This window comes from Chiloscyllium plagiosum, unplaced genomic scaffold (assembly GCF_037043375.1).
Source record: "Chiloscyllium plagiosum isolate Xiang-an unplaced genomic scaffold, Cpla_swu_hap1 HiC_scaffold_20, whole genome shotgun sequence".
Classification (NCBI taxonomy): Eukaryota; Metazoa; Chordata; class Chondrichthyes; order Orectolobiformes; family Hemiscylliidae; genus Chiloscyllium; species Chiloscyllium plagiosum.
Genome location: NW_028270158.1, coordinates 28,062,313 through 28,307,976, shown reverse-complemented (window position 1 = coordinate 28,307,976; position 245,664 = coordinate 28,062,313). Strand labels below are relative to the sequence as shown.

General features: G+C 40.3%; 3 protein-coding genes across 12 annotated transcripts; 2 read left to right on the top strand and 1 right to left on the bottom strand.

Moving 5' to 3' along the window:
* Nucleotides 1-46,473: 46,473 nt before the first annotated feature.
* Nucleotides 46,474-66,492, top strand: tnfrsf13b (TNF receptor superfamily member 13B). Of its 3 annotated transcripts, none has more exons than XR_015760556.1 (6): nt 46,474-46,600; nt 52,086-52,218; nt 53,487-53,603; nt 58,610-58,822; nt 62,024-62,659; nt 64,662-66,492. XR_015760556.1 is itself a non-coding variant. In XM_043711779.2 (5 exons), exons 2-5 carry the CDS (start codon nt 52,113-52,115, stop codon nt 62,332-62,334), a joined length of 747 nt encoding a protein of 248 aa, XP_043567714.1. In that variant the 5' UTR covers nt 46,474-46,600; nt 52,086-52,112; the 3' UTR covers nt 62,335-62,875. The 3 variants fall into 3 exon arrangements, 1 of the variants encoding a protein (XP_043567714.1); XR_015760555.1 differs by having other exon boundaries at nt 64,651-66,492; XM_043711779.2 differs by lacking the exon at nt 64,662-66,492 and having other exon boundaries at nt 62,024-62,875.
* usp22 (ubiquitin specific peptidase 22) lies at nt 64,850-195,765 on the bottom strand. 7 transcript variants are annotated; one of them, XM_087997743.1, is made up of 16 exons: nt 195,489-195,595; nt 168,668-168,713; nt 134,203-134,335; nt 110,713-110,826; nt 107,317-107,418; nt 91,280-91,449; nt 90,962-91,036; nt 89,786-89,933; nt 83,717-83,822; nt 81,304-81,465; nt 79,460-79,586; nt 78,657-78,748; nt 73,092-73,154; nt 72,243-72,329; nt 69,646-69,795; nt 64,850-68,663 (listed from the first exon to the last, which is right to left on the bottom strand). In XM_087997743.1, exons 3-16 carry the CDS (start codon nt 134,312-134,314, stop codon nt 68,621-68,623), a joined length of 1,551 nt encoding a protein of 516 aa, XP_087853869.1. In that variant the 5' UTR covers nt 134,315-134,335; nt 168,668-168,713; nt 195,489-195,595; the 3' UTR covers nt 64,850-68,620. The 7 variants fall into 7 exon arrangements, with proteins under 7 accessions (XP_087853869.1, XP_087853866.1, XP_087853870.1 ...); XM_087997740.1 differs by lacking the exon at nt 168,668-168,713 and having other exon boundaries at nt 195,489-195,765; XM_087997744.1 differs by lacking the exons at nt 168,668-168,713; nt 195,489-195,595 and adding an exon at nt 183,748-183,852.
* A 32,925-nt stretch (nt 195,766-228,690) lies between these two features.
* atpaf2 (ATP synthase mitochondrial F1 complex assembly factor 2) lies at nt 228,691-243,651 on the top strand. 2 transcript variants are annotated; one of them, XM_043711798.2, is made up of 8 exons: nt 228,691-228,949; nt 230,341-230,385; nt 233,197-233,345; nt 234,624-234,721; nt 237,598-237,678; nt 240,204-240,316; nt 241,125-241,240; nt 242,924-243,651. In XM_043711798.2, exons 1-8 carry the CDS (start codon nt 228,844-228,846, stop codon nt 243,059-243,061), a joined length of 846 nt encoding a protein of 281 aa, XP_043567733.2. In that variant the 5' UTR covers nt 228,691-228,843; the 3' UTR covers nt 243,062-243,651. The 2 variants fall into 2 exon arrangements, with proteins under 2 accessions (XP_043567733.2, XP_043567734.2); XM_043711799.2 differs by lacking the exon at nt 230,341-230,385 and having other exon boundaries at nt 228,720-228,949.
* Nucleotides 243,652-245,664: the final 2,013 nt, after the last annotated feature.

Below are 245,664 nucleotides of genomic sequence, written 5' to 3'. Positions count from 1 at the left end.
GCTAATCAATCAGCACACTCTACTCCAGGATGCACAGACTGTTCCCCTTCCCATTGGTATTCAGCAATGTTCAAGCTCCATACTACCAAATGACTAAATATTATCATTTCATGATCTTTCAATTAATTCATCTAATTTATACACCTCACATGATGAGTCAAATTATACAAGAACGATATTAATCCCTATTCTAAAATTCATAGAAACACAGATTCTCCCATGTTGGAAGGTGATGGGATTTTTGTTCAGAGATAAGAGCATTAATAAGATTCCATCCAAAGGTGCGAAGTGAATAAGCATCTTTAGGAAACTTCCTCCCGATGTGAGGGGGCAGATGAGTTTTATGTCGGAATCACAAGGTCCCCTTGACAAAACAAGAAACTACACAGCCTCAGCTCCTTTCCTTTTAAGATTAACAATTTGAGCTTCCAGTTTCAAGGTAGAATGTGGTGAAACTTAGCTGTCTCTGAGTTGTTCCACTTTTGGTGGCAGTTGTAGGTGCCCAAAGGAGTATCTTGCTTCCAAACTATATATTCTTTGCAGTTCCCTGACTGGAGTGTTTGCAATCTTTATCCTTAATCTGTCATAATCTGAACAAAGTAGCTGGAGCTGGAACTGTTGCACTGTCCAGAGAAAGATAGAGACATTTTATTAGCACCAGCTAATTCTGGTTCAGATTCTTTGACTTTTTATGACAAAGGATTTGTAATATTTCTGATTTGCCAATTGTGAATTACTTGGTTTCTGGTCTTCAATAACACAGCTGTGAATCTTTTCCCTGGTGTAGGAGAGTCCAGAACGAGAGGGCATAGGTCCAAGGTGAGAGGGGAAAGATATAAAAGGAACCTAAGGGGCAAATTTTTCACGCAGAGAGTGGTGCGTGTATGGAATGAGCTGCCAGAGGAAGTGGTGGAGGCTGGTACAATTACATCATTTAAAAGGCATCTGGATGGGTATATGAATAGGAAATGCTGAGAGGGATATGGGCCAAGTGCTGGCGAATATGTCCAGATTAGGTTAGGATATCTGGTCAGCATGGACGAGTTGGACCAAGGGGTCTGATTCTGTGCTGTACATTTCTATGACTCTATGACTCTGTGTTAAAGTGATACAATAATGTTCAACTTGTGTAAATTGTAAATCCACAGATTTGCCAAAAGCATTTGGGGAGATGATACCTAAGAGGTATTGTCGCTAAACTAGTAATCCAGAAACCCAGGTAATGTCCCAGAGACCAGGGTTCAAATCCCATCATTGAATTTTAATCCAATAAAAATTTGGAATTAAAATGATGGCTTTGCTTATTATAAAAACATCTGGTTTGCTAATGCTCTTTTGAGAAGAGGAAACTGCTGTCCTTACCTGGTCTTGCCTACAAATGACTCCAAACTACAGCAATGTAGTTGATTCTGAAAAGCTCTAGCAAGCCATTCAGTTTATTTAATCACTAGAAAGGGGAAAGGGATCACCTGGCCTTAACTAAGGCACTGGAAATGACAGTGGCAAACATGCAATGTCCTCCTTATTATCTGATGGGGGGGCTAGTCCAAAAATTAGGAGAACTATCTAACAGACTAGTCAAGCAACAACCTGAAAAGGTCATGCTACAGAATTAGACAACACCAGCTCTGGGTATGTTCCAATCCACCAACACGAAACAGCAGAAGTGCCTGTGAGGGAGTTGCTCTGGAAGTTCTCAACCATGACACCATGAAGCCTGGTCAGTAAGTCTTTACTAGTCTCCCCCATTCACAAAGAAACCCCTTCTTTCTTCATCACAGACCATGCCTTTACAAATTTACATTTCAATGTGAGATAGTTGAAAATATAATTGCATGTTAACTGGAAAAAGCAATTGGTGAGCAGCAGCCAATAGATACCCGTTCTGAATTACATGTCCGGAAGTTGCGTAACCTAATTTCTCAGGAAAGAAGAAATGTATTATAAATGATATATAAACAAGGCAAAGTTTTGTTACTAATGAAATGCAAATGCATGGAAATAAGGTAATCTTTGCTCAATCGTGAGACTTTGAAGTCGCCATTTAAGAGCTAAGGAAAAAATTGCAAAAAAATCCTTTTGGATATCGAGATTCTAGTTTTCATTCTTGCTGTCTTTTCTCAATTTTCTCACCATTGCTTACACTACACCAGTGAGGAGAAAATTCCATCCTTTCTTTCCAATCTTCACCATTTGGTGACCAACCTCCACTATTGATGTCAAATTGGGTAAATCCAATTGGTGAAACAGAAAGTATGACACCTTTCTTTGTGTATATTTATTAATTACTCAGCATTAAGGTATTTTCATAATCAACTTAATCAAAGATGCTATTAAACGCCGCTGGAGCAGGTGAGACCTAGACCATGGCCTCCTGGTAGGGACACTATCACTGCATCACAAGAGTCCCACTACTCAGTAGTAAAGCTCTTTGCACACACCTTTCCCCCTTTAAATCTACCCACTCAATTAATGTCAGTGGAAATTGAACCTAAACATTATTTAGGTTTCAGGATGTTTAGCAAGCAACAATACCATCTTGCTATCTGTTAAGGGCTTCTGCCTTTACCTGGCATTCAGGTAATGAAACCTACAACTCTCTCGAGAAAAAAAAATCTGTTCAACTTCCTTTGAATCCTTGACCATTGCTGTAAATGTATGTCTACTAGTTGTTGACATTTCTAATAAGTGAAATAGGTCTATACATTCTATATCTGCATCTCAATTACATTTCTAATTGGCTTTCTCTGAGCCCAAAGAAAAGAATCTCAATCGATCCCAAATCTTTTTCACAACTAAACTTCTCCAGCCCTGGCACCCTCTTTTTAAATATAGCCTGACTGTGCCATTTTCATAAAAAATACAACAAATTTAATCCAGCCAATTACCACCTTATCAGTCTACTCAATAATAAGTAAAGTGACAGGATGTGTCATTTTAAGTGCTATAAAGTAGAACTTGGAAAGAACTTGGTCATCAATACTCAATATACGTCAGGGCCACTCAACTCCAGACTAAAGTACAGTTTTAATCTGACCTACTGTTTGTGGGGTCATTTAACTAAGCCAATAGCATGTTGTTTCCACTCTCTGACATGTATACTATCCATTATTGTAACTTCACCAGGTTTTGTGGAGAAAGTGAGGACTGCAGATGCTGGAGAGTCAGAGTCAGAGTATAGTGCTGGAAAAGCACAGCAGATCAGACAGCATCCAAGGAGCAGGAAAGTCGGCGTTTGAGCATAAGCCCTTCATCAGGAATGTGGAGGGGCAAGAGGGCTGACAGATAAATAGGGGGTGCGGGGTGGGGCTGGGGGAAGGTAACTGGTAAGGCGATTTGTGGATGCAGGTGGAGATAATAGTGATAGGTCGGTGGGTAGGGTGGATTGGATAGGTGGGAAGGAAAATGGACAGGTAGAACTGGTCATGAGGGTGGTGCGGAGTTAGAGGGTTGGATTTGGGATTAGGATTGGGGAGGGGAGATTTAGAAACTGGTGAAGTCAATGTTGATGCCGTGTGGTTGAAGTGTCCCAAGATGGAAGATGAGGCGTTCTTCCTCCACTTGTTGGATGGCTTGGATTTGGCGGTGGAGGAGGCCCGGGTCTTGCATGTCCTTGGGAGAGTGGGAGTGTAGGCTTTGTGGGTATGCCTAAAAATGCTTCTCATTTGTTCACCTATATTCATTATTGATTCAAATTTGCCTGGTTCAATGATAAAGTGATGCAGATGCCAAGTCTTTAGATTACAGATTGTGGTTAAATAGAGTTTTGCCTGCAGATGATCCATAGCACCATGGGTTCCCAGTTTTCAGTCTGAAATGTGTTCTGAATCTATCTCATTCAGCATATGATAATGAAGATGGGACTTAATCTCAGCAAAGATTATGTGATGGCCACGTCTGTCAATACAGTAATGAATGGACAGCTGTATCTGCATTAGGTGGACTGGTGTGGACAAAGTCACACAGATTTTTTCCCTTTTGCTGATTCTCTGACTAGCTGCTGCAGGCTCCGTCTTGCAGACTTTAGGGAGCTTCTTCTCAGCTAGAGAGCAGTTATCGACAATGATAGAACTCTTGCTTAAAATAACAAGAACAGTGAAATACAGAGCAATTGCTGCAAATGAGCTGCATCATCTCAATTACCTGCAAATTTCAGCAAAGAGAGTTAAATTCTATGAGTCTTTACCCAGCAATATAAAATATATAGTCATTTGATAATCTTTGAGAGTATTGAAACTACTCCAAAACAAGACCACAATGATATGTGGTGGCTAACAGTGAAAAGATGTGAGAAAAAAAATTATACTTCAAACTGACAGTTTCCAGAAAGTTGCTGCCTTTAATCAGGCTCTGGCATGGCCAAAGTTGTACAAAGGTTTCATTTGATGCTGCACTGCGTCAGGTCTCATTGCAAAGCCAAACATGATCAGTACACTTTTCTATGCAATGGGCCACTATGGGAATAACATTTTAGTTACCCTAGGGATTGGTAGGAGTAAAGCAACCAAAATTATTGATCCAATGGAGACATATTCAATCTCAACAAGAACAATGTTGTGCAACATGTAATATTCAATAGAAGTACCCAGCCACACAAGGAGAGTATTGCCACATTTGGTTTGGAGGGATATGGGCTGGGTGCTGGCAGGTGGGACTAGATTGGGTTGGGATATCTGGTCGGCATGGACAGGTTGGACCGAAGGGTTTGTTTCCGTGCTGTACATCTCTATGACTCTATGATAAGCAGAAGACCGTGAGCATGGTAATCTGAAAGAGGAGCTATTTCACGACAATAGTTTTAGAGTAGTTGTTGATGCATTATCAGATCCTTGTCAATCTTGAGAAAATGTGACAAGTGGTGAAGATAATTCAGTTAAGTCGCAAACAGAGATTCAGATTAGAACCGATGGGTAGTTAGGGGAGAGGTAAAAAGACAGCCCGAGTCTCAAACCAACAGACCCAGTTGAATTAGTCAGAATTAGTCAGTCTTTCCCATCTGAAATTCTTTGCATGACTTTGAATTGCTGGTAGAAAAATGTCTATTAGTTATCATTCTTCTGTTACAGTGTAACTTGCGTGTTTAGCACTTCTTATGCACTTTATACCTTGTACGATTGTGTAGTTTGTGCTGTCCATGTAGCACCCCCGGTCCTGGAGGAACGCTGTCTCATTTTTACTGTATCGGTTGTATATGGTAGAAATGACAAATAAAAAGCTCCTGTACTCTATTCTATTAAAATGGACAATAGTGAGAAGGAGACACATGTAGCATAAAAAGTAGTTAGTGGCAGCAGCTGAGATTAGCTATTGCACAGGTATGGCATTGGTGCCGCCAAAGATGCACAAGCCTTATGTAAACAAAACTGAGGCATTTTCAGATGCTATGTCACAGTAAAAAGAAGCAAGCATAGAAGTCAAAAAGAGGTTGTGAAAGGAAACAGCATACATCAAGTAGAAGATTGTAACAAGGTCAGCCAGGCAGACCTCATAGACTATGAGTTCCCTGATTAGGTCCAATCAGGGAGCCCTGGCTGACAGACATAAACAGTAGTGTCAGACATTCTGTTCACTGGCTGTGAAGAAGCTGTATCAGTGTCAAGATTCACAGATATTGAGATACCTTTCTTAGGAAAGGATAAAGAAAAAAGTGGAAATTATTGGATTGTAAAATATGTTTGAAGATTATTGAACACGCTTTAAATTAGATACTGGAGCATCACTTTTAGTTCTTTCAAATGTTGAGTGTTGGAGTTGCCCATTGCTCAAGTGAATTGTTAGTTGATGCAGTAGTTTCCACAGTCAGAATCATGGCCTTCAGGCTCACAGCAACCAGATAAGATAATAAAGTGTCTCATAGAAATCTTAGCGGGCAAGAGAAAGATTGTTATTTAGTAAAGTGGAGAAGGGAATGTCTGATCCCACCATAATCAAAAGTGTTTTTAATTTATTGCCATTACAAATTATATATTAAGGAATTTAGTTGAATTCATTTGGATGACTAGCTATAAATAGTAAGAGAAGCCCCCACCCATCAGCAGGGGGCAATTGAAGGCTGAGTAATGTAAACACTAAGGACAGAATGACGTATAACAAAAGGTATAAAAACATAACCTTGTGAAAGGACATTGGTAAACAGATTACATTGTTAAGGGTCAATTGCGACGCATTACTTAGTCATTATGACCTCATGACAACAAATAATTACAGCTTCACAAGTTACCAAACAGCGCCCACTCAGAATAGTGCAGCTGACAAACGCCTGAGGGGGAGTGGCAAGTGCATGCACTCATTGTAACGGGGAATGTCTAACGATCCCATACTTTATTAGGGGAGGGGGAGTGTCTGGAGTCTGTCTCCAGAGACTTCTTTGAGGCTGTGTGGTTAGGAGTTCCAAATAAAGATTGATTTGTGCTGCTAAATACAGGACTAAGATTCCTCTTTAAAATCTCTCTCCAACAATTGGCACTGCAAGCAGAATACTGCACTGGTCCACAACCGACTGTGTGATTCCTATTTGGGTGAGTACGTTTAACATTATTACCCTTTACAAACTCTGTAGTCAGTCCCCGCTGTAAGATGTGATACTAAAAGAAGTGATGATTTGGAGATGCCGGTGTTGGACTGGGGTGTACAAAGTTAAAAATCCCACAACACCAGGTTATAGTCCAACAGGTTTAATTGGAAGCACACAAGCTTTCGGAGCGACGCTCCTTCATCAGGTGGTACCACCTGATGAAGGAGCGTCGCTCCGAAAGCGAGTGTGCTTCCAATTAAACCTGTTGGACTATTACCTGGTGTTGTGTGATTTTTAACTAAAAGAACTGAAGGAGCGACAGGCTTGTGCTGTGTTAGGTGGACAATTAACAGGTCCTAGCTCACCCTAGGGAACAGGGAGAATAACATCCACATCAGGAATCCAAGAAAAAAGGTAATTGCTGAAATACTATGTGTCATTGAAGATCAGAGTTTTTCACAGTTAAAGTAAAAGACCACAAGGTGTAGGTGTGGGCCATTTGGCCCAACAAACCAATTAGACCATGGCTCAATTCCACTTTCCTGCTCTTTTCTGTGCATCCCTTGATTCCCTTATTGATGAAAAAACTCTCTATCTCAGCGTTGAATATTCTTAATTACCCAAACTTGACTGCTCTCTGCAGTAAAGAATTCTATAGATTTATTACCCTCTGACAGAAGAATTTTTCCTCACCTTTATCTTAAATGGCTGATTCCTTATTTTAAGACTTTACCTTCTGGTCCTAGACCCCCTCGCAAGGGGAAACACCTCTACCACTACTATATCTTAGAATCTTGTATGGTTAAGTAAAATCATCCTTCATTCTACTAAACTTCAATAGGTCAGGCACAACCCACTCAACCTCTTCTCGTAAGACAATTCCTGCACACTTTGATAACTCACTGGGGTAAGATGCTGGAAATCAAGCATCACTATTCCCAGAATCACAAAAAATACAGGTTTTTTTTCATTCTCAAAATTCCCCAATTTACCCAGATTGATTGAAAACATGCACCACACTTCTGTACTGAACACAAATACTCTTTATTACAAGTAATTAGACTCTAGCTATAGGTAAGTGGCTATGAACTGTCAGTATACAACTCGACAAACTAAAACTCCAATCCTCTTGTAAACTTGCCTGGCACACACAGACAGACAGGTAAAAAACATGGGTTGTGGACAGAGGGAAAAAGAATTGGAAAATCATTTCAGTGGTTCCTATTCACAAGGTTTTATGAGATGATTCTGATGCTGGTGTCGCTTAGTCATCCTTCTCCAGATGCTTCCACTGATTTCTAAGAGGAACAGGGTGGCTAGTTCACTAATAAATGGTCATGACTCTTCAAACAAAAGTCATAACTTACAACTGCTAAAGAATGAAAGAAAGATAAACTGTTTTTCTTTGCAGTGAATTGTTGTAGAGATCAGAGAAAGAGCTGCTAAACTGTTCATGGCCTGAAAGCTTCTCTGTATCTTGCATGCAGCTCCTAGTTATTCAGCTACTGAGAACCAATCATATAATTGTTGGTGGCAAAAAATCTTTATCATTGGTAACTGAAGTTAGTCCACAAACCAATCCATTACTTGTTGCCAACCAAAACTCCATTTGTACAGAGCCTTTCAGTTCTAATTCATCTGCAACCACTGGATGCAATCTTTCAAATTATGCAGCAATCCTTGCAATCTAATTTTAAAACAGTTCTTTTCTCATTTTAGTCCACAAAAGAAAAATCACAAAAATAAAAATATATGGTGTTTACAATACCAGGAATTAACCTTCTGAATGTTCTCTGGACTATCTCCAAAAGATGTGAATGGAATTTGCATTTTTTGCAGAGTAAGGAAAGGATGAAAGGTGTAGCTTCCACTAAGCTCTGTGACAGCATGACTGTGCAGCCATTAGCAGCTTCTGTGCATGCTGATTGGCATGTTGTTATATTTGCTTCCATTTCCTGAAATCGCTGCCATATGCAGCAGGAAAAAATGAGTGACAACATCGGTTTAGTTCATTCAGGAAACTTCAGACTAGAATTTCCAAATTTATTTGCAGGAATTGGTAAGCAAAAAGCAAGATATTGTATAATACTAAACCTAGAACAGAAGCCAATGTGTTTATATACTGTGTAACCAGAAAGGTTTTACATCCCTTAGTTCCAAAGGTGAAGAAAGAAATTAACTCGATGAACGGACAACATAAGCACATGAGAAATAGGAATAGGAGTAGGTCATTTGATGACTCCAGCCTGCCCTGTGTCATGGCTGATCTGCCCCAAGCCTCAAAACTTCTTCCACACTAGCTCATCATAGCAGTAAACTCCCAGACATTTCAAAAAATCTATTTAATTCCTCTCAAAATACTTGCAGTAATCTAACCTCCACAATCCTCTGCAGAATGATATTCATAACTTCTGGGAGAAGTAATTCCTTCACATCTCAGTTTTAAATTAATGCCCCCTTAGTCTGTAGCTATGTCTCATAATTCAAGATTCCCCCAGGATTGAGAAAATTTTCTCAACATCTACCTTAGAATCTTCTATGCTTCAATAACATCGCCCGTCGTTTTTCTAAACTTTTATGAACAAAGACTTAGCCTGTTTAGTCAGTCCCTTCATTCCAAGAACCAGTCCCAGTGAATCAGTTTTGAACTGTCTCAAATGCCACTCTTCCCTGTTTGAAATATGGGGATCAGACTGTACACAGTACTTCAGCCGCATCTTCAACAACAATCTATACAACTGTGACAAAATTTCCATGTTTAATAATCTAGCTCCCTCTCATAAAGGTCAAAATTCTATTTGCCTTTATATTTACTTGTTGCAACTGCGTGCTAACTTTTTGTGTTTCATGCAGATGAACACCCAGATCCTTCTGTGCTGCACAGTTTTGAAGCCTCTATTTAAGTAATAGTCTGCCTTTTGATTCTTCCTACCAAAGTGCATGACCCCATAACTTTCCTAAATTAAATTCCACCGGCCATGTTTTTGCCCACTTACTCAACCCATCTACATCCCCTTGCAGTTCCCTTATGTCTTCAGCACAACATACTATCTCACCGTTTTTTGTATCATAAGTAAATTTTGATATGTAGTGATTGTAATGAGGTCAGCCAGGTGGACATCACAGTTCTCTGATTGGGGCTGTTAATCTGGTCCAATCAGGGAGACCTGACAGATAGGAACAGCAGTGTCAGATATCCTGTTTGCTCTGAGAGCGAGCTCTGTGGGAGTTGAATCATTGTCAAAGACTCTCCACATGTAAATGAAGGGTGATTTGATGTAGATAGTAAATAATAGAGGGCCTAAGACTGATCCTTGTGGCACTCCATTGGTTATGTCTTTCCAGGCTGTAAAGGATTCATTAATCCTGACTCTGTCTTTTGTGCATTAATCAATCCTCAATCCATGTTAATATATTACCCCCAATATCATGGGTTCCTCTCACAATCTGCTTCATGGCACTTTGAATACCATCTGGAAATTAAAATACATCCAATCTATAGGTTGCCCTTTATCAATTCTACTTGTTATAGTCTCAAAGAACATTAGCAAATTTGGCAACATGATTTCCCTTTCATAAAACCATACTGACTCTTTTTGATTGTGTTAAGCTTTTCTAAATGTCCTGCTATTTCTTCCTTAATAATAGGCTGTAGAACAACGACAGATGTTAGATTAGCTGATCTAGATTCTGTCTCCCTTCCTTTTTGAACAGGAGTGTCACATTTGCAGTTTCTCAGTCCACCGGAACCTTCCTATAATCCAGTGATTTCTAGAATATTTCAACTAGTTCTCCCAGTAGCTCTGTCACTTTCTTCAAAACTCTCGGATGTAGGCCGTCAGATCCTGATGTCTTCACTCAAATGAATCTATCAAATCTGACACGGTGGCTCAGTGGTTAGCACTGATGCCTCACAGCACCAGAGACCCAGGTTCGATTCCAGCCTCGGGTGACTGGTCTGTGTGGAGTTTACACGTTCTCCCTGTATCTGTGTGGGTTTCCTCCAGGTGTTCTGGTTACCTCCCACAGTCCAAAGATGTGCAGGTCAGGTGAATTGGCCATGGTAAATTGTCCAGGGATGTGTAGGCTAGGTGCATTAGTCAGGGCTAAATGTAGGGGAGTTGGGCTGGGTGAGTTACTCTTCGGAGGGTCAGTGTTGTACTGTAGGGATTTTAAAAAATACTTTGTCCTTCATGACAGAGATTTTTACACGATCTTTCCTCCCTTTGGCACCTTAGATATCTGTTATCTTTGGGATGTTTATAGTGTCTTCCATCACGATGACCAATGCAAAATATTGGTTTAAATTATCTGCCATTTCCATGAAATCTATTATCAATTACCCTGTTGCATTCTCCAAGAGTCTCACACATACTTTAGCTCCTCTCTTTTTATATACCAACAGAAGATTTTGATGTTTGATAAGCAAACATTTTAAGTAAGTGTTCTCCTCAGAGGATGCTACAGGTAACACAGCCATGAGTCCATAAGAATACATGTCAATCATAGACAGCCCATTAAAGTTGTGAAAATGAAAATCTGTCCAATGCTATGAGTAGATGAGAGCTTAGTAAAATTAGGGAAGAGCTCAATAATTTTCCAAATTAAACACTAACAGAGGAGTTTGACACATAACACTGGAAGAGATCTCACAAATTTCATAATAGCATTTGGAACATTCTGTTTTAACAGGTTACCCTTTGGAATAACGTCAGCACCAGATAACTTTCAAAGAACAATGCCACATAAATTATGTGTTGATACATAAGTCCACAAGTCTACAAGAGGCAGGACTGATACTCAACAGGTGTCTCAAAACCAGAGGTTGGGTTTCTTGATTAAACATTGCATGTATCAGGAATAAAGTTTGATCCCTTGAAAACCAGTATCATAAAAGAATTCCCAGCTCCTAGGGGTATTATGGAGTTACAACACTTCATGTGAATGGTGAATCAAGTGATAATATGTCTAAAAAACTTAACAGAGGGCAGGGCAGAAAGGAATTGTGTTCCCACTTTCTCCCCATTACATTTGATCCCTTACGCCCTAAGATCTATATCTAATTCTTCAAAACATTAATTGCATTGGTCTCAAGCTGCTTTCTGTGGCAAACAATTCCACAGGCTAGGCGAAAGTGAGGACTACAGATGCTGGAGATCAGAGTCAAGATTAGAGTGGTGCTGGAAATGCACAGCAGGTCAGGCAACATCCGAGGAGCAGGAAAATTGGCGTTTCGGGCAAAAGCCCTTCATTAGGAATGAGGCTAAGAAATCCGGGGTGGAGAGGTAAAAGGCTAACCACTCTCTAGGTGAAGAAAGTTCACCTCATATAGTGTAAAGAATAAATCTTTTTCAGTCCTTTATGTTTTATGTGCGGACTAAGAAAGGAAGATGCTGCTTTAAACAAAGGAGACTGTGTAAAGAGATCGCTGCAGTTTTATAAGTCATATTTACTGGAGCACTGTGTGAGTTGCATACAACATTGCTTTCCCCCCAGACAGTGAGTAAAAAAGCTCCACAGAGTTGATGGTTTCTGAACTAAGGGGGATAATTGCTTGACCACAACATCTTGATTCGCTACTGACCAGGTGACCATGGCTTGTATTGAGCCAGTACAGCAGAAAACCAAAAGCTCACAAATCAAAAGCATCAAAATCTCTCTCTCTCTCCTCTGTGGAGGTACTAGAAAGACATCAGTAACTGAGGCTGTCTTCCCCACACATTCTTTATAAATCTCCTCTTGAGGAAAGAATAAAATGCCTTTAAAGATAATGAAAGGACAAATTTTCAACCAGAGAATGAAAGAGAGCATCAGTGTGCAATCAACTTTTGTCAATAGCAAAGAGCTAAAATGAATGGAAAGGGAGAGAAAGCAAGCAATACTGTGAACCAGGCTGGTACTATCAAACTGTTTCCCTGATATTCTTTTCCTTTTATCACCCTTATCTACCTAAGTGTATCTATTTCATGGGAAGATGGGGTTTTAAGAAGGGATAGACTTTAAGTTGTAGAGATATAAGTGAACAAGATATAACCAATTGACATTGGTTAAAAACAATTTGCTTGTAATAAATGTATTTACTTGTAAAGAACAGAAACCTGCTGAGTGTTTTCTTCACTCAAGTAAATTGATCGAACCATTTGCAGCTTGTGTGGAATTTGTGATGGTACTCCTCCGACAGTAACCAGTACACCAGTAAGATAACTTCCTTTACTGCCTCGTAATCAGTGGCACTTTCCTCAGACAAGAGGGAGTAAATCTTGTGTGCTTTCCCACAGAGTGTACTCTGCAGTAATAAAGACCAGTGTTGAATTGGCCGGATCGTCTGCTGTGCCAACCACTTGAAGGAGATAAAGAAAACATGCATTTCTGCCTGCTCAAACCTAAGAATAAAGTGAGCAAACTGCGTTGCTTCCAGCAGGATGAGCCATTATTCATGGGACACACAAGGGATCCTTCTTCTCATCTTGAGCTGTCTTAGTGCAAATTCTTTTTCCAACAGTTTTTTCTGATTCTCTTTCTTCTCTCCTTGCTCTTGCCTCCCTTTCCCATTCCCCTCGATATCCTAATTTCCACTGTTCCAATTTTAATCTTTCTACTTTTACTCTGTTTTGGTATCTTTACTTTCAATTTGTAAACTCTTGATCATCTCTGTTAGCATTTTACATTTCTTGGCTGTTGGGTGAAACTCTATTCTTAAGTGCCTTTTAAATCTTATAACAGTTTGAGAGACTGAATCTTCAAAAATAGCATCTTCAGTATTGCCCTGGCATTGAATACAAACATTTCGAATTTGTTGTAATGCAAATTCAGGAAAGCCTTTCACAGGGGCATTTTCCTTTAAAATTTATTTCAAAGTAAGAATTTACCAACAACTTCTTTTTCACCTATGGGTTCAAAACACAGATGAGCCCCAGTTTTATATAAGCAGACATTAAGCAAGGTACTTCACAGGAAAATCCTGAGAGAAATGGGATGATCTGTTCCTTTTTTTTATTCACTCAGTTACTTGGTAAATTGCAACAATTTCAAAAAGTTCCCTTTTCTCCATACCTGTATGAACTTATGTTTTAAAACCAGCTAATTTAACCAGCTCTCCTAAATTAGTAAAAATAGTGAGTTTATAAGACTGGAGTTTGGCTAACGTGGTGCCACTGTTTAAGAAACGTGGTAAGGACAAGCCAGGGAACTATTGACCAGTGAGCTTGACCTTGGTAGTGGGCAAGTTGTTGGAGGGAATCCTGAGGGACAGGATGTACATGTATTTGGAAAGGCAAGGACTGATTAGGGATAGACAAACATGGCTTTATGCATGGGAAATCATGTCTCACAAACTTGATTGGATTTTTTGATGAAGTAACAAAGGATTGATGAGGGCAGAGGGGTAGATGTGATCTATATGGACTTCAGTGAGGCGTTCGACAAGGTTCCCCTTGGGAGACTGATTAGCAAGGTTAGATCTCATGGAATACAGGGAGAACTAGCCATTTGGATACAGAACAGGCTCAAAGGTAGAAGACAGAGGGTGGTGGTGGAGGATTGTTTTTCAGACAGGAGGCCTATGACCAGTGGAGTGCCACAAGGATTGGTGCTGGGTCCTCTACTTGTCATTGTTTATGTAAATGATTTGGATGTGAGCATAAGAGGTATAGTAGTAAGTTTGCAGATGACACCAAAATTGGAGGTGTAGTGGACAGCGAAGAGGGTTACCTCAGATTACAAAGGGATCTTGATTAGATGGGCCAATGGGCTGAGAAGTGGCAGATGGAATTTAATTCAGATAAATGTGAGGTGCTGCATTTGGGAAAGCAAATCCTAGCAGGACTCATACACTTAATGGTAAGGTCCTAGGGAGTGTTGCTGAACAAAGAGGCCTTGGAGTGTAGGTTCATAGCTTCTTGAAAGTAGATAGGATAGTAAAGGAGGCATTTGGTTTGCTTTCCATTATTGGTCAGAGTATTGAGTACAGGAGTTGGGAGGTCATGTTGCGGCTATACAGGACATTGGTTAGACCACTTTTGGAATATTGCCTGCAATTCTGGTCTCCTTCCTATTGGAAAGATGTTGTGAAACTTGAAATGGTTCAGGAAAGATTTACAAGGATGTTGCCAGGGTTGGAGGATTTGAGCTATAGGGAGAGGCTGAACAGGCTGGGGCTGTTTTCCCTGGAGCATCGGAGGCCGAGGGGTGACCTTATAGAGGTTTACAAAATTATGAAGGCCATGGATAGGGTAAATAGGCAAAGTCTTTTCCTGGGGTGGGGGAGTCCAGAACTAGAGGGCATAGGTTTAGGGTGAGAGGGGAAAGATATAAAAGAGACCTAAGGGACAACATTTTCACTCAGATGATGGTACATGTACGGAATGAGCTGATCGCGGAAGTGGTGGAGGCTAATACAATTGCAACATTTAAAAGGCATCTGGATGGGTATATGAATAGGAAGGGTTTGGAGGGATATGGGTCAGGTGCTGGCAGGTTGGGATATCTTGTCGGCATGGACGGGTTGGACCAAAGGGTCTGTCTCCATGCTGTACATCTCTATGACTCTATGACTGTAAACATGAGAACAATTAATAATACAACACATTGACACAGATTAGAAATAAGAAGCGAGTCCAAAAAGATAAATGGTAAGAAAAGTTATACAGATCAGTCTCCACATGGTTCATGAAGAGAAAACAAGATAATTTTGCAGCTGTTATTAGGTTGCATCAGTAGTATTGACCTTGACAGACAAGTTGTGATTCTTACTTTTGTAGGCAATACAAGTTTATTTGTCCTGATTCCATTTTAACTAGATTTCACCACACATAGATAGAGAGTCTAGATGATAGTTTTTTGACTGAGACCTTCACAGTATACTAATGCTTGAATGCAGGCATTCAGCCCCACTAGTACACTCCAGTGAGTTGAAACTACCTTTCTAACCCCTGTCCTTGTATATTCCTGCAGAGTAAACAGACATGTATGCATGAGATGGCTTTCTGCCAAGAGGGAAGAAAGAGTTGGCTTTCATTCTTCTTGCTCTCACTCTGCTTGAATTTATCCATGTAACATTCCATTGGCTTCAGCCAGGCATTTGCCAGATAGTGTTTCTGAAGCAATCCTCCTTTTAAAAACAACACACTTTGGAATTAAAAGCAAAAATATCCAAAAGTACTTCTGAGTTCTGCTCCATTGTCATAATAAATGAAATTCCCAAAAAGAGGCCAGATTTCCTACACAGATGATATTCAGAATGATTAGGAGACAGAAGCATTGGGTTACCAGGACCACCAGAGAACATGGAGGTCTGAACAGAGACTTACATTTGTTTGCACTAAGTGTGGGACTGGGTGGGTTCAACAGCAATAAACTCCCATCCCCACCAGTAAGATAGAGCACCAATGAGATACTGACCGATGAGCTTCCTGCCAAATCAGGAGCCTCACCACTGAAGTCCCATGCCAAAGTGAGGCTGTTGACCAATCAGAGTAGGCAGCTTCTGGGACTTGAGAATGGTAACTGCAGGCACAGACTGTAATACCTTGAGGGGCTGAAACAGTAAGCTGTCGATAGTTATAAGGGGGATGACATATACAAGGTAGCTAGGAGATGTGGGTGCAGTCAATGGAGCTGGAGGCAAGATGCGTATGGCTTTCAGTGGAAATCTGCTGTGATACCACCTGCTTTTCTTGCATGCTAGTAAGGTAGTTAATTCTTTTTGTTTTCTTCTTCCCCCTGAACTAAGGAGATTCTAAATCTCCTGATTATATTGTTTTCCTTTTTTAATTCCCCACATTACCACCTAGCAGCAGTAATGCTAATATTTTCCCCAGCACCCATGTTACGTGTGTGCAAGTGTGAGACACGGTGAAGAAAAACAGGTGTATAAATCTTTATTCATTTTCCAGAAGAAAGGAAACACCAGAGTGGCCAGTGACAAGCAGTCCCTTCTCATCAAAGGGCAATGCTGTGTGACTAAAAAAGTGAAGTGAAGGGGAGGGCAGGGATTAAATCAAAATAGAGTTGGAGGGGGAAGTAAAACACTCTACTCCTTGCAGTACCACCTCACCCTGAAAACCTCGAGGGTGTTGGTAGATACCATGTGCTCCTTCTCCAGGGACACCTGGGCATGGATGTAACCCCAAAGAGGGGCAGGTAATTGACCATAATGACTCCCTCCATGGCCCGCTGCCTGGACCTGTTTATAGCCAATTTGGCCAGGCCCAGGCGCAGAGGTAAGGTAGTTAATTGAGCTACTGGAGGGTTGGGCCCATAAGTGGCCATTAATTAACTTCAAAGAGCCTTAACTGGTTGCAATTCGTGATGCTGGTCCAGAACTTAATTGCTAAGGTGGCAGGAAGTGGACAAATTTAGCTTTGCAGCCAAACTGCCTAATTATTTGTCCTTCTCTCCATCTTCCTTGTCACATCCAGGGAGTATAATGGTATATGTTACCCTAAGTCACGAAGTGTTAAGATCTGAGAGGTCATAGAAGGAAGTGTCATACACCTGTGACTAGAGTGTCTTGGAGAAAAGTAAAATAGAAAAAAATGTTAGTGTGAGGGAGTGTCCTCTTTACTATAAATATGTCACAATAAAGTTAGAGTGCTCTATATCTCAAAGTTTGGAAAGTTACTGAAATGTCTCCAACGCAGAACACAACAATGTAGTAAGTGGCTCAACTCATTCTTTCTGTAAAGCTGTGAAAGCGAAGGAGGGACATAAATGGCAATTAAGGACTAAAGAATTTATTGAGCCACATTAGAACTCTAATTGGTTTTCTAGCTATTAAAAGGAAATTTAGTAGATTTGATTAAAATACTTATTGAGCAAATAACCTTCCATTCCCAGAAAATACTTGAACTCAGAACCATAAAAATGACACTTTAAATTAATGATTTACACCACTTTGTTTGAAGTGAGCAGCAAATCAGCCTGCGGAGAAATCAACTCGTAACTAGAGTTCAAAGTTTAAACTGACATATGCCAGCAGTATGGGTGTTGCAGTTTGTTACCACATGGAATTGATGAAATGTTTATAAATACAATAAACTGACACAAACACAGATAATTCGGGTTCAATTGGGTTACAAGCCAAGGCATGTGGGAGAGTTAAGTCCACCTGGTTTATCAACCTGAGATATATGACATTGAATTAAACTATTTATAACATAATACGTATTTGGATTTTGAGGCAGCTATTCATTTGTGGAAAAGTTAGATTAATTTTCCTGAATAGTTAGTCTGACAATCATTTACAAACAGCTACTCCCACATTCAAATAACCTGATTTGGAATTAAATATTTACCCAGGATTTGACTGTACAATGTTCATGCTTTATTTCACAACACAGTAAGGGAGGATATCATAAATTATATGTGTCATGCATTATCTTATCTCAATATTCAAGCGAAACCAGGATGTATTAAGAGTATAGCACTAATCAGTGGTTACTCATTAAGGTGGCATAATGGCATGCATGCTCTGTTTATTGCTTGCTATTCCCATATGTATATAATGAGCTTCCTATGTTTTATAGAATGATTTGGTGTTTAGTAATATCGGAAATCTTTTCAGTTATTAATTCTCACAGGGCTATATAAAGTAAAGACAGGAAGGAAGTTTCCTCTCCTGTGGAGTCTGGACTAAAGAGGACAGCTTCAGAATACGAATTAAGCCTGCATGGAAGAGGAATTTCTTCACTCAAAGGGCGAATCTTCCGAACTTTCTACTCCCGATGACTGTGGAGCCTCAGTAATGGAGTATGTTCAGGATAGAGATTGATAAATTTCTTGATCTTAAAGATATCAAGGGGCATAGGGCTAGTAAAGCAAAACCATGATCTCGTTGAGTGATGAATCTGGCTTGTGGAGCCAAAGGGACTACTCTGGCTCCTATTTCTCCATTTCTTCCTTTGCCTTTCAGATGAAACATTACACCAATTCATCTTTTCTCAGCTGAATGTAAAACATTCCATAATACCATTTTGAAGCAGAGTTGGGGTATTATTTTCCATGTCCTCGACAAAATTTATTGCAATTATCACAAAAACAAAATATCTAACCATTTACGTATTCGTATTTGTGGGTGATTGCCTTGTATAAACTGGTGACTGAATTTCCCATATTGAAACAGTGACTACACCTCAAAAGTATTGCATGAGCTGTAAAGCATTTTGGGATATCCTGAGATCTGGAAAGGCACTTTATAAATGTGAGTTTTTTTCTAAAGGCTATTTACAAAGCACACATGGAAACAAATCAGTCCTCTACTGGAAGGAAGATTATTTATTAAGTTGCAAAAAAAGGTAGTCATACTACATATGGAAGAGAGCAGTAAAAGTAATTACTTATTCCTGGATGATTGACATTCTAATATAATTGAACAAATAAACATTGGATGGAGGACCAATGTCAGGATAGGAATTTTTAATCAGTCATTAGTGGGCTGTGCTTGGCAACATTCCCAAACTGAATGAGAGTGGGTGATAGTTGTTGACCATTTTGATCAGGAGATTAATTTTTGACTTAACCTGCTGTGGTAGATATACCCAATTAAATAATATAGTGAGAAGCAAACCAGTTTAGAGTAGACTAAATGAAAAATCAACATTTCCATTACTATGAATACAATGCATGCTCTAAGTATCCTGTACCTACATTTCAGATTAATTTCTGACCCCATTTTTAATAGTTCAATCCTTTACATAAAGTGGCTGTGAAGTTTCCAAAGTAGACAAATTTTGCCTCTTTTTATTTATTTGATTTGCCTTGTCTCTCTGGAAAAGTTGTATACCACCTTGTGACAGAGTCATTGAATTTAAAAGCATAACAAATGTGATTGGAGCATGCATTCAGTCATAGAGTCATTAGAGTCATAGAGATGTACAATTTGTCCATGCTGACCAGATATCTCAACTCAATCTAGTCCCACCTGCCAGCATCTGGCCCATATCCCTCCAAATGTTTCCTATTCATATACCCATCCAGATGCCTTTTAAATTTTGCAATTGTACCAGCCTCCACCACTTCCTCTGACAGCTCATTCCATACACGTACCACCCTCTGCATGAAAAAGTTGCCCCTTAGGTCTCTTTTATATCTTTCCCCTCTCACCTTAAACCTACAACCACTATTACTGGACTACCCCACCCCAGGGGAAAGACTTTGTTTATCCTATCCATGCCCCTCATGATTTTATAATCTCTATAAGGTCACTTCTCAGCCTCCAACGCTCCAGAGAAAACAGCCCCAGCCTATTCAGCCTCTCCCTGTGGCTCAAATCCTCCAACCCTGGCAACGTCCTTGTAAATCCTTTCTGAACCCTTTCAAGTTTCACAACATCTTTCCAATTGGAAGAAGACCAGAATTGCACGCAATATTCCAAAAGTGGCCTAACCAATGTCCTGTACGGCCGCAACATGATCTCCCAACTCCTGTACTCAATACTCTGACCAATAAAGGGAAGCATACCAAATGCCTCCTTCACTATCCTATCTACCTGCGACTCCACTTTCAAGGAGCTATGAACCTGCATTCCAAGGTCTCTTCGCTCAGCAACACTCCCCAGGTCCTTACCATTAAGTGTATAAATCCTGCTAAGATTTGCTTTCTCAAAATGCAGCTTCTCACATTTATCTAAATTAAACTCCATCTGCCACTTCTCAGCCCATTGGCCTTCTGATTAAGACCCCATTGTAATCTGAAGTAACCTTCTTAGCTGTCCACTACGCCTCCAATTTTGGTGTCATCTGCAAACTTACTAACTATACCTCTTATGCTCACATCCAAATCGTTATGTAAATGATGAGAAGCAGTGGACCCAGCACTGATCCTTGTGGCACTCCACTGGTCATAGGCCTCCAGTCTGAAAAATAACCCTCACCACCACCCTCTGTCTTCTACCTTTGAGCCAGTTCTGTATTCAAATGGCTAGTTCTCCCTGTATTCCATGAGATCTAATCTTGCTAACCAATCTCCCATGGGGAACCTTGTCAACACTTTACTGACACTGCTCTGTCCTCATCAATCCTTTTTGTTACTTCTTCAAAAAACTCCATCAAGTTTGTGACATGATTTCCCACGCACAAAGCCATGTTTGTCTATCCCTAATCAGTCCTTGCCTTTCCAAATACATGTACGACCTGTCCCTTAGGACCTATTCACCACCGAGGTCAGGCTCACTAGTCTATAGTTCCCTGGCTTGTCCTTTCCAACCTTCTTAAACAGTGGCATCACATTAGCCAACCTCCAGTCTTCTGGCACCTCACCTATGACTATCGATGATACAAATATCTCAGCAAATCCTTTGAGTCTGATTTTGTTTTGGTATTTATTCAAGGGGTGTGAGTGCCACTGGCTGGGCCAGCATTTATTGTCCATCTGTAACAGCTGTGGAGAAGCCTGTGGTGAGCTACCTTTTTGAACATTTGCAGATCCTGGAATGTAGGTGCATCCACACTGCAGTTTGCTGTGTGTCAATTACCACAAGCTACTTAGGAATCAATTACTGAAACAATGATTTAAACTTTATTGCATCTTGCAATTAAACTAATACTCCTCAAGTAAGCAAGTTAAACCTCATAGCTTAGCCATTACCTGATGAATGGTGGAATTTAGCTGTGATTCCAACCAACAGCATCTGTGTCCGAATGTCCAGGGTTCAATCCTTGTGCAGTGTGATTCTATAGAGAACGGCTACTGAAGAATCCTGAAGCTCAAATTCTTATAGGATTTTCTGTTTTGTGTTGTGACATTTTAGATGATCTTTTAGATCCATTCATCCACAACATTCATTACACTTCTGAAGTCATCAAGTTTGTAGTTTACCTTTTTAATCAGTGGAGCTTTCCTGTTCTTTATGACAATATTCAGTATTAACTATATCCTCCTCTAGGAAACAGCTTGTTTATGTTGCTTGGATGCCCTCTTCCCAGGGATGGTTAATTGACATGTTGTTTTTAATTCCTTTATAACAATTCCTCCTTATCACTTTCATCTCAGGAAACAGTTTATTCCAGAAAGAGTTATTGGTAATTTCTTCAATCCCTGAACAGTTATTAAAGTTTAGGAGTTTACAGTGTCACAGTCTCTCCTCTTTGTTCATTATTTTTAAATGAACAAACACTCGTATAATTAACCATCTTCCACCACATTGATTGACATTCAGGTTGAATCGCTATACCATGTATAATTTAAACAAAATGCATCATACATTTTGTGGTACAGATATATGTAAACTAATAATCAATAAATGGAATACAAAATAACAATCATTTAATAAATCACAAAACAAAATAGAATTATACCATGCCAATAAAAAATAAGCTGTTACTGTGAAATAACATTATGCTATACCAATTGCAATTTTAAGATTATTATATCTTAACCAAGCTAATTCCATTTTCAGCCACTGCATTTGTTGCAACCCAACAGAAAAACATAATAGCTATAAAAGTAAGGTGCATCCAAATACACAAAATAATAACAAGATGATGTGAAATAATACGAACCCAGGTGACCATGTGTATATTATTTCCCTAATTCCTGATGTCATAGAATCATGGAATCATAGAATCTCTACAGTGCAGATCAAGGCCATTTGGCCCATTGAGTCTGCACTGACCCTTAAGAGCATCCCATCCAGATACCCCACCCCACCAATTATGTTCCTTTATGTTTTTAATATGTCTCAATTTTCTGACTATTCTGTTCAAATTTAATATGCAACCCATGTGCCCTTCTCAAAATCCCTTTTATTTCTTCCAAATGTTCCCTTTGCAGGGCAATCTGAACCTCATGTTTTTGACAATAAGGCATAGCTATTTCTGTAGCTAAGTCATATCAAGAGTCACAGATTTTTTTCTTTCTGATGTCAACCAATTCCATTGTTCCCAAGGACCTAACATCCAATTGCCATATATACTAATGAAGTTATATTTATTTGATGCTTTTTTCATTTTTTATTTATTTGCTAATCATATGTGCATGTGATTCTCAGGTGTTACCATATGAAATGTAACATTGCTAGTGGTGTCCCCCTACTTGACTACCAATTTAGAATTCTTATTTTTGTGTCTAATATAACTTTCAGTCAAGAAATTGATTATATTGATCATTCATAACACTCAAGTCTAGGTCATTAACTGTAGAAACTCCTGCACTGTAAATACCTGTAACATCTTCTACCAAATTTCTACACTTCCTATTTTTCCTTGCGAGTTTATAACCCTCCTGATTAAGCAACACCCTGACCTATTCCTTATAAATGTTAGGTAAAGGTTTTGGGCACTGTAATGGTAACGAATGCCTGAGAGATTCAGAATTACCAGTACCAATCCACGATGAACATTTTCATATAATACTTCATCCGTGCTTCTCAAAACGATCCCTCCTCCAGGTCTTTTCCTGTCCTATGGTCCACTTTGCATTAGCACAAATGAACTTGACTTCCATGTTACCATTGCACCAAAAACTGATGCAAGACGTTGTAGGGGGAGGTGTCTCTGAATGCCGTTGATCCACGCATACTGGGATTTGATTATTTGTAGAATAACATCCAGTCTTCATATCAACCAGAATGCAAACTATAAAGTGTTCTGTCGATAGACCAGTTGAACACGTAGACTTCTGTATTCCCAACCAAGGAGCTGGTGACTCCATATTGTTTTGTTACCCCCTTGGAGAGGCTTCTTGTTATATTGTACACTCCAGGCCCATTCCCACTGAGTAATTGACCGCGGCTGCTGACTCCACGCTTCATGTGAGAAAACCAGCAATGCAATTCCAATGATCAGCTTCATGGTTTCTCTAAAGCGCAAAACAAGTTCAAGGTAATTTCTGTTCTTATTTACAGTTTTTCAGTTTACACAACTAAATTTCTGAAAATAAATTTCAAGTTGTTGGATTATCCTGAAATCTTTATCTTTACTTTGCCTTACACCAGATCTCCGGTTTCAGTTTGATTCGTTCCTACCTCACTCAGTCTCAGTCATTACTAAGAGGTTGCCAAGGCTTCCCAGCCTTGTTAACTCATCTGAATGAATGTTCCCTTCTGGAGATCACCTGTGATGAGCTTTAACTTTAATGATCCCAAATTCTCTCCCTCTTGCCTGTTCTAAGAAGTACTTCAGTCCTGGTACCAAAGATCATGGTGGCACTAAAACATCTCATTTCTGAGACCAAGAGAGACTCAGTCACCTTATTACAAATATACATGCTATTAGAGAAAAGGTCTGATGGGGTCGGGAATTCTTCAGGATGTATGCTCCCACCGCTAATTCTGCTGCTATTTGCAATCATACTGCTTGGTAATTCTTTATATAAAAAAAAAGAGTATCGTATGTTACCTAAGTTGGCATTTCCACATAAATGTTACATGCTGTCTTCCTGTCACCATCTTCTACCATAGAGGAGCCAATAAAAAAATATTTTAAATTAGCCATCTGTATCCTCTCCCCACATCGTCTTTGGAACAAATAATCCTTTAGGGTCATAACGAAAACACAGGGCAATGTTTTTCTCCTTCCACTAGGGAACAAAAAAGATGAGTTACTTCTACCTCAATTCATTCCAGTGGATCCCTCTGGGACCTTTATGTTCATTTTTCCTCTGTTGTTCTTGTTCTTATCCTGGACTTCCCTTTCCCATGCCAGAGCCATTCACCTCAGGACCCATGCTTCCATTTGGTGTTATCCTTCAGGTCAAAAGCTTCATTGGCTTTCTGAGATGCCCCAGTGGAGTATTTTACTAGACTTCACGACCAACCAAACTGTCTATCATCAGATAGTTTTGTTGCTGGGTTGCAAATAAACTGGACCCACTGACAGGAGACAAACATTGTCAGGTGTTCCCCTTTCCTTTGTCTACATTTATTCAGTATATTTATGGGGTCTCTTCTATCATCTCCTATTGCTGTCAGTATTGCCTTCTCCATATGTGCTAGAAATCCCAGCCTCCATGCTTTGTGGATCGAAAGCAGCAGCTCAAATTAAATCTATTAAGCCAATGCATCACCACCTCGGTTCCATCGAAACCATGTGACCTTCTGTGATGGTAAGTGGCAGCAAACAGCTGACCAGGCCTGGTGAAGAGGGAGGTATGTCCCGAGCAGTATCCTGTAATTGTGTAAATGGTATCGTGCTGAAGGTTCCCATCTTACAATCCTGCTGGGAGTGTCCGAAAGGGATTCACCAGCTTTACCAAAGGAGGTGGCTTCAGTGTTTCAGCTTGCCCTCCAGTCCTGAAGGGATTCCAGGGAGTTTATGGGCAATGCTCCTCCTTGGCCTCCTGTCCCAGAGGCTAAGATGCTTCTGGGAATTGAAGGATAGGCACATTAGTTGGGGGCAGTGTCTCAGACAATATAACTGGTGTTGATGGATACACAGAATCTTTATCTGAATGTGTTGAAGGGGTGGCTGGATCAGAATTATAATCATATTCCTACCCTGATCTGAATACTATATGGCTTCATCCTCAACTGTTCCCAATTAGGGTCGTCCCTTTTCGTCCCTTTTTGTCCTTGTCCGGGTCCCATGCCTTTCTGCTTGGAAAACAGTGACTTCGAGGCATCAATTTCTTGTTGGCAGTTAGAGTGATCAACATACTGCATTTGTTGCTCAAGCTGTGATTGACCTCGTACTTTGTGCGGCTGCTGAACTTCCTATTTGCCTTCAAGTTCCTGAGTTTAATTCCTGTCTCCTGAACCTGCCTCTGTGCCTTCTGGGAATTTCTGTTTGCTGTCTCAAATAGGCTTTGATCATCTGAGGTAAACTAGCTTCCCCTGATTGGCCATCCCTCGGGTTTTAACTTTTCCCTTTCGTTCTGTTTTCCAATCAGCAAACTGCCCTTTTCTGACTGGAAACATCTGGGCCCTCCAGATTCTGCTTTAGCTCTGTATTTTCCAACTTCAACTCACTTATCTCAGCATTTCTCTGTTTTAATGAATGCTTTGTGTGCCAAGTCTCCACATAAGGACAACAAAATTCGCATCATCCCGTCCTCTTTGGGTACACACTTACCCAAGGACTTAGCTGACCAACAAATAGTACACAGGGACTTGAAATATCATAAGCTTCACAATACTCTATCCACTTTGGCAGTTCCTTATTCAAATATTACTTAACCAACTTCTCCTAAAGGTTGATTGTCTGCCATGATTTCACAGCAAAGTTTCAAAGACAAATTCAATTACACAGAAATATAAATGGTCCGATTAAATCTACAAAGATATTGGTTCAATTGCCTCTATCCTCATCCGTCCACTTGAATTCCCAGCCATCGCATGGAACAGTTGTTCCCTTAATTCAGGCTCAGGCAGGACTTCTGAGAATTCTAGGCTGGTGGGTTCCACTTTGGGGCAACTTACAAATGGTTCTTATCAAAGGCCACTCAGGGGATGCCAATTGTTGTGTATAAATTATCACAAGCTACCTTTAATTTGGCCATTTATTAAGAAATCTGAAATACTGAAACAATTACTTCACTATATTGCTTGTAGCAACTAAAGAAAGACCCCTCAGGTAAGTAACGTAAATCTCCCCACACTAATTTAAGCATTACCTGATTAATGATGAAATTTAGCTACGATTCTAACCAACAGCATGTGTCTCTGGATGTCCAGGGTTCAATACTTGTGCAGCTGGTTCTCTTGAGTCCTGTACTGAAGAATCCTGAAGTTGAATTCTTATAGGACTTTCTGTCCCGTGAAGTTTCTGTTGAGATATTATTGGTGATCTTTTGGATCTGCTTATCCACAATATTGATTACACTTCTGGAGTCATCAAGTCTGTAGCTTACCTTCTTATCAGGGGTAGCTTCTCTGTTCCTTATGACAGAAATTGTCTCCTCTCTCCCAGGAAACAGCTTGCTTTTGTTGCTTTGACTCCTTCTACCCAGAAGAAAGTGAGGACTGCAGATGCTGGAGATCAGAGCTGAAAAATGTGTTGCTGGAAAAGCTTCCTCATTTCCTCTCCCCCCACCTTATCTCAGTCCCAACCCTTGGACTCAGCACCGCCTTCTTGACCTGCAATCTTCTTCCCGACCTCTTCGCCCCCACCCCCTCTCCGGCCTATCACCCTCACCTTAACCTCCTTCCACCTATCGCATTCCCAACTCCCCTCCCCCAAGTCCCTCTCCCTACCTTTTATCTTAGCCTGCTGGACACACTTTCCTCATTCCTGAAGAAGGGCTTATGCCCGAAACGTCGGTTCTCCTGCTCCTTGGATGCTGCCTGACCTGCTGCGCTCCTTCTTCCCAGGGATGATCAGTTGGCACTTTGCTTTTAATTTTTTCAGATCAGTTTCTCGTTGTCCCTTTCATGTCATGAAACAGCATATATCAGGAAGAGTTATTGGTAATTCTTTCAAACCCTACACAGTTGTTAAATTCTAAAGTTTACAGTGTCACAGGTTAGAAAGGGAGTTCCTCATCTGAAAGGCCTTGACTCTGAAACAGTGAAGGAATGACAACACTCATACAGGATGGAGGGTGGCCTTGGAGGGAAACCTGTAGGAGGTGGTGTTTCCATACATCTGCTACCCTTGTTGTTCTAAACGATACAGTTTGCAGGTTTGGAAAGTATGAATTTACAGCAGTACAACTTGTAGATGATACACATAGGAATCACAACCTCACCCACTAATTTTAAGTATCCAAAAATCGATTAATTGCTGTGTTGCATTTACTTAAAAACTGTTTTCTGGAGTACAGACTTCCAAAGAAGAGCATCCGTTGAGATAAAAAAAATCTCTTTTCAGTTTAAAATGAATGACTCCTTACTCAGTGACTTTATCCAAGGAAAACATTCTCCTCACACCTACCCTAGAGTTTCAGATCTCCTGAAATGCAATCCTTTGACTTCCTTCATATATATGAACCAAATTGTATTTCTAGTTTTCTTATCTCAAAAGGACATCATGAACTTTTAAAAGAGAAATTCAAATTCCCAGTTATTCAGTGAAGCAATAATGCCAGAGCTCACATCACAAATCAAAGTTTTTACGAACAGGATTTAAACAAAATATTACTAAATTACACAGTATTTTGTCAATCCTTAGTACTTAAGACAATAATTCTCACTCCACTGTTCTATTGAATTTCTAAGAGTTTCTGAATGCATCACAAGATCTTACCATTACTTAGACTGATACTGGGGATAAAAAGACTTTCTCATGAGGAAAGATTGGTTCAACCGGTGAAAGTTTATAAGAGTGAGGGGTGATCTGATAGAATTTTAGATATTTCAAACAAGCCTAAACAGACTGGATGCAGGCAGAATCTTCTTCCAGTTTGGGAAGTCTAGAGAATATACTCTTTGGAGGGTTGGTGTGGATTTGTTTGGCTAAATGGCCTGTTTCCATGCTGTAGGAATTCTGTGATTCTTTGAATCAGGAGTCACAGACTCAGGATACAGGGCAAGCCATTTTGAATTGAGATAAGGAAACATTTATTTACTCAGAGGACTGTCAATCTATGGAATTCACTACCACAGAAGGCTGTGGAGACTGGATCACTGAGTATATTCAGGAAAGAGATTATAAATTATTAGACAAATGTGCTGAGGGGTATAGGGAGAAAGTGGGAATATGATATTAAGATAGATAGGATCAGCCATGATCACATTGAATGGCAGCATAGGGCTTGAAGGGCCCACTTCTCGTCTCAAGGTTTTAACATCCAAGTTCAAACCAAGGTGTGCCAAAGCTCTTAGAAATTCACTTTAAATTTTCTTCAGTTTCCCAGTCTGGCATTCTACTCCTAACATTTTCACCAGCTTTACCACACGTAACTGACAATTATAATTCCTCGTGCACTTGGATTTTTCACATTTCCTGCTTCGTGACCCAAGATCAAGAACTCAGCTGATTCCAAATGGTCTCTACATTTCCTTGTCTGACTGATGACAGAATCGTAAATGCCTCCTCGGTTTTCTGAGCCGACTAACTATTTCTGAAAAAAATCACACTGACAACCATCTTAGCAATGTGGCTACTGGGATGTCCCAGATAGTGATTCAAACTAATGACCCCCATTCCCAAACGTTTGTCCTGAAATGTACATGAATATTTTAAGAACTTAGCTTGTTCATTGACTGCTTTCCAACCTCTTTTATCTGCAGAAAGTAACAAGAGCAATTTATCACTCTTACAACACCCTTAGACATTTCACCTATACCATGACTCTGAATGGGGTTGCCCATTGGTTAGTATTTTCATGTTTTGACCTCATTTTACAAACATGGGTCATTCTTTGAATTTAAAAGGAGTTTAGACTTTGTTACTACCCTCTTGTAACATTGTTTCCCCATTTATCTTCAAAAAATTAAATTCCAAAACTAACGGTTATACACTAACATGAATCATAAAATTACATACTCATTACAATGGTTCATAAGAAATGGAAATTTCAGCTAAGGCGATTATTGATAGGCTGAGAGAGTTGAAGGATAGTTCTTCATACAAATATACTTAAATGGAAGAAAACTGACATATCTTCACTCTTACCTTTAACAAGTAATGAGAAATAAGACTTGTGCCCAAGGATTGACATGTAGCTAACATAATAACAATCCTAACATAATAATGAACAATGGGCCAATCCAGGTAACTTGGAAAATTAGCCTACTGCTGCTACAGGACAGACCCAGATAATAAAAATGGCATGTTAATATGAAATTTCTTTATCTAGATGGTTAAAATTGCAAAATTCTGCGCTGCTACAGTCTTTCTGAAGTAAAGTCCATGATATGGTTTAATGATAATTAAATATTTGCTTGTCATATCAGGAACAGTTGAGGACTCTGGGTCTGTACTTGATGGAGTTTAGAAGTATGATAGGAGATCTCATTGAGACTTACAGAGAGGCCTGGATAGAGTGGACATGGAAAGACTAGGACCTGAGGGCACAGCCTCAGAATGAAGGGCTGAGATGAGAAAGAATTTGTTCAACCAGAAGATGGTTAATCTGTGGAACTCATTGCCACAGAGGGCTGTGGAGGCCATGTCATTGAGAGTTTTTAAGAGAGAGATAGATAGGCTCCTGAATAGAAACGGGATCAAGGGTTATAGGGAGAAGGCAGGGGTTAAGAAACATCAGCTATAATTTAATACTGGAGCAAACCCAATGGGCTAAATGACCTAATTCTGCTCCTATATCTTATGGCTGTAAAAGGAAAATCAAATGATATGAAGAGCAAGTGAGTATGATCAAACTACATAGCTTATGGAGAGAAATGGCATAAATTTGACATAACAAATGGTCAATTCTTGCATGTAACCTTTTTACTTCTATAATGTTGTCCTATTTTGAATATTTATCTCCAGTAATTGGTCTTCCACATTGGCAGGACTACATCTACTGTTCCAAATGCATTACCCTCTGAGCTTTGAAGCAAAAGTCTTAAACATCCTTGCCATTCTGCCATTCTCAAAAACCTCTTGTTAAAGAGAAGGAAAACAGGTCATGCCCTGTTGCACTAACATTACAAAAGCACTGCGTTCTTTGATTGTAGAGTGTGTTTACATTTGCTGGAATTAAAATAATAGTGAATTTCTCACAAGCAAATAAAAAAAACCTATTGCACCATATGAAACTACATTCAGTAAACACTTAGGGATGAGATTTCAGAGACTGGAATCCAGGTGACTAAAGACATTGCATCCAATAGTCAGATGAATGGGTGATACATAAAAGGCAGAGTGACAGGGAGATTGTAGAGTTGGAAGAGATTACCAGAAATAGGACATGGCAGGGAAACATTTAGAGAGAGGCTGTTGGTAGTAAAATACAGCAGCCAGGCATTATCTTTGCTCTTCAGACTTATCCTGGGGTATGGAGCATTTTGGGTAGAGAAAAATAAAAGTATTAAATGTGAAAAGGGTCAATTTTAAGCAATGAGCTAAGAGTTTAAATGAACTGTTTGGGAGCATTAACATTAAAAATCTTACTCACAAGGAGTTAGAGTAAATAAGCATGATTAAAATCAATTTACAAAATAATGTAAACAAGTTTATTTTAGAAATATTGCCCAAATCCTATCAGAGAAAGTTTGAAGAAAATCATTGGGAAGAATAAAGGACTTATGAAATTGTGAAAAAAACTGAATACTGTGCACGGATGAAGGAATTAAATGTGATTATAAGAAGTTTTTATAACAATAAATTCATGGTTTACTTTTGCATCTCATGTAAAAAGAACTCTCTCCATTCAGTTTAGATAAAGGTAAAGATAGACCCTGATCATGTTTTTCCTGGCCAATAGTCACCAGACTGCAAAGAGAGGGATGCCCTGAGGATATTTCTCCCGACTGTAAGAAAGAGGCGTGCAAAGCAGCATTGAATATCCATAAGCAGAGTTCATAACCTTAGTGAGATTGGACAGCAGGCTGTTAAGACAACAGTATTAGATATGAAAGAATAACTGCAAGTAGTGAGGAAGAGGCATTGTTCTAATGGCACTTTTCTTCACTTTATAGATCAAAAGGGAGAACAATGCCACTAGGAGTAAATACTTTATGTCATAGCTTATTATATTTTGAGAAACTAGCCCTAGATCTAGCCACAGTGCTTAGTTATCAGAATATTGGGAAGAGGGAGAAATGGGATGTCAGTGCACACAGACGGTCAAATATCTCAACAAGCACAGGTTCAGGAAATGCATGATAATCCTTTCCATGCACTGGACTGTCATTTTATTAATTTATGCTGATTTTTTTAAATGATTTTTTTCTGGTGTTCCGATACTACTGTGGTTGTCAAAGGACAAAGGAACATGATAGTTTCCAAGACAATGAGTACACACCTTCCTGTGTTTACACACCCGCTGAGTGTTTCCACTGCTCAGTCAGTACCTTGATAGAAACCTGAACACAACTGATGATCTCTTGGACCATAGGGAAAGAGGCAAGTTCCACTGTCCGTTGAACTGGTGTTCCATTATTCACCTACTCTCTTGAACACGGCATCTGTTACTCCCATGATGTGATGGTGTGCTTCTGCCAGTGCAATGCCACACTGTCTGCTGTTGCTGGTTGGACAGAACTAGTTGTAAAAAGATGCAAAGCCATTGTGACTTACAGCCATAGAAAGTTGATTGACAAAGGGTCCTCTGAATCCTTACATAACCTTCAATGAGTGTACACATCAATAACTGTATGTCTACAACCTTCTAAAGCACTGACTTTCTGGCATGGCCAGGGTATAGTTTCCTCTTTGGTAGAGGACTGCGTGCTAAAGGGACTTCAGTCATTGCCTTCCTACCCCTTGTTCGGTCTCGCTGCGGCCTAGGGGATTGCCTTTGTTCTTGCAGATAATGCTCCTCATTGCTTGTTGATTCTATCCTGAATTAAGTTAAAGTGAGGTCTTGTTGTGTTCCTGAATCCTGTCCTACAAAGTATAGTGACTTAAACACTTTTTGCTGTACATTTTGTAAAAATCCAACATGGCCACAGAATAGGATGCTTCAGTTGGAGCATGTCCACTCCATCTGTTTTCATTTTCTATTTTTTCCTCTTGTTTTTATTTAGTGTGTTTTTTTTCTCTTCTTTCTTCTTGGTAATGTCCCGTACTCCTGGCCTTAGCGCAAACCAGGCAAGGTGTCCGTTCAGGCCTGCATGTCTCAGCATGGGCTTCCAGCCTCCAGGTGATTTCAAAGCAGTCTCCCAGCCTCAAGAACCTTGGTTTGGGGCCAGGCACAGCCTGGAGTCAAGGCCTGGCACGGACTGGAGGTGAGGTGTTGGCATGTACTGAGTTGGAAGGAATGTCTTACTGAACTTTTTATTTCTCCATTTTCTAATTTATTCCTATGATCTGTAATGCTGGACTTTTTATACCTTTTCTAATTTGTTTTCCTCTGCATTTGTACTGATGAATCTGTACCTAGGTACCCTGTGCCTAAGATGGCGCCGTAAGTGGCAACTTGTAAACTTTTCACTGTACTCATTTGAGTACATTTGACTATAAGCTAACTCAATTCCATTAAGTACTATCCTATTCTAAACATGTGAGGCCTGTATGTAGAAGGACCTTATCGCCCTTCAAACTGCCCCTGCCCCAAATTAACCTTAGGTTGAGCCAACAGATAATTCTCTTCATGCTCTACTGGTTGCCAAGGAACAAGGGTCTTCTTTGAGCCTTCCCCTTTAATGCTGCTCTTTGCTACTGTCTAACCATTTTGACTCACTCTCCACAATGTCACCACTTCCACTTCTCCATATGGATCCCTTGCCTCAAAAATAAACTTCGACTACCCCTTAAATGGACAAACTTATTAGCAACCTTTAATAAATATGAGTGGGCAACATTTAAGTCTCAGTCAGAGAGAGATGCTGATGGAGCTCCAGACAATGGCAACAATGCTCTCGTATATTTGCAATCGTTCAAAGCCAGTGATAATGATTTACATCAGAGGGATATCTTTACCTCAAAACAAAAGAAAGGAATTGTAAATGTTGGAGATCTGAAATAAATGAGAACAGAAATTGCTGAAGAAACTCAGCAGGTCTGGCAACATCTGTGGTCTGTGCTCTGAAGAAAGGACCCTGGATTCAAAATGGCTCTCCTTTCCCTCCATGGATTTTGCCAGATCGGCTGAGTTTCTCCAACAATTTCTGTTTTTGATTATTTCTCGACATCCACTGTTGTGAATTAGTTTCCTGCAGTGCACTAGCACTGCCAACTGGTGAAAACTATTACTGCAACCAACATCCTGATCTCTAAATTACACCAAGGTTGCTGTTGGTTTTTGAGAGAAAGTGAGGGCTGCAGAAGCTGGAGATCAGAGCTGAAAATGTGCTGCTGGAAAAGCGCAGCAGGTCAGGCAGCATCCAAGGAACAGGAGAATCGACGTTTCGGGCATAAGCCTTTCCTCAGGAATGAGGAAAGTATGTCCAGCAGGCTAAGATAAAAGGTAGGGAGGAGGGACTTGGGGGAGGGGCTTTGGAAATGCGATAGGTGGAGGGAGGTCAAGGTGAGGGTGATAGGCCGGAGTGGGGTGGGGGTGGAGAGATCAGGAAGATGATAGCAGGTTAGGAAGGCGGTGCTGAGTTCGAGGGATTTGACTGAGACAAGGTGGGGGGAGGGGAAATGAGGAAACTGGAGAAATCTGAGTTCATCCCTTGTGGTTGGAGGGTTCCCAGGCAGAAGATGAGGCACTCTTCTTCCAACCGTCGTGTTGCCATGGTCTGGCGATGGAGGAGTCCAAGGACCTGCATGTCCTTGGTGGAGTGGGAAGGGGAGTTAAAGTATTGGGCTACGGGGTGGTTGGGTTGGTTGGTCTGGGTGTCCCAGAGGTGTTCTCCGAAATGGGGTGGTAGGTGTCCTCACCTACCACTCCACCAACCTCCATGTACAACGTATCATCCGCCATCATTTCCGCCACCTCCAAACGGACCCCACCACCAGGGATATATTTCCCTCCCCTCCCCCATCAGCGTTCCGAAAAGACCACTCCCTCCGTGACTCCCTCGTCAGGTCCACACCCCCCACCAACCCAACCTCCACTCCCGGCACCTTCCCCTGCAACCACAAGAAATGCAAAACTTGCGCCCACACCTCCCCCCTTACTTCCCTCCAAGGCCCCAAGGGACACTTCCATATCTGCCACAAATTCACCTGCACCTCCACACACATCATTTATTGCATCCGCTACACCCGATGTGGCCTCCTCTATATTGGGGAGACAGGCCGCCTACTTGCGGAACGTTTCAGAGAACACCTCTGGGACACCCGGACCAACCAACCCAACACTTTAACTCCCCCTCCCACTCCACCAAGGACATGCAGGTCCTTGGACTCCTCCATCGCCAGACCATGGCAACACGACGGTTGGAGGAAGAGCGCCTCATCTTCTGCCTGGGAACCCTCCAACCACAAGGGATGAACTCAGATTTCTCCAGTTTCCTCATTTCCCCTCCCCCCACCTTGTCTCAGTCAAATCCCTCGAACTCAGCACCGCCTTCCTAACCTGCTATCATCTTCCTGATCTCTCCGCCCCCACCCCACTCCGGCCTATCACCCTCACCTTGACCTCCCTCCACCTATCGCATTTCCAAAGCCCGTCCCCCAAGTCCCTCCTCCCTACCTTTTATCTTAGCCTGCTGGACACACTTTCCTCATTCCTGAGGAAGGGCTTATGCTCGAAACGTCGATTCTCCTGTTCCTTGGATGCTGCCTGACCTGCTGCGCTTTTCCAGGAACACATTTTCAGCTTTCATCGCTGTTGGTTTTTCCCAACTTATCTTCAGAGACAGACAGAGTGAATTAAATTCCTGTCCTTTAAAGGACAGAACCTTCCATTCATCCCTTACAAGGAAAACAATACCTACTTGCAATGACAGATTCCTAGCAACTCCTGTTTCTGAAATTGAAAGAGAACCTCTCTGGCAGTTCAGATATTAGAGACATAATAGAGTACGCTGAGGCAGATGTGGGCCCCAAAAATGGGCCTCAGGTTAGCCTGAGGCAGCCTGAATCCTGGAATAATGTCAAATTTCAAACAAACATTTGCCAGATCACTCTTTTGCTGTGTGGGTGGATGAACAGGGATAGATCCTGGGTGACCTGCCTATATGTGGGGGACCAGCAGAGTTCCCGGTCTTCTGGTGCAGGCACCTGTATGGAGACAGTTAGTTATCAAGTTGTACCCTGTTATTTTTCCTGGTTGATGTCACAAGATGGCCTCTCAGTGCTCAGTTATGTTGTGAATGATTGGGTCTTTTGTTTCACAATCTTATCCAGGAGTCCAATCTAAGTGAGTGTGAAGAACATTTTCAGGTGCAACTTCCAGTTCAGGGCTCATTCCAATAAATGCAGTCCAAATGGACAGCATCTGAGCGAATCTTTGTAGTTGCCACACTCTCTTTTGCTGGCAATAGTTGTTGTCTTTCAGCCAGTAACACCCAGTTTTAAGATTCTAGCCTCTTTGGCAAGAGCCTGAAAGAACATTAGTGTTAAGGTAAGTGGGCGAGGGGATAGGGTGGTAAATAAGTGGGTGAGGGGCAGGTGAGTGGGAGGATAGAGTGGTGAGTGAGTAAAGGGGTAAGGGTGGAGATAGTGAGGTCAGGTAGAGATAGGATGGTTACAGGATCAGGCATCAGGATAGGTCAGGGCAAGGTGGTAGGGAGGGGAGTGGTTCATGGGACCGTGGACGGGGATGTAGTGGCACGTATCTGAGGAAGGTGGAATTGGGGGTCAGCAGGTATATCTGCGAGGGTTATCCGGAGGGGCCACAAGTTTTGGGTAAATTGGATATCAAACACTGGGGAGCAGTGGGGATTTAGGCAGTGGTGCTTAGCTCCTGGGTCAATCAGGTAGGGCCAGATAACAGATGTTTGGGGGTGGGGGGGTGGGTGGGGGGGTAGTGGAGCTATCAGTGAGTGTGATTAGTGGTCAGTTTATAGTTAGCCACAAGTTAGAGTAGGTTTTAATCCCTAACTTCTCCTGGTTAACTAATCAGCTAAGTAAGTTGGAACTGTTCAAAGTCTCCAACTCTAAATCAGAGTTATTTTCAGTGAGTTCCAAATGTTGGGTAACCACTTAGATTTTTGGCCCTTTTCTTCTGTTTGCAGCTCAGACTGTCAAACTAACATGTGGGTTTCGGAGTGGGGCAGCACCTAGACACTGACATTTTAAATTTCCCCAATCAATCCCCCTCCCTTCTCCAAGATTGGCTTTCAGATGACTCAGACAAGATTCTTCAGACACCAGCCTTCAGATGCCAGACTGGTGTAAAACCAGAGAATCAATCTGGATAGCTAACAGTACACTGCAGGTTTGTACAGAGATGCAAGACACAGTGTTATCGTACAGTTTGCTGAAACTATCAGAGCTGCAGATAGTATCAGAGTCCCAAGGGAGCCCCTGATCTACAATTCAAATTTGACAGGTGCCAATTGGTATCAAGTCTGACATCATTACACACTATGCCCAATTTTCCTTTCAACAGTAGAGTGAGTCTTCAAAGAGATTTTGTATGAATGGATATTAAACAAGTTGGAGTCTTCTATAAAATGTGGCTTTGTTGCTGAAGCTGATCTGGGGAAACTAAAAAATAATGGGCAGGATGCTTCTGGTGCAGCGACATGACCTGACTGACAGAGAACCCGTGTACATATGTTCTGTGGGAGCAGGAAGCAAGCAAGCAGAGTAGGCAGACCTTGACATTTTGGGCATAAGCCCTTCAGCAGGAATTTGGTGAGGGGAGGGGTTGTGGAAGGGGGGGCTGAAAAATAAATAGGAGTGGGTGGGTCTAGGGCAAGGTAATAGGTAGGTGCAGGTGGGGATGATGGTGATAGTTCGGAGTGGAAGGTGGTGCAGATAGATGGAAACGAAGGTGGACAGGTCGGACAGGTCAAGAGGTCAGTGCCAGGTTGGAAGATTGGATCTAGGAGATAAGAGGAGGGGAGATGGGGAAACTAGTCAAATTGATGTCGGTGCCATATGGTTGGAGGGTCCCAAAGTGGAAGATGATGCATTCTTCCTCCAGGCCACAGGTGGCTAGGATTTGGTGGTGGAGGCAGCGTAGTACTTGTGTGTCTTTGGTGGAGCGGGAGGGGGAGTTAAAATGCTTGGCCACCGGGGGGTTGGGTTGGTTGGTGCATGTGTTCTGGAAATGTTCCCTGAAACACTCCGTGAGTTGGCATCCTGTCTCCCCAACGTACAGGAGATCATACCGAGAGCATCAGACGCAGTAGATGAGGTGCTTGGATGTGCAGGAAAGTCTCTGCTGGATGTGGCAGGATCCTTTAGGACCTTGGACGGAGGTGAGGGGGATGGTGTGGCCATAGGTTTTACACATCTTGCGGTGGCAAGGGAAGGTGCCAGGAGTGGAAGGTTGGTTGGTGAAGGGGCATGGACCTAATGAGGGAGTCGAGGAGGGAATGGTCTCTGCAAAATGCTGATAGGCGTGGAGAGGGAAATATATCTCTGGTGTGAGGTCTGACTGTAGGTGGAGGAAATAGCAGAGGATGATGCATTGTACCCAGAGATTAGTGGGGTTCTATCCTTGTTGCGGTTGGAGGGGTGGGGTTCAAGAGCAGAGGTGCAGGAAACGGAGGAGATGCGCTGGAGGACATTGGAGGGGAAAATTGCAGTCCTTGAAGTAGGAGGCCATCTGTGATGTTCTGGAGTGGAAGTGCTCCTTTTGGGAGCAGAGATAGTTGAGGCAGCAGAATTTTTACGGGGTTGGGGGTGGGGGCGACGAGGAGTAGTCCAGGTAGTTGTGGGAGTTGGTGGGCTTGAAGTAGATGTCACTTTTGAGTAAGTCACCAGAAATGGAGATGGAGAGGTCCAGAAAGGGAAGGGAGATGTCCGACATGGTCCAGGTGAACTTGAGGTAGGGCTGGGAAGTGTTCAGGAAGTTGATGAACTGTTCAACCTCCTCATGGGAGCACAAAGTGGCGCTGATACAGTCATCAGTATAATGGACAAAAAGGTGGGGAATAGTGCCAGTGTAACTGCGGAAGATGGACTGCTCCACATGTCTGAAGAGACAGGCACAGCTGGGGCCCATGCAGGTGCCCATGGCTACCCCTTTGGTCTTAAGGAAGTGGGAGGATTTGAAGAAGCTATTGAAGGTGAGGTCTTGGGACCCCTTCAATAATCAATAAATTTAAACAGCAGCCATTCAACTTGCAGGTTCCACTTTTGATTTACTGATCTCCTTGGAAGTGGAGGCATTTTGAAGCAGAATTGCTGCATCAGAAGATTAAAGTTAGTGGGGTTTTCTTCACTGCCATCACATGGACGTCTGAGATTATGGAGCAGTAGTTGCAGGAGTAGGACTTGGAGCACAGTTTGCATGGAGGTGACACCAATTGTATCATTACAACCTCCTTAGAGACCAATGATCAATCACAAAAATAGGTGGAAAGGTAGGTTGGGAGAGGGATATAAACAGCTTCTTGCTGAGATATTTATATCATCGATAGTCACAGGTGAGGTGCCAGAAGGCTGGAGGTTGGTTAACGTGGTGCCACTGTTTAAGAAGGGCAGTAAAGACAAGCCAGGGAACCATAGACCGGTGAGCCTGACCTCGGTGGTGGGCAAGTTGTTGGAGGGAATCCTGAGGGACAGGATGTACATGTATTTGGAAAGGCAAGGACTGATTCGGGATAGTCAACATGGCTTTGTGCGTAGGAAATCATGTCTCACAAACTTGATTGAGTTTTTTGATGAAGTAACAAAGAAGATTGATGAGGGCAGAGCAGTAGATGTTATCTATATGGACTTCAGTAAGGCGTTCGACAAGGTTCCCCATGGGAGACTGATTAGCAAGGTTAGATCTCATGGAATACAGGGAGAACTAGCCATTTGGGTACAGAACTGGCTCAAAGGTAGAAAACAGAGGGTGGTGGTGGAGGGTTGTTCCTTGCATCTATCACATTAACATTTGATATTCTCTTAATGTCAAGCTCCAAGATTCCAAATAATGGTGGGGGTGGGAGAAGTTCTCACCCATTAAATGGGGAATCAGTAAGAGCCCTGCAGTGTCTTTGTTGGAGAAGGCTGTCTGTAGAAAATATACAACTGTCAGGCCAGTTGCTGAGTTTTCCCAAGATCATGGTCCACCAGGCAGGTATCCTATCAATCAAACAAACCTGCTGGATGGGGTGGAGCAAACACAGGCCTCCATTTTGCCTCAGGAGTAGCAGTCAAGGCGCAATACCAGACCATGTCAGCCTGGCCTGAGGTTACTACCAGAGTCAAAGCTGTCTCAGTGAGTCAATCATACAGCACAGAAACAGGTCTTTCCGTCCAACCCAGTCAACGCTGAACAGCATCCCAAACTAAGCTAGTCCCACCTGCTTGAGCCTGGCCCATATCCCTCCAAACCTTTTCTATTCATGAACTTATCCAAATGTCTTTTAAACATTATAATTGTGCTCACTTTCACCATCTATTCAGGAAGTTTATAACACGTGAACCACCCTCTGTAAAAAAAAAATGCCCTCATCTTTTCTAAATCTCTCTCCTCTCACCGTAAAATGTGATGCCTGGTCTTGAAATCCTCCATTCTAGAGGAAAAGACAACTATCATTAACCCCTAGAAGTTTATAAACGTCTATCAGGTCACCTATCAACTTCCTACACTCCCTCCAAAAAAAAATCCCAGCCTTTCTTTACAATTCAAACCTTCCATAAGTGGCAACAGCTTGGTAAATCTCTTTTGAACCCTCCCCAGCTTAATATTCTGCACATAACTCTGGAGGAATACACACTGTAAAGAAGGTGGTCAATGATTTTCGCTACTTCATCAGTATAAATGGAAACTGTGCTCTCAGGCATGCCACACTCGGTCTCTGTTTTTTGGGCCCCGCTTCCCATCAATGCTCATGCTCTAACACACTCAATGTTGGCTGCAGCATCTACCCTTACATGCTTTCATTCAGCCAAGCTTGGTGGCCCCGTTAACCTGACATTGCCTACTCACTTCCCCAGGACACCTCACTACCTACATCAACACTAACAGTTGTGCCACACACTTTCATCTGCCTTCATAAAATTGGTCTCCCTCTCTGTCTCTCATTCCAGGAGAAAAGCAGCCCCAATAACCATAGAGACTGAAGACAGAGTGGCTGCCCAACATTAATGCTCTCTATGTGGTGGAGGAGCAGCCATGGACTCTGAGTACCCCAAGTGGCTAACAGAGTTTCCATATCCTTGGACTTGCTGGAGACCACAGTGATGTATCCATGCTGACACAGAGTGAAGACAATCTCTCTTGACTTGACTGAGGCCAACTGACAAGCTTCCTGACACAAAAAAAACCCAAAAAGAACAGCAGCTGTTGGAAATTGAAAACAAAAATACAAATTGCTGGAAAAGCTCAGCAGGTCTGGCAGCATCTGTGGAGGGCAATTAGATTTAACTTTTCGGATCCAGTGACCTTTCCTCAGAAGTTTGAAATTTTCCAGCAATTTCTGCTTTTGTGACAAGTTTCATAGAACATAGAAAAGTACAGCGCAGAACAGGCCCTTAGGCCCACGATGTTGTGCCAAGACTTAATCCTAATGTAAAATATAGTAACTTAACCTACGTACCCCTCAACTCACTGCTATCCATGTGAATATCCAGCAGTCGCTTAAATGTCCCCAGTTACTTCGCTTCCACCACCACAGCTGGCAACGCATTCCATGCATTCACAACTCTCTGCATAAAGAACCTACCTTTGATGTCTTCTTTATACCTTCCTCCTAATACCTTCAAACTATGACTTCTCGTACCAGTCCATCCTGCCCTGGGGAAAAGTCTCTGGCTATTGACTCTATCTATTCCTCTCGTTATTTTGTACACCTCGATCAGGTCTCTTCTCTTCCTCCTTCTCTCCAGACAGAAAAGTCTGAGCTTATTCAACGTTTCTTCATAAGGCAAGCCCTCCAGTCCAGGCAGCATCCTGGTAAACCTTCTTTGCACCCTCTCCAAAGCCTCTGTATCTTTCCTATGGTAGGGCAACCAAAATTGGAACAATATTCCAAGTGTGGTCTCACCAAGGACTTGTAGAGCTGCAGCAAAACCTCACAGCTCTTAAACTTGGTCCCTGTTAATGAAAGCCAAAACACCATATGCTTTCTTCACAACCCTATCCACTTGGGTGGCAACTTTGAGGGATCTATGTACTTACACACCCAGATCCCTCTGTTCCTCCACACTGCCAAGAATCCTGTCTTTTCCTGGCTTTGTATCTGCACTAAAAGTCAAGACAATATGCAGGCCCATCAGCCTGTCATCTCTGACTGAGGGAGCAAAGCACAAAAGGCAACGCAAGACATGGTAGAGATACTGTGAACCTTAAAATAGGTTCAGAGTGTTAACAACAGAGTGAAGAGCCCAGAGATGTAGCCTGGTCCAGTCTGAGCTGGGTGTATGTTCCTGAGCACAGTGTCCTTGCTGCAGCACTCCAATAACAGTTGCTGATTTCGCCTGAGGTGCAGCATTGAAGTGCTGAAGTGTCCAGTAATTGAATCAAAGATGAGGGTCCGCAGGTGTGGGCACAGAATAGAAGCCAATGTCCATGACTTGGCAAGTGCAAGGCTGGTGCCCAAAGATGTTGGTGCTCAGTGTCCAACATACAGGTCATTCAGAGCAAGCAGCAAGCTGAATTCAGTTTTCTCACTGTCTAGCTTGTTTGGTGAGATGGGAGAGATTATTCAAATAGAAAGCTGAATATTAATGATGAGGGTTTGACTGTCAATGAGGTTTTTAAACAAACTTAAATCCCTCTTATTTGGCAACTTTCCACACCACTTGTGAAAAGCATAAAGCAAGATGCTCTCAATATTGAGATGGACTTTACTGGATTTCTCACCCAATCCTACCATAAATCCCACCCTAGCCCACATCACTCAGACCCCTATAAGATTCCACTCTACTAATTTAACCCTTTGAATATCTTGCTAGACATATTTCATTCATTGTGGGTATAAGAAGATTTCTGCATTAATTTAGACACTCTTAAAAATCCATTTATTGTACCAATGCTTCAGCAATTGCCTGCATTGAAAAACGGGAAGAAGCTTTAAAGGCTGTCGTTTTGTTTGTTTCAAGCTAATTTTGCTAGCAGGAAATGCAGCTAAAACTAACACAATGTGAATCATCTCATTTCCTCTCTGAGTGGAGAGGTTGCGATTCACGATTCTATTTATGCATTGAGGCTTCCCCTTTTAGTTGCACAGCTCCAAATGGGTTTCACACAATCTTTTTTGTACAAAAAAAGTGAACAAGAAAGAAAATCCCCCCGCCCCTTCATTGTCACGTATTTTGTTTGACTAATTGGGTCTTTTTTGCTCTGCTCGAGTCACATTATGAAAACTATCAATTCAATTCCCTACAAACTTATTCAAAGGCTTCACAGATTAAAAATTATACATTATTTTCTTTTAAACATTGCTGAAACACTGTCAAACTGAAGTCAATTTTTTTGTAAACGTATGTTTTTTTTGGAGTCAAAAGTTCTGATAACAGTTTCCCATTCACACATCAAGGGGAAAAATGTAATCATAAAGAACAGGTAGGAAATTAAAAATTGAAGCACAACTGTAATCCACTTTGACTACACCCATCTCAACATCAACTTGACACTCCGTTGAGTCTTGCAGCATCAGATCAAACAAACAGGATATCTTCTGGTGATTAGCAGTTACCACCCCATTCAGCTGATGAATCAGTACTTCAGTGTTTAATAGCATTTGGAGGAAGCACAGAGTGTGGCAGGCGCATAGAATGTACTCTGGGTGGGAAATTTCAATGTCCATCACCAAGAGTGGCTCAGTAGCACTGTTACTGACCAATTTGGCAGTGTACTGAGGGACATATTGACTAAGCTGGGTCAACAACACATAGACATGGACCTAACATGAAAAATAACTTAGATGATCTTATACTCAATCTGTCAATATGTTCATGTGACTTTTGATACTTTGACCAATGCACAATCTTTATGTAGACCAAATCCTGTCTTTAGGTTCAAACTGAATATTAACAGATCAATATTTATTAATACAGAGAGTTAAGCCATTCCAAAAATAGACAGATCAGATCTAAACTCAAATGCCCCACTATATCTTGTCATGAATGATGGTGAATAATTAAATAACTCAAGGAAGAAACTCCACAATCCTATAGATCTTCAATAATGGGGATATTCAGCAATTCAATGCAAATGATAAGGCTGAAGATTTTGCAACCACCCTCAGCCAGAAGGACTAAGTGAATGACCCATCCTGGCCTCCTCTCCATCGTCACAGATGGAAGTCTTCAGCTAATTTAATTCACTCCTTTGACTAACATTAAATAGCAGCTGAAGGCACTGGAGACTGCAAAGTCTATGGGCTCTGACAACATTCTAGCAAAAGTACTGAAGACCTTCAATCCAGAACTAGATGTACCATAGCTAACTTAAACTAATACAAATACTACACTGGCATCTATGCTGCATTATAGAGAATTGCCTAGGTTGTTCCGTCCATAAAGAGGAGGGAAAATCTAATCCGATCCAATTCCCTGTTGCAGGAAGCTTAGGAGCTCCAAAGCCCAGAGAACATTGCAATCTGAGCAGCTTGCCTCTACCTCTGCTGAAGCAATATGTAGGAGTAGCAAAAAAAAACACATGTATGTCTGCACATTTTTGTTCCTTATTTAGCTCACGCAAATGTTAGCGTCAGTCAGTTTCCATGCTGTATGACATTACGGCCAAACCAATCCATGCTGACCAAGTTCCTAAATGAAACTAGTCTTACCTGCCTGCACTTGACCCATACCCTTCCAAACGTTTCCTATCCAAATGTCTTTTAAATGTTGTAACTATCTGCATCCACCACTGTCTCTGGCAGTTCATTCCACACACAAACCACTCAACCAAGAAATTGCCCTTTATGCCCTTTTAAAATTTCTCTCTTCTCACCTTAAAAATATGCCCTCTAGCTTGAACATGGAACATAGGACAGTATAGCACAGTACAGGCCCTTCAGCTCTCTATGTTGCGCTGGCTTCTATCCTACTCTAAGATCAGACTAACTTGCATACCCTTCAATGTACTATCATCCATGTGCCTATCCAAGAGTTGCTTAAATGTCCCTAATGTAGCTGACTCTACTCAGTGGTGGGTGCATGGAATGTACTGCCAGCAATGGAGTAAAACATCTACTTCTGATATCTCCCCTAAACCTTCCTCCAATTACCTTAAAATAATGCCCTGTGATAGACATTTCCACCATGGGAAGTAGTCTCTGGCTATCCATTCTATCTCTGCCTCTCATCATCTTGTATGCCTCTATCAAGTCACCTCTCATTCTTCTTTGCTCCAATGAGAAAAGCCCCAGGTCCCTTAACCTTTCTTCATAAGACATGCCCTCCAGTCCAGGCAGGATTCTGGTAAATCTCCTCTGCTTCCACATGTTTTCTATAATGAGGTGATCAGAACTGAACACAATATTCCAAGTGTGGTCCAACCAGGGCTGCAAAATAACCTTGCAGCTCTTGAATTTAATCCCCCTTCTAATGAAAGCCAACACACCATATGCCTTAACAACTTTATTGACCTGGGTGGCAACTTTGAGAGATCTATGGATATGGACCCCAAAATCCCTCTGTTCCTCCACACTACCAAGAATCCTGCCTTTAACCCTGTATTCTGTGTTCAAATTCAACCTTCCTAAATGAACACTTCACCCTTTTCCAGGTTGAACTCCATCTGCCACCTATCAGCCCAGTTCTGCATTCTGTCAATGTCCCACTGCAACCTATAACTGCCCTCCATACTATCCATCACTCCACCAAGCTTTGTGTCATCAGCAAACTTACTAACCCATCCTTCCACTTCCTCATCCAAGTCATTTATAAAAATCACAAAGAGCAGAGGTCCCAGAACTCACTCACCCTAGGGAAAAGACCCTTGACATTCATCTTCTCTATGCCACTCAATTTTATAAATCTCAATAGCATCACCCAACCTCCTCCGCACTCCAGTGAAAAAAGCCCAGTCTTTCCAATCTATTCTTTAGATCTCAATTCCTCCATTCTCGGCAACATCCAGGTAAACTTTTTTTTAAGTGCCCTCTAGTTTAATATCCTTCCAATAACAGGGCAACCAGACTGCACACAATACTCCTGAGGAGGCCTCACCACTATCCTGCAGATAGTGAAGACTGCAGATGGCTGGAAAGTCAGAGTTAATAAAGTGTGGAGCTGGAAAAAGCACAGCAGGTCAAGTAGTATCAAAGGAGCAGGGGAGTTGACATTTTAGGTCAGAAACTTTCATCAGGCTCACCAAAATCCTGTACAACCTCAATTTGGCATCCCAACTCCTGTACTTACAAGTCTGAGCAACGAAGGCAAGCATGCCTTCTTAACCATCCTGTCTACCTGTGACGCAGCCTCCAAAGAATGATGTACCTGAAACCCTAGGTCTCCTTGTTGTACACCATCACCCAGAACCCTAACATTAATTATACCAGTCCTGTCCTTCTTCATATTATCAAAATGCAATATCTTGCATTTTCCCAAATTAACCTCCACCTGCTACTCCTCAGCCCATTGATCCAATTGATTAAGATCTCTTATCTTAGATGACTTCACTATCCAATTTTGGTGTCATCTGCAAACTTATTAGCCACGCCTCCTATATTCTCATCCAAATCATTTATATAAATGGCAAAAAGCAGTGGACCCAGTACCAATTCTTCTGGAACAATGCTGGTCATAGGCCTCTAGTCTGCAAAACAACGCACCACCACCTTCTTTTATCCTTCTTGTCCATCCTTGAAGAATTTTTGATAAATGGCCCACAAAGTTTTTTTTTTATGGTAACAGCGAAGTTGTGAAGTTATATGAATCAATGTGGGGGGAGAAGCTGAAGAGGTGGCTGTGATTGCAAACTGTGTTGCATCAGCAACACTGAGCAAATAGGATCTGAGAGCTGAGAGTAGCCATTGCATTTGCTAGTGGCATGGATGCAAGGGTGTAACTGAAGTTAACTGTGCAATAAGGGCATTTCTGGCATCCCAGACAAGAATGTGAGCAGTTGGAGTTACTACCCTAATCACCTTCTTCACATCTCTTGTCTCCCTCACCTCTTTTCCTGAGTGGCTCAAAGTGAACTTAGCCCTTTGCTCGTTCCTCCTACACTGGTGGGTTATTGATGTGCATCCCGAGCCACATTTACTGGTTATCCTTCGATGAAAGGGAAGCAGGCTTGTACTTCTTTTTGGGTATTCAAGAGCTTGTTTCAACTTCGGGAGAGCAACAACAATGGGTAAGAATAAAGATTACAGCTTATTGAACCATTGAAGTAAAATTAAATTCTGTTCACACAAGTCAAACTGTTTCTGGCATTTTCAGTTGACCAGACTTGGTTTGTGTCTGCAATTGTCAGAAATAGTACTACAAAAGTTTGAAACCTTTACAAAGTAGTTAAATGACTAATAAATGCGTGCAAATTTATCATACAGTACTTGCATTTCAATTCAGTCTCTCAAAATTTGCTGTAAGATGATCAGGGAAAGCCCCTGGAAGTTCTTCCTTCTGTTAAAACGAGAAGTTTCACATTCTGATTGACACAGGCAAATGTACTAAGAAACAGCAGAGGATAACCACCTGGAACCGAGAGAACGTGAGTACCATATCCAAATGTATAAAGTTCTTGAGCACATTATCAGTGTATAAAAATGTTAAGAAAACAGCATTTAACCATTTTTCAAGGGATCCATTTCAACTCCTAGATTCCCTCTCCACAAAATTTCTTTAAAACAAGTTTGCACTATCTCACTGGGATTTTGATTTTGTTTTATTTCAATACAGCTGTCTCACTGAACCGTGCCTCCTCCACACTACCAAGGATTTCAGTACTTTGCTGTGAGAAGGTTTCACTGACTGCATTTAAAAGGCCATGTATATAATGAAATATCTGATCAGTACAAATATATCTAGTGTTTGTGGAAAGGTCACATTGAAACATTAACTCGGTTTCTCTCCAAGAATGTTGTTGGACTCAAGTGCTTTCAGTTTGCTTTGTTTCTGTTCTACAGGATGCATTTGAACAACCTAAGTTATTTGGATATTTCTTTCGTTAGTGAAAGTTAAGAAAGGAAATAGATATACTGCACAGTGTGAAAGAAATAAAACTCCAGTAGAAAAGTAAAGAATTGATGTATTAAGTAAGGGGCACAGTTAATTGTAGCCACCAAAAGAAAATGGGAGAGAGGAAAATCACAGAAGAAATCTGGGTAGGTAGCACTTTGAAAGATTCCATAGTACTTTCTATTCCCAGACAGTCTCAATTGCAAACACTAATATAACCCAAAACCAGTTGGCTTCAGAAGTTAGTGACGCATACTTGGATTAAGGTAGCTATCTAGGAAGTTCCTATAATAAGACCAGAGGGAGGTGGGGGCACCCATCCTAAAGCATTTTTGTTGCATCCAAGTTCAATCCAGATATATAGCAACTACCTAACCACACATCTAAACAGTGAACAACAAAAACAGGAGTCACTATTGCCGCAAGTGTGCAGTCTGACACAGACATACTAATACATTTATTACAACAGAATTATTGTATGAATGTCAATTGCAATGTGCTCAGGAATAGAATCTGAGTAAAGTGAATCCCAGGCTCCATAAGCACACTTTGGAATTAAAATGGAATTTCTCACTTAGCAATGATAATTTTTCTTCCACAATTAATTGCTCATTAACAAGATGCAGAAAACATAGCTAAAACCATCTTTAATTGTTATTTATCAGTCACACATTCTTACTTCTTGATAAAAAAAAAACCCTCAGATGAGTTTTTTTCTTTCATCTCTTTGGCTTACTAACAACCATTTAAAACAGCAATTCTCTATCCCATTTATCTTTTATGGATATGTTTCAAGTTGAATGTGGCGATAACAAGGTGTATTTATTACTTATCACTGGATTTTGAGTGGCCTTGTGAGCTTTTTACTTGAACTACAGACTGAAGGTGATCCCAAGACATATTAATCATATTTTCATGAAAACCCTCTTTTGTTTATTTGTTTACATTGACTGTAATGGTATGAAGCATTCTCCTTTTGCCAAATGTAAACCTGGAAAACAAAGCAGATAATACATCTAGACTAAATGATCCATGGCATAATTTCTCCTACAAATTATTACTTTGGTTGTTCCTCTTAGCAAAACAAATGGAACCAGCTTGAATTACTTAATTACTTTACAATAGATGTTGTTGTGATCTTAACTCAAAATGAGTAGAAATTCTCTTGATCACTGACAATCATTTACCTGCATAAACCCTAAACCATAAAGTCAGAATGATACCAATAGATAAAGTGCATTTAAATCTAAAACCTATAAATCAGAGAAACTTAGAATAAAAATGATCAGTAGGATTCTCAAAATCACTGAACTAAAAAAAACACTTATTTTAAAAATATAGGTATTGTTGTAATGAGTCTTTCAAATTCTTAGAGTCCATTTTATTTTGTCTTGCCATATAGAGCTTCAAGAATTTGTTTAGTTTATCATGTTAACAAGAACCTATTTTATTTATATCGCTGAAAGGCAAGGTTGGTATAATAATGATTGAAATGACATCATAAAGCAATAAGTTATTTGTGAAAACTCAGAATGCAAGGCCAAATTAAACCATATTAAAAAATTCAGCAAGTATGATTAGGTTATGCAAAGCTGTAATATGCAAAGCTGTGATGATTACTTAGTTCAAAGCTTGGGTTTCAAAAGCAGATAGCATGTCAAAGGAAGTGCAAATTTATGGGAGGTTACAGGCTCCACACTTGGATTCCTTTTTTTTTCTGGAAACTAAGTAATATTGCCTCAATCTCAGTCGATGAACTTCAAAAATAACAAGAGGAAAATATATGAATCTTATTAGTTTTCAAGATGTCTGGTTATTTTGTATTATCATCAAGTCTTGTTGGAGTCTGAATTTCAGGATTCACACCTAATGAGCTACTCAGTATCAAAGAAACCTGTTAAGTAGTTATGTTCAGAATAGAAAATAATGGGAGTGTAAAGATGAAGGATAGGTTATCAAGGCGCTTTGAATAATTCAAGTTTATCTTCAACAGTAGCAAATGCCGAATAAATGGGGACATTTAAAAGTTAGTTACATATGCTACATCCTTCCTTGTCAAGTTTCCCACTGTAATTGTAGGCTTCTCAAAATTACTATGCAGATTATTCTATTTTTCTGTGAACTTGTGCAGCCATGTTTAATGAGGAGATTAGCAGGAAAATACCAACAGCAAGATCAGACATTTACATCAGCAACTACACATGTTGGAACAAAACAACATCCCATCTAATTTTTCTTCTTGCTGGGCACAATTTAAACATGTAGGCTCTGATACAAGAACAAAACAAAATAAGATTTATAGCTGTCAATCAGCTGAATGCAGTTTAGAATTTACTAGAAAGATGAGCAAGCTTAAAAAGAATTATGCAATGCTGCTATTTACATGAAAACAATATGATGCTTAGCAAGTTAAATCAATCCATCAATCCATTTGAATCCAATGCAAATATAAAATGACAAAAGTGAATTGATTGAAAGCAGCATTATTGGCTGTTGGAGATTTTGTGTAACTATCTCTCATTAAAATGACAATTTGTGTTGGCCTACATAGGGAATTCAGGATTATAGTGTGGTCAAGTGCCCTTGCAGCCTAGAAAAACAAACCAATGTAAGCACAATATAGTTTCTTGTTCACCACCTCACCAGATCGGGTATGGCATGAGTTAGATGCTTGGATAAGTTCCTTCCAAACCACAATGGCAAGCAATCCCAGGCCAAGTCCAAAGATTAGATGCTGAGTAAAGCTTCCTCTGGACAGTGTGTTCACAGTCTGGGTCTTGTGAATGGCAACATTTTGGAGTGAATGAACCAACCTCTGCAAAGAGACCTCCATTTGGAACTCCAGCCAGGCATATTCCTAAATTTTTCAGCCCAACTACCTTTGTGTAATTGGTCATCCAACAGAACCATTCCATGTAGTTCTACTTTCAAATTCCAGGAAAACAAACAGATGTTCAAACAATTCAGTAGTTCTCGACTTTCAGTCAAACAGCCTCATACTTTCGAAATTAATTGCAAAGGCATTCAAAAGAAAGTATTTTTTTAACATCCCTAAGACTTTTCTCCTGGCCATGATGTGGAGGCACGACTGTTGAACTGGGGTGGAGAAAGTTAAAAGTCACAACACCAGGCTATAGTCCAACAGGTTTATTTGGAAGCACTAGCTACCTGATGAAGGAGCAGCAGTCCAAAAGCTAGTGCTTCCAAACAAACCTGTTGGACTATAACCTGGCATGGTGAGATTTTTAATTTTCTCCTTGCAGCAGTATCCAGAAAATTATACTTCAATCTCTGGAATACCAAGGTCAAACCTGGAAGGTTAGCAACATCAGACTCCTTTTTAGAGCTACAAGTACAGAATTTAAAAGGGGATAATAGGCATCCTCGAACAGAAGATGGGGTTAAGTGACAAGAAATATGGCACAGCTGAATTTCCATTATTTCAATCTGCTGCCCCCCCTTGCACCTACCTGGATAGGGATGGATATTTTACTAAGTTCAGGCACTGAAAAGGTGGGTCAAAGACAGGACATGACATAAATTCATGAAAGTGTTTGAGATATAATCTAACCTAATCTGCCAAAAAAATTGGCAAGCCATGGAATGAAATTCTAAAACAAATTAGTGGAAAATGCATGGCTTGATGAGGGTATTTTTACATACAAGAATAACATACAACATTCATAGCTATCAATCAGCTGAATGCAGTTTAAAATTTAATACAAAGATCTGCAAGCTTAAAACAAATTATGCAATGGTGCTATTTTCATGAAAGTAATATGATGCTTAGCAAGTTAAACCAATCCACATTTGAATCCAATGCAAATATAAAGTGATAAAAACAAATAGATTGAAAGCAGTATTATTGGCTGTTGGAGATTTTGTGTAACTATCTCTCAACATATCAACAGACCATGATTAGCCTATCAGGCAGGTACAACTCCCCGCTTTACTCCCACTTGGGATTTCACCTAAATATAAAGGTCTCGGTGTTCTGTAAGCGATGCCAGCCAAAGCAACAATTCCTGTTCATTTCTTTCAAGGTGACTTCAATGAGCTGGAACCTGCAACATTTATCTACAAAAGTGAAGCATCAAGCCAAAGTTGAAACTATTTCACATTAATGATAAAAGTGTCATCTTAAATACTCAAGTTTGTCCTTCCTGTACCTAGCAAGATCAAAGTGTGATCTATTTTAAACTAATACATGTCCAAAAATATATTATGTAGGTTACTTGCTGTATTTGGAATTCATTATGATTACTATTCCACATTCATAAGTTTTGTCTTTATTTCAGAATTAAATACAAATTAAAAACACAAAGGATACCATTCATTTCTTTGCACGCACACTGTCTCTTTACCTGGAATGGTCTAATCTTATTTCCCTACCCTTATCCCAAATTCTTTAAACAGATTCAATGCTTTATAAATTCCTTCCTAAAATAAGTAATTGTCATATTCCAAAATGTGATACTTCACACTTTGGGTGTCACATCTCTTCCCACTCTGCAACCCATCTGTGTCTTATTGAAATTTTCACACTTCTTTCATTGCTTGTAATGCCTCCAAACATTGATATATTTCAACATAATTCCTCGTGCCTATTTCCAAAACATATACATGAAATTAAAAAAAAGGTGCCCAAGGCACCTATTGGAGACTATATTAACTTAATATTGTCAATCTATAAACACAGTCATTTAGAATTACTCATTTCAACCGTTTCCCAATAATACATTCTGTTTAACAGAACGAGCCATCTCTTTTGTAACCAAGTCTCCTCATCAGAAACCTTCAATAATGCATTGCATTCCCTTTATCTATCCACTGCAAATCAACGAGTTGAACACCATCACGAGTCAGATTAAATGGCCAACCATCTCATTGACTGCTGATTTTTCCTGCAAAACAAGCTTTGCAATTAATTTGTTGCGCTATTTGGAATGTTGAGGATGTGAAAGGCTTTATCAATGAAACTTAATCTAAACACAAAATAATCTTAATTTATTTTAAAGGCTCCACCGTCCTCTTATTGAAAGAGGATGAACGGCTGTCCAGACGATGAATTCTGGGATGGTCTCCTACGACAATGCGCCAAATGTACGAATTGTGGGCATAACCGGCATAGTGGGTGCAAGACGTACTGTGGTTTGTATCCTTTCACTACCTGTTTTTGAAGCCTGTAAACAGCATTTTCGTTTGAAGACAAGACTAAAAATATTCCTTCCTTCAATACCAAAGTAAGAAAGCCAACATCAGCAGGCTCCAGATCAAATCTGGCCATTTCTAACCCGATTTGTATCCTCAATCCAGGTAGAATTCCATCAGCAGGACCCAATTAGAAGCAAGATAATAAAGAGACAGGAAAACGAAAGCCAGTTGACGTGCCTACAGGCTGCACCAATCTAACCCGCCCCACATGAATCACGCAGAGTCCTGGGAGAAGTGGAAAAAAAATTGGAGGGGGAAAACACTTCAGGCCAAATTCTTGATGTTTACATTACAGTGTGGAAACAGGCCCTTCGGCCCAACAAGTCCACACCGCCCTTACCTAACACTACGGGCAATTTAGCCTGACCTGCACATTTTTGTGTCTATGGGAGGAAACCGGAGCACCCGGAGGAAACCGACGCAGACACGGGGAGAACGTGCAAACTCCACAGTCAGTCGCCTGAGGCGGGCATTGAACCCGGGTCTCTGGCGCTGTGAGGCAGCAGTGCTAACCACTGTGCCACCGTGCCACCCGCGAATTCTTCCTCAATCCTAATAAAACACTAAGTATAGCCACTCATTCGTACTTATACAATGGGTATGATTATGTGATGATAAAGCCAATTCTAATATTCCGAATTCTACAGGACTTGCTCAGTGCTCTTACTAAACAGGAGTGAATCCATACCTATCAGACACAGCAATCCATTCCAGAGGTCACGATTCCCTGAAATTAAATGCCACCCATCCTTAGAATCGAATCATTTTTGTAATGAACATAATTTTCCCCCAATTTATCCATCCTATCCAACTAAACATAATCTATTCATTTTAAAGATTATATTAACCAAATGTCAATGTTTATCCAGTGAAGAAAGCCCCAGTGCCTAAATGCTAACCTGATACCTATAACGGTTATAAAGAATTTTACCCTCATCTACCTGATTAGTAATTGAATGGAAACAAGTTAAATTTACCTGATTTTTATTCTGTTGAAATGAATGGGATGGAGATTCGCTCCAATCGATAACTGCCCGGACAGAAATGAAACTCTCCTCCTCTGTCTTCCCCTCAATTTTTAAAAAATTATTTATTATGTCTGTAGCAGTGAATGATCTATGGAAAATACAAGTCGACTTGCTTGCCTTTCACAGGCAAACAGTTTAATGCTCACCACTAACTGAAGTTTTTTTTTTAAAAATCAGATATTTGGAGCTGCAATGAAGCTGCGGGATTTTATTGGGACAAACTGCTGCGCAACTGCATCAAGTGCTCAGATGTGTGTGGGCAACATCCTCAACAATGCTCAGAAATTTGCTATGGTAAGAAATTGGTAACAAATTATCTTGTCATTAGTTATTCTAAGGGTAATGAGTACATAATCAGGATCAGTAACGTCCATGATTATGTTGGCTATCACAAAGTGTCTTTTTCTGCACAGGACTGTACTGCACATATATCTATCTTGAGTACTTGAGTATTGTATTCACGCAGTGGACAATCAGACTTTTCCAGCTGTTTTATGATTTCCATATAGCCAATTTGCTCAGTTGGCTGAATGGCTGTTCGTAATGCAGCATGAAACCAACAGCGTAGGTTTAAATTTCCGCACTGGCTGATGCCCTACTTTCAATCTCACCTCTCACATGAAGCATGGTGACCCTCGGGTTAAACTCATTACCAGTTGGCCCTCTCATGGTCTTCTAGCACTATAGTAACTCTACAACCAATTGCACTCAACAGACATGTTTGAGTGTTAAATTACAGTTTCTTTTCATTATCATGTCCCTGGCCCTGTCCCTTTACACACACACACACACACACGCGCATCAGTGAGAGAGCAGACATGCTACTTGATCATGCACTGCCTTTGGATTATAGTTTAGTAAACCTGATAGGACAGAAGAATAAGACATGTAGCCGAATTAGATGGAATGCTACTTTTATCACACTGGATTCCACTAAATTTTCATGAAACAAGAGTAAGAAATTGAGAGGATGCTTTCACTTTGGTTCTGATTTTACATCCCAACCCAATGCAGTGTCATTTTGAAGAATGATGAGTTGTAACAAAAGCATTTGAACCCATGATTTTATGATGCTGGGAAAGTTGAGCATGAATGCATACTATGGTCCATACACATTCACATTCATAGCATCAACTACACATATGTTGAAATATCCCCTAACCCGCTCCCACCTAACTCTGGCCTGATTTCTCATACATAAAAATAATACCTTCAAGCAAATATCTTGCCAAATAATTTTGTTGAAGGATGGATCTTCCTGGACAGTCCTGATGGTGGATTTTGGAAAGGTGGTATGGAGTTGGGAAGCTATGAAATGGAAAGCTGTCGAGCAGAGACCTCCAGAGGAGCGGAGGTCATTGACAATCGTGGAAACAGTTTGGTGTTCAGTAGTGAGGTCAGGGTTCAAGGGAAAATAGAAGGAAGTATCTGAGAGATAGAATTCAGCATCTGCAAGGTAGAGGTCATCACACCAGAATACACAGACCATTCTTCACCATGGGCATGTAATGCCATAACATGTCCATTCCCAGTCTCTACTGGGAAGTCTCTCTACTTCTTCCTAGGCGGTCCATCCATCTACTACTGCCATTCTTTGCCAGGCTGAGCTCACCTACACTTTTGAACATTTCCCATTTAGTTCATCTCACTTTCTCTAGGTCAAAGGTGTGACCATGGGTCCCACTTATGTTGTCTCTTTGTGGAATATGCAGTATATTCCTTGTTCTGGTCTTACCCAGGGCCCCTCTCACAACTGTTTCTCTGATAGGATTATTGGTGCTGCTTCCTTCTCTTGTCCAGAATTGGAGGAATTCAATTTTTTCTTCCAATTTCCAGCCTTCTCCCTGTCACCTGATCCATCTTGGATTATTCCCTTATCTGCCTTGGCTTCTGTTTCCATTTCAGGGAATAGGCTGACCACAAGTATCTATTACAAACCCATCAATTCTCTCACCGTCCTGTAAGAACTCCTTTTCATTCTCCTTGTTACTCCATCTCATCTGTTCCAGTCATGCCAACTTTTCACATGGGTGCCTTTGAAATGTTTTCATTTTCCTCAACCAAAGATTCCCCCAACTATTGTAGACAGGGCCCTCAGCTATGCTGGACCCATTTCCTGCACTTGTCTCTACTGCTTCCCCTCCAATAATGTTTCCTCTGGTCTTTTCTTTCCACTTGGAAGCTTCAAATCTCCACAATTAAAGTTCAGTGCTACCACTGCCAGCAGAATGCCACCAAATATCACACCACCCCCATTCCTTGTCAATATTCCACAGGGACTGTGCCCTTAGCAATACCAGAGCACACTACTAACACTTCTCTCCTCCATCACCTCACCCCATGTAAATCACAAAGTGCAAAACTTGTCCTTTCACCTCCTTTTGTCTGAGGCATCATTTCCAGGGGAAGCAATGGTTTAATTGTATTCCTTGGTATTTGATTTATTGCATTTGCTCTCAATTCAAACACCTCTAGGTTTGGTCTCACTGGGTGATCCCTTTGTAGACCTCCCCTCTGTCCTTAATAATACCAATCTTCCGAATACTTGCCACTTCAATACACCATCTTGCTGTCATGCTAATACTTTGTCTTAGGCCTGCTGCAGTGCTCCAGTGAAGCTCAACACATGTGGAACAACCACACAGGCACTTCACAGCCTGCAAGACATTGTGTTCAATAACTTCAGGCATGAACAGTCCTCCATCTTGATTACATCACCTTCTTCTCCTCCTTCACATCTTCTCACCCCCCTCAAAACAATTGTTGTTTGCATAGGTCTGCTCTCAGCAAAGCAAATCTGTTTCAAGTATCCACATGAACCATTAGCACCCATTCTACAATGATATTTCTTCTGGATTTTTAGCACTCCCTTTGCCTTTTGATCTAGGAACCATGGCTATCTGTTCTACTCGCTCCTCTATCTGCTCTATCAACAGAGAAAAAAACCCATAATTTTCCAACCTCCTTCAGTTCCAAAAGGAGTTAAACATAACTCAAAACGTTAACACTGTTTCTCTTTCCACAGATGCTGCCAGACCTGCTGAGTTTCTCCAGCATTTTGTTTTTTTATGCTATGACAGTCCTTACCAGCAAGGTGGATTGAAATTTCTGAACTATGGTTGGCAGCCTAACCCAGTGATTAAGTCCTGGATGTCCCTGCTTTGGTAAGTGTAGAAAAGAATGGTGACTGTTTGCTGAGCAGAAATGCAACCTCTTGCAGAGGTACCATGTAACAGGTGGAGATGGCAGTAAGCTCAAATCATGTCAAGTTCTGTTCCTAGGACAAAAAGGAAATAGTTTGCAGACATCCACCAAGCTAAGTCAACTGCCCTTTGCACTGCTGTTTCCTTTAATTCCCTGGGAAGAATGAAAGAAGACATCACCATTTCTCTCTTCTGCATAAAGCTGCACAGGGCAAGAGCAAGGGCAATGTTTATCTCCTGACTGTCTTCCACTGTATAAAAGATGAAGGCCATTTTGTAGGCCCGTCCTAAAATTATTTACTTGGGATATGAGAGCTTTTCTGCAATTTGGTACTGCCATCATGTCCAACACCTGGCAAAGTGCATCTGACTGCAGAGATTGCTAAGTGCATCATGTCTTTAACTGTATTTAGCCTGAAGGCCAAGGCTGTGTCTAGTCAGTTGGAGAACTAGGCAGGTGAAGGCCTTATAAGCAGCATGACAGCATGATATCTTGTTCTGTTGCCAAAAGGGAGCATGTAGGACACAGAATTTAAAGGTGTGGTGCCACCATCCAGCAAATATCAACTTAGTATCTTTTGTATATTCCCCTCCATATTGTTAAACAGCTCTACCATATACACAATTTGTTCTTAATGTGTTTGTGACATTGTATTGGAATTGCTTTGTAACCAGCAGGGTGTCCATTTCATTTAGTGCAGTTTCTTCTTCATATCAGTGACAGATTGTAGTAACATATAGTCTTTCACATTGCAGGACGCATTATCCGAGGACTCAGATCAGCTCAGCAACTGGCACTTAGGCAAGTCATTAGTCAAATGGAAAGAGGAGCACTAAATTAAGTGTTACTTTCAAGTTCAGGCAGGAACGAAAGACAAACGCAAGTAGCTAGCCAGCTCACCATGTCTTCACAGCTGATAGTGAAGAATTGACCTATTGATTCCACAATGTTAAATATACTATATCCCCTCCAGCTACAGTCTCTTTCCTCCATAAGAAGCAATAGCTTTAGGCAAACAGGGTATCTGTCCTTTACCTCAATCATAAACAGCAAATTAGATATGTTGTAGATATTCCTTGCAATTGTTTGGAAGGGCACTATAATCTCTATATTGCAGCCATAGCAACAGACTTCAGGCTTAGTATTTGGCTGGAAGACAGAACACTTGGCAGAGTTTAGTCACAGTACCTTCAGTACACGGTGGCACAGTGGTTAGCACTGCTGCCTCACAGCGCCTGAGACCCGGGTTCAATTCCTGCCTCAGGCGACTGTGTGGAGTTTGCACATTCTCTCCGTGTCTGCGTGGGTTTCCTCCGGGTGCTCCGGTTTCCTCCCACAGTCCAAAGATGTGCAGGTCAGGGGAATTGGCCATGCCAAATTGCCCGTAGTGTTAGGTAAGGGGTAAATGTAGGGGCATGGGTTGGTTGCGCTTCGGCGGGTCGGTGTGGACTCGTTGGGCCGAAGAGCCTGTTTCCACACTGTAATGTAATCTAATCTAATCTACAGTTGAGGTGTGAACATAGGCCTCGTTGGAGACAAAGATATTGCTGCACTCAGACAAAAAACTCTCTCTCATCTAGATTACATGAGTACGTTATCCAGGCTAACTCTCCAAGATAGCATGAGGGTAACAGCAGTTATTAGTTCTTTAAAGTCAAAGACAGCAGAACTCAAATTGTAACAGTGAAAAAGGTCATCATAAAATCATAGTAAAAAACATGAAAACACCTTTAAATGTCTAAACCCAACTAAAGTTTCAAAGCTCTCTGAGATGTCAAATTTAAGGTAGTCTTTCTGTCTGAAATTAGCTTAAACTTGACCCTAAGTGCCCAGAGTTTCACAAGTTATTATCTCCTCCTCATATACAAAGATTCAGAAGACTAACTGTACACTAACTGTATCTTAAAAACCCAAATTACATCATAGAAAAATTGAGCAGAGTTCTCAAACACCCAATTTAAACTGCCCTGGCAGAATGGGAGGCCAGGTCTTTAGTGTAAATTAAGCATGAAAGATTGTTCGATGTATCAGTGCATCTCTCATGTCTGGCTCCATTTAATTTCTGGAACTGATTATACTTCTCCCTCATTTTGAAGGGATCACAAACTCAAAGGAGGATACCCAAACTACTCTGAGACACTGTCTCTCACATGAAGATCATTCCAACATCCTCCTGTTTGTGACTCTGGCAGCAGGTCTCTGTGTTGTTACTTGTGTATTTCTGATGCTGTTAGCTTGCTGTGTCAAGAAGTGGGTTCCTTCCACCTGCAGCACTGAGTCCATCCACAAGACGAATACACCCTCAAAAGGTCAGTAATTACATTCTTAATTTTATTTGCAACAGAAATTTAAAAGGCACAGGAGAACAATGGAAGAGGTGACCAGCAAGTTCTAAAACTGCAGATAGTGAAGTGGATTAACCTCTCGGTTTTAAACTCTGCCATGGAATCTGCATTTCATATCTGGGCTTCCAAACCAGTTTGAGTCTGTGGGAATGATCACAACCTTTACCCGACTGAAAGCCTCAATACTTAAAACGTACATTGGAAAAAGTCTTCCCTTATCTTCAAGAGACCAGCTTTTGAGAAGAAGCAAGTATAGTTGGAAGCCATCGAGTAGCTGAGCAAAAGGGTGAACACTAATCTTTGATCACAGTAGTACAAATATTCATCAGAACAGAACAGGTATACAGCAGGCTTTATTCAAAATATCAATACTGTGATTCAGATCTTCCCACTCATCTCCTGTACAACAACTCTGGCCAGTACCATCCAGTACTCTCTCGAGAATCCTCTTTCAATAATGCTGATTCTCATCTTTTTGACATCTTCTGTAGTCCTCCACAAAATATTGTCCATCCATCCTCTCAATACAATCTATTTCTTATACTCTTAGCTCCCGTTTGCTTTCTGTTGTATAGCGAAATATAGAATGGTGGGAAACCCACCAGTCATTGTCAACCTGACCATCAGGGAGGAATAAAAGATGACAGGGGTCTGAAGAGTGCAGGAAGAGCACACAGCAATTGGAGATGTAGATGTGGGGGTCATCCAGGTGCCAACAGAATTAAGGTATTAAAACAGGAGCAGGTCATTTAGCTCATTGAGTCAGTTTTGAAACTAAACGCCATACACTCACTTTTACCTCATATCCTTCATGTTTTTAGATATATTTATTGCAACCAAATTTGAAATTGATAATTAATTAACATCCAATGCCATTTACAGAAGAGAATTCCAAATCTTTACCACCTTTGGTATGGAGGAGTGTTCCTTAATTGCACACTGAAGAGTTTGTTTGTAATCTTCAGTCAGGGAGTCCTAGACTTTCCATAATCAAAATATAGATCATCAAGAATTGGTTTTCCTCATAATACTTGATCCTTTATCTTCAAATTCCATGGAATAAAAATCAAATTTGTGTAATCTCTCTTGAATGTAACTTATGCTGTTTAAAGCATCATTCTGGTAAATCTACACTGCACCCCCAAGGTCAGTATATCCTACCTATGGGAGGTGCTCAATTACCCAGGTCAGTCTAATTAGAGCTTTCCATTTTGAGATCTAGGATGCTTGGGTTTCTAGATTTGAGACCATCAGTCCAATGTTCTTTGTACCTCCCATTTTTATCTTTTTACCATTTATTAAATACTCTGTTCTAGCTTTTTTAGAACAATGTAGAGTTTGCCTGTATAGAATATCCTCAGCTTCTTTCCTTCAATGAAGCAGATGATGCCCATGTGTAGCAAGATCTAATCAACGGCTTGAGATGGTGGCATATAACCTTTGCACAACAAAGTGCAAGGCAACTATTACCTTCTGCAAGAGTGTGTACACAACTTGTGACTGCTGGAGTGCAAAAGTTACTCTAGAGCTGGTGGCTTACCTCCTGAATTTAAGGCTCTCCATCAACGAAATGGCTTTATCATGGGAAAAAAAAGCTTTCCTCAGGTATCTGAATGGGTGCACTTCTAATACTAAAGCAGCTTAGCACCATTCAGAACCAAACCAATTCACTTCGGATCTTATCCACCAGCTTAAACATCCATATTCTCCACTACTGGCATGTAATTTCTTCGAAATGGACTTCACGGCCACCTAAAGCACAAGGGTAGCAGGTTCATGGGAATACCATCACCTTGTAAGTTCCCTCCAGTAGCGCACTTCCCTGACTTGGATTTGCACTATTGCTTCCTCACTGGGTGAAAATCTTCAAATTCCTGAACAGCATTATTCAGTATTATAATGCCTGAAGCACTCTCATTATATGTACTTCATTGATTAAGATGGTTATTTATCATTACCAAATCAAGGCAACAAGGGGAATGAGGGAAAATTTGTGTAATTGCTGCTCATGTCTAGATCCTGAAAATTAATGTTAATAAACCTTTCTGTTTACATGTAAACTATTGGCCCTTTTAGCTATCCTTACTTATTCTTAGGTTTGACAGAACACTGCTAATGACCCTTAATATTCAAAAGGTTGGAACAATATACAGTAGGTGAAAGCAATAATCTTTAGTAAATGAAATGAGTTACGTAGTCTATGTGTTAGGCTGCACCCTGAATACAAAGTCGAGGAAACGCCCCTTTTGAAGGAACTACATGGGATCTTTGTATCACGAAAGTTAGGTACAAGGTCGAGTCAAATTGCAAGACTATCTGAGGGCGAAAACAGATTCTGTTCCATACTAAAGCAATGAAGTGTTAGATGACAGTAGTGACTAGTTATGTTAAAAGGGGTGTGGATTATAGCTCTAACTTCTGCAGTCTGCATCAGATTATGAAAACATGGCTAGTGTGCACTAGGCCAGGAGGCAGTCAGGAAAATATTTTTGATAATGTTAACTTCACCCAGAATAAGAGTCAGGTGCTCCAACTCTAAATGGGATATTTTAATTGATCAGATGAATGGTCCATTCCATAGCAGGTAAACCAGGCTGCACTACTGGAAGGCTCGCAGAGTTAGTTGGAATTGACCATATTTGGAGGTTGGTTAGCTCAGTTCAACCGGCCAGTTCTTACAAAATCAAGAACAAACAGCTTTTCATATATAGTTAAGTGAAAGAGGTTAGGTATCCCAACAGTTTAAATGGATAAGGCCAGAGTTAAAGAAGAGAAAGTTCAAGTTAGAATTTAAAGTCAGAAAAATCTCTGGGGCTGCAGAAATGATCAAACAGGCAATTAATATGAATGGAGCCTTTGAAAGGACTGATAGTTAAACGGAACAATTTTAATCTATTAAATGTGTATATTTAACTGCCAGAACTAAATGCATAGTGTGACAAGATATTTCCACAGTCCTGAAACTAAAGAGAACTTTATCATAGGACTGAGGTGGTGGCTAATGGAAATATTATATCTCTATCTCTAACAGGAAAAAACAACAATACACAACAAACAAACTAAAACTTTTTAAGTCATTTTGCTTACCCTGGTAGAGGGAAACTTCAAAGATTTTGAATGTGCTGCCTGCTATTTTTGCAATATTGAGATTGTTTCTTCTGACAGATGGACTACTGCAACTGAGTGTTGAAGGAGATGACCATAATCAAAGTATATCCTCCAACCCATCATTATCTGAGCCATCTGAAACTTGTAGTTATTGCTTCTCAGATCAGAGGTTCTCGGATAAAGAACGAAAGATATCGTCAAGCACAGCAACTCATCAGTGCATCCAGATACCATCTGTTCCTAACCAAAGAGTTCTTCCTTCTGCTACAGTTTACAAAGAGAAGCCATTTCAGATCATCTGCTCTCCTTCACAACCCAGCTTAAAAGAAACTCAAAGTTTCCAGGAGAAGTGCCACTTGAATTATTGATGACTTTAAGCTTAAACCACTTATTCTATTAAACGTCAACTGGACTCCCACAAAGCAGTCCCACAGTAAAACTGCTTACACACCCTCCCAATCTGACATTAAAAAGCACAAGATTTAGGACTCTGCTCTAACATCTCATATCCAGATAAAATATGGCCCATGACCCCCTTCAAACAACAGGTAGAGTTGAGGAGAGGTATGGAGAGATCCAGTCTTCATCTTCACAGACAACTTGCACAGAAAAAAAAAAGGACAGGAGTCACATAAGACAAGCATCTGTATTGTAAATACTTCAGTAATAGAAGTTTCAATCGTGATCGTTTAGGTGAGTAATACACTGAACCACATCGCAGCAAAACCGTTTGGTTGTTCACCAATCTGCAGATGCTATACGTCTTTGTGCCTATTGAATGCATGTATGGGATTTGAGACATGTGGAAACATTAGCTAAAATTCTTGCTCCTAATTACCACCTAATGATGTCCTGGAAAATATATTGTCTGTGGGATCAAATAGCCAATAAATACCACCATTCACTGCATACATTTGTGAAGATTAGCTGCAGTCCCTTTTGTAAGGAAGCTGAAACTTCAGTTATGGAAACAAAAAGTAGAAGTCATGCAGGTAGTCACTAGACAAGGTATTAATATGACAGGCAGACCTAGTCATGCCACTTTCAAGCATTAATATTGAGTGCATTGCTATGCCTATTGGATAAGTAATGCATCTTCAGATTTGCATACTAAAAAAATTATTTGCTGATTAATCTTTAGAGTTTTGCTGCTAAGGTGACTCACTCGTAAAGGGAACTCTACAAGAGGATTGCGAAGGTGACTAATGGAAATATAACATCTGATAGGAAAATCACACGACAGACAAGTCAAAATGCTTTAAGTCAAAGTTTGGGAGAAGATTTGTAGCTCGGGTGCTCGTTGTTGTGGTTCAGTTCGCCGAGCTGGGAATTTGTGTTGCAGACGTTTCGTCCCCTGTCTAGGTGACATCCTCAGTGCTTGGGAGCCTCCTGTGAAGCGCTTCTGTGATCTTTCCTCCAGCATTTATAGTGATTTGTATCTGCCGCTTCCGATTGTAAGTTCCAGCTGTCCGCTGCAGTGGCCAGTATATTGGGTCCAGGTCAATGTGCTTATTGATTGAATCTGTGGATGAGTGCCATGCCTCTAGGAATTCCCTGGCTGTTCTCTGTTTGGCTTGTCCTATAATAGTGTTGTCCCAGTCGAACTCATGTTGCTTGTCATCAGAGTGTGTGGCTACTAAGGATAGCTGGTCATGTCGTTTCATGGCTAGTTGGTGTTCATTAGCCACGAAACGACATGACCAGCTATCCTTAGTAGCTACACACTCAGATGACAAGCAACATGAGTTCGACTGGGGCAACACTATTATTATAGGACAAGCCAAACAAAGAACAGCCAGGGAATTCCTAGAGGCATGGCACTCATCCACAGATTCAATCAATAAGCACATCGACCTGGACCCAATATACCGACCACTGCAGCGGACAGCTGGAACTGACAACCAGAAGCGGCAGGTACAAATCAATATAAATGCTGGAGGAAACATCACAGAAGCACTTCACAGGAGGCACCCAAGCACGGAGGATGTCACCTAGACAGGGGACGAAATGTCTGCAACACAAATTCCCAGCTCGGCGAACAGAACCACAACATGCTTTAAGTCAGTTGGCTTACCCTGGTAGTGGGAAATTTCAAAAGATCAGCATACAAAACGAAAATTAGTCAAGACTTAGAAAGGTGGGGAGAAGACATCTCATGTCATTGTCAATTAATATGATTGTTTTTCTTTATTGTATTAGTGCCTGAAGCAAACATGATAGATACAAGTTTAGTTTTAGTGTTTTGGGGTGGCAGTGCAACTTAAGAAAATGATAGCAAGTGCTGTAAATGGAAGGCAGAAAGACTGAGAAGCAAATAGCCTGGGATGTTGCTGGGGGAAATAATGTTGGGAATGAAGAAAGAAAGAGTGAGGGACATGAATGGTCAACTCATGTATTAATAAAACAGGAAATGAAATTGGCGAAAGTGAAAGTTTCCCTTATTTTCTGCATAAATGGGAGATCATTTGAAATACCAAATCAGATATTTCCACAAGTTGGAGTGCTAAAATTTGGATAAGTAGAAAAATGAAGATTTTTGAAAGCACAGCATAAATCCAAAAGTTAATGATAGAGTAAGAAATAAAGTACAACAGTGAAATATACACAATAAAAAGGCAAAGTAAAATTGCCAAAGTAAAAACACAGAATTAAATGATAGCAAACTGACAGCTAAAATATTCTAGCTTCATTGCAGGAAGTTTGTCAGGATTTTCACTGCTACCAGAATGGAGGGAAGATTCAACCGTCATATGGACAGAGCAAGTTGGAAAGTCATCACATTAATCCTTGCAGGAGAAACCATGAATCCAGCACAGGGAAACTTATGTAATGCAATACAAAAACTAAGTCTCCATAATATGAAGACAACATCAGGCATTCTCCCATAGTCAAATGATTTATTTTGACATTTTGCTTTTCCAGAACATGAAAAAAAAATCAAGTGAGATTACAAATGAAATTGGTACTGCAGGCAATACCACAAATGGAGAACTAGAATAACACAGTGGGGGCTGATTTCAAATATACATTACCCTGTCCGGAGGATATTAAATGGGAGTCCTTACATTTCATACTGAGGACAGTGCATTAACAAATGACCCTTAACATGGGATACACTTGAACCACCTGGCATTCCGGGAAACAGTTTCATTTAAGCAGCTTTTGTATATCGAACACTAAGACCCACAAATAAAAAAAAGGACAACAACTCCCAAAATGCACTGTGATTATCCAAGCTCATGAACTGAGCACATCTCCTATAAACTGCTGAGGCTATTCTTTTGTTATCAGCCTCTTGAGGGCAAGGTGTGTGAAAGCAGTCCATATTACAGTTGGATGTTTTCACTTTCCTCTTGCTTTTAAATCCATTCTGCTACGGTGAACTACACATCAGTTGAAGTTGAATGAGAGTCAGTCATTGCAGGACTGACTGACATTCTGAAGACCAAGTGACACGCTTGAGACTTTTGCACAATTGCAGGACTGAAGATCAATGATTAGGAACTCTCCTTTTTGGGTTTAAAAATTAAATCACTGGCAATGACAGCTTTGGAGGTTCTGTAACCTTATTACCAGAATGGATGATGTTGTAGCTAATAGTTAGCAGCTGTCCTTGAATGATAGCAGGACTATCAAAACTATAAAAATTGTAATCCTGTCTTTGCTTTCAGGTCTAAGTTAGTTGACAGTCATTAGCTATTACATCATCATTTCAGGCAAATGTGTGCATGAAATCTGTAACCTTTTTAATCTTTGTTGTATAAATCATTGATTGTACAACTTCACAGTAACATTTAAAAAGTACAGATGGGAATGTTTGTAGGGAACATATCTTACCACAATAGTGGGGATTTTGTCACTTGACTTCAAATGCACAGAGAAAACAATTCTCAAAATGTAGCTTACACTGCCGTGTAGACATTCCACATGCCATACCCAAATACTTAGTTTCTGCCACACTGCACTATACACAGGGGCTGGCATTTGAAATGCCCACATGGTACTTACACCGCATTCACCTACATGTAAACAGCACAGGTTCTACACTTCACTGCAGTTACAAGAAAACCCAATACTTAGAAGGCCCATCTGAAAAGAAGAAACACAAATGAAACACAGCTTTCAAAAACTTTTTCTGCCCACTGATATTCAGAGCTGAGAGTGGTCTGTCTAGAGTCATGCAAGGCACTGTGAAACCTTACTTCGATGACAAGAAAAAACAGAGAGGCAGTGCTCAACTGCAGTAATGACACCACTGGAAGGTTAAGTGGTATGACAGCATTAAAATTAGGATAATTAAAATATGTTTCCATAGTCTGAATGCAGCCTTATTTGGGGATAATGGATTTCCTGTTGCATAGGTTCACTTGTCATGCACTGGAGATCCAAATGTCATTTGCCATATCCCTCCTTTGAGAATAATCTTCAGACAACCCTGAAAAAACAACTGGCTCAATCTCCAGGTCTGTAAACAAGTAATTAAAATTTTCTATCGACACCATAAAGGCAACACAAATGGCACAAACATAAGTAAAGAAGGGATCAAACTGCTTGGAGCAGGTTATACAGCCCAAGCAAATTCAGTTCAAGTACAAAGGATTCTAACTAGAAAATATCAATGATTCCTGCAAAGATAATCTAGAAGATCCCACGACCAAACTTCAAGAATATTAAAATAAAGTGCAATGAATTGACAAAAAAACTCAACATTTCAACAAGGACAAACTGCAGTGGGTTTGATGAAATTGAAAACATGCACACTAGAACCAAAATAAATCAGAGCCAAATTTAGAAATAAAATATGCTAACTTTAAAAAAAATTGGGACAATTGCAGCTACACATTCTCAAAATAAACAAGAAAAACAAATTACGATTGTTGCCTGTCCTCCGTCTATCAAGAAAAGCAAATAATTAAGAAAAATGTACAGGAAGCTGGAACTGCTCTTGAACTGCTCGTGTTGGTTGGATGAAGCTTGGTGGAAGCTTATTGAACTTCCAGCTATTGAAACTCAAAAATATTAACTTTTTAAGAAGAGAAAAGTTGACTTTGGCTAACATGAATGAACAGAACTGCTAGAAGCTGAAATTAGAGAGTTTCACAGAGCCTTGCATTTCTTGACACTAATTTTTTGACAATTAGTGGCTATTGAGAATGCCATCACAATACAGAGAGCTATAGCTACTGGAAAAGAGATACCATGTGTCCTTGAAAATTTCAATGACTGTTCAATCTTCTACTCATGGTGTTTTATCAAGATTGTAGATCAGAAGAACACTGCAACATTTAAAAAGCAAACTATCTTCTTGCGAGTAATGGAAAACAAAGCATTTCTGCCTCAAGTTGCTAAATCAACAGGATATTCAGACATTTGGTACAATAAGGATAACAATGCCTTGGGATACATTACCAATGGCGTACTGAAGAACTGTTCAGAGTCAACAGGAAGCTTGCTGATCATACTAAACAAATTATAATTTCCTAAACCTTCTGTTTTATGAATTTTCATTAATCTCAAAAATTATTAATTTTTGTCTTCAATTCTCAGTGTGTGGCATTCTAAAATGAACAGGACCAGCTACTGTGGAACAATTTATCCAGCAGCTGCTGCTCTCAAACATACTATCTTACTCGAGATATACGCATGGAATATTCAATTACTTGTGAATCATCATTCCAAAAGCAACCAAAACGGAATCAAATCTTAAAAGTGAACAGAATAGGCTGTGTTTCATCGGCATTCCCTCATCTTAGGCTCTCTGGTCTGATCACGTTGTTTCGTTCAATGAAGGCCACTAGGACTGCCATATGGATCGTGCTTTCTGACAAAACAGCAAAAGCTCCCAAACATTGATCTACTGATATACCCCAGACTGCATAACTTAAAAAATAAATCAAGGGGAAGAATCAAGAGCAGTCACTGTGGCCATTATTCAAACTGCAAATGTGCATGTGTGTGTGGTGTGTGCGTGTGTGTATTTTAAGACATGAACACAGACTTTTCCACCACTCAGTGATGTAAGGCCATCTCGAAACACGAGAGTTTGTACAATAAACAAATACTAAGTTCAGTACAGTTTCATTACGGCACAGCTGCTCTGAATCTTGCTCTGACAGGGAAAAAAAAATTAGAACACAGCTAGAATGCAAACAAACCTGGGCCCGATATAGAGATCTGTTGGGTTGCATCAATCTGCAGTCCTCTGGCAATGCGTACATACTGAAAACCTGTCTCAGTACTGCATTCAGTTTTAATGGCCATTTTCTGAAAATAGATGCCCACTAGTTTCATACAGTACTCAATATCTAAATCCACAGAAATGTATCTGCAAGTCAATAATACCATCCATTTGCTCTCAGACCCATCGCATAGTAATGGGTTGGTTTGTCATTGTTGTTGTACACTTGGTCGGCTGGAGCTCAAGCACCATGGAAACAGAAGCTGAGATGTGCACCCTCCCCCCCCCCTCCCTGCGGACATGCGGGCTGCAGCTGCGAGGATGACCCATGCCTCCTCCCATCTCATTCCATCAGGTGTTCAGTCTCACTGCTTCAGACCAAAATCAGTGTCAAGTAGGTTCACTCAGTGCTGACAGTACTTAGAGTTTCAGGTAGGTTGTGTATCGTTCTGAAGGCTTCCCCCAGTCTGATAAGGCTATTCGTATTCAAGGAACTGTTTGTGATAAAACAAGAGATACCTACAGACAAAAGAAATTGCACACTTAAATTTTTGCATTGACATAGTAATGCACCATATACAAAAGAACAACCACAGTATTCTGTAAAAGGGGAGACACCCACTGATGCCATACAGACAATATCAAGCACATAAATGAAGAAGTTAGTGACATAACATCTAGTCAAACACTTCTTAAAATTTTATGCATAATCCATTAAAAGAATGGAACGGGCAGAGAAATCACAGGTAAATACTGGAAGAGTCACAAACAGGGAACAAGCATAACAAACGGAAGGAGAGCTCATGACAGATTGGCAAGATAGATCTTTTGTGGCAACATGACATTAACTTGATGTTTACCAATACAAATGAGAAAGGAAAATTACAAAATGAGATAGAAAAATAACAATGAGAATATCAATTATAGCTACATTTCATTGATGAAAATACGAGGTTACTCACAAACTGGATTTTAGAACAATAGGGCACTAAGCACAAGAGTGTGGCAGTGACCATGTCTAAGGAACAAGTAAAAGCCATACTTGGAACATGAATTACAATTGTGGTTGTTGCATTAAAAACAAGGATGCCTGGGTACTGAACAAATGGCAGAAAAAGCCAAACTGACTCTCGAGGAATGCCAAAGATTCTGGAACTACTTTCTCAAAAGTGAAAGCTGAGGGAGCAATTCATCGAGAGTGCCATTTACCAAAAGTATATTAAATTGAACACAGAGTCTGAAACCAGAAGAGTGGCTCAAGCTTGTAAAAAGACTGTTAGTAACACTTTTTAGATTTAATTTCATAAAGAAAGGGGAAGTGTACAGTAAGCTTGGAAATTTAAGGGAGTACTGGATTATAAAGCACATGGTGGGGGCATGGGACAGTTAGAGAGGGACAGAAAAGATGGAGACAGAGGGGGAGGAGAGAGTAAGATGGAGGAAGGACAGCATGAGAAGGTGGTTAATCTGTAGTTTACAGATGAAATCTATTGATACCTACCCTTCACTGTCTAGCACATCTTTTATGCTAGCCTTGGTGATAATTGCATCATCACACTTAAACCACTGGTCCTTGTGTTGTCGAATGAAGCTGGTATAGTGCCCACTCTCCAGTGTTCCCTGATGATTGACTACTGCAAACAGCGAATACCTGCAGAGAAACAACAGGACAACATGACTGAGCTCTGCAGTAGTGTGCGAAGTAAGACAGGGAAATGCATATTCTACACCGATTCCACTCATTATCTTCAGACATAAATGGATTCTTCACAGCTTTTGCCACAAACAGCTCACAAGTGGCTGATTCATTCTCCATTTGTAATTTTGTTTTAAAAAGGTAGCCAAACCTGCTTGATTTCACACTTTTCTTCTTGTAAAACTCAGAATTTATGCTTAATGTTTTTACAGCTTCTTCAATTTACACACTGCTTCCAATGATGCATCCAAGCATCCATAGCGCAATAAAAGGGAAGAAATTAGTGTAGAATTGTCTAATATGTTTAAGAACTTTACCAGAGAACTGGTTCACTAGATTGTTACAAAAGTGAACAAAATATTCATCTGGATATTAATAAAGATTAGTTGGATACCAACAGGGGTAAAACATTTCCAAAATTTTACAGGAAGCGGCCAATATCAAAGACGACGTGGACAGAGTTTGAAAGCAATCTGGTAATTATCTTAGAGTCAACTACAGCAGAAGGTAAAGGCCATCCAACAGCAGAAGGTAAAGGCCATCCAACAGCAGTAGCCTGCCCAAGATTTCAGGAGGCACACGTGAAGGTTGTTCATTTGAAACTTTCAGGCAAGAATTCTGACAAAACTTGCTAGAGTTCAAAAACAACTTGATAAAAACAGATTATCAATGGTAAAGGCTTTTTCAAGACACTGAGTAAGTGCCTGCATTGCGTTCCTACTAATTTTTAATAAAGTATATGCTAGCAAATTATAATTCCAGTAGTCAGACAAGAATGGTTAATTCTAGTCCCATGGGAACACCACATGAAGGAATCAAGACCAAGGTGCAATATAATGTGTATTTACATAGGAAAATGTACACATTAGAAAGGCAGCTACTGAAACAAGGCAAAAAGCCAAAGGATTTTGACAGCAAGTAACATTAAAAAAAGTGATATCAGCAAATACTGAAGGTGCTTTCTCCAAATGTGATTAACTTACATCAAACCACTCCAAAAGTCACTCAATGTTGTATGCAATTTTACTGCTATGATCTGCAAGCAACCCTAAAAAAAATTGATAAAAAGTTCAACAAAAAGAGAGTTCTTTTGAGAGGACGAAAACAGAAGTTGCTAGTGAAACTTAGTTGGTCTGGCAGTATCTGTGGGAAGAAAGCAGAGATAACATATCAAATTCATTGACTCTTCATCAGAACTCAATGAAGAGGAGTCACTGGACTTAAAACATTAACTTTGCTTTATTCCCACAAATACTGCCAGACTTGCAGAGATTTACCAGCAATTTGTTTTTGTTTCAGATCTCCAGCATCCGCAGTTTTTTTGTTTCATTCTTGAGGGGAAATCATTCCATATGTTTAAGACTTAAATAAAAATGGACTGGAAGCAATGAAGAAGCTATTAAAGTGAGAGCGCCAAGGAATGCTTGTAAAATACTCTGCAACTCAACCAGTGCTACAGTTCACAGAAATGAAGTGTTGCATTTATTCAACATCTTCTAGGGAAAAATGTCATCAGACTTGAATTGGGTTCCACTGACACCTTAGTAAAAGGAAGAGTTGAGACAGATTTGAAGATCAGGGACATACTTACAACATCGCTGTTCTCTAAAAAATGGTAGAAAAAGCAATTTATAATGCTTAAGAGGGATCAAAGTTTGGCATGTTGAAAAGCCAGTGCTAAGATTCGTGGAATATGGTGGTGATCAGTATGGTCTGATTTCCTCTGGATTTTATTGATTCAAAGCCTTCAAAAATAAACTTGTTTAGTTGGGAGGAGAGGAGAACAAAATTGAAGTGTTCAAATGCATAGAAAATGTAAGCAAGTAACATTTTAAACATAGACAAAATAAATGGCCACAGACAAGACAGACAGAACAAACTCTTATTTTAGTAGTTTTTAACACATCAGTGAAGAATTAAACAAATATCTAGCTAAGAGAGTAATTTAAGAATAATGTAAAAAAGACTAATGTTTGTAATGCCTAGAATGGAGATTCAAACACTATGGGACAACACAAATGTTCCCCCCCTCCAAGAGTCCAAAAGGGGAAATCGGCAACCATATATTGAGGCATTTTATCTAATTACCTTACCGGTGACCTTTTAACTGTGCTTATTCATTTCCTAAAATAATAAAGTTGGATGGAGTCAAAGACTGGTTTATTAGAACAGATAGTCAATTGTCATCATGTTCTATGTTTTGTTTTTATGGAAGCTTCTTTCCCCATTAATGGGATTCTCTCTCAGGAACTCATGAAACACACTCACCTGCAGGTGTTCAGGAATGTATTACAATGTTAAATGATTGTTGGGAGTGAGACTTTCCCACGTAAAGTAATTCCACACGTTAATGAGTGAGGCACTATTCTTATTGAATACGTTCGGATAACAAAAAGACTCACTTGTGATTGGGTTGCTTGCCAGTTATGATGTCATGCCCACACATACACACAAGATGCATCTCTCTCAGCCTGTGTTCACATAGGACTCTGGAATGAACAAGTGCACTCACTAAGAACAGGCCTCTCCTTCCCACAACTATACAGATTATCGTAAAGTACTCAGCAAGGTTTGAATATCAACTGGATCTTCAGATTAAGTTCCAAGAACAAGCCTCAGCTGGGTATGTTTATTTGTTGCAGATGTTTGTACACCAGAAGGATGATGTGTTTGATGTGTAAAGTTTTTATAATGGGCAGTGAACTCTTAACTACAATTTATAAAATTAAATCAGACATCAAAACACTCGAGGAAACAGTGAACACCAAACAACGTCAGCAACAGAGATCAAAAACAAAAAGTGACTTTGTCTCTCAAGTAAAGTTAAGTTTATACCAAGCTCAAATCAAAAGTGAGTATTTATTTGTTATAAGTCCTTAAACATTTTTATTTGATTGTTAAAAGCTCTTCCTAAGATTTAATAAACTCTTGACAATGTAAAACAGTAATCTATACATTCTGCAGTATTATTCACTTGGGTGTGATGCAAACAGCCAACATGCTGGGACTCATACTCATCAGAATTGTTAAGTGAGGAACAATCAGTTGTGCAATTTTGTGCCACCAATAAAATGGAAGTTCCTAAGGAACTAAATGTGACTAGTCTGCACTCAAATGCAGTTAGCTGTAAAAACATTGCTTTGTGATGGACTTTCACAACAGTGTGCTCTCCAGACAACTGATCCAATAGTACTGTTAGAGGAGCATTTCTGTGCATTTTAGCAAATGCAAACAAAGCTGTTTAAACTTACTTATTGTCATTGTTTAGACTATCCACAGGCTGTTGGTACTGTCCGTTCATCCTGCTCTCTTTACTACAAGAAAAATAAAGTATGTTAAAGCACATTTTAGTATCATAAGGTGTCTATTTACACAAACATACATAGCAAAACAACTACACTTCAACTAGGAAGGACCAATAAGCTTTCATTAGTAATTACACTAATACACCCTTGTTACAGTTTGAGTACGGTCGCAGCACAATCAGTAATTAAGATCAGGGCTATAACATCTGATCTACATAAAGCAAACAAGATACCCTACATGAGCCTGATGGAGAAATAATGATTAAGTGAAACTACCACTTGCGAACTGTATTATTAGGCTCAACAGGATATGGCCATTTTAAAACAGCCACAAACCAAACGTATACTCATCTCAAAGGACTGTAGGTGACAACAGGAAAATGGCAGATATTCTAAACTAATATTTTGCATTGGTCTTCACAGTAGAGGATAGTATAAACATCTTAAAATAGTATCAGGTAAGCAGTGCCAATGTGATGGTGGTGGTGGTGAAGACTCTTGTAATAGTCAAAAGAGGATCAAAGTATTGGACAAATTAATGGGACTGGAGTCAGGCCCTTCACCAAAACCTGATGGCCTTTGTCTACAGGGTTTTAAAGGAAGTGACAGCAGAGATAGTGGAAGCATTGGTCAAAAATATTCTAGGACTAACTCAATTCTGGAAGGGTTCCACCACATTGGAAAACCATGAATAACAGAAATACAGAAAGCAAGAAACAGTCAACCCAACACTGGGGAAAACGCTCATGTTTACTGTTAAGTAGGAAATCGCAGGATATTCAGAAATGTTCAGTGCAATCTAAGCAGAGCCAACTTGTTCTGTGAAAAGAAAATCATGCTCGATAAATGTGCCAGTGTTCTTTGAAGATATAAGAATCAGGTTGATAAAAGGGAACTGGTATATGATTTCCAGTAACTATTTGATGATTGCTACATAAAAAAGGTTTTGTACATGATAGCTCACAGGATTAGGGATAATGCAGCAGCATGGAGTGAGGATTTTTTAATAAACAGAAAACCGATTTGGGATCAACAGGCCCCTCTCAAGTACAAAAGATGCAACTAATGGGGTACTACAAGTAAATGCCCTACCTGCTAATGTAGTCTACTCAGCCACATTAGGGAGATTTAAACAATTCTTAGATAAGCACATGGATGATTTTGGGATAGTGTAGGGGGATGAACTGAGAATAGTTCACAGGTCAGCGCAACATTGAGGGCCAAAGGGCCTGTTCTGCGCTGTATTGTTCTATGTTTGGGTGTCAATTATGTACTATCAATATTAATGATATGGGAATAGGAAAGTGTAATGTTTCCAAACTTGCTCATGATACAAAATTGGTGGGAAGGTATAATGACAGAAAGGCCAAGAAACTTCTGGAGCTTCTCAAGCCCCTGCAGTCATTCACCAGGGAGTTTTTAATTCAGAAGTAGATTTCACTAGCTAGGCCAGCATTTATTGCTCATTCCTAATTGCCTTGGAGAGGGTAGTGAGGATCTTTCTTGAAACATTGCAGTCCATTTGGTGTAGGAACACCCACGACAATCTCAGGGAGGGAGTTCCGACATTTTAACCCATTGACTCTGAAGGAACAGTGATATACCTCCAAGTCAGGATTGTGCGCGGTTTGGAGGACAGCTTGCTACTGGTGGTGTTTACCTTGTAACTATCGCCCTGATCTGTCTACAGGTAGTGAACGTGGTTTTGGAAGGTGCTGTCTCAACAACCTTGGTGACTGGCCCTCGTGCATCTTGTCCGGATAGTACACTGGTGCAATGGTGGTAGAGGGAGTGGGTGATAATGGATACAGTGCAAACCAAACAGACTGCTGTGTTCTGGATAGAGTCAAGCTTCTTGACTGTTGTTGGAGCTGCACTCATTCAGACAAAATGTGAAATATTCCAACATACTATTCACTTGTGCCTTGTAAATGCTGGACAGCCTTTGGGGATTTAGGAGAGCAATTACAAAATTACTACAATATTTGTATGGCTAGTCCAGGTCAGTTTCTGGTCAACGACAATTCCCAAGATGTTGATACTGGAGTCGGGGCGAGGGGTTTAGTGATGGTGATGCCATTGAATGTCAAGATGCAATAATTATTTTTTTTTGTTGGAGATGGTCATTGTCTGGCACTGTGGTGCAAATGTTACTTGCAACTGGTTAGCCCAAGCTAGCATATTGTTCAGGTCTTGCTACATTTGGTCATGGGCTGTTTCAGTATCTGAAGAGTCACGAATGGTGTTGGACATCAGCAAGCATCACCACTTCTGACCTTATAATGGGTGGTACATCATGGATGAAGCAGCTGAAGGCAGCAGGGCTGAGAGCCTGAGGAACTCCTGTAGAGATGTCCTGGAGTGGAGATGACTGACCTTTAAATATTTGGGCAGGGGATTCTAAAATTAGTCTAATTTTATGAGGGGTGATAGAAATAGGAAAGATGTCAGACGTAGTTTCTTTACTCAGAATAGGAGGAGCGTGGAATGCACTGCCTGCAACAGTAGTAGACTTGACAACTTCATTTAAATGGTCATTGGCTAAACCTATGGATGAAAATGGGATAGTGTCGCTTAGATGGGCTTCAGATTGGTTCCACTGGTTGGTGCAACATCGAGGACCGAAGGGCCTGTACTGTGCTGTATTGTTCTATGTTCTCTGGTACTCTGGTCATACACAGGAAGGGACTGATTTTTAAACGATGGAGCAATCAGTGTGCCTGATGGCTCCGCCTTGAACCATAACACCATATTTAAAATGTTTCTACCATCCCAGAATGAGTAGCTTAATAAGCAGCGATCCTTCTATCCCTCATCAAGGAAACTGGAATGTTACAATGGTAGAAGCTAGCAGAACTTGGGTTAAAATTAACTTCCAACACATGACTATACTTTCAAGCTCCATTGCAGTGTTCAGTTGTGTGTCAGAGATGCGGTTTTTTGGATTAGACATTAAATAGAGGATTTCCATGCTCCCTCAGGTACTGTATTGAAAGAGAGTCTCTGTCACTATTTATCTTTCAACGACTAAGCAAAACATGTTTGGGGTCCTTATTCCATTAATGTTTGTGGGACTGTGCACAAATTGGCTGCAAATGTTTCTTATATTGCAATTTTGACTACATTTTAAAAGATGCTTCACCAGCTCAAAAGTGTTTACAATGTCAAGGTTGTCAGAACATGTGAAAAGACAAAGGATTGAATTGCTAACTTGGTTTCTCTTTCCACAGATGCTACCTGACTAAGTATTTCCAGCACTCTGTTTTTATTGTAAGAAACCCAGTAGTCATTTAAAGGCCAAAGGAACTGCAGATGTCGGAAATCAGAAACCAAACAGAAATTGCTAGAAAATGCAGCAGGTCATCTATGGAGAGAAAGCAGAGTTAACATTTCGGGTTCAGTGACCCTCCTTCAGAACTGATGATAGCTAGGAAAAACTTGTTTTTTTAATGCAGAAGATAGAATCTGGGAGGGGGCTGGGTAAGTAAACAATAGATGGAGAGAGACCTCAGAGTGGGGTAGGCAGTTGGACAAAGGAGCGGATAACCACCAGCCTATGAGAACAAGTAGCTGCTAATGGGGATCATTAGAATCATAGAATACCAACAGTTGGAAACAGGCCATTCGGCCCAACAACCTTCCGAAGAGTAATCCACCCTCCCTACCCTATATTTAGCCCTGACTAATGCACCTAACCTACACATCCCTGAACACCAAGGGCATTTTAGCATAACCAATTCACCTAACCTGCAAATCTTTGGACTGTGAGAGGAAACTGAAGCACCCAGAGAAAACCATGCAGACACAAAGTAAATGTGCAAACTCCACACAGACAGACAGTCGCAGGAGGCTGGAATCAAACCTGTGTCTCTGGCGCTGTGAGGCTGCAGTGCTAACCACTGAGCCACCATGCCATCCATTAATAGGTAACAATGGCTTGTGTGTAATAGCAGTCCATGTGATAACAAGGCCTGGTGTGGGGATTGGGACAAGGGCATGAAAGAAGGTACCTCAAGCCCTAAAATTACTGAAATCAGAAGGCTGTAGAGTTCCCAAACGTAAAATGAGGTGCTGTTCTCCCAGCTAGCACTGAGCTTTGCTGAGACACACATTTGCTAGGGAGCAAGGTGTGTTGCAGTGGCAGGCATCTGGAAGCTCCTTCCCCCCATCCTATCTTCTGCATAAAAAAAAAAATCCTAGCTATCATCAGTTCTGAAGGATCATTGGACCAGAACCATTAACTCTGCTTTCTCTCCATGGGTACTGCCAGACCTGTGGAGCTTTTCCAGCAATTTCTGTTTTGTTAGGCATGTAAAGGCAACTGACTCAATTTTTAAAACAGTCATCATGTACCAACAACGCTCTGGCACTCAATGATGCTACAGGCTTTATACTACAGACACTTGGATCTAGGTCCAAACCAGAACTAAACAGATAGAAGACCGCTTTCTAGAACAGTCTAAAATTATGTTAATTTGGGTCTCTCAATGTTCCTCCAGTGATGGCAGTGATCCACAGAATAAAAGTGCCAGGTACATTAAATAGCGAAACATTTTGGTAGGCATTCATCCTAGAAGCTCTGTCAGTGTTGGAGAGCTGCACCTATTGCTTACTATGATTCCAATGAACCCTCAATATTTCACATTTCAGCCTTTACATTGTCATCACTGGATTTCTGTTACAGCCAAGATAAATAATTCGGGTGAAGTGACAAGCACAACTCCAGCAAAACCAACTCGTTTATCAAAACAAAAGATAGCGTCAAGATTGGTCTTCAGTTCATTGACTTACATGGTTTCTAAATGGAGCGGTCAACCTCAAAATTACACAATGTCCGACTGACATTACTCACTTTCTCCTATGCCCCACTGATAACACTATTCCCCCTCCCTCATCCAACATGTTCATCCAAATCCCCTCACCCTGATAATGCAAAGCTTCCCTCATTTAACATTAACAACTCCCCATTCCACTCCCACTCTCCCTCAAAAAATGCTAGTTTTCTCCCCACACATTCCCCAACAATGCTGACCCTCTGTTGTGAGGAGTTGAAGATTACAGATACAGAAGGTGGTTGTGAGTTTTGATGCTCAAGTACACATACATTTTCGAGTTGTGCACCTTAACACGATTTAATCCTGCTAAGAAAAGTTCCAAACAAATCACTGCAAAAGCTAGGATACTTATAGTGAAATAATCCAAGTTTCCTTTGATAGGTCCATCTGTTCCCATTAACATAGGAATGCAGAAGTTATCTTGGCAGGATAGAGCCAGCACTTGTTCTAATCAACAGCAAGGAACTCATCTGGTACTTATTCATTCATTAGACAATGCCATCAAAACCAATTTGTCTTACTTTTTTTGTCAGACTTTGATGTGCAGATCAAATATTCCTCTAGCTGTTAAGTACATTAGGACACCAAGGGATATTATGTAAAAGGAGTAGAATCTCATGTTTTCTTATAAACTAATGAGGGCTTCATGAATGAAATTATGAAAATGGACAGGTACCTGGAAGCCATAAATGGTGTCATGTCCAGCTCCAGTGGAAAAGAGACGTATGTAGTGATCTTTCGCCGTAACTTAGCCGAGTGTTCAAAACGCTGCACAAAGTAGAGTAAAGGTCAGCTTGGTTTGTCTATCAACGATCAGCTCAATTTTAAAACAATCCAGCTTTCTTATCTGGTTTTGTTATTGGTAGTATCTGTTAAGACTCAAGATGAAATTACTTCAATTAAAAATGAAACCAAGCAGTTTCACAGGCACAAAACTGGCAATCGCAAACACTCAGGTCCATACCAGCAACATTGGGCTAACTCTGGCTAACTAACTGCCAGAAAACCATTGACACTTCCTTGATAATTCAGCAGATCAATGTATTATTTCCTTCTATTCTATACCACATATTTATATGAGTATCCAATAAAACAGATTTTCTTTTTCAAGTGCTGTATACAATATCATTCAAAAGCTAAAAATTGCTACTAGCTTTGTGCATTGCAACACAGACTGAAAGTTCTATACATTGAATCATATGTTCCTTGAGCCATCCATTCCTTTAAAGGAAGCAGGTAGGTGAAACAGTTAGTGTCACTATTTTGCTTGAATTCTATTCTAATAGAGAAGAAACTTTAGTACATTGCATTTAACAACCTCATTCCTCAAGTGGTAATTCTTGTGATACAAAAAGGCTATTCAGAGGATCTTGAAACACTTATTCTGCTCTGACAAACCAGCTGCAGATAATGGAATGCTAACTGCATTCACAAAAAGTCAACGTAAATCCTTCCAGATTCTGTGAAATTGCAACTTACTTTGAGATGAAAACAAGCCACTATGGGAAGTTTCTTCATTGTAAGCTGTTTTGTTGACTCTTGATAACTATGGCAACCACTACATTTTATTTTGGCACTGCTTCCAAGATGCTCAGGTCTTGTAAACCTGTGAAAAAAATTAATGAAAAATACAGATTAATATCACAATATTTTAAAAAGTACTGGGATGAAGATAACGTTGACAATAGAAGGTTTATTGCGTATCCCCAAGTTCACAAGGCTTAGAGAGGTAACCACCTAGAATTGGATTTACATGTAGCTAAAAATAATTTCAGGTGTTAAGAAAAAAAAAGTTCTATTTCCAGAATGAAGATTGTGAATCAATTGCATTTTTCAATTGATTCACAATTTCAACACTACAATTTTGATGATACTCTTTGATGGCAGGCCTAAACTCACCAGATCTTACTCAATTTGATTTCACAATCAGCTGGGGTAGCATTTGACTGAACAATCTCTGGTTTGCTAGCCAAATTCATAACCAACAGGTTTTCAGGTATTAAACTACTCACTCAATGGAAACAGATCAATGATTTACAAGGGTAAATAACTCCAAATTGTCCTTTTCCCACACAATAACATTTCTGTGAATTAATTGCAAGCTGGATGTACGCTATTGGTCGTAAGGAAAACACTAATTGCCTGAAGAATAGAACACCTTGTAACCAAGCCAGAGTTTAGAAATGTTAGTTTAAGTATTTTCTAATTAGAGAAAAGATTACAGGATATGGAGCTTGAAGGAAAAACATTGGTATAAACATTGGCAAATGGTAATAATCTCAAAAAAACAATGTAGCAGGAATAGCCAAAGAAAAAAACTTGGAAAACTTTCAATAATGATATTCAGTGTGAGCATGACTTGAATGTTTTCTCATTGTGCGCAACATCAGCCGTTTATAACATATAATAAGAAAAAGAATGACCCACATCATCAGAAGTTGGACAAGAGGCAAAGGGAGGACTATTGTTAGGAGAAGCATTCTTCGTCCTTTGAAACCACATCATGATAAGAGAAAAGTTGAAGCAAAATAGGGAAGATTTGAATTAAGTGCCTAGTAGGATATCTGTGATTTCAAATCGATGCAGTGCTCACTAAGTTGAACTTCTATGAAAGTCAGAAAAGATGATCAGGGTACTAGTGATTAGAATATATAGTTCAGAAGAATCAGGTCTTCTCAATATGGAGGAGCACCAGCAGGGCAGGCTGTTAGTTTGTAGAATCTCCAGGTTGAGTGAATTTGTGTAGATGCTTTCAAGCTGTCAGAGGCTTAGAACGTGAGAACTGAAAAGGTATCTCAATGTCTGTAAATCTGGAAACACAGTCAATTAAGAAATTAAGGAGATAGTATAAAAGTGATATTTCATTGGGATTGAACATAAGGATATTCCTGGAAAAGTTTGGAAAAATGTTTTACTATTTAAGATTTGTCTAAACTGTCAATATACAAGCTTTTTCCCCCCAGTGTAAAAGAAATCATTCTTTAGAAGATTACCTTTGGCACTCTTGTGTAAATATATTGGCACTGAATTCAGGGATAAGAAAGGAATGAGGCAATGATTGGTTACAAGATCCTTTAAACAAAGTTGAGACAAACAAAATTGGATCTCTACTTCACTCATTTGTGATAAATGAAAATTACATGCTAAATGCTTGTACCATTAAAAAAAATTGTTTAAAATTTTGCAAAGGTACTAAACACTCCACCATACAATCAGACATCAAACATATACCTCAAAAAGGCATTAACTACTATATCTCCATTCTTGCACATACCCACACAAATCAAAACTCTGTGCACCAAAAATCAGCATCAAGAAGGTACCTTCGTAGACAGTCTGTAAGTGTGGTAGTTCCAGAGGACATATGGCTTTCTCCATTCACAACATTCCCATCAGAGCCTGGACTTAAGGGCCAGAATGGCGTAGAAGACCCAGGTAAGTCCAGGCTGATGTCCCAGAAAGGATCTATTGTAGTGGAGACACCGCTGGAGTAAATTAAAAAAAAAGTTATCACATGGTCACTGTGATGACTAGTGATCAGATGTCATCCTGTCACTATGGGCAGCTCAATTCAGCATAACCTGTCATTGTAGGAACAATCGAATGAACAGAGAAGTTATTACACAGCAATAATGTAATTCAAACCAATTTGTATTGGCGATTACCTGTGCAAGCAGTTGTCCAAATTTCATACCCACAACAATCAAAATGGTAGCTAAAGCCCAATATCTCTTTTGATCTACCTCAGATTTAATGGAGTGCATCTGGCTGATTTGGGATTTAGCACTTCAAGAAATAGAAACCAATTTAAAGCTTAACGCAAGACCACCTTGCAGCACATCTTTCATTCAAGCAAGTTCGTAAAATTGTTGCTTCATTTTGTTTTCGTCAAGGTTACCATTGTTACCAACAGCTTAACTGTTGTTCAATTATCCTGCAGCACCATGACTAGCTGTAGAAATGTAAACAGGTTCAAACAGCTAACTTCCACCCCCAACTCTAAAAATTTATACTTAAGAATCTGTACCTTGGTACTTGAGATGGTGCCGTAGCAGCAACTTGTAAACTTCTCATTGTACTCATTTGAGTATTGAGACAATACAGCTAATTCTAATTCAATAGGAAGGGGAAGCTGATTGAGGACTCAGTCTGTCTAATACAAAACCAAATTGACTTGGGATGGTCTCTGTCCTTTCTCCAGTTAAATTGTTTCAATTAGAATTCATTCAAAGGTCATTGTTATTCATGACAAATAATTTAAGTCATTTTAATTAAGAAACATATAGTGAAATGCAGATAACCTGAAATTCCAATTGTGATGAAGTTGGCAGCCATTCCCACTGGTAGAATAGGAAATAGAACACAAGAACACCAGTGGTAGGCTGAAGTTCCAGACTGGTAACTCTAGATTAGTTGAACTTGGGCACTCATATCTGGGCAACCCAACCAGAGTGGAATAAGATCACACTAGTGTGTGAAATCACAGATGACAGCTATGAAATAATCTCACCCATAACTGTCTGAATATCAGAGACAGGCATTTTTAATATACTGTTTTACCACCTTTCACCAGATTGTTCTTTGTTTAAAAAAAGATTAAATTTATAAATGGTACAAAAAAAGGACTTGCCACTATCATGGTTTGTGCCAACATGGATGGCACCAAAAAGCTGATGTTTCTTGCAATTGGCAAGCCCAAGCAATTACATTGCTTTGTCAATGTTTAGATACCACCCACACAGTACAAGGCGAACAAAACTGCCCTGTATGACCCCTTCAGGGGTTGATCTGGAGAGTGGATAAAATGCATCAATGGAAGAAAAGGAAGATCATCACCCTGAAGAGTCCAAATGAAGGCCCATACACGGACCCGCATTTTCCTAGCTGACGCCACAAGGTCATAGCGATGCTCTGGGTTTTCACACTGGGACACAAAAACACAGAAGAACAGGTTTGCCTGCATTGACAACATGCAGGACTTGTCTGAAGACACCATGGTAAACACAAAAAGATTGACATTTTCCAGGGCTAACTCTCAAAGTTTGGCAATTCCTTTTGCTGTAAAAGGTCAAACCATTGTAAGGCATGAACAACTTGACGATAAAGATATTTTCCACATTTTTGCTGGACCACTTATCGCGTGTTTCTTTTGATAAAGGCATTTGTGGGCAAAGAAAAATTACATTGGGACTTCTACAGCTACCTTCGGGCCCTGGTTACCACAAATTTATGGGTGACTTCAGCGCCACCCTCCCCCCAAGATTTGACTTCTTGCTGGTTTGCTATAAACAGAACAGAATGTAATGCTAAGAATTTGATTTATTGCAGGATTTGAATTAAGCATCCTGGGCATATACTTAAATTGCAACATGCAATGGCATGGAAGATTACAAATCTTTGAATATTTACAGGACTGGAGTTACATTATGCAACTTTTTAAAAAAAAAACAACATAAGGATCAGTACAGAAAAAAGTTCAATGATAATCATCGAGGACACTGAATTCTGAATGGGCAGGGTTGATGATTTGAATTTCCATTAAGACTTGGTTTTTATAAAATCACTGAACAATACTAAAACTTGAACTAATGTTTTCACTAATAAAGCTGCAATTTTCTAACTCTCTCAAGTTACCACTGATGAAGTAAGTATCAGCAATGTACAGTTTACTGCTTTCCAACCAGATTGTTCAACAAGGCTTCAATTACAAACCTTAAACAAAAGCGATTCACTTACTGGCAGACTTGGCAAGTGACGTCAGACTGCAGTCCTCCAGTGAAGATTTGGTCAATAATGCAGTTACAGTGGTTTGGATTACTGGCTTTCTTCCCATTATCGTCACCTATATGAAAATGTGATTTTTAAAATATGGTGAGTCTTTATTTACAGAGAATTTTAAGAATTAACTTCAAACAGACATAATATACAAACAAATACTGCTGAATTCATCTTTCGCTAGTTATTTCAAACATGATTAGCAATAAAACAAGAATAGCAATTGTTAACATTTATGATATCAACATCTAACACATTAACATAAACAGTTAACACTTGACAACACTTCTAAATCAAACTTCTCTTCAAACTTCTCTCTTCAAACTTAAAATCACTTTTGCATGCAGTCAGAAACAATGTTTCTTTGCTTTGCACAACCATATTGTTGCTGTGCACAATCCCTTTAAGAATGACAGGTACATGCACATCTTCAGAAACACTGATTTGTTTCTTGCATATGAAACAAAGTACTGCAACCTCACTCCTCTGGGAAAAGAGTGAAGCTTCTTGTGATCGTAATAGCATCAGTCAGCTGGACCTCACATAGAATGAATTCCCTAATAGGAGCAGATTAACAGTCCCAGAGAGCCTTGATTGACAGATAAAAAGGAGGAACTTCAGAGTTCATGTGAAAATAAAGGGTGACTTGGTGATAGGATACCAGCCCGTCTGGAGTTATTTCAGTTTCAACATTGAAACAAAATTTGACAAGAGTTACTTTAGTCTTGCTGCTATGTACACATTAATACTCAAATTGAACGGAAGGAGGAATACAAATCCACTTGGGCCAGTGATACTCCAGCCAATGTATATGGACAAGACTAAGGACAAAGCATTGGAATTTGGGTGACAAGCTCCATAGCTTTAATTGCCCTCAATTAAAAAGGACTAAAAAGAGGACTTTATTAGAAATTACACAACTGATAAAATGAACTAGTGAAAGCAGAATGTGAAATCACAAACTGAGCTATGGGCTGTAACAGACTAAGAACTCATGGAGTAACAGCAAGCAATAAAGACTTAATTCCTCTAGAGCAAATATATACATTTTGAGGCAATATGAATTAGTGTTTGGTTTATCTGATATGCAGACTACTCATGCTATTCAACCCAAATGTGATGTTTAAAGTTCAAGAGCAGAATGTTAGGTCCAGAACTGTGGGTTCTTGGTCCCACATGGTTTAAAAATAAAAGAGATGTTCAGCTTCCATGTCACCCAGGGTAAAAATCATTTTTTAAACATCTATTTTCAATTGTGGACCAAAATGGAAGAAAGGCCATTTGTGGGCGGCACGGTGGCACGCACTGCTGCCTCACAGCGCCAGAGACCCGGGTTCAATTCCCGCCTCAGGCAACTGTCTGTGTGGAGTTTGCACATTCTCCCTGTGTCTGCGTGGGTTTCCTCCGGGTGCTCCGGTTTCCTCCCACAGTCCAAAGAATGTGCAGGTTAGGTGAATTGGCCATGTTAAATTGCCCATAGTGTTAGATGAAGGAGTAAATGTAGGGGAATGGGTCTGGGTGGGTTGCCCTTCAGAGGGTCAGTTTGGACTTGTTGGGCCGAAGGGCCTGTTTCCACACTGTCAGTAATGCAATCTAAAAAGAAGGAATTACCGCACTTTTAAAAACAAAGTTACTTGAACTAACTTGTGTACACTGTTGATATGTTCAAGCAGTGTGGGAAGGCACCTAAGATGCCACACGACCAAGTGCATGTGTTCAAAACGAGCTTCAGATTGTTCAAATCAGCTGATTGACCGACCTCTGAGGAAGGTCACTCAACCTGAAAATGTTAACTGATTTCTCTCCAGAGATGCTGTCAAACCTACTGAACTTCTCCAGCAATATGTTTTTGTTTCTGATTTACAGCATCCACAGTTCTTTCAGTTTTTGTTTGTGTTTACACAATATAGCTAGTATGGCCCCGTGGTCTAGGATGCTGGGTTTTAGCTTTAGTATTGCAGGAAACAAGGTTTCTGAATCCCACCCCTACTAAAATATTTCAGTTGGCGTCTACCACTCCCTGGCTAAGGAACCCTGGTTGGTGAACTGGCAGGAGTTAGAGGCCAAGGTCCCAAATTCTTTATGGCGCTAGTCAGGACTCTCAGAATATTATCTTGCAAGGGTTAGGGTTAGGCACTGATCATCAAACTGTTGGTGGGCTCCTTGCTGTGGTACGGGCTGGTCTCTATGATTCTTTGCACAGCTTTGTCAAAAAATTAAGTTGTGGATTACCTTCTTCTGGGATGAGATGATATACTGAGTTGCCACAGAGTCGCCCCATTACGAAGGGTGGTCAATCAACGGTGTCTCTCCACACCCAAATGGTGACTTTGTGCCTTTCGACCCTTAAGCAATATCTTTACATCGAGCCTCTTTACAGATAGTGCACTGTGGTGACATTTTCTTCCACCAGGTGCCAACCTCAACTGTGACATGCTGCTCCTGCTCATAGGCCATGAGGCTCTCCAGGTCTTGCTCGGGACATTACCCATCTTTTTACCAGGACTCGATAATATCTCGAGCATGGTCAACTTATGTTGCACCTTCCCATCATGAATAATAGTAGCTGTCAGATAGCTGCCATTCAGGAATGTGCATTTCCATCAACATGGGTTCAATTGGCTTGGAGAAGAAATACCATGGCAAGGAGAAAGGGCGAGAGAACAGAAGCAAGGACGTGTGGTTGGATGCTGCCTCCAGCATTAGTGAGCAGACCAGTAGTGGACATCCAACTCATGGTCACACGATCCCTTGCCCAAAAACAGAGGTGCACAGATCCAAAATCATGCACTGACTGGAGCAGGTTCAGGTATGGTGGTGGGATGCCATCTGCATATATTCGCTTAGAATGAACTTTACAATCTGTCCCAGGTTCTAGAACCTTGCTCAGGAGCCCATGCCTCTTAACCAGAGTCACCTCATGGAAAGGCCCTCTGTCCTTCTGTCTGGCAGAGGGTTTTCCTGTACAGGCTGCTACTGCAGCACATCAACTTCTTTATCTGCTGCCCAGACATAACTTTCATTTCGCTGTTGGCTAGTGGCAGTCTCTGGTGGGGGGAGCGCTCTCTCTCTCTCTCTCTCTATGTGGGAGTCCTCCTGCTTGTCATCAGAGATCTATACATCAATGAAATAAAAGAACTGGAGACATTTTGCTCTGCATTTATCCCTTACTTGGATTTAACAAATGAACAATGCCATTGTTATACACAGTCAGTCCGTCTACAACACGATGGTTGCATTCTTGAGCAACCCCACGTTATAGAGAAAAAAAAATCACGCTTTAGAAACAGCGTTTAAAGTGTTGGCACTATAATCACATTGCAGCCAAGGCATGTTTTAAAAGTTTGCGCTGTAGAACAGCATCCTCAATTCATCAATCACGTTACAGTGAACTTGTGCTGACGAAACATGCATTATAATAGAATGACCTGTACTTTAAAACAGATTTGCAGAGTCTTTTGTAAATGTCCTCAATAGAAAAATAAGCCTTTACAATTAATTTTCACCTGTTCTCTGTTCAGGTTTAAGCAAAAAGATTACAAGAGAACCCCAAAAAGAAACATCTCAGAAATCGAAAGCTGTGAACACTTCTGGAGGGGGCTAAAATGAAAACCTTTCAGAATTGTGGAAAAAAAGGACATGTTTTAATTGAACTGTACAGGAGAATCAAATAGCTCCCTTGACCATGTGTCTCACTTTCACGATGATCATGGCTGATCTGGTTGTGAACTGAACTACATTTTCCTGCCTTACCCAATGTACAAGGGTTAGTGCTGCTGCCTGGAATACATTCAATGATTCAGGTTTCACTGCTCTCTGGGGAACAGAATTACCAAAACCAGCACCACAAAACAAAAAAAAAGTTCATCTCCAACTTAAAGAAAAATCCAGTTTTACACCATGTACCCTAGTGTTAACCCACCTCCGCCAGGGAATGACCCTTTGAACATCTACTCTTCAAGCTCCTACTATTCCATCCAAACAGTCAATCCAGTCACTAACCTCAGCCCCTTTGTAGACTCTTTGCGACTAACTCAAAACCGCTTTCCTCCTTCTAGTTCAAATACCTTGAAAATTACCATATAAATTCTTCCAGCTTAGAGTCTTCATCAAGTAAAACTTGCTGCTAGGGTGAAAACTCTCTTCAGAACTCAAAACTGGATTGTTCTGTTTGGGAGGAACCGTTCACATCAACCAAACTTTGGATTCTTCACAGCTTCTAAGCAAGTAGTAAAGGAGTTGCGTCTGGCCAGTTCTCTCAGTGGGTCAAACTTTATAATATACCATCAAATATCACAGGACTTCTGCCAGACACTTAGATCTTTAAAAAAAAAATTACCTTCACAGAACTGAAGCCAAAAATCTGTCTTAATTTTCAAAAGGTTGAAATTCCAAAAGTGATAATATCTTCTATACCTTCATCAAAACAACAGTAAATAGTTGAAGGTCCACTGACCTGTGACATTCACAGATTACAGTTTGCTAACCTGAAAATAATCACTTATCCTAATTGTGTCCTATTACATCAATAATTCACCATCTGCGCCAATATAATACCACGAACACCACGAGCTCCTATTTTGCACAATAACCTTTCCGAATGCTTTTTTATCACATTACCCAGACTACACCTACTACTTACTTCCCTTTTATCCACCCTGCTGGTTACATCCTCAAGGAAGTCAAATAAATTGCAAATGTCATTTGCCCTTCATAAAACCATACCAACTCAGCCAGATTGCAAACTTCTTGCCATTGCCATTGCCTCTTTAGTGATAGAAAGTAGCATTTGTGTAATGACGGATGTTAAGCTCACTGGTTTATCACTTCCTTATTTGGCTCCCTTATTTCTTGAACTGATGCAAACATCCCAAGTTGCATTCTTGCATGTTGCACTGCATGCATACTACTGTGAAGTTAGAGCAAGAGAAATATTTTAAATTGGCACCATAATTCTGTCTTGCCTCCCTGCACCACAATAGGTAATACACTTGAATAATCACAGGTTTGGTTCTGGAAAGGTAAAATTCTTCTATATGCCATTAATTACACATTGCTTCAGAGATCTTGGAGGTGGATCCATTGTACACCCAAACCTAGACTCAACCTATGCTACCATCCACATGTCATAACACTGGCCCTGGCTTTACAATGTTGCACAAACAGTTACCTACACATTACTGACTTGAAATGATAAATGCCTGTTTTAAAAATAGAACAGTTTGACCCAATACTAGTGCCAAAGGTCAACACTACACAACAGAAACCAGACTGCCTACAGAATTTTTTTGACAGCCCATCCATTCACAAAGGAAAAGATCTGTGTTTGGGGGCTTGGAGTACAGATGGTATCAAATTAGGGAAGGTCCATTCTAAAGACAAAATAATTCTGCTTTATCATAAAGAAATAAAGATTTTGTTGAAGTTAAAACCAGCTTCTGCCAACATTCTGACACTCCACAGCTTGAAGAATCTCAATCTTATCATTCTTTCCGTGACTTGTACTGAAAGGATTTGCAGATAAATGTAATGGCTGCTATCAAGCAATAAGCAAGCTGTATTTGCAATTTGTTTTAGTTTTCTTAAATATTCCAGTGAAAGCAATCTTTATATTTCCAAGGTTTCACCACTGCATCAGTTCCAACCTAAAATCCTTCAAATATTGTTTTGTTCCAATTCTGGCCTCTTGTGCATCTGCTTCCTCCACTCAATTCTAAACAGACATACCTTTAACTCTTGCTCTAATGATTAAATTCTTTGCATAGCATTAAACAAAACTTACCAAATTACAACACAGCAATAAGTAAAAACATTTGATCAAAGGCCAGGCTACTTAAAAATTTAAGCCGCTGGTAAAACTTAGTAATTATCCTAGAGTGTCAGGGACACTCTCCACAGAGGAGAAACAAAAACACCAATGACTATCTTCCACATTTGTGACTAACTGCGTAATTTTATTTTTAAAGGAATATATAGACTCATGACCAACAAAGGCCTCAGCTTTGTTAGAGATCTATAATTGGTCCATACCTTTGCAGTGCCTATGTAGAACATCTAGTGCAGCAATCAGAAACTCATGTGCATCCTGCTGCTCGTACCCTGCTAAATGCCGTGCATGTGTCCAAACCAGATGCAATAACCTATATGGAATATGTGGTGAGCGGTAACCAGAGTAAAACTGTATGAAAAGAAAAGAAACATTGAAAAAATGAAAAACTATCATACATACAGTAATTAAAATCAAACATTATTGCAAGTAAATGAATCAGCATACTCGATTGAATATGCTTGAATTATGCAAGAACATTGAGTGTTCTCTGACAAAGCCGCTGTCCCTAATTAGATAGGTCAGACATTTTAGAGTGCTGACGCCTTGGTAACTAGATGGAAGGCTACATTCAGAGGAAATAAGATGCTTCATTTTCACAAGAACCTGGTGAACCATGAATCAGTATTCTCCTTTGAACACAATAAAAACATGAACAGACTCTAGAAAAAAATTTCAGGCTGAAAAGAGTCTCCCAGAACATGTAATACAACAATAAATTTGGTGAAAAACAGACATTTTTGTATATGCTTAATTTTGTAGATTGCATATTGGCATCAAGAATTTTAGAAAGGAAGCAAATGTAAAACCTGTCCTTATACTTCAGTGATTTACAGGCAAATCAATACCCACGGAGCCACTTCTTTGCCTGGTGCTGATTGGATTAAGCACTCAGCACAGTTCAGAGAATGTCTGTTGTGACTAGTTTGTTGACAAACCTTTTTGAAGGTGATCACCATTTTGTGTAAGATACTTAAGTAAGTAAAAGCAAAATGTCTGAGGGAGTGTTAGAGCTTTGAAACGTGAAAGCGCATTAGGCTTTAAAGAGAGAAAGGTTAAACACTGAAATTGAATCCAAAGCAGTAAAAATGTTTAAAATGGGATCTGCTGGCATCTGAAAGAGTGAAAATGGGCCACTTAAATATTTCAAGTAAGATTCTTTGTCAAAAGAAAAATCTGTTCATAGCTATTTTTATTTGTCTAAGAAATTTGCACAGTAACAGAAAAAACTCTTGAAACACAGACATTAGAATGGCTATTGAAATAGGTTTTACTCAAAGTTTTGGATTTAATGTCACAGTAATGTGAAAGGAATAGCATGATGTTAGCTGATGCTACAGTGAAGTGAATTGCATTGACAGTAATTTATTTAGACACACCAATGACTGTTTGACATCTGTTGTCTTGTTGAATTGTTGTTTCAGATCCTGAAGTTCACAAATAAGAGCTACAGTCTAGAACAGAAGAAAACTTTTAATACCAAAAGGAGAGGTTCATACATTTAATGAAGCATGTTTAACTGTAAATAGAAGCTTTAAAAACTAAAAACTGAACATGTTAAGGCTGTTGGCATGAGGTAGTCACTGATGTTGCCTTTTCTCCTATTTGATACACACAATTATAAATTAGCACTGATAACAAATTAGAGGCCATTGTGCACCATCCCCAATGCAGCTAATCTGTTGATAAGTACTCACCTCCTGAAATAGCCTAGACATTTCACAAACCAGACAGCAATTGGGACTTTGCATTTCACATTTGTGTCGGTCAGAAAGGAAAAAATCCCGGAGTAGTGGAGTGTGGGTAAGTGCCTGGACAATGCAGTTCATGAAGCAGGTGTTCCCTAGATTTATTAGGCCTCTGAGACCTGAAACAAGAAACAAAAAACAAAGTTAAAGGAACAGCACGTGGCATTTCTTTCATATTGGGTCAATTTGCTGTAAATATTAAACTAAATGCACTTCGGTTAAAAAAAACTAAACCTTCCATTAACACTAATTTTATTTTGAAGATTAACAAGGCTATTAGCAAGAAATGCATTTACCAACAAGCGCATTTGTTCTTCGTAGCTGCAATACAAGGTCACAAATTTAGCCAAAGTACATTTTTTTTATTCTTCTGGGGATGACAAAAGCTTTAACATTTTAGAACAAAATTTGGGTCTGATGGATGAATTGGTCCTGCTCCATTATTATGAGTTTTAATTCAATAAAATTTTAGAAAAACAATTGCGTTCAGATTATCCTCTCAGTTCCCATTCCCAGATCATTTCATATTCTATAGTAAACAGTAACAACAACATGGATCTCCAGTGCTCACTGATTTATTGTTTGGAATAACACTCACTCATCCCTTGCTTCACCCAATCATCAGGATATCAGTAATAAACTTTTTCCACTTTCATAAGTGTCTGAGTTTGCCCTGGCCTCAACTAATTTGCTCCTGTGGGCCTCAGTCAGGACACAAAACACGTCTATGCCAATCCAATGTTCAACAACATACATATTTCGATTTAAGCAATGTTCAATTTTAAACTTACTGTTCAAATCTTTCCTTGGTTTTGCTCCTCCCAAGCTCTGAACTCCTCTGTAGCCCCAAAACTCTTATTTCTTGTGGTCTTCCAATTCTTACTCCTTCAACAATTCTGATTTCAATTGCTCAACCACTGCATTGCGCCTTCAGCTAGCTGGCCCTTAAGCTTTGGAATTCCATTCCTAAAGCCCTCAACATAATGTTTCTTCATAAGACACTCTTTAAAACTCTATGCTGACCAAGCTGTTGCAGATTCTGTTTGCTTACAATGTTCCATTGATGTGGCCTTACTTGAAAGATTTGGCGATTCGAGTTATAGAAGGTTCATGAGGACAACAAATTTCTACCTTAAATTAGAAATTTAAAGTGCAATAATGGCTATTATCTAGCCAATGCATTAACTCAGTAAAATGCTCAACGTTTCAACTGACAGGCAGCTGAAATTATGGACTGGTGAACAAGAAAGACATTTTCAGCACACTGCCTTCTGAAATGATTTCAATAAACTATACCTGGTTACCAGCCTGTTACTAACATTGGTAGTTGCAACTATATCAGTAAGAGGGACTACCAGTTCTTGTGGAGATGAATTTCTGTCTTGGTACTGAGGTACATTATCACATTGCTAAAATTGGATCAATTAGAACAATTAGAATAGATCTAGCAGCTCAAAATTGGATAGTCAAAGATACTGTGGGCTATACATTCTTATGGTCTGGCATAGCTTTCCTGGACTGGATATTGAGCAAGGGAGCCAAAACTATTTCAATATGAAATGTCGGACAGTATGTCAACAGCAACCATTTATACCCAAAATTGGAGGTAACAACATGGTGAAGCTCTAATGTACATGTTACGTAGGCCAAGTAGTAGAAGCATGTTATTTTTCTGATCTTCTTGCCAACAGAGATATATCAAAGTTCTGCCATCCTGCTGCTTCCAGATATAAATGGAAGAGGCTTCATGAGAATGCACATTCCCAAATGTTAATGGAGCACATTAAAAAGTTACTTCTGGCTGAAAGATTACAAATGTGGATAGTTGACCTAGCTTAGCCTCGAAGGTCTCCAACATAACAGCAGTCCATTTTTAGCCAAGTTGATTCACTCCTCAAGCCATCAAGAAGTGGCTGTAGACAGATAAGCAAAGTCTTTGGGACTGACAGCATCCTTACTACAGCCCTGAAAACATGGCCCAGGACTAAATACACAAGCTATTCCATTAAACAGCAACTGTAGGGTTTAAATTTGCATAGATATCTTCTGCCCACAATTTCAAATGAGCTAATTATCACTTGGGAGGCTATCCGGAACATTGTGATAGAAAGCAGCACAATCAGAGGGACATCAACAGTGCTATCAAGCAGCACTTACTCATGAATAGCTTGCCTGTTGATGCTCAGTTTGAGTTTCACAAGAACCACTCAGCTCAACCTCATTTCAGCCTTAGTCCAAAAAGGTGGACTAAAAAGCCCAATCCAAATGCAAGGCAAGAGTAACTGCCCTCAACACAAAGGCTGCCTTTTTCAGAAAATGGGACCAAGAACCGCTAAGAAAGCTGAAAACAGTATTGGGGGTTATGGCAAACTTGCCAATTTCAGTCACATGTGACACAAAGGAAACATTTGCAGCTGCTGGGGATCCATCCTTTGTTCCAGGCTATCCCACTGCAGGACATTGAGTCTAGAATTCTGTCTTGACAATCTTCAGCTGCTCCAACAATCTCCATAAGGTCAGAAGTAGGAATATTCACCAAAGATTGCATTGTTCAGTTTGCCTTAATTGCCTGGGAAATTGGGAGTCGTCCATGATTTAATACAGCAAGACCTGGTCAACATTCAAGCTTGGGATGATAAAGTGCAGATTACATTCACTATACGCAATTTCCAGGTTATGGACATTCTACATCTCTCCCTTGACTTTGACAATGGGACAGTGCCATTGTCAAACCTCCATTATCAACATTCTGACCACTGACTCGAAATTGGATAAAGAATGGGGATACTATAGCTAGAACTGCATGTCAGAGACTTAGAATTTCACAGAGTGACAGACGTTCTGAATCTTCAAAGCTTATTCATCATCTACAAAAGTAAAGTCAAGATAGACAGAACACTTCCAGATTGCCTGGATAACTGCTGCTCCAACCACATTTCAAGAGCTTGAAACCATCCCAGAAAAAAAAGTATCTAGCTTGATCATCACGCCATGTTAAACATGATCATTTCCTCCAAACTAGCACAGACTGGCAGTGTACACCATCTGCAATATGCCCTGCAGAACTTGCTAATGTTTCTTCAACAGCACCTTCCAAACCTGTGACATCTGCCACCTACAAAGAAAAATGCGGTGGCAAGTTCACCACAACACCACCGCACCTCCAAGTTATACAGTACCCTGAATGAGAAATATATCAACACTCCATTAAAAAAGGTCAAAAACCTGGAACTCCCTATCCAATAAGAAAATAATTGGACTATGTTATTCACGTTGCAATTGTTTAGAAGGTGGTAGCTCATTACCATAACTAGTTGCATTTAATAGCACTTCAAAAGAAAAACAATCCAAACTCTTTATAGGAACATTACAGATTAACTCAGACACCATGCCACATAAAGGAAATAGATTAAAGAGATGGTGGCCCCAAGAGATAAGGAGCACATTAAAAGGAGAGGAATATAGAAAGTGATTTGTGGGGTGAGTATAGAATTCCAGAAGAGAGAACCTGGGTAGCTACTGGCATGACCACCAGCAATGGTGGAGCAGTTGAAGTCAGAGACTATTAAAAAAAACCACAATCGGAAGATTGGCAGGAATATATTAAAACTAAACCAAGCCATGAGATAAAGGCATTGAATACAGTTTGACACCTTAGATAAGCAGAGGTACAGCTGAAAACAATTGGTCTCTGTGATTGTGCAGATTTATACTGAAGCTTATTCCAGGACTAAATACACCAGAGATTGTACACAATTTGATTCAGCCTCAAACATTAGCCTGGCTAAAGAATGGAGCTCACAGATAGGAAACAAAGAGGTTATGATAATGCCTTCCCGAATTTGAGGTGGGGCAAATTTCTGCTCATCTTTTATTAGGGCAGCATGGTGGCTCAGCGGTTAGCACTATTACCTCACAACAAGGATAGGATGGTCGTTTGAGGAAGGGCTGAAAATTTCTTTCCCTTGGAGGTAGTTGGGGGCACATGAGGAGACGGCAAGTTTGACAGAGGGGTTATACCTGAGAAGCACAAATATTAACCAATTTGATAATCGGAAATGAAAGTTAAGTGCTCAATAGTTTAGTAGGAAGAGCAAAATAGGTGCACATTATATCGTGAACTCAGGGATAAGAAAGCAAACAAAACATTCAAGCCTTGAAGGGAACATTCAAATTCAGAGCAACGATAGTGGGTGAGAATAACCTTAGTGAAGATTTTGATGGGCTAGAAGGGAGGGAAACAATCAAACAACCTTAAATATTTGCAAAAACAGGTCCATGAGTTTCTTGCACTAATTTGAGAGACTGGAGAGGCAATTGGAGGGGAAGGGGGGGGTTGTTTAAAAACCTATTTCCAGAAACTAGATATTATTTTTCCCGCATCTGGATGATCTTTGAACAGTTAACAATTTTACTGACAGAGAGCACTGCGCAATAGCATGAAGTGGTCTCCTCAGATCTGACTATGAATGATTAAACTAATTGTTTAAAGATATTGAATCTGTACATCTTGAATTTAAAAGGGAGAAATGAGTAGTATACTGGGGACAATTAAAGCAAAAAAAGGGAAATTGTTCAAGTGAGTAAAGGCTTCATAAAGCTGATAGAAGGGTTAATTTGGGATGGAATGTCTTACCACCAATATGCAAATCCTGTGAATGAAAATCATTTAAACCAATGATGGAGCTCTGCTGGGACCTTGTCAAGTAGCTGCAACTCAAAGCAAATTAGGAAATGTCTTGTTACATTGTGAAAGTAGTGTAACCTTGCAATGTTCAGCCTCTCAGAAATCATTCAAGTCCTTGAAGTCAAGACTGCAGAAATTTCCTTGGTTTTTCACTAATGCTTATGTGCAGTTTTAAGAGGCTTAAAGAACATCCAGATATAAGTTATCCAAATGAACATTACATGAGAAAAACGTTGATATCCACTCAAATTTAACTGGCTACAGATGGTAAAATGAGACAAATCTTAATTAGACTACTGCATACTATTCATTCATCTACTATACATATACTAAAAGTAGCACTGTCCAATATCCCTGTTGTATGGTTCCAACAGCTTTATAATTTCTTTCAAAGAGCTAGCCAAGTTGAGAGAGAATGTGTGGATTTGCTTTGACAGTGATTTAATACAGATAATTTTGACATGAGAAATTATTACACTATTTTTTCTTAAACTCTTTCAATTATCTTTTAGTTTTTATGGGAAGTGGATAACCCTAGCAAGGTCCGCATTTATCATTCATTCTAAATTACCCTCAAGACGACAGTGATGGGCTGTCTTTTTGTACCTCCCACCTTTATTAATGAAGCAGCTGAAGATGGTTGGGCTACTAACGAACAATGGGTTTTTATGGCACTGTGCTATTCCCTTGTCTCTGAGCCAGGAAGTCTGGATCCAAGTCACATCTGCTTCAGGAGTGCTACAACATATCTGAAATACTTGTTCAAAAATATCTACCCTTAGGAACTCCCACCTGATGTTGATGCATGAATATCAATTCAATTCCCTCCCCTTTTTTGCTAAAACTGAGGGTTGCCCAATCCAGTAGGTACAACGATAATACACTTTAGTCACAGAAGAACATTGAATAGTCTTCAATCTTAAAACAGAAGGAATCAGAGCATTGGAGCAATTTATGGCAATTGGTTATATGGATAATGATACTACTTCGCAGACTTACATGTTCAATTGTTTTAACAAGATATCCAACCTGTCTGTTGAAAGAAAACACAATCTCAACTTTGTGAATTTTAAGCTTTGTTGACTTTTAGTTATTCTGTTCTCCATCACAGGCTACATTAGATACCAGTGATAGCTATAATGATTTATTTTAAGAGCCATTTTAACAAGTACGGACTTTTAGCACTTGGAATCTGTAATCAATCTGTACCTCCTGCTAATATTTGGAATTATTATTGGGATGCAAGTTGGATTAATCTATACAGCCATTTTCTAGCAGATTCCAGCAACATAACGAAAGCATACAGTGCCCCTCACTGGCAGTTTGGGAAGTTGCAGCTGAAAAGAGGAGCAATCCACAAGATTGCTGCAATTCAAACAATGATGAAAAAAACATGGGTAGTGTTTATTTTAATTTGTGTTAACTTCAATGCAAGCATAAAATTAGACATCACACAAGAATCTCAATCAAAGATTTAGGGGCAAATGGCTTTGCATTCAGCCAGCCAATTTTGGTGTCATCCAATTCTGATAAAATAGTTATCTACCAGAAACGTCAATCCAGCGCCGCATGACTTGAGTATTTGTAGCATTTTCTACTCTTACTTCAATTTAATAATTTATTTTTACATAAGTGGTTTTAGTGATTCACCATCAGCAAGCTATGGATGACAGCTTCCACCACTTCATCTGGCAGCTCATCCCATACACTCACCACCCTCTGAGTGAAAACGTTGCTCCTTAGGTCTCTATTATATCTTTCCCCTCTCACCTTAAACCTATGCCCTCTAGTTCTGGACTCCCCCACCCCAGGGAAAAGACTTTGTCTATTTATCCTATCCATGCCCCTCAAGATCTTATAAACCTCTACAAGGTCACCCCTCAGCCTCTGACAGTCCTGCGAAAACAACCCCAGCCTATTCAGCCTGTCCCTAAAGTGCAAACACTCCAACCCTGGCAACATCCTTGTAAATATTTTCTGAACCCTTTCAAGTTTCATGACATCCTTCATATATCAGGGAGACCAGAACTTAAAATAATATTCCAAAAGTGGCCTAACCAATGTCCTGTACAGCTGCAACATGACTTCCCAACTTCTATACTCAATGCTCTGATCAATAAAGGAAAGCATACAAAACGCCTTCTTCACTATTCCTGTCTACCTGAGATTCCACTATGAACCTGCACTCCAAGGTCTCTTAGTTCAGCAACACTTCCCAGGACCTTACCATTAAGTGTACAAGTCCTAATTTGCCTTTCCAAAACATAGCACCTCACATTTATCTAAATTAAACTCCATCTGCCACTACTCAGCCCATTAGCCCATCTAATCAAGATCCTGTTGTACTCCTTTGCTGTCCACCACACCTCCAATTTCAGTGTTATCTACAAACTTACTATGCCTCTGATACTCACATCCAAATCATTTATATAAATGATGAAAAGAAGTGGACCCAGCACCAATCCTTGCAGCACAGCACTGGTCACAGGCCTCCAGACTGAAAAGCAACCCTACACAACTGGTTCTGCGTCCAAATAGCTAGCTCTCCCTGTACTCTTGCTAACCAGTTGCCTGTCAAATGCCTTACTGAAGTCCATACAGATCACATCCACCACTCTGCCCTCATCAACCTTCTGTTATTTCTTCAAAAAAACTCAAGTTAATGAGACATAGTTTCCCATGCACAAAGCCATGTTGACTATCCCTAATCAGTCTTTGCCTATCGAAATACATATAAATCCTGTTCCTCAGAATGCCCTCCAACAACTTGCCCGCAACCAATGTCAGCTCACCAGTCTATAGTTCCCTGGCTTTTCTTTACCATCCTTCTTAAATAGTGGCACCACATTAGCGAATCTCCAGTCTTCTGGCACCTCATCTGTGACTATCGATGATACAAATATCTCCGCAAGGGGCCCAGCAATTACCTTCCTAGCTTCTCACAGAGTTCTTGGGTACATCTGATCAGGTCCTGAGGATTTATCCACCTTTATGCAATATGGACATTTTTCAAGATGTCATAGAAGGTACAGCACAAAAACAGAACCTTCAGTCCAACTCATCCATGCCGACCAGATATCCTATACAAATCTGGTCCCATTTGCCAGCGTTTAACCCATATCCCTCTAAACCATTCTTATTCATATACCCACCCAGATGTCTTTTAAATGTTGTAATTGTGCCAGCCTCCACAACTTTCCATGGCAGCTCATTCCATACATGTACCACCCTTCATGAAAACATTATCCCTTGGATCCCTTTTATATCTCTCCCCTCCCCACTCACCTTAAACCTATGTCCTCTCCCATCCCAGGGAAAAGATCTTGTCTGTTTATCCTATCCATGTCCCCCTACAAGTTTGTAAAATCATAAAAGCCTCAGTCTCTGACACCCCAGGAAAAATAGCCTCAGCCTATTCAGTCTCTTCCTATAACTCAAATCCTCCAGGCCTGGCAACATCCTTGCAAATCTTTTCTGAATCCTTTCAAGTTTCAGAACATCGTTCCTATAGGAGGCAGACCAGACTTGCATGCCATACATTTGGCTCTGATATAACGCGACAGTTCTGTTCTTGTACAATCTTGCATTAAGAATACTGCATAATAGCTGTGCCACTTAAATTAATGGGCTGGAATTGCGTTATAACTAATAAAGATAAGGAAAGTTTGTGTTCTAAAACTAAAAGTGTAAATTCTTCAATCACATTAAAAGCCAATTCACATTGAAGAAACACGTGTTATAGCAGAATCGACCATGCTCATGAGTGTATATATGCACAGATCATTGGAGGTGACATCAGGTTAAGAGAGCATCTAAAACACGTAGTGTTCTTGGCTTTATTAATAGGAGCATCATGTACAATGCAATGAAGTGATATTTAACTTGTACAAAACCATATTACATGGAAGACATGAACACATTGAAGAATGTAGAAGCAATTTACACGAATGATTCCAGGAATAAGAAACTTCAATTATGAGGGTAGACCAGGGAAATCAAGACTGTTCTCCTTGGAGAGATGGCTGAGGGGAGATTTGATGGAGGTTTACAAAATCATGAGTGGACTGGATACAGTAGATAAGAAAAAGCTGTTCCTGCTTATAAGAGAGAAAAAGAATGAAAAGGCATAAATTTAAATGATGAGGACATGAAATAAGGGTAACATGGGGCAAAAAACATTTTCACACAGTGAGCTGTTAAGATATGGAATGCAATGCGTGGAAATCTGGCAGATGCAGGTTCAATTGAGGCATTCAAGAAGGCATTAAATGATTATTTGGATAGAAATGGGGAGCAGTATAGGAGGAAAAGGTCAAGAGATTGGCATTGGTGAATATAATGGCACAGGCGAAATGGACTGACCTCCATCTGCAAATGTAACAATCCTTGATTCTGGGTACCATTTAACATGGTCATGAAGTATGGCTCTTCCTCTCCCAAATAAAAATGTTAAACAAAATCAAACAAGATTTAGACAGAGGGAACTGACAACTTACAAGTTGGGAGTCACAAATCACCCAAGGTTGGATAAATCTTAAATTCAACCCGTCACTTTCAGTCTTAATGTCAAAGTGAAACACGTCACCCAGCGAATATAACTATAAATTACAGGCATGCATTTGCCGACATATTCACTAGATTATGTTTTCCCAATACTATGCAGTCCAGGTAGGAGTATGGTATGCACATTTAGGACCGCAGTCAAAAATAGGAGACTGATATATGAAAAATAGTTCAAGAAATGAACCAAGCTCAGGGAGCTTGAAGAAAGGGGCTTCATGTATTTTTATGTAGTCTTTCAAAAGTATGCCATTTAAGTCTATGGTTTTTTTTGTGCAAGAATCTATTTAACAGCTAAATATTTAAATGCACTCAATCACAAGAAGCAACACCACCTGCAGTCCTTCATAACCTTCCTACCAGAAGGTGACTAACATCACATCATGTATCTTTTGAAGTTAACATACATCACTTCATGAACGGTGCATGTAACAAATTTTCACTGTTGAAAAGACATGTTTTGAATGCCAAACCCTCCTCAATGCAACAGTGGTTGTGTTTTAATCTACTCCAGATCTTGATTTGAAGCCAACTGTAATTTAACAAAAAGATTAGATAGATCCCTGTACCAAAAATAGATTGCAAAATGAGAGATAAAAGGTTAAAGAGATCTAAGGGAAGACAACAATGGATTCATACAATAGGTGATCTGTAAGTGACAACAGTTGGGACTGGAGGTTGGGACAAAGAAAACAGTTTCTATCCCTGTCTTTCCCAGAACTTATTTCACCCGAATGAATCAACATGGCAGGGGAAGGCAGAGACTGCAACCTCTAACCAATAAAATGTGAAAAAGATCTTTGCCTGTTTCCTTAAACTTTCTTTTAAAAAAAAACTGACACTTTATGGAAACAGGCAAAGATCTTTCCATTTGTATGTTTGATTTTCCCAGGGTTGGTGATGTCATTTCCTATGGTGATGTCATTTCCTGTTCTCAGGGGGTGGTAAATGGGATCCAAGTCCATGTGTTTGTTGAGAGTGTTCCGGTTGGAATGTCATGCTTCTAGGAATTCTCATGCGTGCCTCTATTTGGCTTGTCCTAGGATGGATGTGTTGTCCCAGTCGAAGTGGTGTCCTTCCTCATCTGTATGTAAGTGGGAGTGGGTCATGCTATTTTGTGGTTAGTTGCTGTTCATGTATCCTGGTGGCTAGCTTTCTGCCTGTTTGTCCAATTTAGTATTTGTTACAGTTCTTGCAAGATATTTTGTAAATGACATTAGTTTTGCTTGTTGTCTATATAAGGTCTTCCAATTCATTAGCTGCTGTTTTAGTGTGTTGGAGTGTTTGTGGACTACCAAGATGCCAAGGGGTCCTAGAAGCATGACATTCCAATTGGAACTTTACCAATAAACACTGACTTGGATCCCATTTACTACCCCTGAGAAAAGAACAGGAAATGTCATCACCATAGGAAATGATGTCACCACAGGAAAATACATCACCAACCCTAGGAAACTCAAACATATAAATAGAAAGCAGGCTATACCACCAGTGCTTCATTGGAGGCTTACTAAAGATGTTGCCTAGAATGGTGATAAAACATCTGATAACAAACCTTCCAGCTCAGTCAGCAAACCTACATCTAGATAACTGAAGGTTATGAGTGGTCCAATAAGAAACACCCCTACCAGAATCTATTGGTTTCTTTAAAAAAAATCATTCACTCATTGTAAGAGCCAAACTAGTGAAATCATCCCAACAATGTAACATTTCCAGCTGCCAACCAAGTATAATTTACTCCTAATCAGATTAAATTGTTACAACATGACCTTCTAGGAAATCACTCTATGGTGTGCTTGGTGCGTAGACATCAGAAGTCAAACCACATTCATTTGGGGAAACCACACTGCAATGGATGGTGCTGTGGATAGTTACTTTCTCTCTCTGCCACCAACTACCCCATGGCCCCCATGAAGCCAAAAGTTGCATATATGCTTACTTTGACCTGTTGCAACTTTAAATTGTCAAAGCATCACCTAGTTCGAAACCCAAAAACACATCTGCAGTCACGTGCTACTAATTTGAATGAATTACTGGAAACGGTTTTAGATTAGATTACATTACATTACAGTGTGGAAACAGGCCCTTCGGCCCAACAAGTCCACACCGACCCGCCGAAGCGTAACCTACCCATACCCCTAAATTTACCCCTCACCTAACACTACGGGCAATTTAGCATGGCCAATTCATCTAACCCGCACATCTTTGGACTGTGGGAGGAAACCGGAGCACCCAGAGGAAACCCACGCAGACACAGGGAGAACGTGCAAACTCCACACAGTCAGTCGCCTGAGGCGGGAATTGAACCCGGGTCTCTCGGCGCTGTGAGGCAGCAGTGCTAACCGCTGTGCCACCGTGGTGTGGCTTTTGTGGGGACAGAAGTAGTGGCGACGACGGCAGTGGCAGGGGCGTGGCGGAAGTCACGGAAGGAAGATGCATTAGTGAAATATTTGGCCGTGAGGTGAGTCATGGATCATAGGATACAGACAGGAACGCTGGGCTGACACCACAACTTGACCAGCCACAATCTTATTGCCTTGTGGAGGAGGGGGCTCAAAGTGCCTAATAAACCACTCCTGCTCCTCAATCCCATGTTTCTGTGCTCCAATCAGCCCCTCAGACATTTTGGCAGGAGCAGCTGGAAGCAACTTACTGCTATCACCTGGTGCACAGAAACAGAGGAGACCATCCAGCCCCTCAACAATGTACCACACGGTTTGGGGTAGTTTAAAAAATGCAATTTGAAAACCCAGGTTGGGTATGGAAGACGCCCCTCAGTTCTCTTTACAGAGCTTCCCCTCTCTGCAATTTGTGCATCATTTGTTGTAGATGTTTTCGACCCAGATTCACTATGAATACAGACCCCATACCCAACCCGGAGATGGCTCATAAAAGCTTATAGTCTCCCTGACTGCAACATTCAATAACTGAACATCCAGGAAAATAACACCCACTAACTTTCCAATAACAGAATGTGAGAACATCAGAAAGAAGAGTAGGCTGTTCACCCTCCAAGCTTGCTTTGTCCTTCACTAAAATCATGACTGATGTTGGTCTCAAATTCTCTTTAATGCCCGATTCTGCATTGCTCTCAAATCTCGGACATGTCAAAATCCATCTGCCCCCTTTTCAAATACTTTCACAGAACATAGAACAGTACAGCACAATACAGGCCCTTCAGCCCTCGATATTGCGCCAACCTTTTATCCTACTCTCAGATCAGACTAACCTACATGCTCTTCATTGTAATATCTTCCATGTGCCTATCTAACAGTTGATTACATGTCCCTGATGTATCTGACTCTACTACCATCGCTGGCACTGCATTCCACCTACCCACCACTCTCTGACATCGCCTCTAAAACTTCGTATAAATGATGCCCCCTCGTAATAACTATTTCTGCCGTGGGAAAAGGTCTCTGGCTATCTACTGTGTCTATGCCTCTCAACATCTTGTATTCCTCTATCAAGTCACCACTTGTCCTTCTTTCTTCCAATGAGAAAAGTCCTACCTCCCTTAAACTTTCTTCATAAGACCTGCCCTCCAGTCCAGGCAGCATCTTAGTAAATTTTCTCTGTACCCTTCCACATCCTTCCTATAATGGGGCGACCAGAACTGAACATAATATTCCAAGTGCGGTCTAACCAGGGCTCTATTTGACATATGGAAGCACGTAATTTGGAACAAATCTCCCAAGTGAGGGAGAGGAGAGAGTTGCAACTGCCATGGAAGTGTAGCAGAACAAAAACACCAAAGACAAAGCAACAGACTCCCAACATGGATGTCATAGTTACCATCGAGTGTTGAAAGAAAAGAAGCGCCAACCTCCATGTCACAGATGAGGGATTGGATAGTCTTCCAGCACATGAAAGCTGTGCTTTGTGATGCTACCCAGATTCAACTAATATTTGCAATCCAAATAGTCTGGGAAACATTCTACGACAATTGGCCAAAAGAGGTGCATGCACGAAAAACCCTGTTAGAAAAATACTGCAAAACTGCATTCAAGATTTAGGAGATTGTGATAAACATATAAAACAATAAACCTGGAACCTCCTGAGGGGCAAGTGTTATTTCAATTCACTCAGGCTTGTTTTCTTTTAACCAATGGGCTCCTTTGCTCCCTTCAAACAAAAGTAAGCCATGTTTTCTTTATTAGTTAGGAACACATTTAAAATTGCTTACAGGGGGCAGGCAAGTTTGATTTAGGCCAAAAGGTTCTAAAACTAATCTGGTCAGAATAGGGAAGGTAGACAGATCAAAAAAGGGGTGAGGACTGAGGGGAAGTGAAGAGAGGTAGGGAGAGGGGAAGCAGGGGAAGAGGAGTGGGAAGCAGTGGGAAGAGAAAAGAAAATGTAAAAACCGAAAAATGCCTACATCATGAGAAGAAACTAAACATTTATCTGACCTGCCCACCATCTGATTGGATTCCCACTTGGTATTTTCAGCTGATTAGAACATGTACCTGCAAAACATTCTAAAAGCTTTTTAAGTCTACAACTGAAGAGTTAGTTAAATATTCAATTCCATTTGCTGTGTAGTAGCAAAGTCAAAAATGCAGTAAAAGCAAATAATTTAATTCTATAATCTCAAAAAGGTTTCCAAAAAACCCGGAGAAGACAGTTGATTTGAAAGCATGACTCTTTGCTTGACGCTGGTTAACTGAGCAAGTAAAAAATTGAAATATGCATTCATTTACAACTGTACTCATCTTTTACATTTTTTGTAAATATCCCCTACCCTCCCCCCAACTATGCAGACCTCAGAAATCCATGCACTTGTGAAGCTGAAAGCCAACATCAGCCTGCCAATCAGGGTGTGTGGAACCTCCAAACAGCTGTGCAGCTTACAGGGAATGTTGGTCATTTTAGACCAGTAACAACAGCATGAGTCCAAGAGGACAGCATGCACTGAACATAAACTGTGAAATTGGTGATCGCAACATAAAGGAGCCTCAAGTACATAGATTGTAAATACAGCATTTCGCTTTTGTTTACTGTTCAGACATCCCTTACACAAATAGATGAGAGGAGTAAAAGCTACAAAGTTTAAAAAGCACTCATTTAAGTATTCAAAAGAGGAAGCAATAAACAGGTCCAAAAAGTGACAAGTGAAATGGAATTCAGAGGAATTCAGAGAATGCACCAGCTGAAGAGCTCGAACCAGCAGTCAACATGGCCCTCCTGCATTGCGAGTTTCATGATTCAATGACAGTTAGTGGCAGAGGTTGCAACATGTAAGCTATTGATAGATATTGATCCAGGGAGTCAAGATCAGATGTAATTAGGTGCGTGACTGTAGTTGACACACTGGCCTTCTTGTGAACAAGGTTAATGAGCCAGAGGATAAAGTGGAACTGAGGGGTGGTGCAACCCTCAGCCAGCATTTTGCGATGCTATTGGAAAAAAAGATCAAGAATGTGCAGGTGACCCTCCCCCAACCCTATCTTCTTCATTTAAACTGACATCTTCCTAGCTACCATCAGTTCTGAGGAAGGGTCACCAGACCCAAAACGTTAACTTAGATTTCTCTTCACAAATGCTGCCATTTCTGCTCAGCTTTTCCAGCAATTTCTATTTTGGTTTCTGATTCACAACATCCACAATTCTTTCGGTTTTGAGTGTGCACTGGATTAGGACGACCTTCTTGTAGGGAAGAAATTGTATGGATACATGCAATTTAGCTGGAGTGAGAGGGTGGGCTAAATAACCTGTTGATGTTGTTAACTACGAATTTCAACTGTTCACATAGTGGCAAACTGAAGCAGAAGGAGAATCCTTACAAGGGTAAGGTCACATCTTGACTCAATTTACTGTACATCGCTAACATTGTTTTCCATTCAACAGTACACAATTTCAGTAAATTCACATTCTTGATACAAGAACAAAATGAATTTCAAGATTGGCCAAATTAACAAACTCACTGAATCCTGAACTGAAAACAGTATGCTATACAAAATGGTTTTGAAAGACCAACATTAAGCCTGCAAACAGTGTGAACTATTCCAACTTGAATTATTAATTTGTCTATTCTTTCCACTGATATGGATTGATCAGAGTATTTATTTCAATATTTCCAGTGTTTTTGCTCATTTGCTGTCTGTTTCTCATTGATAAGGAAAGACTGATTTATAACCCCAACTAGTGTGGCCAAAGACGGCACAAAGTATCTCAAAAAGCCCTGAACTGACAGCCCAAACATTCCATGCTTTGCTAGCTAAAGGCAGAATTCTGAGCATTTATGTATTATCAAGATCAATAGAAAACTAACTTGAGACCAGTGTGTTGACCAGCATCAATTCTGGAGGACTGTAAAGTCACTTATCAAATGGATATTATTAGAGACTTGCTATTAAACATTAGATATCCCAAGATTAGCAAGCCAAATGCAAAAAGCAAAATTAAAGTCTTTTGACACAATTAATCTCAACAAAAAGGAGGGACATGGAACTTTGATTTTTTTCACAGTGAAGAATCAAGACTGTTGCTGAAAATCCAAAAAGATAAACCTTCTTACATGTCCAATATGGATCACTGGTCTATCAATATCCTCAAATGATGTTATTTCATCACAAGCATTATTAACTGCACAAAGTGCCAAGAAAAATAATGATTAAGTGCCCCATTATTTTACTGTAATATAATACAAAATTTTGGAAATGACTGCCAAACTAATGACCTTCAAACCATTACCACAGGTGTTCTGGCCCTTCATTTTCCCACATTTTAATTCACTTACCGATGGTACAATTTGTAGTTATCTTCCTGCGTTTGGGATTATGCCGTAGTAACTCCAATTCTCTTTTTGTTGGTTCCCACGTTGAATACTTTTCACCAACCCCTTAAAAAAAGGTTAAAAATTCAATTTTAATAACATATGATCTGGTTAATGTCACTCAGGTTCTAAATAAAAGTGCAAAGAATTACAAGGTGGACAGAAATCTTCCATCATATTCCAGAGAACAGTCTTACATAGTTCCACAAGATCCTTCCTGAGGAGCTAAAATCAAGCCACTTAATGGAGTTCAGTATTTCACTGAAATAAATACTATCAGTGCCTTCAAGGAAAAGCTAGTTAAGTATTTGAGAGGGATGGGAATATTGCATACAATGGTAGGTTTAGATAATGGTAAGGTCCTGGGGAGTGTTGCTGGACAAAGATACCTTGGAGTGCAGGTTCATAGCTCCTTGAAAGTGGAGTCGCAAGTAGGTAGGATAGTGAAGGCAGCGTTTATTAGACAGAGCATCGAGTATAGGAGTTAGGAGGTCATGTTGTGGCTGTACAGGACATTGGTTAGATCACTGTTGGAATATTGCGTGCAATTCTGGTCTCCTTATCGAAAAGATGTTGAAACGTGAAAAGGTTCAGAAAAGATTTACAAGGATGTTGCCAGGGTTGGAGGATTTGACCTATAGGGAGATTGAATAGGCTAGGGCTGTTTTCCCTGCAGTGTCGGATGCTGAGGGGTGACCTTATAGAGGTTTATACAATCATGAGGTGCATGAATAGGATAAACAGACAAAGTCTTTTCCATGGGGGGTGGGGGAGTCCAGAACTGGAGGTCTAGGGTGAGGGTGAGAGGGGAAAGATATAAAAGAAACCAATGGGGGAACCTTTTCACACAGAGGGAGGTACGTGTATGAGATGAGCTGCCAGAGGAAGTGGTGGAGGCTAGTAAATTGCAACATTTAAAAGGCATCTGGATGGGTATATGAATAGGAAGGGTTTGGAGAGATATGGGCGGGGTGCTGGCAGGTGGGACTAGATTAGGTTGGGATATCTGGTCGGCATGGACAGGTTGGACTGAAGGGTTTGTTTCCGTGCTGGACAGCTCTATGCCTCTAAGCCTTTTTATAATTTGTTCTCTAAGTGCATCACACACCAGCATGGACTCCTTGTGCCAAATGGGCTGTTTTGTGAAGTAAACCCTTCATAACTCTATGCAATTGTAAGGGGCAATGTACAAATACATTTGCAGTTTAAAAAAAATCTAATCAGTGAGGAGTCAAACTATGTGCACAGACAAAATAGACTAAGTGGACCTGAGCCTATTCTGTACATGGTGGTAATTCTGTAGGTAGACAAAGAGATGGGAGAGAAAACAAAATACAAATCACACTCTGAACCAGACATGCCCTACTGGAGCAGTTGCACAAATCTCAACTGGCCCTATGCTTCATTTTATTGCTGTGATTGGAATTTTTACAGTCATAGAGATGTACAGCATGGAAACAGACCCTTCGGTCCAACACTTCTACGCCGACCAGATATCCCAACCCAATCTAGTCCCACCTGCCATATCCCTCCAAACCCTTCCTAATCATATACCCACCCAAATGCCTTTTAAATGCTGCAATTGTACCAGCCTCCACCACTTCCTCTGGCAGCTCATTCCATACACGCACAACCCTCTGCGTGAAAAAGTTGCCCTTAGGTCTCTTTTATATCTTTCCCCTCTCAGGCTAAACCTATGCCCTCTAGTTCTGGACTCCCCCCATCCCGAGAAAAGATTTTGTCTATTTACCCTATCCATTCCCCTCAATTTTGTAGATGTCTATAAGGTCACCCCTCAGCCTCTGACGCTCCAGGAGAAACAGCCCCTGCCTGTTCAGCCTCTCCTTATAACTCAAATCCTCCAATCCTGGCAACATCCTTGTAAATCTTTTCTGAACCCTTTCAAGTTTCACATCTTTCTGATAGGAAGGAGACCAGATGAAAAATGTAGCTGCTTTGGGATAACACAGAAAATAAATGCAAGTTTTTTTTCCCTTGCCCTTACTTCTTTAACAAAAATGTTTAAAATAAAAATGACTTACACAGGCTACAACTTGCACCATTCCAGATGGTTTATCTCTGATCAGTTAAATCATACTGTTGTACATCTATAGCAACTAAATTAGCAGAAAGGCTGCAATGCAATACATGCAGTTTGTCTTGTCAAGATTCACATATTCAATGGAAATCAGTGCACAAGACTAATATACAATTCAAGACTCATTAAGTATCTGACAAATTAAGAATTAAAAATAAGACAAAAGGTTTGCAATAAAACAAAACTTCCTGGGAAATGGTAACTTAATGGTGTTTCACAAGGAGATGCTAACAACCTTTTTTTTTAAAACAGATATGGAACATGATTTCCCTCGTAGTAATAAGTTAACCATAACTAATTACATGAGTTATGGCAGTTATCAATGGTGTAGAAGACAACATAATAACTGAGACAAAGCATAAAGGTTCTAGTAATCCAATGCAAATAGCCAAATATTAAAGGTACAAAAACAGATAGCAAACAGACAACACCTTACTCATGTATTGGGCTGGATGTTAGGCGAATTTGATTCTAAGAGTAAAGTTTGCAGCTAGCTTTTAGTTATGCTCACTTTGACAAAACAGGCACATATTAGAAAGTTATAAAAAAAGCAACTTGCATAACTTAAAGCTTTAATATAAAGAAGAAAAGCTGCAATGAATGAACTGTTTCAGAAATCATTGAGAGGGAACCTGGGACATGTAGAACTAAGGCTTGCCTTCTGCAGGTGGACAGAGGAGAAAGTAGTCAATCTTTGACTCCAATAAAAACACAGATTGCTTTCTCCATCTTAGCAAACATGGTGGAGGGACCTTTTGCAGTCATCACAAATTTGTTCAACCCAATTTGCAGTTTCTAAACACAAGTCCTCTTCATCATAAGACAAAAGGTATCCCTACAAAATACCAGCATTCTGACTCCAAACTGCCTGTACTGTACACATCAATGTATGCTTTTGTTACATTTGAATCTAATTACCCAAAAGACTCTTCTCACTAACTTCCTGTTTAATCAACATTCATAAAATTTCTTCTGCTCCTATCTATAACCATACCAAATCCCTTTGGTATGTCAATACCTAGATACAAAAATAGAATGTTTTATTGTACTAGGAATGAACTTCACTTAACTAAAAAAAAATTTCAGTTTTTTTTAATAATAATCACATAATAATCACAATCACAAGAGAAGCACAAATAATTCATGACTTTTACACTATATCGTTTATTCATGATAGTAGTTTTCCCCTAACTTCATTAGGGAGCATCCGTTAAACACTACCTCAAACATGAAACGAAACATATAAAGTCACTACCACATACCTTGCAACTTCCATGCTTTTCTTTGTTCTTCTTTGGCAATTTGTTCCATGTCTTTATCATATATATAATCTTGACACATAAAACAATATATACCTCCATACAAGAGGTCTATGGCTGGTGGAGAGAAAGAAAACCAAAATATAAATTTTGAAAATAATAGATATAATCACTATTACAAATAATTTGTTGACTTTACATTAGAACAAACTTTGAAAGAAAATCTGAATACAGAAAGGATGAACATTCAGACCCAATTCTCTCTCTCTGAAGGTTCAAAAGACCAAGACGGCCAGAAAAGTTGTAACAGAATTCCTTTTGGGAAAAAAAGATTTTCAGGACAAAAACAGAAGATCCACCCCAGAACATACAAGTTGCAGACACAATCAATGACAGCCGCCATTTTTGGCAAGTTCCATTTCCCTCTCCCAATCCAAATATAGAGTCAGTGTAAGGGAGGTTCATGTGAGGTATCCCATGATGAAGCCAGGTCAGTAGCACCAGAGCTGGTTCCAGATGCTCATCCATCTCCTTGGCAGTCAGTCAGTCTATTAGTGCCAATTCCTAGCTTGTGTATCCCAGAAAAAAAGGTGTATGCGTTTGGCAGGAACAAGCATGCTAAGTCATTCTGGAATGAGGCGCACTCTAAGTACGGGCAGCCAATGTGCTAGGCTAGAGCTCTCTGGGTGCATGTGGCCATAGAAAGCTCAAAATCTGAGGTGGGCAAGACATACCACAGGAATCAGGCAGCCTGAAAATCCTTCAGTAATTTGAGAAACCCAAAACAGGTACAGATACAAACTCAATTGGATCTACCTCAATCTTTTAAAAGCAAGATCAGCAGATTCTATAAGCAGTCATTTCACTTAAAAACAAAAATACAACAAAAACATTAATCCAATAATAATCCATTGTAACTGATGGATCCAGTAACACCTACGAATGAAATTCAGCAAATGGAGAAGCTCCTGTTAACAATCCATTGTAACTGATGGATCAAGTAACACCTACGAATGAAATTCAGCAAATGGAGAAGCTCCTGTTAAGTCAATGCTGAGGGCTTGTCCTTTCCTTATTCATTTGCAGGTTGTGGGTCTCACTGACAAGGCCAGCATTCATTGCCGAGCCCCAAGAAGGGAATGGCGAGCTGTCTTCTTGAACCACTTTAATGCACTGAAGGTGGCTACACCCACAGTCCTATTAGGAACAAAGTCAAAGGACTTGGAGGGAAATGTTCAGTTGCTGGCATTTCTATGCATCTCTATGCCCAATTACAAATCCCTTAAAATTATTCCAATTCCATATAATTCATAATCATTTACCATTATTACCCTTAACTTCAAGAGAGAGTGGTTATGATCTCCTAATGTTTTCCCAGGAATACTGGATTTATTTGATACATCTTATCCCAAGAACCAGGTCTTGTAGTACTTCATATAGGAAGTTGAGGCTACAGCTGGAGATGTGGCGCTTCCCTCTCCGATGATATCTGCAGAGTGGGTCTCCTCAGCCGCCAATACCCTGCGCTCATTGCCACCCAACTCTCTCCAACTGCTGCTTTACCCTAAGTTGGGAAAAGGCTGAGCCCAGAGGCAGGGGTACTGCTGTGTCTAATTCCTCCATACCACTAACCCCAAGCATTCCCCAATCTAGGTTACAGGTGTGCAGCAGCAGCTTCACAAACAGGCCGCTCCCATGCCTCAAAGGTGGCAGTGGAGAACTCCTCTGCATTCAGCAGTAAAAAAAGAGTAAGTTTTGCCATCTGCTTCAGGCCCCAACCTTTTCCCCAGCTGCCTGATCCTCAGCCAGTGGAAAATTATATCTTCCAAAATGTTGTCAGTAGAATAATTAGTTTGAGTAGGAAGGCCCAATTTCAAATACCACCTGCACCAGAGGTGTGCAATAGATCTCTGAATAGGTTGATTAAAAATATCTAAGGTAACTTCTTAAGGCTCTTGTGGCACACTGATAATACCCCTATTACTAGGCTGAAAAATATGGCCTCCAAGTCCTACCTCCTCCAATGAGCATGCCTGAACTGGTAGATTAAAAATGTCTAAGCCACTTATTTCAATCTAGTGCAACCTTTAAATTCTATACTTAACCTCAATTGATTTATTTTTCTCTTCAGATGTTTCTGCCCTGGAGGCACATACATATCTTTGCAGACAGAAGACTGCAAACATTGGCTTAAGTACCAGCTATTGCTTGTCTACTGACAAATCCTTTTAGTTTAAATTGCCCCATCCATAATGGGCATGCTGCTCATATCTTCATAATTTCCTTTAATAGATCAAAGACCTTAATTTCAGGGTGAATTGTACCATATTCTAATTTAAAGCGTACTTTCTGTTAAGGGGATGAGAATAACTAGGGGAGTAATAAGGCTTGGTAGGGACCAAAGGGCAATCTGTGCTTGGAACTTGAAGGCAGTGGCAGGGTGTTAAACAATTGGTTCATCAGTCTTCACTCCTTAGTGAATATAGGTGCAGAACTCAGGAAGAACTACAGAGATTTAAGAGCAGATTAATACAGAGAGTGAGGAGGTATTGGCAGTCTCAAAGAGCAGACAAATCCCCAGATCCAGAAAAGTTCTGTCTCAGGCTGCTGGGGTGTGAGAGAGAAAGTACTGGGACTCTGGTCCAGGTTTTTAAATTTCTCTCTGGCCACAGGAGATACCAGAGGACTAGAAGATTGCTAATGTGGTCCCACTTTGAAAATTCCCTGGTCTATCTCTACCACTTTTATAGACCAGTAAGTCTCGCATCAACCGAAAACGACTGGAGAAAGTTCTGAAGGAGAGATTTAATCTCCACTTGGAGGGACAAAGTTTGATCTGGAAGACTCATTATGGCTTTGTCAAATGGAGATCATTTGCTTGAATTTTGAGGTGATCATGTGCAAATGAGGGTAGTGCAGTTGATAAAATTTATATGGATGCCAGCAAAGCCTTTGACAAAGTGCCAAATGGGAAACTGATAAAAGAAGGTAAAAGCAAATCAGATAGAGTGCAACCTGGCAAGCCATAGAGTCATAAAGCATGGAAATGGACTCTTCGGTCCAATCAGCCTATGCTGGCTAGACAGCCCAATCTGACCTAGTCCCACTCACCAGCATTGTCCCACATCCTTTCCTATTCATTGGATCAAACGTTGGCTTAGTTGCAGGAGAGAAGGTGATGGTAGACAGCTGCCTGAGACTGAACGGGTATCCAGTAGCATATCACAGGCATTAGTGCTGTTTCCGTTATTGTTTGTGATGTATATATAGTTGAGGTAGTGAGGGGAATGATAAGTAAGTTTACAGAATGTGCAAACATTGGCCAGATAGTTAGTGCATAAAAAGACTATGGTCACAGGAAGATGCAGACAGATTGGTGAAATATGCAGATCTGTGGCAGACAGAATTTAACCTTGATAAATATGCAGCAATGGACTGTGGAAGTAAGACAATGAGTAGTTGATGAATGGCAGGTTACTAGGAAGCTCAGAGGAACAGAAGGATCTTGGAGTGCTTCTCCACAAGTTCTTGAAGGTAGCCAGACAGGTTAATAAGGTCGTGAAGGAGGCATACAAGACATTTGATTTTATTAGTTATGGGATAGTTAACAGCAGAGCGGTTATATTGGAGCTGTACAAAACAGATGGCTGATTTGTGATACAAAATGACATCAGCAGCACAGATTGAATTCCTGCACTGGCTCGGTTACCATGAAAATCTCGACAACTCAACCTCTCCCCTCACTCGAGGCATCATGATCCTCAGGTTAAACCACCACCAGTCGCGCCTCTGATTAGAGAGCAACCTTATGCTTTCATAAGACTATGGCAACTTGAGTTTTTTTTTCCAAGCAAGGAACAAAACTTAGAATTTGTTAACAAAATGCTGCAAGATGTCTAGTGTATTGCAATTAATGATTTTTGCCTATTAAGTCCAGGCTGTCAGAATTCAAGCCAATGTAGTTGGCAGCACCATGCCAGCTTGCCATCCTAGGGTTAACAAATTGAAGCAGCAATGCACTGTGCTCCAGAGAAGCAAAGTGCCCTTGACCCACAGGCTTTTCCTGAGCAGCTCCTATTACAAATGTAGGGCATTAACTTTTGGTCAAACATGATGCAGAGATAGTTGGGATGCATCCTAGGCTGGAATGAGGCAGTTAGGACAGGAGACATGGTGAAGGCACAGACTGTGGAGACCACACCTGGTTGCTGAAGGGGGGTGCTGGTCCTACAAAGTGAGATGAATGAGGTTGGCCAAGGAGACTATTTATTGCAGTGGACTAGCAGGCGAACTCATTTGCTCTTGCAGGATTCACTGGTGGAAGGCCTGGACATTGGATCTGCCCTATTCCTGCTTGTGGAAGCTAGCTCATTTGTGGCACTTGTCACATGGTTCACTGCTGCAGGGAAATATGATGCCGTATTCTTTACTTGCATGCTGTTGTCACATGGGATAACCAGATCCTTGGGGATGGTTGAAACTGGTTGGGGCCATTCCAAGGCACAGGTAAATCCATGCATGGTATTGTGTATATTTTTGTGTCCTTACAAGATACATCAGAAACGATGAAAAAAAAAGTGCTCATTTAAAAAATTAACCATCAGAGCTTGTCAGTTAGATAAAGATTGATAAGTGCTGTTTGGCTAGATTCTACTGATGGCCATATAAAAGGCCAAATAGGCTGCTATCAGCAAGAAAATTTGCAGCATAATCTGTTACAAATATTACTTTGCCATTAGCATTTGCCCTCCATCAGATGCATGCAAGAAGTACTGGCAACAAATGGGGAAGGGAAACCTCCCAGCTGAGTATACAGCATCCTTTAAAGATGTTCAAATGTACCAAATTCCCCAACTATAGATACTAATTATTATTTTTTTTTAAATCAATCATGGGATCCAGACATTACTGGCTGTGCCAGTACTTATCGCCCATCCAGAGTTGCCTGAGAATATAATAGTGGACTGCCTTCCAAAACCACTACAATCCACGGGCAATATGTAAACCACAATGCCCTCAGGGAGGGCATTCTAGGATTTTGACCCAGCAGTGAAGGAACAGTGACAGATTTCAAAGTCAGAATGGTGATTGGCTTGAAGGTGGTATATCTGCTGCCGGTGTCCTTTTAGATGAGAGTGATCATGGGCTTCTAAATTGCTGTCCAAGGATCTTTAGTGAATTTCTGCAGCGCAAATTGAAAAAGGTACACATGGAGACGGTGTGTCAGTGAGTAGAGTGGATAGTTGTAGAGATGGTACCAATCAAGCAACTTTCTTCATCTGGGATGGTGTCAAGTTTCAGCATTATTGGAAACTCACTGACCCAAGCAAGTGAGGAGTATTCCATCACAGGCCTGACTTGTGCCTTGTAGACATGAACATGTTTTGAGGAAGTCAGGAGGCAAGTTATTCAGTGTGGTATTCCTACCCTCCTAGCTATATTTATGTCAAATACAAATTGATAATTCCAAAGACTTTTTTTTCGTGATTTTGGGGTGCATGAAAATCAGGGTAGTATAAATGATTCAGTGATGGTAAAACTATTGAATGGTAAGGGATGGTGGTTAGACTTTCTTTTAGAGATGGTTATTGCCTAGCATTTGCATGGCACAAAACGTTCCTGGATAGTTGACAGGCCAATCATGGAAGCCCTACAGTCCATTTGGCCCAAGTCCACACCAACCCTCTGAAGAGTAACCCAAGCAGACCCATTCCCCTACCCTATTACTCCACATTTCCCCTGATTCATGCACCTAACCTACACATTCCTGAAGACTATGGGCAATTTAGCATGGCCAATTCACCTAATCTGCATATCTTCGGATAAGCCTGGATATGGTCTAAACCCCAATGCATTTGAACATGCAGTGCTTCAGTCTTTAAGCAGCTACAAATAGTGCTGAATGTTATGCAATCATCATTGGCAAGCACCTCCGCTCATGACCTTATGATAGAGGGAAAGTCATTGATGAAGCAGCAGGAGATGCTTGGGCCTCGTACCCTACCCTGAGGAACTTTAGCTGAGATGTTGAAACTGAAAAGATCGACCATCAGCCACCATGATCATTTTGCTATGTGCCAGGTATGACTAACCAGTAAAGAACATGCCCTCCAATTTCCATTAATTCCAGTTTTGCTAGGAGTTTTTGATACTACATTGTATTGGGTGAGAAAATAGTACTAAATTATACATCCTACAACAAACACACGCTGGTTAAGTTCAATCTGTCCTCAACCTTGTACATTCACAACATATGCCAATGCACAAAAGGGGTAGTGTTTAAAATGTCCCAATAATTTCAGTTCAAATGCAAGTTACAACTCAATTGAGTTTCACCAACTAACATGAGTTCAGTACAAGCAACCAAAAATAAAATGATTGAAGGGGATGTTAAAGCATATTTTGGACACAGATGTTCACAACTCAGCAGCATGAAATTTAAAATGTTAAAAAAAGGCAAACATGTACTTGAGCCTCTTCTCTCCTACTGCAATAACCCCTTCTTCCTTTTCATTCATGGGCCCTGAAAGCAAATCCTTCTCTAGACTGAGCCATGGCTTACTGAAGGCCAAGAGCTCATGAGCTACTTTCAAAGAAAACCTTGACAAGAAAGTTGGAGATTGGTACTATTCCCTTAACAGCCCATGCTAATGACCCTCACTATAAAAGTTACATTGAAATGAAAAGAGGGAGTGGGAGACATAGATAAAGGGTTCCAAATGGGAACAAGAGTTTGGCTGTAGCTAAAGGCTAAAAAAATCACAGTAGGTTTACAACTGGAAATGCTAAAGTAGCCAAAATTAATACAGGCTACATATCCAAATATTGCAGGTCTCAAAAAAAGATATTTCAGAGACAGTTTTGAGATCTGTGGTTTCACTCTCTCCCTAAAAGGAAAACAGTTGGTTTTTAAGTCAAGCATTACTTAAGTTGGGGCAATGTTGCCGTTTGGTTAAGTGGACTAGAAGATAATGGAACTTGGTCCAACTGCAGAAATGATTTGGAGGAGCCAGTATTGGACTGCGGTAAACAAAGTTAAAAATCACACAACACCAGGTTATAGTCCAACAGGTTTAACTGGAAGCACTATGTATAATTTCAGTTACATCACACTAAACTTATGCTATAAATTGTGCCTTACAATTGTGTACTCCACAAGCACCTGAAGGAGGAGCAGCGCTCCAAATGTTAGTACTTCTAATTAAACCTGAACTATAACCTGGTGTTGTGCAATTTCCAGAAAGACATGGATACTATATAAAGAGAAGCCATTTGCTGAAAGATATGCTACAGATGAGCGATGGGATAGCTCTTACCCATTTCCTCAACTTCCAGCAGCAAGCAACGTTTTAAATGGTGGGTATTTAACCATGCTGGTTATTGCAATTTTCAGTAATAAGGATGAAGTGGACTTCCAAGCAAATTGATTTAAATGCATTTTTTCCCCACACAGCACCCCATAATTTAACTCCCTCAAACACAGTGGTTTGCACACAAGTAAAGATGGATCCTGCAGAAAAAGCTGCTGCTAGCTTACCAACAGAAGACTAAACAAATCCCATTCGGACAGCCCTTTAAAAATGTACATTAAAAGTTATCCTATACAGTGGCCCCTAAGAGGAAACCTGGAGAAGATTAGAAGCTTGGCTGTAATTTTTGTTTTGAACCTGTCAAGTTTTTGTTGAGGCAAATAGATAGGTGGAAGTGAATTTGCAACCATTTCATATTGCTATTGTTAACTTGTTGTTAGGCACGGTTCTGTTCTTTTGGCTGAAAGAATCATGGCTCTTGCAGTTTGTCCACAAGTGATCCATTTCTCCTGGGTTGTGGAACATTTGCTACCTGAAGACTTTGATCACAAGACCACACCTAATGATTCTGACATCTAAAGCCATCACAAACCACAGAAAAAAAGAGATGGGTTTATCATCTCTTTGAGAAGAACTGATTTCTGTACAACATTTAAGCTTTCAAATTTGAAGACATTAAGTCAGTTTTGGCTAAGCACACAAAGAATAAATGTGAATGTTAAATATCTGGCTTGGTACATCTATTCAAGGGATGATACTCTGCCCACAGACATTATGTTCTGAAATCATGCTCAAATACACACAAATCCTTCAACTGTGGGGAAATCGTGAGCAGCTATCTTGAGTCACGGTCAATTGTCCACTACAAACATGGAATACAGAAAGGAAAACATTTCTCTCCTCAACACTACTTTTTCATTAAATGCAAACTAATTAGTATTGAAGCCTATATTTACTTGACCATACATTCATGTATCCAGTTGCTTGTAACATTTAACTAATGCAATCAGAATTGCAAGGAGTTGCTGAGTTCAGGTGAAAATGAATTGCACAACACCCATTCTGGATTTGTCAATTAATACAGAACTAAATGATTAGTTTTGCTAACAGTATACTGCAAAGGAGAATGAATGTCTCAGGTTTGAGACACTACATTTTTGCTAGTTTATTTTATTCATTCTCAAATAATTTTATTGAAAAATGTTTTCCTACAAATACAAAACAATACAATACAAAACAATACAATTCAAAGAAATACAAAGAAGAATGTAAAAACTCAAACCACCCTCATGTATTAATGTAAAATAAAACCTATGTAACTACTTAAATAATAATACAGATCAGCAAAACAAAAATTAACTCAACATTGAGCGCATTAATTTTCACATTCAAATGCTTGGAGTTTCCCCCTTTCTGGATACTGGACTCAAAGCTATTAGTGTGGTAGACTTAATCTGTGTCCAGGTAGTCCTGAAAGAGCCACCAAGTCTTATAGAAATTCTCAGTTTTGTAGTGTACTATACTTGTAAGAAAATCCAAGGGGATATGCTCCATAACAATCTTACAGCAACGCGACAGGCCCGGGGATTTCCAGACAACCAACCTAACAAGATATTCTTTCTTCCGCAGAAAGTGAGGATGTTGAAGAGTTTCTTATGCACATCTACAGGGAATACTCTGGGCAGGCCAAGAGGAGGACAGATCAGGTTAAGTTTTCCAATAGTTAAGTTATTTAAAAATTGTTCTCGTTTGTATTTTAATTAAATGTTTAAATAAGTTGATTTGCTTAATAGTAGTATGACTAGTTGCATCACAATAACCTTTAAATTAAGAAACGTTAGGGTTTGGGCAACCCTCAACACATGAAGGGGTCTGGTCTGGTCCATAAGTTTTAAGCTTCTGCTACATTACCATTTGCACAAAGAAATCTTTCATCATTAAAATCAGTCAAGCCCTCCACCTGACTGCAAATCTTCACTGCTTTGATCTTAAATTCTTAACCCCACTATTGCCCCCTATTTCCCTCACCAATCCCATTCACCTTTTCTCAGTAGTGACAAAAGATTTAATGTTAACCTGTTTTACCTGCCATGAAACTGCCTAACCTACTAAATACTTCCAACATTTGATTTCATGATTTTTGGTATCCCTAACATTTGGCTTTGCTATCACATTTTGGATACATTCAAACTACATCCTCCAAAGTTTATTACCTATTTCTATGCGTACCCAGAAATAAAGTTACTTTTCTGTAGACCAACTTGACTTCTACTTTGCTTATAAAATGTTTCAACTGTTTCCTCGGAAACAAGACTTTTGCATATTACCACAGCAACCGTGCTGCTAAACGTCAGCATGTGAAGCCTATTCCAAATTCCAATGTTGAAGAAATGCATACATGTTATTCAGCTCATTTAGCAGCTGAACAAATCTGACCAGATACTTGAACCCACACATTTTCTAAAGGAGGAAAAAAGTGCTGTAAAAACTCAAGTTAGAGGTGAAATCATGTAGAATTTCATGATACATAGTCTAGGATATCCCACCATTCCACATAAACAGATGTGACAGCAACTGCTTGTGCTCAGTGTACACTACATAAAATTGCAAGTTCACTGAATTGCTGGGGTAACAGAGAAAGACAGAAAGGCACACAAAGAGGGGAAGAGAAGCAGATGGAATACACCATGTTTTTAAAGTATTTGTGTATGAAAGTGCCACTGATTTTTTTTTAAAGCTCAGCTTGAGTTATGATTAATGTGAAGCACATAGTTGCTGAACAAGCTCTTCCATTTTGCAATGCCCAAAGTAACTGCATTTATTTGCCACTTTGTCTTTCAGCATCTCAAAAAAAGTGATTCACAAAATAACAAATCAGTCTAAGTGTAGGCACTACTGCCATCTGTAAAGGCAAAGACAGCTTTTGCACAGAGCAAGCTGGCATAAAGGAATCAAGATAAATCCCCCCAAAAATATATAAAACAGAAAAAGAAAATTTGATTCACATCCTACCCAGTGGTTTTAACACCATCCAGGCAGATACCTTAGTTCAGGACTGTTGGATTCCTCTATTCAGCAAGTGTAGCCTAACAGGAGCAACTTTAAATGTGAGGCCTCACTCACCTTCCCAGGTCGAGGCAAAAGGATCGATCAAATAGGAGGCTGGGGAGGGCAGGAGGTCCCAGATCTCTTTGCATCCTTCAACCAACAATACTAAAACACAGTCTACCCTCAAATCTTGGAGTACACTTGTTACTTAAAGGGACTTATACTACTGTAAATTAGTGCAAGGGACCACATCTTTTTAATTTTGGATTTGGGACTGAAAATGATAAAACTGGATTCCACCTTTAGAAGGGGAGGATGCACATCGACACACTACTTTGGAAAAACTAAGAAAGAAAAAGAATAAAATACACAAATTGATGATTAGATAAATAAGTGATACAAGAGACTTTACTTTTTGGTGAAATGGATGATGTGGCACCATTTGTTGAGGTATCAGGAGGGTTCCGCACAGTGAGAACACTTAGGTCAGGAGGTTCTCCTATGAGAGTAAAACAGAAGCAAGGAGACCTGCAGAAATTGACTCCAGCAAGCACTCACCTTCCCCCTTTCTCCATAAGGAATTGGCATCTCCAATTTTCTGCCCAAAAGCAGAAAAACTATCCAACCAAGCAACAAGTGAACGGTTGACTGATTATCCACACCGTAGCAATATCAAATAATCAAAAAAGGATCACAAAACCAAAATTCTGTGCTTTGGACTGGTGAACAGAACTAGATTCTCCTGACTATTATTTTCCCTTAACTTATGATTTGCTTTTGTTGGTTCTATTTTCTCTTGTACACAAGTGCAAGACAGTTTTAAAAAGGGGCAAATGTTTAAAGTACATGAATTAGAAATATTGTTCTTTTACAGTTCTTGTTAAAGTTTAGAACACCACAAAAGGAGAGGGTTTTTTTTCATTGTTACCAAGAAACCTGATGTGGTTTGTTTTTATCCTGATGTGGTTTGTTTGTTGTTATTGGAATTTTAGTAGTTTTATTAACTATTCCCATTTGTGGGGTTGGATTTCAAGCACACTACCTATCATGACAGTAGGTAATATGGCAGCTAATAAATACCCTTCAAGCTTAATTAATTGATGGTCTGGACTATTCCAGTGCACTGAACAGCACAACATAAATTAAAGTTCTTGTTATTCCAGACAGAGGTAAAATAGGAAGTGTTCCATGACAATGGTGGCCAGGACACCAGGTGAATTCTACTAATTCTGGCTAAATCACCCATCATGCTCGAAAGCAGAAGGATGATTCTTGCCAGAAAGCAGGTCGTCTCGATGTTCCTAAATATGCTATAACTTCTTCAGAACAGACAAGGGACCCTTTTCTCAATTCTTAAGTCATATGGGGCTGAAAATATTTAGTTTACTTCACTCCATAGATGCTGCCAGATTGGTGAGTTTCTTCAGCAGTGTTTTTATTTCAGATTTCCAGCAGTACCTTTATTTTAATGAAGAATTAGACTCATCTGTCTGCAAGACATCACCACTAAATATGCCCTCAGTAACTCTTCCAGATCCTCCTTTGATCTTTTAACAGTTTATAAAAAGGAAGAAAGTTCATAGGCAAAAATCAGCTTAACCAAATTTAAACTGTTCTGTTGTAATAGCAACAGAAGAGCACTTGAGAAAGTACATTCAGACAAAAAGGATTCAACATTGTACAAGCTGACAGCAGCTGCGGAAAACATGTTCTGATTTGTCTGCTTCAAAACAAAAAAGAAACAAGTACAAAAATCTACTGAATACGAGCACTCTGCTCCTCTCTCTCTCTCTCTCCACCCCCCCCCGCCCAACCCAGCTAATAAATTTTCAAAGCAACAGGGCACCATCCGATATACTGACTGTATTGTTATATCGTGCAGTGTTTACTGTGTGCAGTAAGTGACAAATGATGATTTTATACTTATAGCAGTATCTTGGATAATTATTTGTTTCTTAAATTTTGTAATCAATTAGTCTTGATAAAATGGGAAAACCCAAGATGGATCTCCAGTTTAAGCAGCACAATCCCTTGGGAGTGCTTCATGAGGGAACCATTCCTTAAGTTGCAAAGATTGATTGATCACTGCACCAGATTGTTTAAACTACACTGGATTTTAGTTTTATGAAGTTGAAGGTGTGTACTGTACCTTTAAGAGAAACAGAATGCTGTTCTGAATGGAGACCTTATATGTGTATATGACTAGCTGGCAGTCCCAACTGGGGAACTGAAAAAGTGTAACATTTGACTGTGAAAGGGATACCAGAGTTGTCAAAACAGCAACCAATTCAAATTTAACCAGTTTAAATTATACCCCAGGATACTAAGACCTAATCTAGTTTGGTTTTATGTTGGCAAAAAAAAAAATTCAATGAGATGATCCGATGTGGAGGGCCTAAAAATGCGGACATATTGAAAATTGGAGCGCACGTGCATCTGCCATCGAGACAAATGCATGGAGAGCTAACATCTTGCTCTAAGAAATTAGGAAACATTCTGTATCAGAGAGATTTTTTCTGTATGAAAAACTCAGTAAAAAGATAAACCCCCAGGGAGATCCGCAGCTGGAAGAGTGAAGTCACAAGACGACAGCAGCTATGTCATTTTGAAATTAAGTTGATGTAATTTTAATAAGTGCCTGTCTTTTTAGAACAGCATATTAGAGTCATAGACATGAACAGCATGGAAACAGACCCTTCGATCCAACCTGTCCATGCCATCCAGATATCCCAACCTAATCTATCCCATCTGCCAGCACCCAGCCCATATCCCTCCAAACCCTTCCTATTCATGTATCCATCCAAATGCCTTTTAAAATGTTGCAATTGTACCAGCCTCCACCACATCCTCTGGCAGCTCATTCCATACATTTACCACCCTCTGCGTGAAGTTGCCCCTTAGGTCTCTCACCCTAAACCTACGCCCTCTAGTTCTGGACTCCGACCCCAGAGAAAAGACTTTGCCTATTTATCCTATTCATGCGCCTCAATTTTGTAAGCCTCTATAAGGCCACCCCTCAGCCTCCGACACACCAGGGAAAACAGCCCCAGCCTGTTCAGCCTCTCCCTGTAGCTCAGATCCTCCAACCCTGGCAACATCCTTGAAAATCTTTTCTGAACCCTTTCAAGTTTCACAACATCTTTCCGATAGGAAGGAGACAAGAATTGCAAGCAATATTCCAACAGTGGCCTAACCAATGTCCTGTACAGCCGCAACATGACCTCCCAACTCCTGTACTCAATACTCTGACCAATAAAGGAAAGCATACCAAACGCCTTCTTCACTAATCTATCTCCACTTTCAAGGAGCTATGAACCTGCACTCCAAGGAGGCAGATAGTAAGCAATTAAGAGAAAAGGGAATTTAGTTGTGAATAGTTGTTGTTTCAGTGTTCACTTTTAGAGTTAAGGAATAAATTGATATTATTTTCTTTAAATAGTGGAATTTGGGAGCTCTGTCACTCATTTTAACAGATTATGAGAACAAGCGAGCTTTTCCGAGTGTTTGAGTTTAAGTAGCACAGGGATTCACCTCAGTGTTGTAGCATTAATGATATACAGCAGCAGTGCTGTTCGTGCATTGGAAAAAGTTATTAGTGCAATCTATAAAAAAAGCATACAATGGTCCAGCATTAAGGAACAAGACCAGTGAAAGCAAAAATGTTGAGAATATAACTTCAAAACAATGATTCTCACTTACGTATAAACCCATATATGATGTGCTAATCCATACACACCATTCATGATGAGCTCATTTGTCACGTTATGCTTCACTGTTACCAAATCCTTCAACTGGCACATTCACGAGAGAATGCAGGCATCTGAGGAGACAGCTCAAAGTATCTGAGATAATTTCTTTAAGTTTCCAGTTAATTTTTCAGATGGTATTTGACAGACATTCTGAAGGGGCAAACAGAGGAAAATGTTCTCCCAACTTTGAGAATGAATTTAGGGGCACTAGAACTAAGATACCTAATAGGTAATGAACAATATCTACAGTATTCACTATCGTGAGTGAACTCTGTAGCACTGAAATGCCAAAAGCTGCCCCCAATAACACGAAGGGTTTTGATTGGGCGTGGGGGGGGGGGCAAATGTCGATTCTCCGGCTCCTCTGATGCTGCCCGAAATGCTGTGCTTTTCCAGCACCATATTCTCAACTGATCTCCAGTATCTGCAGTCCTCACTTTCTCCCAACTGTTTCTTATAGTCAGAGACTATCAAAGAATCAAGTCTAAGTACATTTGCAGATTAAAAGATAATTGGTAAAAGCAACAAGGGGAAGATAAAATCTATTTATTTAAAATTGTTAATCACAGCACTGATCTACAATACACTGAAAGGATGACTGAAGCAGACTCAATAAATCTCCAAAAAAAAAGTAATTGGATAAACAAAGAAATATTTGTAAGAATAACGGAGGTCAATTTAACACATTTGTAATTTAAAATTCTCAAATGTAAATTGGCCTTATAGCATGGCTCAAACCACTTGTTACTCACTCTTATATCAAGAGATTCAAAAATAAACACCACGTTTGACACCTTCAAATACAAAGTTAAATCTTCAGTTATCCTAGAAATGCAATTATTTGTCAGAGGTAACAAGGAACAAGATTAGTCTAGAACCCTGAAGTTGAACTTCCAGATGTTTCAAATTGATGTGCATTCTCAATTCATGCCAAAGTTAGGCTTCATTGTCAGTTCTGCAAAGCACAATACTCCCTAACTCCGTAGCTTTAAAGAAACAAGGTGAATAATGACGGCACCAAGTTTAGTCTAATGGGTTTATTTGAAACCACATGCTTTTGGAGCCTCACTCCTCCTTCAGGTGCTAGTGAGGGGGGAAAAAACAGACAATAAAAGATACAGAACATTGAACATACAGGTACTCACCATACCACTTAATTTTTTTGCACATACAATGGGCAAACTTTATATTGTCCCAGAAGGGAGCTAGGAGTCAGAAGCTATTTAATCATACAGGAGTTGCCATGAGCAGGGACCACCCCCATAACCAACAGAAGGAATACTTCCTCAGTGCCATCTTAAATGGGAGACATCCTATTCAAAAATTGTGTCCCAGTTCTAAATTCCATCAGGGGAGCTATGCCACCAGCATCTACCATGCCAAGTCTTCCAAAATTAACAAGATGGCTTCTAATTTTTAATAAACTCCAACCACACAAGGCAAATACCTGACCCCAGGAATCACTGAACTACATCCAACACACATATCCTTTGTTACACAAAGCAGTACACAAAACCTACAGTACTGGTTGTACTGACAGCCAGACTACGGAGACCCCTCAGAATCCTAGTAGCACACAAACCCACCACACTCAAACAAAAACTAACAAACTTAAAAGACCCAGTACAACCCATGGACAAAACCAACGTCATCTATAAAATTCCATGCAAGGACTGCCACAAACACTACGTAGGACAAACAGGAAGAAAGTTAGTCACCAGGATACATGAACACCAGCTAGCCACAAAAAGACACAACCCTCTCTCCCTCATAGCCCTACACACGGATGAAAAAAACCATTTCGACTGGGACAGGTTAAGCAAAGACATGCCAGAGAATTCCTAGAGGCCTGGCACTCCAACCACAACGTCATAAATAAGCACATAGCATCTAGATGCTATCAACCCCTCAGAAAACAAACAGGAAATGACATCACCACAAACCCCAGGAACCCCATCCAGGAGAAAGATATAAATAGAAAGCAGGGGACAACAGCTTCGTTTCACTTGGAGGTTGCCACTGATGTTACCTAGGAGGAGAAAGTGAGGTCTGCAGACGCTGGAGATCAAAGCTGAAACTTTATTGCTGGAACAGCACAGCAGGTCAGGCAGCATCTAGGGAACAGAAGATTCGACGTTTCGGGCACATGCCCGAAGAAGGGCATGTGCCCGAAACGTCGAATCTTCTGTTCCCTAGATGCTGCCTGACCTGCTGTGCTGTTCCAGCAATAAAGTTTCAGCACTGATGTTACCTAGCCAGGCAATGAAACGTCTGGATATCAAACCTACAGCTCAGCGAGCAAACCTACACCCTAAACCTCAACTTGAGCTACAAACCTTCACAAACCTTGAGAGTACACAATACTCCAGATAATGGTCTAGTACAACCGTACACAGGAAATTGCTAAGATTTCTCTGCAATAAAAGCTGACACTTCATTTGATTTCCTACTTACTTGTGCCTGCATGTTAGCTAAATGAATTATAGTGAAGGAGCATACCCAGGTGGGTCTCTGCGACAGCATTGTCACTTTTACATTCTGCTTTCCTATTCATATTGCAAGTGAACAATTTCACATTTCCACCATCATGCTCTATCAAGCAAGTATTAGTCCAAGATTTTAAAGGTGCCGTCCTCACAATTTGCTTTCCAAATTCTGAATCATCAGATCTGGTTACAATACCATCCGCTTCATTGCAGTTATTAGCATAACTTGTAAATAGTGAAGGTTGCAGCATGGATCCCTGCAGTGACACACACACATCACATTAGCTAGCTCTTCTTCCTTGCTAACATTCAGCCCTTATCTGCTGCAGTAAGCTTTTATGTGGCACCTGACTGAAACCTTTTGGAAGCCAAACAAACATCTACTGGTTCCCTTCTTTGCCTCCTCTAAGTCTCAAACACAGTTTTCCCTTTTGCAAACCCATATTGACCTCTGATTGCATTGTGCTTAGGTAAACATTATCCTTTCAGTTTCCTAATAGATGACAGCACTACCCCAGTTTTAGAAGTTAGGCTAATAGGCCTGACGTTACCTGTGTTTTTTCCCACCCCCTCATTTCCTGAATCAGAGCATTAAGTCTGTGGTTTACCGGTTAACTGGGGCCTTTTGGAAGATTACAGCCAATGCATCCACTATCACTGCAGTAACTTATCTGAAGACTTCCAGTTTGCAAGCCATCCAGTAAAGCAAACTATCAACCTTTCAACCCATTAAAGTCATAGAGTCAGAGATGTACAGCATGGAAACAGACCCTTCGGTCCAACCTGTCCATACTGACCAAATATCCTAACCCAATCTAGTCCCACATGCCAGCACCCAGCCCATATCCCTCCAAACCCTTCCTATTCATATACCCATCCTAATGCCTTTTAAATGTTGCAATTGTACCAGCCTCCACCACATCCTCTGGTAGCTCATTCCATACACATACCACCCTCTGCGTGGATAAATTGCCTCTTAGGTCTCTTTTATATCTTTCCCCCTCACCCTAAACCTAGGCCCTCTAGTTCTAGACTCCCCGACCCCAGGGAAAAGACTTTGCTATTTATCCTACCCATACCCCTCAATTTTGTAAATCTCTAACGTCACCCCTCAGCCTCCGACGCTCCAGGGGAAACAACCCCAGCCTGTTCAGCCTCTCCCTATAGCTCAAATCCTCCAACCCAGGCAACGTCCTTGTAAATCTTTTCTGAACCCTTTCAAGTTTCACAACATCTTGCCGATAGGAATGGGGACCAGAATTGCACGCAATATTCCAACAGTGGCCTAACCAATGTCCTGTACAGCCGCAACATGACCTCCCAACTCCTGTACTCAATACTCTGACCAATAAAGGAAAGCATACCAAACGCCTTCTTCACTATCCTATCTACCTGCGACTCCACTTTCAAGGAGCTACGAACCTGCACTCCAAGATCTCTTTGTTCAGCAACACTCCCTAGGACCTTACCATTAAGTGTATAAGTCCTGCTAAGATTTGCTTTCCCAAAATGCAGCCCCTCACATTTATCTGAATTAAACTCCATCTGCCACTTCTCAGCCCATTGGCCCATCTGGTCCAGATCCTGTTGTAATCTGAGGTAACCCTCTTCGCTGTCCACTACACCTCCAATTTTGGTGTCATCTGCAAACTTACTAATTGTACCTCTTATGCTCACATCCAAATTATTTATGTAAATGACAAAGTAGAGGACCCAGCACCGATCCTTGTGGCACTCCACTGGTCACAGGCCTCCAGTCTGAAAAACAACCCTCCACCACCACCCTCTGTCTTCTACCTTTGAGCCAGTTCTGTGTCCAAATAGCTAGTTCTCCCTGTATTCCACAAGATCTAACCTTGCTGATCAGTCTCCCATAGGGAACCTTTTTCTAGAATGAATTACTCCCCACCTTTTCGCCTTTATTTTCTTCCCATTATTACAGTGCTATTACTGTCTTATATCAAGACGACAAGAAAAATATTTCTTCAGATTTTCTGCCATGTTCTTATTTCTCATTAAGAGAAAGAGTCACAGCATACAAACAGTTCATTCAGCCTATCCTGTCTAAGCTGACCAACAAATACCAAACCTAATCTAATGCACAGTTGCTAAACTTCAGGCACTGCAGACATGACAAAAACTGAATGGGCTCGTGAACTGCAGCGAGGAGGAGAAGGGGGGGGGGGGGGGGGGGGGGGGGGGGAAGGAGAAGAGGAGGAAGAGAAGAGGGGGGGGGGGGGAGGAGGAGAAGGGGGGGGGGGAGGAGGAGAAGGGGGGGGGGAGGAGGAGGAGAAGGGGGGGGAGGAGGAGGAGAAGGGGGGGGAGGAGGAGGAGAAGGGGGGGGAGGAGGAGGAGAAGGGGGGGGAGGAGGAGAAGGGGGGGAGGAGGAGAAGGGGGGGGAGGAGGAGAGGGGGGGGGAGGAGGAGAAGGGGGGGGAGGAGGAGAAGGGGGGGGAGGAGGAGAAGGGGGGGGAGGAGGAGAAGGGGGGGGAGGAGGAGAAGGGGGGGGAGGAGGAGAAGGGGGGGGGAGGAGGAGAAGGGGGGGGAGGAGGAGAAGGGGGGGGAGGAGGAGAAGGGGGGGAGGAGGAGGAGGAGGAGGAGGAGAAGGGGGAGGAGGAGGAGAAGGGGGAGGAGGAGGAGAAGGGGGAGGAGGAGGAGAAGGGGGAGGAGGAGGAGAAGGGGGAGGAGGAGGAGAAGGGGGAGGAGGAGGAGAAGGGGGGGGGAGGAGGAGAAGGGGGGGGAGGAGGAGAAGGGGGGGAGGAGGAGAAGGGGGGGAGGAGGAGGAGGAGGAGGAGGAGGGGGAGGAGGAGGAGAAGGGGGAGGAGGAGGAGAAGGGGGAGGAGGAGGAGAAGGGGGAGGAGGAGGAGAAGGGGGAGGAGGAGGAGAAGGGGGAGGAGGAGGAGAAGGGGGGGGAGGAGGAGAAGGGGGGGAGGAGGAGAAGGGGGGGAGGAGGAGAAGGGGGGGAGGAGGAGAAGGGGGGGAGGAGGAGGAGGAGGGGGAGGAGGAGGAGGAGAAGGGGGAGGAGGAGGAGAAGGGGGAGGAGGAGGAGAAGGGGGAGGAGGAGGAGAAGGGGGAGGAGGAGGAGAAGGGGGAGGAGGAGGAGAAGGGGGAGGAGGAGGAGAAGGGGGAGGAGGAGGAGAAGGGGGAGGAGGAGGAGAAGGGGGAGGAGGAGGAGAAGGGGGAGGAGGAGAAGGGGGAAGAGGAGGAGAAGGGGGAAGGAGGAGGAGGAGGAGAAGGGGGAAGGAGGAGAAGGGGGAAGGAGGAGGAGGAGGAGGAGGAGGAGAAGGGGGAAGGAGGAGGAGGAGGAGGAGAAGGGGGAAGGAGGAGGAGGAGGAGGAGGAGAAGGGGGAAGGAGGAGGAGGAGGAGGAGGAGAAGGGGAAGAGGAGGAGAAGGGGGAAGGAGGAGGAGGAGGAGAAGGGGGAAGGAGGAGGAGGAGGAGGAGAAGGGGGAAGGAGGAGGAGGAGGAGGAGGAGGAGGAGAAGGGGGAAGGAGGAGGAGGAGGAGGAGGAGGAGAAGGGGGAAGGAGGAGGAGGAGGAGGAGGAGAAGGGGGAAGGAGGAGGAGGAGGAGGAGAAGGGGGAAGGAGGAGGAGGAGGAGGAGAAGGGGGAAGGAGGAGGAGGAGGAGAAGGGGGAAGGAGGAGGAGGAGGAGAAGGGGGAAGGAGGAGGAGGAGGAGAAGGGGGAAGGAGGAGGAGGAGGAGAAGGGGGAAGGAGGAGGAGGAGGAGAAGGGGGAAGGAGGAGGAGGAGGAGAAGGGGGAAGGAGGAGGAGGAGGAGAAGGGGGAAGGAGGAGGAGGAGAAGGGGGAAGGAGGAGGAGAAGGGGGAGGAAGAGATTTAGCACAAATCAGCACTATGAATTGAATCGAATCACTCAGTACAGACACAGTGGGCCCAAAGACCCGTTGCTGCACTGTACTGTTCTATGTTCAATGTATACCAATCTCATTTACCTGCACTTGGTCCATAGCCTACTATATCCTGGCATTTTAAGTGCTCATCCAGATGCTTTTCAAAAAACGTGGAGAACCTGCTGCCAAATCCCTTTGAAGTAACATGCTCCATATTTCTAAAACCTTTTGGGTAGAAAATTTCTCTCCAATCCCCTTGAAACCACTTGCTCATCTTTCTAAAACAAAACCTCTGCCCTCTGGTCTTAGATACATCTGCCATTGTTGAAGAAAAAGAGAAAAAAAATGACTCCTGATCGTCACAGTCCATGTGTCTCAATTTTGGACAATTCAAATAAGATCCCTTCTCAGCCCCCTCTGCTCAAAGGAAAAAACCCCAGCCTATTCAGTCTCTGCTCATGACTGAGACTTGGCACCCTCTCATACAATTACATCTTTCTGGTTGCTACACTAATCAGAACAGCACACAGCTTTCCATTCACAGCCTAACCAATGTTTTATAAAAGTTTAACAAGAGTGGCTTGATACTATATTCTACAAGGAGAAAGCGAGGACTGCAGATGCTGGAGATCAGAGCCGAAAATGTGTTGCTGGAAAAGCGCAGGTCAGGCAGCATCCAAGGAGGAGAATCGATGTTTCAGGCATGAGCCCTTCTTCAGGATTCCTGAAGAAGGGCTCATGCCTGAAACATCGATTCTCCTCCTTGGATGCTGCCTGACCTGCTGCGCTTTTCCAGCAACACATTTGACTAAATTCTACAACCCAGCCAACAAAGGCAAAAATCCCACAAACCTCCTTCACTACAGTCTAATTGTGCAGACATTTTTCAGGATTACGGACTTGTACACCAAGGTCTTTGTTCCTCAGCACTGCCTAAAGACCTATCATTCATTGTGCATCTCCTTCCTTTATTATACCTCCCAAAAGGCATCACCTCGCACTTGGAGATTAAATTCCATTTGCCACTGCTCTGTCCAGTTTACCAGCTCATCAATATCAGAATGAAGCCAGAGACCATTTTCTTCACTATTAATATCAGCAACAGTTTTCATGTCAACTACCAGTTCATCCTCCAAAGGGACCAACTTTTATTCTGGCTGCTCTCTCCCTCCCTCAACAGGAACGCTGCCTGGTTTTACAGTGCTTGCTAAGTTACATTTATCTCCATTTTGCCTTTATTAATTCTTGAAATTTTTTTGGCCAGTTTTTAAAGTTTTACCAATCTTGGCAACATTGTTTTTTTTTAAACTTTCAAATCAAATTCCTTAGTTTATCCTTTTCAGTTTCTCTTCTCGAAGATTATTTATTTCAGCTATGAAGCAGCCCTTCAGGTGTTGGGCAATACTATCAACCTATCTTTTAACAAATTTCTCAAGTCCACTTTAGACAGTCTTGCCTAAATAGTTCAGTGATTGCCATTTATTTAGGAATAATACACTAGCTTCCTGTTCAAGTTTGTCACTGTCAAACTGAAAGTGAAATTGCCATTTTCTAACCATTCAACCCTGGAGGACGCTTTGAGGTTAATCCTGTCTATCACAGAAGCAGATCTAAAATATTATTCCCTAGTTGAATATACAATATTGTCTCAAACTATTCAAAATTAATCAACTATTGAAAGAATGTAATGGAGAGGAATATCAAAATAAATTAGTTGCAGAGATGCAGGATTAAAGTTTGAAAAATGATACCAAAAAAGGAGGCAGTTAAGTCATCAAGCTTAAATTTTCCAAAAATACTCTGAAATGAAGGAGCAGAAAAGATTGCAATAAAATCATAAGTTTGTTTTACTCTAGTTGTGGATAACCTCAGTTCATCAGGCAGGGAAAAATTAGTGAACATTTACTCATTTGCCCAAGCATCCCGAATGTGTCGGACTGGTTTCTGAAAGAATCACAAAAGGATATGAAGTCAGACAGGCAAGAAAGAGCATAGTGAAAGTTACTTGGAATTAGAGGGAAAGAAACTTTATAGTTATGAAACAATATTTTAAACATGTGTATTTATCACCAACAGATGAGAGGCCAGAGTCAGGATCACAAAAACAGAGTTCAGAATTTTTCTTAGTAAAGGATCACTCGAATATGAAATGCTACACTACAAATGGCTATCAAGACATAAATACGCCAACCAAAATTATTTTCAAAGAACATAAAAGAATACAGGATAAAGTTAATGTTTCAGGTGGCAAAAAACAGAGCTTCCAGCAAGCAAGGAAGAAATTACCAGTTATAATACAGACAATACTTTAATTAAGTGGTTGTTTTAAGGGATCATGTATTTCAACATTCACGGTTTGGCTGTACAGATATGTTGAAGATTGCTAAAACAAAATCTTGAACATTGTGATTCAATTCTGATATTCAACCCAGTCTTTTTGTCATTGCTGTGATTTTCTATATCTTTCATTTTCATTGACCCATTTATGAAACAGCTTCTGAGTGAGTCAGTAGAAGCAAAAGGGTATATGGTCAAGCTGCAAGCTTGAACTATTGTCTACAGGTGCTTTTTATTCTTTCAGATATACCACTTTTTTTTTTTAAGATATACCTCAGATACAGAGTCTGAGGAGCAAGAGAGTTGACATCTCAGGCATAAACCCATCAGGAAGGGCTTATGCCCGAAATGTCTATTCTCCTGCTCCTCGGATGCTGCCTGTGCTTTTCCAGCCCTACACTTTTTGACTCTGATCTCCAGCATCTGCAGTCCTCACTTTCTCCTATAACTCAGTGTCATCCTGTTTCCTGAACACATTCTCAAGAGACAGTGATAAATTCACCTTTAGCATTGTTAATTGTTTTCAATTAGTTGTTCAAAAAAAAACAATGTCAAGCTACATATTAAAAGAAACTTACAAATATAGCAATATTGTTTGTTTCAAGTAGGAATTGATCTAGTTAAAGCTAACAGTTCATAGCAGTAACTGCTATAAAATTACCACTTCTAATAAAGCAGTCTTTAACAAAAACAGGAACGGCACTTGAGAATCTCACCTAAGTTGTGGCGCTTGGACTTTGCGTGCTCGTGAATGTGTTTCTTGGTGAAACAACCAAAAAAGACACAATAAAGGCAGGAATGAAGTCGATTGAGGTGAGCGCCACACATGTGGCAAATGCAGGATTTTGCCTGAAAGAAAAGAAACAAACACATGTCAGAATAATCAAAGACAGACCACTGGACTATTTCAGGCAAGCAACCTACAAATTTCAAAGCCCAAGTAAAACTGCAATGACTACCAATTTTTTTTTTTACATTATTCAGCAAATAGGTTGGAGTACTCCATTAACATTGCTGCTTTTGAATATGACTTTTAATGTGTATAAGTTAGAAAAAATACAGGACTATAAACTACACAAATACAGATTCAGGCTCAAAAACCAGGAGCTGAATTGTTCTGGTGGAAAAAGCTGGAAAAACAAAAGACATGAAAGAGAAATTTTGGTTCCCAGTTGAACAATGACATCAAAAAAGGTATTGGAAAATGTTAAGATAAATTGGTACATTTTAAAAGAGGGGCTGGCCTCAGGGAAATTGATATCAGAATTACATCCAGTGCCAGTACCGGCATAGTTAAGAACTGGATGAGATTTCAGCTTGAAGCTTCATGAGATGGTGCAAAATGGAGGAAAGAATATGCAATTGTGGAGCACCCAAGCAGAAATAATACACTCAAAAGACTAGGTAAATAGGACAGGATACAGGGGAGGGAGAGAAAAAAAAAGTCAGATGTGAAGAGGAAGCACTTTTCTTGCAAATTGAGTGAAGTGATACATTAGAAATCAAAGGCCTAAAAAGGAGAAACAATTCAACCAAAGATTGATATTCAGGGTATATAGTCAAAAGGACAGATGGAAGAAACACTCCTCTCTGCCCACATCATAGCTTGCACCAAGTTCCTTCCACCCATCTCTGAACTTTCTGACCTATATTGTCTTCTGGTGCAGTAACCCCTCTAAGTTACCAGTTCCCTCCAAAAGCCTGCCTTTCCTTTTCTAAAGCTTCCTTTGACCCATAACCCCGAATAATCTCTGCACGTCTCCAATTCTATCTCTTGTAAATACCAGATTTAAGTCACACCCCAAATGTTTCAGTTGCTAAAGAGTAAATGTTCTTCAATCCCCTCACTGCCTCTATTTGTTATGGCATTCCTTAAAGCTTAATTATTTAAACAAGATTTTGGTCATTTATTCCAATGTTTTAGTAATAATTCTGCAAAGCTGAGTTGATTATATAAATGGAAGGTTTTAAACTGACAGTAAATCATCATGGAGGGAAGGCCTAGCCACACCAAAAGAGGAAAAACCATTTGAGTTAAAGAACAGAAAAAAGACGACACCGGGAACAATACTGTATTGAAATCATGATTATAAAAGAACTAAATGCATGCAGATAAAGGAGGCCTTCAAGAAAATGACAACACTGGGGAGATCATAACTCAGCGAGTAGAGTAAAGTGAAAAAAGTGAATACAAACATTTTCTTTGAAACTCTGATCCAAAAGTCCAATAAAGGAAGCTTGGATATGCATTTAAAGCAAAAAAAAAGTGCCTGCAATATCAATAATTGCCTTCAAGATAACTTGGAAAAAGGAATTGCAACAACATGCATAAACTGTCACGTTCTTGGTTAGGAAGAAATCACCACAAGACCTGGCAACTCATGACCTGAGAGCAATATCAAGGAGGAGAGAGATATATAAACAAAACTGTGGCTAGGCACAAATGAGAGGTACAAGAAAGTAAGCTTCAGAGACAGCAAGCAAATCAACATTGATGCATGAGCTTTTCAAGACACTACGTACACATCTTAGAAAAGTCTAAAACCAGAAAGTGGTGTAATTAACTCATTAAAGAGCCGGGTGCTGACAGAAGTGTTACGATTTAAAACCAGTTGAAAACTAAATCTAGAGAACTACACCATCAGGACTGTCGCGATCAGCGGAAGAATAAAAGAATGCTTTGTTGATAAATCATACCTGAAAAATCATCCACTAAAGATCAGCACATTGCAGAACCTTGCATAGCCGGGGAATATATATTTCAAGTTCTCTATTGGATCAATTATTTAAACTTACTTTTTTTAAACTTAAAAGTATAACTTGCCTGTTAATTGGTTTAATTTGTACAGATTGATTTCTGTTAAAGTGAAATCTTGTTTATAAATTTCCTGGTTTGGGAATCACTCAATAAATGTGGTTATTTTGATTTAGTTTCCCTACAGAGACTAACAACTCCAAGCCATTTTCAACTCCTCATTGCTTAGCTTTAAACTATGAGCCAAAAACAGAGTTGCAGTATAGAATTAACCATTATTAAACCACATTCAGTAACAGACTAGAAGAGGGTAAGATAGAAATTACAAACCAATCTAAAGGAAGCCACTTTCACGATGTAAAAGTAGGTTAAAGTTGGAGGAACTGATGCAAAAAGTCAATGGTTACAGAGCAAATTTAGAACCTCTGTACCAATGAGGTAGGGGAAGAAAAAATACATTTCAGGCAATGCAACAATGGTTTAACATTTTACAGCATTAAACTAAAGAAAATTTTACAATGCTTTGAGAAAAAACTCAAACCGTAAGAAATAACCAGAGCTTTATTTCACAAAAGTACATCAAGATCATGTCTCATGCTTAGATACTACTATAACTGAGGCTGCGAAGAACTTAAAATGGCAGAAAAAAAAAACTAGGAAGTGAAAGGAACACTAGAGATGAGCAATTGAGATATGTTTCAGAGGATTGAGTCAGTCAGTTATCACCAACATGGCCAGCATTTGCTGCCCGCCCTGAATTGCTCTTGAACTAAGTGGCCTTCCACACTATTTAAAAGTCAGCCACATGGTTGTGGTTCTGTAATTACATGTGGGCCCAAATTGATAAGGATTGCAGCTTTCCTTCCCTAAAAACACAAAAGTTGGACAGAAAGCAAACCAAGGTTTCAAATCGAGAACTTTCAGAGCTCTGAAGAGTCATCTAGACTGGAAACATTAGCTTGCTTTCTCTCCACAGCAGTTCATGAAGCACCAATGATCTCAGCATTTTGTTTTCAATACAAATCCCAACATCTGCAGTAATGTGCTCCTTCCTAGCAAACAAGATGGGTTTTACAACCAGAATTGATAATGGTGATAAGGGTGACCATGTCAACGATTACTCACTCAATGACTAGCTTTCAATTCCCAATTCAAAATTTAATTTGAATTTCACCAGCCATGATAGGATTTGAACAAGATGTTCCCAGAGAGTCATCCTTGACCTCTGAATTACCAACATTAACACTACATACAATAGGAAACTACAGGGGAAAGCAGAAGTTCTGAAGAAATTTTACAGAAGGGCAAATACCAGCTCAGATGACCAATTGTGAAAATTAACATAGGATGCAATGGTGATACACTAGTGAAAAAACCCACAAGAGCTATATTGATTTTAGACAGGAAAAATTAACAGATGCTTGCAACACCTGGGAAAAAAGGTCAAAAAGTTTCTTTGCATTTTCAATACAGATTTTAATTCTGGTACAGCATAATTGCTACTTGATTAATCAAATTCATTTATAGTGCCTACATTGATTTTCCTGAAGTACTAGACAAGGTCCTTCACGATCAGGTCTAGAAGATAAAGTCACATATAATCCACAGTGAGTTAAGAAGTTGGATACAAAACTAGCTTAGTCATATATTACAGAGGGTAGCTGTGGATATCTATTTTTCTGACTAGAAGTCAATGACCAGCAGAACTAGTGCTGGGACTTTGTTTGTAATGTGAGGTCAAACGCAAGAGCAAAGTATACAGTAAAAGATAGGACTCTAGAGCATTGATATACAGAGGAATCTTGAGTACAAGTCCATAGCTCCCTGAAAGTGGCAACATACAGGGATAAGGTGGTAAAAAAAGGGCAAATAGAATGCTTGCCTTCATCAGTAAGGGGATGGAGTATAAAAGTTGACAAGTCATGTTGTAGCTATATAAAAAAAACTTTAGTTAGACCACATTTGAAGTATTGTGCACCACTCTGGTTACCACACCATAAAGGACCTGGTGGGTGAAAGAAAGATTTACCAGGATGTTACATGGATCAGAGTGTATTAGCTACTAGGAGAGGTGAGACAAATTGGATTGTTTTTAAGGAGAAAGTGAGGACTGCAGATGCTGGAGACCATTCCTGAAGAAGGGCTTATGCCCGGAATGTCAATTCTCCTGCTCCTTGGATGCTGCCTGACCTGCTGCGCTTTTCCAGCAACACATTTTCAGCTTGGATTGTTTTTACTAGAGTATTGGAGGTTAAGGGGTGATCTGATGGAAGTACAGTAGGTTCTGCTATAACTTTTGTTTCTTCAACAGATTGAAGAATTAAAAAATTTACATGTAGAATACAAAACTGTATTGGCTATAATGTGATCTCGTAATGGGGCCAGAATCGCAAGAACAGAAGCATCACATGATACCAGAACAGACTATAGAAAATGAGTCATGAATAAGCTGAATCGTTGGAGCAAAAACGTAATCAAGATACATGGAAGGTGGAGGAAACAAAAGACTTGGGAATAAACAAAGTTTGGTCAGATAAAATTACATACTTGCAGTGGAAGCCATTCAGAATGTTCATGGAACTGATTTTTGCATTAGGATTTGTCTTGTAAGAAGTGGGGGGGAAAAAAAAAAGTGTTGTTTTTGAAGATATAGAAAAAGCATGCAGAAAAAGGGGTCCAGCAGGAAATCTATTAACTCTGCAGGTACTTAGGGAAGTGTATCTTTACTTTTAGTGAATAATTATGGTTATTAAATACTAATTCTAGAGTATAATTAATATAAGCAAGTTAACTTTTAAAATCAAGTTTTCAGCAAAAAACTGAGATAACCAAAATGTTAAGGCCCCTAATGCTGTACAAGAATGATACAAGATTGATGAAATGTACAGAGAATGGAATGTACCCAGTATTGATACAAAATGCATCTTGATGAACGATCGACAAAATAATGAGAATGTCAGCACTAACAGGGAGGAAGGTTGCCAACATGGGGAAGGGGAACTAACAAGGGTGGAGCGAAGGTGGGTAGTTGTATAGCTAGTAAGAGAGATTGGATAATTAGGAGTCTGGAGAGGTGACCTCACTCAGCTCAAAAATATAATTGTAAACTAACCCAAGTCTAATGCGCTCAATTGCTTTGTGCAGTTGCAGCCCGTACTTGCAAGTCTGTAATAAATTGTCTTGTTTCCAGATTTGTTGGTCTCGTCTAAAATTTTATTGAGTTTGTTTCTTACAATCTAAATATGGAAGGAAAATTGGGCCTACTATTATTAGAGTTAATAGGAATGAGAGAAAGCAAGATTTGAGGCGGCTTCAAATGGATGATGCAGAGAAATCTAAATTTAGAGGACTGAGTTTCAAAGTAAGGAATTTCCTATGTCAGGCAGATTAGTAAGAATTTCTGATCAGAGGGTCATTCAGTCTTCAGAATTTTCTTCATTGAGCAGTGGAGGCTAGATCATTGAATGTTCGAAATAGAGTTAAGACAGATTTTGATTGACAAGGGCAATCAAGGTTATGAGAGAAGGTGCAGGGAGGAAGGTTACGTTAAGCCACAAATCAGATCAACCACAATCTTGGAGTCAGAGCAGGCTTACAGGGTCAAATGGCCTATTCCAATTTTAATCTTATGTTCTTACTCCTTAAAAAATTATATTTATTGTATGGAAGACAGAGGAGTAGAGTGCAGAGATTGACATGAGAGAGCAGCTAATTATAACTAATACTGAGACATGGATTAACAAAAAGAGAAAAATAATAGCTCAATTGTCCTGGTTGCAGGATTTTCACATGAGATAAGAGTGGGTATTAAAAAAGAATGGATAGAGTTCATGTCGGAGAGAGAATTTATCTTAAAAAGAAAACTCGAAACAACTTTCAACTATTTGAACCTAAAAGTCTCCATTTAAGAAAGAAAGAGTGTTACTCAAGGAATTGGAGCAACTACTATTTCCCTAATTAATCTACAGCCTACTCAATGTTAAGGCCCCTAATGGTGTGGATAAAGTAAAGGCAAAAATCTTCACACAAATAGGTGTTGCAGAAAACAGCAGTACACAAGTCTAATACTGAAATTAAGTAGGAGAACGTTTTTAAAAAAAAAAAATCAGGATCAATTGGTTGTATTGCTAAAAAATGCATTTTGTCAAAAACTTTTGTCTGGCTTTCATCAGAACAATTCACAATCAAGTAAACATTTGTACAGTACAAGTAGCAAGTGCTAATTGCTTGGAAAATTGATTGGTATAGGCACTGCCATGGAGAATGCACCAGTTATTGATAACTGAATTAACTAACAGACTTTTACATTGTAAACCAGGCAAGTTTGAATGATTGCTCAACAGCAACATCTAAACTAACAAATCACAGGATGGCTGTTATTTCCTACGCGTGCATCCCTCACTGCAAGCCAGAGTGACAATCCTAAATTGGTTGCCAGAGTAACTGAAAAATCTGGAGGCATCTAATTTACACTTGCTAATCAGAGTTGATGTTGGACACTGGACACTCTCATACATATTGCCTTGCCGTTGCAAAACCCAAATGGATATTATGGTACAATCCTCCAACCTTTGAAGTACATCTCTACGACTCTATGACTAAGTATAGAAATAATTGAACTTGCATCACACTAGGACTGAAATAAGTATACAGATTACTCACTCTTGTGGCAGGCAGAATTAAGCCTGTATCGATGCAATAAAACAGGCAAGCCATTCTCTAATTCATTTGTAAGGGCAAGGCCTTGACCAAATTCAACCACTTTTGGTTAAAATTCAAATCAAGCTTGGAAGTTATCTATCAAATCATCACTAACTGATGCATTCTCCATGACATTGCCTCTACCAGAGTCCACTTGCCAACAAATTGTGAATCTGCTCTCCTTCACTGTATGTAAAGCAAATTGCTCTACAAATAATAGAAAATCAAACCAGGTTTAAATAAAGTCAGAGTAACAAAGAAGCAGCCAATTAGGGAATGAAACAACTAGTATGTACAGGCAGAAGGAAGAATTAGATGTAACAGTAAAAAAAGTGTATAAAGAGCTTTGAATGTTAATGAGCCCCCAGAATTGTTGAAAATGCATTCCAAGCCAAATAAAACAAGGGTGGGGGTGGAGTGGTGCTATAAAGAGAACCCTGATGCCAAAACTAAAATGCTTAGATTCACTCACCACTACAGTAACTGGAATAAAAACTTATTAAAACTTGATTAAAAAAGGTCAGTCTCGGTAATGTTTACCATGACAACTACCAATGAAGCTACCAAACAGGACTACTTGCACATGTAATAAACTGAGATAAGCAGTGCCATAAGCAAAAGGTCAGGTCAAAAGCTCAGCAGTTCTGCCACATCCAGTTGTGAATCTTGTGCAAGTAAACAACTGGAGTAGACAGCTACACAAATAGCCCTATCCTCAATGGAGGGCACAACATACAAGTGCAAAGGCAAGGCTGAAGCATCTGCAACAATCTTCAGCTGAAAGTGCCAAGTGGATTGGGGACCTTTGTTTCATTGAAAAAAGGTCCCCAACACAGGTGCCAGTCTTCAGTCAGTCCAATTCACTCTACAAAACATCAATAAATAGTTGAAGGCACTGGCTACGGACCCAAAAAACAAACACAAGAAACAGAATTGGTGTACTCCAGACCTTGTTACATCCCTCACTTAACAGTTCTGGTAAAGCCATAGCACTGACATCTACCAGATTGTAAGGGAAACTATCCAGGTATGTCCTATACACAAAAAGCAGGACAAATATGACCTGGCCTCTTTTCACCAGTCTATTCTTGATCATCACTAATGTGACAGAAAGGGTCACCAATGCTATCAGACTACACCTGGACAGCTAAAGACTACTCATCAACATCTAGTTTGGAGTTCCAGGGGGGCCACACTGCTCCCATTAAAGACTTGGTTCAGATTTGGGGAATGAAAATAAAGCTGAATTCCAGAAGTTAGGGGAGTGTAACAGCCCTTAAACACCAAGATGGCATTTGACCAAGTACAGAAATCGAGAAGCCGAAGCAAAACTGGTGTCAGTGTCAGGTGGGGTGTGCGGCTGGTTGAAGTCACACTTGGCACAAAGGTAGATGAGCATGGTTTTTTGGATGTCACTCATCTGAGTTGTCAATAGTTGCTATTTTTGAAATCAAGCTGTTGAGATGTGGGACCTGAACACTCATATCATGGCTCAGGAGATGGGAAAATGACCAACCCACTGCAACAGTCCAGCTCCTCAGCATAGTGTTCAGGGCCCAATCACCTTCAGCTGTTTCAATGACCTTCCTGCCATAAGGTTAGGGATGAGACTGCAATTATTGACATATTCAATGACAACTCTGACACTGAAGAGATCCATGTCCAAATGCAACCAAACTTAAAATATTCGAGCCTGGGCTGACAAGGGGCAAGTGAGAATCCAACTACTACACCTTGACATTCAATGGCACTACCACTACGAAATTCCTACTATCTACATACCGAGGATTACAATCGACCAGAAACTCTACTGGACTCACCATATAAATACTCCAGCTGCAACAACAGGCCAGAGTCAAGGAATCCTGACTCCCAAAAGCCTGTCCACCATCTACAAGGCACAAGTCAATCATGTGGTGGAAATGTCTCCACTTGCCTGGCTGAGTACAGCTCCAACACAAGCAGCTAGATGCCATTCAATACAAAGCTTGATTGACACATCCACAAAACATTCATTCCCTCCATGACGGAGGCTCAGCAGCTGCATATACCTTCAACAACATACACTGCAGACGTTTAAAAAGATGCTTAGACAGCATCTTCTAAAACCATGGCCATTTCCATCTAGCAGGACAAAGCAGCAGTTACATTGAAACATAACCACCTGCAATTTCCCCTCCAAAGCCACACCATCCTGACTTGGAAATATATCACCCATCCTTCAGTGTCAGTGGGTCAAACTCCTGGAATTTCTTCCCAAACAGCTTGGTGGGTCAACCTCGAGCACATGGATTGCAGGGATTCAAAGCATCAGCTCACTACCACTTTCTCAAGGGCAATAAATACCAGCACAACTAGCAATGTTCAAGTTACCTAAATAAACCCACTTCGGCGCCACTGTTCAAATCCACTGTTGACAGTCCAAAGCTCAGAAGAGAAGAGTAATTAAAGATGTCTTCGCACAGCATATGCAATTAAAATGTGAATTGTTGCAAGTGGTATCATTCAATCTTCATTACAAAGATAGTTCCATTATAGGTGTGCGATCACATTTGCAGAAAGCATGCCAGACCAGTCCACAGTTCCTTACTGTCTCTGCTTCAATAATTGTTATCTTATAAATTCCAACTTAAATTCTAAACATAGCCAACCATTCTAATAGCAAACCAAGTACATATTATTTTTCCCATTTCAAATCACAATATTATGAATATGTATTAAGTTCTCACTGTTTCAACAAGCAGCCCCATTTTAAGTCTTTAACAATTCCTTAACAATGCCGAGAATCAATGTGCTCTTTCCATGGATCCAAATTAATTTTCCTCTTGCAACTGAAGGCAATGCCCTTCAAAACTAAAGAATGTCCCATATTTATCTACTTAAATTGCTTTCCATTCTCTAGCATCATACAATGGGTACTTTTAAACTACTTTCTAGATTATGGACCATTATATACTCAAATCAAGCCTAAATAATCTTGCAGTTTTGTCAAAGTCTCCATGATGCACACATTCCATATTTCCTCTCCCAAATGGTCATTAAAGTCCATTAGTACTACTGAAAAAAACCAGCAAGATCAGCACAGTGGCTCAGTGGTTAGCACTGCTGCCTCAGTGCCAGGAGCCAAGGTTCAATTCCAGTCTTGGATGACTGTGTGAAGTTTGCACATCCTCAGTGTCTGCGTAGGTTTCCTCCGGATGCTCCAATCTCCTCCAACAATCCAAAGATGTGCATGTCAGGTGAACTGCCCATGTTAAATTGCCTATAGTGTTAGGTGCATTAATCAGAGGGAAATGGGTCTGGGTGGGTTACACTTCAGAGGGTCAGTGTGGACTTGTTGGGCCAAAGGGCCTGTTTCTAAACTATAGGGAATCTAATCTAAAAATCCTGCAGACATACAGTTGCTCAGGTGAATATTAATATCCTACAAGATGGTTTTGAACATTGCACTGAGACAAACCCACACGTAATCCCTGGTCTTACTTGTGAATAGCAAGCTTAATTATTGGTAGTCCAGTGAAATTACTCAAGAACCACACCCATGACTTTCAACCTAGTTTCACATTAAGCTTCTAAAAAACTTTTCCAGGTTCTTATGACAGTTGGTCTTCATATTCACATTTCTAGGATCTTGACAAAATTCATATACATTGGCAGGTGACATTGACAAATACCCATCAGGCATCTTAGATCTTCAAAAAAAGCTTACTGTCAAAACCCCCAAATTCCATGCATGCTCTAAATCAACCAATTGAATCTATGCTCCAAGAGAAAAATCAGGTCGTCAACAGATTTATTTGGATACTTTGGAAAATATGCAACAATAATTCATTTTTTGTGGCACTTGGTGATGTTAACATGTTGTCAAGGTCTTTGGAAAAGTAAGTCTCAGAATATTCTATCTTGTCTGGATAAATCCAGTTTCCTCTGGTAAGATGTCAGGGTTAAGAAAATCTGCTGTGGCTGGAGGGAACTCCGGGTGAAGGAAGAGCATCCAAATATAATGGACCACATGGGCACCAAATTTTTTTTTTTTCCTCGTTCTGCTCAGGGGGTTGAATGGCTAGAGATTAAATTTAAAAGCAGAACCTCAAAAAAAAAGGTCAGTCAATCTCTGGATATTTACCCAAGCCACAAGTAAATTAGCTAGGAGAAAGTGAGGACTGCAGATGCTGGAGATCAGAGCTTAATAATGTGTTGCTGGAAAAGCACAGCAGGTCAGGCAGCATCAAAGGAACAGGAGAATCGACGTTTCAGGCATAAGCCCTTCTTCAGGAATCATGCTTATGCCTGAAACATCGATTCTCCTGTTCTTTTGATGCTGCCTGACCTGCTGCGCTTTTCCAGCAACACATTTTTAAGCACAAGTAAATTAGCATTGGCTAAACAAGATTAGTGAGATGAAAGATGAATTGCATAGGCACAAGTCATGGCCAAAGTGGAAATTGTACCACTGGGGACTGGCTTTGCTGATCCTGAAATGTTTCAATGCTGTGACAAGTAATTTGATCATGGAAGTAGAAAGGCTCAAGACTAAATAATTGGGGATGGGCTAACGCAAGGAGGAGATGCGGTGAATTGAAGGGAAACAACACTAATAGAGCAGACTAGTAATTTTGGGAATGATAAACTAGAGTGGCAAGAAAAAAAAACATTGACACACCAGGAGATAAAGCAGCATCTGTAACAAAATTAATGTATCAGCACACAGAAATACATAAAACAAACTGTTACAGGGTGACTATGCCTCAATATTTAAGGTCATCTTGATTTTTTAAAAGCATAGGGCAAAGTTGGCTCTGTTAATGAGGATAACACTAGTATAGGAAGGAAGAGGTGAACTTAGCTCAAAAGGGCAATTTGTAGAACCAGTCTGGGTAAGAACACCAGGAGAGGCAAAAAGGTCATTTGTGCAGTAGCTACCTTATACATCATATACAGGGATAAGCAACTGGGTATAAGAAAGAGGTACTGCAATAATCATGCATGAAATTAGATTTACTGTCACATGTACCAAGATAGTGAAAGTATTATTTTGCATGTAGAGCAGATAAGCCAAACTTTAATCTGTATGTTAATTACATGAAACAGATCAGCAAAATTAGCTTAAATAGTTAGTTGCTAGAGTATAGACAGACAATTTCTTAGATCCAAACCAAGGGACAGACTATGCAAAACCAGGCAACAAGTATGGAACAGAACAAATCAAAAGGAAGGAGTTTCAAAGTAATAACAATTTTAACATGATAGAGGATCATGCTGTTTGAAAGGGAGAAACATGAACCTTAGATCATAGTTTACTCGAATACAAGTAATTGAAGAGAATGAAGGTAGAGCTACCTAAAGCGAACAGGGCAACAAAAGTTAAAAAAGGTAGGATCATCGGGATGCAATTTAAACCTTTTCATGATATGCAGCGCTCAACTCAGGTGAGAAATTAAGTTTTGAGAAGGATGCATCGTCTGTGGCTGAGTAGTTAGGGGTTACATATTACTTAAGATAATTATTCAAAATTATAAAAATTTGCAATAGCTCTGAAGAATGGCAATTGGTTTACTTATTTTTAAAATCTATGACAAATCAGAAAGAGAGAAAAGCGAGAGAGAAAGCTTTCACTCTCACTTATGTAAAAACAGAAACCAAGTTGCTACACTTATTTAATAAAGAAACAAAAGTTGACTTAACATAGCATTGATCCTCTAGAGAGGATCTGTGGAACTGAATGAAAACAACAAGGAAATGACAGAAGCTTCGAACTATTACGTGCCTGTCTTTACTAAGATTTAGAACACTTTCCAAAAAAACTCAAAAAAAAACCAAGAGATGAAAGGGAGGTAGCAACTTAAGCTAATCACCTCGGGGGGGAAAAAATTACGAGCAAAAATAAAGGCTGAATAATCCCTCCCCCCCCCGAAAATCACCCTTCACTAGAAAGACATCCTGTTATTTGAACAGTTAAAAAAATTGCAGCCTGTATTGTTCACCCCAAAAGCCATTCAGATATTCAGAAGCTAACTAGATAGTTGAGGGGATAATGGCATTTGGCATCCATAACTGGTCAACGCCACAAACCAGAGACCTGCTACCAGCCAAAACTCTCCACTTACTCAACCTAGTCATTTTGGAAGTAGTACACATGAATAGTATATATTTTTTTTAAAAACGAGAGATTTTGGAACAAAGGGATCTAGGGTCCTGGTGTGGTGTAAAATTCCAAGCAGTGGAATGTGGTGAAACGGTTAAAAATTATGTCCCAATACATGTGTGAATCTAACCGGAATGGAGGTGTTGCTTAGTCCCGTGTGAATCTTCTTATCTGTATGTAACCAGAATGGAATGTGTTTTTTAGCCTTGCTCTGCTGTTCACATGAATGTTTATATCTGGAAAAGAATAAAAAGCTGGAAAAGTCTCCAGTTCGGGGAGTCTGCTCCGGGGTTACGTTTAACCGCCGAGCGTGGGTTGTTGGCAACCGCTCTACAAGAACTGACGGCTCCCAGTTTTTGTAACATGTAGAGTGAGCATAAACCAGACCCGTTGTGCGACACTGCGGGGAATAAAATGCCCATATTCTAGCAGTCTCGCCTCTTGGTCGTTTGTTCTGTGTCAGACTACTCTCCTACGAACCTGACCTTGAGAATTTTTTAAAACATTTGGCGTAGTCGAGCAGGGTCAATCGCAATTGAGGAGAGATTTTGATACAGAACAATGTTTTGGAAAACGACTAAGAAACCAGAAGAACAAACTGTGGAGGTCCCGACCGTCCCGGGATGGCATGGATGTGGGCATGTACGTGGCAGTTTGTTTGAGAAAGGATCCCAGTCCTGCCGAAGAACCCCTTGCCTGGGGTACAGCGGAGGATGTGGGCATGTCCAAAAGGCTGAAGCGGAGTTAACAGAATTGAATGGGATTGAACTGAACTGAACTGAGTGGAACTGAAGTGAATCAAATTGAACGGAACAAAATGGAACTGAGCTAAATTGAATTGAAATGGACGGAACTGAATTGAACACAATTGAATTGAACTGAACAGACCTGAACTGAGCTGAATTGAACTACACTGAATTGACTGAACTGAAATTAACTGAAACGAATTGCATAATGTAACACATGTATTGGGCCAAGCAGTGGAATGTGGTGTAAAATTCCAAGCAGTGGAATGTGGTGAAACGGTTAAAAATTATGTCCCAATACATGTGTGAATCTAACCGGAATGGAGGTGTTGCTTAGTCCCGTGTGAATCTTCTTATCTGTATGTAACCAGAATGGAATGTGTTTTTTAGCCTTGCTCTGCTGTTCACATGAATGTTTATATCTGGAAAAGAATAAAAAGCTGGAAAAGTCTCCAGTTCGGGGAGTCTGCTCCGGGGTTACGTTTAACCGCCGAGCGTGGGTTGTTGGCAACCGCTCTACAAGAACTGACGGCTCCCAGTTTTTGTAACATGTAGAGTGAGCATAAACCAGACCCGTTGTGCGACACTGCGGGGAATAAAATGCCCATATTCTAGCAGTCTCGCCTCTTGGTCGTTTGTTCTGTGTCAGACTACTCTCCTACGAACCTGACCTTGAGAATTTTTTAAAACACCTGGTATACAAAAATCATGAAAAGGTTAATGCGCAGATATAGCAACTAATTAGGAAGGCATAGCAAATGTTGCTGTTGAGAATATAGTAAGCATAGGATATTTTATTCTAGTTGTACAGTGCAATCAGTGGCACATTTCAGTCTTATTTGAAGGGAAGTTACATTGCTTTAGAAGCACTTCAAGGATGGGACTTATTTCTGGGATGAAGGGCTTACCTCTTGAAGGAAGTTCGAGCAAGTTAAGCCTTTGATTATACATAAAGTTGAGAAGAAAGATCACTTACTGAGACATACAATGTTTTGGCAAGACAATAAAAAGGTGGATATCAGAGGTTTTCATTTGTGTGGAGACACAAAAACCTGGGACACACTTAAAAATGAAGTCTCTCCTTTTAAAACAGAAAAGGTTTGAGGGTTGCCAAGATGGAGTTTCTTCCCCGGAAAATAGTGGAGGCTGTGACATGAAATTTCAAAGTCAGGTTACATGTAATGTTAAATCAAAAGGAATCAGAGGTTGAGGTGCAGATAGAAAAGTAGAGAGTATAACCAGATCAGTCATGCTCTGGTTGAACAGCAAAGTAGCCTTCAAAAAGGTTCAAATAACCTGCTCCGATGTTTTATCTGTCCTTTCCATGTAACCCTGCAACTTTAAAATGTGATTGACCATCTACTTAGAAGCTTGGTGAGCATTTTTAAATAATGCTCACCTTTAATCTATTTGTTTGGACATATGACAGCTCAGGGACAGGTGGAACTTAAACTTAGCCCACAAGCCCAAAAAAGGTAGGAACAGTGCCACTGTACCACAAGACCCATTCTCAAAGTTGTAGGAGATACTTGGACAGATGTGGAAAGGAAAATGTTAATGATTGCTTTCTAAAAACAATACAGGTTGCAGAACTATAGGGAGAAGTTGAATAACCTAGGGCTGTTTTCCCTGGAGCAGAGACTAAGGGGTGACTTTATCGAAGTTTATAAAATTGTGAGGGGCATAGATAGGATAAATAGACAGAGTCTCTTCCCTGGGGTTGGGGAGTCCAGAATTACAGGGCATAGGTTTAGGGTGAGAGGGGAAAAGATATAAAAGAAAGCTAAGGGGCAATTTTTTTCCTGACAGAGGGTGGTGCATGTATGGAATGAGCTGCCAGAGGAAGTGGTGGAGGCTTGTACAATTGCAACATTTAAAAAGACATCTGGATGGGTATATGAATAGGAAGGGTTGGGAGGGATATGGGCTGAGCGCTGGCAGGAGGGACTAGATTGGGATATCTGATCGACATGGACGAGTTGGACTAAAGGGACTCTTTCCATGCTGTACATCTACGGCTCTGATTCTAAAATGGACTAAAATTGCTCAATCAAATCATAAAGCTGAGGCAGTTAACTGAAATACTTAGATTCCAGGGAGTAGAAACAGTCAAGTAGTGTGCACCCCAACACAGGACTGCACCAAATTCACAACTGAGTAAAGTTCAAAGCAAGTTTGACTTCTGTGGTAGACCCCTTCTAAAGTCAAAAGGTTGTGGATTCAGAGCTGCAGCACAGTAAAATGCACCACCGAAAAGGTACGGCATAGTCCTTCAAACAGTGAACTCAGCCAACTATTCTTGGTGATTTTTCTTTGAACTTTATGTACAAAATTCTGGTTCCAAAAAGATAAATCAGAACCTCAGTCTACCCACGAACACTCCAGTACTTTTAGAGAATACATATTATATATTTGTCTGAATGGTTTAGAATGGAGTTAAGACAAAAAGGAAGTGTGGGAAGTGGGCCCTTCCAATTTTGCATGGATGAAATATCAGCAAACCCAAAAAACACAATAGATACATTGACAAATCACAAACTGTGCTCCTGCATTTTACATTTGCTCTCCACTGTAAAAAGCATACGTTCTTGGTCAGTGCAGGAGGGGCCTAAATCCCTCCAAAAAAGTTAAATATAAATTAAAATGGAAACAAAAAAGGTGATAAGGTGTTCAGCAGGGCTGTCATCCAGGGAAAGAAAAACAAAAAAGCGTCCAATGAGGAGACTGGAAACCAAACTGGACTTGACCTTAAAACATTCCCAGTACTTTGCAATTTGGAATGGTGGCAGCCTGTTAAATTTAACACAGTAGCAAAATAGAAGAGTTCTGGGAACTCCCCTATTGTTCTCTCATCCATTTGCAGCTTTAAGTTAGAAGCTGCAAGGATAACAATTTAAATTTTAGATGGTACACACTAAAGTGTGACAGTTCTCAAAACATTAGGCCCTTTCAAATACTTTGATTACAAGCAATTTCTACCTAGTTAACCAGTGCGACTAATTTCACACCAGAAAATATGATACATTGCTTGCTGCCAAATTTAACCTTCAATCCCCAGAAGGCAGCAAGATGCTAACCAATCATCGCTACCTCAGATTGTGATTTCAACTCCCCAAAAAAGTGAACTTTTCCGACCACAATACACAACACCCCATTACCTACTTTCTTAAAGAAATTCTCTCCTCACCACCCTACCTTAAATCTTTCCCTCTGTTCTGCAGGGAGGTGCAGCAACCCTTCCCTCCTTTGGATATTTCACCAGATTAGAGTTACAGTGGAACAGAACTGGAGCTGATATGTTCCTGGTTTTTCTGCAATAGGTCCAGGAAACAATTTTTGAAATTGCTTGGAGAATATTGAAGAAAAACAAAACAGTTTCTGAAGCAGCTTTTAGCAGGAAGAAAATCTTAGTTCAAAATCTTAAAATGCTTAAAAAATAACTATTTGCTGCCAGATGACATTTCATCCAGTCAAGTCAGGTTTCCTATTAATGTTTTTTTCAAATCCTGTTTGGGTCTGCAGCTCAGTTTTTCCAGTTTCTACAGTATAGAAAGTAAAACTACAACTACCGATGTGGAAGTTGTGGTAGGCCAGAAGTTTATGCCAGGCTCTTATGTATATCGAGCTAGCAGAGTGTCATTCTGTTCCCTGCAATGCACCAGGCACTGCAGTTGCTTAGAAAACAACCACCAACACTGCAGCAGTACAGAGTCATTGAATCATCTACCATTCCAAATACCCATTTACCCATCAATACTGCAGCGTTATGATCAGCTCTATTTGATGAGTATTGATTGCAAATCTAATGGACTATTTACAAGAGACAGAAGCAAGCTTGTGCATGTTGCCTTCTGCTGACTACTCAAAAACAAATAGAGCATTTCATTTGCTGCTTTGTTGTTCTGCTAAAATGTCTGGCTCACAATTCACTACACAAAAACAAACATCTTTGCAATATATAACAGGTACAATATTAAATTACAACATCCTAAAACTCAGATTTATCCCATGAGCAAGTGAGTAAGTATTGTACGTCACGAAGATCAGAGCAGTTACTGAACCAGTCATTTTCCATAAATACAGCACCACAACTGGCTTCAACATGCAACAGAAAATAGAAATTTGCAGCATGGGAGACAGAGATAATTAAATCCATCGCGTCTATACTGATAGAAAGTGAACTATCCAGTCTATTCCCACAATTCAGCTCATGATCTGTAGTCCTACAGATTACAGTACCTCAAAAATGTAGATTTTGTTTTTAAACAGCAAAGGGAATATTATTGCCTCCACCACTTTTGTTACTTTCCAGAGCCACATCATTCGCTGGGTGAGAATTGCTCAACTCTACTGCAATCCTGAAATGCTACTTCAATATTTCTACCCCCAGATATCAACTTTTCTGTTAAATGAAATTGCATTGATTGAAAAGACTTATCAAATGCTCAATCTTATACAAGTCAAATGAACTTACCTCACTTAAATTTATATTCCTAGGGCTTCACATTCTTTAATCAACTATTTAACTCCCCCTGTTTCTAGTGTTCACACACGTCAACAGCAAGTGTCAAAGTGAAATATGTTCAAAATTTGATCTTAAAACTGATTTAGAAATTTATTGATTACATCAAACTTGGAGCATAGCTAATTGTCAAAGACGGGGGGGGGGCGCGAGTGAGGGGGGGGCGGCGCGAGTGAGGATTTGCTAGGTGAAATGTTGGAGCAAAAACATGGAGGAAAGAACTGATTTCGTAGAAGTTGAAGATCAAGTGTTATCAAGTGATAAAATAAATTGAATAGATCAAAGAATGTTGAGCACTAACTGGCAACTAACCTTGACACCTTCCAAGTGTCAGAATAAGTTTGGAGAAGCTAACCACCTCCCCTTGACAGTCAGAGATATACAGCACAGGAACAGAACTTTGGTCCAACTGATCTGTGTCAACCACATGCCCTACTTAAGTCTAATCCCATTTGCCAGCATTTGGTCCATATCCCCATAAACCCTTTTATTCATATGCTCATCTAGTTGCCTTTTAAAATGTTCTAACTGTACCAACCTCCAATACTTCCTCTGGCAGCTCATTCCATACATATCCCACCCTCTGCATGAAACCCTTGCCCCTTAGGTCCCTTTTATATCTTTCCTCCTCTCACTTTAAACCTTTGCCCTCTTGCTCTGGACTTGCCACCCCTGAGGAAAAGACTTGGCTATTCACCCTAACCCACACCCCTCATGATTTTAGGGTCATTCCTCAGTCTCTGACACCAACGAAAACAGCTATAAAGGATAGACTGGGGCTAAGTGTGCAAGTCCTAAGATTTGCCTTTCCAAAATGCAGCATTCACATTTATCCAAATCAAATGCCATTTGTCACTCCTCAGCCCACTGGCCTACCCAATCAAGATCCCATCATACTGAGGTAAAAAGTTCTTCATTAACCACTACACCTCCAATTTTCATGTAATCTGCAAACTTACGAACTACATTCACATCCAAATCATTTATATAAATGACAAAAGGCAGTGGACCCAGCACCAACCCATGTGGCACACTGAGTCACAAGCCTGCAGTCTGCAAAACAACACTCCACCACCCTTCTACCTTTGAGCCAGTTGTGACCAAATAGTTAGTTCTCCCTCTCAATGGCATTGCTAAAAAATGCTCTCATCACTATTTTCTCATTACCATTCAGTAGAAATTAGACTAGACCAGCTACATAGAAGTATGGGGTACAATAGCAACACAGCAAAATCTGCACAGCAGCTTGCCTTCCAGGTCTCCAAAGCCTATCTACCATTCACAAGACAAGTCACCATTGTGTTGCAATGCTTTCCAGTTATCTGGCAACATTCAAACGATCTGAACACCATGAAGGACAAAGCAACCTATCTGATGTCCACTCAGCCACTAGAACTCAGCAGCAGCTATTTGTATCATCTATAAAAAGGTGCACTGCAGGAACTCTCAACCTCCTTTGACAGTTCTTTTCAAAAAAGTTTCTAACTTGACCACAGAAGGACAAGGGAAGCAAATGCATGGCAATACTAATTAAAAAGCTCCCTCAAACTCATACAACATCTTGACTTACAACTGCACCTCCATTCCTTCATTATTGCTGGATCAAGTCTGAGAACTCCCTCTCTTACAGTACTGTTTGCATACCTCCACAAGGACGACAGCAGTTTAAAGGTGATGGCCTACCAACACCTTTTGAAAGGCAATTTGGAAAAGGTTACATTCTAGCTTTGCCAATGACTTGCATCCCAATAACTTTTTTTGGGATGGTGGAATTATTCAAGTGGTGGAAACACAAAATTAGAATGGCTAAATGGAAGTTTAAAAAGGGTCAAGGAGAGGAAGAAGTTACAAACCACTCAAAATGAAGAGCGATAGAGACATGACAACATGCAGATGAGTCAAAAAAGTGGGCAAAGTACAAAGTAGAACAGACAAATAAATGCTGGAAACCTGGAACAAAAAGCACTGAAGAATCTCAGCAGGTCAGGCAGCATCTGTGGAGAAAGAAACAGGTAACATTTCAAATCCGATATGACTCCTCAGAGCAGAAAAGTAGTTCTGAAGAACAGGTCATACTGGGTTCCATGTCAACTTGGTTTCTCTCAATAGATACTGCCTGACTCGCTCAAATTGTTCTACATGCTCAGTTTTCAACAATACAACAGGAATACTCACGATTGCTGTTTCAATTTCAAATACATATATAAAAAGGAGGGGGGCAAATTAGAATAGGATGGCATGCACCTTTACAAAGTTTTAAAATAACAGGATTAAATTTGATGGCTTTCTATTAGCTAATATGCAGAAGTCAGTCATTTGACCCAAGTCTGTTCAGACTTTTCACAAGATCTTGGCTGATCTAACTCAACTATCCCACCTTATCCACGTACCAGAGATTCCCATATTGATTAAGAACCCAACTACCTCAACCTTTAAAATCTTCTCAATAACAGCCTCCACAACTCTCTGCTTTGAAGAATTCCACACTGCCTTTGAAGAGAAATAATTCTTCCTCGTCTCTGCCCTAACCCTTTATTCAGATCATGTCATCTGGTCCTGCGCTTTCCCATAAGGGTTATGCATATCTGCATCTATCACTGGTGTATTTAGAGGAAAAAAGGGAGAAAGGAAATGGATAGCAAATGGAAAATAAGTTTCATTCCTGATACTGAAACAGATGGAACAAAAGAAAATCTGTAACCATGCAAAGAGTACAATATTGGCCAAATAGCATAAAGAAATTAAGTAACAGGAACTGTCTTTAGTTCATCTGGTCAGATACATAAATGCAAGATCAAGATAAGAACTAGTTCTTGCAACGTAGAATTGCTTCCTTAAATCTGACTGCTGCAAGCTTAACAAGCGATGATGCAACAATCCATCTAGTCCTGGGTAATAAGGCAAAAAACTAAGTTTGCTTTACGATACAAGGGTACTTAAGAAATAATCTGTAAAGAATAAACTGGAGTCAGACTAAAAGGTATTGGATTGGAAAAGATACCAGTGAACAGAAAAATAACCTAATTTTAGATTAGGTGTTTGGGGGGGAAAAAAAAAAAACAAGAAAATGGATCAGTTCTTTAGTACAAATTAGTCATGATACAGGTTAAAATAGAAGCGAAGACTAAAAGCAATGGCTAAAATGAACAGTATATTTTAGGGCAAGTATAACTGTTGGATAAGTAGTTCTCAAAACATGGTGCATGAACACTGGCCATTTGAAGGCTCCCCAGATATTCAATGGATTTGTCCAAAATGCAAGTTACTAAATGCACAGATCCAAGATCATGAAAGAGAACAAGCCAGAATCATTCATGCTACTCGCATGAAATCACACAACTAGGCCCATTCCAATGTGTGAAGTATGAATTGACATTAAGTACAAGCTTACAAAACTATATAGTCGCTCAACTTATTTCACTGACTGTTGGGTTAATATTGGAGTGCATGATTATAGTCTTGGGAAACTTATTTAACATTAAAATGTTTCAAACGTGTCCTGTTGCAGTACTCATGTTCAATGTGAAAGTGTACACTGGCATTAGCAGTTTTGTAACAAAAAAGATTTTATATTAAGTATCAAAACTAAAAAAGGTTTAGAATTAGAATCCCTACAGTGTGGAAACAGGCCCACAGGCCAACAAGTCCACACTGACCCTCCGAAGAGTAGCCCACCAGACCCATTCCCCTACATTTAACCCCTAACTTATGCACCTAACCTACACATCCTTGAACACTGAACAAGTTAGCATGACCAATTCATCTTTGTATTGAGAGGGGAAACCCATGCAGACACAATGTGCAAACTCCACATGGAGTCACCAGAGGCTGGAATCGAACCCTGATCCCTGGTTCTGTGAGGCAGCAGTCCTAACCACTGGGCCACCATGCCACCCAATTATTAGTTTGGGAATTCCAATTCTATGGAGTTTTGTTGTATTGACAAGTGAAAGTGGGATAGGATTGGTAAGCAGCTCACACATTTTACCCTGCCTAAGTGGCCCATGTGTTTAAAAAATGTTTGAAGACAAAAAGATCCTTAGAGTGGAGGAACATCTACTTTGGATGGAGGAGCTTTAAAAAGTTAGAGGGGTGAAAAATAACTCCATAAAATAGCCAAGTAGATTCTGAGAGAGATAATGAGGCACACAGCATAAAAGCAATTGCGGTTTTTACATGACATTATACATTAGTCTTCCTTTTCATCGGTGCAAAAAAAAAAGCTTACTATGAAGTGGTTACTTTTACTGCTTATCTTTAAAATATGTATTACTCACTATACTTCCACATTCAACTACATATGCAACCACCAACCAACCTATCCAAAAATCTCTCCTTCAATCTAGCAAACTGGTATTCTTTTCCATTCTCAAATCATTCCAGAGAATGACAGGAGGAGGCCATTCTGCTCAGTGTCTCTGTACTTTTGATTAAATGAAAAATTTATTGGTCCAAGAATTAGGGAAAAAGTCACAATCATTGGATATAAGAGGATTTTTTGATTTCTGGGAGGGAAGCAAGGTCTCAAGCTGAGAAAATGCTACACAGAATTGATTCTCAAATGTGTCCCTTTGGTTCTTCAGAAGGAGCACGTAGGCATTAAGACTATGACAAAACTATTTATTCTCCTCTGACATAATCCTCCAACACATTTCCATTCATCCAGCTAAATGAGGCTGCACTTGCAAGGTTCATTCATTTGATTTATGTTTGAATGTCTCAACAGCTTTTTCTGCTCTAACTTCACCATCTCATTACCAATGGTAGAGAGATATTCAGACCCCTCCAGTTTCTAATCTACACATTTCCCCTTAGTCTTTGAAAGAAAACTCTGCTTTTTGCATGTTGGCAAAGTTCAACGATAACACCCAGTTCTGCATTGCCACCTTTCTAGGTTGCTTATGCAAGATGCATTATTGATATTTATTCCAACTGCAGAGAAGAATTAAAGATTGTGTGTGTCTACATTTCAACTAATGATCCACAGCACTTCATTGGTACCTAGCTATGGAGTTGCTACATCTTTTTAAATTCTGTCCCTTTTAGCATGGTGATAGCACCACATAACACAATTAAGCATTTTCTCAAGTATGAAGATGGGGCTGGCTTCACAATATTTGCAGTGGTATTAATACCATGTGCAGAAGTATCTGCAATAGGAAAATTGGGGAGGACGAGGACAAGTTAGTATTTTGTTTCCCCCTCATCATATCCCTCCTTCGCACATGTTTGATCCAATGACATGTGACTTCTTGGGATTGAATTAAATATGAGGCTACTCACTCCTAGCTGCGCCATTGTTATGACTACCAACATTGGAGGAAGGCAAAAAGGTTGCCCTAATCCTGAAGAAGGGCTTATGCCCGAAACGTCGATTCTCCTGTTCCCTGGATGCTGCCTGACCTGCTGCGCTTTTCCAGCAACACATTTTCAGCTCTGATCTCCAGCATCTGCAGACCTCACTTTCTCCTAATCCTACTATTCCATATGTCAAAAGTAAAAGTACATTTCCCACAAACCAAGATGACCTATTAACATTTAGAACCAGAGATAAGATATATCAGCCAGGCCTGTTTAATAAACACCATCAGTTACCAAAAAGAACCAATTATTGCATTTTTGAAATAATAAAAAGTACAGAGTCAGTAATATAGAATTACAAATGTGTATTCGTGTAACTATCCCAAAGCGCGCACAGACTGGCTTTCTGGGAAAACATTAAGGTCAATTTGTTATTCTTGTAGGCAAAAGGATAAAGCATGGTCAGAGTCAGAGTCAATTGGTCAGATGCTCTGGTAGGTGTGGTCAAGATACTAAATTAAAATTTACAACTGTATTTCAAGTCTTGTGGGTTTCAGCAAGTTTTTTAAAAAGTACAATTCCTTCCTTTGTTGCAGAACAATCATTTTCTCAATTCTCAATCAAAAAAAAAGATTGTTGACATCATGACAGCTCAATAATGACAAAACAACTTGCAACTATAACAAAAGTAGATTGTCTCAAGACACTTCACAGGTCAGAGAGTCATAGAGATGTACAGCATGGAAACAGACCCCTCGGTCCAACCTGTCCATGCCGACCAGATATCCCAGCCCAATCTAGTCCCACCTGCCAGCACCCGCCCCATATCCCTCCAAACCCTTCCTATTCATATACCGATCCAAATGCCTCTTAAATGTTGCAATTGTACCAGCCTCCTCCACATCCTCTGGCAGTTCATTCCATACACATACCACCTTCTGCGTGAAAAAGTTGCCTCTTAGGTCTCTTTCATATCTTTCCCCCTCACCCTAAACCTAGGCCCTCTGGTTCTGGACTCCCCGACCCCAGGGAAAAGACTTTGCCTATTTATCCTATCCATACCCCTCAATTTTGTAAACATCTATAAGGTCACCCCTCAGCCTCCAAAGCTCCAGGAAAAACAGCCCCAGCCTGTTTAGCCTCTCCCTGTGGCTCAGATCCTCCAACCCTGGCAACATCCTTGTAAATCTTTTCTGAACCCTTTCAAATTTCACAACATCTTTCCGATAGGAAAGAGACCAGAATTGCAAGCAATATTCCAACAGTGGCCTAACCAATGTCCTGTACAGCCGCAACATGACCTCCCAACTCCTGTACTCAATACTCTGACCAATAAAGGAAAGCATACCAAATGCCTTCTTCACTATCCTATCTACCTGCAACTCCACTTGCAAGGAGCTATGAACCTGCACTCCAAGGTCTCTTTGTTCAGCAACACTCCCTAGGACCTTACCATTAAGTGTATAAGTCCTGCTAAGATTTGCTTTCCCAAAATGCAGCACCTCGCATTTATTTGAATTAAACTCCATCTGCCACTCAGCCCAATGGCCCATCTAATCCAGATCCTGTTGTAATCTGAGGTAACCCTCTTGGCTGTTCACTACACCTACAATTTTGGTGTCATCTGCAAACTTACTAACTGTACCTCTTATGCTCGCATCCAAATCATTTATGTAAATGACAAAAAGTAGAGGACCTAGCACCGATCCTTGTGGCACTCCCCTGCTCACAGGCCTCCAGTCTGAAAACCAACCCTCTGTCTTCTACCTTTGAGCCAGTTCTGTATCCAAATGGCTAGTTCTCCCTGTAGTCCATGAGATCTAACTTGCTAATCAGTCTCTCATGGGGAACCTTGTCAAACGCCTTACTGAAGTCCATATAGATCACATCCACTGCTCTGCCATCAATCATCTTTGTTACTTCATCAAAAAACTCAAATAAAGTTTGTGAGACATGATTTCCCACGCACAAAGTCATGTTGACTATCCCGAATCAGTCCTTGCCTTTCCAAATACATGTACATCCTGTCCCTCAGGATTCCCTCCAACAACTTGCCCACCATGGAGGTCAGGCTCATTGGTCTATAGTTCCCTGGCTTGTCCTTCCCACCCTTCTTAAACAATGGCACATTTGCCAACCTCCAGTCTTCCGGCACCTCACCTGTGACTATCAATGATACAACTATCTCCGCAAGAGGCCCAGCAATCACTTCTCTAGCCTCCAACAGAGTCCTCGGGTACACTTGATCAGATCCTGGGGATTTATCCACCTTTACCCGTTTCAAGACATCCAGCACTTCCTCCTCTGTAATCTGGACATTTTGCAAGATGTCACCATCTATTTCCCTACAGTCTATATCTTCCATATCCTTTTCCACAGTAAATACTGATGCAAAATACTCATTTAGTATCTCCCCCATTTTCTGTGGCTCCACACAAAGGCCACCTTGCTGATCTGAGGGGCCCTATTCTCTCCCTAGTTACCCTTTTGTCCTTAATATATTTGTAAAATCCCTTTGGATTCTCTTTAAGAATATTTGCCAAAGTTATCTCATGTCCCCGTTTTGCCCTCCTGATTTCCCTCTTAAGTATACTCCTACTTTCTTTATACTCTAAGGATTCACTCAATCTATCCTGTCGATACCTGACATATGCTTCCTTCTTTTTCTTAACCAAACCCTCAATTTCTTTAGTCATCCAGCATTCCCTATACCTACCAGCCTTGCCTTTCACCCTGACAGGAATATACTTTCTCTGGATTCTTGTTATCTCATTTCTGAAGGCTTCCCATTTTCCAGCCATCCCTTTACCTGCAAACATCTGCCTCCAATCAGCTTTCGAAAGTTCTTGCCTAATACCATTAAAATGGGCCTTTCTCCAATTTAGAACTTCAACTTTTAGATCTGGTCTATCCTTTTCCATTACTATTTTAAATCTAATAGAATTATGGTCACTGGCCCGAAAGTGTCCCCCCACTGACATGTCAGTCACCTGCCCTGCCTTATTTCCCAAGAGTAGGTCAAGTTTTGCACCAACTCTAGTAGGTACATCCACATACTGAATCAGAAAATTGTCTTGTACACACTTAATTCCTCTCCATCTAAGCCTTTAACACTATGGCAGTCCCAGTCAATGTTTGGAAACTTAAAATCCCCTACCATAACCACCCTATTATTCTTACAGATAGCTGAGATCTCCTTACAAGTTTGTTTCTCAATTTCCCTCTGACTATTGGGGGATCTAAAATACAATCCCTTTCTTATTTCTCAGTTCCACCCAAATAACTTCCCTGGATGTATTTCTGGAAATATCCTCCCTTAGCACTGCTGAGATGCTATCCCTTATCAAAAAGGACCATTCCCCCTCCTCTTTTGCCTCCCTTTCTATCCTTCTGTTATCAAAAAAATTTGACACAAACAGATATTACAACAGATGACCAAAAACATTTGGGTAAAGTAGCTTCGAAAGACAAATCTTCAAGGGAGGGAGGCCTGAAAGGTGGAATAGATAACAATTCCAGAATTAAGGGCAAAATTAATGGTGCAGCAATTAAAACAATGGAAGTACAGAGGCTAGGATTGGAACAGCACAGGAGATGAGAGTTGTTACAGGACATAAGTTTGCTCGCTGAGCTGGTACATTCGTTTTCAGACAGACATTGTCACCATGCTAGGTGACAATCAGTAAGCCACCAGTGAAACACTGGTGTTATGTCCTGCTCTCTGCGTGTCTTGGTCTCTTAAGGTGGGTGATCTCATTTCCCATTCTTTTTCCTCAGAGGTTGGTAAATGGGTCCAAATCGATGTGTTGCTTGATGGCGGTCCAGTTTGAAAACCAGACCTCTAGGAATTCCTTTGTATCTCTGTTTAGCCTGCCCGAGGATGAATGTGATGTCCCAGTCAAAGTGGTGTCCTTCTTCAGCTGTGTGCAAGGATACTAGTGATAATTGGTTGCGTCTTTTGGTGGCTAGTTTCCTGCCTGTCTGTCGTGTTTGTTGCAGTCCTTGCAGGGTAGTTTGTAAATAATCTATGCAGCGTATTCAAGAATGACAGGTACCAAATAAACATAGTCCACTGATTCTTAAAGAAAAACAACACCCCGAGAAGCTCTAGCCACATGACCATACAAAGGCATCTCAGAGGACTACCTGACTACTCCAACCCTTTGGATTTTTGGCAGCCCACAAACCAAAACACAAACCGCTCTAGATGAACCTGAAAAGGACCCTGTACCAACAACCAGCAAAACAAATGTCATTAACAGACCATCTTGCAAGGACTGCAACAGACTACATTGGACAGACAAGCAGGAAACTAGCCACCAGGATACCTGAACATCAACTATCCATCAAAAGATAATTAACATCTGTCACTGGTATCCTTACACATAGATGAAGGACAACACCACTTTGACTGAGATAACACATCCATCGTAGGACGGGCTAAACCAACACACAAGAATTCCTAGAGTCCTAGTATTCAAGCCAGAACTCCATCAATAAACACATTGATTTGGACCCCATTTACCAACCTCAAAGAGAACCGGAAATGAGATCCCCCACTTTAACAGGCCATGACATACAAATAAAAATAAAGTGGGACAGAACACCAGCACTTCACCAGAGGCTCACTGATGTTACCTAGCATGGTGACAAATCATCTGAGAACAATCCTACTAGTTCAGCAAACAAAACCTTTAGTATGAACCTGAGCTACACAAATCTTCTCAAAAATTACATGATTACAGGAGAGAGTAGGCAAAGCAGTGGACAAAATGTGAAAGTTATTGTGAAATTGTTTAAGAAAAATATGGTGAATGGACTGGACTTTGGAAACATGCAGCTGCTTTGGACTAACTCACATTTGAGTGGAATAGAGAACACAACCTACCAGTCTGCCATTCCACTATCCATGAAAACAACATGCAGCATAAAAGCCATGACCAGAGGGACTGCAGTGCCTACAAGCAATATTATAGGATACACGTCAGTCCTGGCAAATTTCACTGCACCTGTTGTATTGTTAATATCCTAAAACGAGAAGTACACAGAACAACGCACAATCCTTAAACTATGGTCTTTTCAATATATTTTCTTTATAGTGCTCATGTATGAAAACAGATTCCAATTTTTGTTGCGACCTGAAATTAAAACCAAATCCATGACCACATGATCACTTTAAATCATGAAAGTCCATCTGGTTCAATGTCCTTTAGATTATGGAAAAATCATCCACCATTACCTGGTCTGGTCTACATGTGGTTGATTCTTAACTGCTCTATGAAAAGGCTTAGACAACCATTCCTGGGAAATTAGTATAAACAGTTAATTTTGTATTGGGAAATCCAGCATTGGGAAATCAGGAAAAAGTGATTAATACTGGCCTAACCCGCGATGCTCACATTCGATGAATGAATTTCTTAAATAGTTTCTTACCTCTTAGCTTACTACAGAGATGTTCTATTCCAATAGAGGGCCCTTATAGCATGCAAACTATAGTAGAGAATTACAACATAACATATATAAAACCATAAAAAATTTATACGTGCAATCAGCCAAAGCTTTCAGAACTTGGCTTCCATATGAATTAGCCAAATTGCACCTGTACAGATGAAGGCTTCACTAACAAAAACAGCAGAGAAGGGGGTAAGAAAAGGAAAAACTTACAGCTGGGAAAACAAATTCAATGGTTCAAGACAATGAGCATTCCAAAATGCATAATGTGTACTGAATCAAGTTGAAACATCCTGAAATGCAGCCCCAATTTAAAACATTGATATGTTTTGTAAAACAAAAAAGAAGTTTTTGACAAAAGATAGTGATCAAAGTGAAACAAAATCAAAATTAGTTGATCCTGAAAACCTAAAAAACAAAAGTGCGCTGGCCAGCTCGGATAAAAAAGGTCACGGACCCAAAATAGTAATTCGGCTTTACTTTCCCCAAAAAAAAAGTGCCAGGCCAAGAATGCTCCCAAGATGCTGGTGAGTTTGGGGAAAGTAACAGTACGAAAAAGCAGTAGCATTCAAGGCAAACTGCCAGCAGCAAGGGATTGTGGCAGCATTGTCTCAGTATATCAACAGATTGCACTTGCAAAGCTCAAAGACGACACTATCACCAGAACAGCAAGAGATTTATGGTGTCATTCGGGTTCTGTTGTATTTTGTTATTATTTGACTAATCCGTAACATGAGTTGAATACCCAAATCAGCAATCATAGCATTTGGTCACACTTGCAAGGAATTGTGGGGATGCTGTAACATAGTCTTTTGAGTTACAATTGGAAGTTATGTAGTTCATTGAGAGCCTCTAGTGGCAGAACCAGGCCATGCATTTGGCACCACATCATTCAAACTTGTATGGAGAGGTACAAAAATAGTTGCCAATACTGGATTGACTGGCCAGCATGTGCAGAAGCCGAATAATTATACTGACTGCAAATGGAAGTGAAAATCAGACAGACATTGTATATCAAAGAATCAAGCCAATACTGTCAGAGCCCAATTCTATTCACATTTATATATTTTCCAGTTTTTGTTAGTTTTAAAATCAATTAACACATCTAACATTAACCAGTTCAGAAGGAAACCTAGCAGGGACTTGATTCACCCTATCATTCAGACCAATAAAACTGAACTAACTGGGCTTGCAATTTATTGTTACAGAATGTAATGTAATGATTGTACGAGTGAAAGCAGAGAAAAATAGTCAGGAAAGGTGCCAAAGATGGGATCAATCAGCAGTAGATGAAGAGGTTTGCAAGCTGAAAGTTAGTCTCCATTCACTGTAGGCCTGTGCTCCAATTCAAAAAGATATGTTCATGCTGGATACAAGAAACATTTAGCTCAAAAGCTGGCAACTTGTCTAACCTGGACCACTATATTCATCTGGCAGTCCATTTTCACACTGAAGAGGATATACTTTGGACCTCATTTTCCTGGTTTTTAATTTTGATACTCCCGACCTTTGCTGAGATAATGGAACTGGTAAAGTTTTTTTAAACCAGACAAGATGGACACTGATTTGGAGGGAGGAAAGAAAAAAAAAGTCTTAAAAGAAAACTACCAATTTATAAGTTTTCTTGCTAGTTCTAAGAAAAAAAAAAGAGGGCATACCACACAGTGCATACATGTTATACCAATACAACATGCAACATGAAGGCTGTTTTATGCCTGGTTAAATGCCCTAACTACAAAGTTGAAGGAACTTGTTAAACTAAGAGCTTCTACCTCATTGAGGCAGTTTCAGGCCAATCCACACCCAACTGGCTCTAAAAATTCTTAACGTTTGGACAGCTGTTAGCAACTTCTAAAGCAACTGAGACAATCCATGAAATTCAATTTCAAGCAACCATATAGTCTAAAAGAAAAATCAGTTCACCACATTTCCCAATCTTAACAGATTCTTCCAATAAGTATCCAGATGTCACATCTAAATTGAAGTTATTGTCACATGTACCAAGGCACAGAAAAAAGTTTTGGTCTTGACAGCAATACAGACAGATACATAGATAGTCAGTCAATCATAGGTGAACAGCAGCCAAAACAAAAACAAAAAACAGGTACAGGTGAATGCTAAGAGTTTGAGTGTCCTTAACAGCAGTAGGGTAGAAACTGTTGCAAAACCAGCTGGTGTGTGTTCAGGCTTCTGTATCTTCTCCCAGATGGTAGAGGTTGTAGAAAAAGATTGCCAGGGTGGGATGGATCTTTGAGAATGCTGGCAGCCTTTCTTTAACAGGTCTGGAGATGGATTCTATAGATGGGAGGTTAGTCTTTGTGATTGTCCGAGCAGAGTTCATCACTCTCTGTAACAGTCTCTGATCTTGAATGATACAGTTTCCATACCAGATAGTGATACAACCAGACAGAATGCTCTCAGTGGTGCACCTGAAGTTGGCAAGGGTATTTACTGTCATGCCAAATTTCCTCAGCTGCCTGAAGAGGAGACTTTGTAAGCAATGAGTCTACATGAAGAATCCAAGAAAGCTGGTTGTGGGTGACCACTCCCAAAAGCCTGGCACTCTCCACTTGTTCCACCTCTGCGCTTTTAATGTACAGAGGGTCATGAGTAACATCAAGCCGCAAGTCAAGAATTAATTCCTTGGTTTTGCCAGCATTGAGAGCTAGGTGGTTCTCAGTGCACCATTTTTCCAGGTCTTTCATCTCCATCTGTAGTCTGTTTTGTCGCCACCTGAGATCCGGCCAACTACAGTGGTGTCATCAGTGGCGTTTGTCATGAGTACAGAGCAAGTACAGTTGAGAGTTGAGTACGCGTGCAAGGGGCTCCAGTGTTGAGTGTTAGTGATAATGAAATATTGTCTCCAATCTTCACTGATTGTGGCCTATAGGTCAGGAAACTGCGGATCCAGTGCAGAGTGGCATCACCTATCTAATTCAGTTTTTCCACAGACTATTCATAGTGTATAATTTTTTTGGAATCTGTTCAAGTTTGAGTGTCTGTTTCCCTGTAAACAAAGAAGCATGAGCAAAAACATTACCTTTGTCCATCTTCAATGGCTGTGGCAATAAAACATCACAGAAAGGACCAGCCTTTTGTTTGAGGGTGTTCTGAGAAGTTAAATCCATAAAATGAATAGGGTGAATCAGGAGAAAATAAATTAGATTTTAAACAAGCTAATGATTTCAAAAGATACTAGAAATCAATAAAATATTTATACTTAAGTTTTGCCAAAAAAGTGTAGCCACCCACCTCCTGCAACTGACCTATATTGTGTTTGTCTCAAGGTTTTAATCAACTCCCCTTTGAAAGTCAGAACAGAGTTTGGCACCAACGCTTCAGTGGCTTATTCCAAATCTGAACTGCTCACTGCCTAATAAAAAGGTATATTTTTCCAAGACATTGGAGCAGTCAGATTCTTAATGTGTCTGCCAATGGCAACATGATCTTCAGCCTGGTGCACAATTGTATCATCCATTCAACGTCAGTTCAGTGCACTTTTTCCTCAGTTTGATTTCTGATTTTCAGTCATCCAGGCAACCCTATAGATTTGATCAATCTACATTTCCTTACGGAAACAGACATGGCTGCACTTCAACGAACTTTTTGAAAAATCCCATCATTCAGTTAAACCGTTTACGGTCAGCTCACCACAAATTTCTAACCTGAGTCTTAAAATTTCCCACTCTGTATTCTTAAGACTGACCCCTAGTTCTCAACTCCCCAATCAGGAACATCCATCCTGCATTTATTCTGCCTTTCTACAAAGATCCCTCCCCTCATTCTAAACTCCAGTCGAAGACTGGATAGGTTAGGTCTTCCTCCATACATCAGTGCTGCCATCTCAGGAATTAGTCAGAAAAACCTTTATTGCACTTTCTCCGGAGCCAGAATAATCTGTCTCAGATAAGTCGGTCAAAACTGCACCAACCAAGATCTTGTACAATTGCAGCCAGACATCACTGTTCCTCTACTCAAATCCTCTCGCTAAGGGCAGCAACACTTTGCTTTCTTCAGTGTCTACTGCATGTGCATGCTCATTTTCAGCAACTACTGTACAACAGCACCCAGATCTCAGTGCACCTCTCTTTCCCAATTTAATCATTTTAGATAATTATTTGCCCTCAAGATTGAGGAAGTGGATAACCTAATTTTTCCGTATTGTATTTAATCCACTATTCATGTGCCTACTCAACTGGCTCATTTCACACAACTCTCTACATCCTCCTCACAGTTTGCTCTTCCACCTTTGTACTGCCTGCAAGCTGGACCCAGTTCATTTCCAAAAACAGATACAAGCACCTAAATCTTCATTTTGCTGGAAACATACTGAGGCTCAAATATTTTCCTGTAAATAGTTCATAAAACTGCAGAGAGGGACGAGAGTTTATCTAGGGTAGACAGCTGGAAATCAAGCAATGTTACTCCTAGAGAGTCATGACAAAAAGTTTAAAAAGATTTTAAAAGTACAAACAGAAAATTGCCTAAATTTATCTAATTTTCAGAACCAGGCTAATAGAAAGCACAGACCAAGTTTCCGTACTCAAAAATTATGTATTAGACTTTATTCGACTTCAGCTACAGGTAAACAGTTGTAAGCTGCCAGTGTATGACACTAATTATCTCTAATTATCCTTATAAAATCACCCCCTCAGACAGAAAAATCACTTCAGGCAAATGAAAACTGGGAGGCAGTTCAATGGCTCCTATTCACAAATTGCTGAGATCATCCTTATGAATCTTATGACTGAAAAAATTCTTAATATTCATTACGACATGGGCCTTGCTGTCTGGCCAGCACAGATTGCTCAACCTAATTCCCCTTGAGAAAGTGGAGGAGAGCTGTCTTCTAGAACTAATTCAGTCCATGTGCTACAGGTAGACCCCACAAAGCCATTAGGGAGGAAATGCCAGGATTTTAACCCAGCAGTGAAGGAACATGCAGTGTGCTGCTGGGAAAAAAAAAAACAGCTGGTCAGGCAGCATCTGACAAGAGGAGAAATGACCTTTTGAGCACATGCTTAAGCTCGAAGCATCAACTCTCCTGCTCCTTAGATACTACCAACCTGTCCTTTTCCAGCACCACACTTGGCTCTGATCTCCAGCATCTGCACTCCTCACTTTCTCAACAGTGAAGGAACAGCAATAAAATTTCCAAGCCAGGTTAGCAAGTAACTTTGAGGAAAACTTGTATGTGAAGGCATTCCCATGTAGATGCTGCCCTTGTCCTTCTAGATGGCAGTGGTCATGGGGTGGAAGGAACAGTGTAAGGATCTTGGCTGATCTTCTGCAGTGCATCTCAGATTGTGTACACTGCTGCTACTGAGCGGTGAAGGGAGTGGATGCAGTGCCAAAGTAGGCTGCTTTCTCCTAGATGGAGTCAAGCTTCAAAATGTTGTTGCAGTTGCACACATCTAGGCAAGTGGGGAGTACTCCATCACATTTTTGGCTGGAGTCCTGTAGATGGTGGATAGGCTTTGGGAGCCTATACCACAATATTCTTGACCAGGCCTTATAGCCACTGTTTAACATTCACCAAAAAAGGCATCTGATTCCTTACTTTTCAAAAAAGATGCACTAATCATCAACCCACTTCAGTTCTGATTCTGAAAAACAGAAAAAAACTTTACAATAGTGGTTTTAAAATAAAATGCAATAGTAATAAAAACAAGTTCAGATTAAAAAGTCTTAAACTAAAAAATTCAAAACAGAATACCATAGCAATATAATATGCCAATGTCTGCTCACCTTCAGAAAGAAAAGCAAGGCTCATGACAGATAATAAAATTTCTACAAGAAAAACAGAGGTTCCTGCGATATCCACAGAATATAGCTGAAGGTGTATTGTGCAAGTGATAAGAGCAATAAAATCCTTGAGAATTCATATAATTGTAAGTACAAGCTTAGGCAACTTTTGTCTAACATGACTAATTTAAAAAAAACACAATCCAACTCATTTAAAATGAAATGAGACCAGAAGAACTGGCACAAAGTCCCCACTCCTATCTCCTTTGGCAATAACACAATGCTCAACATCAAAATGCTACAATCAATGAGGAGCTAGCCTACAGCAATAGTTTCCATTTACATAGTGCCTTTACAGTAAAGATTTAAGACACTTCAGGAGTACAAAAATGAAAGGAAATTGGATTTATAGGAAAACAAAAGCTCCTTTCCAACCTCTGATGTAACCCTACTTTCACCAACATCTTTGGAGACCATGCCTTCACAGTAAGAGCCCAAGTTGTGGAGCTTTTTCCCTAAACCCCTCTGCCATGCATAGTCCTTAAAGCCAGAGTTTGGTGATAGTGGTCAACACTTCTGATAAGCAGCATAGAGGTTCGTACCACAGGGAACAAACAGTATCCCTCCATGATACACATATACTGCCACAAGGGAATCTTAAAAAGGGACAACACCTTGCAACAAACAGTCAACACAAATTAGTTGTTTCATAGCTTAGGCCTTTAGTACTTCTCAATGGCAACATGTTTTTGTTGAAGCTTTTCAGCTTGCACTCATGGGTGACTGGCAAGAAATACCAAAGTAAAAGGCAAAACAACACTTGGAGCGTACAGATCATTTGGCAAATGGATTGATTTCTGTGACAATGGTCAAGGCAACAGGTGAAGCGAGCTATTTCACACGAGCTACTCTGCTATAGCAGCAAGTGAAGTCCATCGTTAACACAATGCTGTCAAGCCAAACTGACATGTTGCCTACATAATGATAAGCGATTGTCACATGAACTTCAGTACTAGTTATATGCCAGCTATGTATACTGCCCATCCTAAAAGCAGATTGTTGCAAACAGCCAAAAGCATATGCTGTTGCTACAAAGAAAAATGACCAACTGTAACCAGTCATATGACACATACAAAACTCAACTGTCCGACATTATATACAATTCAGCACTGGACGATAACAATTGCTACATAACCCTCAGCATGCAAAATAGTACACAATTTAAAGTAGGCTTTGAGCATGTGTATACTGGAAACCTATATTAAATATACAAAAGCAGAAAAAATACAAAAATACCCTTTCCATACAATAAAAATGTGTTAGACTCTGAAGACTATCAACCTTAATTTAAGCAAAGTTTGGCATTTAACTGAGTTTTCCTTGACAGGTTCATTCACGAGCAACACCTCTACCAAATCACAAGCAATCAGCGCTCTCCTTAAAACAATGCTGCCTTCCCTTTAACTCTAACAATACACAAAAATTATCAAAAGAGGAAAAGCTTCAAAGTCTATTTAAGCAACGATCAAGAGGAAAACAAAATGCAGTATTGATCGTGTCACGGTGCCAGTGTCTTTTAGTTTACTTAAAGTAATGCACAGGCAGGTAAAGAGAAATTATGGTGTTGCTATGTATTGGCACATCACATCAAGAGAAACAAAATGATCTGTCACTGCAAACGTAGGTTGAGTAATAAACATTAGCCAAGTCACCAGATGAACTTTTTCTCAAGTGGTCCCATTGGATATTAGTATTCCAACTGAACAGGCAGCAAGGTTGCAGTTTAACCCATGTGAAATACTACACCTTAATACAGCTTCTTCGGTTCTTCCTCTAGAAGGCTGTAAGCACAAGTTTGAGATGTGTTACGAAGGCCTCTAGAGATGTGACCAATATAATCATGGACTTGGTTGAAACAATGATGAACTTAGGTTCTTTTCACCAGGGATAAGAAAGCCAAGGCTCAAGATAAGCTGGCATTGATCATCTACCCATTTGATAAAAATACAGAACTAGCCAAAGAACAGGGAGAGCATGGCACAGCAATGAGGTTACCAAAAGGCCCAAGTGAGCATTTTAAAAGGATATCAGCTTAAATATCAACTGGTTGAATTTAAATTCAATCGATACGGAATTTAATGCTACACAAATTTCTTAATTAAGCTGTGCCCTGAAATCTCATTGATCACCACAAGATTTGTTTCAACATGGTTATTGCAGCACCTGACTTATCTAGCGCCATTTTGGCACAGGTGCTCCTGATTTGGTGGGACCCAGTACCTGGTCTTCTGAGCAGCAGCCTCTGTAGCATACAGGTTAATGATGGGGAGTGCACACCTACCAAGCCATTTCCCATCCCTATACCACAAATTTCCAAGGACCCACACAGGTTCAGAAGCAAACTCAATTCAGGCATTCATGAGGCGATCAGACAGTTAACTGACTAAGCAGTGTATAGGATAAGGCAAAAAAGCAGGATACCAGCAAAGTTATGGGGCAGTTACCATGTAGAGGTATGACACATGTTAACATTAACTGGGATTGCCTTAGTGAAAAAGAATTAGATGGATTGAAATTTTAAAAATGCATCCATTAAGAGCTTTTCGTGCCAATACATGGATAGTCTGACTACAGATGAGGTAGTGCTAGACCCAATTCTAGGAAACAGTCAAGTGGCTTCGGTAGACAAGCATTTTTGGGAAAGTGACCATAATTCTAAATTGCAAAGTATGTATGGAAAGGGATAAGCATAGTGTAGCAACTAAATTGAGAGAAGGCAGATTTTGAAACTGTTAGAGAAGATGTAGCAAACAAACGGAGAGCAGTACTTGCAGGCAAGTCTACATTTGGAAAGTGGATGTGGTGAGGAGGATCTTTTAATAGTACAATGAGAATTCAGGACCACCACACTCCTCTTAAGGAGAAGGGCATCAAATCCAGGGACCTCAAAAAAGGACACTGCAAGTTTGGTAAAAAAAGGGAAACATATAGGTCAGGTACAGCAGATTAAGAACAGGGGAGACCCTTAAAAGGTACCGAGTGGAGGTGGTTGTTTAAAGAGGAAATTAGGAAGACAAAGACGACCACAAAATAGCTTGGGCAGATGGGCTCAAGAAAAACAAAAGACTGGGTATATTAAGAGGAGCATTACAGAAAGTGTGACATCTAACAGTGACCAAAGGGAACATACAGTATGTATAGCCAGCAATGTGGGTGAGGATCTTAAATGAATACTTCAGTGTTCACAGGGGAGAGACATGGTAGTTGGGGATCTGAGTCAAGTTAAAAGGAGGTTAATAAAGTAGTTTAATAAAAGGGGGTATTTAAATGTTTTAGCAGGTACATCCCCAGGGCCTGATGAGATGCATCCAGGCTGGTAGAGGCAAAGGAGATTGTTGGAATCCTGGAAGATATATTTAATACTTAATTGGCCACATGATTAAGGCTAGCTCATGTGCTTCCTTTATTCCAGAAGGGCAGCAGGGCCAGGCAGGTGATTCTTACATCAGAAAAAAAATTCAAGGACAGGATTAATCAATACTTGGAAAAGCAGGGACTGATCAGAAATAGTCAGCACAGATGATTTGTTAGAGGGAGAGTTTAAAGGTGAGGAACAAGTGGCTTAGAGGGTGCTGAAAGGAAAAAGAAAATTTAGTATTGTTTGAAAAGACGACCACAAGATATAGATGAGATTAGTGCAGTTGATGCTGTTTACATGGACTTCAAAGACCTTTGATAAGGTCCAACATGTAAAACTGGTTCAAAAGCCTTGGAATCAAAGGCAAGTGGACAAACTGGATCCAAAAAACTTGACTTACAAATAAAGAGGCACAGCGTCATGATGGAATATTGTTTTGGTAATTAAAAGCCTGTGACCCAGTATTATACCACAGGGATGAGAACCAAGATCTTACTGTTACTTAAATTAACAACCGGAATGTGAAAGCATAATTACTAAATTTGCAGATGACAGAAAATTGGTGTTATTGTTGATATTGAGAAGGCTGGTCTCAGGCTACAATCTGGTCTTGATCAGCTTGTAAACATTGGGTAAAAGCAGGGGCTGGGGCAGATGGAAATAAATCCAGGTAAGACTGAAAGTGTCACAGGTAATAAAGCCATAAGGAAGCATGGCCTTCATTAGCCAGAGCAAAGAATATAGGAGCAAGGGAGTTTTGTAACAACATAAGACTTGGTTAAGCCACAGATGGGATACTATGTGCATTCTGGTTGCCACACTATAGGAAGAACATGACTGCACTGCACAGGGTGCAGAGGAGATTCACCAGATGTTGCCTGGGATGAAATATCTTGGTTGATGAGACTGGGATAGGCTGGTTTTGTTTTTTTTTTGGAGTACAGAAGGCTGGGAGGGAATCCGATTGAGGTGCGCAAAATGACAAGAGGCATAAACAAAATAGATCACGAGAATGCGTTTCCCCATGGCAGATGCATCCAAGACCACAGGTCCTAAGTTTAAGGTGAGGAACAAGTGGCTTAGAGGGTGCTGAAAGGAAAAAAGTAAATTTTAAAAAGATAGATATATGGAACACACAAATATTCTCAGCATCCAGATGAACACAATGCCAGGGAATATTAGACTATGAACCAAGTGCAAGTAAATGGGATTAGCGATGGATGTGGATGTAGATTTGCTCACTAGTTTGACGTTTGGTGGCCAGCATAGATAAGTGGATCCAAAAAAAAACGAAGGACCTGTTTCCATGCTGTACAACCTAACCATTTGGAGAGCTGATACATAAACAGTAGACAAAACAACTTCCTTCTGCACAGTAACAATTAAATCTTTTGTTAAAATATTCCTAGCCACAGGTTTATTACCTTGTTTTAACATCTCATGGAGTGTAGAATATTCTTTATGCGCATCAGAAGTGCAAGCTTAGATACTGTGGTCAATTCCTGATGTAAGTTGTGAACCTAAAAATCTTTAACTCAGAACAGTGTTACCACAAACAAGTTCAAGTCAAGTTTTTGTTGAAGAAACAGTATAAATTTCACAAATCTCATCAGGTCCTGGCTCGTCTGTTGTTCAATGAGTGGTTTTACATTTGATGTTTTGCCTTACCATAGGTCTCTAATTAATGCTTTTGATGGCAGAAAACCAGAAACGCAGGTTTACAAAATGACTATGAAGAAACCTTAAATATTTTTCACTGGAATAATGTTTGCACTTTAGTTGACTTCAGAACACAGCTTCATTACCATCTATTATCCACAGCATATTGCATACTTTAATAGTTCCTCCTAGCCCTACAATCTCTATCAGAAACTAAGAGTAAAATCCAACTAAAACCTCCACTTCCAGTCACACACAACCTGTCAGATACACTGTATCCCTTAAATTGTTACAGGAGCAAATGCCGACTTTACCTACCCATCATCTCAGACTACAGCAATTCAAGAAAAAGACCTCCCTCCATTTTCTTGGAGAAAATGGGGATAAAATAGAAAAGAAACTTTAGCTGAAGCTGACAAAAAGAGAAAATATTCCAAGTAAAAAAATTTAAGACAATGTCATCAAAATCCAGAAATTTTGTTCAGCAACCACTTGCTGGTAAATTTAGTACAGAATGCTGGAAAATCTGGAATTATTGTTGGCAGCTACCCGTATCAATGGATAAACAAACCAAGTCTATTCACTTAAATTTGCAACGGTGTCACTAAAAAGAAATTTAACCAACACAAAATTGCTGGAATTTAAATCTAGCAAGAAATTGTTGCTAGATGGTGCAATTAAATAATCTCAGTTCACTGTCCCAGTTATTTATAACTCAAACAAATTTCTCATTAAATTGTGAAACATTGGAAACCCCCAAATGTCAATTTCTGGCTCAATTTTCTTTTGGAAAAGGAAGTGGGGAAAGTTATAACGTGCATCATGGTGTTTTTAAGACAGACATCCAGATTAATCACTTACAAACATTAAATGAATGCAAGTTCAAAGGCAAAGGCATTCTGTACAAATTTTCAATATATTCACTTGAACTTATATCCACCTTTATCACTCTTCAAATCTACTAAATTTACATCTTATCAAATATACAAATATCACTCATCACCTCATGTGCTTTGTCAAGTCAACATTCCTTCCTTGCACCCAAGTCTTTAAATTAAAGTAGATATAAATTATTCAATTTATTGAGTGGTATGCACTTTCTAGCCACAAGCATAACTTCCAATGCTTTGCATCAATAATCCAAAAAAAACTTTACAATGGAAGTGGCCTGTGTAGATATTTAGAACTAAGAAACCCTGTCAAAACAGCAGTATAATTGCTTGTAAAATCAAGTGAACAAAACATTTGCATAAAAAATTTCAATTACCACTTCACTTTTGTCCTAAACCTTTATGAAAGTTATACAACCTTATGAATTCCACAATAGCAAACTATATCCACTGAATTATAATGTCTTTTCATACCTTCGATTAAGTTTGTACTATAAAAAGGTAACCCCGAAGCAGCAATAAAAATTCCAAAATCTGAAGTGATATGACTTACTGTACATCAGCAGTCTTGATGTTAACTGTTATAATGATAAAGGTGATAATGCTGGAAAGAGTTGTACATCCCCCAATTAGCAGCAGCTTCTACATCCTATTAATAGCAACTGTTACCTTTACACTCTTAACGTCAGTGACAATGTTGAGGCAAGCTTGGATCTGGTATCAGGTCTGCTTTAAATTGCTACAACAGACTTGGTGCAATAGATCAAGCAATAAGCAAGCAAAGAAAGGTACTGATCTCCCAGAACAGTACTCTTTTGGCAATCAGGTGGAGCATGGGGGGGTGGGGAAGGAAGAGGAAGGAGATGGCAAAAAAAAACACCAATGAAATGGCACAAAATCTTAAGGCTACAAATAACATGTATTCTTAATAAAATCCACATTATATTAATTTACAACAGTAATTGAATGCAAAAAGGATTTCATCTTAGCTGGAGCATTTGAGCATCCAGAGAGACTCAACATTGATCAACAAATGGGAAGGCAACCAATTCCAGTGACACCAGATACCATGAGGAAAAATGTTTGTAAAGTATAAAATAAAATAGCTGAAAAGGGAGGGTATGGAAAAGCCAGCTGTCCATGAGGTCTATCCTAATGTACAGAGCAAATGTTTTGTCCAGTCCAGTGCCCTCCTACCAACTCCCTCAGCCAAGCAGCACATCCTCCGGGAGCTTTTGCTTTCTTTCCCAATTACCTCGGTAGCAGAGAATAATATTCACGTAAATGTGAAATTACCTTTCACTACTCGACTCGGTCTCAGATTTACACCTTTAAAACACATGTATACATGCTTAACATTCGTAAATTGCTGAGATCAAAAGACTGCTTCTCCATAGGCAATCTACTTTGCAACCTGTAAGTTACCCTCAACACCAGTTATATAGGAATTTACAATTCTCTTATTTAACTCAAAGCAGATAACTGCTCTCAAAGTGTGATCCAACAACCAGTTCCATTACTCTATTGTAGCACACTTAGTTTATACCACAATGCATGGATCACACCAGTTTGGCCACACTTGATTCATGAGATGGAAAGGTGTTGCTGGAGAAGCGCAGCAGGTCAGGCAGCATCTAGGGAACAGGAGAATCGACGTTTCGGGCATTAGCCCTTCTTCAGGAAGGGCTTGATTCATCTTTAGGACATGTCAAACAAACATCTGAAGTTGTACACATTTTGCAACATAATCAGACACTGCACATTGCAGAGATTTTTAAAACTAAGAGGAAACACTCAAGGCCATTAGTTTACAGGTTCCATAATAAAGCAGGCAGAATTGTAATCTCAAAAGCATAGGCTTTATAAAAGTTCCACAATTCAACAGCAAAAAAAAGTGAAACACGACAGCTGATATTTGCAAGTTAGTATTTTTAGCCATTAATAAAAACATGCAGCATCTTGCTCCAAGTCAGCAATGATGCTATTGTCAGCTTTTCACTTAAGATTTAAAACATTCCAATCCTTTTCAAACTACTGTGGTTCTTAAAATCTATGAAGAAATGTTGGCCCAACAACTGCAACTGCATCCCACTAAGTGTGCATCTCAAGCATACATGTCTATAGAGGTTATCAAAAGATTTGGCACCAGATCCATTACAAAGCAATTTAGTTTCCTCTTGATTGCAAATCTTTAGTTGTGGCTCAACCTCTGACTGCTTTTCCATTTGCAGTAGAATTACCCAGAGCTCCAAAAAAAAAAAATTTTCATTTTCTATCAATGCATTTTATTCATCCAATTCCAACTACCTCATATGCAAGACCCTTTACAAAGCAGTATTTAACCAACAATAGCAACAAGCAATACAAATCCAAGGTTGGTGGGTAATGCAAGAAAATGATTACAGGTTAGAAATTTAGCAGCCATTAACTCACCTCCTGCCCACCATTTACATGGCACAAGAGTCTAATGAAATACTTCCAACTTGCCTGGACAAGTGTAGCACCAACAACACAACAAGCTTGATATTGAAGACAAAACTCCTTGATTGGCAAGCACCCACCACTCATTCTTGACAGTACACACTGCTGTCACTATAAGATACATTGCAGTAATGAAGTGAGGCTTCTTCAGCAGCACCTTCCAGACCAGTGTTCTCTACCACCATGAAGAACAAGGAGTCCAGATGCATGAAAACAACCATCTGTAAGTTCACCTCTGAGCACACTAATTTGGAACTATAATCACTGCCTTCGCAGTCTCTGCATAAACCTCCTGGAACACTCAACATATCTGTGGGTATACTTGCAAAAAAAAAAAAAAAAAAACAAACCACAGCAGCTCACAAACTTTCTCCAGGGCAATTTGAAATGGGGAATGTGTTGGATATGGAGAAAGTGAGGTCTGCAGATGCTGGAGATCAAAGTTGAAACTTTATTGCTGGAACAGCACAGCAGGTCAGGCAGCATCCAGGGAACAGGAGATTCGACGTTTCGGGCACAGGCCTTTCTTCCTGAAGAAAGGCCTGTGCCCGAAATGTCGAATCTCCTGTTCCCTGGATGCTGCCTGACCTGCTGTGCTGTTCCAGCAATAAAGTTTCAACAAATGTGTTGGATATCCCTGGCTAGGCCAATTTCGATGAACAAATTAAAAAACAAAATTTTACCACCTTACCGTTCATCAAGCTTCTTCAAATCAAATGATTAGCATTTACAACATTAGGCTTTCCCCCTAAAAAGGGCGAGAAAGGATAAGATTCTGATAAGAATCTGTTTCTGATTCAGAGCCTAAGCAGTTAAGCCTTTTAGACCCAAGGGTCTAATCAGTCCCTTTCACAACTTCAACTTTTGATTTTTATCCATTGACACATGTCAAACAACAGCTCCTTTAATTTACATATCTTTGTCTGCTTGTTCATGCCAATTTTCACAAATACAACTACTACAATTCTTGTCTCAGAGTCTTCCCCACTACGGCATAAAAATACAAGCAGCTCAACTGAATCCTTCCCAAATCCACCCTCTTACTATCTTGAGAATCTTGATTCTTTTTCATCTTTAAGGTGAAGGCTAATATCAGCTTCAACAGAAATTGCCAGAAAAACTCAGCAAGTTGTGACAGCATCTGTGGAAAAAAAGCAGAGTTAAAAATTTGGAACCAGTGACCTTTCCTCAGAACCAGACCATTCTGAAAAAGGTCATTGGATATGAAAAAAGTTTACTCTGCTTTCTCTCCACAGATGATGCCAGATCTCAGTTTTCCCAGCAATGCTTTTGTTTCAGATTTCCAGCATCTGCGACTCATGGGTTATGTAGTTTCAGCAAGTTTGTTTTCTAGAAATTTTTTTTTTTTTTAAAATGAACTTATTTTGACTACAATTCCAAAACAGGAGGCTAAAAAAAAAAAACAACAAAACAGACAGTTATTTAACATTCAAAGCCAAGTAATGGACAGGTTTGGGAAAATTGGTGAATACAGATATACTATTCAGGTTCAGAAGGAATGTGCTTTCTTCAGATGTTGTCAGACCAGAGTTTCATAAGAACACAAGAAATAGAAGTATAGGCCATCTGACCTGTCGAACCTTTTCCACCATTCAAGATGATGGCTGAACATATGGATTCAGTTCCACTTACCCATTTGTTCACCATAATCTTTAATTCCTTTGCTGTTCAAAGATCTATCCAGACCTGCAAGTTCTGGTTTTATTTTTTTTTGGTTTTTAAAATAGTGCCATCTGAACATGAAGACTGCCTTAAAAGGTAATCTGCCATACCAAAAAACAAAACTACAAATTTAACCATTTTTCTGAGCAGAATTGTAAATTCTACCAGAAAGATGCAGAGCCCAAAATTGGTCTAATGGAAATATCAAGATGAAATCAACAGGTCAGAGAGAAGCCTAAACCAGGAAGAGATTACTTTCATTCCATTTGCCCTATTACAACAGATTCAGAAGTCTGAATCTGGATTCATTTTCCATCAGTTCTAAAAAAAACTATCCTCGGAACACAACAGTGTAACAGCTAACAAAGAACATAAAACCAATCACAACTGCAAATCAATGAAGTCAAAAAAAGGAACAAAAAGATCAAAGATTTGGAAATTTGCACAAGAAAGTCACCCAAATCATGAGAATAGAAACTTCATGTCTCATTTTCCTCTTATCACATTCTTACAACAGACCATCTTCCCAAGGCAATGATGCTCACGAACTCCATCTCAATAACAATTCATTCCACTATTATTGAATATTTTAACGAAAAGTCGATTTCATTCAACGATGTTGTTTCGCGAAAACAGATCTTGTTCTGAAAAACTTGTAAATAATACTGTTGGCAAAGTTAATGGTAGATACATCGAACTCTTATAGGAGACTGCAGCTTCAGTATGACAGGTATAGGAACGTTGCACATATTAGGCATGAATTATTGGTTTCCACCACAATTATGCAGCTTTGCAATTGCCTTTGTATACAAGCAATATGATTAGTTGACAATTCCATACAATAATATCCAAGGGGAGCTGTTTAGCACATGAGCGTGCTGCACTAGGAACACTTCCTCAAAAAAAAAAGGGAAAAGGTTTTAGAACTTTTGTTTTAACATTAATCACAGTTAATGAATGCCTGCTGATCAGAAGTTAAACATTTTAAGCAGTATGCAAAATTCTTCCATTTTTGGTAGTTTAACCCTCATTGACAAAGCACAACCAAGTTTCTGTGCTTTGATTCTAACCAGGTAAACAATTACAAACTAAATCGACATAACGAAAACATATACTTCCCTATAAAATGCTGCTCCTACTGCCCCACTCCCCTGAAAAAAAAAATTGGCGTTATAGGTGAAGAGAAAAAAAAAAAAGAGGGTAGGCAGTTTAATGGCCCCCATCCACAAGATGGGGAGACGACCTTTTCGGCTTGCAAGTATTGCTGTTTGGCAATTTCTCTTCTCCAGGTTTTTGCATTTGACTGAAGATTTACAACTCAAAGTTTGCGTTCATTTGAAACTTACAGCTCGCAGCAACTAGTGAAGGAAAAGAAACTGGCTTTCTCCAGGTTTTAATTTTTTTAAAATTAAGTGCAGAAAACTGAGACAACACCTTCCTGTCCAAAAGGTATTTGACTCTGTTGCTTACACAAGCTATTCAACTACCTGCAAACCAATCTCTGACCTTGGCAGGGAGGTGGTCTTGGTCATTTCAACAGCAGTCCTCACTCCACATACCAAATCAGTTAAATGTTGCCAGCCAAATTTCTACAAACCTGCTGGCTCTGCTTCCACTGGGGTAACCTTAGCAGGGGTGTGGAGTGGGTAGGAGGACAATTCAACAAGTGGTAATGCAGTTGAAAGTGAAGGGGTGATGTTAGATTCTGTTTTGATTCCAGAAACTTGCCACTTATCAGTTCAAGCCTGGATACTGTCCAACTCCTGCTGCATATGCACATGGACTGGAGTATTGGAGGAGCTGCAAATGGTGCTGAATGCTACGCAATCAGTCAACATCCCTTATAATAACCTCAAAACAAGTTGGGGGAGGGGGGGTGGGGGGTGGAACATGAGTAAATACATTTGGAATAAAAACAGAAATTAGAGGATGATTTTGAAAGGTAGAGAAAATAAAAGGTTAGAGTAGAAAAAAAAAGGTTATTTAGTATCAGAGCAGAGCAAGGGGAAGCATTGTAAAAAAGGAGATCCAAGAAATGTTGAATATATAGGTTCTCAAAAAAAATGGACCTTACAGGGCAACACAAGGAGAGGGTACATTTGACATCAAAAACTCAAAACTATTAAGAGTTAGTACAGAAAATGAAAGGCAGAAATCAGAAGAGACAATTGGGAGAGGGTATGCAAGAACATTGACAAACAAAGTCAAGATAAACCCCAAAAAAGTGTGTTTTAGCACCACATTAGGGGTACAAGGATGATTAAGAGTTGGGGCCATAACACACCAAAACTTATTAGGGCAGAAGATAATTGTAACCACCTTCATAAACAGAGGAACTACGTAGATTTTGCAGCTTAAAAGGAGCAGCGTGAAGTATTGGACACTGTAAAGAGAGCAAGTATTCAAATGGCATTAGCACCCTGGAAAGTGGGCAAAATAACCATGGATCACCCAAGACTATTAAAAGAAACGAGGGAGGAAATAGTGAAAGATGTGACCATTTTCCAATACTCAGTTGATACAGTTGCGGTGTCAAAGGACTGCAGAACAGTTAATGTTATACTTTTGTTTAAAAGGGGAGCAGGAAGGGATGGACAAAATTACAGGCCAGGTCACTGCAACTTCAGTAGTGAGCAAACTTGTAGAAGCAATGCTAGGTAGGATAAGCCAGCACTTAAAATGCACAGATTAGTTAAGAAAGGCCAGCATGGGATTTGTTAAAGATAGTTTAACAAACAATTGAATTTTTTCAAAAGTAAAAATGAGAAATGGCATGCTTAGTACAGTTGAAGTCATGTACATGGATTTTGGTACTGGATAATCTGCCACATGACAGACTGGTTTAAAATTAAAAACAGCAAGCTAGATACAAAATTGGAGACTGGGATGCTGGAAAGGCACAACAGGTCATGCAGCATCCGAGGAACAGGAGAATTAAAGTTTCGGGCATATGCCTTTCATCAGGAAGGAGGCTTGTGGGACAGGTGGGGCTGAGAGATAAATGGGAGGGGGTTGGGGCTGGAGGAAAGGTAGCTAAGAATGCAATAAGTAGATGAAAGTAAGGAACAAGGTGATAGGTCAGAGGAGAGGGTGAGCAGATAGCTGGGAAAGGTGGGCACAACCCACCTGACCTGTCCAAAACTTAGGACTGGGATAATGTTTGGGGGGGGGGGGGGGGGTGGAGGGAGGAGGAGGAGGAATGAACAAACTGTTGACATCCACATTGATCCCGTGTGGTTGTAGGGTGGTAAGGGTTTGGCCTTGATGTGTGGGAGGTGGAATTGAAGTATTCAGCCATGGGATGATGGAGTTGGTAGGTGCAGGTGTCCCAGAGATGTTCTCACACACAAACAAATCTGCAAGGAAGCTTCCTGATCCTGATGTACAGAAGGCCACAACAGATATAGTAGTGACATTGGTGGAGGCACAGGTAAATTTTTATCAGATGTGAAAGGATCCTTTGGGGCCTTAGACGGAGGTGAGGGGAGTGGTATGGGTGCATGTTTTCAGCTTCCTGAGGTGGCAGGGCAAGGTGCTGGGAGTGAGGTGTGGACATGGACCTGAACCTAATAAAGGAAGTCACGGAGGGAATGGTCTCTCCGGAACGCTGATAGGGGTGGGGAGGGAAATCTCTCTCATGGTGGGGTCCGTTTGTAGGTGGTGGAAGTGGCAGAGGATGATGCAATGTAGGTGGAGGTTGGTGTGGTGGAATGTGAGGACCAGGTTGGTTCTGCCCTTGTTCCATTGGGAGGGGGTGGGGTTCAAGGTCAGTGGTGTGGGAAGTGAAGGAGATGCGCTGGAAGGCATTGTCGACCATGTGGAAAGGGAAATTGTGATCTTCGAAGGAGGCCATGTGGGATTTTTTTTAATGTGGAATTTTTTTTAATGTGGAAATGATCATCCATGCAACAGAGGCAGAGGAATTGGGAATAAGGGATGGCATTTTTACAGAAGGTAGATTGGGAGGTGGTGTAGTCTAGGTAGCTGTGGGAGTCGGTGGGCTTGGAGTAGATGTCCATGGTTAGTCCGGTGGTATTACAAAGTTAGAGTGTAAAGTGAAAGGATAAGGGCCTATTTCACTTGAGATGAATGAGACTGGGGATACCGAGTTAGAAGTGCTTGCAGAATGATTAGCAAGGAGACAAAAGAAAAAGTTACTTCAGCCATAAAAAAAAAAAAGGAGTTGTTCTTGGAACCGTAACCAAAAGAGGTAATTGAGGGAGAAACACAAACTCACATTTTAGAAATATCTATGTGTACATCCCAAGTTTCCTGCAGGAAAAGGGATTTAAGAAAGGGACTCATTCCTCAGCTGGTATAGACATGGGTAAAGTAGCCTTTGTCTGTGCTATAACCTATGAATCCATGTTCAGCCAACTAAATCCTACACAAGAATCTTCTAACTAGAAGCAACCCAGAAAATCTTGTCCTAACACACTATTCAATGTGCTGATCTGATGCATCAACAGTACAGGACTACAAGTCAGTAAACTTCATAGACCAGGAAATTACCAACAATCTCCCCTACAGCTAGAGTTTAGGGAAGGAAAAAGAGTAGGTCCCTCGAAGTCACAACAGCCCCAAAATAATAACCACAAATACTCAACAATTCAACACTAGAGACAGCCTATACTACTACAAACCACCTTGAAAATTGTGCTCATGACAAAAAAACCTAGTCACTGGAGTATTCTCACTACTGTGGTCCCACTAAAGCCCAAAGTGACAGTAATTCCACCTATGTATGCGATAGGAAAAACTTACCAGTGTTCTAAAAATCAGCAAAACATTATAGTTAGAGCTATGAATTGCAGCAGAATCTGTGCACACTGTTGAAAGTTCATGTGACAACCTGCATCCAAGTGTTCAAGAATTAGATAAATGGAACATCACCCTCCAGATGGAGTGTGGGTGCATTCCAAACCAAGTAACTGAAAGAGGAGAACAAAAAAAAAAAATCAATAAGCCTGGTTTGCAGTCATAACCATACAGACAGATTTATACACAAAAACTTGATCAGGGCTTAAGTGACAGATCAGGATATTTTTGTAGTGCTGTGCATATATGCCCACAGCAATAGTTTCCTTGTTCTGAGATTTTACTTTCCAGCAGGTATGCAAACGAATTTAAATATGTATTTAACAATTAAAAACCTCTGCACATGAGCATGATTTCAATAAAAACAAAAAACCTTTTAAGATAATACCTAAAATCTGAGTCTTTGCAGTTTTCTCCCAAAGAGAGAAAAACAATATTCAAAATGAAGGTTACTGAGCATCTTTGCGAATAACCTGATCTGCATGGAACCACAGGATGCACAACATCCTATACTCAACCGGCTTGGGTTACAATGAAGCAGCACACAGCAGAGGCAAGGTTCTGAGATGTTTAAAAAGAATGAGTCATTCTTGCACACCTCCTCATACCTGGCTCAAAAGCATATCAGCAGAGGCCAGTGATGCTCACAAACCTGCGTACAAAAAAAAGGTTTTCATGAAATATTCAAATTGTAAAAAAAAAGGGAAAGCTGAGAAGCACACTACAACAGCAATAATGAACTCCAGACTCTTGTCTTCAGCTCCATAAGTGAGAGAGTCACTCAGTGTTCCTGACCTCATTACAGCCTTGGTTCAACCATGGACAAAATAAGGGAATTCCAGAGGGGAGGGGAGTGTAACAGCCCTTGACATCAAGGCTGCATTTGACCAACTGTGGCATCAAGAAGTACAAGCAAAACTGGAATCAATGGGTATCAGGGGCAACCGCTTTGCTGGTTGGAATCGTACTTGGCACATAAGGTCATGGTTGTTGGAGCTCAGCCATCTGCACGGATCTCTTGGAGATGAGGAGTTCCTTAGGGTATTATCCTTGGTCTAACCATCTTCATCTGCTTCAATGACCTTCCCTCCATTAGGTCAGATGTGAGTATGTTCACCAATGATTGAACATTGTACAGCACCCTTGTTTAAGGTAGAGTTTAGGAACAAAGTAAGCATTTAACTTCGCAAGCATATTCCAACATTCAGGAGAGAAGGTCACAGATCAACCCCAACTCCAAGTCCTCCCCATACAGCACCTTCCCCCAACCATGTCCCTTAATAACTAACTTTGAAAAATAAAAATGTGCACCTTTTTTAAAGTTTACAATTGATCAGACATCAATTGTAACTTGTAGAAGTTTTAAAAATTCTGCATGTGGAAAAGTTTGAGTTTTACTCCTGAAAGATCTGGCTCTAATTGTTAAGACGATGCAACCAAGCCCAAAACACACATCATCAAAAACAGTTTTCTCTAGTTATCTGCCCTCCATAATACTTAAAATTGGACGAACATCCCTTTCATACACCAAGGAATGTTACTAATTCATGTAAACTTTTCTTCAATTTAATAATTCACCTTCAATTTTAACCAACAAATTTGAAAAATATTTCAGGAACTTCACAAACATAGCTGAAGAGTTTAAGTACCATTCTGCTAAACATACACTAAGCTCCAAGGATAATATATTCTTGATAAAGTGCAATGCCAGAACTGTTTACTAGGGCTTCACATAACTTAGGTTTTTTTGGATTTCTATTTCTCTAGCTGTAAAACCACATTCACCTTGGATTCTTCTGATCCAATTCATGATTTTAAATGACTCACATTGGATTTGAAGTCTCTTTAGACCACTACAGTTTCTGGTTTTCTACCATTTAGGAAAAAAGTGCTCTCACCTTGAAGATCCAGGGTAAAGTGGGCAACCTCATGCTTGCCTACAGTTAAATCCACTTATTAGGAGAGTTCTTGGCCAGTCAGTCAATCTCTAATGTTTTAAACTTATACAATGCACACATCATTGAGTCACAGACCTGATTTCACCAATGTTTTAATTAATAGTGAACAGTGGAGGGCCCAAAGATGATCCTTGTGGAATGCCACTGTTCACATCTTGTCAGTTAAAGTTTTTATTCCTACTCCGTCTCCTACATGAGAATGAACTTTGCTAACAAGATCAATAACAACTTCAATTTTAGCCAACATTATGATACAACAGATATTTTCATGTCCCTTCTGAATGTTCATATACAGACGTTTTATTCTCCAATACTTTCATACAAATCTAAAACGATTTAGATTCATCTTGCCTGATATGCCTGAGAAATCAGATCAGCTACCCTTCAGCTGAAAATCCACCTTGCAAGGGGCCCTGTGCAGTGGTAGTGCATCTACCATTGGGCCACAAAATCAAGGTTCAAGGCCCACCTTTCCTGGAAAGGAATCATTGCACATCAGAATAGATTGATTATAAATAACAAATCTTTAATGTCTAAAGATTCTTGGCATCTTCCTTGGCGATCACAGCTAGAGGTATAAACTGGAGCAGGATCACTGAAAAAACCTCCCAGCCATTAGTCATTTTAACCATCATCCAGTTTACTGTGGGCAGTCTCCATTTTATTACAATTAAATTAGCCTCACCTAAACCTAGAATCTACATATCGTTGCACTCGAAAGGGCAAAACACAGTTGAATTCGTCACATTATTAAAGGTTCTTTTGTAATATTTGTACATTTCTATTATATGAACCAATAATTATAAAATTTAGGTTGTCCTCTTGTTGGTTCTTTGAATAAATGGGGAAAAAAATAATCAATCTCTCTTGGTAATTTAGAGTAAAGGGGTCAGAGGTGAGGACAGTTGCATGCTCCTCTTGCAGAATATAGGAGGCAAGGGTCACTTCTTCATCTGTGAGAAGTGCACCTAACTCCAGCTCCTCACAGACCATGTTAGGGAGCTGGATCTGGATGAACTTCAGATCATTCAGGAGGCTGAAGGGGGGGGGGGGGGGGGGGGGGGAAGAAAGAGAGAGGAGTTTACAGAGAGGTAGTCACACCTAAGTTGCAGGACAAAGGTAGCTGGGTGACCAATCAGGAGAGGGAAAAGGAATATAGACAGAGTGCAAGGAACCAGTGTGGCTGTCTCCCTCAATAATAAGTATACAGTTTTGGATATTATTGGCAGAGAGGTGGGACCTGAATTACAGATCAGACAAAGTAATGAACAACCAGACAGTGTGCTGGGAGTCTGAGAGGAGGGATAGGCACTTAATAGGGTAAAGGTGCAGCTAATGTGATGGGTTGAAGGGTGTCTATTTTAATGCAAGTAGTATCAGAAATAAGGATGATGAACTAAGCATGGATCAGTACTTGGAACTATGATGTTGTGGCCATTACAGAGACTTGGATATCGCAGGGGCAGGAATCGTTGTTGGATGTTCTAGGATTTAGATGTTTCAAAAGGAATAGGGAGAGGGAAGGTAAGAGAGGTGGAAGGGTGGCATTTCTAATCAGGGATAGTATCACAGCTGCAGAAAGGAAGTCATCAAGAAGGAAATGTCCACAGAATCAGTATGGGTGGAAGTCAGAAACAGGAAAGCAGTCACTTTGTCAGTTTTCTATAGGCCCACCAGTAGCAAAAGAGACATGGAGGAGCAATTTGGGAGGCAGATTTTGGAAATATGTACAAGTAATAGGGTTGTCATGGGTGACTAACTTCCCTACTATTGATTGGAACCTCCTTAGTTCAAATAGTTTGGATGGAGCAGTTGTCAGGTGCATCCAGGAAGGGTTCCTGATGCAACATGTGGATAGGCTCACTGGAAGCGAGGCAATATTGGGTTTGGCAACAAACTAGGCCAGGCATCAAATCTCTCAGTGGGAGAGCATTCGGTGATAGTAATCAAAACTCCATGTCCTTTACTATACTCAGTCATGGAGGGGGATAGGAGCAGATGGTATGGGAAAGCACTTAATTAGGGAAGGGGAAATTACAATGCTATTAGGCAGGAACTGGGGCACCTAGATTAGGAACAGATGTTGTCAGGGAAATGCACATTAGAAACGTGGAGGTTGTTTAGAAAGCACCTGCTGATAGTGGGGCAAACCTGTCCAGCACTGAGGCAAAGTAGGGATGATCAGTTGAAAGAACCTGGGTGATAAGGGATGGAGAAAGTCTAGTCAAGAGGAAGAAGGAAGCTTACTTAATGTTGAGGAGGCAAGGATAAGACAGCTCCAGAGATTGTCAGGAACTGAAAAATTGACTTGAGAGCTAGAAGCACAAAAAGCATTAAGAAAAACTCTAAGGCATTCTACACTTACGTTAGGAACAAGAGCATGACCAACGTGAGTGTAAGGCTAATCAGGGATAGTGGAGGGAACTTCTATCTGGAATCAGGAGGCAAGGGCAGTCCTTAAATTAATGCTTTGCTTCAGTATTCCGTGAAGAGAGTGACCTTGACATTTGAGGACAGCATGAAATGTTGATATGCTAGAACAATTTGGTGTTAGGAGGGAGGATGTGCTGAAAATTTTGAAAAACCGATAAATCCTTTGGGCCAGACCATAGGTTACTACAGGAAGTGAGGGAAGAGATTGCTGCGCCTTTGGCGATGATCTTAGCACCCTCACTGTCCATTAGAGTACTGCCAGATGATTGGAGGGTGGCAAATGTTATTCCCTGGATCAAGAAAGGGAATAAGGATAATCTTGGGAATTACAGACCAGTCAGTCTTAAGTCAGTGGTGGGTGTGTGGAATGCACTGCCAGCAGTGGTAGTATAGAGTCAGACACATTAGGGACACGTAAGTGACTCTTGGATAGCCACATGGAAGGTAGTACAATGAAGGGTATGTAGGTTAGTCTGATCTTAGTAGGATAAAGGCCAGCACAATATCAAGGGCTGAAGGACCTGTACTATTCTATGTTGCAGAAAGTTATCACGTGACAAATTCACTACCTGTGATATGTGCAAGTCTATTCATCTCAAATTATATTAAAGTTAAAAATCTGTTAATAAAACCACCATCTTTATTACATACCTGTCTAATTGTTGCATTTACACAACCTACCTTATACACGCTGCCCCAAACTACTTACGAATACATGAATGACTTCATTTTTTTTAAATAGTTTGTACCCAAATATCCACTGCACAATTGCTTTTAAGCACACTGCTGTCAATTAAATGACTTTACCTTCGATTACAAAGGCTACATCTCTATCATCTTCTGCACCTTACCTGTAAAGCTTATAAATTTGTCAAATAAAAGCAAAAACCTTTATTTCAGCATCAACCAAGTACTGGAGAAACTCATTAGATCTGGCATCATTTGTGGAAAGAAGCCATTTACATGGAGTCCGTTGTGACTGTTCTTCAGAAGATGGAACTCCAGTTCTGAAGCTGAACACAATGTTAACTATTTCTCTCTCCCCACAGAAACTGCCAGATCTGGTGAGTTTCTCCAGCATTTATTTTAAAATTTAATCTTACAACTCAGTATACTTCAATCCAAACACAGAAGGTGGTTATGATGGAGCTGTATATAAATGTTGGTAAGACCACTGTGCAGAAGTGAGTACTGGAAGCAGTTCAGGTCACCAAGCCACGAAAAGGACATGTCTGCAGTAGACAGGGTGCAGAGGAGATGTTGCCTGGGCTGGAGCAATTCAGTAATTAAGAAAAATTAGCTGGGTTCAGGTTTTCCTTAGACAAAGTTAAAAATCAACACCAGACTTCTGAAAGTACAAGCTTTCAGAGCGCTGCTCCTTTGTCAGGTAGCTCATGGGGCAGGATCATAGGACCCAATTTATAGAAAACATTTACATATTAATGAACCAAAACTTGCAGCCCCCTTCAGTGATTAGATACTTAAAGTAATCTGAGGTTGTTTAATACATCCAATGGACCATGTACTGAAAGATAGGTTTAGAGTAGTTGTATTTTTGCTGATTGGATCATTGGATGTTTGACAATCAACCTGCTTGCTTATCAGTTGTAAAGCACTGATCTTTTACTATAAATTTTGTATCCTATGATCCTATCCCACGAGGTACCTGATGAAGGAACAGTGCTCTGAAAGCTTGTCCTTCCAAATAGACCTGTTGGACCATAATCTGGTGGTGAAAGATTCTTAACTTTGTCAACCCCAGTCCAACATCAGCACCTCCACATCATTTCTTAGACGAGAGAAGGCTGGGGTTTAGGGGTGTGTTCTTACTGAGGTGTTCAAAGTTCCAAGGTGCACAGATTGTGGGAAACGTTTCCCCTTCATATAGTGGTTGAAAACCAGGGGCACAATTTCAAAGCAAGGAGCATGAGGTTTAGATGGGTCTTAAGGAAAAATTTCTTCACAGAAGATTGTGAATACCTGGAACTCTGTAAAAAGCTGTTAGTGGCAGGACTCAAAGACACAAGTCGCATTTAGATGAACATTTGAACATCGTAGTATAGGATGACTCTCACGGTGCAGTAATGGAGTCCCTATCTCTCGGCCTGGGTTCAAGTTCCACTTTACTCCAGAGTGGTCATAACACCTCTGAACAGGTGGATTGGGGCCATGTACTGAAAACTAGGATTAGATTAGATGGCTGCTTCACAACCAGCAAAAACAATAATCCAAATAAACTTGTTTGCATGCTGTTAAAAACTAATTCTGTAACATGAAAATCAAGTAGCCATGTCTCAGTAAAGTCTATCATGCCACAGCCACCAAGCTGAATTTGCAATTTGACTTTTTCCCTATACTCTGGTTTGTTTGTACAAATACATTTGCCATACATGCCTGAATCAGCCAGATATAGTAAAAGGCTTAGTTATAAATGCCCTCAACACAAACCTCAAATCTAGACTGCATTTGACTGGGACGATTAATACCACTTGACAAATGTATGAAATGCCCAGCAACACTGGCATCCCCAAGAGAAATCAATGATCACTGCACAAACGAAAATGTTTCCATTCACCATGCTGATCAACCTAACATGAACACAGGAAATTCAGTTGAGAGCAAGGATTAATTTAGGCAAACCTTCAGCAACTCAGTGTGGCAGCTTCTGGTTCAAAATTAAGTCTTTTGGTGAAAGAGCATACTAAAACTATACCACCCCATTTTTATTGGGTACACTACTGTTCTAGTGAATAAATAGCATACCAAAAAAAAAGAGCTTTACATCTGAGAAATTCTAAAAGTGCCATATATTTCACAGCTCCAAAGTTCCTGATTTAGCAGCGTTGTCTTAAATATAACAGTCACTGCGTCAGACTAGATTTTCCATTCTGGGAAAACTAGAGTGTGAAATTTTGTCAGTGATGAAATAGTAGCAATTACGTTCCACAAGAAGTCTCCATTTAAAAAAAAAAGGTCAATAATGTTATCACAGAATTGACAAAACTCAGAAGGAAAGATCAACTTTAATATAATCAGGTTCAAAAGTACTAGAGGAGCAAGGCCATACTGCTCTCAGATCATCCATGTTTTGCTGTCACAAAACACCAGCCAATTTGCTGCATCAGAAGAGTCTACTGGAAGGAATTATAGATGTTAGTCTGACAGGCTCATCATTACTGGATAAAACAAGTACTTCTTCCTCAATAGAAAGAAAAACCATTAAGAATAATAAGAGTCCAGCATACAGAAGGACTTGTCTGTAAAGAGATGCAGAAATAAATTGGACAAGTATATCATATCATACAAAATAAAGGTTCTGTAGAATCTTGAAGGGAAAAAGGAAAATATAAATCATTCTTAACATATTTGTGAAGAAAGGGGTTTTGTGATTAAGTACAAAAAAAGGTGCCTGCAACAACATGGTGGGTTGGGAAGATTTGAGAGGTGAAAGAGCAACAGGAAAATGGAACAAGGTGGAGCAATCTATACATCAAGCTAGACTGGATATTACCCACAACACTTGGATTAAAATAAATCCTTAAGCTAACCTATTTTAGGTTAGATGTGCCAAAGGTTGGAGCGGAGATAAAAACAATCACATTGCTATTATCTTATAGATGGAGAAATCAAAACATCACTAGATGTCAGGATTGCACACAACTATAAAATGAATAGCTTAGACAGTTTTCAACAAGTGCATTCTTGAATGATGACTGGACAGACCAGCGCAACTTGTGCTAAGTTTGAACCACAACACCAATAAGCTTGATTCAGATTCACACCCACCCTGAAAATTATGCTGTGGAGTCAGTAGAACAGCACAGAAACAGACCCTTCAGTCCAACTAGTCCACAACAACCATGTTCCAAACCTATACTATTCATGTACTTATTCAAAATGTCTTGGGAACTGTTTAACCGTACCTATATCCATCACTCCCTCTGGCAGTTTACTTCACACACAAACCACAAACATAGCTGATCATGTCCTTTTTAAAATCTCCTCTTAACTTAATATGCCCCCTTGTTTTGAATTCGACCCCAGGCAGACACTCGCTATTCACCTTACCTTCACCTCATGATTTTTTAATCATCTATAAAAGGTCATCCACCAAATCCCAGCTTATCCAGCCTCTCCTTATAACTCAAACCCACCCCACCACCACCAGTCCCAGCAACATCCTGGTAAATCTTTTCTGAACCTCCTCCAATTTAATAATATCCTTCCTATAGGATGGCAACCAGAACTGCGCACTGTACTCCAAAAAGAGGCTTCACCAATACCCTGTACAACCTCAACATGACATCCCAACTACTCGACTCAATGGTCTGAGCAGTGGAGGCAAGCGTGCCAAGTGCCTTCTTTACCACCTTGACCACCAGTGATAGAAATTTCAAAGAATTACATGTCTGAACCCCTGGGTCTTTGTGAAACACCACTCTCCAAGGCTCTGCAATTAACAGTAGAAATCCTGTCCTTGTTTGTTTTGCTAAAGTTTAATACCTCACCTTTATCTAAAAGAAACTCCATCTGCCACTCCTCAACCCACTGGCCCAATTGATCAAGATCTCTTTGTAATCTTAAATAACTTTCTTCACTGTCCACAATATCAATTTTGGTGAGCAAACTTACATTCGCATCAGATTCATATGTAAAATGACAAACTAAAGTAGACGCTGCACCATTCCTTTGGAAGGCTGCTCATAATAGGTCTCCAGTCTGAAAGACAAGCCTCCACAATATACAGTCTCCTACAGTTAAGCCAATTTTGTATTCAAATTGCAAGCTCACCCTGAAACCCATGTGACCTAACTTTACTAATTAGTGGATGTAGGTTTGCTCGCTGAGCTGGAAGGTTCTTTTCCAGACACTTCTTCACCATACTAGGTAACATCTTCAATGGCCTCCGAATGAAGCACTGGTGGTGTAGCCCGCTTTCTTTTTATAGTTGAATATTGATTGAAGTAAAGAAGCGATCACCCCAACATCCGCAAATGCATTAGAACATTTCAATGAGCCACCACACACTGCAGCACAGTGAAACTATGCAGAGCATAGTAAAATCACCTTTCCAGCGCATTCAAAAAGAAAGGGTACCCAATGAACAGTCCGCCGACTTTGAGGAAACAAACCCAAACAAGCAGACAAAACCCTAGCCACCTTCCCCTACATCAAAGACATCACAGAAATGACTGCCAGACTACTCAGACCCCTTGGCATCATGGTAGCCCACAGACCGACCAACATACTAAAACAGCAGCTAATGAACTTGAAAGACCCTATATGGATAACAAACAAAACTAATGTCCTTTACAAAATACCATGCAAGGACTGTAACAAACACTACATTGAAGAAACAGGCAGAAAACTGGCCATCAGGATACATGAACAACAACTAGCCATAAAAATACATGACCCACTCTCACTAGTATGCTTACATACAGATGAAAGACACTACTTCGACTGGGACAACTTATCCGTCCTAGGACATGCCAAACAGGAGAATTTCTAAAAGCATGGTATTCCAACCGAAACACTCAACAAACACAGACTTGGATCCCATTTACCCCCTGAGAAAAAGAATAGGAAATGATGTTACCACAGGAAATGACATCACCAACCCAAGGAAACCCAAACATAAATAGAAAGTGGGCTTCACCACCAGTGCTTTATTCGGAGGCTCACTGATGTTGTCTGGAAACAAACCTTCCAGTTCAGTGAGCAAACCTACATCGAAAACTTCAACCTCAGCTACAAATCTTCTCAAAACTTGCTTTATTAGTCTACCATGAAGAAACTTATCAAAGGCTTAAGTGAAGTCCACATAAACATTTACCACTCAAGCCTCAAATCTTTTCAATTACTTTCTCAAAAAAAAACCTCATTTGAGAGACATGATTTCCTTCATACAAAACCATGCCAACTATCCCTAGTCAGTCCTTACCTCTTCAAATGAATGTTGGCCCTAAGTTTCAGAATCTATGAGTGTAAAAAAAAATTTTCTTGCACCTTTGTGGTGTGACACCGATCTACCACTTGGAGAGATGTCATCCTGCATACAGATCCATTTCTCTTTATATTCTTTGCCAGAAACAAGCAGTACTTTTATCACATTGCATCTAAAAACAAAATCTATACAATCTTCTATGAATCTCTCACACACTGGCCAGATTATAAGTTTGCCTCACCTTAACAGTATAAGCTATAGTATGATAAGCTGATTCCCACACTACTAGAACCTTAGAGCACCAAATAATAGATAACATTCTTTACAACACAGCTACTGCCAGTTTGCCTCATTAAGGGATAGTATCTCCACTACAGTTTATTAGAGTTATCAAGTGCACAAAAACTCAACGCTGCCTAAACGATTTACTAAAAGACATGGGAACACCGCATCATTCTCGGTCTTACTCAATATATAGATTGACTTGACAAAAACATCAACTCTTTGTTATTTTAAAAAAATACACTGAAAACTTAATGCCACTTTCCCTTGTTCTGCCAGAAAAATGCAAACCAACCCACAGGGCCCTGTAAAATTTTGCCTCAAAAAACACGAAAAACTCAGCAGGCCTGCCAGCATATGTGGAGACAAACAATAGTAAACATTTCAAATCCAATAAGACTCAAATTTGTCTTATTGTACTGAATATTAGTCAGCACAATAGCTGTCTGACCACAATTCACTAAAAGCCATTTGTTCAGTCCCTTGTTTTGCTGTACACACTGAGCATTGCCAATCTCAAGTAAAATGAGAGATGCCATGAGTTCCACCTAGATGACCCTTTTACAAACGGCTATGCTTGAAGTATACTAGTTTTATGACTATTGCAGGGAACAAAACCCTGCGCACACACAAAAAAAACTTCCTGGCATCTGTCCCAAGCTGACCTTTATCAGTTTCTAACCTTGTCACGAACAAATTTCAAATAGTGCTGTGGAATAACCAGCGAAGTTTAAATATAATTCGGTATCACGCCCGCATTCATCACGTTTCATATTTTTTCTAACCTCCACTCATAGTTGAGCTCTCTGAAGTGATTTCAATCCCCTTTAGTATCAGAGAAAGGCTGCACCTGCATCTTTGCCCATCACTGTTAAAGTGACGACTCCACCTCTGTCCCTCCCCTTACAACTCTGCCCCTCACGGTCCCAGTGAGAGCCTCCCTTATATCTCTATCCATTACTGTGGCAGTGTCAGTGACTCCTCACTACCTCAACTGAGAGAGGCTCCCCCTCTTGCGAGGCTGCCCTTACAGGAGAGCCCCTATGTGTGGCGAGCCCGGCCCTTACCTTCCTTTTCCTGCTCTCTGCAGTCCCACTCCACACAAAGCACTGGTAAATTACTCGCAGGCTCTGCTTCCAATTGTCCGCCTTAAAACTGTTCACATGGGAGCACCCGGCCGGACTCATGACAGGAGCCGCACCACAAGCACTGCCGCCACCGCGCAATCTCGGGCCGCAAGCTGTCCCCGCACCGCCTCCTCCTCCGCCGCTTTCCACCCCCAAAGCGCCGCCCGCCGCCGTCGCGGCTCCGATTATTTATATGAAGAAAAGCCCATAGTGTCGGCAAAGGATGATGGTCGTCAGGCGGTAGCGCTCCGGGGGGAGGAAAGTAAACTCGCCGCACTGCAGGAAGTTCCACCCACTCCCGTGGAATCATTGGTTAAGATGGCGGCCGCTTTGCGAATACTGTCCTTCGATTGGTCAGAGTTGCTATCCATCAGTGCGCGAGACCGGTTTGCTCTCGCCTTGCGGAGGGAGGGTAGCAGACACCACGCACCGGTAGATGTCCCTCCCATACACTGTGCTCTGATTGGGCAATATCCGGACTTGGTTCCTGTTCCGTTTCTAATTGGTTGTTGAGCTGTCTATCTGCTGGCGATGCCGGTATCGAGGACGGGTGTTTGAACGATTTGAATGGCGTGAATGTGTTACTTCCGGTTCCTGTCGTTATGGTTTCCTGCTGGTGGTTGGGCCGAGGCCTTAGGGCCTCATCACTTATTGGGTTTTTCCTCACTGTTTTGCACTCAAATTATATTTGGCCGCCTAAATCTCGTTATGATGTGAATTGTTGACCTCATTGGTGCAATGGAATCTCGGACCAGTACTACCGGTTATCCTTTTGTCCCAGAGGAGCTCGCCTGGCACCACCCTGTAGGCCTTGATGTAACTGAGCACCTTTCCGTCTTCGTCCCATCTCCTGCCTTAAAGACTTGCACAATAATCTGACCAGCTGATTGTCCTGCAGCTGGTGGAGAGATTAAGCCCTATCCTGGCATCTTTTTGGCTATTCTTTAATTTATCTCTCGTATTTTTCGGTACTCTATTTTCAGTAAATTCAGGGTTTATTTTTGAGAAATTACAAATGAGTACAGTTATATAACGCCTTTCTGAGTCGACTATGTTCTCTCGCATGTTGTATAGTAAATCAAACTGCGCAGCAAATCCCCACAAACAGCTTTGTGACAAAGATGCAATAACTTGTTTTGAATAATAGGGCGGAATCATTTATTTTGAGGGGACAAATTAAATCAGTTACAAAAAAAAAAGCTCCAATAGTACATTAGTTCGTTATCAGTGTACTGGGAGCGTGTGCACCCTTGGGACTGGTAAAGGTTGCATTTTGGTTTAGTATGGCCAGGTGGATGGGAGCGAGGTTGGACTGAGTAATCATATCTTCAATTAAGGATTGTGTGCTCAAATCTCTAGACAAAATGTATTGCAGTCCATATTCTCTGACCCAAGGGAAAAAGTGTTAGCAATTAAAACATGCTTTTTATATGTTGCTCTTAAATGTGTATCTTTCTCTGACCCACATTGAGTCAGAGAGGTCTTCAGCATAGAAAATGGACTTTCAATGAATCAAGTTAGTACCAGTCAAAAATCAACAACCTTACTATTCTCTACCTATTTTCCAGCTCTTGGCCCTGTATGCTGTTGTCCATAGAATCCCTACAGTGTGGAAACAGGCCCTACATCCTAACAGGTCCACACCAACCCTCCAAAAAGTACCCCACCCAGACCCATTCCCTTACTCTATTATCCTGTATTTAGCCCTGACTAATGTACCTAACCTACACATCCCTAAACACTTGGGGCAATTTAGCACAGCCAATTCACCTAGCCTGCACATCTTTGGACTGTGGGAGGAACCCACAGAGGGAAAATGTGTAAACTCAACATAGGTGGAATCAAACCCAGGTCCTTTGTGCTATCAAATAGCACTGCTAACTACTGAGCCACCACAATGCCTTATGTCTTGGCATTGCAAGTGTATACCTAAATACTATTTCAATGTTAGGAGAGTTTTTGCTTCTACCACCCTTACAGGCAGAGAGCTCCAGATCAGAGAATCTTACACTATGGAAATAGATCCTTCAGTCAAACTAGTCACACTGAGCATGTTCCCAAACTAAACTAGTCTCACTGCTTGTGTTTGACCTATATCCCTCCAAACCTTTCATACTTCTGCCACCCTTTGGCTAAATCTCCTGCTCTTTCATTAAATCTATGCTCACTGTCATTGATACCTCTACCAATGAGAAAAATTTCTTCCTGTCTACCCTTTCTATGCCCCTCAATGTGATACATCTCAATCATATCCACCCTCAGTCTCCTCTACTCTAAGGAAAACAGCCCAGACCATCCAATCCCTCATGATTAAACCTCACCAGCCCATTCTGGTAAATCTCTGCACCTGCTTCAGTGCAATGACATCCCTCCAATAATCTGGATTCCAGAACACAGTCACAAAAATACCCCTTGACCATCACCCTCTACTTGCTGCCATTCAGCCAATTATGGATCCAATTAGCTATATTTTCTTGGATCCTATGGACCCTTCACTATCAGGCTTGCATAATCTTCACAAAAGCCTTGCTGAATTCCAAGGAGACTACATCAAAAGCATTGCCCTTACCTACACACCTGGTTACCTATTTGAAAAATTAAATCAAGTTGGTCAGACATGACTCCTTAACAAAATCATGCTGACTGTTCCTGATTAATCTCTGCCTATCCAAATGCAGATTAATGCTATCCCTCAGAATTGCTTCTAATAGTTGCCCCATCACAGGGATCGACTCACCAGCCTGTAGTTTCCTGATTTATTGCTTGATCCCTTCTTGAAGGTGGGTGACAGTAGTTAGCATTGCTACCTCAGTGCCAGAGACTCAGGTTCAATTCCTGCCTCAGACGACTGTGTGGAGTTTGCACATTCTCCACATGTCTGCGTGGGTTTCCTCCGTGTGCTCCGGTTTCCTCCCACAATCCAAAAATGTGCAGGTTAGGTGAATTGGCTACACTAAATTGCCCATAGTATTAGATGAAGGGGTAAATGTAGGGAAATGGGTCTGGGTGGGTCATGCTTCAGCAGGTCAGTGTGAACTTGTTGGGCCAAAGGGCCTCTTTCCACACTAAGTAATCTAATCTAAATAATAGGACCATACTGTTTTCCAGTCCTCTAGTACCTCTTGTGGCCAGAAAGAAAATTATTGTTGGCACCCCTGCTATTTCCTTCCTTCCCTCACTCAACAGCTTGGGATACATTTCATCCAGCCATGGAGAATTACCTACTTCAAAGCCTGCCAGATGAGCTTCCTCTCAGTCTGTGGTAACTTGTTTGCATATATCACAGTCTGTCTTTCTCCTTGATATCTACACCAATATTGTCCCTCACTTGTGAACACTACCACAAAATATTAACTTAGACTCCTATCTACATCCTCTGGCTCTACACATGAAATAACCAAGCAGTAAAGTAGAAAAACTGGAAACATTTGGTTGCTCTGCAAGCACGTGTGAAAAGGAAAACTGTCAACTTTGCAGATCTGACCTTTTCTCAGAATTAAGAAAAGCCACAAATGTATTATTCTCTATCTTTTTCCTCCTTATCTTTAGCAAAGGTTTTAGTATCAACCCACTTTTAGATGCATGTGAAAGGCAAGGAATGATTAACGATAGTCAACATGGCTTTGTGTCAGGAAATGTTGTCTCATTAACCTGATTGTTGCTTCTCCAAAAAAAAACTCAAAGATTAATGAAGGCAGAGTAGTAGATGTTGAATATATGGACTTAAGCAAGGCATTTGACAAGGTTCTGCAGGGTAGACTGGCAAGCAAGGTTAGATCATACGGAATCCAGGGAGCTAGTCAATTGGATGCAAAATTGTTGTTTTTTGACAGTTGTTTTCAGACTGGAGGCATGTGACCAGTGGTGTGCTGCAAGGATAGGTGTTGGATCCACTGCTCTTCATCATTTATATAAATGATTTGGGTGTGAACAACGTTTCCTTGAACTCCACTGACATCCTTCAAATAGGAAGTGTTTTAATGGGTATCTGTGTGGATCCTAGCCTTTTCGTATCCCCTCTTTCATTTTTTTACATTGATAATGTGATGGTAATGGTTCTTGCTCTGAACTGGGGAATTTCATTGACCTTTGATTACCACCCTTGTGTTTCATTCATTTGGAATATCTCTAACTTTTCATGGCCTTCCAACCACCATTTTGGGGATAAGCTAAAATCAATATTTACCATGAATCCACTGTTTCCACAGCAAGCTCTGTTGGGTTTCTTCACCTACCAGTCCCTATGAAGACTCTGTTCCATTCATCCAGTTTCTGCATCATTTCTCTCCTGAAGATGCAACCATTCTTACCTGTCATTCCAATCTGTCTGTTTTTATTTAACCAAAGCATCCCTGGATGTAGGTTTACTCACTGAGCTGGAAGGTTCATTTTTTTTCAGACATTTCATCACCATACTAGGAAACATCTTTAGTGAGCCTCCAAATGAAGCACTGGTGGTGTAGCCTGCTTTCTATTTATATGTTTGGGTTTCCTTGGGTTGGTGATATCATTTCCTGTGGTGACATCATTTCCTATGGTGATGTCATTTCTTGATCTTTTTCTCAGGGGGTGGTAAATGGGGTCAAGTCAATGTGTTTGTTGATAGAGTTCCGGTGGGAATTCTAGGAATTCTCGTGCATGTCTCTGTTTAGCTTGTACTGGGATGGATGTGGTGTCCTTCCCCATCCGTATGTAAGAATACTACTGAAAGTGGGTCATGTCTTTTTGTGGCTAGTTGATGTTCGTGTATCCTGGTAGCTAGTTTTCTGCTTACTTGTCCAATGTAGTGTTTGTTACAGTTCTTGCAAGGTTTTTTGAAAATTACAATAGTTTTGCTTGTTTTCTGTATATGGTCTTTCAAGTTCATCAGTTGCAGTTTTAGTGTGTTGATGGGTTTATGGGCTACCCTGAGAAAAAGAACAGGAAATGACATCACCATAAGAAATGACATCACCATACCAGTGAGCCTGACGTCGGTGGTAGGCACGTTGTTGGAGGGAATCCTGAGGGACAGGATGTACATGTATTTGGAAAGGAAAGGACTGATTAGGGATTGTCAATATGGTTTTATGCGTGGGAAATCATGTCTCACAAACTTGATTGAGTTTTTTGAAGAAGTAACAAAGAGGATTGATGAGGACAGAGTGATGGATGCGATCTGCATGGACTTCAGTAAGGCGTACGACAAGGTTCTGCATGGGAGACTGGTTAGCCTGCAACTCCACTTTCAAGGAGCTATGAACCTGCACTCCAAAGTCTCTTTGTTCAGCAACACTCCCTAGGACATTACCATTATAAGTCCTATTAAGATTTACTTTCGCAACATGCAGCACCTTGCATTTATCTGAATTAAACTCCATCTGCCACTTCTCAGCCCATTGGCCCATCTGGTCCTGATCCTGTTGTAATCTGAGGTAACCCTCTTCGCTGTCCACGACACCTCCAATTTTGGTGTCATCTGCAAACTTACTAACTGTACCTCTTATGCTCGTATCCAAATCATTTTTGTAAATGACAAAAAGTAGAGGACCCAGCACCGATCCTTGTGGCACTCCACTGGTCACAGGCCTCCAGTCTGAAAAACAACCCTCCACCACCACCCTTTGTCTTCTACCTTTGAGCCTGTTCTGTATCCAAATGGCTAGTTCTCCCTGTATTCCATGAGATCTAACCTTGCTAATCAGTCTCTCATGGGGAACCTTGCCAAACGTCTTACTGAAGTCCATATAGATCACATCAACTGCTCTGCGCTCATCAATCTTCTTTGTTACTTCTTCAAAAAATTCAATCAAGTTTGTGAGACATGACTTCCCACACACAAAGCCATGTTGACTATCCCTAATCAGTCCTTGCCTTTCCAAATACAGTATTTGCCTGTCCCTCAGGATTCCCTCCAACAACTTGCCCACCACTGAGGTCAGGCTCACTGGTCTATGGTTCCCTGGCTTGTCTTTACCACCCTTCTTAAACAGTGGCACCATTTTTGCCAACCTCCAGTCTTCCGGCACCTCACCTGTGACTATCGATGATACAAATATCTCAGCAAGAGGCCCAGCAATCACTTCTCTCGCTTCCCACAGAATTCTCAGGTACACCTGATCAGGTCCTGGGGACCTATCCACCTTTAACCATTTCAAAACATCCAGCACTTCCTCCTCTGTGATCTGGACATTTTGCAAGATGTCATCATCATCTATTTCCTTACAGTCTACATCTTACATACCCTTTTCCACAGTAAATACTGATGCAAAATATTCATTTAGTATCTCCCCAATTTTCTGTGGCTCCACACAAAGGCCGCCTTGCTGATCTTTGAGGGGCCCTATTCTCTCCCTAGTTACTCTTTGTCCTTAATATATTTGTAAAAACTTTTTGGATTCTCCTTAATTCTATTTGCCAAAGCTATCTCATGTTCCCTTTTTGCCCTTCTGATTTCCCTCTTAAGTATACTCCTACTTCCTTTATACATTTCCAAGGATTCACTCGATCTATCCTGTCTATACCTGACATATGCTTCCTTCTTTTTCTTAACCAAACCCTCAATTTCTTTAGTCATCCAGCATTCCCTATAGTTACCAGCCTTGCCTTTCACGCTGACAGGAATATACTTTCTCTGGATTCTTGTTATCTCATTTCTGAAGGCTTCCCATTTTCCAGCCATCCCTTTACCTGCAAACATCTGCCTCCAATCAGCTTTCGAAAGTTCTTGCCTAATACCGTCAAAATTGGCCTTTCTCCAATTTAGAACTTCAATTTTTAGATCTGGTCTATCCTTTTCCATCACTATTTTAAAACAAATAGAATTATGGTCGCTGGCCCCAAAGTGCTCCCCCACTGACACCTCAGTCACCTGCCCTGCATTATTTCCCAAGAGTAGGTCAAGTTTTGCACCTTCTCTAGTAGGTACATCCACATACTGAATCAGAAAATGGTCTTGTACGCACTTAAGAAATTCCTCTCCATCTAAACCTTTAACACTATGGCAGTCCCAGTGGATGTTTGGAAAGTTAAAATCCCCTACCATATCTACCCTATTATTCTTACAGATAGCTGAGATCTCCTTACAAGTTTCTTTCTCAATTTCCCTCTAACTATTAAGGGGTCTATAATACAATCCCAATAAGGTGATCATCCCTTTCTTATTTCTCAATTCCACCCAAATAACTTCCCTGGATGTGTTTCTGGGAATATCCTCCCTCAGCACATTGTAATGCTATCTCTTATCAAAAATGCCACTCCCCCTCCTCTCTTGCCTCTATTTCTATCCTTCCTGAAGCAATTTTATCCTGGAACATTAAGCTGCCAGTCCTGTCCATCCCTGAGCCATGTTTCTGTAATTGCTATGATATCCCAGTCCCATGTTCCTAACCATGCCCTGAGTTCATCTGCCTTCCCTGTTTGGCCCTTTGCCTTGAAATAAATGCAGTTTAATTTATTAGTCCTACCTTGTCCCTGCCTGCCCGACTATTTGACTCACTTCTGTTCTCAACTGTACCAGTCTCAGATTGATCTCTTTCCTCACTATTTCCCTGGGTCCCACCCCCCACCTTACTAGTTTAAATCCTCCCAAGCAGTTCTAGCAAATTTCCCTGCCAGTATATTAGTCCCCGTCCAATTTAGGTGCAATCCGTCCTTCTTGTACAGGTCACCTCTACCCCAAAGAGATTCCAATGATCTAAAAATGTGAATCCTTGTCCCATATACCAGCTCCTCAGCCATGCATTCATCTGCTCTATCCTCCTATTCCTGCCCTCACTAGCTCGTAGCACTGGGAGTAATTCAGATATTACTATGCTTGAGGATCTCCTTTTTAAATTTCTGCCTAACTCTCTGTAATCTTCCTTCAGAATCTCAACCTTTTCCCTTCCTATACCGTTGGTTCCAATGTGGACAATGACTTCTTGCTGGCCCCTGTCCCCCCATGAGAACATTTTGCACCCTCTCTGAGACATCCTTGATCCTGGCACCAGGGAAATAACACACCATTCTGCTTTTTCTCTGGCCACAGAAACATCTGTCTGTACTTCTGACTACAGAATCCCCTAACACCATTGATCTCTTGGAAGCTGACATACCCCTCGTTGCATTAGAGCCAGTCTCAATACCAGAAACTTGACTGTTCGTGCTACGTTCCTCAGAGAATCCATCACCCCCTATATTTTCCAAAACAGCATACCTGTTTGAAATGGGTATATCCACAAAAGACTCCTGCCCTAGGTGCCTACCTCTCTTACCCTTCCTGGAGTTAACCCACCTATGTGACTGTATCTGAGACATTCCCCCCTTCCTAGAACTGCCATTCATCACATACTGTTGCTGTTGTAAATTCCTCATTGCTTCTATCTGTTTCTCCAACCGGTCCACTCGATCTGATAAGATTCGCATCCAACAGCATTTATGGTAGATACAATCCGCAGTAACCCTTAAACTTTCTTTAAACTCCCACATCTGACAAGAAGTACATATCACTGCAAAGGCCATTTTTGCTCCTTCACAATCTACAGACCTAGAAAATAACACCGTCTTATTCCTCTACAAAACACTGCACCAGGTTAAGTTAATAGCTATGGCTTATATTTTAAGTTTAATTAAGAGACATATCTCCAAAAACATATAATCAAGAAAGAACCTACTGTACTCACTAATGTAGCCTTTCTCTTGGACAGACTTAAAACAACAATTAACTTATCTGATTCTATGTTGTGAACTTCGCCCAAACCAGTTCCTCCAAGATTAGTTGTGAAATTCACTGTTTGTTAATTTTCCCAGATGCACTCCGGTGTCCAGTGGCACATGAATTCAAAAACAGCAAAGGTAGTAACTGTGCAGGTTCTCTCTCTGTCTCCTGCACTGTTCTCACCATATGCTTCCTTTGTCTGTTCTTCTCCCTTTTAAAACTGCTGTTGTTTTGACTTTTTTTTTCAAAGTTCCAAAACAATGCAACACCATATAAAACAGTAATTGCTGCTCCTGGAATTCGAGGAAATCACCTCCTGCACCTAAAATATCTCAAAAAAAGGAGCAGCTCTTACAGCCAGAAATTTTTCCCATCCTCCATCTTGGATTACCCAGAATCTTTCCTTCCTATCGGAAAGACGCTGTGAAACTTGAAAGGGTTCAGATAAAATTTACAGGGATGTTGCCAGGGTTGGAGGATTTGAGCTATAGGGAGAGGCTGAACAAGCTGGGGCTGTTTTCCCTGGAGTGACAGAAGCTGAGGGGTGACCTTATCGAGGTTTACAAAATTATGAGGGGCATGGATAGGAGTGAGGGAGTCCAGAAGTAGAGGGCATAGGTTAGGGTGAGAGGGGAAAGAGACCTAAGGGGCAAGTTTTCTCACACAGAGGGTGGGACGTGTATGGAATGAGCTGCCAGAGGAAGTGGTGGAGGCCAGTACAACTGCGACATTTAAAAGGCATTTGGATGGGTATATGAATAGGAAGGGTTTAGAAGGATATGGGTCAAGTGCTGTCAGGTAGGACTAGACTGGGTTGGGATGTCTGGTCTGCATGGATGGATTGGACTGAAGGGTCAGTTTCTGTGCTGTACATCTCTATGACTCTATGACAATGGCTGTATGACATCACCAACCCAAGGAAACTCAAACATATAAATAGAAAGCTGGTGACACCACCGGAGGCTCACTGAAGATGTTACCTAGCATGGTGATGAAACGTCTGAAAACTAATCTTCCAGCTCAGTGAGCAAACCTACATCCAGAACCTCAACCTGAGCTACAAATCTTCTCAAAACTCCCCGCAGAATCCCTGTTATGGTTTACAGGGCCTTCATTGTATATCGAATTTCGATTTCATTTCATGCACTTTGTTTTCACCCTTCCCCTCCCTGTAAAGCCACCATAGTCCAAAGATATATAAGTTGAGACAGAAATAATTAATGACCTCATAGAGAGGGATCCTCTTGGAAGGACTGATCACAGTATAGTTGAATTTAAAATGCAGCTTGATAGTGTGAAGATAAAATCCAATAACAGGGCCCTGTGCTTGAATCAGGTGGAGTGTTATGAAGATGTGGATGTACTTTAAGAGAGTTAAAAGCAGCAGAACTACCAGACACTGCACCAAGTGTTCTCAATAAGGCAGCAATGTAACACTTGCTCAAACAACTCGATTAGCTCACTGCCTGGAGACAAAAACGAATTCAAATTCGGCCAATCAGTTTACATTATACTCCCAAAAATATCAAACTCCAATCCAGTTTGCATTTAGTATATTGACAATCTTAAAAGCCAATGACATAATCCAATGCTTTGCGGGGGGGGGGGGGGGGGTGCTATAGGACCAGGGAAATTTGAACAGTTGAGAGGAGGACCACCAAGCCCCAGCATGTAAAAGACTGCCTGAAAAAGAGCTCTTAAATTTATCTTTTTTGATCAGTAACCTGTGAAGCAGAATCCCTAAGAAGAAGAAAAGAAGACAGAGGGAGATCCTAATAGAAGAAATTAAAGCTGCCCGGTTTTGAGATAAGAAGTTTTGTTTTGTAAATCTTAATCGGGTGTTTTATCAGATTAGTATTATAGAAGGGAAGGTAACAGATAGGTTAGAGTAAAAAATTGTAAATAGTTGTTAGTTAATTATTTTCTGTTATACTTTAAGAAGCAAAGTTAATTTTTACTTTAAATGGTCCTTGGCCACTTGAAATTTTACAGATTACTGCATGGGATGAATCTTTTCTGTGTTGCTGATTTTAAATTAAGCAGGAAGGTTTATCCCATGTCAGAACAGGACTATGATAGAATGAGGGAAGACCTGGCTAAAGTAGACTGGAAACAGAGACATTATGGCGTGACAGTTGACCAGCAGTGAAGGACCTTCAAAGAAATTTTTCAAAGTGCTCAGCAAAAGTATATTCCAGTGAGAAGGAAGGACTGTCAGAGGAGAGGTGATCTGTCATGGGTGCTGAAGGAAATAAGGCAGTCTATCAAAGTGACAGAGAAGGCATACAAAGTGGCTAACAACAGCAGGAATCTTCAAGATTGGGAAAACTTTAAAGGTCAACAGAAAGCCACAAAAAGAGCCAAAAAGAAAAGTAAAAAACTGAGAAAAAAACTACCGCAGAATATTAAGACAGATATCAAAAGTTTCTATAAACATATAAAACGAGGAAGAGTGGCTAAAGTAAATGTTGATCCTTTAGAGGATGCGAAGGGGCAGTTAGTTTTGGGATATGATGAAATGGCTGAGGCATTGAACAGGTACTTTGCATCAGTCTTCACAGTGGAAGATACTAATAGCATGTCAGTAATTGACAAAGAGACGAAGGTAGGTGAGGACCTGGAAACAATTCTTATTACAGAAGAGCTAGTGTTGGGTAAGCTAATGGACCTAAGGATAGATAGGTCTCCTGGCCCTGATGGAATGCATCCCAGGATACTAAAAGAGATGGCTGGAAAATAGCAGGTGATAATTTACCAAAATTCTCTGGACTCTGGGGCAGTCCAGCACATTGGAAAATAGCAAATGTGATACCACTGTTTAAAAAGGGAAGTAGACAAAAGATGGGGAATTATAGACCAGTGACCTTAACCTCTGTAGTTGTGAAGATGCTTGATCCTATTCTCATGGAAGAAATAGCAGGGCATCTCGAAAGAAATTGTCCCATTGTACAGATGCAGCGTGGGTTCATGGAGCGCAGGTCTTTTGAAATTCTATGAAGACATTTCATGGGGCCCAGTGGATGTGATGTACCTAGATTTCCAAAAGGCCTTTGACAAGGTGCTGCACATGAGGCTGCTGCATAAGATCAGGATGTATGGTGTTAGGGGTAGAGTATTAGCATGGATAGAGGATTACTTGAAGCAAAGAGTGAAAATTAATGAGTGCTATTTTGGCTGGCAATCAGTGACTCCTGGTGTGCCTCAGGGATTGGTATTGGAACAATTATTTACAAATATAGATGTCAAAATTTGCTGATGACACTAAGATGAGTGGCAGAGCAAAGTGTGCGGAGGACTGTGAAACTTTGCTGAAGAAGGTAGATACATTGAGTGAGTGGGCAAAGGTCTGGCAGATGGAATAGAATGTTATGGAGTCAGCGTATGGAGTCAGCTATTACGAGGGGGCATAGCTTTAAATTAAGGGGTGGTAGGTATAGGACAGATGTTAGGGGTAGATTCTTTACTCAGCGAGTTGTGAGTTCATGGAATGCCCTGCCAGTAGCAGTGGTGGACTCTCCCTCTTTATGGGCATTTAAACGGGCATTGGATAGGCATATGGAGGATTGTGGGCTAGTGTAGGTTAGGTGGGCTTGGATCGGCGCAACATCGAGGGCCAAAGGGCCTGTACTGCACTGCATTTTTCTATGTTTCTATGTTTCTATGTTAGTAAATGTGAAGTGATACATTTTGGTAGGAGTAACAATAAAATAGATTATTACTTGAATGGTAAAAAGTTGCAGCGTGCTGATTTGCAGGGGGACATGGGTGTCCTTGTGCATGAATCGCAGAAGGTTGGTCTGCAGGTACAACAAGTAATTAGGAAGGTAAATGGAATTTTGTCCTTCATTGCTAAAGGATTTGAGTTGAAAAGCAGAGAGGTAATGTTACAGCAATGCAATGTGCTGGTGAGGCCACACCTGGAGTACTGTGTGCAGATTTGGTCTCCTTACTTAAGTAAGGATGTATCGGCACTGGAGGGGGTGCAGAGGAGGTTCACGAGGTTGATTCTGGAGTTGATGGGGTTGGTTTATGAGGAGAAGCTGAGTAGATTGGGATTATATTCATTGGAATTCAGAAGAATGAGGGAAGATCTTATAGAAACATATAAAATTATGAAGGGAATCAATAAAATAGAAGTAGATAGAATGTTTCCACTGATAGGTGAAACTAGGACAAGAGAGCATGGCCTTAAGTTTAGAGGAAGCAGGTTTAGAACTGAACTGAGAAGGAACTTCTTCACCCAGAGGGTTGTTAATCTATGAAATTCTTTGACTAGGGAAATAATTGACACTACTTCAGTAATCGCTTTTAAAACTAAGGTAGATACTTTTTTGAAAAATAAAGGAATTAAGGGATATGGTGAAAACGCGGGTATGTGGAGTTGAGTCCACGTAAAGATTAGCCATGATCTTTATTGAGTGGCGGAGCGGGCTTGAAGGGCCAGATGACGTACTCTCCTAGTTCTTATGTTCTTAGGTGGATTGGCCATGGTAAATTACCCATGGTTTCCAGGGATATGTAGGTTGGTGCATTGGCCAAGGGAGATGCAGGGTTACAGGAATAGGATACTGGGGTGGGTCTGGGTAGCATGCTATTCTGGGGATCGGTGTGGACTTATTGTGCTGAGTGGCCTGTTTCCACAATGTAGGGTTCCTGTTGTCTTCATCTCCCTTGCCATCAACCTTCGTATACAAGTCTCAGAGGAAGAAACAAGAATCTTACATGGGACTGGTGGTAATATATTGGCATGGATTGAGGCTTAGTGAAAAGATAGAAAGCAGACTGTAGGGATAAATGTGTCATTTACAGGTTAACTAGCAGAGTACGTAAGGATCGGTGCTTGGGTCCTGGGTGTTCACGATCTATTTAAATGATTTGAATGTGAGGATCAATTGTAATATTTTCAGATTTAATGTATTGTGTGCCATTTTGCTTCCCTTGCCTAAAATATATAGAGAGAAAGCAACAGGGCGTTAATAGATTGTCTCCTGGGATGGTAGGAATATCAGGGGAGAAATTGGAGAGACTTAGCCTATATTCTCTCATGTTCAGGAGAATGAGAAGTGATGTTATAGAGGCTTAAATGGATAGACAGACTGGATGCAAAAAGGGTATTTCTACTTTGAGTGATTGGTGTCTAGAACAGGGGAATATAATCTCAAAATGGAAGGCAAGCTATTTAGAACTGAGTTGAAGAGGAACCTCCTTACTCAGATGGTGATGAAATTCTCTACCAAGAAAACTGGGAAAGCTCAATCTTTAAATAAGTTCAAGACAGTGATTGTTATATTTCTAATTACCAATGACTGAAATGGATATATGGAAAGCACAGGAATAAATAATCAGCTGAGATCCAAGATTATGGCGCTGAATGTCAACACCTGTTCCTATTTTCCTCTGTTCAAATGATCATCTTTTGTCATTTCCACACCTCCAGTGCACCCTGCAGATGGACCTGCCCTTTGCAGCCAAATGAACATGTACAGATTTTGCACTTTTTTGTAATAAACAGAAGAATGGAGGAACAATAGATTACTCATGTATTTTCCATGGTGACCACTTGTACTAATCAAAGTTGACTTGCTAACTAACCAGCACACCGTTATTTATGTAATATAAATTGTGGCTCACTTGGCTTTTTGTATCTGTCCAAACAAATGCAAAATAAACAGGTAAATCACGAAGATTCACGTGACCAGGAAGGAGAGATCATAAATGAGTGAGGCACGGTCTGAGTGAGTATATATTTCAGGGATTTTGGAGCAGCATGAGAATTCATTGCAATGGGGATGAGGTGCTTATTGCTTGCTTTTCTGGCTCATAGTTTGTAAGTTTTTTTATAGGATAAATTGAAGCCTAGCACAAAGCAAAGAGTAACATCACAGGACTACCATAAGTTCATTGGCTGGTAATAGCTGCTAATTTGACTGTCTATTATTGGTAACCTTCATATTGAAGGTAAATAGGAAACATATGTACATATTAAAAACTGAAAGACCCGGAAATTAAATCTTAAAAACTAAGAAAATAAAATAGATGTGCGCATTAGGCATGGGAAAGTTGCTGGATTTCATATTGAAGTGAGGAATTGCATTTAGTTTAAAGGAATTATTCATATCAATTAATTTCAATAGCTTAAAAAGTCTAGGTTGCTAATTTCATTTCTAACAGTGATGGAGATTGGATAAGTCAGTCTGAAATTGTTTTTTGATGTATATATGTTTTCCATTATAAAAAACTAAATTCCATTGTTACAGCACTATAATCTTTAGATTTTCCAGCCAAAGTTAATATTGTTATTTTCCCAAATAATCCATGTCATGGGAGTTTGTTCTTAAGGTAGAGAAACACAACAATACCATTTTCTTGCAATTTGAAAACTACTTCAAGTAAATATTTCCAAATTCTGATTTTACACATTGTGTGTAGCTGCAAGATGTGGGAACTGGTGGACCCCATTGTGATTCAGGGTCAAGATTAGAGTGGTGCAGCACAGCAGGTCAGGCAGCATCTGAGGAGCAAGAAAATCATTGTGATTCATAATGACCATATCTGTAACAAGTGTTGGTTACTTGAGGAACTCCAGCTCAGAATTGATCATCTGGGGCCTGGGCTTCGAACACTGAGACACATCAAGGAGAGGGAGAGGTACCTGGACACTGTGTATCAGAAGGCAGTCACACCCTTTAGATTAGCTACCTTGAATTCAGTCAATGGTCAGGGACAGGAGGATGTGATTATGAGTGATGCAGGTAGATGGATCCAGGAGATAGTGGTGCAGTAGCCTCAACCCTTGAGCTTACCTAACAGGTTTGAGGTCCTTACTCCCCATGTGAAAGACAGCAAAGCTGTGGAGAGGATGATCAAATTGACCATAGCACAATGGTACAAGATGGAGGAGTAAATAGAAATGCGGTTTCAATTGAGGGACAGCATAGTCAGCAGCGTAGACCTTGTTCTCTGTGGCCAGGATAATGAATCCTGGTGCGCTGGTTTCAAGATAACTCATCAGTGCTGAAGAGGAACTTGAATTGGAGGATCTAGTTGATGACGTCCATGTAGGTCCCAATGATATAGGTAGAAAGAGCAAAGGTTTTACTGACTGAATATGTAATAGGGACTAAATTGAAAAGCAGAACCAACAAAGTAAAAACCTTAAGATTAGTGTCTGAGCCATGAGTTTATAGGCACAAGGTCAACCCAGATTAAAGAGATAAATACATGACTGAGAAGATTAATGTGGGAGAAAGGGGTTCAAATTCATGGAACATGGGAAGGAGGAAGCTGTTCTGATGGGCTGGGTTCCACCTGAATCATGCTGGGACCAGAGAACTGTGAATTGCAGAGTTTGGGATGTAGATAGAGCTTTGAACTAATTAGTGGAGAGGTGGGTTCAGTTCCATGGAAATCTAGATAATCAAAGGAAAATGAGAAGTTAGGATTGCAGGTTTGTGATGAAGCTGATTATTGTCAGAAAGTGAAAGGAAGGGACAGAACGTGTGAATGTCATATTGGACCAAGGAACCATAAAAGTAGAGGAAAATTCAAAAGGAATGATTAGAAAGGTGGTGTGGTAGCACTATTGATAAGAGATGATTTAGGCTCAGATCATGTTGAGTGTATTTGGAGGTAAGAAACCGCAAGGGAAAGTAATTACTGGTAGGATAATGCATTGACCCCCAAACAGTATTGTGTCACTATAGTCTTATCAAACCATGGGGGCTGCTCTCTCATTAGAGAGAATTGATAGTGGTGTTTTAACCTGAGGGCCACCAGACCTCAGGAAAGGGAAGAGGTTAAGTAGGAGAGTCCTTCATGGTAACCTCAAACTGGTGATGGGAATAGAATCCATGCTGTTGGTATCATACTGCTTTGCAAAGCAACAATCCAGCCAACTGAGCTAAACCAATTCCCACCCACCCCCAAACAGTAGCCACTTTTTGGGAAAGGTTAAAAATTAACAAAGACCAGGAGCATGTTAAAAAAAGAGCAATAATTATTGGTGAGTTTCATCTTCATGCTGATTGGGTTAATTAAATTGGAAAGGGTAGCTATGACAAAGAATTCATAGAATGCATTAATGGTAGTTTCCTAGAACAATATGTTATTAATCCATCCAGGGAGCAGACAATCTTGGATGTGATAATGAGTAATGAGGGAGGTTTAATAAATTACCTCAGTGTAATAAATCCCTAGAAAGTAATGATCATAACATGTAGTATTTAATATACAGTTTGAAAGTGAGAAACTTGGTTCAGAAACAACTGTATTTAATTTTTAAAATTGAAAATACAGTTAGCTAAACTGAATTGGGCAGATAGATTAACAGAAATAACAATAAGCATGCAGTGGCAGACATTTAACTCATGACTCTCAGCAAAACTACATCCCAGTAAGGAGGAAAGATTCTAAGAGAAGGATAAACCAACCATGGCTAACCAAGAAAATTAAAGAGAATATTAAGTTGGAACAAAAAGCATATAAGGAGCTTAAAGTCAGTGATAGCCCCAAAGACTGGGATAAACTCAGTACGTAGCAAAGGAGGACTGAAACGATAATAAATACAGGGAAAGTAAACTACGGGGACAAACTATCAAGGTATGTAAAAACTGACAATAAGCTTCTTTAAATATATAAAAAGGAGGAAAAAGGTCAAAATGAACATTAGCTCCTTAGAAAATGAATCTGGGGACATAGTTATAGGAACAAGGAAATGGCAGAGAAGTTAAACAGATATTGCAGCAGTCTTTACAATGCAAGATACTTCAAAATCTGAAAGAATACTGGGGAGGCATTGAATACAGTCACCAACACTAAAGTAGTAGTATTAGTCAAACTGCTGGGGCTAAAGGTAGATCAATCCCCTGGCCCTGATAGCTTACATTCTCCTAAAACAGATAACTACAGAGATAATGGATGCATTGGTTGTAATTTTCCAAAAATCATTTGATTCTGGAGAAGTACTAGAGGTGTGAAAACATGCTAATGTGACACCCGTATTCAAAAAGGGAGAGAGGCAAAAAGCAGGTAACTTTCGGCTAATTAACCTAAAATTTATTGTTAAAAAAGTATTGGAATCTATTATTAAGGAATTAACAGCAGAACATTTGGAAAATCAAAATCTATTCAAGCAGAGTCAGTATGGCTTCATGACATGGAAATCATGTCTGACTAATTTATTAGAACTTTTCAAGGAGATCTCAACTAGAATGGATATAGTGCAATCAGCAGATGGGTTGTGTTTCAACTTCTCAAAGGCATTAAACAATATACCTCACAAAAGGTTAAGTCATAACCCACAGTATTGGAGGTAGTATGTTGGCACGGATAGAGAATTGGATCATTGGCAGGAGACAGCAAATAGGAATAAAGGTTTCTTTTTCAGATTGGTAAATGGTGACCAATGAGGTTCCACAGGAATCAGTGCTGGCACCACAACTGTTTACAATATATATTAATGACTTAAGGAAGGAAGTGAATGTACAGTATCCAAATTTGCAGACAACACAGCGAAAGGTGGAAAGGTAGGTAGTGAGAGAGATACAAACAGTTTACAGTAATATTGTTAGGTTAAATAAGTGGGCAAAAAGTTGCCAAATGGAATTTAATGAAAAAATATGAAAATGTTCATTTTGGAAAGGAGGACAGAAGAACAGAATGTTATTTAAATGGAGAAAAAAAACTGCAAAAAGCTGCAACGCAAGGGACTTAGTGGTACTTGTGCATGAAATACAGAAAGCTAACACAAAGGTGCAGCAAGTAATCAGGCAGGCTAATGAAATGCTGACCCTTATTTCAAGGATAGGGTTGAAGTATAAGAGTAGGGAAATCTTACTACAACTGTGCAAGGTGTCCATGGGACCACATCTGGAGTACTGTGAGCAGTTTGGTCCTCTCATTTGAGGAAAGATAGCATTTCATTCAAGAAAGGTTTGCTAGGATGATCCCTGGTATGGAGGGATTGTCTGAAGAGCAAAGGCTAAACAGGTTGGGACTCTACTCATTGGATTTGAAATAATGAGAGGTGATCGCATTAAGACATATAGGAATCTTTAAGGTCTTAACAGGTTAAATGCTGAGAGAATCTTCCCTCTCCTGGGAGAGTCTGGACATACTCCCAGAATGAAGGGGTACCAATTTAAGACAGATGAGGAGGAATTTCTTCTCTGATAGGATTGAGACCTCCTTTCCGCAGAGAGCAGTGGGACAGATTCCTTGCGTACATTTAAGGCTGAGATAGATGGATTATGATTAGTTGGAGAACAAAGGATTATGGAGAAAATGCAGGAAAATGAATGTGAGGAATGTCAGATCAGCTATGATCCTAATGAATGGCAAATAGGGTTCAAGGGACCAAATGGCCTACTCCTGTCCATATTTCTTAAGTTCTCATAGGTTCAACAGAATGTCTCTTATTTTCAGCAATACTCAAGTTCCACACTACGAAATTATGATTGTGATGAGAGGAATAAACTGGTAATCAAGCCCCATCTGTCCATGAGTCATACCATTTGTATAAATATTTTGATTTAATCAATAAAATGGCCAATTGTTTTCCTTTTGAAATTGCTATCCAGAATAAAACAGACTTTCTCCAGATTCTTTTAGTGAACTCAGAAATGCCAATTTATTATGAGACACATATTATTTCTAAAACAAGTAGAAAACTTGTTAACATCTGAGCTCTCATTGAAAATTAGAATAATATCCCCTTTTCAATCCAACATGAACATACTCAGAAAACACAAGATAACAAGGACCCTGGAAAAATTACAGTTTGCAAGGGACAAAGGAAACTCATCCTTATTGGCCAATAGTGTAAAAAACAAAAAAAAAATAGATTTTGGTTGATTTTTACTGTACACTGGATTTCTAGTTGATAAAATTGAATTACCCACAGCCATAGAGCAATGGAAGACCTTCTAAGCAAGCTTCAGTTTTGATGGAAATCAAGCTGGTTCCAAATCTTTGGAAACTGTTTACAGTTCATCCTCTCAGAGTTTATGATGCAGCCAAAATCCTGTGATGTGGAAACTATATCAGGGTCCTGATTAATTCAGCTAAGAAACAGAGACTTGGAGTTTACTGCAAGTTTTGGAAGTTTTCTTCCTTCTGACTCCCTGGGTATTTGAAACAGAAATTTAGACCAGAAAAGGGTTTTAGGCAACCATTTGTACAGGGGCCCTATAATGTCTTCCAAAGTCAATTTTCCAACAATGAAGAGCAATAAACCTTATCTCTTATCTCTCTAAAACCTTTGGTTCTTTTTCCAAAGTCACTTTACTCTCTATAATTGATAGGTGAATGACAGTTCATGTTCAACTGTTGACCTCATTTCCAAGAAATAACATAATTTCCTTACTCCCTTAATATAAATCCTGATTAATCCAGAAAGTATACAAAAAGTTCAATACCTTTCAGTTTTTCATAAATATAAATACATTGTCACAACGCAAGTGCCTATTTTTGGTATTACTTATTTGATAATATTAATGTAACTGTGTACAAATTTTACTTACAGTCCTCTAACTGGCATCTCAATCCCCAACAGTCCCTGTTTCCATCCCCAGCTTAACTGCACCTTTGTTTTCCTTTATATTTCAGTCTTCCCCAAGCTTCTGTCCCCAGTTCACACTACGAGATCATTCTTCTAACCATGTGCCTCCAGCTCTGTGCCTGCTAGAGACAGTCATTGAAAACAAAGAGTAAAACTTCGTCTAACCACTGGCCAATTAGCTCAACTTTCAAGTAATAGGTCCGAGCAGAAACTTCATTATGGACTCCTCCAGAGTCCATTCAACCACAATATTTGGATTTCAAAATAAGTGAGATTGTCAGAAGTTGTGGTGTCAATGAGAACCTCAGTAGTGCAAACTTTACAGCATCACCACTTTAGCATTGCAAGTGCTAAAAAAAAAGGGCTATTAAATGTCCAATCTTTCCTTATTGTGATGGAATCTTAATTGAAATGTTAACTGTTTTTCTCTCCACAGATGCTGCCAGATCGGCTGAGTATTTCCAGGACTCTCTTCTTGCTTTCACTTCAGAATTCCAACATTTGCAATATTTTACTTTTGATGGAAGAAGATACCTTGAATTTGGTCAACTACCATCAGTAAGTTTCAATGAGAATCGACTGTACAAGGAAAGAGGTGTCCATTTAAATTCAAGTACCTCATATTTGTGGACTTCCTAGTTCAACCGTGGACATCACTGAACTCTTGTTCAGTGACTCCACATCAGAAAACACCCATTCGGCTTTCTGATAATCCTCTGTTATTGGCCTACAGCTGGACCACAGCTCTCGAACAAGTCTTCAACTGCAACAGCTGGTAGATTTCTCTCTGCACCTGTTCTCAGAATCCAGTTTACGTGAGAAATCGCAAAGATAAAACCTTAAATCAAACAATGCTTCCCTTCAGTCTAGCCCACGGTAATATGGTACAGATGGGATGCTAGAGAGAGATTGAGATAGAGATCCAAATTAATTAACTTCAATGTCAAAGCATCTCTTGATTCTGGAATGACATGGACAATTCTTATCCATGTCATTCCAGAATCATTACAAAGCTAATCTCTTACATTACAAAGCTAAGAGAGGACCACTATTGATTATTGGTTTCACACCTCTAACTCATAACCCTTTAAGTAAACATGGATCATATGGACACTTTGAATTGTAAGTGTCTTGAGGAGTTTACCAATTTATCAAACTCAGTTTTTTATCCAATTTATCATACATTTAAAAATTTAATTCCCAAAATGCAAGTCATATGCTGAAAACATGCAAATCATAAAACAGGATATTTCTAACGAAACAACTCTGGTTCCAAGGACTATTTGTTTTTATTTTAAATAAAACGTATTTTACATCATGCATGATTTTTATCAACTTGGAATTGCTTGCAAATTCCTATGCATTTCAGAATTGTGCAAAACTGCCCTGTTAACAAGTCACTAAATCAGAGTTGAGAGTGTAGTGCTGGAAAAGCACAGCAGATCAGGCAGCATCCAAGAAGCAGGAGAATTGATGTTTCAGGCAAGAGTCCTACATCAGGAATGAGGCTTGTGAGCTGGGGGTGGAGAAATAAATGGGAGGGGGGAGTGGAGCTGGGGGAATGGTAACTGAGAGTGTGATAGGTATTCCCTGTGGGATCAGTTGGTTCTGTAGGCAGACACTGAGAAAGGAGATGTGGCTGTAGTAGTGAGTCTGCTTCAGGATGTGGCTGAAGAACTTCAGGGCAGAGGAGACAAACTGGGGGGTGCAGTGAAAAAGAGACTCACTGAGATCCTTGTAGAGAGAGGAGGAGAACTTCTTCCAGGTAGGCATTCTTGCAAAAGGCTTCGCAGTAAGGTTAAAATCAAGTAGGACAAAGTGAGGACTCAGTTCCTTATTTAATTACTGAAGAAGAATTGCAGATTAACCCTGCTTCTCCTGTTGATGCAGCATGACTAACAATGTGAACTTTGAAGAAAACTTAAGAAGAAGTAAGCTAAAGGGTGTGCCTGCAATGAACTGTATGATGTAGGAACAGGAGTTGGCCATTCAGCTACTTGAGCCTGTACTGAAATTTAATGAGATCACAATTGATCTGTAGCCTACCTGTATATATTAGCCTTAGGTCCACATCTCTTAATACCTTTGCTTGACAAAATCTTATCTGCCTCAGACTTAAAACTAACAACTGATCTGTCATCAACTATTATTCATGAAGAGTTAACTTACAAATTAATGGTGCTGCAAAAGACTTGTCTGGCCATTGGTTGAAGCAGAAATGTTTTAGCAAATCAAATGGAAATTGGACATTTGTCTCGTTTGTGATTGATATCTATTCCAGGAATGTCTTTTTCTTTAGCACCTTGTTTCACCTCAGGAATACCTTAAAGTATGTCACAGACAATTAATTACTTGTCATGTAGACGAGTACAGATGCCAAGGAGGAAGAACAGCCGTGGAGCAATCTGCAAGACTATTACTCACCACCAACTAAGTCGTGAACAAGTTATACAATCTTTCACAAGTGAATATAATGTTTGGCAGTTTCTTGAACACTATTCCACAATATATTTGTGGAACTTTTGTGCTAATGAGAATGAAGTAGCTGATTCACCTTGGTACAGTTTTTTTTGTAGCTGCTTTAGAACAATCACAGCAAGGGGGTGGTTGCCATGGTTACAGCTACCAATCAACAATCATGCAAGTGCACTCAAATGCTTCAGATATTTTTCAAACAACCAGCTTATTTACAAGAAAGTAATATTGATTTCTTTAGTATGTCACAAGCACTATCTCCCACCTCCACAGAGCAAATATGATGTATTGAATCATAAATATTGTATAAAGGGTGTTGTCAATCTTAGATATTCTGCCTTTTTTGGAACTGTTTAACTGATGGAGTCACTGGTACATGGATGGCCCCACAGGAGACATTCAAATCCTTGCAGGTTGCAGAGATATGCCTCAAGGTGGACAATCCTTTGTCTCTAATGCCTGAGCTTTTCAACATGTTCAGGTGAACTTTACATTCTTGAACCTTCAAATTACTTGTTTGAGAGGGCAGAGCTAAAAGTGAAAGTTAAGGTTGGGTGCAGCCTTTTTGCTGATGTTGGGTAGGGTCTTGCAGCACCGCAATTTTGCCACGGTGACTGTCTGCTCCTGGGATCCAGAGAGTTTGGGAGGAAAGGAAAGATGCGAGGGGATTAGGTGGGGCAGGATGACCGCAAAGAGACTTGGTGGCGGAAGGGGGGAGAACAGGGAATCTTTAAGGGGGCTACTGACAGACAGGAAGTCTGCAACTGGGAGTATTGGGAGAGAAGGTGACTTGTAGTGGAAGAGAAAGGATTGGTAAGAGGAAGGAAAAGTTTAAAACCTATTAGCAAAGGAAAACTTATAACTAGGATCTGGAAAGACATGAGTCCACTGAGATAGTGAAGGTGGTAGCTTTAGACCACATGTCTTCAGGAACTACTGTGCAAAAAAATGTAGTAGATGCTATTATGTTTGAATAGTGGGTAACTTATTAAATTTAAATCTAATAGGCAGTAAAACAGGCAATAACAGCATCATCAATTTATTCCAAATTTGTGAAGATGCAGTGGAAGCACATTACCTGTGACTTCACTGTCTGTGGAAGGTGTTTTTAGAATGCTGAATTTTCATGTATAAACGAGTGTGTCAGTTATTTTGAAAAACAAACTTTTGATAAACGATGCTTTTTGTCTTGTATCAATTTAAATACTGCAGTATCTAATAAATTATTGCTTTAGTTGTATGATTGTGCCTAAAATTTAATGGGGTTGGTAATTATTGTGTTTATTGAAGACACAAATCAGATACCAAAAATGTTGGAGAATGCAAGATTTGGTGAGTGGAAAGAACTGTGGGAGATCAATGTTAGTGGAGAAATGGTGCTGGGAAAATTAAGCAAATTGAAGGCAGATAAATCCCCAAAGTCTGATAATCTACATCCCAGAGTACTTAAGGAAGTGTCTCTAGAAATAGTGGATACATTGGTGGTCATCTTCCAGGATTATGTAGACTCTGGAAGAGTCCCTGCATATTGCAGGGTAGCTAACATTACTCCAGTATTCAAAAAGGGAGGTAGAGAGAAACCAGGGAATTATAAACCAGTAAGCCTACATTGGTAGTGGGGAAATTCTTGAATCCATTTCAAGGACTTTATAGCGGAACATTTAGAAAGCAGTGGCAGAATCAGAGAGTCAGCATAGATTTATGAAGCTGAAATAATGTTTGACAAATCTATTGGAATTCTATGAAGATGTCACTAGTAGACTGGCTGACAAAGGGAGCCAGTCGATATGGTATAGTTGGACTTCCAAACAGCATTTGACAAAGTCCCGCACAAGAAATTATTGTGCAAGATTAGAGCACCTGGGATTGGAGGAAGTGTATTGAGATGGATAGAAAACTGTTTGGCAGCGAGGAAACAAAGAGTAGGAATTAATAGGTCCTTTTCAAATTGCCAAGAAATAAACAATGGGATTGGTACGAGGGATCAGTATGAGGACCCCAGCTATTCACAAAATATATTAATGATTTGGATGAGACAACAAATGTAACATCTCAAAGTTTGCAGATGATAGCAAGTTGAGTAGGAGGGTGAATTGTGACGAGGATGCAGAGGTCTTGGGGGTGTGTGGTGTGCAGAATGAGGGGAGGCTGTATTGAGGGGGGAGGCTTGGGGCGTTTCTGGTGTGGCATAAGTCCTTCAGCATGATCTGGACAGGTTGGGTGAGCGGGCAAGTCAACGGCAGATGTGGTATAATTTGGATAAATGTGAGGTTATTCATTTTGGAAGCAAAAACAAGAAAGCAGATCCCTACCTGAATGGCTATAATTTGGGAGAAGGGAATGTGCAATGGGACCTGGGTGTCCTTGTGCACCAGTTGCTGAAGGTAAGCATGCAGGTGCAGCAGGCGGTAAAGTATGTTGGCCTTCATTGCGAGAGGTCTCAAATACAGGAGCAAGGATATGTTGTTGCAGTTATGCAGGGCCTTGGTGAGGCCTAGAATATTGTGTGCAGTTTTAGTCTCCATTTCTGAGGAAGGATGCTCTTGCTACAGAGGGAGTGCAGCAAAGGTTTACCAGGCTGATTCCAGGGATGGAGGGACTGACACATGAGGAGACATTGACTAGGTTAGGATTGTTTTCACTGGAGTTCAGAGAGAAAGGGGGATCTTGTAAAATTATGACAGAATTAGACAGGGTAGATGGAGGGAGGATGTTCCTGATGGTGGGTGTGTCCAGAATGAGGGATCACACTCTGAGGATGTGGAATGGACCATTTAGGATGGAGATAAGGAGACATTTCTCAACCCAAGGAATGGTAAGCCTGTGGAATTTATTACCACAGAAAGTAATTGATGTGAAAACGTTGAATGTATTCAAGAGTTGGCTAGGTATAGCACCTGGGGCAAATGGGATCAAAGGTTATAGGGAGATAGCAGGATTAGGCTATGGAATTGGTTAATCAGCCATGATCGTGATGAATAGCGGACCAGGCTCGAAGGGCCGAATGGCTTCCTCCTGCTCCTATGTTCTAGTTCCTATGTTTCTATTGATAAATTCTTCTAATTTTGCTTTGATGTGTCAAAGTTTCCTACACATCTACACAAACATAGAAGATAATATTACCATGTGATTCCTGAGAGGTTTATGATATATATCCAAATATTATACAAATATATACAAATACAAACATAACCACAATAACTGCATACAAATTTTTTATTAGTGTTTGGATTATAACCGGGCATCTATTTTTATGATGAAGGCTAAAAATTAAGTATCCATATGTTATTTCTAAGTTTCAGTTTTAAAGGAAATTCGTTTGTGATGAAAAATGCACTGAAGTGTCAAAGAACAGTATTTGTGCACGGTATGTTAGAGATACCCTCACCTCAAAGTTTTGTGCATTTAAAAAAAACAGGAGCCTCAATTTTGACAAGGTTACAAGTTTGTAGCTCACTGCATTTTTATGCTGTTTAGCTTTATTAAGTGTAATATTTGAGTTAGCAGGTTTTGGTAATTTTGTAGAATCATAACATTGAATTATAGAATGGTTAAGGCACAGGAGCATGCCATTCAGCCTAGTGTGTCTGCGCTGGCTTTTTACCAGAAGAATTGAGCTCGGCCCGCTGCCCCATCTTTACCCTTTACCTGCAGATTGTTACTCTTCAGGTGCTTATTCAATTCCCTTTTGAAATCCACAATGGAATCTTAGGTAATATTCCAGTTCTTAAATACTTGCTGCCTAATAAACCTGTTCCTCATCTCACCTTTGGCTCTTTTCCATTCAGCTTATAATGCTGCCTTCTAATTGTCGATTATTTCATTATTGGAAACAGTTTCTTTATCCCCCGCATGATTTTCAAATACCCTTTCAATCATCTCTAAGTAGAAATACCCAGTGTCTCCATTCTACTCTCCTAATTGAAGCCCTTCGTTCCAGGATCAATGTATATATCTACATAACTGAAGCCCTTCCCCCCTGGAACCATCCACATAAATCTTCTCCGCACCCTCTGTAAAGCCCTCACAGTCTTCCCTAAGCTGGTGCCCAGGTTGAAATACTTTGGTTTAGGCTGATCCACTGTTTCAAAACGGTTCACCTTAACTTCCTATAACAATGTCATGCACCATGTAGCAAACATGGTTATATTGAACACCTTTGACAAATTATGGAAAATAACTCTGATATTAACCTTAGAGGGACCGTTTAAAAATTAAACCAACAATCACACACATTTCCGAAACAAAGACTGTCAAGCTATGCATCGTAGATTGCTGATACCATTGCGCCACTCGTAGACACTCAGTGGTATTACAGGGCTGATATTACAGGGGAAAAAACATCAAAATAACTAAACCTGCGCATCGTCAGGTGATCACCCTTAATTCATCATTCCGAAAGATCGTGAAGTCACGACAATACATCATCTGAATGTTTTACAAATGATCCACAGTTTCACCTTACATTACTCTGTCTAGAAAGAAATATATTTCCTAATATAGGTTCTCTCAAGGAACATCAACATTGTCATCCTAATAAGAGTGAAAGGGTAGCCGGCCTAAATAGCTTGAGAAACCTGCAGCAATTTCCAGGAACAAACATTGTAATTGGAGCAGACTTTTATACTTTTTTAAATGTATCATTTAACAGGCAAATAAAACAGAAAATGCAGAAAATACTCAAACAGAATTGGCAACATCTTTCCAGACAGAAACTTGATGATTTAAGACAACAACCCCACTTCTCTTGGAGGAATGCCCACTCTGAAGAAGTTTTGCTCTTTCCTCTGACATGAATTCTGGTTGTCTCTTTCAAAATGTACATCTTCGTTGCTTTCCATTTCACTGCTGGTGTTCGCAACATCATTTCTCTCCCAACACTCCAACACCCCTATTATTGCATAATTGCTGTCCCTTCACACTTCAGCACTGATGAAGAGTCACCTAGTCTCGAAATATTAGCTTGCTTTCTCTCCATGGATGCTGCCTGACCCACTGCGATGTCCGGCATTTTTGTGTTTTTGACTTGATATCTAGAGTTGCTTAACATTATTAACTTGAAATATTAACTCTGTTTCTCTCTCCACGAATATACTCATACCTATTGAGTCTTTCTAGGATTTTCTGTTTATATTTCTGATTTCCAAAGGGCACAGTGGTTTGTTTTAGCATCAAAGAGAAGTCGCAGTCATCTGAAAAGTAGCTTGTTTTTTCATTACATTTCTCAATAACTAATGAAAGAGAATCTGCAATAGGTATCTTCTACTGTGCTTTATTAAACAAATAGTTTGCCTTTATGCAGTGCTGTTCATGAGGCACTGAACCAGTTTTTGGCTAATTAAATGCTTTTCTGCTCTGATCACTATTGTAGTATAGCCAATATAGCACACCAACAGCAATACTAATAATGACCAGATATTTTTCTAGTTGTTTCTTGAGAGCTACATTTGGCAAAACACTCACTTCTGTTCTTCAAGATTATGAGGTATTTTACTCCAATCTGTGAGGTGAAGTGATGCCTGGGTTTAACTGTCCTTTTGGAAAATAGAGTCTGTCAATGCAACACATAGAGTTGGCATAAATGGTACAACCAAAATCTGTCCTGCAAATCCATGCTTTACACACAGGCCCAGATTTTCCCTTCACATTTGGAAGCACCATTTCTAATCCTGATCAAACAAAAAAAAGCTACCTTTAGATGAGTTGTGCCTGAGAATTTTTGGTCACGTTTGGGAGGGAGTTGGAGCAGAGATCAAGCATCCAGTGGGGTCAGGTGAGGAATGATTTGGTCATGGGGATGTCAGTAATGAGTCAGGGCTTCAGCTCAATAGTTAGTTACATGAGTTACAGGAGATTTCAATTCCTCTAACCATCCTTTGGGTAACTATTAATCTTGAGTGAGTCCAAACCCTCTGACATCTCCAACTTGAAGAAAGAATTAAATTTTTGGAGTGTTCCAGAGGCTGGGTAATTGTCTTGAGGATATTACAAATTCCCAGGCAATTCCCATTGAGTAAGCTGTGTTGGGATTTCTGCTTAGTCCCATCGTACAACTCCAAACAACATTGTCATAACAACTATTTCCCCATAGGACTTTTAGGGCCAGTTTGTCTAAAGATTTCAGAGAGGAAATTTCTGCATCAAAACAAACAAATGGCACAAGTTGACTTTGCACAGGGCAGATATTCTGTCAGGTAGATGTAAATGATTCCATGATACTTTCAAAGAAAAGCACAGACTTTTCCCTAGTAACTTATTGAAGGTAAACAATACCGGTAACCTATTCAACCCTCAAACAATATGTATGAAAATGAATAACTCAGGTTTTATCACATTGCTTTTTTTTGAGACCTAAATTGACTGTTGTGATTCGTACATTACTGCAGTGACGAACGGTTAAAAAAATAATTAATTTGTTGTAAATTATTTTAAGAAATCCTAAAGTTGGAAAAGACACTATGTAAATGTAGTTCCTTGTTTGTTAATCATAAGACAATCATAACATACAAAGTTTTCACCTATTTGCAAGTTGCTGTGTAATTACGTATCTGTTTTCCTTGGCTATTCAATGAAATTTACAGAAAGACTCCATTGTGGCTCCCTTCTTTACTGTATTCTGAAGCTGGTGAATTCTCCTACATTAATTCCTCTAAAGGAAGTGCCCCAATTTGTTAACCTTCGATAGAAAATGTACAAACAGTTAAAAATACTAACTTCTGGATTAGTGGTGCTGGAAGAGCACAGCAGTTCTGGCAGTAAAATCGACATTTTGGGCAAAAGCCCTTCATCAGTAATACAGGCAGAGAGCCTGAAGGGTGGAGAGATAAGTGAGAGGAGGGTGGGGTTGGGGAGAAAGTAGCATAGAGTACAATAGGTGAGTGGGGGAGGGGATGAAGGTAATAGGTCGGGGGCGGGGGGAGGATGGAGTGGATAGGTGGAAAATAAGATAGGCAGGTAGGACAAGTCATGGGGACAGAGCTGAGCTGGAAGTTTGGAACTGGGGTGAGGTGGGGGAAGGGGAAATGAAGAAACTGTTGAAGTCCACATTGATGCCCTGGGGTTGAAGTGTTCCGAGGCGGAAGATGAGGCGTTCTTCCTCCAGGCATCTGGTGGTGAGGGACCGGCAGTGAAGGAGGCCCAGGACCTCCATGTCCTCAGCAGAGTGGGAGGGGGAGTTGAAATGTTGGGCCATAGGGCGGTGTGGTTGATTGGTGCGGGTGTCCCGGAGATGTTCCCTAAAGCACTCTGCTCGGAGTCGTCCAGTGTCCCCAATGTAGAGGAGACCGTATTGGGAGCAACGGATACAATAAATGATATTGGTGGATGTGCAGGTAAAACTGATGTAGAAGGTTCCTTTAGGGCCTTGGATGGAGGTGAGGGAGGAGGTGTGGGCACAGGTTTTGCAATTCCTGCGGTGGCAGGGGAAGGTGCCAGGATAGGAGGGTGGGTTGTAGAGGGGAACGGTCTTTGCGGAAGGTGGAAAAAAATACGAACTGTTGATTCATTGTTGCTGATATGTTGGCAATCTTACAGCAAAATTACATCTATTATCTTTCCTTTTCTGGACCTATGCACAAAGATCATTATCCTGAGTTGCCAAGACCAAACCACAAAATGAACACAGAGAAAGAGTGTCTCAATCAGATCATGACCTGGATCATGAAGAAAGCAACATTTAAAAAGGGAAGAAGGATAGCTAAATTACACAAGGAAAATATTTTTTGGAAAGAATACAGAGGGCAAAATCCAGATAGAAATTTATTGTAGCAAAATAAATATTATTGACATCCAGAAATGTTGAAAATAAATTAGAGATAATCATTGCAAGCAAGAAAATGCACTGAAGAATTTAGTGTTGAAATAAAAACAGAAAGTGCTGAAGCAAGTGCCAATATTAGGGACATGAAATGGAGACTGGGTGACCACTTTGCACAGTTGCTTATCACTTCAAAACAACATTGTGTTCTATGCCAACATTTTTATCTCCGGCCCGCTGCAGTACTCCAGTGAGGCTCAACACAAATTAGAAGAACAATACCTCATCTTCCACCCAGGTACGTCACTGTCTTCAGAACTCAACATTGAGGCTTAATAATTTCAGAACATGAACATCCTCCTCCACGACCTTTACCTACTCCCATCACAGCTAACTCATTTTCAAATCTTCACACTTCCTGTTAGCTTCCATTCAGCACTCTTCTCTCTCCTGGCTTATCATCAGCATCACCTTTGTTGCTTCTCCTTTTCTTTCCTCCCTCTCTTTCTGGGTACCATCTCCATCTATTCAACTCACTTCTTCTCCCCCCCTCCCCATCATCAGCATAATAACACCATCTCCCAGCTGGTTTAAGCTTTGACAAAGGGTCAGTGAGCTTGAAATATTAATTAACTCTGTTGTTGTCTGTGCAGATGCTACCAGACCTATTGAGCTTCTCCAGTACATTCTGATTTTGCCTCAGATTTCCAGTTCTTTGTTTTATTACATTAGTTAAATGTTGACTTTATTTTTAAAGAAGATGATATGAAAGATATAATTAGCTTAATTGGCAAATATGCCTAATGGTGGACACAAGGATTTCACTTTGACTGCTACCAGTGCAAAGTGCTTTGGCTTTGATATAAAATGAGCATACAACCTGCAGTTTTAATGACTAAGTGCACTTTGTAGTAACAAGATATGGAGGAACATTAACAGCAGCACACATACTCAATCAGCTAGCACTCAGCTAATGGGCTGCTGATAAGTTAAGAAGGAATAAGTGGAATTGATTTAAAAAGCTATAAGGTATAGATGACTTATTATTTATTTAGATGCCTATTATTTAAAGAATTGAAACAGAAATACATAGAGTCATAGAGATGTACAGCACGGAAACAGACCCTTCGGCCCAACCCATCCATGCCGACCAGATATCCCAACCCAATCTAGTCTCACCTGCCAGCACCCAGCCCATATCCCTCCAAACCCTTCCTATTCATATACCCATCCAAACACCTTTTAAATGTACGTTATTTTGAGAATGACTGAGTGATGGTGTATTCTTTTTTTGCTACACCAATGGCCACCATTTCCACCATCTCCAGCAGGATACCACCCCAAATAGATATTCCCTTCCCTCTCTTGACAGCCCTCCGGGACAAACTCCTCCTCCATTCCCAATCCCTCCCCACACCCATGCAATTGCAGAAGGTGTGACACCTACCCATTGACTTAATCCCTCCTCACTATCTGAGGTCCCAGACACACCTTCCAGGTGCAGCAATAATTTACTTGCACTCAGTTAAAAGGTCACTGGACTTGAAATGTTAAGTACATTTTCTCTCCACAGTTGCTGCTGAGTTTCATCAGCACTTTCTGTTATTGTTTCAGATTTTCACCATCTAAAATTCTTTGTTTTATAAAAGACAGTGGATTAGGTAACTCAGTTCTAAACTCAGGTCACTGGACTTGAGGTGTTAACTCTGTTTTCTCTCCACAGGTGAGACCTGTTGAGGTTCTCCAGCAATTGCTGTTTATGTTTCATAGCTCCAGATTCTGCAGTTCTTTGTTTTGTATTATATTATATACAATTTTAACAAGAACTCTGTGGGAGAGAGAGGCAATATCTTCAGAGGAGAGTTTCCCTCAGAAATCAACTGTCGCTGTTATGTTCCAGTCTAATGGAACTTTTCCAGAATTTAGCAAAGTTTGGAAAATTAACACGAGCACATCTAGTACATCATTAGGTACCCCTTTTAAGACATGAGGATGAAAGCAATCAGGTCCGGAGGACTTGTCAGCTCACAGCTCCAATTAGTTCAGTACTGTTTGTCATTTATTAACTTTTACACTCAAGCTGAAATGACACTTGGAGCACAAGGAAACAATCTCATGATACAAGCTTCAATCGTATCTTTAATAGGAGTATGCTGAACTGGTCTTTTATTCCATTTCTGTACATGGTAAACATACATACGGCTGTTGCGTTTTCTGCATTCAAATTCCTGTATTCCTGATGAAGGGCCTTTGCCCGAAACGTCGATTTTCCTGCTCCTCGGATGTTGCCTGAACTGCTGTGTTTTTCCAGCACCACTCTAATCTAGACTCTGATTTGCAGCATCTGCAGTCATTGTTTTTACCTGCATTCAAATTGTGACTACATTAAGAAAGTGCCTAATTGACTTGTACACATAAAAGGCTCTATGGAAAGAGATTTATAGTTATTTAACAATAATTTTCAGCGTTATGCAGGAATTAAAATACATCCTCAAGTCTGAAAGGTAAAGTCCAGGTTAGGAACCTTGCAGTAGTTGGAAACTGTTCACAAAAAGGAATCTGTGTGATGGGATCATCTCAGACTGGGAAGATGAAGTCCCGCCCTCCTGTAGTTTGATCGACGTACCAATGCCGCGTTGTGATTGGATACAGGGAACGTCCGTCAATGCATGTGGGCGGTGCTTGCGGGGGTGATAGGTCAGGAACATGGCGATGCCCTGAGGGAGAGTCGTGCTGAATGTGAGTGTCTTTCGGAGCTCAGTGGCTGATCGAGTGAGCGACAGCAGCAGCCGCCCCGTTGGTGTGATTCCTCTGCCGAGGCAGTGGGACGATGTTGAGCCGTCTCTGGGCTCGGGTCCTCCCTCAGTTCAGGCCTGCGGTTGGTTACCAGGTGATGGGGAAGACGGTGGAGTGGCGGCGGCTGTACCCAGCAGCAGGTGGGCGGCCGGAGTAATGCAAACCATTCCTGTCATAACGCAGAGAAATTGGAAACCGGGAATCGATCACAAAGTGTCACCGTATCTCCGTGCCGTCTACTCTGGCCTCTGAGCCTCAGAATTGTAGATTCCAGCCGATTCCACAGACAGGATCCAGGTTGACACAAAAAAGGCATTGCTGAGATTAACTCTTTCAGACGAGGCATTAAACTGAGGTTCCCTCTAACCTCTCAAGTGGCTGCAAAAGCTCTAAACTATTTGAAGAAGAGCAGGGGAATTCTATCGAGAGTTCTAGTATATATTATCCCCTAACAAGCATCACTAAAATGTTATCTAATCATTGTCGTATTGTCAACAGATTGGCTAGAATACCAAAGAAAGAGTCATATTTAAAAGGATCTTTCAATGGCTGTAAATCACTCTCTGGCCATAACCTTTGAAATTTGCTGTACAAGTACCAATGCTTGCTTTCCATACACATTATTGTTAAGAGATGTATAGAATTACGTTGTAAGCAGTATGGAATCCAAAACCGTTATCTCCCAGTTTTTGGTTGTAATCTGTGTTTAGAGTAAAGAATAAGGTCAACTAAATAGTAATCTTGAACTCGGATTTCACCAGTTTCCTCATTTCCCCTCCCAACAGCCTGTCTCAGTCAAATCCATCAAATTCAGCACCGCCTCCCTAACCTGCAATCTTCTTCCCGACCTCTCCGCCCCCACCCCAATCTGTCCTATCACCCTCACCTTGACCTTTTTCCACCTATCACATTTCCGACGCCCCTCCCCCAAGTCCCTCCTCCCTATCTTTTATCTTAGCCTGCTGGACAAACTTTCCTCATTCCTGAAGAAGGGCTAATGCCCGAAACTCCTGTCGATTCTCCTGTTCCCTAGATGCTGCCTGACCTGCTGCGCTTCTCCAGCAACACATTTCCATCTCTGATCTCCAGCATCTGCAGACCTCATTTTCTCTCTCTAAATAGTAATCTAGCCTGCCTGTCAAAACACTTGTTCTTTGTTTATTTGAAATTTAGGATTTCAGTGAATGTTACTGATAGGCAACCTGATGGCATAGAGTACAGGTTCTGAGCACTTCAGGTCCATTCTGCATTGCTCTCAGTGACTGAATAATATACTATTCAGCAAACTCGAGTTATTTACTTGATACTTTGAAAGTGCCTGGAGCATAGCACAGAAGTCCCAGAAAGTTGCGCTTCATTTGGGTAATAGTGTAAATCACTCACGCCATAATTGGGCAGGAATTGCTGCACCACAATAAGAGCATAAGTTGTAGATGCACTGTTGCTATGGCACAAGTTTCAGCAAATTCAGATTCTTTATGTTTGATAAATAAAAGTTATCTAATTATGTTTTAAATTTGCTGATTTCTAGAGCGGAAGAGATTTTTTCAGGATGTTAGCATTTCTCAAGGGGAAGGTAAGATTTGTGTTTTCAGTTTGATATTTAAAAGTGAGTGGTTTTTATTTTGTGCTGAATCTCTTTCAACCAGGCAACCAATGATTGTAACTCTCATCAGAAAAAAATTCTAGAAAACTGTGAAATGTTATTAGACAGAAGTACGTAAAAATGATCAGATTTTAAGCCTATTCCATCATTTGATTAAATATTGAATTATCAGTGGCCACTTTTTTTATTTCATTTGTAGAATTTGGGCTTTTGCATTTATTGCCCATCCCTCGTTACTTTTGAGAAGATACCAATGATCTGCTGCATTAAACAGCTGCAGTGCAAGTAATATGAGTGCACTCAGGGTGCTGTTGCATTGGGAGTTCGAGGATTTTGACCCAGTTAATATGAAGGAATAATCGTTCCGAATCCAGATTGTGTGATGGATTTTTATTGCAACTGAGGTTTTGGAGAAAATTCAGACAGTGCATGTGCTAATTAAAAGTGAGACTGGAATCAATTCACTAGGTTTTATGCATTATCGAAGAAAAGGGAATGGAGGAGAGAGTCCAGAACTGGAGGGCATAGGTTTAAGGTGAGAGGGGAAAGCTATAAAAGAGACCTAAGGGGCAACTTTTTCACGCACATTGCTGATGTGTGTATGAAATGTGTTGCCAGAAGAAGTGATGGGGACTGGTACAATTACAACATTTAGAAGGCATCTAGATGGGTATATGAATCGGAAGAGTTTAGAGGGATATGGGTCAAGTGCCAGCAAATGGGACTAGATTAATTTTGGATATCTGGTCATGGACAAGTTGGACCGAAGGGTCTATTTCCGTATTGTACATCCCTGTGACTCTAAGTTGCTGCTCTTGTGGTCAGTATTTTATCCCTTGATAATCAAAAATCGATTAACTGGACTGTTTGTTTCATTGCTGTTTTGAGGGCCTTTCTGTGTACAAATTTGATGCTGTGGTTGATCTGCTTAACATGCACTATATGAAGATTTCAGGACTTTACTAATATATAATGGGATGTTGTGCAGATGCTCTCCCTGCTGAGCAGGTTTACTTTTGAATGGCTAAGTCGTAGCAGAAGTGTATCCAAAAGTCATAAAAAAAATAGCCTGTGTAGCCATTTAGGTTTCTAACCTGTCATGAGTCCTCCTCAAAGTCACAAATGACTTACTCCATAATATCCTATGTTTGGCCACCACTAACTTCAATCACTGTTCTCTGACGCCACATCTCTCCGGGCAACTATCTAAGGTTGAACCAGTTTGTTCGCAACCTTGATGGCAATACCTGCCTCCGAGATGAACTGTTGACTATATTTCTGTGCATCATTAAGACTGCATATTTCCACTACCTAAACTTGTCTTATCTCCACCCCTGCCTTGCTCATCTGCTGCTGAAACCCACATTTATGCCTATGTTATTTCTAGATGACCATTCCTGCCTGGCCTTCTGGCTTTAAACAACCTTTGGTTCATCGAAATCACTGCCTGAATCTTAACTCACACCAACTCCTGTTCGTCCATCATCCATTTACTTACTGACCTAATTGATTTCAAGTTAAGCAACATGTTGATTTTAAAATTCTCATTCTTGTTTTCAAATCTATCCAGGAGCTCATTCGTGTTTCCTCATTTATGTAATCACTTCTGAAATGTCTGCTCCTTCAAGTCTTGTCTATGTTGTTCCCTGCTTTCATTGGTGACCATACCTTCAACCCTGAACCCTAATTTGTGGAATTCCATTCCTAATTCTCTGTACTTATCAGTCCTCCTGAAGATACTCTTTTAAAATCTACCTCTTTGACCCATTTGGACATTTCACTTTGGTGAAAGTAGTATGTAAATGAACATTGTACTTGTTGCTGAAAGTGCCAGAAGGGACGTGTGTAATTAATCACTGGAGAGGCCTGAACCTCAACACTGAGCTCATTACTGAACTGTTGGCATGCTTCCAGTATACTTGGTAACTTTAGGTATTAACAGGGCGATGACATGTTCTGCAAACTGGATTTATAAACCTTATTGCCTCAAATGTTTGGTCCAATTTCTCTTATGGCAAATTGTAATTCAATTAATAATGCAGTATGATTGAAACTATTTTCTGTGTGGGTCTTTGAGGTCAAAGAATTTTTTCAGGGCAATGGGGAAATACAGAGAATGATAGTATCTAAAGGCATAGTGATGTAATGGTCTCCTGTTCAATGATCCCATGTTCTAAATTATTTCACTTTGCCCCTGGGACCTTAACAAATTGCCAAAATGTGCTTTGAAGATACTGATCGATGTAACTGTGGAATTTAGACAGATTGTTAACCTTTACCATTTTTGTTGAGTTTTGATTCCTACCACAGTGCTCTAACTGGTGCAGGAACATTGCTCCACTTAGATGTAAATTGAAACAACAGATCCACACCCAGAAGAAAAATGATAATTGATGCCTTCAGTATCATGCTTGGCTCCATTTAGTCACGGTTTTAAAGCTGAACCAGACCAAAGTAATTTAACACATTCAAACTTGGCTTACATTTCTACTGTTTAAAGTAAGGAGTGTGAATTAATTTGTTTCACATAATAAACTATATATGTTATTTTATTTCACTTGCTCTGTGATTGGTGCCTTAACTAGCAGTGACAACAAGGGTAAAACTGGCATTCGGGTGCTATAATAACAATGTTAACTGAAAATACTAGATCTATTAAATTGCTGGAGCATATGTCAATGATTTGATGTTTACAGCAATTAACTCTTGTCCTGGCAGGACCACTTTTATCACAGAAGCTGACTTCCAGTGATTTAAGGGAATGTTTCATTGTGTTTGCAGGAGGAGCATTTGAGATAAACCTGGATCGTAGAAAACTGAAGACACCTCAGGGAAAGTTGTTCACAGTCCCCAGTGAAGCTCTGGCAATAGCTGTCGCCACAGAATGGGACTCTCAGCGAGACACGTTGCAGTTCTTCACCATGCATCTGGTAGAATCTGGTTTTAATTATGCTTTTTTAATAGACTGGAGTGTATGAATGACTTAATTTACCCATGTTGTTAGCTTTAACTCTTTGGAACTAAGATAGAAAATACTGGAAAAAAACAGCATTTCTAGCGGCAACTCTTGGGAAGGAAACAGTGTTAACCTTTGAGTTCAGTGATCTTTTAGTAGAACTGGAAAAAGAGAAAATTAATTGGTGTTGAGCAAGTTCAGGGACAGGAAAAAGTGCTAAGAGAAAACGTAAGGAAAGTTCTGTGATAGGCTCAATTGTAAGAATATGTAAAGTGAAGATGGGTGGTAATGGAACAAATACAATAACAATGAATGGATCTAGAGGAGCAATAAAGTCATCACAGAATCATTTATAGTCTACTTTTGGAAGCAGTAGTGATGTCACTGCACTCGTAATCCAGGCTAATTGCCTGGGGTCAGGAATTCAAAGCTCACCACAGCAGCGAGAGGAATTCAAATTGAAATAATCCAAAATTGAAAATTGCTTTAGGAATTGTGATGACAGAATTATCATAGGCTGTTGTAAATGCCCATTATGTGACTAATGTTCTCTAAGGAAGGGGATCTGCTACCCTTACCTGATCTGGCCTACATAAGGCTCCAGAACCACAGCATAACTGCTCTCGAAGTGGCCTGTCAAACCACTCCATCCATGCAGGTGACTCACCATCATCTTCTTAAGTAGAAGCGGACAATAAATGTTGGCTTTGCCATTGATACTAACTTCCTATGAAAAAATAAACCGTGATATTGATCTGAAATTGTATGAAACTATAAATCATCCAACTTCATTTGTGCCTCCCCAATCCTGATTTCATTCATGTCATTGCTGGAGCTACAGAGTGATGGTCAAGTAAAGAGGACCACAATTTTCACAATACCTTTGTTGAGGAAATGCTGCACAGGTGTCCCCTCAAGTATATTCTATAATACAGTTAAGAGTAGGGGAGTTCTGGCCAATTTTAATCCCTCAACAACTATCAATGAAGTTATCGTTTGATCGTATCGCATTCTTATGGAATCTTTTTGTGTGCAAACTGGTTGCTGTGTTTTCGATATTACAACATTGACACACTTCAAAGAAGTACTGGATTGTTGTAAAGCATTTTAGAGCTTCCTGAGTTATGAAAGATGCTATATTTCCTTACCAGATCACAATATTTTGCAAAGCTTCACATGATGAACTTTGAAGTTCCATGATTATTATGTAGGAAAATTATGATTACCTGAAGCTAAACCTTTCTTTGATTAGACAACCTTATGCAACACCGCACTGGATAATCCCACACAAAGAACAAAAGAACAGTTGATTAGGGCAGCTCTCAAATACCTGGATACAGATACTGTCTGGTAAGTCATATTTACTGTGAGTGACATTGTTATATTTCTGCACCACACACCTATATGCTCAGGGCTTGAGAACTGAAGGAACGCAACTGAACTTTTCTTGATACTAATTCTTTTGCAGGTGATGCAGACTAATTTTATGCTGAGAACTGTGGAAAAACTGAAAGAGAATACAGGTGTAGTAATGGGTTAGGCAGATAGGTGATCAGTGCAGTTCAAGTGCAGTAGAAATATATAAAATAATGCATTTTGAAAGAAAAGCTCAGGAAATTAAACAGCGAAGCACAGGAGTAGACTGTTTAACACTTAGAGTCTGTTCTGCCAGCTGGACTGATCTGTATTCAACTGCATTCACCAGTCTTTGCTCTGCATTTCCCGATACCTTTGCAAAGCACAAAATACACAGTTCATTAAATGTGCCAACTTCCAGTAGATAAGATCATGGAAAAGGCATGGTTAGTTTTACAACTGGAATACAAAAACAAAAAGCTGCTATTGCACTGGTACAGGGATGAACTGTACATTTATTGAATATTCTGTATAGTTTTAGGCACTCCATTATAGGATAAATTTTAAAAGAGACAGAAGAGATATATTATTTTGTCTGCACTACGTATCAAAAGGTTTATGTGTGACCTGATTGAGTTCTTTCAGATTTAGATTGGTTACCATGATCAATTGTTTCCACTGGTAGGTGAGATAATTGCAAGAGCATAAAACTACATCCTAAGAATATTTTACAGTCTTAGTAAGATGTAGAGTTCCTTACTCCTTACCTTTATAGTCAGGTAATCGGTCAGTACAGAGCAACCTCGATTATCCAAACAAGATGGGTGGGCACTATTTTGTTTGGATAATCTATTATTTGGTTGTGCCTTTCCTCTGGAGCTTGGAGTTTTTAAAGTCCCCTCCCCATTCAGGAGACGAGGCAGCAGCACAGCGTGAGACCCTGCTCCTCCCATCACCATCCAACACCAAATACCGCCCATGCCCCAACCCCATCCAACATCGCCCCCCCCCGCCCACCCTCAACCCCATCCAACACCGCCCTCCACCCACCCCCAACCGCATCCAACACCGCTCCCTGCCCGCCCCACCCCACCCTGTCAACACTGCCCCCCGCCGCCGTCAACCCCGTACAACACCGCTCCCCCCGCCCACCCCCCCAACCCTGTCCAACTGTCCCCCCTGCCCCACCACCCCAACCATGTCCAACTGTCCCCCCACCCGCCCCCCAACCCTGTACAACACTGCCTCCTGCTTGCCCCCCAATCCCGTCCAACACCACGCCCCCACCCGCCCCCAACCCTGTCCAACTGTCCCCCCGCCCATGCCCCCCCAAACCCATCCAACACCGCCCCCCCCGCCCCAGCCCTGTCCAACTGTCCCCCCACCTGCCCCCCCAAACCCATCCAACACCGCTCCCCCAACCCTGTCCAACTGTCCCCCTCGCCCGCCCCCCCAACCCATCCAACGCCCCCCAACCCTGTCCAATTGTCCCTCCATCTACTCTCCAAACCCATCCAACACTGCTCCCTCTCACATTCCCCCCACCGTCCACCCTCGCCCCCTCTCCAGGGCAACCAGATTGGACACCAACAAGACTGCTGCTGCTGTCGCCTTTATGGGATAGATCTCCAAATAGTATGCATATACACACACATTCACTACTTTTTACTGCAACGTTTTGACAGATTCCACCTTTACCCTGTACAGGACAATGGTGAAGAGATTATCTGAGGAAGGGGCTTTAGGGTACACCCCTCTGTAGAACACCAGGGAAAGTGTGGGGAGAGAGAGACGGCGGGAAGTCCGTCATTTGGAGACGGTGTCTGTTTAATCACGCGATCAGTGTTGGTAACATATCTTTGATGTAATGTTTCTATTGGGACCTTGAGATCTCCTTCGGATAGTCCAATATTCGGATAATTGAAGTTCCTCTGTATTTGGTTTGGGGGTTTTTTTGCCTCTGGTTTGAAAGTTGGTGCAAATTTGCTGATTCAGGTCCATGTCATCTGCCATTGCGCTGGACGTGGTGAACATTTGGTAAAGCAAATAATATTTAATGGAAGCTCTGTACAGAATTCTTGAGAGTTGTATATTCTCCAGGAATCTTTAAAAGGGGAGCTCATTCTAGCTTACAGATGGCACACTGGAATAATTTCATGATACATGAAATATAATGAAAGCTCCAATCAAGACAGTGAGCTTCAACCCCTAGGAACATGTATCTGAAATTCATGCACAAGCTGCCAGACAATCTGAGTAGTGAACACCTGAAGTTTTAATTTGCTGTATGATCAGGCAGGCTTCCAATGAGATTGTAAATCACCTCTGTCCATTTGCACGAGATTTTCTGGACTTGTTTGTCTCGACAGATGGGTTGTGCATTCCATCTTAGTCAGACAAACTCATTAACTTGGTTTGAGGATCTTATTGATGCATTCAAACTACAACATTAGTTAAGTACTAGAGAAGTGTGTCTCCCTGCATTCGGCATTTCATGAGTATATGATAATGAACTAGGGGACAGACGTCTGATTTATTGGGATAAATAGCTATTTGACCAGAAGCTAGACAAACAATTGAAAGGATAAAAATAGGTGATTTGCAAGATTTGTAGATTTGAACCTTCCTGGTTAATCTTTACAATCCCTGTAAGGAGAATGGAGAAGGATGAACTTGCTAATCAAGATTGAGGTGCACGAATGGGCACAAAGTCTAATAAACAATTGTATAGAAAGAGCTGAGTGACAGTGAGAAAAATTGCAAAAGTGGATGAAAATGATTGGAGCTAAGAGATGATTTCATGGCTTTCTTTGATGGATGAGCTTAAAATGGACCTTTCTTAACTACTCTTATTTCTGTTTTTTGACTAGTTACAGAGTGGAGGAGCCACCTGGCTTAGTAGAGCTCCAGAGAAATGAATGGGATCCAGTCATCAAATGGATAGAGAACAGGTGAGTGGAAGAGGATATCCTGAATGCTTAGGACAGAGAGTCAACACTTTGCCTCATCAGTGACAAATTAACATAACCGGCCTTGCTTATTGAAGGGGAGTATTAAACGGAACATTCAATTGGCGTTTTAGTTAAGAGTCTTAATGGAGAATTGCTTCAGTTGATAAGTGGTTATAGAGTCATAGAGATGTACAGCATGGAAACAGACTCTTCGGTCCAACCCATCCATGCCAACCAGATATCCCAACCCAATCTAGTCCTACCTGCTAGCACCCGGCCCATAACCCTCCAAACCTATTCGTATACCCATCCAGATGCCTTTTAAATGTTGCAGTTGTACCAGCCTCCACCACTTCCTCTGGCAGCTCATTCCATACACGTACCACACTCTGTGTGAAAACGTTACCCCTTAGTTCTCTTTTATATCTTTCCCCTCTCGCCCTAAACTTATGCCCTCTAGTTCCGGACTCCCTGACCCCAGGGAAAAGACTTTGTCTATCTATCCTATCCATGCCCCTCATAATTTTATAAACCTCTATAAGGTCACCCCTCAGCCTCCGATGCTCCAGGGAAAACAGCCCCAGCCTGTTCAGCCTCTTCTTATAGCTCAAATCCTCCAACCCTTGTAAATCATTTCTGAACTCTTTCAAGTTTCACAACATCTTTCTGATAGGAAGGAGACCAGAATTGCATGCAATATTCCAACAGTGGCCTAACCAATGATCTGTACAGCCGCAACATGACCTCCCAACTCCTGTACTCAATACTCTGACCAATAAAGGAAAGCATACCAAACACCGTGTTCACTATCCTATCTACCTGCGACTCCACTTTCAAGGAGCTATTAACCTGCACTCCAAGGTCTCTTTGTTCTACAACACTCCCAAAGACCTTACCATGAAGTGTATAAGTCCTGCTAAGATTTGCTCTCCCAAAATGCAGCACCTCGCATTTATCTGAATTAAACTCCATCTGCCACTTCTCAGCCCATTGGCCCATCTGATCAAGATCCTGTTGTAATTTGAAGAAACCCTTTTTGCTGTCCACCACACCTCCAATTTTGGTGTCATCTGCAAACTTACTAACTGTACCTCTTATGCTTGCATCAAATCATTTATATAAATGACAAAAAGTAGAGAACCCAGCAACGATCCTTGTGGCACTCCACTGGTCACAGGCCTCCAGTCTGAAAAACAACCCTCCACCACCACCCTCTGTTTTCTACCTTTGAGCCAGTTCTGTATCCAAATGGCTAGTTCTCCCTGTATTCCATGAGATCGAACCTTGCTAACTAGCCTCCCATGGGGAACCTTGTCGAATACCTTACTGAAGTCCATATAGATCACATCTGCTGCTCTTGTGTTAGGGTGGTCGGAATGGTGTGTTGCTTCCCTGGTGCCAGGATCAAGGATGACTCAGAGAGGGTGCAGAATGTTCTCAAGAGGGAGAGGTGCCAGCAAGAGGTCATTGTCCACATTGGAACCAACAACATAGAAAGGGAAAAGGTTGAGATTCTGAAGGGAGATTACAGAGAGTTAGGCAGGAATTTAAAAAGGAGGTCCTTGCGAGTAGTAATATCTGGATTACTCCCGGTGTGATGAGCTAGTGAGGGCAGGAATAGGAGGAAAGAGCAGATGAATGCATGGCTGAGGAGCTGGTGTATGGGCGAAGGATTTACATTTTTGAATCATTGGAATCTCTTTTGTGGTAGAAATGACCTGTACAAGAAGGACGGATTGCACCTAAATTGGAAGGGGACTAATATACTGGCAGGGAGATTTGCTCGAGCTGCTCAGGAGGATTTAAACTAGTAAGGTGGGGGTGTGGGACGCAGGGAGATAGTGAGGAACGAGATCAATCTCAGACTGGTACAGTTGAGAACAGAAATGAGTCAAACAGTCAGGGACAAGGTAGGACTAATAAATTAAACTGCATTTATTTCAATGCAAGAGGCCTAACGGGGAAGGCAGATGAACTCAGGGCATGGTTAGGAACATGGGACTGGTATATCATAGCAATTACAGAAACATAGCTCAGGGATGGGCAGCTTAATATTCTAGGATACAAATGCTACAGGAAGGATAGAAAGGGAGGCATGAGAGATTGGGGAGTGGCGTTTTTGATAAGGGATAGCATTACAGCTGTACTAAGGGAGGATATTCCTGGAAATACATCCAGGGAAGTTATTTGGGTGGAACTGAGAAATATGAAAGGGATAATCACCTTATTGGGATTGTATTATAGACCCCTGAATAGTCAAAGGGAAATTGAGAAACAAACTTGTAGGGAGATCTCAGCTCTCTGTAAGAATAATACGGTGGTTATGGTAAGGGATTTTTAACTTTCCAAACATAGACTGGGACTGCCATAGTGTTAAGGGTTTAGATGAGTTTGCATTGTCTTTCAGCCACATTAATTGATCAGAGAGCAAGGGAGTCACCCAGAATACAAGATGCCCAGTGTTAATGCTCTGTGATCTCACTGATTTATTTTGTTTCATACTGGTTTTTGCATTTTTCAAACAGATATAATGTTGTGATTGGTACTTCCACAAGTATATTGGGACCAAACATCCCAAAGGAAACTAAGCAGATGTTTGAGCAGCACCTCTCCTCTTACAATTTCTGGGCACTTGTAGGTTAGTGATTTTGTAAGTCTTTGTCATAGCCAGATATTCTGGAATAGAAGGTAAAACTTAAAATAATGTTTCTTTTTCCTTTAAAATGTTGTAATGGCCTAATTGTCCTTGTATCAAGGGCAAGAATCACAAGTTTCATTTCTGTTGTGCCTTACCTACAATAAAACATTTGGAAGCACTTCGGCTTTGAGGAGAAACATTGGGTGTCTATGAAAGGGAAAATAGTGAAGATCGTAAGTGCATAGAGTAGACTGGTGTTATAATCAAAAGATTCTGGAAGTAAGAACACGGGCATAAATATGCAGGCTGAATGAGTGTTCCAAGGGGCATGATCACAAATAATCAATCAGTGTTTAACGATTGGCGATCCAGATAGACGAATAGGCAAATGGAAATTGAGAATTAGGAATGAGATTGTTGTTTTCAAAATATTCACCTTGTTTTTGAAGAATACAGTGAAATAAATGGTGGATTAGCAGGATAACAATCTAACAGACTGTTCTGAACATGCCTTCCATCACATTTACTGCTTTTCAATGAATAGACAAATAAGGCAAAAGGTTTTAATGGATTTCTATACAATGAGGGAGGAACTTGCCTTTCACCCCTACAACTGAAATTCTTTTTATTCAATCAGACATTCCATTCTTAAAAACAACTATTCTGATTGGGGAAGAGGGTCATTTGGTATTCACTTCTCGCTTGCTAATTGCCAACTACTCAACCTTTTTAAATTTACAATCAGAAGAAATCTTTGTTGAATTCACTGCCCTGCTTATTTTTGCTGTTCATGCTTTTACTTTTATAGGTCTGGAATATGTCATCCATCAGTTGAAATCAGTTGTTCTTTCATTAAATCTGATTGACCGAAACTTGGATGTGGAGAGAGCTGTTTTGCTGTCTCGACTTGAGGAACAATATCAGGTGAGAATGATGTTGTTGGGTGCTCCTCCAATCCTCAGACCTTTAGTTACTCAGTGACATTGGTTTGGCCTTCTGCTCCCTGCATTGTGAAGCATGCAGGCTATTCTGTGTTGTACGTAAATTACGGAACCTAATGTGCGAGGGTTGTTTGGTTATAATCATGACTGTGGAGAAATGTGGGTTCTCTTTGGGTCTGTTTCATTGAGTTGTTTGAACCAAAGATGCGAGCAATTTGAGACCAAGCTTGCTTCTTGTAGGATAACTGAGAATACAACTCAGTTTGTGATGAGAAATCCATACCCTCTCTGGCAGTGCAGGTAACAGCCCTGCCAAGTATGCAACACATCAATACAGACTGGGAAGATCCCCTAATACATGTGTTTAAACATCAATATATTCTCGGGGTATTTACAGGATGGGGTACAAAACACTTAGATCAGATATGAAGGTAGAAAAAGGTGGTGGATTGGCTCTGTTAATTAATGATGGTATTAGTATATTAGAGATGGCTGGCCTAAGTTCAGGAAACCATAGAGAAGTGGCCTACATCCTTCATTGAAGCTGATCTCTGCCAATTTGAGGTAATGGTAGTGTCAGAACATGTTGGTCTGAAGTTTACAAATTGTGGGTGAATACTGTTCTCCTGATGGCTCACAGAACATCATGTATGTCCAGTTATAAGTTGTTAAATTTGTTCTAGATCTGTCCCAGTTACCACAGTAGTAGTGTCAGACAATGCGACACATCTTCAATGTGAACATGCGCTTTCATCTCCATGAGGATTGTGTGTTGATCACTTCTACCAATACTGTCATGGACAGATGAACATGTGGCTGATAGATTGATGAGGATGAGATCACGTTGGTTCTGCGTCTCATGAGTTCCATCACCACAGGCCATGTAACCAATTTAACAGCTATGTTCTTTCGGACTTAGTCAGTAGTGGTGCTGTTGACCCACATTTGGTGATGGAGATTGATGTCCACCTGTGTAGACTTTGTCTTTGTCACCCTCAGTGCTTCATCCAGGTAGTCTTCAACACTGGGAGTACTAATTCATCAATTGGGTAGAAAGTGGCCTTGCCTATGTTTGACTGACACTTCAGTCAGTGTGGTAGACTCCCTAACTATATATCACAGTGCTACTGCCACTTGTATTGGTTCTGTCCAACAAGTAGGATAGAGCTTATCCAGAAATGATTATGTTTGTATCTGGGACATTGGGTATAAGACATGTTTTTGGGGACATTACTATGTCAGAATATTGCTTGACCATTCTGTGGAACAGTTCTTTCAATTTTGACATAAGCCAAGTTCTTCTAATAGAGGGCTGAGACAATGGCACGGCAGTTTCATAAAAAAATTAACGAATTGCTGTAAATATTGAGAGTTGAACCTCAAATGTCAATTCCAGTAGTTTTTATATAGATTTTCTTCTTTCAGGAATGCATGTGGGAATGATCTTGGATCCCATAACAGGAGGATCCCATGACTTTGGTTTTTGTTGTGCCCTTGGTTGAGTCAGCATGTTCTGTTTCAACTGTGAACATACTCAACCAACAAGCAAATACGTGTTTGCTAATGCCTGTTATCTTAAACTGTGCTAATCTTTTACATAGTTTCAGATTGGAATTAGTATTATAAGCATAAAAATGACTCTTGTCCACATCTTTTATTTCCCCAGATTGAAATGTGGGGAAATATTGAATGGGCACATGACTATGAACTGTATGAGCTTCGATCACGCACAGCTGCTGGAACCTTGTTTGTCCATCTGTGTTCAGAGAGCTCTACTGTCAAACACAAGTTACTGCAGGACTAAAGCAACCAATTGTCTGTACAGTCTTGGGTGGATAGTTGAAAATCTACGATTAAATTTAAAATAATAAAATGTGGTCTTTCAGTTTGAACAGCCGTATTTGTTAAGAATTTTTCATGTTCAAAGAATTGTCTCTTTTTTTTAAGAAAAACTGCTTGTATTTAATTAAATTACTGATTCCATGAAAATTTGGGGATTAATGATTTGATGTATATTGTAAAAACTAAACACTAATATTTAACAGCAGTAGTCTTATTTGTGTGAGCATTAATTTTCAAAAGTCTGTGCTGTATATTATTCTTCTCAAGGATGTTAAAGTGTAGTGACCAGAATACTGGATGCAGTATTTTAGTTGTTTACTACTAACCAGAGCTTTAGATAAGTTCACCACAGCTCTTCTGCATTTTTATTTGATACCTCTATGAGGATGTATTCCATATTAATCAATTTTTGTTCATCATCTTTGCTATGTCTTGGCAACTTGGAGATAATCAGCAATTTTTAAAAAGGACCTTAGAAACAGACTTGAGGGTATTGAGACTGACTGTATTGCTCTACTGAGAGAATTGGAATAAACTATAGGTTGAATGGCCTCCCTTTGTACTGCAAAGCCTCTGCTTTCCCTTGCCAGCCTAGTAGTACAGTAAAACACTTCTGAGGCTTCAATGATTTAAAATGCAATGCTTTAGGAAATTGCATGCACATTCTTCTGTGATAACTGATTTATTTTTGTCATTTACCAATCACAGCATTGGTAGTGCATTCCACAGAGGGAATAATCTGTCAGTTACTTTCCATTATCATCCCAAGTACTATTTGTCTTGTTATTTGCTCATTGCTTTCACAGCAGGAGCCCCACTTTGTTCTCTGTTGATCATATTATCACTCAACAATCTATGAAAGATATTCTGTAATCAACCTGTTCAGACATGCACTTATGCAGTTCTGGAAAAGATAGAAATTGATCCTTGGCCTTCTGGCTCAGAGGCCAATTATTCACATTAACTCCATTAGCCAATTTATTTGTATCTGCTCTTACTTTGAATCTAATGTTTACTATTTCATTTAAAAATTTAAAAGGCATTTGCTTTCTTTTACCACAGATGGTTTGAAATTTGTAGTTTAGTATTTACTTCTAAAACTATTTTGCTTTTTCAGTTCAAAATCAACATTGTTGATTTAGCTTCAGCAAACTCCCTAATTATTGTATCACAGTCTCCTGCTTCCCAGTTAACCCCTCAATCACTCATCCCATCCCTCTTGCAAAGTACTTGAGTTTATAAGGGCTTTATTGGCAGGCAGCAAAACATTTGCAGAGGAAAATAAGTGTGTATAACCCATGGGCTGGATTTTCATTAAATCTTGCTGGCTCGAAAACTCTACTTGATTTCTACTTAGATGCAGTAAACTGTTTTACTATTATGCAACAAATATACATATTCTTTTACACTACTACAAAATGTTGGACTGTATTCAAATTATTACCCCTGAGAAGTAAACCAGAGAATGGCTGTCATCTCAATTCTTGAATTGAAAAGAGCACAGCTGAAGGTAGGAATCAACTGGCTTATTTATAATTAAAACAAAGCTTGGCAGTTAACTGTCAGTCATCGTTAATTGGTGCATTCATCATAGCAACACTCCATGTATTAGAGATCACTTACCATCAATCAGCAATCTTTTCTCATATACTATAAATGGTAATTTTTTGCATATTGCCTTGATAAGTGCAAGATGAAAAGGATAAACAAAATATTTTTTCAGCAATATTCAAGTTCTGAAGAACCAAGCAACTATTTATGTTTTGGTTAGGTTATTAGTTTTACTTCTTATTGTGCCACTGCCAATGTATATATGCAAATATAAAGCTTTGATATTTTTCATCTTTATTGCCCTTTCCATCAAAACAATACATTTTAATGCTATGGGGCGTCTTTAAGCTTTCCATGATACAGGGCCTTGTCATCATGTGGCCCTGCTGCTAAGTATTTCCATAACTTTGTTTTTATTTCATATTTCCAGGACTTGCAATTTTGTTTCTATTATTGTTTCTGTTCTGTGTAGCTCAGTGCCATGGATCCCATTGTGATCGGTGTTATGTTGATGTTTGAACCTGCAATTTTTAAAAGATTTTTCTGGAGCAGATCATATTTATAACTTTCAGCCACGAGCAATGCATTTGCAGAACAAAAAAACCTGTAATTTGCATTTTAAAATTTATTGCAGGAAATGTGGGTGTCACTAATTTGATTAGGTTAGTATTTGTTCTCAATCCCTACTGATTGTACTGATCTGCTTGAGGTTGTAATGAGTAGGATGCTTCCTTAGCTATGTTGACCTGATGTCGTGAGATTTTATGGAATTCGGAGACAATGTTCAGGACTTCCAGGGCAGATCCCTGTACTGTATGCCATTGCTGCCAGCTGGGAGGGGTCTGTCCTGTTGGTGAGACAGGACAAACGCAGGGATGTTGGTGGTGGTAGCTGGAACAGTTTCTGTAATGTATAAGGCAGTGTGAATAGCTATGTCAAACTTAAATCAGGAAGATTTTTGCACACTGGGCCTTGCTGACTCTATACTGTCTTCAACTGTGCCTAGGTCAAAGC

Bases quoted from the DNA above. Each gene is read 5' to 3' on its own strand.
- tnfrsf13b (XM_043711779.2), top strand. From the start codon at position 52,113: ATGAACGGCTGTCCAGACGATGAATTCTGGGATGGTCTCCTACGACAA. The intron at 52,219-53,486 runs GTTTGTATCCTT...TTTAAAAATCAG, and splicing joins TGGGTGCAAGACGTACTGTG to ATATTTGGAGCTGCAATGAA. The intron at 53,604-58,609 runs GTAAGAAATTGG...CTCATTTTGAAG, and splicing joins ATGCTCAGAAATTTGCTATG to GGATCACAAACTCAAAGGAG.
- usp22 (XM_087997740.1), bottom strand. From the start codon at position 195,608: ATGAGTCCGGCCGGGTGCTCCCATGTGAACAGTTTTAAGGCGGACAAT. The intron at 91,450-107,316 runs GTAAGTGAATTA...TTCTTGTTTCAG, and splicing joins AACTACAAATTGTACCATCG to GTCTCAGAGGCCTAATAAAT. The intron at 78,749-79,459 runs GTAAGTTGCAAT...TACTTTGTGCAG, and splicing joins TGGCTTGTTTTCATCTCAAA to CGTTTTGAACACTCGGCTAA.
- atpaf2 (XM_043711798.2), top strand. From the start codon at position 228,844: ATGTTGAGCCGTCTCTGGGCTCGGGTCCTCCCTCAGTTCAGGCCTGCG. The intron at 237,679-240,203 runs GTGAGTGGAAGA...TTTTTCAAACAG, and splicing joins ATCAAATGGATAGAGAACAG to ATATAATGTTGTGATTGGTA. The intron at 241,241-242,923 runs GTGAGAATGATG...TTATTTCCCCAG, and splicing joins GACTTGAGGAACAATATCAG to ATTGAAATGTGGGGAAATAT.